Source organism: Peromyscus leucopus, chromosome 12 (genome assembly GCF_004664715.2).
Source record: "Peromyscus leucopus breed LL Stock chromosome 12, UCI_PerLeu_2.1, whole genome shotgun sequence".
Taxonomy (NCBI): domain Eukaryota; kingdom Metazoa; phylum Chordata; class Mammalia; order Rodentia; family Cricetidae; genus Peromyscus; species Peromyscus leucopus.
The window spans coordinates 70,095,432-70,383,789 of record NC_051073.1 but is presented as its reverse complement, the minus strand read 5'-3'; the positions used below and the strand labels follow the sequence as shown (position 1 = coordinate 70,383,789).

General features: G+C 42.2%; 1 protein-coding gene and 1 long non-coding RNA gene across 2 annotated transcripts; both read left to right on the top strand.

Annotated features, from left to right (window-relative positions):
• Positions 1-72,488: 72,488 nt before the first annotated feature.
• Tprg1 (tumor protein p63 regulated 1) lies at positions 72,489-210,923 on the top strand. The gene is made up of 6 exons (XM_028875161.2): positions 72,489-72,732; positions 103,607-103,837; positions 116,211-116,302; positions 144,098-144,274; positions 201,353-201,506; positions 210,450-210,923. The coding sequence occupies exons 2-6, from the start codon at positions 103,616-103,618 to the stop codon at positions 210,642-210,644; spliced, it is 840 nt and encodes a 279-aa protein (XP_028730994.1). The 5' UTR covers positions 72,489-72,732; positions 103,607-103,615; the 3' UTR covers positions 210,645-210,923.
• An 18,452-nt stretch (positions 210,924-229,375) lies between these two features.
• Positions 229,376-233,260, top strand: LOC119088871. Its single transcript, XR_005092606.1, has 2 exons — positions 229,376-230,279; positions 232,942-233,260. It is a non-coding gene; the product is annotated as an uncharacterized LOC119088871 (long non-coding RNA).
• Positions 233,261-288,358: the final 55,098 nt, after the last annotated feature.

The window sequence follows — 288,358 nt, the reverse complement described above, 5'->3', positions numbered from 1 at the left end:
AGTATACTGTTGTACTTTCTACAGTTTTTGCTTTATTATGAAATATAAAAGGATGGACACTCAAAGCTCCAAATATTGTTAAATAAACTATAGCTGCTTTATTAAGAGCATTCTGAAGAGAAGGCCATTGTCTGTTTTTATTTTTTCTCCTGGTGATGAAGACAACCCAGGTTGGTTTTACTACTTTGGTGTACACTGAGGCTCCAGCAATTTGGTCTGATATTACTTTTACACACCAATGCAAATGGAAACATATGAAAAATAGATCAAATCTTAGCACCATTGAGAAATAGATTTGACCTTATGAATTCCCTGGACAGGTCTCAGAAATCCCCAGGGCTCCTGGAATCACTTTTTGAGAAACACCCATCTACACAATTGGTTGCGGTTCCACTTTTTGTGATCGTTTTAAAAGCCATTCTAGACCGACTTATCCAAAAGACCTATTTGCACTAGATGTGAATTGAAGATTTGTGGGAGCGACAGGACCCTTGCTTCACTTCTTCCTGCAGACTTATTCTGTCTTTGGCTTAGATTTTATAACCTTTGGTTCCCCGGGTCCACAGGGCAAAGACTCACTAGGTGATTGGGTTTTCCGTGAGGTCCAGAGGGAAAAGAGACTGAGGTGGAGGAAAATAAAAGAGAAAATGGTGTGATAAGGCAAGAAGGACTAAAGAAGAGATCACAGGAGAGGAAAAGGGGGAGAAAAGGAGCAGGAAGAGAAAGGAAAAGATGAGAGAGGTCCCAAGGGCAGTAAGGATGACAGTCTGCCAGGAAGGCACTGAGACGCATCTGGGTTCAGCCGCCCCTAACCAGCTTGTTCTTTGCAATAATTAGCATCTTCTCTGGGTCTCCCATTTCCCCTCCTGAAAAATGAGAGTCCTGGAAAGTAGAGAAATGGCCTGGAGGTAGACAAGAATACTAGAGTTTATCCTGGAGTCTCAGGCCTGTAATCCCAGTTTCTGGGAAGACGAAGACGGGAGGGTCACAAGGTCCAGCCTGCCTAGTCTGCAGAGTGAGCTCAGAGCAAGCCAGAGCAGCCTGGTAAAATTGTCTTAATGTTAAGAGCATTAAAAGAGAGAACTGGAGATAGAACTCGGTGGTTGAGCACTTACAGGACGTAGATTCAATCCCTAGTATTATGAAAAAACAAAATAAAACAAGATTAAAACCATCTACAGATAGGTTTCCAGAATCTCCACTACACTCTCAAAATTGTGAGCAAAATCTTGGGTGGCTGTTTTTTTTTTTTTTTTTTTTTTTTTTTTTTTTTTTTTTTTAGGGCAGGGAGTGGGTTGTTTTCATGAACACTCATAGGTCTCCTTACCATACTTGATGAAGAACCACTGGCCCGGATGCTTTATAGTATTTCATTGTCCCCAAACATTGTGACTCTTGTCTGGAAAGGGACCCTGTAAACTAACACGAGTCTCCCAGCCTTAGCCTTTGACCTAAAACAAATTTAAGACAAAGTCTGTTTCCTCTATAACATTTTCCCCTTATGCGGAAAACAATGGTATAGCAAATCCCTATAATTGAGATAATCTTGCAGTCCTGGGACATCTGGGAAACCAGAGTCTCCAGGGCCCACGAAGCATAGCTGCCCCCATCATGGCAAAAAATAAGGGCCGCCCTCTGCATGCCTGAGCTAAAGCTCCTCTGGTCTTAGTTTGTTGACTTGGTCCTCAGGAAGGGGCAAAGCTGGCCAAGTCTGGTGAATGGACGGCAATGGAAAACCAGCGCTACCGTCTGCTGGCAGACAGGGCCACTGCCGGCACCACACTTGGTCAGCTCTCCCCAAGCAGCGCTCATTCCTTGCCATGGATGGCTTTGGCAGGTGCTGGTTGGCTGGCCCCAGAATGCAGGAAGTTCTGGGTCATGGTGACCTCGAGATGTTGATGCCAGATGAAATATGCCCTGGAGGTTCTCCAGGGTCACATGGCGTGTGGAGCAAGAGAAGGCAAAGCTGCTCTTGTGCTGACAGAGTGGATTTTGGCTCCAGAATAGCACCCCTTGGGGACTAGGAGGAGTTGTGGGTGGAAGTGGAGAGGGGAGGCAGGTCAGGCCAGATAGGGTGTGAAACTGGGCAGTGGAGAAATCAGTTTTTGTTTTCTTATCCTACCCTCTGTAGCTTTCCAGGAGGTCATTGGCTTCCAGAGGTAGAGCCACAGCCCGAAATCAGTGGCATAGACATCCGGGGAGAAGTTTGGGTGTGGCTTTGTTGTTTGTGTGACAAGGTGAGTAGACTTCTAACTCCCTAGGTGCTGGGATTCCGCTGGCTCAAAGCAGTGTAAGAAGTGGGGCTTGACCACGTCCCTCAGTTGGAAGAAAGTTGACCCTGGATGCTCACGGAAGGACTGCTAAGTATGGATTGCTCTTTAGATGCTATTTAGAAGAACATTACTCTTTCTGCTGAAGTCTCCTCACCTTGTTTCTCAATGCTGGCTTATCTCCATGGAGAGAGACGAGCTGTTTCCCCTGGAAGCTTCCACCAGAAACCTGGCCACACTGTCTTCTGTTCCACCTAGGCCAATGGTATCTAAATACAATTTCAGTGCAGAGGGAGGTGCTTGGCTCCATCTTCTTTCAAGAATCAAGAACAGAGGCCCAAATGGAGTTAGAGGAGAAGGAGGGAGCCAAGTAAAAACAAGATTCAGCTGGAGGAGGTCGGCCTGATAAGCAGGCTAATTTAAAGCTTGGAGAAAAAGGCAGGCCCCAGGAATTGACCAGAAGCCAGAGAGGGGCATTGCCATCAACAGAAGACAACTGCCTACGAATTATGAGTATCTCAGTCTACACCACCCATACCTGGCAGAGTAGTGGTCCTTGCCATATTCTCTACCAAGGACCAAACTACCTCAGCTTTGGTGCAGTGGAGAAATGGAAGGTGTGTGTTACAGTCTGGAGGACAGAATCTTTCAAGAAAACCAAATGCGTTGTCTGGGGCCAACTCCCGCCTCACCCCCAAGAATATTTGCCCAATCCCTCTCTGTAGCTTTTGGGTCTCCTTTTCCACCCCATTCAATCACACTTCATATTTTGGTTCTAGCATGTCTCAAATGGTTACATAACAGATTATTTGGTCATAATAGTGACTAATATTTGTACAGTCTTTGCTTGTGAAGTTTACTGCCTTTGAAAAGACTAATTTATTTGCTCTCTGTAATGGCCTTGAGAAATGGCTAGAAAAAAGTGTTGATCTTTTGGTTTACAAGAGGCAGAATTGTGCAGACCGCACAGACCTTTATCTTCATAGGGCTAAGACTTGAATTGAAGCTTTCTCATTGTCTGGTAATGTGGGACAGTATAAGATGGCTGACCAGTGCAAACAGCAGTTGTGCTACTGAAGAAATGGTGTGCTCTTATTGAATGGTGGAGACTTTGTAGCTTCTGTGATGAGCTGAGATTTGATAGAAACATATCTGGCCCTGTAAATCAGGAAATGCATGTTTATTGGAAAGCATCACTTTTTTAAAAATTAAAATTTTTAAAATTTTTTCAAGTTTATGTGTATACACATGAATGCACACCCGTGTGCACGCACACACATGAATGTAGGTACCTGTGGAGGTCAGGGGACAGTGTCAGAGCCCCTGTAGATGAAGTTATTTTTTATTGTGAGCTGCCCAACGTGGGTGGTGGGAACCAAACTCCAGGCTTCTGCAAGAGCAGTATGGACTCTTAATTGTAGAGTTGTCATCGTTCTTGTATTTCCTTGGAGGAATCATAATTTTGCAGTGTTTGGAACACTGAAGAAATAACATGGTTTTTTGTCAGTAATTAGTTTGGTGGTGCCGGTGGTGGTGGTGGTAGTGGTTTTTTGTTCATTTTTTTTTCCAACAAAACAACTTTCTTGCAAAGTTTCTTTTGGAAACTTGAAGAGTATACTCTCTGCTAGGTTTTCCATCCCAGTTCTTAGCAACCAAGTCCTTTGGACATTGCTATCCCTCTGGACGAACTGCATCTCAAGCCTATGCTCTGATGCTTCTCTTTTCTCTTTTCCCTTCTGTACTCCAACTAGTCTTCTCCTGCTCTTGAAGCTTGCCTGCCTATGTGTAGAAAGATAGGGCTGTAAGGAAGACTTTATGTTTGGACAGCGTGGTGCTGGTATCCAGCATGGGACAAGATGGCTACCCAATCACCAACCATGGGGCCATGAATCAGCACAAAATAACCAACACTAGACACCTTGAAAACGGAAGAGTGAACTGTGATGTAATCTGTAATATAATAATTTCTGACAGAATAACACTTTTTTTTTTTTTAGTTTTGTATACATGTGGCTTTGCCTCCATTGGCCTGTCTGTGTGCTGGTCTGAATGTGTATGCCTGTGTCCACTTATATGCGGTTTAAGTGTGTCAGTGTGAGCTGAGCACCTGCCTGCCTAGCAGACTCCCCCTAGGGTGAATGCAATCTATCTTATCTACTTGTGACTTTCTCTTTCTCTTTGACCTCCTGCCTCTCCTAACCCCATTTCACTCCAGGCTTCACACCCTAGACCTCATATCTGTTAGAGTTAGCAGTATTCAACTGCAGGACAAAAGACTGAAAAGTGTTAGACCACTGCACCACTGGGAAAGACTCCCCTGGTCCCGGTGGGTACCTGGCTAGGAGAGGAGGAGAGCGGTAGTTGAGAAAGTCAACTGGATGTTTGGCTGCATCAAAAGCTGCCTATAAGGTACTCTTTCCCTTTGGTGAATAGACAAAGTGCCCAAGCTGAGAACTACGAGACACTGAATGTGTGGGTATGGCATTTAGAGCATGAGCTGATTAGGAGGCTTTATAAAAAAATGACAGCAATTCCAGAGAGCCCAGGGGAGCTGAGAGGCATGATAGAGTCTTGCTGAAAAGGCCAGTGCAGAGGAGGATTGATAAGGGAAGGGCGTGTTTGCACGATGCAGACAGGTATCTTCCTGTGCCCCCCTCATATTCTTGGATGTCACTCCTGTCGTAGTGTTCTACATCCCTTATGAAATACCTCTTACATATCACAATACAGGGACTGCATCCTTTTTATCCTTGTATCTATAATGCATAGCACAGTAACAGACTGTTGGGAATAAAACATCTAAATAAAGAAAAAATAAACAAACTCAATATAAAACAGGAACCACTTTTTAAAGGATGCTGACCTAGTTAACTTCAGCTGTCAACTTGACACAGCCCAGAGTTATCTGAGGGACTCTCAACTGGGGGATTGCCTCAACCAGACTTTCCTATGTGCTTGTCCACTTGTCCAAGGGGCATCTTTCTTGGTTGCTAATTGATGCTAAGGACCAGACCATCGTGGAGGATGCCATCCCTTGGCAGCTGGGACGGGGCTGTACAAAGAAGAGAGCTGGCCATGAGCCTGTGAGCCAGACACTTGAGCAGAGTTCCTCGCTCTGTGCTTTCTGTCTCAAGTTCTTGCCCTGCTTGAGTTCCTTCCCTGACTTCCCATCAACAATGGACTGTAACCTTAAAGGTGAAATACATCCTTTGGTCCCCAAGATGCTTTTGGTCAGTGCGTTAAAACAGCAACCAGAAAGCAAACTAGACTAAAGATTGGTACTGAGGACGAATGGCCTGTCGCTGTGATGAGCCTGCTTTTGCAGGGAGTGTTGTAAAAGTGTTTGGACAGGAAAAGCTGTTGAGCGTTAAGAGCACAATAGGCTGTCCTGTGGGAGCTCAGAAGATAAGAATGTCAAGAGAGAAAGGAAGACAGTGGAGGCCCAGCTTGTCAGGTTTCAGAGGGAAGCAAAGACTCTGTTGAGAAGCTTTGTGTGGTATATTTGATTTAAGAATCTCGGTTCTGGTCAGCTGGGGCTGAAGAATTATTTGTGATTGAGAAGAGACTGGTGCTCTGAATGAAATCTCTTTCCTGGGCAAGTGATGCTGGTGAGCTGGGGCTGAAAATCCAGCTATCAACAACAGATCAGCATCATCGAGGGGAAATCTTTTGGGAAGTATTTCTACAAGGTTAGCATACAGAAGTTACCAGGCTGGAGTGGGGGTGGGATGGGGGTGGATCTGCAATAAAGCTGGAAGCTGAACTTGATAATATGTAAGACTCGGTCATCTGGTACTGGTTTTGAAGGCACAAGAGATGTGAGATCAAGGGGGTCCTGACTGACATGTGGCACAGTGTGACAAGGTTAGAGTCTGAAGAGAGGCCAGGAGTGGAAATTGGTGAAACTGCAGCACCATTTTTAGTAGAGGAGACCCCCAGGATACTGGAGATGTAAGGAACATGAGGCATCCACCAAGAACAATGGCTGATGTTGCATGGAGATGACCTGAGCCTGTCAGACAAGCTTCATGTGCTGTGGGTGGCAGAGCTGAAGGAGGGGAATTGCCAAAGCCTTTTGAAACTAGGTCACCAGTGAGTCCCAGATGTGACATCCAGTGCCATACTGGACTTATGTTTTATGTTGATACGATTGTAATTATGCCTTGCTTCTCCTCCCTTCTTGGAAAAAAAAGCATTAATTTGGTTTTGATTTTACAGGAGCTCACAGTTGAAGTATTTTAAAGAGACGTTGAGCTTTCAAAAATTATGTAATTTTTAAAAATTCTTTTAAAATTTCATACAATACATCTTCGTCATATTCACCCTCCCACTCCTCTTCCCAACTCCTCCCAGGGCAAACCCTCCTCCCTACCCTCTCACTTTGTGCTCCCTTTCTTTTTCTTGTTCCAAGAGGCTCTCTCAGAGCAGATGCACTGGCCTTACTATCCCTTTGTTCCTCTTCTGTGATGTTCCTTAAGCCTTAGTTGTAAAGGTTATGCTGCAAATGTATTCATGAGGACTGGCACCCCACACTTAGTAAACGTCTGCTTTTTGACAAGTTGTGGCTTTCTGTAATGATCTCTGATACAAAGAGAAGCTTCTTTGATGATGAGCAAGAGCAACACTTACCTGTGTGTATAAGGGTAAGTAGAATGCAGTTAGAACATTTACTGGTTTAGGAAAGTGGTAAGAGCAGTTACTCTAGATTCCCTGGCTTTATCATCTGTGAGTAGTTGGCTAAGTTTACAGTGTCAGGCATAAATTCCCTTCTAGTTAATTGGCATTAAGTCCAGGTCAGAGGCTGTTGAATTACCTCAGGATATAAATCAGTGCTACTATTGCATCATTTGGGATATGTTGCCATTCTGGCCATTGCTGTAGTTTGTAGGCATTACAGATGGATAAGGGATAGGGCTACTGATTAATTTTTTTCAAAGCATCAGAATTTGGGGACAAACAAGGAAGAAAAGGTTATAGCTTAAATTGATGTGTTTAAATATCACATTGACAAGGGGTAGAGTTTCCTTGTTTGCTTTAACTTTGAACTTGATACAGCTCAGAGTTACTGAAGGGAAAAGCTAGCTGAACATAAGCCTGAGAGCAAGATCAGTAAGGAGAGCTCCTCCATGGAGTCTGCTCTAGGTTCCTGCTTTGAGTTGTTGCCTTGACTTCCCTCAGCAAAAGATTGTAATCTGTAAGATGACATAAACATATCCCTTCACAAGTTGCTTTTGTTCATGGTGTTGACCAAGACAATAGAAAACTAACTAGGACAGTTGCAAAGACAAACTCTCATAGAGTTTGAGAAAGAGATGAACAGCCTGTATGTGGGAAAGGAACAACAGTGGAACAGATATAGGAACACCTTGGGAACCTACTCACTATCTCTTTTGTGCTTCTGTTTTATTCATTGCATCAACTTCTTTTGTTTTATTTACTACTGTGTCCTCCAGCTGGGAATCATATTATCCCCTCACAGTTCCTAAGCTGTTGAGAAGATAAAAAATAATAATAATAAAGGATAGAGTCTTAGGGTTTTGTTGCTGTAAAGAGACACCATGACCATGACAACTCTTATAAAGGAAAACATTTAATTGAGGCTGGCTTACAGTTCAGAGGTTTAGTCTGTTATCATCATGGCAGGAAGCATAGCAGCATGGTGCTGGAGAGTTCTTCATCTTGATCTAAAGGCAACAGGTAGTGAACTATGTATACCACACTGGGCATAGCTTGAGCATACATGAGACCTCAAAGCCCACCCCCATAGTGGCACTCTTCCTCCAACAAGGCCACACCTACTCCAATAAGGCCACGCTGATGGGTGATGTTGTTCTGTATTCTGTGAATATATGTTGCTCTGATTGGTTGATAAATAAAGCTGTTTGGCCAATTGTGAGTCAGAGTAAGGTCAGGTGGGACATTCCAACTGGGGAGAGTGAAAGGAGAAAGGCAGAGAGGAGATCCTGCCAGCCACCACCAGGAGAAGCAAGATGTAAAATACTGACAAGTCACAAGCCACGTGGCAAAGTATAGATTTATAGAAATGGATTAATTTAAGATATAAGAGCTAGCTAGCAAGAAGCCTGCCATGGTCATAGTTTAAAAATGATATAAGCCTGTGTGTGTTTATTTGGGTCTGAGAGGCTGCAGGACCGCGGGGCTGTGGGAGCAGGGAGGGACCAGGGAAAATTTTAGCTACAAATGGCGCCCAATGTGGGGCTCGAGTTTCTACCTAAAACCTGAGAATATTTAATAAGCTTCATGTTTCATGTGGGCAGCGAGACACCTTAGCATTTGGGCTTGAGCACAACATGGTGAATTCCCGCCGTGGTACACAGTGGTATCTCCAAGCCTCACAACACACTGCATGACAGATACAGCTTTTGCTAATTAAAAAAAAAAAAAGGTTTCTGGGCTACATGCTGCTTTAACGGCTTTGAAATGTTTTACAATGTTATAAATTTTAGTTTATTGATACAAATTTAAAGTTAATTTTGTTATACTGTATGTATATTTCTACTCTTGTTTAAGGTATTATGTTTGTGCATCTCATTTGAAATTATATGTAATTATAAACTATAAATAATATATAGTTAAGAAATGCAGATTATTAGTCATCTATGATAATCAAACTTATAATCATGTTAGTTAAGTTTTCTAGGTATATATAGATATATTTTAATTAAGTAGGTAATCTTCAAACATTTCGAAGACCTACAGAAGATGGCATTTAAAATGTTTTAAGAACTTTGACTTTCTGGACAGTAACACATGTTTCCTCCAGGCAGCACCAATCTACTTCAGAGAAGATAATGGGCATTGAAGAAACTCATTATGGAGTTTGCTTTCTTTGAGGCAAAAGTTAGCCACTGGGCAAAAAAAGTGCCCTTGTATTGACTGCTTGATAATATGTTGTATAAACTGGACATACAGGACCCATAGGAAGGTGACCACTGAACTTTGCAAGGTGAGATGGTCCATCAGGTTCCTGCTTCACAGAAGAAACTGCCAGATATTCTATAGAACACAGAGAGAAGTGACTGAGAGACTCTAAGTCTGTAGGCTGAAGAATGGATGCCGCAATGCTGCAGAAGAACTTTGGGTGACTGTCCAAGCAGCCAGCTGTCTCTGACATTCTAGATTTTTGGAAGTTGCTTACAATACTCTTCCTGTTTACTTAGGAAATATTATATCCTTCTGGGGTCTTTGATATAGTTGAAGACTAGATAGTTATAATTTTCCTTGGTTATGATAAAAGATAAGTTAGATATGAAACCTTAGACTCACAAATATAGGATAGAAAGAATATTTTTTTAATTTTGCCAAATACAAATAGACTAGATATTATAATTATACTTCTTGCTTGATAACTGTTTTGTTACATGCAATTTTACTATGTTGAAGTTAAAACCTTCGTTTTGAATAGAAAAAAAGGGGGGAATCATGGGTGATGTTGTTCTGTATTCTGTAAATATATGTTGCTCTGATTGGTTGATAGATAAAGTTTTTTGGCCAATGGTGAGGCAGAATAAAGTTAGGTGGGACACTCCAAGTGGGGAGAGAGGAAGAAGAAAGGCAGAGAGGAGACACTGCCAGCTGCTGCCAGGAGAAGCAAGATGTAAAGTACTGGTAAGCCATGAGCCATGTGGCAAAGTATAGATTTATAGAAATGGGTTAACTTATGATATAAGAGCTAACTAGCAAGAAGCCTGCCATGGTTTAAAAATAATATAAGCCAGTGTGTTTATTTGGGTCCAAGAGACTGCGGGATTATGGGGTCGTGTGAGCCAGGCAGGACCAGAGAAAACTTCAGCTATACCACACATCCTAATAGTGTCATTCCCTATGTGCCAAGCTTTCAAACACATGAGGTTATGGGGGCCTTTCCTATTCAAACCACCACAGGTAGCTAAATCATATCCTCTGTGATAGCACAGAAGAGACACCCTCTATGGTAGCACAATATACTATACTAGTATAGTGCTAGGGATGTCTTTCTGTATGCTGTGAATGTGTGTTGCTCTGATTTGGTTGATAAATAAAACACTGATTGGCCAGTAGCCAGGCAGGAAGTATAGTATAGGTGGAATAAGAAAGAGGAGAATTCTGGGAACAGGAAGCCTGAGTCAGGAGTCACCAGCCAGACACAGAGGAAGCAAGATATGAAGGCAGAACTGAGAAAAGGTACCAAGCCATGTGCTAAACATTAATAAGAATTATGGTTAATTTAAATGTAAGAGCTAGTCAATAGTTAGCCTGAGCTAATGGCTGAGCAGTAGTAATAAATATAAGCCTCTGTGTGTTTTCTTGGGTCCAAGCGACCACAGGGCCATGGAAGCTGGACAGGACCAGGAAAACTTCAGCTACAGTATATTGACTTATTAAATGAATTAGCAGATAAAACAAAGGAATTATCCTTCAGTCTCTTGTTCCTCTGAAAGTTGAGAATGGCATCTACCTGAAGATAAATACTATAGTGCTTGGTGGGTAGCAGACAGTCAACAAAGGCTATCTAAGTTTTTTTTATCCTTCATCTTGATTGAATTAAGGATATAAATTAAGCGAGGATTCACCACAGCAGGTATCTTTTACATATTTACTATTTTATCCCACATTCATTATATAGAATAATAGGTTCATTATGATGTTTACACACATGCATATAATATACTGTGGTCTATGACCTCATTACCATCTCTCCTTTCTCCCTTTTGTCTGCTTCTCCTTGTAGAGTCTATACATCAGAGATATGATATAAACTTGATATTTTTTAGCCTAGCTTATTTTCCATAGCATAATGATCTCTAGTTCCCCCCATATTCTGTAATTGTCATGAAATTTTTATATATACATCCATCTTCTTTATCTACTCGCCTATTGATGAATACATAGGATCACTGTCTTGTTTATTGTGAATAATGCTGCCTATGCAGATATTTATATTCTATTTTCAGTTTGATTCATGGGAGTGACATGGCTATATCATAGAATAGTTCTATATATTAATTTTTGAGGAATCTCCCTTCTAATTTTCATAGTGAATGTATTAACTTAAATTTCCATGATTGGTATATAAGGGTTCCTTTTCCTTACAGTCTCTTCAACATTTATTATTTTGGGTTTTGTATTCTTGGACTGTGCTTGAGGTTTCACATCAGGGTCTCATGGTGGTTTGATTTGCATTTTTCTTATGATTAAAGATTTTGATTTTTTATATTATTATTATTCATGCGTGCTGTGGCTCCTCCTCCTTCTCTTGCTCCTCCTCCTCCTCCTCCTGCTCCTCCTCCTTGTCCTTCTTGTCAAATCATCCATATCTGTAATTGGGTTACTTGTTCTTCTGGGGTTTAATTTTTGATTTTTTTTCTATGTTCTGAATATTAATCCTCTCTTGGATGAATAGCTGGTAAATAATTTCTCCAGTTCTGTAGACTGACTCTTCACTGTGTTGATTCCTTTACTGAGCAGAAGACTTTTAATTTACATAATCCTGTTATTGAGCTACTGGAGACACATTCAGAATGTCTTTACCTGTGCCTATATATCTTTCTTCAGGAGTTTCAACGTTTCAGGTCCTACCTTAAGGTAGTTAATCTTTTGATTTTTGAACATGGAGAGAGATGGGTATCTAGTTTCAATGTGTGTGTGTGTGTGTGTGTGTGTGTGTGTGTGTGTGTGTGTGTTGTGAGCTATCCTCTTCTTCAGTATGTTTTCTGAGCCTGCCTGGTGCTGAAGCTCAATCCTAGGGTCTCATCACCCTTTTTTGTTTAATTATTCACACACACACACACACACACACACACACACACACACACACACACCAAACCAAACCAAACCATGGAGTTGGTTTGAAGTTGGCATGGGGCTTGTCCTGAAGTGCAGTTGATTTACCCAGTGACACTCCACTGGAGAAAACTTATTTTTCTTTTCCCAGCAGATATCATTTGCAAATAACTTCTGGGTTAAGGGTTGGATTTTGTGTCTAGTTCCTCCTCTTGGTGCTGGGATTTTGTCTTGTTTGAAACCATGCAGGGCTTGTGTGTACTGTCACAGTTTCTGTGAGTTCCTATGTGCATCAGTCCTGTTGTGTCTGGGAGGCACTGTTTCTTAAAGTCCCCGACCACTTCTCATTCCTACAGTCTTTCTGCCTCTGTTCTGGGCAGATCTTTGAACTTGAAGGGGAGGGATTTTTATTGACATCCATTTAGAGCTGAGTGTTCCAATGTCTCTCATTCTTTGCACACTGTCTGACTCCGTGTAATTCCCATCTATTGTAAGCTTCTCTGAGGAAGCTTGAGAGATGCACTGACCTTTTGGAGGAGGAGCTTGTCCAAGGAAGGGAAAATGGAATACAGTGTTATAAAGAAATAAAGAGGAGACTGAAATAGGATTTAATGGGCAGTGGAGGGGAGAAAATAAGGGCAGGGACTTTTGAGAAGCCACGTGGAAACCTGCTACTGTAGACTTAAAAACCAACGACAACAAAACAAAGCCAAACTTTACCTTTAAAGGCTTTTCTCAGTACACAGCCAAACTGGGTAGACAGAGCAAAGATTTCCCACGTACGTTTTAACGTCTTCTGACTAACTTGATTCCTTCATGTGGCTTCTTGTATATGGGAAAGAAGGGAAGACCTTTTTAAAGGCAAGACAATGTATCTTTGTGAAAATTTGCAGTGTGCGTGTTTTATATGAGATTGGCCAATATAAAAATATTACTTTTTGTCAAACTACTGTTTTAAAAACTGAAAGTTTTCTGAACATATATTTTTCTTTATAATTTGTGCATTCCAAATAATTTTCTTTTTTCTTGGTAATTCACTACTTCATTCTAGACATTGCCTTTGAATCACATGTAGAACTGAAAGCAATACCCCACTGTGGTGGTATTGTGTTCCCCAAAATATTGTGTACCCTAATAAACTTATCTGGGGTCAGAGAACAGAAAAGCCACTAGATACTTAGGATAGGCAGTGGTAGCACACGCCTTTAAACCTAGCATTCCAGAGGCAGAAATCCATGTGTTCAAAGATACAGCCAAGCATGGTGACTCACACCTTTAATCCCAGAAAGGAGCCTTTAATCCCAGGGAGTGATGGTAGAAAGCAGAAAGGTATATAAGGCATGAGGACCAGAAACTAGAAGCATTTGGCTTGTTAAGCTTTTAGTAGGTTAAGCTTCAGGCTTTCGAGTAGCAGTTCAGCTGAGAGCCATTGGGATGAGGACACAGAAGCTTCCAGTCTGAGGAAACAAGACCAGCTGAGAAGTTGGCCAGGTGAGGTTAGCTGTGGCTTGTTCTGTCTCTCTGATCTTCCAGTGTTCACTCCAATAATTGTCCTCAGGTTTGATTTTATTAATAAGACTCTTTTAAGATTCCTGCTACACCCTACCTATAGAAATTCTATAGAAATTCCATTTTAACCCAAACCTCACCCCCTCTGAATCAGGCTGATCTCTTCTGTTTACTCATCTGCATCCAGAAAATAATGGAACCTCAGCTCACTTATGTAGCACAGCCAGTATCAAATGAGTAAAGTGTATATATCACCACAAATGTTTAACTTGATATATAGATAAGTTCTAAAGCAGTCTCCAATTTGTAGCTGACCTATGAGTTTTCTCTCAGGGTATGCAATTCCTGAGTGTGGCATTATGTGTCCACAGGGAATCAGTCAGATTATGGTTTGCTGGAAAAGAGATTTTCCTTACAGGTTTTGTTCTTTTGTTCATTTCCGTGAAAGGGTTTTTTGTTTGTTTGTTTGTTTTTGTTTTTGTTTTGTTTTGTTTTGTTTTTTGTATAGTTATATTCTTATGACAGCAGGGAATTCTACAGGATGTTTAAGATTTCTATTCAATCTCGCCTGTAATGTATCCTCTGATGTCATGTATTTTATAGAATAATTTGCATAATGGAGAAGCCATGATGTGTGAGACCTCACTGCTGCCATGTGTACCCAGAGGTAACCAGATTGGCTATCTCTGTCCAACAATCTGTGATCCCTGCCACCCTGCAGCAGGTTCCTGCTTAGTGGAATACAGAGCTTCCTTTATGTCTTGAGAGTGTGTTCAAGCATTCCTTAGTTGTGGACATCTCAAGTGAGTGCTCTGCAATGGAAGCCAGTCAGCCTGTGTTTAGACTATCTGGTAGTCAGGCAGGCTGCTTCATGTGGGGCCGGAGGCAGGGACAAGCTGGCAGCAGCTTATAGAACATGGGAGATTCCTGGCTGGCTGCTTCTAGAAAGAGACCATCTTAAGCCCCCTTGGGTATCCAGATGCCCCTCTTAAAAGTACATGATTGCTATAGGAGAGGATCAGCAAAGGAGACTATGTGAATATGTGATTGTGATGGCTAAATTAATTACTCCTTTTCACTGGGGTGATTTTTTTTTGAAACTTAATTCTTGGCAGTTTTTTTCTTAATATTTCTATACGTTTTATTTTGTTATTGTGTGTGAGTGTGGAGTGTGATGTGTGTACATGTCATTTTGTGTGTGTGTGTGCATGCGTGTGTGTGTGTGTGTGTGTGTGTGTGTGTGTGTGTATGTGTGTGTGTGTGAGAGAGAGAGAGAGAGAGAGAGAGAGAAAGAAAGAAAGAAAGAAAGAAAGAAAGAAAGAAAGAAAGAAAGAAAGAAAGAAAGAAAGAAAGAATTTTCTTCATGTTTCATCCTCTTGTGCTCCACTTTAGTTTTTGGAAGTGTGGGGGAGGGAGCTGAGAGTTAACAACTAAGGTGAGGGAGCCAAGTTGAGAGAAGATAGAAAGGGGAGGGGTCAGGGAATGGAGGGGATAGGAAGAGGTGTAGGGGAGGAGGGAGAGGAGGGGGTAGAGAAGGAAGATGAAGGAGAGGGGCAGGGAATGGAGAGAAGGAGGAAAGGAGACAGAGAGAAAGGAAGAGGGGCAGGCAGTGAATCAAGACAGACAGCTTTGTGGTCCAGAGAAGAAGGCTCTTGCCTTCTGCTTCCAGCAGTGTGGATAGAGAAGAAGCAAGGTCCCGAAGAGGAAAGGGTTACCTGGCTCATCAGGTAAAATGTGGGAAGCTACACAGCCTCTCTGTGAGAAAAACGACCCTTTCCCCAAGCAGAGGTGAAAAGAGGGCTAATGTATAATGTCCCACGTAGCGTGGGGCCGTGGGTGCAGCAGTCGTTTGAGAGTGTAGACCGTGGGTCCTTGGAATGCAGGCTCCACTTAGCAGGAGCTGGGGAAGGGTCTCAAGAAGAACTGAACATGTTTGCCTCCAGCCCAATAAGGAAAGCTCAGGAAAAATATGACAGTGAGTTATCGATAATAGATAAATAAGTGATGTGTGTGTGGACGGATGTAGTTGCTCACAGTAAAAGAAAAATGCTAATTTCTTTCATTTTTAAAATACATTTTTATTTAAAAATTTTCAGACATTGTATTTTGATCGGAATCCCCCCCCAACTCCTCCCAGATCCTCCCTGCCTCCCTACTCACTCAACTTCATGCCCCCCCTTCTCTCTTAATTAACAAAAAATTAAGGTACCATTTACATATGGTGAAATTTCCTTTTGGAACACAAGTATGTGGGTTTTTGACTCCAAACTTGTACCTAGCAGTCAATGCAGAACATTGCTCTCATGGACCTGTCTCCCCCGTACTCCCATGTAGGTATTTCCTCTCCTCTGTGGACTATTGTCTGCTTCACGTCTATGGTTTGAACTTCAAAAGGGTGTCACACACATGGAGTCATACACGGGACACCTTTCAGGCCAGCTTCTTCCCTTGCAGACACACGTTTGTGATTTAGTCACGTTGATGCATACTTCGGGAGTTTGTTTCTTTTTCTTTCTCCAGTGTTTGATGATGTGTATGTACCAGGGTTTTCAGCTTTGGGGTGGGAGCTGCAGATCAGGCTGTTAGCATGTGGGGTTTGGTGGGAAAGGAAGTTTTCATTTCACTTGGGTAAATGCCTAGGAGCAGGTTGCTGTGCTACACTGTGCTGTGTGTTTGTGTAGGTTTGTGAGAGTCTGCCAAATACATTTCAAGGTGGTTGTAACAGTTTGGATTCTCTGCAGCCTGTAAGGCATTTCAGCTGACTTCTTCTGTTGTCAGTTGAAACACTGTGATTTTGCTGGATATAGTGATATGAACCTATAGTCAAAGCCACCTACGAAGCTGAGGCAGGAGGATCACTTGACTTGGAAGCCCACCCTTGTCAACATAGAGGGACTGGACATCACTTCAAAGAACAATCTGCTTTTAAATCCTGTTAGTAAAATTACATTGTGGTTTTATTTAGTCTCACTTAGTTACTGTTTTTATACTGATCATAAAGTATCAGCTGAGATGTTTTGCCCACTTTCAAATAATCTTTTATCTAATTATTAACATTTTTATTTTTATTACAAAGTTTTTGATATTCCAAAGTCTTGCCCTCTTCCAGAAGTTCTATAGTCTGTACATACAAGTTTCAGAGTTTGACATCCGTGATCCGTTTTACTCAAAAGTTTTATGTAAGATACAAGGCCTAGGTTGTTTATTGGTTTAAAGATATTCCAGTTGTTTGAATGTTCACGGAAAAGATCACATGTCCTCAGATGAGGGCCTCAGCATCACTATTGAGACTCAGTGGACCCATGGGTGAACTGCTGGACCATCTGTGACAATGCTGCTGTCACTGTTTCACGGTGTGACAGGATGTTCAGAAGCAGGCCTGCACAGCTTCCAGCTTGCTGGTCCCTTTCCGCATTTCAGCTTTTCCTTTTTCAAATTTTCAATCAGCGTACCAATTTTTTTTTGAAGTCCTGCTGGCATGTTGATCAACTGTTTTGACCCAGTAGGTCAGTTCAGGCATAATTAGCATGTAACAATGTTGAAGCATTGGGTACACAGGGACAGTGCCCCTCTCCATGACTCAGATCCCTCTGATTTCTTTCATCTTTTCAAAATATAATTTTACTTATAGAACTCTTGGAGATATTTCATAAGAAGCACATGTAAGAATTTTAGTCTTTTATCTGCTGCTTCAAACAATACTTATAAAATGTTATTTTATGAATCTTCATTACTGCTATATTAAAAATGACTATGTATTCTCTATACTTGCTCTAGCTATCTTATTTTCCTTCTTCCTTCCTTCCTTCCTTCCTTCCTTCCTTCCTCTTCCTTTCTTTCTTTCTTTCTCCCTCTCTCTCTCTCTCTTTCTTTCTTTCTTTCTATCATCTACCTATGTTTCTTTCTATCATCTGTCTATGTATCTATCCATCCTGTGTCTATTTATATACTCATATATGAACAGACTCTGTATAGAAAGAACACTATAACATATAATAATAATAATAATCTAACATCTCAAATTTTGTTTTAAGGAAATCATTTTTTCCCATTCTAAATAGCTTTGCTTCCTTTATCTGAGGCAAGTTTAATGTAACACTTCCTTTGGAGGTAAAATCTCAGGCAATTGAGTGAGGAGCAAGATGGCAAATGGGATAAAGAAATATAAAGTGTAAGCCAGGCAGTGGTGGTGCATGCCTTTAATCCCTGCACTCAGGAGGCAGAGCCTGGCAGATTTCTGTGAGTTCGATCCTGGGCTACAGAGCAAGATCCAGGACCAGCTCCAAAACTACACAGAGAAACCCTGTCTTGAAAAAACGAAAAACAAACAACAAACAAAAAAAAAAAAGAAAAAAAAACAAAAGAAGAAAGAAAAATAAAAGAAATCTAAAGTGGTTGTTTATTGAAACAGCCACCAGTAATAAAAAGTTATGAGTAATGGCTCATCGGTGTGGGCTGCAACTGGAAGGAGCCAGGGGATGGAATGTATCAGCTCTCTCACCACTTGTCATTTCAAAATCCTCATAAGTGAGTCCATCCTTCACGCTTCTGGTAACGGACTTGGCATCTTACAGGGAGAGCGTCCTAGGGAAGACAAGCTGTATACCCACTTCACCTGCTGCATGGAAGATACACGCGTCGGTGAAGAGGTGCTAGAGATGTATCTAAAGTGCCTGCAAGCCTGGGAGCCAATGGGAACTTTCTAAACCTTGGGCTTGAATAAACCCACGGTTTATTAACTGTGCCCCTAGCGAAGACACACTGAAAGAAAATACAGCCAGTGAGTTAAAGACGACGCCAGACCTCGCTGTAAACACTGATCTGACGGAATAACAAGGTCCAACAGTGAATGGCCAACACTGAGAAATGCTAACAGACTGGGTTTCTGTGAAAATTAAAACATCTGGAAAGCATTCTGTTTCATTGATGAGGAGTACCTGCATCAGTGAGGGTATGTACAGCTGCCATAATGCTGTCACAAGAAGCCCCATAGAGCAGTGGTGGTAACTGCCATGCTATGAATGCCTGCTTACAACAGCACCTATAGGTTCTATCAGTGTCAGTCTCATGCTCAACACAGGGTCAGTGTGGGGCTCGAAAGTTGTAGGGGTTCCGTATGCTGGATGGAAGAATATGAACAAAGAAGGAACGGCCAGGTGACTGGGGGCTTATTTCCACTGACGTTTCTAGAACGGCTTCAAAGAAGACCACAGAAGAATTCAGAGTATTGTCAGATGGCCTCTCCTTACCTGCAGGAGTGCATGTTCTCACTGTGTGTGTGTGTGTGTGTGTGTGTGTGTGTGTGTGTGTGTGTGTGTGCACATACACACATATGTGGGCCACAGAAGACCTTGGGTGTCATCTTTTTCCTGTAGGTTCTGGGGACTAAACTCCATTCTTGCGCAGCAAGCCCTTGCCTGAGCGAGTTATGCCTGTAGTCCTTTGAGACTTCAATTGAAAAACAAATCTGGCAAGATTTTACCATGTCAGTAAAGCTATAAAATAAGGACAACCTTGACCCAAGCTCATACAGTAGTGCTCAGTGATGTAAGAAATAACCACTCACTGTGGAGTTTCTGGACATGAGCTCTGTTAGCATGGGATGACCAGAGCGACTGCCACTAAAGAAGTGACGTTGCTTTGGAAGGACGTCATTTCTTTCTAATGATTCTCTGAAGCGTTCTTAGTCTCATCTGTGTGTGTTGAGCCAAGAAGGCCTGGACTAGAGCGTGTAAATGGCCAATAAAGTCCTGAATCAGTGTATGTTGGTTGACATGAGCATGGCCATGTCCAGGACCCCAGTGCCTCAGACCCATGGGAGTAGTAAAGCCTTCCTCTGGTCCAGGTACCAGTGTTTAGAATGATTGACCAGTGTATGTAAAATCTAGCAACTGCAGCTTCCTACTCTGGGCTAACTGTAACCTGGACCTGTTTGCTGTCTACAGAAACCCCCTACGGAGGCCAGCTAATGCCTCCCTTGTGCTGGGCACAATAAATGCTGATGTCGGTGTTGCTGGCAGAGTTGGCGCTGCTCCATCTGAGTGAGCACTGTCTGGCTTTTCTGTGTGTCTGTCTGTCTGTCTGTCTTCATTTCCTTGCCACCCTGGTCAAGGTTCCAGGACCAAGCCATTCATGAAGTGGTACGTATGGAACTCTTTAATGTGTTATTGGTTACAAATATTTTCCTGACTCCCTGTTTTGAATCCCTCTAACCTATTTAGCTGCAATTTTCTTTTACTCATTCATTCAGCAAATAGGACTTTGAGGACAGATATGGTATGAGAACACAACAACAGGCGTAACAAATCAGGACTATCTGTGATAAGGAACTTACAGATAAGGAATGCCAATGTTAAAAGGTGTTGTTTATAAAACTGTGTCAGGCACAGGATGTGTGGCAAAATTTGAATTCACAAAAGCAGGTCTCCAAGTGGACTTTGTAGTCCAGGAATGGTTCTAAGAGAAAATGGTGTGTAGCATCAGCCCATGGGATGAGTGGGAGTCCTGGCCTAGGTGATGCTGAGGAGGTAAAAATGTTAAGGGCACTCAGTTAATATTGTCCGGATTATATCTGAGAGTCACATTTGGCCAGCCTCAATGATGTTGGCTAGGGTATTTAGTATTTTGGAGATCTATGTTTCTTCTGGCCACACGTTCACCTGAGCCAAAGTCTTAGTATCCCTCCAGTTCCAAAGGGCTGTATAGGAAGTGGGAAATTTGAGATGAATAGTAAAGCATTTTATTCAATAACAAGGAAGCAAGAGCACTTCTCAAAGCTGATGTTGAATTACTAAATTGTGTCATTCTTGTGGGAATCAGTTCCTTCCTTCTACCAAGGAGGTCCTGGGGGGCGTCAGGCTTGGTTGAAGGTCCATTTGTCCATTGGACCATCTCATGGATATCCTAAGCTTAAACTTTAAATGTATCTTATGCATTTTGCATTACCTTCTCTTTTGTGATGAATTTAGAAGATCAAGTAAGAGCTAAAGAGGAGCAGAAGCAAAATGATTGACTCATGGCTAGAAGAACCACTGAGCACTGCTGATCTGTACCTGGCTGCAAAACCAATAGGATGTCAGTGTTTGCTGGGCTGAACTTCCAGTATTTCCTACCTTGTTTGTTCTGAAGTCTCACCTAGGCTACTACAAATGCTCTCCCTAAGAAGTGTTTCTGGGACTTCTTCTGAACTTGACGTGGTCACATAGTTCATTAAACAGTGAAAATGATGGATCAGGAATCAAGACAAGCTTTCATTTATTTATTTATTTTTATTTTTTTTTATTTATTTATTTGGTGGGGGAAGCTGTGACAACAAATGAGATAAAATTTTTCAAAATAAGGGTGATGAAGACACGCCAGGGTGAAGATCAAACATGGGAGATTAAATTTGCAAGTGTCATTTTGCAAGAGTTTTTAATTGCTGGTCATGTGTGATTTTATTAATAACATTAAGAGCAAACTGTCTTGTGTGTTTCACTCTCTGTGGGTGCCCATTATCCGCATCCCGGTTGTACTTTTTGATGGACTGCTTCCTTTAGCTGAATTCTGTAGGAAATTTGCTGGCTTTGTAAGTCAATGAGTTTCCCCTAAAAGCTGTGAGGATGTCTATTCTTCCTTGTGTCTGGAATTGCCTTGTGCTGTCCTGACAGTCACAAGAAGTGGCTTGTTTAGCTTATAATAGTGTATTTGCACGGCTTCTAACCCCTCCATTTTCCTGCATGTTTTTATGCAGCAGACTCTTGCTTGGTCTTAAGAATATTTCTCATTAGGTGGATTGCAAAAGCCAGCACCAAATGCCAAATCCAAGTTTGTTACACAAGCACTTTGGAAGGTCAGAATGAACTCCATGACACATACCAGAAGTCAGCTCAAATTTTTATTTCCCCAAAAGACTTTTCTTATGAAATCTGGTTTTCATGTCTCCCTGTGTTATTCCCCGATGACCTGCTTTGATATTTCAAAATATAACTAGCGCAAAGTATTTTAGAAAAATCAGTTAATTTTATTTTTCTTTGAAATCTTTTGGAATTTTGTAAATGTTTCTTCCTAGAAGGGTATTTTGCATGGAATGATACTTGCTGGCTGTCGAAAGATCTTGGTTTGAGCTGGAAATAAAATTAGGGATTTTTTTTCTCCCCGATTGCACAGTCGGATCTTGTACATCGGGGAGAAGAGAGCTCCGGGAGCTGAAATGTCTTGACTAAGGTCACAGGTCAAGTGCTGCCTTCACTAACAAGGCTGCCTCTTGAGTTCTGCGCATCACTCAACATTCACGAAGCCATAATTTATCTCTTCTGATACCTTGACCTCGTCGAAGGCAGAAAGGCAGAAATTATTAATCATTTTTTGTTTTTTTTTGAGCAAGGGAAAACATTGAGACCCAGAAAAAGTAAGTTACGTCGCCGAAATACGTTGCTCATTTATTCCACAAGTAGTAACTGACCTGCTATGTTTTTCAGGCATTGTCTAGTTTTCTTCTAAAAATGGACTGAGGTGCTGTTCTCCTTTCATTAGAGAACGAAAGAGGAGACACTGTGAGCATTAATGGCACACTGAGAAGGCTCGCTTCCTGCCTCCTACCCAAAGGGTTTTTTTTTTTGCCTACGTCTTTGTTAATCAATTAAAATAAATGAGTTTTCGGATGGATTCATTAATTCTCTGTTACTATGAAGAAATAATCCTTTTAAAGAATTTGTCCTGCCAAGAAGGCCCAGCAACAATAAAAAGAGGGCTTTGGAGAGTTATATAATTTTATGTGCTCAGGAGAATAGAGGAGAGAGAAGTGCATGTTTCTCTCCTCTCCAGCTTTGAGATTTATGATTGGTGTGTTACCATAATAATGATGGAATGCTGGGGGGAGAGATAGGCTTGATACTGTGCCTATCATGTCACAGCCTTAACGTGTGGAAAAGTTAGTTCTTACAGGAAGTGCCACAAGATTCTGTAATCCACAAGGAGGTACTCAGGAGACAAGAAAATCAAATCAAATCGAAGGAACCTGCTATCCAATCTGTTTCATTAAAGATGAAAATTAAAATGCCTTACAAAATGCTTTAGCCTTCCTCTCTCCTCCCAACAAACAAAAGCTTTGGGAGGCAGCTTGCAATTGCTCATCAAAGAAAAAGACCAGACTCTGGTTTTAAATGGCTTCTTCTGAATGAAGCAATTAATGCTAAAAGGAACATGCTGTCTCCTCGGGATTTGTAAGGTATGACATTCATTGTACTTGCTGGCACTTGATCAAGCGTCTCCTTGGCCGAAGCAAGGAGGTAAATGGCTGGCTGTGTAGGCTATTGACTTGGGTAATCAGCAGAACTTGGTGGATTCACTGCACAGGAGTGTTCTTGGACTGGGTACGAACCTGGGAGGCACATCTCCGAGTCCTTTCATACTCTGCTTGCCACTGTTTGGAAGGCACACCCAGACTGGCATCTCCTGTAGAGCAGAGATACCATCCTGAGATTTTTTAGGTTTTTAAATTCATTAGTGTAACATGGCACAGTACTATCTTTACTTGGGTATATTTGTTCTGGTTACTCTGCCTTCCCCGCCTCCTCCCCAGAATATTAACCTCTCAAAGCTACAAGTCGCACACTGATCTATTAATACATAGGCTAGCAGGTGACATCACTTTGGAGACAGCTTAGGAAGGCTCTTCAGTGGGTAGAGAAGACACAAGGCTTGTCTTTAAGAAGGCTGGGTGTGTGTGTGCATGTGCGTGCGTGTGTGCCTCTGTGTGTGTGTGTGTGTGTGTGTGTGTGTGTGCGCGCGTGTCAGAGGGGGGTGACTTCTGATGACAGCCTGATGTGGAGGCTTGGATGAGAGATACCTGCAAAGTGCAGTAGGAGCTTAGAAGGGGTTCAAAACCTCTCTTCTAAGGTGAATTACAGCAGCAGCATTCACACTGTGCTGTCTGGACCCCAAGGGTGAGGAAGACAGGAGACACAGCTGGAGTCTGGATCACCCTGCTGTCCCACTCCCCTCATGTAAAGGACTGTCCCTCTTGTTTCATATGTGTATAATTATTTTATATTTCTATGTCATACGTCTATAATCTAGTCATTTTATTAACTTCTTGAATGCTCGAATACTTCTGGCAGCAGAAGGCAGTATCATCCAATAGCATACGACAAAACTGTCTTGCATGCACATATGACAGACATTTCATAGCAGTTCTAAAATTAATGCTCTATATCTCTTCATCCATGACCCCAAACCTTGGAAGCCTTTTCCCATTCTCTCCTGTAAGGTCAATAATGCACATGGAATTAGAGAAACACTTCTTGAATGGGTGAATGATGGCAGAGGCTAGCCTTGCCTTTGTAAAGAACAGAACACATTAAAGGAACGTTATCCCTTGTTTTTATTAGCTTGAAAGTTAAATAATCTTTGAATTGGAGCAATGACAGATCTCTCAATAGGAGCCTTAGTGATTTACTTTAACATTACCCACTATTGTGTTAGCTGGCTGTCTTTAAGCTCCTGTCCTGTCCATTTTGAATCTTTATTGATGCTTCCACATTCGAAGTCTTGTGTATACTGTAGTAGGTTTCATTTGTTTGATTAATTTCTAGGCAACTACCTATTCTTTCAGGATGATGTGGTATAAGGAGGGGTACCCTGTGTTCTAGACTGACAGAATGGGGTTCAGCTACAAGTTAGCCTTGTTACTTCCATCTTGGTGCCAGTTTGCTTAGGTGTCATGTGAGGATGATAATTCTAGCTGACCTCACTTACATTTGGGGGGATCAAAAGAAGCGGTCTCATTGAAATTGTACATTGAGCTATAAAGTGCCACATAAACCAAGATGTTTATTATTCCCTGAGCCTTGGGCCTGTGAGGCCATATGATCTTCTTCCAGGGTTGTTTGTTTATGTTTGGCGAATTCCTCTTCCCCTCCCTTCTCTTTCTGAGGTCTACAAAGGTAAGGGATTGGCAGAAAAATAAAGAGATGTAGCTTTCCTGTAAACAAGCCCTCCCCCACTCAATCTCTCTTTGGTCTTTCTATTTATGGGTCTTCTTAGTCACAGGGCCCAAATGAAGGAATACCGTTGGGGCTCATGTGAGGATCCTGGGAGCTCATGGTCCTCAGATCTCAGAAATGGCCATTCTCCCTGGCAAACTTTTCATCACACTGCTTATTGTCATGAGCAATTTTATTACCTGCTCAGGAAATGATGTCATGGTCCTTTAAAAATTCTATTTCTAACCAAGAAGTTTTGTTTTATTTTTAAACATCCCTAGTGATCAAAAAATGTTTCTGCAAATCACCCTGATGGCATTCCACCTCTGTCATCTCGAGTCAGATCGACTTTCCTGACAAAGTGCAAGGTGGATTTCTCCCCACCAGTGCTGTGGCATTGCTGATATCAGAAACAGAGCTGGCTCTCTCCCCTTGGTTCCCAGCAGCGTTATACATAATCAAAGTTCTAGAAGCAGAGCTTTGCTGGCAGTTTTGTTTTGGAGAATGATGCATGGGACAGAGAGAAGTCCATTTTGGGCTATGCGCTGCTGACACTGAGAAAACTCTTTGTTCCGGTTAGAATAAGACAATTTGACTCAGAAGGCATGTGGAGAGTGGAGCTAGACTCACAGAAGGCAGCATGACCTTATAGTATTGGAAATGCACTGCAAGCACACAGGACTCGGAAGCTGTGCTTTCTTTTTAGTTAAAGAAATCTGGTCAACGAATCAGATAGGAGGCAGAGCCCCTAGTTTTACCAATTACTAGCTGCATTACAGTGAGGATGATCACTGCTTATTATAAAAGAGGGCACACCAACACCTGTGTGTGTGTGTGTGTGTGTGTGTGTGTGTGTGTGTGTGTGTGTGTTGTGAGGATTAAATGGAAAAAAATTAGATACTTGCTACTCTTGATGCAGTAGCATTTTTCAAATGAGAAGTGTGTGAACATGGGTTCTAGAGGCATCCATGTGCTGGACTTTGAGTTCCACTCTTTCCTGGCTCTCTGCCCTTACGTAATTTGCTTAACTCCCTGAGCATAAGTGTCCTTGTCCGTCACACAGGAACTGAAATATCAAATTTACAGGACCAGCTGAAGGTGTGAGCATACATTTAAAGTACTAATAGCTTTGTGCCTGGAGTGTGGTCTGCACTCTGTAACTTGATGTTATTGAGTATTCTTTGATTCCTGCCAAATCATTGGCGTGTTTTCCCTCGTGAAGTAATGGGTAGGCAGAAGCACAGAAAGGAGAAGTATATTACTACATTGGACAGGATGGATGTGAAGTCTGAACCCAGATCTTAGACTCACACCTGGCAGAAATTTTCTCTTAAATCCCAAATAAACTTAGGGCCTGCGACTTCTGCTACTACAAGCTGACATTGATCCAGGGGGAAATCTCCTCGTAGATTCCATGCTGTTGATCCCGGAAAGTTAGTTACCTCCCACGGTGCAAAGTTCTCAGCTCTCAAAACATATACCACAGGACATGTCTGACACACCTCTGAAGCAGGAGAAGAGATGTGAGAATCACAAACAAAATAGAGAGCTCCATAGCCACAGGAAGTTGTTTTCAGTAACTACAGAAGGTGTTGGCACCACAAACCCAGGACTGAATTTCCCTTCTCTCTGAAGAAAACAAGAGACCTAGAGTTGTAAGTGTGAGAACAGGAGGGATCATAGAGATCATCGGGAGAAACACACACGAGAGCAAACAGAGGCTGTTGACAAAATTTGAACTCACAGTCCAACAGCTTACTGAAGTGGAATGCCAGTGGGTCTCTCTCTCTCTCTCTTTTTTTTGTTGTTGATTATAGTGATTCCATTTTTATTAATAAATATTTGTTTGGATACAAGTAAAATGATTTTAAAAACAGAGTTTGAAACTGCAACTTCTTTGCAGAAACTTAAAAAAACTTTTTATACCAACTTAATAGAATGATAATTGAGGACAATGTCTGATTGTACTGTAACTCCATCAGAGCTAAGATCCAATTATACTAGTCACATTGAGACTAGAGACCTTGTGAGCCAAATTCACTATAATTACGACAAATTTGGTACACAAGTAACCAATACTGGACACATTTCCATACTGAGATGTGTTTCCCAAGCTCAAGATGTGATGAGTCTCAGATTTATGGAATGACTGATGGTTGTACTGGAAGAAGGACAACATAAGTAGAAGAATATTCAAACACAGGTAGAAGACCATTAGTGCCAATTGGAATAAGAATTTGCTCACCTTTCTTTGCTCTATCTTCTTTACAAGTGCATGTGTGTAATGTGTATGATATATGTATTTATGCTCTCAGTGGGTCTCTTATTGTCCCTTAGGAAGTAGCACCTTCGCTGACAGACATTGTAGATTTACCATGAACACATTGGATCTTTGACCTCAAAACTAAAAAGCAGATGAAACACAAACCATTGCATTTATAACCCCCAAGAAAAGGCCCTGGTTCTTTAAAAGCAATGTGATGATTTAGAGAAAATCAAGCTCTACTTCACTTAAGGAACCTGAGGGGAGGAGCTCTTTGATTAGAACTCTGCCACCCAGATGCTATGGAAGAGCAAAGATGAAGTATGTGTCCAGAACATGGGTACCCAGCTCACGACCCATGGGCGGCATGTGACTATATATGGCCCAGTACAGAGTTGTAAACTTAAAATGTGTGGAAAAAAATTGTAACTCAGCTGTGTGGTTCTTGAGGGTAAACTTTGTAGATGTCAATATCACATCATGATCACCCCAAATAAATTCATACGGGCCCTCACTATCTGCAGGTAGGTTTAGCTTCCGGTTTACCACCTTGTTGTATAATTCAGCAGAGCTGAGCTGGCACCAACTGAGGTCATATGCACTTGTGTTTAGTCTTTGCATGAAATGCAATAATTGTCAGTAGCTTTTTGCCCTACCCTTGCAAGCAGTGGGTGGTTGACGTTATTTTGAAGACAGTGTCTTTCCCAGATAAAGTCCTGACTCCTCCAGACAGACAAGTCTTCTTGTTTATTGTTAAATGTTTCCTTTGCTTCACAACTGTGCTCCATTTATGTTATGGCTTCCAGCACCACCTGCATTTGGGAGAAGGAAGCAACTTAGAGCAAAAATAAACCACCAATATCTGATGGGTGTCATGAGAACTGGTTGAGAAACCCTAACTTGCCTGAACCTCATTCTGATGTCTCATTTTCTCAAATGTGGCATCACATACCCCACTATTTTTATGTTGCCCTCTTTTTTTTATTGTTTACAATAGAAGATGTAAACATCAGTGAAGTTTTACTACGTATATGTTCGTTTCTTTATGACTGTTCATAAACTTAGGACTTGCTCAATGATTTGAGAAGACTCTGAACAGACACCATATCAAGATATTTTGCTTTTCTGTGTTGGCAGACATCATAAATTATATATGAACATATGTATTTATTTATATATTTTTTTGTTGAGTAACAGATTGTGTTAGATTTGTGTATTGAATGAATGTCCTGACTGTTCATCATGGTTTCCCAGAGAAGCCAAAGGATAAGACATTGTAGCCCAGAGCATGAAGATGATCATTTCCTCATGAGACAGGGAGAGTCTTTATTATTCATGTTTCTTCAGCATTAGTATCTCTGCAGGTAAGTGAAGCTAGGCTAGTGTGGTGCTTTGAATAGGAATGGCCCCCATAGACTCATGTGTTTGAATACTAGGTCCATAGAGAGTGACACTATTAGGAGGTGTGGCCTTGTTGGAATAGGCATGACTTTGTAGGAGGAAATGTGTCACTAGGGGGTGGGTTTTGGGGTCCCAGAAGCTTAAGACAGTTCAAGATGTTGAGCTCTCAGCTCCTTCTCCAGCACCATGTCTGTCTGCATGCTGCCATGTTTCCCATCATGACAATAATGGACTAAACCTCTGAAACTGTAAGGCAGCCCCAATTAAACGTTTTCCTTTATAAAAGTTGTGACAGTCATGGTGTCTCTTCAGAGCAACAGAAACCCTAATTAAGACAGCTGGTGTAAGTGTAAAAAGTATTTCAGTCCACTGTCTTCTCTCTCATCCATCCTCCTGAGCTACACCATGGATGGAAGGGCAAGCTGGCACCCTCCTCTCCTAGGACCATCCTATGAGTTACCACAGTGCTTATCTCACAGTGTGAAAATCTGCAGGGCACCTGTGTCATTGGGATATTGTGAGATATGGTTAATTAAAATATCATTAAGATTTTTAGATAAAATTTTGTGAAATTGCAATTGGGTGAGAGGGAAAAATTTCCCAGGATTATTGGTGAATTCTATTCATTGAGGTTATGTGGTTGACCCCATTCTTTGTGCATCTCTCCAGGAGATCAGGTGTCATGGCATTTGACTTTTGGAATCATGTGCCAGACTCCTTGGTGTTGTGTAAGGAGTCACTGAAGAGAGAGGTAGCAGGTTGTCTTATAGAACAGGATGGAATGTTAGAAGTTGGGTAGACAGTTTAATCAGATTTGGTTAAAAAAAAAAAACCGAAAAATTACAAACAAAACCAACAAAATACCATACATACTGTTAAATTTAAGTTCTAGTTAAAAATTCTGTGTCTCAAAAGATTAGTGTGTCTCAATTAAAACTGTATTTTATTGTAAATTCAAACTTATCTGAGTCTTCTATATTTTATTTGGTAACCAGGGATATTTGGGGGCAGGGGAGGTTAATAAAATATCCTTTGAAAAATAGTGGCTAGCTTCCACAGTGCCCCCACACTCCTTGCCTGTTTTCATAGCAACAGACTTACTGTTCCCAATTGCAGATCAGATCAAAGGTGAGGAGTGAGTTCTCCAGTCACTTGGCTAAGGGTGTGATGAGCAATGGTGTCAGCACCCAGGCACCACAGCTGTATTTCAATTCCTTATTTGGAAGTTTTGATGGCTTTAGGTTTATTCTAACAGTGCACAGAGCAAGCACCCATGTGACCTTCTTCGACTTCTCCTAATGTTAGCCCCTTGCACCTTACACACTCACAGAACAGAGATAGAACTGAAGAATTGGCCTCGGCACCCCGGGGCTCACTGCAGATCACACTTCATCCATACCCCATCAGTTAGGAGGCAATGTTCTTTCCCTCTCTGGGATCCCATCCAGCCACTTCTGCTGTCCTTTGTTTCCCCACCTCCTGCTACCGGAAACAGTTTTAGCATTTCCTCCTATTTCACCTCTGAGCTTTATGATGAGGACTAAAGAGTCATTCTGCAGAATGTCATCCAATTTGGCTTGCTTCCTGTTCCATCAGGCTTATGTTGAAGGTATTGGGAAGGACAGGAGACGGGGGATATGTCCTTCTCAGGATATGTGCTCAGGTCTAATGGTGACATTAACATTAATTGCCTGGTTAGGATCTCCCTCACTTGGTTTCTTCACTGTAAATTTCTCTTTTTCCACTTTGTTTGATAAAAATCTTCAGAAAAGACAACGAGGGTACAAAAATGTCTTTTTTTTCATACACCTTTACTAATTAAGTACTTAAATGCCCCAATTACCAATAGTTTAGCCGTTAGTGCTCTTGTTCAATGTCATTATTATTGTCATACCATTTTTTAATTTTCCTAACTTTATTTCTGCCTTCATCACTGGAATGTTTCTGTCAGAAGAAACTGTTGCTTTAGCCCTTATTTAATCTAAGTTATTTTAATTGCAAATGTATTGCTCTGTTGACCAACACACATACGAAGGAGTGTTTTATCTAAAATGAAAATATGACTGTATTGAGTCACTGAAGATGGGAGATGAAGACAATTCACTTCACTGCTATTGACTGAACGCTTGCTTCTATATGGGGCAATCTGCACAAGAGAAATATGCAAACAATCCCAGAAGATTAAGAAATCAAAGAGAAATAGTGAGGGTCCATGTTATGAAAATCATAGTAAAACTTTTCAACGACATTTTGAACTGAGAAAATGCTTCCACTCTTGACTGCTGCTGTGTGTGTGTCGTGATGCCTCTATGGGGTCTTCGTAGCAGTCTTGACTGTATATTGTATAGCGCATCCCCAGTGAGATGATTCTGTGGACCTGGTAGGGTTTAAACATCACAGCCTCTTTCTCCTGATGAACACAGAGAGAAGGGACTGGTTCAAGATCATCTTTTTAGCTTCATCAAGAACCCAATTCCTTCTCACCTGGGAGCAATTATGAGCTTTCAGTGAATTTAAATGTTGCCCCTCATTAATGAAATGGGAATTGACAGAGATATAGACCTTTCCTCCAACCTGCAATCTAGGTGCTCACTTTCTTAACTGGTCTGGAATAATCTTTGTGACCCAAATATCTTCACAGCAAAAAGAGATGTCATGGTAAAACATTGTCTTTCTGTCTCTCTGTCTCTGTCTGTTTTTCTCTCTCTCAAAAATAAAACTAAATAACAGCATTCAAAAGAATAGCAAAGTCCTTGGAAATTCCTGGGGTGCGAGTATGGATGAATGGAACATCTTTCTGCTACTAAGAAACAATTTACAGGTTAGAATGTGGACTGTTTAGGACACACCCATGATGCTGATGAGACATATCAACTTCATTACACTAACACCATAAAAATCTATCAAAGGATCTAATTCTGGCTACAACAGCCTTTTAATGGAGGGTGGGAATCGAACCCAACATCTAAGCACTCTACCATTAAGCCATTCCTCAACTGCCATTTATGTTCTTATAAAAGTGCTGGCAGTGACTTGATTGGAGGAGTAGGTAGGGTTTGGATTCAGGAAGGAGCTGCATCTTAGAGAGAAGGACATTGAGACTCGGTGGCATAACAGCACTTTCCGTAAGGATGGCGGATACTCCACAGAGGGCTTGACTTGACGGTTGGGCAGGCCTAGTGTGTCTGACTGGAGAGGCTTTCTGTTTTAGTTTGTAGCACACCATCTGCAGTCACTGCCATTCCTGAAATGCTCCGCATCTGTCAACAGAGTAACCACATACCCCATGTTGCGCAAGCAGTTCAGATTCTTCATTTTTGTTTGTTGTTGTTATTGTAGTGTAATAATTAAAGTGTGATTTTTCCACTCTCAAAAGTTCCCTCAGCTGGGTCAGCGTTTTCTGTGGGAGCTGTCTGTGGAAGATCTCAGGAAAGCTCCAATAAGGTCTCACTCCTTACGGTGATAGGAAAGAAACTGTTGACAAGCCGAGCATATGCAGATAACATGTAAATTTTCATGCTTTCTAATGTCAAATGTCATGCATGTGTTCATGCATGAATATGTTTTTCTTTTCCACTGATCTGGAGAAACCTTATAACAATTACAACTTATTATAATTTGATTCTAAGTATATGTGTGTTACAGATGGGTCTTCAGTTTACAAATGCTTTTCTTTCTGTGTAAAAATATACTTCTGTACCCCCAAGGGTCCACGGTGAGTTTGTGCCAAATTTATACCAAAGGATAACCTTTAATGTTAAAGTTGAGAAGTCCCAGCTGAAGTCTGTACTTTGGAGAAAATAAGATGATGAAGTTGGGACATGATAATAATTCTCACAAATCCAAGTCCTCATTATAAAGTACTTTATGACCATATTTTCCCATTCAGACTTCATTGAAGTGCTAAATTGATGCCCCTGTAGTAAATGAACTGAGGATGAAGGTGTGGGGTGGATGTGGTCGGTCTAGCATCTCTGAAGTGGTTCGCTTTCAGATCCTTTGCATGACTTTTAAATGTTCTTCATTGGCTCCCAGGCTAACAGGAAGACGGCTCTGTCTCTCTCTTTTTAGGTTAGTTTCTGTTGCTTGTCTCTCATCCTCCCCCACCCCCATGCTCCTTGCTCTGGTCAGGGACACTCCTGACTAGAAGGAAGAGAATGCACAGCAATGCCCCGGTATAACACAGGAAGCTTGTCCACGGTGGATAGTAAACCTCTAGCTCCTCATCTCCGATACAAGCCGTCCAGTGAGACACTGTTGTGTTGTGACTAAGGATAAGTTGCTTTCTCTGCTTGAATTCTGTGTTTCTTCGCGTGCACTGTGAACTTTAAGTCATCCATCCTGTGGCAATCTCTGGTTCTGGTGGGCTTCTGAGGGGAGTGAATTCCAAACTTGTATTCTGGAGCCACCCTGTCTAATGCAGGCTCTATTTTGCTCTTGGAATAAACCCAAAGAAAAGGTCAATTTTGCAGACATCTTGAGGTTGTATTCCAATGTCCTCATTAAATAACAGAAGTCCAGACTGGCAGGCCCAAGGGAATATTCAATCAAGGCGAAAAAGGCCAAGTCATTACTGGAACTCCGTCATCAGACCTGTAAACACAAGCATTCGTTTGTGGGCGTCAGGCGAAAGTGTGTTCAGTTGTACACTCTCTCTGATACAGGGTCCACTTGTCAAGTGTGCATGACCCTTCTGATAATTCACAAGAGTCGGGAGAGAGAGAAGAAAGGAAAGGAAGAAAATTACAGCTGTAAATAGGCTCTGAGCAGGGAAGGATCAAAACAGCCTCTGGCTTGGCTGGATGAGTCACGGCTGCAATCAGACCACAAATACGAGCCTGGCTTCTCTGCTTAGGGGCTGTCTTCCTGTCTGGAGAGGAAACTCAGCTCTGATTGGAGATAGTACTGTTCCACAGACATCAAAGTATCTCAGACAACTGAACAGACAGGAGGGAGGGTCGGGAAAATAGTGTTCCAGGTGCTTCTCTGGAGAACCAGCCACACAGCTCTGATTTGAAACTGTATAGACATACTTTCATCCTAAGCCAAGAGCTGGTGGTTGGTTTGTGTGCGTGCTTTTTTTCCTTCTGCTTTTCTCTATAGTATCACTGAGTTCTAGTGTCTGCATCTAATTTCTTCTCAACATAAGTTGTTTCTCTGGTCTCTAGGCTGACACTCTGGCGCACAGAGAGACAATGACAAAGGGCCATCTAATGACCACGGAATACCATGGTGAAGGTTTGGACCCCTATCCCATAGGCTGTGAAAACAGGGAGAGAAATAGAGACTGTGAAAAGATGGGAATGCTGACCCTGGAGAGGGAAGGATGAGGCAAAACAAGATCAGGAAGGTCAGCTGCTACTCCTGTCGTAGTTCAGGAAAGATGACTTAGGGATGCTTGGCCAGCACCACAGAAAGTCCCCTGGACTTAGAGAGGACCTAGGAGAGAAGGCAGACATTGACATCTCAACTTTGAACCACTGGGGGATAATACCATAAAAAATTTCACCACTACGCAAGTCTCGGTGTGTGTCAAAGTCATTGAGCTGAGTAGATGGGACCCCGAGAACTACAGTCAAGTGATGGATAATGATAGAGGCAGAATGCCCACTTGGTAGGCATAGGGGCAGACAAGGAGGGCAAGGCTACCCACAATGCTCAGTGTGTTTGCCACTTGAGGTTTAGATTGATACAGGTTCACTACTCAGCCCACATTTCCTCTGCAGTCTGCACTGGTTAGTTCCCAATTGCTGTAATAAAATACTCTGCTAAAGTGACCTAAGAAAAGAAGGGGTGTATTTCAATGTACGGTTCCGGAATATACAGTCCATTGCGTCAGGGAAGTCATGGTGATAGGTGCGGGAGGAAACTGGTCACACCATGTCTGTAATCAGGAGCAGGTGTGATGAACGCTAGTGTTCAGCCCCTTCTCACTTAAACAGAAGCCCTAGCTCATAGGATGGTACCTTCCACATGAAGTGTGTCCTTTCCCATCCACCTCGATTAATCAAATCTACACAGTTCTTCACAGACTTACCAAGAGGCTTGTTTCCATGCCAACTCTAGATCTGGTCACACTGACAGTATTAACCATCACACAGCTCTGGTTTCTTTCTTTCTGAGCCTGGGCTCTTGGAAGACAGGGATCCCTGCAAAGCTGAGCATCTGTCTACATGTCAGGCAGTGTACCCTGGCTGTGTGTCTGAGTGTGAGTGAGTCACCTGTTCTCACTAGTTCCTGCTTTCCTTATGTGCGAAATGAGTGTGTTACAACAGTCTAGCTGTGTATCTGGAACAAGAAGTCCCTGTTGCCAATGTCAGCTCTAATAAGCAACCAATGAAGTCAGCCAATTGAGTCGTTCTAACAGTCTTGCGAACAGACAGTTAAGGATCATGGTCCATGTCTTGCAGATGTGCTAATAGAGCAACTTAGATGATACATAATGCCCAAAAGGACATAAAGTAGCTTGCTGTAGTTGAGACTCAAACCTCAGCCACCTACCCCTAGCATGGTGCTTTATGCCTGCTCCAAACAGGTGGTACTGATGTCTAGGAGAAGTCAGTAAAGAAATGCCCAATTTCCTGTGATTTTTCTTTCTTTTTAATTATTTTTATTCATGTCCATATTTGGGCATGGGTATTGATGGCATGTGTGCAAGCGCCCACCAAGGTAAGAAGTCGGCATCAGATCCCATGAAGCCAGAGTCACAGGCAGTGGCAAGCTGTCCAGCGTGGTCGCTTGGAACTGAACCCAGGTCCTCTAGAAGAGCAGAAAGTGTTCCTAAGCTCTGAGCTCTCAGCTCCGCTATAATTTTTTATTGAATGCGTTATGTTTTCATGTTTTTTTTTTTTCTTCCCCAGGCTAACAGCAAGGGAATCATTTTAATGGGGTCACTGCAACATTTTGCTAGCTGAATTCATTCTGTTAAAAACCACTTCCTTTCATTGGGATGCGCACAGCTGTTGTGCTGCCGTCTGTGGTCAGGACTTCATGGCCAGCTGCAGGTTATGCACTTGGAGAGAGTAAGCGGGCAGAAACATACTCACTACATCTTTAAACATTTTCACTCTGGCCATTCCGTGATATGAGTACTGGGCCAAAAGGGACCCTTAGCTCATGCAATTTAATACCTGTCCAGTGGTTTGAATGGTTTTCTTGAATGAAGACATCGCTTCAAGGTCACGGACCTGGTGTTGTCCATCGTCTCTTGACATCTCCAGGTGTCTGCTCCGTAATCAGCTCAGACTCAACAGGGCTGAAGCAATGTTATCATCCCCAGTGTTATCCCCAGATTCTACTCTTTCCTTCTGAGATACATTCAGTCCAGCGAACTAAACCCTTGTTCGTTTACATCCGTTTCTTTTTTGCAATTAGTAGGTCCTCCTTCTGCTCCCTCGGCGTCTCTGAATCATCCACACCTTTGTGTGCCCCCTTCTTGCTACACCCAGGTCTTCTGCCTTATGGCCCTGGACAAGGTAGCTTCTCAGCTGCTCTCTCACAGCCTGTGATAACCACGTCTATACTTTATGCTTCTCAATAGCATGCATTTTCCAAACTTACCAACCATGGAACATTTTTTTTTTTCTCTTAGAGCACTTTCTGGGAAATACTTGTCCAGCCTTTCCAGATGAATTGTAGTCCCCTCTCACCGTGGCATCTGTCCACCCCTCTTTGTCACCAAACTTGTTATTTCCTCTACTTAGAATGCCCCTCTTCCTGGCTCCTGCCATTGGGGAGAGCCTACGCTGTTTCCATTCAAATGTTTCCTACTCACTGAAGCCGCCTTTGATCTCATGACCTCGCATGACTCCAGAGCTTTTGGAGGACCCTGTACGTGACTTCATTACAATATTTAATAGCATATGCTATATAAATATGTCATCTGACAGCACTATGCTGTGGGCATGAGTTTTATTACCTATTTAATAATTTACATATAAATTACAAAAATATTTAATGTAATTTTAAAATAACATGCTGGTTGTCTGTGTTTGAGTCTTTCTGCCAACAACTTTAAGATCTCCTAAGAGATGGGAGTTGTGTGTTTCTCTTCCCTGGGAATCCGGTGTCTGGAGTGTTGACTATCTCCTTCACTTCCCTTAATTAATTTAGTCCGTAGCCTGATGAACTTATTGTAGCAAAGAGACCTCTGGTTCTACACAGTGTGCCCATTCCTCTTTGTCTTTGTTACTATGGCCTGGGTAACATGGGGAAAGAGAGCATGGTGGTCTATGGGAACACTGGATGACAAAGATGGAGGACAGTATGTTTACAGTGATCGTTCAAAAGTATCCCAGGAGAGGGCTTTGGGGAAAGAAAAACTCCTGAACAGAGGTTCCCTTATGATCAACACCCTACATTACCAGTTACCTCACATTGTCTGTGTGAGGCGTTGTGTTGAGAGCTGTGGGGATATGTGGGCCCTCTAGGAGCCTCTAGCAGGCTGCAAGACATGCTGACATCCTCTCCTTTCTATTGAGTTCTTTGGACTGGATAACAAAAACTACATATAAGAACGTGGACTTGTCAGAATCTAAAGGCAGAGAAGCAGCGAGACATGGAACTGGCAGCAACCAGAGGAAACAGAACCACCATGACCCCAGAATGTGGTTCCTCTGTTGGTTCTCCTTTCTGGTTGACTGGTAGAATCGTTCTTGCCAGAAGCCAGTGTTCTCGGTCTCCAGCGATTTGGAAATCTGTCAGGAAAGTGGCTCACTCTGAGTGCCCTGTGCAGTTGGGTTTTCACAGACCATGCTTCCTTAAACCACCATCCATTAGGTCAGGGGTTTGACTGGTACAAGGTCAACTGGATGGGCCACTTTTGGCAAATTCTACCTCAAGTCGTTTTGCAGACCTGGTAGGACTATAGATGAATGGGAAGCCTCTTATGAAATAGCCACTCTTTGGGGGAAAATTCCTTTCCAGTTCCACATTCCAATGGCCACCTTGCAAAAACTAAACCAAACCAAACTTGTTTGTTTTAACAAGCAAGCAGAAGATTCTTCTGTCATGTGTTATGCCTGTCTACCAAGGAACATTCCAGGCCTTTCTTCCTTTTACCTCTGTTAACACAGCATACTGCCTCTCTGCTCAGGCCTCATTTGCACCCAGCACTGGGCCACAAGACTGATGCACATTTGAAATACACTTGCTCAAGTGTCTTCCAACATCTTAAAATAGCCAAGGAGCTCTTCAGCTTGGGGACAGTCCCTGAATTCCCCATCTGTGCAATAATAACACTTCCCTGAATGCACCACTACAGAGTTTACAGTGTTTCTTGTTTATTACCTTATTTGGTTTCTAAAACAATATTCAGTCACTTGACCATCTTTGATGGGGGGCGGGCATTGCTAGGTGCTGGAGTAGGGGCAGGGATGCAATTCTGAACAAAATGGATAAGCCAGCAATATCATAGGACCGAAGGTCTCAGGATAGACTTGCTATTTTCATTTATACTTATTTTAGAGAAACATGGACTAATGATTCATTTCATTCTTTTCAAAGAGCCAGAACTCAATCCAAGGCTTTCTATCACCAACAGAGACTCTGCATAGCTGTCTGCATCAAAGCCACTGTGGGAATCTCTGACAACCTACTCCGAGTTCAGGGATCAAATGACCCAATGACCATTCAAATGTCAGTGGAGCAGACTGAGAAGTCTGTAAAATTTCAGCAAACACCAAACAAATCCTCTTTGGAAGAGCCCTCAAACCTGAACAGTGAACATCAGCAGCAGCCACATGTGACTGTGGACCTCAGAAGGGTGTTTTAAGCTCTACGAGGCACTGCTTGCTGTGAACATCCAGATCCAGCTGAGCACAGAAGCCCCTTGTTGGCCATGCCGGGGTGTAGACAGGCTATAGCTTCAACTCCTATCTTTAAACAAATGATCAGCAGGGTCCTGCCAAGGTGCCAGGTTGGCATGAAGTGTGCAGAGGCAGAGAGAGCCTAGCTTGAGTAAGGGAACCTATCATGCCTATGACACTTTGTGCTATTGCCCCTAATCAATCCACGTTCCCCGGATCAAGGAAAAGCTTTTTGTTTGGTTGTTTTGTCTTTGGTGAATGGGTAAAGAGAAGATGGGATGGGGCTGGGAGTGCTGGTGCATTCTGGGAATACAGTGGGATGTTGCTTGTGCTTCTGGTCACAGGGCCCTGGGTAGTGACACAAAATTGACAGATGCCTGAATTTTAAGGTAAACTGGCTACTTCAGCAAGAAGTCAGCTGATCTCAGCAGATGAGGAAAATGGACCCTTGTTTCTTATTCACTTCTCAGGCCCATTCGTGGGGAGGGGCTAAGCCTTCAGGAGTCCCCAGAGGCCTGGGTCTCTTCCACTTTTGGCTTTGCCTCCCTGTCTCTATGTTGCTCGGCTCAGCTGAAGGATGGGTATAAATAATAGAAAAATATAAAATAATTTAGCATTGTGCACACATAGAAAGTTTAAAGGTGAGGTCTGGGGGTTTCTTACTCCATCCCTGCCTACAACTCAGTCACATGACCAATCTTAACTACAAAGCATCCTGGGAAACCCAAGGGGAACATGTATTGTTTCACAAGCTGTCCCTGCCACAGCCTGAAATCTGGAGAATCAGGACATGGAGAGAATGAAGACATTAGGCACACACGACAGGGCTTCTCCAGGTCTTCTAGAAGACTTCCCTAACAGATGTGGCATAGGATCAACAAGTCAGAGAGACTTCTAGATGAGCAGTACCTTGTGGTCAAATTCTTGGAAGAGGGAGATCAGATGGATAATTCTGATTAAAAGATGTACTTAGATTAAAAAAACAATCTACTCCAGCCACAAGAAAATGGACAAGAGATCATTCTAGCTCTGTGCTTAAAATGATAACAAATGGAAACTCAGCCACATAGAGAATTCCTAGTCCCCACCTTCAGTGAGTACCATGTGGCTTACTTTATGCTGGCATCCAAAGTTCTGAGCAGACCCTCACGATGACCCCAGGAGGAGGACATGCTAGAAAATTACCACTCCCATTTTAGAAGTGGAAACGCCGATGTCGATCGAGGTTACCCAGGGCTACGCAGCAGATGAGATGAATTTGCAGCCCAGACCCACACTGTGTCTTTCCACAGTTACACAGATTCTCCTCAGCACGGAGATGTTGACCACACTTCAGGAAGTTGACTCCGTTCCAGCTCTGGACAGGAGGCCAGAATCCAGCGACATTTTCCTTAATCACGGCCCTTCTGTCTGCCTGACTGTTGGAAGTAGTGGAGCCTCCTCGTTCAGGGAGCATGCTCGTGTTAGCTGTCAAGCAGTGTGTGCAGCCTCTGACAGCCCTAATATCACTGTTTGTATTATCAGACAATTACCAGCCAGGCTCGTATTCATAATTTGACTAACAACTCGCGACAATGATTATTTTTCCTTTTCTGGCAAAACAAATATAGCAGCATTTCTTTTGAGCATCAGCTCTGATGCTCCTTGGCATTCTATCAGCTTAAGGATTTTTTTTTTTCAAAAAAAAAATGTTAGTTGTACTCCCCCACATCTCGCTAACTTTACAGTCCCCCATGGCATCTGTGTGCAGTGAACTGAGCTGTTGAGACTAAATGTAATCTGCAATCAAGCTTCTGTTAACATGGAAATGTACCGGCTGGCCTGCTGCAATATGGGTTCTCATTCTGTCTAGCATATGGTTGCATTAAATCCAGTCTCCAGAATGTCTCTTGTTACCACATTGTCAATCCGTGCAGAGCAGAGAACCCGAAAAAAAACCACTAAAGGAACATATTTTTGGAATTGGCGCTTCTATGGATCTTGACAAGAGCTGTCCAAAGACATACTTGGTTACTTGAAATGAACTAGCCCTGTCAGATCCACGCACACATACACACTGACACAGGGCAAACTTGAAACTTGGTTGGACCGCCTGTAGTCGCAAGCATAGGGATTCCACTGGAGGACAAAGGGGAGGTAATGGACTCAGCCCGATTAACTACGTTTGGGGACAATATCATTTTTTTTCTCACTATTACAAAATTCTAGGAATCCCAGAATAGCTAGAGTCAGCCAGGGCTTCAGCAGTCTTTGTGGCTAGTAGCAGAGGCTCTAGAGTTAGTCTAAGTTTGAAGCCTGCCTCTCATCCCTCATAGCTTGGTGACCCAAGACACCTAAAGTTTTGAGTCTCATCACCTGTAAATTGGAAGGAACCAACAATGCCATCCCAGCTGAGGACTTTTGGGAGGTCTAGCAGCCTAAGCACTGGACTTGCCTCTCTAAATGATGGCCCTTTGAAGTGATAACATCTTCCCCACCATCCATTCTGAGATTAGGGACCTCTATTTCTCACAGTATCTTCTTCTGTTGGCTTGCTTTTTCTTTCTTGTCTTTTACCCTTCAGTGTCCAGGATGTTTGGCCATTCTAAGAAGTGCTGTTCCTAAATAAAACAGTGCTTTCTTTAATACAAATGTTCCCTCCACCTTGACCAGGACATGTAGGTCAAATCTAATGCTCTTTTCCAAGGAACCACTCACTCTACATGCACTCTACATTCAGCACCTGCTTTCTTTCATGTGACAGTGTTGAGCGCCACTGCAGGCTAGCATGTACTTGATGATGTCTGGCTTGCACTATGACACCACAGCACGGGCGGACCACAGTGTCAGAACTGATGTGACACTTCCTGGTCTTATCTGTTAATAAGTATGGATTTGCCTGCTTTCTCCAGCACAGCTGCAGAGGGAACCTATGTGCACACCAGTTCATCGTGCTATGTATATAAATGGACCTCTCCTTGGAATACTCACAAACAGCAGTTCTAAATTAATCATTTTATACATGGAATGGTGGGATACACTCCATGCCAACAGGTCCCTGCATAATGTTGTGGAGAGAAAATTTTAGGAGAGTGGCTGCCTTGGTTGTCCATCTAATATATATATATATGGAATGGATTTTTCAGTTGATTCTATAAGCAGGAAAGACATACACAGAAGGTGTGTGAGACACTAACGTGCTGTCATGAAAAACTCTTCCAATGTTTGAAGAGTACTTTGGGAGATCAGGACAAAATTGGAAAGTGCTCTTGTCCTAAATTCATCCACCTCCTAAAACAAACAAACAAACAAACGATGTATGATCACAGTAAACAGCACCAGGGTTACACCTAACAAGTTGTCCCACAACAGAGAATCCGCAGATCTATTAAAGTCAATAAAGATACCAGGTGGTATGATTCACGAAGCAGCCAAAGGCAGGATGCTCTGATGGTAACCTCACCCTATCTTGAGTGGGCAGAAGTGGGAAAGTACCTGGACCAGGTCATAGGCGATTTTGCAAAATACGTCAACGGATTGATGCATCTGGAGATCTCAAAGCAATGAATAATATGCTCATTTAGCAAGATGCTGAACTGTCTCTTCATGTTCTTTCTAAACACAACTAGTCCTCCACCCGGTTTGTAAGCTTTTAGGCCTGACTTCAGCATCCCTGTATCCCACCCAGTACTCAGTCTTCAATTATTGCTAAACTATCAGATTTAATCCACGAAATCCCATTTCCTCTTTCATATTGTTCCCAGCTCTAACAAGGTACCTGTGATGGTTTTCATGCCATCCTCTGGACCTTGATGGGGTGCCATGATGCCGTGGTACTTGGCGTCAGGAGCTTTGCAAGGTTCAGACCTCCACCCCACGTGGTACATGCGGTGTAGCTTGTTCTGCGAGGAGGTTTCATCCGAAGGTGTGAGGGTGTGTGTGAATCAGCCCACGATGAACATGAGCTTCAGCTGCTGGTGGCTGGCTCTCATGGAGATCACAGAAGTCAGAGGCCTGTCAGGCTGCTGGGCTCAGTGCTCAGGCAGAGTTGGAAAAACTCATTAGCTCGGCTTAATTAGAGAACTTTCAAAGTCCTTTAATGGCAGCCTACTTCCTACCACCTCATTAATGTATTCAAAAGATTTTTACACCTTTAATGTGGGAACGATTTTCTTAATTCTCTCAGCACCAAAATGCCACAGAGTCAAGCTATTGAGCTAAAGAACAAACAGCACAATTATGTCAGTGGAAGCTGCGAGTCTTTGAACCAATAACATTGGGTGTTATTAAAGATGAGACTTTGGACTCGGCTTTCATGCTACCCCAAAGGCAGGGGGCTTAGCGCCATTGCAACTGCTAAGACCTCCCTTCTTCTCCAGTGCATTTTACAGACTTTAGGAAGCTTTTGCAGCAGTAGGTTCTCATAAGATGCCAATGCAGATTAGGGGCAGGTGGTGTCATTCCACACATGAGGACATTAAAACGCAGAGTCAAAGAGTGCACAGGGAGACAGTTCTATGCTTTTACGGTTGACAACGAGAAGATACATCTCAAGCAAAAGTGAGGCGAGAGACTGTCCTGTCAGAAACAACTAGGGGTCCTGGGAGGCATAGCTGGTTTTGAGGGAAAGGTGGCAGCTTTAGTTTAAGATGTGTTGCGTGAGGCTGTCTGGAGCCCCTGGAACGGGATGTATATAGTCTCGCAGCTGCCCCATGCTGTAAATGCACTGTCTCTTCAACCTGCTGCTGCTGCTGAGCATCTTTGCTGCATCAAGACCTTCCTGAGTTAGCCTGAGAAATTATGTCAGTACGACCTAAATATATATGCATAGTCCACTGCTCTCCTAGTCAACAGAGCCTAACACAGTCTTAGATACCACTGGCTACGTCATGCGCTTTCCTAACCTGTATCTCATTCAATGTGCTCAACACTTGTGGCAGATTTGAGCTACTGTCTGTCTCCTATCAGTTAGAAAATGGAACTCTGTTCAGATGCTGAAATTTACCCAATGACACAGATAGCTAATGGCCTAGCAGCAGGGCTTGGCATAGGCTGGTGACTCTACCAAGACCTACACCGTTGTTCCTAGTGAAGGTTTTTCAAGTCTCGATCACATTTTTCACTTTTCTCTCAACATGGCTTGCTTATCCTACCCCAGGGAACATGAGGGACCCATGTTCTCCTGACCAGACTCCCTGTCTAGAGAATCTAACATGTATTTTGGTATGAATTTAGATGCTCTCATGCAGGTCTCATTCTTCCCATTTGTTCTTGAGCTCTTGTTATGCTGATGGCTGTTGGCATCCGTGATGAGCGGTCAGTCAACCACCGTGTCCTCCTGCATCCCCAGACATAACATGCTTGCATCATAATGATATTTCTTGAGTGAGCCCTCAAGTACCCACATGCTATATAGGTGACCGCTGGTTCCTGTAATTTTAAGGTAATTCTAACCCTAATTTATAGATGAAAAATTTAAGGTTAAGTCTTTTCCTGGGAGGTATATGGGCAATAAAGAAGAGGAAGTTTGGAGAATAGTGATGTGACTCCGCACAATAAAAACATGGGTGGTTTCGCTGTCAAACTGAACACTGAAATGTAGCTGTAGGTATAGACAGGAATGTTTCTCAAGAGCTCTGAGAGACAACAGCAGTTTTCTGGTCTCACAAGGGAAGTGCTTTGCTTCTGGTCACAGGTTAAGTGAATCATAGTATTTTTGTTGTTGTTGTTGTTTGTTTTTTCTCTTGAAATTTTGGAGTTGACTCATGCTCATCTTGAAGAAGGAGTGAATGTGAATTTACCATAATCACTGTGGTTCCTGTCCCTCTCATGAGGCTGTAAATCTGCCTAGGGAAACTATTGGGACTGGCTCTGTGGTGGCCTCCTCTGCTGGGGGTATGTGTAAGGTGGGTCCCAACAGAGTCACTTACTTCTTCCTTATGAGAACAAAAATGGCTCCTGAGGAGGACTGAGCTTCCATGTTGGTTAAGAGGTCTCCAGGAAGGTCTAGAACCCATTTTTGCCTGTTCAATCATTTGTGTTAGTAACTTGGTTATTTTAAAGAAAGGGATGAGCAAATCTGCAGATGACACCCAACTAAAATCAGAAGCTGGGGACATTGATTCATGGGTGTAGAAGGATGGTTTTCTGGGCTGAATAAGCACTCATGTTCGTTGGCACAACACAGAAGTGTGAATATAATTAACAACAATGAACTATATATAATACATACATACATATATATATATATATATATATATATATAACTAGATAGAAAAGAGGAAATACTAACGCGAACGTGTTCAGCTCCAAAGGTGATTTTCCTGTGTGGATCCCTATTCACTGTATATCTCAATCAAATCGCCACATTGTCCCTCATCTGTAACCACAAATGTGTCAATCAAAAAGGGAACTCCACAGACTTGCACAGGGACGGCACGGTAGAATGAATGGAGAAGAGGACTGCCTGTTGATCACATGAGGCACCTGCCATGAGGCACCTCTGAGCAGGCGGTTCCTCTCCATGTTCAGTCTCGTCTACTGGTCAAGTGACAACAGGTTTGTTTGGCTTTTCAGAGGAACATGAGAACTCAAACAGAAGTGTGCCACGGCTTCATACACGTCTTCAACAAACTAATAGCAATAATAATAGTGGTAATTAAAGAACCATATCTAAAATGACCTAGACTGGCTAAAGGGGAACTAACATTAAAACAAAGCAAAGTGGGATGTAAGAAGTAAGTAAGGTAAAACGCTATAAATAAGAAACAAGAAACAAGCAAAAGAAAAGCGAGAGTCAGACTCAGAGCTAAAATCTCACCCTTCCGCCTCGGTGTCCAGCTTCTGAAAGAGGCTCTATTTGTCTTTCGTCTATTTAAAGTATTTTGTTCTTCTCATTGTTGTAAACCAAACACGTGACTGCCTGTCACTGTCTGAATGACAGCTAGGTCTAAAGGCATATGTCTCCAATGTGGCTATATCCTGAAACACAGAGACTATGGATTAAAGCGTGTGCACCACCGCCACACTCTTGCTATGGCTCTAATAGCTCTGACCCGGGCAACTTTATTTATTAACATACAATCAAAATCACATTTCAGTACAATTAGATTACCACCACAGTGGCCGTGGTACCGATGGCATCAGGACTAAACGTGGGACATCAAGTCTCAAAGAAGAGCTCATCTCATAACCAACTCCCAAGAGCATGTGGTAGCAAGAGTTCAGTTAGCTGGGCACATTGGAAAATAAGAAGGGAGATGTCATGTTGATGTTTATATATGCAAAGGGATATCATACAAATGGGAGTATTGATATATTTATTATAATATATTTTATAGTATATTTAAAATGCATTTATTATGCATATATATTTTTAAAAAATATATATTAAATAAATTCCCAGTATGTTTATTTTTATGCATTCTTTTAAAGCACAAATTCAAGTTGGGGGAAGTTAAAAGGGAGTAAAATCTAGATGGCATTAGAAGCCTTTGTATAGAAATTTCCCTGTAATGAATCCAGGTAGGCTGAGGACAGAAGATCCTCTGCAGGCTTGATGGCTTTTCTTGCATGGACGGACACATGATGGACACTGGTTGTGGGAGGGGTTAATCAGACTTGGTTTATGTATGACTGCTACAGATGTTGGTTTTATTTGGGGCCCAGGAGCCAAATAATAGGATGCAGCTCAAATGTGCAATGAGATCCCAGCTGGAGGAGAAGGAGCCCTCAGGCTTTCAGAGATCATGAAGAAGACTTGGGGCCATTTCCCACTTCCCAGCAAGGGGATGTTCCATTCAGAGAGGAGAGCTGGTGCCAAGGTTAAAAGTTTGGGCTGTCATAATGTATTCACAAAAGACAAATGCTATTTGGAGGAAACATTGCCAGCAAGGCCAAGGGTAGCTCACAAAGGCCTTGCAGTGTCCTTGAGGAACACCAGGGACTCTGGCTCCCTCCTGGGTGGCTTCTGAATCTCTAGTGCCCTCACACACTGAATTATACTGAATTATAACTACTGAGGGCAGATCTCTGTACACCATGAGCTCACTGAGGCAGAGAGCATGCTTCAAATGTATCTTCATTTACCTGTTCTTAACCAACCAGAGTTTATGAACTAAGTTAGTCTTGCTGAATGAAAGACTCTATGTGGGTCTCACTGAAAGAATGGGTCCTGGTTTAATTTATGGAGAGAGTTCGGGTTGGCAGAAGTTTCTGGATCTGTTAAATATGACATTAAGAATTACTTTTTGGGAGCTGTGCCTTCTGCAGAGTACTTATGCAGATGCAAATGTCAATGACAATTGGTAACACTTACTTCGTGCGTTGTGCATGGTGACTCTCCTGAACACTCACCTGTCTAGTCATCTCATTGGCAGAGCATCATCTAAGCTGCTTTTCCAGCCAAGGAAGCTCAGCCTGACAGAAGTGATGGAACCCAACCACAGAAAGGGGTCAGAGTGTGCATGGACTAGATTTTGATCCTGATCTATTTGACATGTATGTTTGACTCACTGTAATCTATGAAATGTATTTTATTTGAAGGAGGGCACTTATTCCAAGTCTCTCAATCCCAAGGAAGACCCCAGACATCCTTAGAACTGAAAGAGTTGAGTTCAGTGAAGGAAGTTAGGCTCTTTGGAATCTGTGGTCTTCGTCCTCGAATGTTTGCTCTAACAGTGGTGAAAAAGCCCATGGTTTTCTGAGTTTGCTTTCAGTTGCTGTGATAAAGGCCATGACCAAAAACAACTCAGGGAGGCAAGGGCTTATTTGCCTAATGTATGTATCCCAAGTCATAGTTCGTTAAGTGGGGGCAAGGTAGATACTGAACATCAGAACCTGGAGGCCGGAACTGAAGCAGAAGCCATGGATGAATGCTGCTGATCAGCTTGCTCCTCCTGGCTCCCTCAGGCAGGTTTCCAACACAACTAGGACCCCCTGTATAGGGACAGACCACCTAGAGTGGGCTGGATTCTTCCCCATTAACCATCAATTAAGAAAAGATGTCACAAGCTTGCCTCCAGATGACTCTGTTGGAGGCACTTTCTCAATTGAGGTTTTTCTCTTCTCGGATGACCCCAGCTTTGATGTCAAGGTACCAAAACAACTAACCAGGACAATGAATGGGATTAAGACTCATTTGGTGGAGCTGGACTGTCAAGAACTATAGCAAGAGTAAGCCCTTCTCCCTAATTTCCGAGTACTGATGACTATACCAGTAGCTATTAAGGGTAGAAACGATGGCAAACTAGGAGGAAATTGCGATAATAGGAGGAAACAGGAAGTGAAGCTCTCAGCTCCCTTTCCCCTAGGGCTGTCTTTAATCTGGAAGACCTTTCTTCTTCTTCTTCTTCTTCTCTTCTTCTTCTTCTTCTTCTTCTTCTTCTTCTTCTTCTTCTTCTTCTTCTTCTTCTTCTCCTTCTTCTCCTTCTTCTCCTTCTTCTCCTTCTTCTCCTTTTTTTTTTTTTTTTTTTTTTTTTTTTTCTCTTCTCCTTCTCCTTCTCCTTTTTTTTCTTCTTTTTTCTTCTTCTTTTTTCTTCTTTTCTTCTTCTTCTTCTCCTTCTCCTCTTCCTCCTCCTCCTCCTCCTCCTCCTTTTCCTTTTTCTACTCTAATTGGTCTGTCCTGCATCATTTGGGAGACCAGAGACCAACACACACACAGAGGCCAGGCATTGTGTGTCTAGGCTGATTCTCAGTTCAAACCTCAAAGAAAAAAGTGTCAGCTCTCTCCTGGCTGACCAGCACTGTGCTCACCGATGAAGAAGCAGGCAAATCCCCAGGGAAGACATTGGCTTTAAAATATTACATATCCAGAGGAAATTGCTGCTGCTGTTCACAAAACCAGGAATTCTTACGTGTCCATCAGTGAAAACATTTATGAAGAAAATGTGTGATGTACACAGAAGAATATTATTTAGTCACAAAAAAATGGTTGAATTCTTGACTTTTTGCATCACGAAGGAGTCTGGAGGGCATAGTTAAGTGAAACAAGCCAGGCTTGGAAAGACAAATACCACGAGGATGACCTCACTCGTCTGTGAAATCAAAACAAGTTGATGTCATAGAATTAGAGCAGGAAAGTGGTGATCAGACAGTGTGTGTGTGGGGGGGGGTGGGGGTGGAGATGGGAGAGCCTGGCCCATTCATGGCTGGGTAAAAAGAAGACATTCTGACTCTGTAAAGCATACCTGTGTAACTATGGTGAATATTGCTTGTGTGTATTCCCAAATGCCCACCAGAAGAGAAGAATCTTCTCACAGTAAAGAAACCATAAATGGTTGAGGTAGTAGATATCTCAAATGCCACACTCTGATTATTACACAAAGTATTCTTGTGTCTAACCCACGCTGTACCTCAAAAGTATGTACACCCATCATAGGTCAATCAAAAGCACAATTAACAGAATTTAGAAGAAAAGTAAGCAAAGTACATTCGGCTGACTTTTGTTTGCTGCGTGGATCTGGCAGATGGGTGTGGGCAGAAAGTTCTGGGACCTCAACAGACGCTGACCATCAGTGGGTGTTGGTGGCCATTCGTCCAGTTGCTAAGAAGATGGTCACGATGCCCTTGGGAAGCTCCAACTGGAAAATCAAAGTTTCTGCATCATGGAGCGCAGCAGAGCCTCGGGGACAGAGTTTTTAGAGAACGGGGAATACAATGGCCACTGTGATTCTGATTCAGGGAGGTGAATTTTGACTGGCCAGTCAAAAGGCTTCTTTCTGTCTTCAGACATGGATTTGTCTTCAAGGGCAGAGATGAAAGGCAGCTTGTTACCTTCTGCTCTCTCATGGTGGGTAAGGGACAAAATGTCCGCAGACTGCCATCTGGTGGTCATGAGTTGTCACTGCAGCTTGAATTAGCCCCCTTCCCTTAGAAAAGGGCTTGCAAGCTGCCAGCTGTAGCAAAGCAACAATGGAAAAAATATGGTTCCAGCCTTGAGGGACTCACAGTCTAATGAAATAAATCTCGGCATGTTAACATTTTAACTAAAAGGTGCACAGGACCTCTATCTGGGTGTACAGGGATGAACACCTTCGAGTTGAGTCTTGAAGCATCCCTTGTAGGTACCACTGTGACAAAGAGGAAGGAGCCTGATTCTAAACATAGAGAACATCCACGCCAGGCATTTGGGGAGTGTTGCTAGTGCTTGACTTGTTGGTCAGGAGTATGGGAAAGAAGGGACCGGAAAAGAACCGAGAAACAGTAATGGCAGACCCCAGGAGGCTTGAAATGCCTAATCAAGGTGACAGGTCTGCTGCAGAGCATTGAACAAGAAGATCATGGGTTCAGATTTTGGTGATCCAAGTATGGCCCCCTGTGTCTCCATGTAAGTTTTTCAAATGTTCATCAATGGGAGCCCGTTTTCCAAAACAGGCGCAATCACAGCAGTTGTGATTGAAGTTAGGATTAAATTCGAGTTCCTAGGCCAAAAGTCATCCCAACGCCATGTCCCTCATCTGCGGCACTTGTCACACTATGCCAAATCAGTGGCCCAGTAGAAGGACATTGGATAATTGCTGCTGCAGGAGGAGGACTCTAACCTAGTATGATCATCCCCTCTGTAGTTTTAGAATTTGCTAAGTCGGATCTACCTAGCACATGGGGTATTTATAAACCAGGTCCGAGATGTTTTCTTATCCACTCTTCTAGAACTGATCTAGATATTTAGTTTGATGGCAATCCCCATGTGATTGCTCAGCTTCCAAATACAGGCCCTAGCTTTTGTGAGAGCCAGGTGATCAGCCATCCCTTTAGCCTCTGTTAAGCATCTCTTGTCTGCCACCCCGTGAGTCAATTCCTATTCAGTATCTGAAAGCCTATGTGTCACCCCCAACCCACAGATTGTCTCTGACAGAGTTACGAGAAGTGATGCCTTGTATCTCAAGACTGTGTTGATGCTAAGTGCACTTTGTAAGTCCTCCAGAGCTGTCTGCTGAGTGGCCGCAGACCCCAGTCTGCAGGAGTTTCTGTTGCGTGACAGCGGGTGGCTCCGGGAAGGTTTTTTGGCACAGGTGACAAATCCCAGACTGATGTCTGACCAAGAGCGAGTGGCCCCCTGAGGGACAAAGATGAGTCCGTTCCCTCATGCATGCACTTTCTGATGCAAAACGAATTCGCACCCACCGAGCAACATTTCCTCCGATTCTCCCTCCCGTTCCCTGTCTTTCCTCACGCTTTGCCCACTCTCTCTGCATGGCAGGGTCAGTTTGCTCTCACTTGCCCACATAGCTTCTCTGTTTCAAGGCTGTGTCCGGAACTGCCTCCTTCTTGCCATCTGGCCGCGCTATCTGCCGCGTCTTCCCACCCGGCTGGCCCCCACCTTTCCTTGGAGGCCTTCACACAAAGATGCTAATTCACTGGGTGACTTTTTCCAGGGCACGCTTTGCTTCTGTGCACAGTGTGCTCCGCGTGGTTGAATCACTGCTCTGACAGTGAATCTTCCTGTAGGTACATCGTTATTTCCCGGAGCGCTCCTAGCCCTGTGTTCTTTTATGTGGCCGCTGCCAGGTTCAATAAACATTAAGCAAGTGAAAATCACACTTTACAGCTAATGCTTTGGGCCTGTTCTATCCTTCATTAGAGGAGATGGAAATGTAATACAGCTTCCTGCTTTTGATGGAGGCAAGGCAGTGGAATGGGGAACTCGATGAGACTCTCCTGTTCACTTACCCTGTTCGGCTGTCTAACTCTTCATTTCCACACCTGCCTCCCTTCAGCAGACTGGACTCTGCGGGACAAGGAAAACATGGTGCTTGCCCTGTGTCCTGACCCAGAGTATATGATCAATTGTCTTTTCAGTGGATTTTCACTTATAAGGATCCCTTTGAATATCGAAGATTTTGGGATCTGTAAAGTTTCTTCAAAGTCAGGTGGTCACACATTTTTTTAATCGACCTGGAATCATTTCAAGTGAACGTCATTGAGGTGGAGAGGCTCATGGCCATGGGGCTCCTGCTGCAGATGCTCACCTCTCTCTGAAGCTCCCTGAGGACAGAGGGACAGATGTGAATAGAGAGATGGACAGTGTTAGGTCATCTGTAGACAGCCCTGCTTCTCTCAGGGATACACTAGGGGTCAAGACCTCAGTCATCCCATCTGTGAAAAGGGGCTTGACTTTATTTTCTAGAATCTTCAATTTCTTATAATGCCTTGAATTATGTTTTACTGGTTTCATCTCAAGTATCACTCTCCAACTTAAAAAAAAAAATCCAAACTGTGATGGCTGAGATTACAATTGCTTAGTAACCAATAATAAGTGAGTACTGATTTACGTTCTCTTTTGACGATGCTGTGAAAGCTCACGTGAACAATTCACATTCAAGCAGACCTCTGAAGTGTATGGCCCTTGTGCTGTGTGTCACTGGAAGATTAAGAGTGAACCCGCTTGGGGACAACCCAGCTAGTAGGGAGATGGAGCTGGTACCCCAGCTACAGTCTTCTTACTTCAGATTATGCAGAAGGACACACTCCAGAGATTACTCCAAGTGCGCTGAAACCTCTGGATTGCAAAGGGCTGTGAAACAGGATGTAACCTTGTCTTTAGTCACTGGTGGCGTTAAGCTACTTTGGTGCTAAGGAAGAGAAACCCATTGAACCCAAGTAATGGAGGATTTGTTACTAGGATACACAGAGATGGGCAATGGCCCCTTCAGCTTTACCAGGAGCCAAATAGGTCTTATTTATCAGGTCTCCCAGTACACTTCTCTAGAGGGGGAGTGTAATCTGCACAACAGATGTACTTGGCCTGCTCTGCTCTCGGGGTTGGAGGGATTTGAGCCTAGACTCCTATTATTTTTGTAAAATTGTTGTTGTTCTTCTTATTTTGTGTTCTCTGTGTGTGATACATATGGGGGTGCATGTCTTCCATGGTGCATGTGTGCAGGTTGGAGAACAATTTGTGGGGTTGGTTCACTTTCCCCACCTCTTTATGGCTGTTGCGGAGTATTTGTTTAACTATGTAAAGAAGTGTTGCATTTGTTGATGTTGCAGAATATTTGTTTAACTATGCAAAGATGTGCTGCATTTGTTTCATTATGCAAAGATGTGTTGCTGTTTTCCTTTGCCTGCCTCAGGCACCTGATTGGTCTAATAAGAAGCTGAATGGCCAATAGCAAAGGAAGAGGTATACACAGGTCTTCCAGTGAGGGAGAATAAGTAGGAGGAGGAATTTAGGCTCATGGAAAGAAAGAAAAAGAGACGCCAGGGAGACACCGGGGCCAGCCAGACATGGAAGAAGCAGGAAAGTAGAGCATACAGAATGAAAGAAAGATAAAAAGCCCCGAGGCAAAATGTTGGTGAATAGAAACAGGTTAAATTAAGTTAAAAGAGTTAGAGAGACAACCCTAAGCTAAGACCAAGAGTTCATAATTACTTGGGAGCTGGTTGGTGGGTTTTGGGGATCAGGCTCAGGTCATCCGTGCCTTTACCCACTGAGCCAGTCAGGGCCCAAGCTCTTCTTTCTGTGTTTCCTCTTCAGCATGACTCAATTAGAATCCATTCTTTTCTCCTTGTACCAGCAAGCGGCATCATTTATTCTGCATCAAGAAGTCTGGAGAGCTGTCACTTGATTGCTGTGGTTGATGGCCATGGCCCCCTGATTGGCCATTTTCCTTCAAGTCACACCATGGTTGCCGAGTACCCTGTTTTGGCGATCTTTGGTACATGGGCATTCGGCTTTAGTAATTTCTTTTAGCATATTAATGTGACCATTTCATTCTGTCTCTAAGATTTATTTTGCTTTCAATTAAGTGTGTGTGTGTGTGTGTGTGTGTGTGTGTGTTTGTGTGTGCCTGCCCATGGAGGCAAGAGCCGTAAGATTTCCCTGGCACTGGGGTAACAGTGTGAGATGCCTGACATGTGTGTTAGGAACTGAATTCGCGGTTCTGACAGAGCAGTGCACACTCACCACTGAGCCACCTCTATAGCCTCTAAGCATGGCTATGGCTAAACTGATTGGGGTTCTCACCTCCAAAAAATGGACCATACAGTGACCATTTCCTTACAGGATGTAGTGGTGGGATTGTTACACTGTCCACCAGGGATGTCCCCACTGGTGACGTGACAAGCCAGGAACAGGTAGGGGTGCTCTCCAGTGCTGTTTCCATAGCTACCCTATGTCTGTGGTACAAGAAGGAAAGTACAAGGAAACATAAAACATATAGAGAAAAATAACTTTGGTCTTAAAGAAAATATTTTCTGGCAGTCACAGTACAAGATGGATGGTGTTGGGGATTATGTCAGATACTGTTTGCAGTTGCTGGAAGTTCACAAGCCATCATTACTCACTAAGCTTCGCTACAACTTGCCAGGCACAGATAGTGTTTTTAAAATAAATACTTCACTTCCAATCATATGGTTATCAGTCAAGGTCTGTTTTTTTTTTTCCCCGAATTCCCCGAGAACAGATCCTGAGAAGGGGTCAAGTGTGTTGAGGGTATGCTCTGAAACACCCCCCTCCACAACCCCCAGAAGGAGAGAGAGCAGGATGCAGGACGGAGGGCTGAACAGCAGCGTGATCTGCTGGGAGGGCCAGCCCTGTTCTGACTTGCAGGAAGTCAGCCACACTGGACAATTGTCTCAACCTGATGCATGTCGTCCACACTTCTAAACTCTGGGTTAGCCAGGCAGGGGGTGTATGACATTAGGCTTGCTATAACACCTTGTGTCTGGGGTGAGCCTACTCCCGTCAGGCCAAGGTGATTCCTCTATACTCAAGTATGTAAACTGTAGCTGTGGGGAGATGGACATTCAGTGGACAGATGGGATCTGTGAGGAGCACCATTAGCACCCACTATATGGCTCCCTCTAAGTGTTCCATGAGATTCCCAGCTACAGACAGCAGAGGAAGGTACTGGGAGGAAGAGAAGGCTAACAGACCAGAGAGAGGGCAGAAGCAGAAGGGGGACCCTGGGCAAAAGCCAAGGTAAGCTCAGCGGTCAAGACTGTAGAGGACTCTGCATTATGGAGTGTTTCCATCTATAACTGATAGACTTGCACAGCATCTCACCCGGATGCCACTGGGCATTACCCACTTTACTCCTTTTCATTTCTATCCATGCAGCTGTCGGGGCAGAAGCACCTGATTGGCCAATTCTAGTTCCCATGTCCATCGGTTATGGGCTAGAAGTGGCGAGTGATGTGACTCTTTTCTTCTGGATGTTGGGAAGGCATGGCATCTCACCAGTTCCTCTTACCGTGATCACATCCTTAGAAGGAAGTAACGAGGCTGGGAGCTGAGCAAAAAACTTTCATGTGTGGCCGGAGTACCCGAAAAAACTTGCAAAATATGCTGGAACATCTCCTTTTATAGTTGTGAGGATGAAGGCAACAAGAAATAACTTTATTAATCCATTTAGAGAGGTTAATAATCTTCACTTGTTTACTACTGAATATGTAGCGATTCATTCCATGCACTTCCAGACACAGGGACTCTACAGAGAGCAAGCCAGGCAAAAAGTCCCATTCTTGCACAATACACATTTTTGTGTGTTATGGGATGAGAGAGTGAGGCAGAGAAAGGGAGATAACTCAAACTCGTGATGTGTCAGAGGGCAGTGGAGATACTAGCAGACTGTACCATGGAAGGAGTCTAGGGAGGTGTCTACACTATAGAGAAGAGCCATTTCCATTCGATTGGTTAAAGTCAGCCTTGCTATGACAGGGAAATCAGAATTACCACATGAAGAGGAAAAGGAATGAAAATGGGTGATGTGGGGGCGGAGTGCCAGGCAGAGGGGGTGGTAAGAAGAAAAGGAGTGGGTGAGGTGGAGGCAGAGTGCTAGGGAAAGGAAACAGAAGGCCAAGCTTCCGGAGACACCAGCTCACCTGGCATGTTCAAAGACTCGGAGGGAAACCAACGTGATGGAAGTGGAGGACCAGAGGAGAGTGCAGACATTGTAGAGATTTAATATCTACCATAATGACTTAGTTAAATATTAAAAATTTGAAAGAAAAAGTAGGCCTTAAGAGTTCTTTCACAAAAGTGTCTCCGAGTGATGTCATGAACATTTCACTTAGCTTGATTGTGGTAATTAGTACACAGGCATACCTTGTCTCAAATATCACACTGTCCTTCCTGAGTATATACAACTTTCATTTTCGGCTACACCTCAATACGACTGGGAATAATAAGAAGAGAGGAGATGGGAGAAGCAGTGGAGATACTCCATTACTTGCTCTCATGACGCAGGGATTACAAGCCAAGGGAAGAAAGGCTGGCTTCTAGAAGCTAGAAAAATCAAAGAAATTGTTTTTCAGGCCTTCCTGGAATGCAACCTTGCAGAGAGTTGATCTTCAGAACCAGAAGGGGAAAAATAGTCTTTTCATTCATTATCTTTGTTGTGATTTGTTACAGCAGTGAGAAGACCCAGATACACACTAGCTTATGGAGCAGAACAAACAGTGTTTACTGATAACTGGCTACAGATGTGAGAAGGAACCAGAGGGAATGATGTAAGTTTGTGGGGGAGCAGTTGGAAGGATGAGATGTCTTCCACTTCAGTTGGGAAGGCCTGTTCCAAGTGACGCTGTCCCAGGCCCTTCCATTCAGAATATGGCAATCACCGATTTGGAAAAGTGTTCATAGGATGCGACTCGCAGCTTGGTGGCTAGATGTACTTCTTCATAGCCACCACCCTGCACTGATTTAATACCACCGTTGACGCTTGCTGTATGGCCTCTGTCTGTCCGTCCTTCCTCTGATGGCTATAAGAAGCATAGACTTGGATGAGATTAGACAAGTGCACATTATTTTAGGGCAGAGATAAGAAAATATCTGGACCATAGAAGTTATTTTGAGGTGAACTGTGTTGACTAGAAGCCACAGTGGCTCTGTTGATCTTTGGAAAGAGGCACAGATTTCCTCAGACCATCACTTAGAACCAATATACATCCTTAAGATTATCCTTGATTGGTGGTATGTCATTCTAGAGTGGTGGGAGAAGCTGGAGGATCCCACAACCCTGACTGTGTTACTCTCACGAGGCTATGCTTTTTCTGAGGCTCAGCATCCCCACCGTACATCCAGGATGCTGCAGCCAAGGTTTTCCAAGAGTCCTAGCATGTCTGGTTCTTGCCTGTGTCTGTTATGTCAGGGGCTTGGGTGAGTTGCTCAGCCATCCAGTGTCCCAGCACTATCTAGCTCTGGTTCCAAGGAACAGACACTGACCTATGTCTGTCTTCTCTCTCCTGCTGCCCTATGTCCTATCAAGCTTTATTCCAACCATAGGCTTGCATTGTCCAGGCTGTGCTTCTTTTCCAACTGCCCCATGACTCACACATCCACAAGACTGAGCAAGGAGCACGGACTTCTTTCAAGGGAGTCCAGGGCAGATGGCATGCATCCTTTCCGAACTGAGTGTGCAATGCCAGACTCAGTGAGGGGTCCCCGCTCTGATGGGGAGCTCTGGGAGGTGGACAGAGAGGCCAGGTTCCGGCCACCTTCTACTCTACTTCACCTAACGATGCTTTTGGTGAAAGACAAGGAAGGAAGCGATTAGTGGGCAAGGGGTGTGGCATGCATCCTTGACCTTCTGGGAGGAAGTTTCCATGAAAATAAAATAAAAACAAAAAAAAAAAAAAAAAAAACATGAACACTGTGCTGATGCCACGCCAGTGGAGGACAAGCCAGCTTTTAAGTGCCCGCCTCCTAAGCCCTGAAAGGACCTGGAACCTGCCGGGACTGTGAGACTGGAGTTCTAGGTCTGCCACCTCTGCTCCTTTCTGACTGTGGCCATCACGATACATCTAGCAGCATCCAGACTGAATCACTCATGTTGAGTATTATAGGATGAGCATTCTAGAGACAAACAAGGTTCAAATAAGTGAGCAAAAGGATGGAAAGCCCACGATCCACGTACTTGGGCACACTGTAGATGTTACATCTTTCTTTGGGCTCTCAAAGGACTGTACTGATAAAACAATGATTTGGGTCAATATTTTTTTTTAATCAACAAAGAACTGTTGAATGAATATCAATATCATTGTCTCTTATTAAGACCCAAGGCATCTCCCAGGTAGTCCAATAAATATGGCTTCCTTATTGTTCTTTTTGGAAGAATAGAAAAAATCATAGAATTATGGTATTCCTGGGAAGAGCAGGCATCACCCTTAGAAGGTGTTCCGCATCATCATCCTTGCCTGACCACAGTACCTCCTTGCCCTAGCCCATCTCACCCAGTGTGTCGCTCTTAGCTGCTCCTGACTCCTACTCTTTATTTCATAGCCCTATTATCTTCCCTTTGCGTTCCCTTTTCTGGAGCTCAAACTGAACGTTCCTCATTTTCACTGCTAATGTTTTGCCTGATTCTCGGGAGCTGTCCTCAAAGGCAGCCTTCTCATGGAGAACTTACTTTTGTCTTTTTGTCTCAGACAATAGACAGTTTCTTCCTCAGAGGGTTTGGGAAGCCGTTAAGGTAGTAAAGTTAATTGTCTCTAGAAATTTCTGAGTAGCTGGCAGTGACCCTGACAAAGATAAAAATTTGCTCTTCTCTTCCCACATTTACTCCCCGTTGCCCTGGGTCTGTGCCATTTCGTGCTTACTTTTTATTTTATTTTATTTTTGTTTCAGTGCTATAGTATATTTTACAAAATGTTCAAAATGGTAATTAATCTAAGCTGTGCACCTAAAAAAAGATACGTTTTCTCGCCAGCTTATGAGAAAGAGATATAGATGGGTGAGCCAATTCTGGGAATTACAAGTGTTCTAAGGAAGGGTCTTAGGAAAATGGCCTATTCACCAAGTGATGAGGGAAATGGAGAGAAGTGGTTGGTGGCTCAGGTAAAGAGAATGGGAGGAGAAGGTGGAGAGAGGATGAGGACATGGAGGATGAGTCTGAAGGAGTAGGTTGGAAGAGAAAAGTGCAAAATCATACCCTAGCTCACTCAAGAGACATGGGAGATGGGAAAGCTTGTAACAGCTGTGTCCTTCTGTAGGAGCAGTATGCTGTTGTATCCTAGTGTTTCTGGGGTTACACTAGCAACCTGATGTCAACCTTGAGTCCCAAGCTATAATGATCTCATTCAGTGGCTGATGGGAGGTAATGAACTGGAATGCTGATCTTGGTACTGATAGTGCCGTGTGAGGTGGGAAATGAGAACCTGGACACGTCAGGCTGGTTTGTCTGGATAGTACAGGCTTACACTCACCACCTTTGTCAATAGCTCCTGCAGTAGATGGGATCTGGAGGCAGCGTTTCTGTAAGGACTTCAGGAGCTGTGAGTCTCTGTGATCATTTCAGCAGGGCAGGGGATGCTAGCTTTCTCATGCGTCCATACTCTATGATTAATGTCATGGTAAGTTCCAACATTCAAAAAGGGTGCCGTCTCACGTGACTCAGCAGTGGATGTCTGGGTGGATAGGTACAGGCACCAGCTAAGTGCTGAGAGAAAGGAGTGAGCCGACCTGGGTGCTCATCGTCTCTGGGGCTTAAAAATTCAATGTAGCCCTTCTTGGCAAATGTGCTCTGAATCTTCAGAAAGGAGGTAGAGATAAGCAGACAGGTCCTAGTCAATCTGAACCTTGATGTGCTCATTTTTGTTTCTAGTATGGAAAGTATGGAAATGACATCACAGGGCTTATGAACATTTACAAACAACAATAGCAAAAACACTACACACACACACACACACACACACACACACACACACACACACACACCCCACAGGCAAATCAGCTACCTCTTGGGGCTTTTTTTTTTCACTTTCATTTGGAGAGTCCTCAGTTTCTGATCAATTTTACTTCTAATGTATCAGTTCGTCTCCATCCTGTTAGGGAAAATAAGGAGGAAAATTGTTTGCCTTGGGCTGAGGAGGACAGAGGAAAGTGTTTGTCATCCCTCTGCCTCTGCAACCCACAAGGCCACAGGAATCAAAGTACAGGAACTCCAGGGAAAGAGGGAGGCTGGAGGGAGAGCACAGGTACAGGGCTGCCATTGGCTCAACCCGGACTGCCTCCTGCGTTCTCCAGGGGAAGGGGATTTAGCTCAACAAAGGAACATTCTCACCATGTGTGTTCTTCATATGAAAACTAGCAACTCTCTCTCTCTGAAGGGTGGCTTTAGCTATTATTTCAGTATGTTGCATGGCTAGACTATAAGAGATGGGATCGGCCTCTGCCTTGCAGAGGTGAGGCTGTGTTTTCCATTTTTCAGCATGGCTGACTGTGGACACATCTTTCTTTGCCCCCCTGTAGTAAGATTATTGGTGGTTGTCTCACGGGAGAGTGGGGAGAATTTGGAATAATATAGAAAAGTGTCTTTTCATTGGCTGGTACATCATAGAGAAGTAAGATGTATCCAGGTTAATTATTATATTTTAAATTTAAAATTATGCTTAAAATACATGTCTGTAGGGCAACTCTTGGATGTTTTGAGACATGAGCATATTAACAGAGGAATGGTTTGCTTGTTGTTATAGTTTTTTTTTTTTTTTTTTTTTTTTTTTTTTGCTTGTTCAAGTGTTTCTGGGCCATGGTGAGGCAGTGTGTATCATGGATGAAGGGCACAGAAGGGCAAAGCTGCTCCCTTCGGAAAGCAGAGAGAGAAAGAGAAACGGTGAGGACAAGGTCCCTTGAAGTCACACCCCAGTGACCAAATTCTTTCAACAAGGCCCCACTTTCTAGTAGCCCACCCAGCTGTGAGCTCCGTTGTAGTCCAGTCACTGGTCACAGCATCATTGTCTGGGGACCAAGCCATCCCCACAGGAACCTGGGGATGTTTGCTACCAACACCGTAACAGTCAGTTTTTAGAAACACATGGTGCACCAGCATCATTCACAGTTGCACTACTACTGTGCAGCACACGGGAGCTTCCTGTACCCTTCTGGCTCTACCCTAGTGTCCCTTAGTCAGCCTTTCCTGCCCATCCCTCCCCTCTGCTCTTCCGAGCTTCTGGTGACCACATCCTCTTAATTAGTATGAGATCCACTTTTTAAGATTTCTCCTATGAGTACAATCATGTGGTACTGATCATTTGGTGCCTAACAGGGTTTCATATTTTTGTGGTTAAATAGTTTTCCTTCCTCCCTCTCTCCCTCCCTCCCTTCCTGCCTTCCTCCTCCCTTCCTTCCTTCCTTTCTTCCTTTGTGGTTCTTTATATCAGTTATTCTCAGCCTTCCTAATGCTACCATCTTTAATACAGTTTCTCATGTTTTTTATACCCCCAGCCATACAATTATTCTCATTGCTACTTCATAACTGTAATTTTACTACTATTATGAATCATAATGTAAATATCCGTGTTTTCCGATGGTCTTAGAAGATCCCTGTGAAAGGGTCATTCAACCCCAAATGGGTCATGACCCACAGATTGAGAACTGCTGTTCTATATGCTCTGGATGCGACCCCCTTGTCAAGTGCGCATTTTTATAACCAGTCTGTAGGTTACCTCTTTACTCTATGAACTGTTTCTTTTGATCGTGTGTGATATTAGTTCAACGTTTGCCTATTTTTTTTATTCCGTCTCCAGTGCTTTAGGGTTATGTCCAAAAACTCTTCTTCCACCCACACATCCCGATACATTGCTCCTGTTTTCTAGCAGTTCTTCAGTTTCTGTAAGGTCACCATGGGGAGGGGCCAGGGGAACAGAAATGGCTCCTCTTGCATTGCAGAAACCAGTATGCCATGACAAGATGTCTTGAAAAATGGACTACCTCCATGATAGGCCAGAGCATCCCACTGTGTCTCCTCAGTTACGCTGGCTGCCACGCGGAGAGATGCTGGAAGAAGCAGGAGTGCAAATGTGGCCTGCAGCCTGAAGCTGCTTTCCTCTGCTCGCTTCCCACATCCTCCTGCAGCCTCACTAGCTGCCTTTCTCTTGTAGCATTGTTACTGGTTGATAGTCATTGCACAGGGCCTTACAGACAGTCTCTTCTCTGCAGACCAGCACAGTCTCTTCTCTGCAGACCTGTACAGACAGTCTCTTCTATACAGACCTGCACAGACAGTCTCTTCTATACAGACCTGCACAGACCGTCTCTTCTATACAGACCTGTACAGACAGTCTCTCCTATACAGACCTGCACAGACAGTCTCTTCTCTGCAGACCTGTACAGACAGTCTCTTCTATACAGACCTGTACAGACAGTCTCTTCTCTGCAGACCTGTACAGACACTCTCATACAGACCGCAAGAAGTCTCTTCTCTGCAGACCTGTACAGACAGTCTCTTCTATACAGACCTGTACAGACAGTCTCTCCTATATAGACCTGCATAGAGAGTCTCTTCTATACAGACCTGTACAGACCGTCTCTTCTATACAGACCTGTACAGACAGTCTCTCCTATACAGACCTGCACAGACAGTCTCTTCTCTGCAGACCTGTACAGACAGTCTCTTCTATACAGACCTGTACAGACAGTCTCTTCTCTGCAGACCTGTACAGACAGTCTCTTCTATGTAGACCTGTACAAACAGTCTCTTCTATGCAGACCTGTACAGACAGTCTCTTCTCTGCAGACCTGTACAGTCTCTTCTCTGCAGACCTGCACAGACAGTCTCTTCTATACAGACCTGCACAGACAGTCTCTTCTATACAGACCTGCACAGACAGTCTCTTCTATACAGACCTGTACAGTCTCTTCTATACAGACCTGTACAGACAGTCTCTTCTATACAGACCTGCACAGACAGTCTCTTCTATACAGACCTGCACAGACAGTCTCTTCTATACAGACCTGCACAGACAGTCTCTTCTATGCAGACCTGCACAGACAGTCTCTTCTCTGCAGACCTTACAGACAGTCTCTTCTCTGCAGACCAGCACAGACAGTCTCTTCTATACAGACCTGTACAGACAGTCTCTTCTATACAGACCTGTACAGACAGTCTCTTCTCTGCAGACCTGTACAGACAGTCTCTTCTATGTAGACCTGTACAAACAGTCTCTTCTATGCAGACCTGTACAGACAGTCTCTTCTCTGCAGACCTGTACAGACAGTCTCTTCTATACAGACCTGTACAGACAGTCTCTTCTATGTAGACCTGTACAAACAATCTCTTCTATGCAGACCTGTACAGACAGTCTCTTCTATGCAGAACTTTACAGCAGTTTCTTCTATACAGACCTGCACAGTCTCTTCTGTACAGACCTGTACAGACAGTCTCTTCTCTGCAGACCTGCACAGACAGTCTCTTCTATACAGACCTGTACAGACAGTCTCTTCTCTGCAGACCTGCACAGACAGTCTCTTCTATACAGACCTGTACAGACAGTCTCTTCTATACAGACCTGCACAGACAGTCTCTTCTATGCAGACCTGTCAGACAGTCTCTTCTCTACAGACCTTCACAGACAGTTTCTTCTATGTAGACTTGTACAGACAATCTCTTCTATGCAGATCTTTACAGTCTCTTCTCTGCAGACCTGTTACAGACAGTCTCTTTTATGTGGACCATGGACTTTAAACAGACTCACTCTTCCTCCCCTCCCTCCTTTTAGTCTTTCTCCCTTTCCCCCTCCCCTCTTGTCTCCTGGTATTCAACCACATAGTCATGACACACCATTTGAATAAATGTTTTAGATATTCATAAAAACTCTAGAACTCACAAAGGAGAGAAGGTATGCAATATTTGTCTTTCTGCATCCAACTCACTCTGTTTTAATGTGGTAATTTCTAGTTATTTTCATTTTCCAGTAAATAATGTGATTTATTCCCTTTCTATGGCTGACTACAGCTCCAATATGTATGTCCCACATTTTCTTGGATTAACCCAATTTATTAATCTTAGGAGCTAGAAATAAATATTGCAGAAAAGTCAGGATTAACACAGGTAAACATGCTTGATATGAACTGCATTTTTTAAAGCTAGAGAACAATTATATTACAATGTAAAAAAAATGGCAAGTTAATCAGAAGAGGAAAGTGGAGAAGAGAAAGCAAAAGCTGTTTTGCTTGAGTTAAGACTACATGGAGGTCATTTGGCTGTAGACCTACGACTGTCTGACCCACAGGTTGCTGGCCAAGTGTACAGTACTATGTGTGACTTCTGTCCTGTGGGGTGGGCCTTAAGTCCAATCAGAAAGCGGTTGCTTACCCTATTTATGATATTGACATTGTTCTCTACCTTCCCAGAGGTCAGTCATTCATAAGTTTCATGGCTGGGTAAGAGTTTTGATTATGTTTTCCCACAGCAGCATATGCAGCTAGCTGCCAGGATGGAGTTTTCTAGTTCCATGCCACCTTGATTTCTCTATGTCTTGTATACGTTAATTTTAACGACAGATATTTAGGCTCATTCCATAACTTGGCTACTGTGAACAGGGCTACAGTAACCACGGATGTGCAGGTATCTGTGTGGTATATTGAATTAGCTGAACACAGAAGAGGTGTAGTGTAGTTGAATCATATGTGAGTTCTATCTTTTTCTTTTGTTATCTCCATAGTAATTTCCACAGTAGCTGGATTTACATTCCCACCAGCAATCTGTCGCCCATATCTTTACCACCTTTCATTGTTATGCGTTGTCTTAATGATAATTATTCTAATTGATCTACATTAGGATTATAATATAGTTTCAATTTGCATTTCCTAATTACTGAGGTCTTTATTTTGGTCATCTGTATTTTAATTTTTGAGAACTATGTGCTTATTTCATTGGGTCTCTCTCTCTCTCTCTCCCTCACTTGCCATTTTTCCTTGCTGTGAAAGCTTTTTCTTTTTGTGCACTCCGTGTGTCACTAGCCGCCCTTTTGATGTGGCTCTACAGCTTGAAAGAGTCTTTGTGTTTCAGAAGTCAACTATGAAGGCGACAATGCCCACCATTTTATCCATTTGTTTTTCTTCTCTCCACTCCAATTTCCATGCCAAGCGTGATGGACAGTCCTGACAGCCCTCAGAGTGAAGTCTCACTTTGGTCATGGAATAGCATAGTCCAGCCATATCTCTTAGCCAGATGCTGCATGTGTTCTCAGAAGGTGACCAGGTCTGGAGGGATTGGGTGGAGCCTGGAAGACTGAATGGTTAGAGACAGAAAAAGTGCAAAGGCTTCAGAGAAGTCACTTAAACATAGAATTTGGGGGACTCCGTGGACCTGCTGTAAGTGGAGGTCTGCAAGGAGAGACGGCAAGAAAAGCCACAGGTGTAGACACCTAGGAGACATATTTGGTGAATGGTGGCAGTTTAATTTGGCTGAGAATTTGATATGCTAGGGGGAATTATGGGAAATGAGGGTGAGGCATTATTATGAAGAGTCTGTAATGACAAGATAATACAGTTGTGCTCAGTTTGACTTGCAATGAGGAAACACTGAGAACTCTTTGGAGCATGAGGGTAAGTAATATGTCAACAAAGACACGGGAAGATGCTCTCAGAATTCTAAAGTGCTGGAGTTTACACCTGAATCCAGTGGCAGCAGCTCAAGAATCTGCCCAGGTCTCTGATGGCTGGTGAGGGAGAGAAAGGCAGAATGATAATTATTCTAATTGATCTACATTAGGATTGTAATATAGTTTCAATTTGCATTTCCTAATTACTGAGGTCTTTATTTTGGTCATCTGTATTTTAACACATAGAAGTACACGACTTTGGAGAGATGAGCAGAATCTTACTTTGAGTCATGAAATAACATGATATTAATCTATAGTGTTTTCATTACAGGGTTGTTGCAGAGATTGAACAATATGTATTTGTAAGGTGTTTAGGATAGTCACTGACACACAGTAAAAGCTATATAAATATGTGTTAAATAATTGGAGGTAAATATAGGAAACTAATTGATCCTACAGAATGTCTTTATTACAGAAGGCAGATTCAATACAAGATTGTTACTTTTGTTTTCCTTTGGGTAACTCCCCACTGAGGTGTTGCTTCAGAGGAAGAACACTTGGCTTTCATTGATATTTTAAACTTTATTTTGGTGTATGGTAGCTTAGGTTCTGCTTCCAATTCAAGACAGAGCTGTGATGAACACTGGTACTGTTCAGTGCATCGGGAGCTCTGAGAAAGCCGGCCTTGCTCAAGGAGAGGATAGGTTGGCAGCTCACTTTCAGCTTGATCGTTTCAGAGCCAGCTGATCGGACTTACCAAAATGATAAACTCCACGGGAAAACGGAATGACGGAAACACTTACTGGAGTTAAAAATGCAGTTTGTGACCTTGAGACAGACACACTACTGTTTTTGCTTCCCAAAGTCTAGAATTAAGGAATCAGATTTCTGTGTATATTACTGAGCCCTTTCCATAGCTACTTAAACATGAGTATTGTGTGTGCCTCCACTGTCCACCCAAGCAGCAGAAACCCTGCTCTGATTGAGTTAGGGTGGACACCTGTTAGTATTATGCTCTTGGATTCTTCTGATCTCTGTTCGGAAGTGCCCTGGTAGAATCCCAACTAAGATCCATCTGAAATAAATGTATAGGATGACAGAGTTTGCAAATTGTCTGTAATCTGCAAATAGGTTGTATGTATTGCAAATAACTATATTTTCATAATAAATAATAATATATACTTAAATTTACTTGTATTTTACAGAGTCAGGGACTTTGGAGCCCATGGTAAAATAAATGGTTATTTTCTAATGTGACCAGTTGCTCCTTCACATCTCTGCTTTCTAAACTCTTGGGGTGTTTGTTTGGTTTTGAACCTTTTGTCTTAAAGTGAGACACTTTTAATGCAAAACACGATTTTGAAAATTTGGGGCAGGGATGTCTTTTTTCATTAGTTTTTGCTTTTCCAGTCACTGGCATTTGTCAGTCATTTTTACCTCTCTGAAAAATTGACATCAACTAAGTGGAATAAAAAAAGCTTCTATTTAAAAAAAGGTATCTGAAGTTTCACCAAGTATGTTGGCATCACAGCGCTCCATGCATATTTAATCACCATTCATCAAGACAGGAGGTTGGAGGAAAAAATCAGGTTGTGATATTTGGGAACAGCAGGTGTGGGAAGGAGGGTGTTGACACCCTCTGAAAACGGATATGAAATGTTGTGTGGCAGGTTCCCTCTTCACTCCCAAGTCACCTGGGGTCCCAAACAGGCTTTCAGCAAACTCTAAGGAGCTCCAACTTGTGGCCAGTAGCCTGTGGCTCTGCAGGGGCAGTGCATCCTTGGAAACAGGGCTGGACTCCAGCAGACTCCTTCCCCTCACGACAGCTGCAGCCTTTCTTTTGTGGGGACTTTTAGACAATTACTGCTGCGATTCTACCTCTACAGCAAGTACTCTGTTATGTAAAAGGAATAGGAGGAAGTGTAGATGTCCAAGTCAAGGATAGATGGAGACGGTTGAAACTTTGGGGCTGCTCCAGAACCTCGAAAAACAAAGAGGAGCAGGATGCAGATGAAAGGGAGGAGCTACCTGTGCCTTCCGATAGCACCATCTGATGCCCGTGTTGTGGACACATGGGTGTCTCTGCTGTCTCCTCGTCATCGGGCTGGGTCACTCTCCCAACTTTTGCCTCTGGTTTTTGTACAGCATTTTCTGGATTCAAACTTTCAAAATGATTATCAGAGTGGATGGAGAAGATGCAACACTTGAACTTTTATGTACATAGTAACTGGTTGGCAGGCCTCCTTCATAAGGAGATTTGTGGACCTACTTTAGGCAAGGCTGGTCTAGTAAATAAAGACTATGGAATTTAACACATGACTCTCAGACAAATGGTCCAGGGACTGCCTGTACATCAAATACCTTCAAGGAGAGGGTTGATTTGCTCCTTACAAAACAATGTCCTGCCATGAAGTCCAGGTTAAGACTGAAGCTGTCAGGTACCAGCTGTGGGCCTATCCTTGATTAGGTGACTGTAGAAAAGTATGCAAATTCCTAAAGTTACGGGAGCACAATCGGGGTGTGGCTGGTTAGGAACCAAGACAAAAAGAAAAGGGTCTTTTTTTCCCCCAGTATATGACTTGGGGAGTCTGTTTGCAAATTTAGTCACACAATGCAGATGCAAGGTTATTGAAATTTTATTCCAAACCCTCAGAGATATGGCCTTAGTCTTAGAATTCTCCTCATTCTTGAGATATCTTAATAACAGGATATTTAATGTCTTCAAATATGAAGTCAGGTGTCTGGATTTACCAGTGGGATTTAGTGCAGATGAAATCACTTAGAGTTGGGCCTTTGCTAGCCCGGGATCACTGCCGGTCCCCAGCCCCATCACTCTCTCACTGCTCGGTTATTTCGGAGCTGAGCCCTCTCACCCACTGCTTCTCCAGGGTCCCTCTCCAGGGTAGAAGTCAACTCTCTTAATTGGCTTGCTTTGTTGCTGTCATTATTTTTTCCAGGATTCATCCTTGCCCTGAAAATTAGTCCCAGCGATAACAGTTGAACATGTGGAAGCACAGAACACCAACTCACCAAAAGGTCCTCACTTTGGGCTGACACGATTCCTTAGTGGGTAGGGAGGCCCCCATTGCTGCTCAAGCCTGGCAACCTCAGTTCAAGCCCCAGAACCCACATAAAAGGTAGAAGGAGGGAACTGACTCCACAGAAGTTGTCCTCTGACTGCATGTGCATGTGCATAGGTACCCCCATACTAACATAGGTAAAATTGTCAAAAGGTTATTTGAAGAAGTTCTCTCTCTGAACACATCTAAAGCTCTTCATTTTGCAGAAAAGGAAGAAGGCAGCTGAGAGAGAATCTTGTCATGGGTCCTGGGAGTTGGTGGTCTAGGCAGCAATCCTCAGCCCTGTACATAGATACCGAATGCCTCATATCCTGACTGATGGCCCTCCTGCTTACCCTAGAAGCTGGCCTTTTATGCATTGTGTTTCACCACAGACTCTTAGTTAGAATCTGTTCGCCTCCCTGCTCTGGCTTCTTCCTGTCAGGACATGTGAAATGACTAAGTCATATTTGAATCTTGCATGGGTGAGATTTGCCAGTGGTAAGCATTCGGTTGCACTGCAGTTTTAAAACATCTGAGTCATTTCAGATTTTTTTTTTGAACCTATATATGGAGCATTAGTCTGTCTGCTCACTGCACTGGCCATGGAATTATTATGTCTGTGCGGCGGAAGCAGGGGTGGGGGGGTGGGGGCGCGGGTAAGTTTCTTCCATGGGGATAACAATGATTCAGAAAGGGGAAGTCATCCGAGACAATTCACGCTGAGAGGAGCGTGGAACCGGAGTGCTCAGTGTGTGAACTTGTATCTGCAGAGCTTGTCCTGTGAGTGGGTGGTGTGCAGCCTCCAGTGTGGAATGGGTGGTGTTCTTATCTATAAAGGCGACACCTCCGTGGGCTGCCTGAGGTCTACTTTCTGTTCCTATCTGCTGCTGTTGAATGGTGGCGCTCATTCCAGGTAACCCCCATTTCCTCCTGAGCCTCACGGGCAGGGCGGAGCCTGGGTGCTCAGCAGGAATGATGAGCCCCACCCTGGATGTGAGTCAGACCCCTAATCTCTCCAGAGGAGGTGGGGTCACAGAAGTGGGGGCCTGTGGCACATATTCTTCTGCCTCTGTGTTTTCCTGAGATTTGTGTTTGGAAGGAAGAACACTGTAAGCGGGGCCCTGCCTGTGTAGAGATGCCCTCCCTGTCGCCATTGGCTGGTGTCACTGTGGCGCTGTTGTTTTCTTAGTGAGTCAGAGTTCTGTGATACTCTGGGGGAATAAAGGCACAAGAGAAGAGATTCGCCTCACAAGGTGGAAACATAGTCCTCTCATTGAATAATCTCTAAGAATGTCAGGATGGGCACCGCAGGGCAAAGCCAAACAGAGGTCTGGATGGAGATCTGAGGCTGAGAGTGGAGACTGGCCTCATCATGCAGTAGTTAACCACCGCCTCGAACCAAAGTTAGAGTTGGCAGTCCTCCTCAGCCGCTCTGCCTGGGAAAATCGTGCCGCTCTTGCTGCAGCTGGTCCCCAGAGATGCTCAAGCTCCTGTGTTTGTGTCTGTGGAGGTTTAAAGTAGACCCGATTTTTGCAGAAGAGGAAGAGTCCAAGGGACTGGCGCTGAGTCCCTTTTCGATGGTAGAATGTGAAAGGCGTCTGAGGCCCTTGCTCTTCCACGTTGGGCTCTCTCTAGGCCCCTTGGAACCTGGTAACAATGAAATGATTCTCTTTCATTGGGAGTTAAATTGGAAATTGGGCAGAAGACTGAGGCAGAGGAAGGGCAATGTGATGAATGGCAGTTGACGGGACAAGACAAGAGAGTTTAGAAAGCCCAGGCAGCCTGAGTCCTGTCCCACAGCCTGCAGCAGATCTGACAGAAGTCTGTACAGCAAATGAAAACCGAACAACTCAGACACTGTCAAGGAAAAACATGCATCCTTCCCACGAGCCTTGAGCTCATCTGATAAGGGACAGCTTGTCCAGAGTAAACAGAGAGGGAAAGTCGTGCTTTGGGCAGAATTTAGTTCCTTGTCAAAATCCAAAGAGGACTTCTAGCTTCTCCCTGTTCCCTTGTTACATCTAGTGGCAAGACCTTCTAAGGCTCTGAAGGAAAACAGAATTTTCCGATATTTTTTTACTTAATCTGTTTGCTCATCCATCTTTAGGGTACTTACAGTTAGCATGCACTATGCTCAGATCTAAAGAGGATACTTAGGACCTACTTTTCAGGGATGCAGACATGTGTGTGTGTGTGTGTGTGTGTGTGTGTGTGTGTGTGTGTGTGTGTGTGGACACTGACCATAGTAGAGATTTGTACTAGAGAGGTATGCTATGCGCTCTTGAAACGTAAAGCTCCCAGCATGTTCCTGTTCATTTGTAAGTTGATGCTGGAATCAAGACATCATTACATGCTCTGCTCTCTCAGACACTATTGCAAATAGAGATGCAGCTTGTGAATCAGGGTGTGAGACTTGTAGCCAGGGTCAAGACACCCTTGTGATTTGTCTATGCTGTCCCTTTGGCAGGGAGACCTGGGAAGCAGGAGGTTCTGGATCATACCTGTCCAGAATCCCCTTGTCTGTGCTGCCCCGGGGAGGCAGGTAAGAGAACAAACACCTGGATAAGCAGCGAGGGGACTGGCTGTGAGATCACCCACATGCCACTTTGTCCCCTTCCAGAAGGTGACAGGAGGGCGGGTCTAATCAATTAGCGATTCCTAACCGAGTAAATACCCATGTGCATTCTTCCTTATGGACACTAGGATTGCAGGAGAGTGGAGAGGAGTGCATCTGACCCAAGGGATCACGGAGGGAGTGTTAGAGATGACGCCAAGAGAAATGCCCTCTTAATGCCTGCCTTGGGCCATGGACAGAGCTCAGTGAGGGCCATGGCATGCATGAGGCCATGAGTTCAATCCCATCTTCCGAAGGAAAGGCTTCAGTGCTTGTCCTGTACCTGTGTTCTGTGGCTCTGCTTCTTGGTGGGGGCACATGCACAGCCTTTTGTCTTTTTTCAGGTATAGCCACGTGCTCTGTAAAAATAGTACTTGATATCAACGTCAATGGCTCTGATTTACAGAGCTCTTGTTACCCATAATCTCATTTCCTCCCCACTCTGTAGAAGAGAGGCCACGGAGGATGGAGGTGACGAGGTTCCTTCTTCCCCGAATCAGTGAATGGCAGGCATGAGAACAGGGGCTGCGTTTCTTGCTTAGTGTTTTTCTACTGCTTTGCCCTCCTCCAGAGTGTACAGTGTTTGCTACCACAGCTACTGAAAGCTGGAGGGTGACAGGACATTAGCCCAGGTTGAGAGCATCCATTGGTGACCAATGGAAACCCATTGACAAGCCACAGCTTTTCAGAGGTGTCTCCCTTTTAATGTTAGCAGTTGAAACAGTGGTAGTTCCATTGCTTACTCTAAGAGGCCAAGGTGGAGCCCAACATCTCCCTGCCCTAACCTCCATATGCCCCAGTCTGACTGGGGATGATATTTATACAGCAATTCCTCTTTATTGCCCTCTAGCTTTGTGGTGCGACCTAGGTAGCAGTTCTGAGAAACACTTCCTACAGCTTGGGGATTTTATTAGGGGAGGAGCATGAGTCAGCTAATGTGGCTTGGTGCATCACACAGAGGACATTTACGTCCAACTCCGCCATCTGCTTTTGTTGGAATCCTAGCCTTCCTTGACCGCCCAGATCCAAAGCTGATCCTCTCTCTTTCAACGTCCCCTTCCTCCAGACTATCCAGTACTATTCTGAGGCCTCTCTCCACGGTGCAGCGTCAGCCTGCTCACACACTTCTTGAAGGCCCTGTGTCAAACTGGGACTCTGTCAGCTTTTTGCTCACCGTGTCTCCTGAGGGAACTGTGGTTGGCCAAGATGGCTGTTCAGTTCACTGCTTGTTGAGTGAGTGAACACATGGAGTATGTCCTTGACATTGCAAAAGAAGTGAAAAGACTTATCTACTCAATGTGACCCAGGAAGCCATAGACCAGTGGGTTTTGTGTCCAATTTACTAAGAAATCTCTTCAAAACTCTAGTATGCTCAGGACTATTTTTAAACTTTTTTTTTTGATGGGTGAATGTCTGTTATTATTTCTTTTAAAAGAGTGGAATCCAGCCAGTCGGTGGTGGCCCACACCTTTAATCCCAGCACTCAGGAGGCAGAGCCAGGCAGATCTCAGTTTGAGGCCACCCTGATCTACAGAGTGAGATCCAAGACAGGCGCCAAAACTACACAGAGAAACCCTATCTTGAAAAACAAACAAACAAACAAACAAACAAACATAAAGAGTGGAACCTAATCAGACTCCTTTCTCACTGTGTTCTAATGTGGCCAGCCATCAAGTAAATGGAATATGATTTTCTAGTGCAGTTTGATGAATGCACTAGAAGACTTATGACGGAAATTGAAATTCAATCCTATGCATATACCAATTTGTTCTCTGTTCTATCTTTCTCCAGAAATTCACTTCCTCATGCCATTCACCATTTGTTTCAGACCAACTTTCCATACAAGGCACGCTTACTTAGGTTTCAAAATGTATTCAATGAGTTTCCATATCATTTTTTAGCATTGCTGCTGTGTGGATGATTGTCCTACAGTCACACTCATGATGTCTTTTAAATTTTGTCTACATCTCTGAAGGAAGAATGATACCCAAGTGATCGATTTGAAAGCCAGAAAACAAACAATAATGAGAAAAAAAGCTCAGGAAGGCAAAACTATACCTGAGAATCCATTGAATGAGAATTCAAGATTCATTGACTAGATATCAATGGATCGCCATTCACTCAACCTGAAGTGATTTCCTGCTACCTGCTGGGCTTTGTGGAAGTGTATGGGAGAATGGAATGTGGCCATTGCTGTCACTGTCTACAGACATGCTTCATGGGACAAGTTGATGGGAAGACGGATGAGAGATCCTGGGTCTACATGTGCTCATTTTCACAGAGACAGGCTTCCCCGGGTGTCTTCTATACTTCTGATACAGCCGTCAGGGGGGTCTCACGAACTATTGCCAGTGCGTTATTTGGTAACTAATGTTAACCATGGTCTTTAGAGTCATTTAGTTTTAACTATTCAGAGCACACAGCAGAGTGAAGCTCCTCCTCCTCCTCCTCACCTCGGTCAGATTTCAATCAGAGAGGAAGTTGGCAGAAAACTACAGACTTGTTTGAGAGAGAAGAGCTAGGTGTGTTGTTGCAGAACCAGAAAGACTCCACCCACAGACCCGGTTCCTTGCCTCTGACACCTGAGTTCCACCCTGCACACATTCTTACTCTGATTTTGCCCCTTGGAGAGTGTGAGCACTTAGCTCGCAGCTCAGAGTGCGGCTCTGGATCAGTGGGGCGACAGCTTTTGGGCATTCTCCTGCTGGGCTTCCTCTGAGCCAGGGACACCTGTACTAGCCACTGTCTGTGGCCTGACTCACCCTGTCTGAGAAGATAAAAAAAGAGCCTTGAGGACGTACATACTACTGCCTACCCAGGTAAGACCAAAGAGCCTGTTTCTACTTCCACAAAGAAGCCCAGGTCTTTCTAAATGTTGACACCCTGTTCCTAAGCTGGGCTTCCGGGCCATGTTATATGTCGACCCAGGCTCACAGCTTTGTTTGTGAAATTCCTCCATCCTTCTTTACTGTGCAAGGCTGATGTCCACAGTCTAGAAGCTTTCAGGTTATAAAGTCAGTTGGCATACTCATCTAGCCATTGATTTTTTTTTTTTTTTTGTTGTTGTTGTTTTGTTTTTCGAGACAGGATTTCTCTGCGTAGTTTTGTGCCTTTCCTGGAACTCACTTTGTATACCAGGCTGGCCTCGAACTCACAGAGATCCGCCTGCCTCTGCCTCCTGAGTGCTGGGATTAAAGGTGTGCGCCACCACCGCCTGGCGATTTTTTTTATTTTTATTGTAACTGCTCTGTGAGCTTGGTAGGACTGGCATAGTTCTCTCTGTTTTACTGTGGCTCAGAAACTGAGGCCTGGTCAGTTGAGGCGATGTGCTCATATATGACCCATTGGTTAAGAACAAGAGGAAATCTGCCTTACCCTTCTCACGCCTCTGCTCTACCACCTGAGGTCGTTCCTTTGTGCAAACAGCCAAGAGACTTGAAGGATCTTGCTGAACTTTTAATGATAAACAAAGGGTGATTATTTCTTATTATCGTGAGGGCTCTTTTTGTTTGTTTGTTTGTTTTCCAAGACAGGGTTCCTCTGTGTATCCCTGGCTGTCCTGTAACTCAGAGATGCACCTGCTTCTGCCTCCCAAGTGCTGCTGGCGTTAAAGGCATGCACCACCATGTCTGGCCCTGTTTTTAAAGTTGAAGCAAGAGAGCTTTTATAATAGATAGACCTCATCATATCCAGCTGTTTTTAAACAGCAGGGGAAAGGATGAATGTAAAAGGAATGAAATTATACACTGAAAAGTTGTATGCAAATGTGAGATTACCACAGAGACCCACAGCCAAATATTAGGTGGGGCTTGGGGAACCCCGAGGAAGAAGGAGAGTAAGGATTGTAGGAGCCAGAGGGGTCCACAAGAAAATGGCCCACAGAATCGGCTAAGCAGGGCTCCCAGGGCTCCCAGGGCTCCCAGAGACTGAAGTGCCAATTACAGAGCCTGTATGGGTCCGAGCTAGGTCCTCTTCATATACATTATGGTTGTATAGCATGACGTGCTTGTGGGGCCTCTAACAATGGGAGCAGGGTCTGTCTCTGACTCGTTTGCTTGCTTTTGGGACCCTTTTCCTCCTACTGGGTTGCCTTGTCCAGCCTTGATATGAGGGTTTGTGCCTAGACTTGTAGCTTGTTATGCCAAGTTTGTTTCATCTCCTTGGGAGGCCTGTTCTTTTCCAAAAGGAAAACAGTGTTGGGGGGAATGGAACTGGGGGAGGAGGGATTTGGGGGTGCCGGGAGGAGTGGAGGAAGGGGAGTTGTGGTCAAGATGTAATGAAAAGTAAAAAATAAAATAAAAATAAGACTTTTTTTTTTTAAATGTGAGAGGACTGAGTGGAGCTCACTGTCTGCTCTGGGTCTCTGTGGAAGAAGATTGGAACCTGGGACCGAATGGCACTCGACTAATGTCAGTAGCAGCATGTGCAAGGCATGAATCACCAAGTCCTAGGGAAACAGTAGCTTTCAGTCTCACTGTGAGATGTGGAAAATTGATCTCAATGATGATTAGGAACCCCAAATCCTCTCGCAGCAACTCCTACAATCCCTCATCTTACAGCAGCTATCACCATATTTCTGTGTTTGGCACTTTTAAGAAAGTCTTATCCAGTGAGTGATCCTGAAGTTGACTTTATGACATGCTAGATTTAATTATCATTTTCCTGTTCATTCTCAAAGCTGTGTATCAGTCTTAGTTACTGAAGCAAATGTCCCCACCTCCCGCCCCTGCAGTGTGTGAGTTTATTATGAAAATGCTGATATTCTTTCCTGCAGGGACGCTGCAGTGGGTCCAGGAAGAGTCCCAAAGAAATTAATCAATTGTCATACACAAAATAGAGAAACTTTATTCCCAGAAAGATGACATGATGTCCAGGGCATTATGCCACTGGGCACCGAGAGAAACATTAAGTCAGATGCAGGTCTCTTATGTCTTTGCTGACATGGCACGTAGTGATTGATGCTGAGTGTCTGAAAGCAGCAGCTTGCTGGTTCAGTTAGCCTGTACGACTCCTTCGATTATAGATTTTAGATGCTTTGTACCCTGCATAGCATCCAGTGGAAATGTCATTGTGCTGTGTAGAGCAGAAGAAATTCCCAGAGAAGTAATATTTGGGGATGGTACATTTTTCAATACCAAATTTGAGACTATTCTTTAGCTATAGGGCAAAGAGACAGACAAGAAGTGATGCTGTCCCTGCTTTCTTCAGCTGATTTGAATTTTTCTGAAATCCTTTGAAAGAGGGGTCACCAAGCTCATAGCCTCAAAACTTATAAACGAGTTGAATTTGACTCAATAGAAGCAAATGGCAGGTTCAAGTCCACGAATTTGATTAACCCAGCGGTTGTAGCCCAGGAGACACAGGTGAATCCAATGTGCAAATGTATTTTGGTTGTTTTTCAGTATTGAGCAAAATCAAACAAGTTGCAAGTATTTAATGAAAGTATTTACCAAGCACAAGGCAAGTATTTCATTATTCAGAATGGTTAGGAGGTTTGACGATGCTGGATCCACATTCCTACATGGATAGAGTATCCAGGGGATCTGCGAGGGATGTGTCCCTTGTAGGAAAGAACATGTATTCCTCAGAGCTGCCCAGAGCCCATCCTTCCTTGTTGAAGTTTCCAAGTGTTTTGAGTCTGATCTCTTCCAACCTCTGAAGTAGCAGAGTCCTTAAATCACTCTCTCTCACAGGAACGCCGGCCGGCTATGGTGGGTCAGCCCACAGATCAATGTCAAGTGAGAAGTGAATTCTTGGGGTCGTGACTTCTGTTTATAGAGGAGGTAGAAGAAGAGGCGATGACCCCATGGTACAAATCATTGAGCCGGGGACCACTGCAGACTATTTTCTTGAACCAGATAGAAAGATTCAATGATCTGGAAGCTGAAGTATTATGCAGGATGACAGGCCTCCAGGGTGGTCTCTAGGGAACCGCAGATAGACAGGAGAGAAAGCTGACAATTGCAGGCACGTGCTCTTTACACAAAAGATCAATTGCATAGGAATAAGAAAGGGGATTATGATGAATGATAGTACAGAGGAAGCGGAAGCGACAAAAATTGCTAAGATTTTGGAAAGAAAACCAATAATATGTGTTATGGTTGTTAATACAGTATGGTTATAAACACAATAATTGTCACTTGATTGCTTCTGGTACATGTAATTCTAACGATGAAGATTTAAGGTAGAAGATTTTGACGGCCCTCTAAAGGGCCTTTCACCCATTATTGAAAATGTGTGCAGGAGAAAACAAAACAAAACAAACAACAACAACAACAACAAAAAAAAAACAACAGCATGGGGAAATAAATAATAAATAGAGCAGAAAAAAAGAAGGTAAATCCAGTGATTCCACAGAATCAGGAGAGTCATGGCATGTGAGCAGACTGCCGTCTGAGATGCTTGAGAGGAAAAATCCGACATTCGACATGAGTTTTAGACAGCTCCAGATAAGAGAGTTTCCAGTAAGCATGAACTGTAAACAACATTGCAATCCCAGGCTGCCTGATGTGCCTTTGAAGAATCGGATGAGCTCGCTGTGGCTGTGGACAGTGCTGGTGAACTGAAATAGAACCTGGCTGAAGATCTGAGTCTGCCCCAGATTGCCGACTAAGAGCACTAGATCGCGTGCAGCGTAGTGGGTTTAATGAGCACTGTCACCCTCAACCAGGCACTGAGCCAGGCTCATCGCTATTGAAACCCATAGTTTAGCTGTGACAGAACACCTGTTCAAGTGTACCTTAAATCTGCTCTAAGGTTCCAGGGAAATTAGCATGCAAAAACCATTCAGGACTTAGTATTTCTAAATATAGTAACCAAGGCTAAGTAAAGGAGACAAGGTGGTAAATATACCCTTCTTAGAAATACAGATGAGAATATTTTAAATGTGTTGAGCAACTCTTAGGGGTGGTTTTTAAGGTGTGATGAAGTTTTTCTCTTCCTCCTGACATTCTTGTGGATTATTTGAGAGTCAGAAAAGTGCTGTTCCACAAGTTTCTCTGAACTTTTCATTGTGTGTGATTTCAGGGGTGACTGCTGCTTAAATTATCTTCCTGTCTGGGAGGTAGTAATGCTGTGGGAAACAGAGCAGGTTTTTGGATGACCCGGCTTTGGATTCTTCCTTAAGAGAGGTCGGTGAGAAGTGTGAGTGTAGGTATGTGGTCCACAGGGTGCCTAGAGGGTCCAGTGAAGGCTTTCATCTTGCAGATGGCGGCGCTGATCACGGAGCAAGCTGGTAATTAGGCCAGCGCTTCCTTATTTTCCCATGCATCCTTGTCTGCGCATACACTGAAAATGTCTGCTTTAGGGGAGGTTGGTGGGGGCTGTGATGTAGAGCAAAAGGAAGTATTTGAATAAGATCTATTCACATAATGCTCTTTTTGAGCACCTGCTAAGTTAAAAATGCTACACTTTCATTTGTTAAAAGCCATGTGTGGAATATTCTAGGTTTGGGAAGAAAGGTTTCATCTACTCTCTAGCCCTGTAAGTAGGTTTTCTGTTTTCAAGGAGGTGAGACACATGGAAAATGATAAACATCAACATTTAAGATGTATATGTGACATAAAGAAGGTGTAGGGTAGACTGGAGGAGGACAGGCAGAAGTGTGAAGGTGAATGGTGTGTCCACATGGACAAGCGCTCTGCTGTGTAGGTGAATAGAATGTTTGAATTCTTGTGTCTGGTTAACTGCATGGGAAATAATAATGTGGTACAAGGTCAAGGATGGTCATGTGACTCTTCCTGAGTAAGTGGTTTCAGAATGAACATTAAGGGCTTCCTTTGGATCAGGTAAAGTTTGAGAATTTGAGTAGTCAATAATATGGAATTCAATGAAGCTATTTCCAACCTTTGTAGTGGGTGTCTGTTTGAGCTATGCCCTAAAGCACCATTCCTAGTGAGGTAGCAGATAACTGTTACACCTGCCTATGACCTTGAGGTGGGTGTCCCTGGGGTGTGGCCACTGGGGGACCCTTAAGACATGGGATGCACATATGTGCTCTCTCTTGGCTACCTCATGGTTCTGGAGACTAAAATGGACCAGGGAAGAGCTGGACAGAGAACAGCATTGGACCGTGCCTCACCCTTCCAAGATCCTGCGACAAATTCCTTTGTTCTATCTTGTGAGTTAACCCCCAAATGAATTCCCTTGCTCATTAAATAGACTCGGTGGATTGCTAGCAATATAATCCCAATAATCCTTCCCTGTGTGTTTAAGTAAAAGATAACCAAATAAGTTAGTATAGACAGACATAAGAATGGCTGCCTTCTGGGATGCTGCCATGTCTTTGAGTTATGAAAGTTGAGGATACAGCTAGTGGAGGACCAAACGGGAAAAGGGTTGGCAGGAGGGTCCCTCAGTAGCACAGAAGAGGATTTGATCACTGAAATTATTGATGATCCTCATGCCATCACAACAAAGAGATTGTTTCCACTTGTAGTTTGTGTAGACGATGCATCATCTTCTCATCTGCATTCTAGCACACGCTACCCTTAGCACACCTTCTGTTCCCTGCTCACTGCCCACTCTGGTTCCCGAAGAATAAAAGAGGAGCTAGAGGTGCAGAATCCAGAGGGGTGGCCCATACTACACAGTGTGTTGAGTCTGGGGCTAAGAAAGAGAAACAGGTAGGATGCTCCTCAGAGGTAACATCCGATGTGTGTAAGAACTGGATGGAGCAGTCTGCAATGTTGAAGCTCAAGAGAAAACAGAGAGGTTTGAAAATGGTGGCTATAGATATTCATCCAAAGAAAATCATGTGAAAATGGGAAATTGGTACTGGCTGAACAGGAAATGTGTGTTGGGGTTGGGGTGTTCCTTTTCCCTAAGGTGAGAGAAAGAGGCTAGAAATATACTTGCAAAGGGATTATAGTGTGATCAGTACACACAGATAACGGCAGGCATCTTATTTAATATTTTATAAACCGTGTGGAGCAGCTGAGATGAGATTACCGTCACATAATTCTTTCACTCACAGAAAATCAGGCTCAAGAGCTTAAAGTCATCTGCTCAAAACCAATGGCAGATGGGACTTAAGCCCAAGTTCTGGAAACTCGAGTTTAAGGTTCTCAGAGTGAAGAGCCTACCCATGTGAGTTTGGAAATCACTTAAACTTTAGAAGTCTCTAGATGATGTCACTGAACTACTCTTGGGGACTCTTTTCTAAATCTCAGGGAACTCAACACTTCTTAGCAATTTCTCCTGATCTGAAGGTACTTTTGCATTAAGTGAGGGATATTTGGAACCCTAGAAAGAAACTGAAAACTTAGCATGTGCAGTACCAAGTAGGGCCAGTCAAAGCTTCAAGCTGACTACCTGTGTGTTGGAGTGCAGAAATGGAGTGTCATATGCTGATGCTCATGGATGGGCTGCCCTCATGGTCTTCTAGAAGTGGGTTTGTGCCGGCTACTGACATCTTTGGTACACTCACATGCTGTCTACAGAAAGGCCACACACAATGGCCTCTTCCCACACAGCTCCAATCATGGGCTCCTGGGTCTTCAAGTCTACTTGACTCACAGGTGGGATATTACCATTCCTCATAAGGGCTGCATGTAAGCATAGACTATTTTGACAATAGCCCTTCAGCTTCAGAATAGGAAGCTTTATACACCACTCGCTATTCTTCCAGTAGGGTGGCTTTCTTCTCCTATCATTGATGGCTCCAAAAATCGACATTCCAGGAGAAGCCATCGTCCTGGCCTTCAGCTTTGGATATCTTTCTACTTGTGTGCCTTGTAGAAGAGATCCTATATGCATAAGTAGCTCAACCAGTCAGTATGACTGTGTGGAACATCTCGAACATTCTTGATATACATTTCCAGACATTTACTGCCTTAACCAATCCGGTGTGTTATCATCCATCTTCAGACCCAATTCTTTGGCAGTATACTACTTCTTAATGGCAGAAACAATCTGTGTGTGTCTTCCTAATTGTCACTTCTCTCTCTACCACAAGAGACCTGTGCTTTGCCAAGAGAAGGTTCCCCAAAATGGGTTTTAATTAATTAAATAATTGAGGGGCTCTCTTACATCATTTGGAGTAACAAGAGGGCATTTAATTTATGTCATACAGGAACAGAAAAGAGTAAAGTACCTAAATTCAAGACAGTCTTATATGCAGAATTAATTAATTAGGCAAATCAAATCTAAAGCTTCAGAAATCAACTAGTGCAATTCATTTTCCTCTTGAGTTAGGGAAGCATAAATTTGAATAATTTATGTTTATACTTTGAAAGTCTGACATCATCATTACACATGCTTTTAACTTAGAATTGTATTGTTGTGATTATTAAAATTTGATGATATCATAAATATGTATGTGTGAGTCTACTTAGCAGATGAACTTTTGTGGTCAGTAAGATGAAATAAAGCCATTAATGACAAAAATGTCTATACAAACCTACATACCTCAACTTTTCAACCTCACAGCATAAAAGAAAGTTCTGTCTATTACTATCATTATTTGTTAGTTTGCGTTCTGTTTTGAGACAGGGTATCATGATATAGCCCTGACTAGCCTGAGATCTATGTAGATCAGGCTGACCTTGAACTCACAGAGATAATGCCTACCTCTGCCTCTGAAGGGCTGGAGTTCAAGTTGTGTAGAATCCTATCTGGCCAAATACTGAATATTAAAACAAATGCTGGGCAAGCATTTTTGAATGATGAATAAAGAATTGAAAGCTGAAAAAAACCTTCTACAGATCTTCATAAAGCAGGCCTTTGTGTAATTTATGAAAGTTTAAATCAATAATGTTGGAGAGATAGCTTAGCATTTAAGAGTGATACTTACTGTTCTTGCAGAACTCAAGTTTTGTTTCCAACACATTTGCTGGGCAGAACACAACCACTTGTAACTCCATCTCTAGGGTATCTATTGCCCTTGGCTGGCCTTAATGGGTACCCAGACACATTCATACACAAATAACTAAAAATCAATATTTCAAAAATATATGGTAGGGTTTGGAGGAAAAAAGATGAGAGAAATAAAATTAAATTATAGTCTGAAAAGAAATTTTTAAAATTTAATTGATAAGTCATTTCAAAGAATGCAGTTTGATCATAAACAAATCCTAAAATCAATGTATCTTGACCCCCATTTTCTGTGCCTATGAATTAATATTGGATAATAAATTAAGGTGTATGAGAAGTTTTAACTATAAGGCTATTTAGCACATCATCATATAATCAAACAAGAGAAGAGTGTTAGTAATTAATAATAGAGGATAAGTTAAATAGCAATATATGGTTGTATAATAGGACCCTATATAGCCACTAACAGTATTGTAAGAATTTATTTATTTGCCTCTATCTTTATTGAAGTACAACTGACAATAAAAATAGCATATAGTGATGGTCATGGCATACAGTGGGATGTTTTGACATATGTAAACATTATGGTATAATTATAACAACTAAGCTAAAAAGTCATCTATTACATCACTTTGTGGGTGCATGTATGTGTCATGAGAACATGTGATTTGCACCCTCTCATCAATTTTCAAGCATAAAGAACCGACTATTCATTAAGTGATGCTATAACTTCTAGTGGTATGGAGAAATAAAAGGGTGTGGCAGAGGGACCTTTGGTCAACTTAAAACTCTGCCACTTGCTCTCTGAGTGACCCTGGAAAACTGCTTAATCTAAGACTGTGTTCTCTAATCTGTAAGTGCAGATAATTATGGGGCCTGAGCCATAGAGCTGTGATGAGCTGAGTCACGGTGCTGCCACAGTTATTGTTGATTTCCTCCTACAAGTGTAAAAGGTGGTGTATGAAGCAATATTTACAGCGGGTCTCTACTTTTGAAGTAGAAAAAAAATGATACTGTCAAAAGGTAACTGTAGACAAATCTGAGATTTACATAAAAATCACTTACTTTTGTTTTCCTGCATGGTGAGTTCAAGGACAGGTTTCTTTTGCTTTCACATCATCTGCAGCATGGTGAGAAATGTGGATCCACGTGATGTTGAGCTCAGTCTCTATGAATGAGCATTCACGGATCAGTGGCAATGGACTCCGTTCACTTGTTCTCATTACTTAAATCTCAGCATCTTCTGAATTCGGCCACCACTTCAGTGGCTGGCAGTGGTAGATGCTCACTTCCGACTCCTCTTAGCCTCAGTCCATCTTCTGCTCTCCCAAAGATGGAACCCATCATGAGCACACAGTAGCAACTATTCCTCTTAGAACCCTTGGTGTTGGTGGTGAGTGTGAAATACAAGGCAGCTTGGAGGATGGTTTCTGACCAAGAGGAACTTTTGTTTCCCCCAGAGAGACGTACCTTAGAGCTCAGGTGATGGGTAGAGAGCTCTTCCTTAGGAGGCTCAGGGCGCTTGTCTGACACTCCTGTTTGGGAGCCTTCTTTTATTACACTTGTACCAGGGACAAAGCCCCCACCTCAATACTTTATTGTATTCATCTCTAACACTTTTTCTTTGATTATTTCTATACTTCAGAGTTTTAAAATAAAACCACAGCATATAAGAAGCTTTTGACCATAGTTTTCCATGCAATATTATTATGTGACTCTGTCCACGTTTAACTATCTGCAGAGATATGGTTTTTACTATGACTGTATATACACAACCTGATATAATAGTGCCTTTATTTCATTTTTATTTTATCTGGTGTTTCGAGACAGGATTTCTCTGTGTAACCTTGGCTGTCCTAGAACTCTCGAGATCCACTTGCCTTTGCCTCCTGAGTGCTGGGATTAAAGATGTGTGCCACCACCAGCTAACACACCTTTATATTTCTAAACCCCCTCAATTTAGGATTGATGTTTACCTCGACCTCCTACTAGATTCTATACTGCATGCAATCAAATCTGGCTCTGATTTATTATTCAACTTAGTAGGATAAGCAAGGAACAATGATCTCATTTTTGTGCTGTGGGAGATAGACCTTAAATGGAAGCTTTGTAAAGTAATCTCAGAAGCCATGCCTGGTTTATGAAATCAGCCATGGCCCACCATGTTGGAACCGGTGGAATAGGAGGAGAATTTCCTCTAGAAAAGAACCTGTCTTAGATTGTCTCTGTAGTGTACTGGTTTCATAATGAACCAGACAGGAAGTTCCCATCATGCAGTGTTTCCTGCTTCGGAAAAGCACAGCACAGGTAATTGCTGTCTTGCTATATTTCCTGTTCTGGCTACACATCAGTATAAATTTATCTGAACAACAACAAAAAAAGAAGCAGACCAGAGAGTTTTGATTTGTAGTTGGATAAAAGTGATAAAAATAAATATATTCCAACACCCACAGTCTTGTTCTCTTTATTTGGTCTACTTTGCAAGTGACTTTAAGCTTTCTACGTTAGTTTGGGAAATCCATCTTGGCCTAGGAAGAGCCCTGGGCTAGCTGTTGGAGAGAATCTTGTGGGCAAGTAGTTGATGAATGGCTTCCTCAGGAAAACAATAAAAAAGGATGCTCAGAGGAGAGAAACAGCCTTTTCTGAACTCATAATCCCAGGCTGGTGCTAACCCAGGGACTTCTCCACCATCACTAAACTTCATTTCTTGACTCCTGATTGTTGTCTTATTCCTCAGATCTATGCAATTGATTACCACACCCCTTCTAGCCCCACTACCCCAAAAGCTATGTTCCGAATTCCTACTTTATTTTAATATCTGCTAGTTTTCTTTAGACCCATTAGCTCGCACAATCATTACACTGCTCCCCAAGGCATATTTTGGATCCACTTCACATTTGAGAAAACTGAAGTTGAGGGGCTTTAATTGTTATATGACCTCAGGCAGCTGGTAAGTTGTGGAGCCTGGATTCAAGCCCAGGTCTATCTGATTCTGAAACTCTCTCTCCTCTGCCATGCCATCTCTTGAAAAGTATTGATTGCCCCAAATGAATCAATTTATGTCTTCACTGCTTTTTGTCCATTATCTTGTGAAAGGGTTGGCTTAATTAATTCTCCTACCATCTGTGTCTTCAAATTGTAGGTGAGTGATCTTGACACATAACCCACAAAGTTGCGCTTAAATCAAAAGTGCAGACATCTTTCAGGCCCCAGTGGAGAGAGAGCTCAGCTCTCCGGCTTTGCTACACCATCCAACTGCTGACGAAAGTGCCGCAACAGATTAAAAAACTGACAAACCGTTGATGAAGGACAACTCGACGCCTTACAAATACAAACAATGCCACCGTACTACAACGAGGATGTGCTTTAGGAGAGACAATCTGACCTCTTTTTGTTTTTCAAGAATTTCACATATGAGTACTATATTTACATCTTTTTGCCTCTAACTCTTCCCATGTCTCTCTTGTTCCCTATCAAGTTCATGTACTCTTATTCTTAGATTATTGTTTTATGTATATACACATATATTACATATATATATATAACCTGCAGAGTCCCTTTGCTTACATGTGTATGTGTTTGGGGCTGGCCACTTGGGATTAGATAATTTATAATGGGGTTTATTTCTGTAGAAGACTTACTCTTCCTCTCTCAGCAGCCATTGGTTGCTCAGAGCTCTTCATCTAGGGGCGGAGCTTTGTGAAATGTCCCCCGTTCACATTGGCATGTCAATTGTTGTTGCAGTTGTTCAGGTCTTATTTAGGGAACCAAACTGTTGAGATTTCGTGGTACAGGCTCCCTGTCATGCATAGAAGACACTATCATGAAGGAAGTGTCCTGGCCTTCTGGCTCTTACAATTCTTCTGTTCCCTGTTGTCTGAGCCTTAGAGGTTGTATCATAGATGGAAGGAAAGAATGGGGGGAGGGGGCTTCAGTCTGCTCAGTTTGAGCCTGATTGTTCAAGGCCAAGGTCTAGGTCAGGGTGAATACTGACTTGGTCAGCACTCTTGAAGTGCTCTTTATCCCAAGCTTAAAACACAATCGCTTCTGCCTCTTCCTTCTCTTCCATATCCTTCACTTGAAAAGACATCTGCTTTGAACACTCACATTCCTGCCAAGCCAAGGTGTCCAACCTATCTGTAACCCAAGTTCTTTCTCAGGGGACTGGTTTTGTGGAAGTATTGAACTTGTCTAAGACATATCATTTCACAATATGCTCAAGTCCTTTACATAACAGGTTTGGAGCTTCTTGGTCTGCCAATGAATTTCATAACTCCTTGTGCAAAAAGCCTTTCCCAGCACACATTGTCTTCACTTATCTCTCCAAAGCTCCTGGCTTTAACTTCCTGAAAGAAGAGTTTATATATTAAAGAGCAGCAAAATAAGTTACCAATCTGACTTTCCAAGCATCATGCATACTCTCTCTCTGGTATTCACTTTGCTCTGATTCTGACTTTTGATGCTTTTGAGATTTTTCTGAAGATCAGGTTTTGATACATTTTCTGTGTGGAACAGATTTTTCCATAATGGAATGTTCTGAGGGAAGGAAAGTCTGTGCTGAGAATGTGGGTGCTCAAAGAACAGCATTTTACATCCTCGATATTTTTATGAGCGTAATACTTTTTCTCATTAGGCATTCTTTATGGAATTCTCTTTGTAGGAATTAGAAAATACAATGAAAGAGAAAAAGTCTGTCCTCCCACAACCCAGAGAAGACTAGCATCAACATTTTGATGAATGTAATAGTAAACTTTTTCCTATATATTTGTATTTTATCTTTATAAACCTAATGTTACACTAGGTGGTATGTCCTATTTTGCTGTTTGAGTAAAAAATAAAAGTATACTGGGGCTCTTTTCTACAATTTCTATACTGTTTATTTTAATGGCTATATAATATTTTGCCTACACTACATTTGGATCACTTTCAGTTTCTGCTTGTATAAATTAACTATGAAGGAGACATTATTACTAGTAATAAAGGAAGTAGAAAAAAGCATACACTTGGACTTTTACCACAGGAGTATGATAAGTTAAAAACACACCTGTACATAAACCTCATTTCCAGTGATTCTCTCTTTTCGTGTACTCAATTATCTCCAAATAGTTTATGAAGATGTGGTAACCAATCGACCCATTTTTTTCCTCTATCATTCGTCTTAAACCTATAGTCAGGAAAGATGTGTAGTAATCTTGGAGATGCCTGTATGCTGGGATACTGAGCTGGAGGAGGCAAGGTCTTCCTGATTTCAAGGTTCTATTCCCACAGCCCTGCTCCCCAGAAGAGAGCTGGTCTGGACTACTGTTTATCAGTTCCTAATAAGTCTTTGTGCTGATGAGGTTTTGGGGGGAAAGAATCAGAGACTGACAGTGAAATGCAGGGGCATTTAGAGCCTCCCATTGCCTAGTCAGGTAGGACAGAGAGAAATCATTAACCGCATGAAGCAAGAGCAGTCCCGAGTTTTAGAAGAAGGCAATCTGCCCTCATAGCTCATACATTTTGGAGACATGTCTGGTCATTATTACAACTTGCATGTAGTCTTATTAAACAAAAGAGGCATTCCCGGCCACACTATGTGACGAGTGCTTTGACCAGCCCTTTCATTCTCCTTACCCCAATTTCCTCTCAGTCAGCGTGTGACTGATGACCATATGTTTACAGAAAGGCTGACCCAAACCAAACATCCTCCCTCCCCAGTAATCTAGCCCAGAGACACACCATCACAGAGGCAGAGACGTGTGGATATCTTTGACAGGTATTCTAACTTTCACAGCTCGTTTATTATGTCCTCTGGCTTTCATTGCTCATTTCTTTGCGTTCCCAGTAAGTTACCCATAAAAAACGTAGCCTTCTTTACTTTCTAACATTCTGGGCATATTTATGTACACATGCTTACATAGCTATGTTTCCTTATGTATGCTTCTTTGGTGTTATTGAGATAAAGGCTCACTGTATAGTCAGGCTAACCTTGAACTTACTGCTTGGCCCAGGCTTGCCTTGGTGTCATAATCCTCCTGAATGCTCTATTGGACCAGGCCACAGAGGTTTTTTATTGTTTTATTTTCTTCCTGGGAAGCAGATGTCACTCTTCCCCTCACCCATCTGCCAGTGACAATCAAATGTAAAACTATTTTGGGCTTTTGCTCTTTGACGTTCTGAACCAGCCACTTTTCTTCAGTCATCTTAGAGAGGGTCCGAAGAGCACTTTTAACACAGAATTGCTATCAGACTTGTGTTCTGAACGTCATTACTTCACTGAGAGCTATCTGTGCTGCTCCAGATCCCTTGTCTTTTCTTTCCCTGGGTGGAACTTTCTAGACTCATTTAAATGTCCTGGCATCTTGTAGAACAGGCTGACTCCCAGGTGTTAACCTCCTCCGGCAGGTGGAGTGGAAGTGGATCAAGAGACCTTAAAATGATACTATTCTCAGGTGATCTTAGAGCTTATTAGTCTAAAGTGCTGTCTTGTTTAGCACTGGCTATATTAGGAATTTCATGTGTTTCATTATTTCTCTAACATTTTCTCAGTGAGGGTGCCCAACACTGAGAAGTTAACAGCATCCATCTAGTGTTAAAACTCTAGGGTTCACTCCTTGACATTATCCCATGCTCCTCCAGTGCCTGCTTGGCTAGTGTCCACTGGTTTTAGGATAAGCTTCTCCTCCGCCCCTTTGGTCCCTAGATCTACTCTGAGGAAAGGCACTGAGATTGTCACTTGCCTCCCAAAGTGGTTACAGGATGAAGCAAGTGTTTTCTTGTTCAGTCTATCTCTGGTGGTGCAAGCTACCTATACATTGCATCCTCTGTGACTGAGTGGACTGTGCCACACTACACAAGGTTCTGTATTCTATAGGTATCCCTGAGGGTCAAAGAAGGCATGGATCTTTTCCTCACTCAGCCACATTGTTCACAGAGCCCAGTCTTGAGCAATGACAAGGAACCTGTTGATGCAACATAATGGTACCTGGCAAGCATTCTAAATTGCTTTTCTCCATTGCTATTTACAACACGCTTCTGGAAACAAGTATGTATTCTGGATGCTGGATCTAGAAGACCTCAAGTTTCTTGTCATGTCTGCCCAAATCACTTGAGAAGAGATATTCTCAAGTCGTCTTTGCATCTTATGTCTTTCTTTGTTTATTTGTTTTAGTTAGAAGGATTTTGTTCTCTTGCCCAGACTTACCTATATTCCTGGACTCCAGTTATCCTACCAACTCAACCTCCTGTGTGCCAAAACTACTGGTTCAAACTGCCAAAGACATGGGCAACCCTTTGCATTTTCTGTCATGCATTCACCAAGTGAAGACATCTCTGACGTAGTTATTTGTTCAGCTGATACACAGGGAACACATTTACTGTAGAACAATCCTTTTCTATATTATAAATATGTATTACTCTGATTGGTTAAGAAAAAGTTGACAGGCCAGTAGTTGGTCAGGAAGTTAGGCCAAACTGAAAATGATGGGAAGAAGGAGGGCAGAGTCAGCAAGATGTGCTAGAGGACAGGCAAAGCCACAAACCACATGGCAATTCATAGATTAATAGAAATGGGTTAATTTAAATGTAAGAGTTAGTTAGTAACAAGCCTGAGCTATCGGCCAGGCATTTGTAATTTATATTCAGCCTCTGAGTTGGTTATTTGGGACCAGGCAGTCAGGATAGGAAACATCCATTTATACACATCCAACATGCTCTACTTGATACTAAGGATACCAGAATACTAATAAAACCTTGTCAAGGTCATCAAGGACTGTAGGGGTGGAGAGAATAAAAAAGCTAAGGCCAATGCATGAGGAGCTATAGTACACTGAATCAGGAGCTCTGAAGGGCTAAATTCAGTCTATAGGAAGATACAGTGGAAGGGTAAATAATCCATGAGATGAGATTAATTGGAAAAAGTTTGTATCTGCTTCCTGATCAATGAGTAGAAGGGCAAAGGGAATCATAGCATGAAGGAAATGAGAAGGAACATGTTGAGTAGGTAGGACTAACAATGGGGTGGGGTGGTATGGCTGAAACAAGATGTTATGGAGGACAGAGGAGGTGGGAGAAGAGGTACAGCTTATATGGTGAGACATGAATCTCCACAGGCAGGTAGCTGCTCAGATCGTGGGCTCACCATTGTTTGGAGTTTGGATATATGCAGAGTGCAGCAAAGAGGTCAAGAGGGATACAGCCATTTGATTTGTAAATGTGGAGGTGTATCCATCCTGTTATATACTATGTATAGGAGAGGATAAAAGGGAGGGGCCCTTTCTGAGTTTCTTTTCCCAGTTCTCTGATAAAAGACCCTGACAGAAGCAACCCATGGGAGAAAATGTTTCTCCTGGCTCATAGCTCTACATACAGTCAGTCCTACAAGACAGGGATGTCATGGCAGCTGGAGCTTAATCGACAGCTAGCCAAATTGCATCCACAGGCAAGTAATAGAGCAAAGAATGATTGCTAATGCTAGCTCACTTTCTTCATCTTATGTAGTCCAGGCTATCTTATCAAGGGAAGAGTCCTGCCATCAATCAAAATGTATCTTCTCACATCAATTAAGATAATAAAGACAGTCTCCATAGGCATGCCCATAGGCCAGTCTGGTAAGTTGACAATTAACATTAACCACCACAGGTGACAATTAAATAGTCAGTCAATGACAAGTAATGACATTGATGAGATGAACTAGAAGCCACAGCAATGGAAACGGAGCCAAGTAGAGTTTAGTGAGGGTTAAGGGGTTAGAAGGCCGTGACACTAAGTATTGGGGGTGAGGGGTAAGGACTGGGCAAGAAGAGCAACTTAGGAAGTTTTATGACAAGGGGGCTTTTACCACTGATATATTCCCCTGGATTTTGAAGTAGGACAAATACACCATTGTGATATATTCCCCTGGATTTTGAAGTAGGACCAATACATTTATGGATGAGGTAAAAGCATGCTAAGTTTAGTTTTGGCTGCATTGAGGTGGAAGATCGTATGAATCAAGGTGATTGATTAACAGTCGTCTAGATGATCTGTAGTCCCAGCACGAGATCTGACAGCAGAGAGAGGAATGGGAATCAGGTAGTTGAGAGGCTGCAGTTGAGCCATCCCATGGGCCACATGAGAGACAGACTTCAGTATTACTTGCTCTTTTCACGACTGTGATAAAAACGCCTGTCCACACAACTCGGGGGAGGCCTGACTAACTTTGGCTCATGGTGTGAGAAGGTGCCGTCCTTAATGGGAGGGAAGGTATGGTGGAGTTCATGGCTGCTAGCCATGACAGCAGGAGCGTGAGGCTACCTGTTTACTCCTCAGTGGTTCAGGGAACAGAGAGCTTGGACTAGAACTTCATTCTGGGATATATCCTAGAAGGACCACCCCTCAGGAACCCATTACCTCCAGGCCCTACCTCCTAAAGGCCATGAAACCTCTGGATACAGTTCAAAGCAGCTGGAGAACAAGTGTTCGAGCACACAAGCCTGTGTGGGACATTTTATGCCAAACCGTAACAGTCTCTATGAAAGAAACTATAGCCCATGAATAAGAATCCGCCCCCCCACACACACACATACACACAGACACAAGGTCTAAGGAGCAGAGGAAAATGTGAATTTCAGGAAGGTTGGTGCAACTGTTCTCAGTGTCAAAGAATCACAGATGGTCAGGAGTGTCCCGTGTTCATGTTGTCTCAGTTTCAGTAAGAGCTTTGCCGAGAAAATGGACTGTGACCAGGAAGCAGCTTGCTGTGTGTTATAGTGCCAACAAAGCAGGACAGAGAAAGCAGTGGTCGCACTTTTTTTTTTTTTTCTATTTGAAAAGGTTGGCCATGAGCAGCAAGAGCATTATTGACTCCTTTTATGCTTTCTAAGGTCAAGTGAAATCACGTGCTCTTCCCTCCTGCCAAGCCGTAAACGTTAGTGTCTGTATTTTCTCTCTTCTCTAGTGATGTCTCTGATACCTTCCATTGTTCTTCCTGTGACAGGGTCAGCGGTCCCTCATCATCCATGTGATACCACCTTTATAAAAGAGAAAGGTCACCTCACCAAGCCATGTATCAAAATGCCTAGGCCAATCATGGAATCCAAAGTGTTTGGAAAATATCTGCAGACGAGCGTGAAACATCTCTTTGCTAATTCACTGAAGTATCTAATCCCTGTGCCTGGGGTGGGTTGGATGCCCCTGACAGGAAGCAATGGTTTAAATCGGATTTTCCGTGGTGTCTTCAGGACAGGGCTTTCCAGCCTGGACTAAAAGCAGAAGTAAGTGCTGAGTCAGGCAGAAAGGAGTCACTCACGATGGATGACGGGTTTTTCTTGCTCCAGAGGATGGCTAAACCTTCCTAGGAATCTGAGGCTGAGAACAGGAAAGAGGGGCCCGAAGCCCTGATGATGTAACCTCTAATTTGCTTTGTGACCTGACTTAGGTCCCTTGCCTGCTCTCAGCTCAGCCTCTGGCTTCTTACTTGTAAAGTGACTGGCGAAAATGTATGTCACGGCCCTTGGTGTCTGTCATGCAAGGCTAATTGAGTATGTGCTGTTGAAAAGAGAAATACGGCTCCAGCATTCCGTTTATATGGTATTTCTTGACCTCGGCGATGTGACATGGGTGGATTTATTTTATGATGATTTCTCAATCCACAAGCATTCCTAATTGAATGCATACTAGACTTCAGTGAAACATTTTCTTCACAAAATCTTCATTAAAACTATAAAGACTACAATTTATTTCTCAAGGTCTTATGTGCTTGTTTTCTTAATGTATATTAATTGATCATTTTTACCTGCAATCCCTCTTTTTTTTTTCCAAGACAGGGTTCTCTGTAGTTTTGGAACTCCCTCTGTAGACCAGGCTGGCCTCAAACTCACAGAGATCCTCCTGTCTCTGTATCCCAAGTGCTGGGATTAAAGGCGTGTGCCACCCCTGCCTGGCCCCCTTCTTCTTTTTAAAACTTTACTTCAGAGAAATCTGCACTGTCAGCATTTGAATAAAGGCTTTCCTCTGAATTTCATTGAATCTGTATGTGAGGAGTTATCATTGGCTTAACAGGGAGGCTGGCTTCTGGGAGCATCTCATAGTGGAGTGTCTCTGCTCTGCTTTCTGCCTGGCCTGAGTTAGGATAGGAAGGTGGTAGTCTTTGGCGAGCAGTAATCCACACACACTCCTCCGTGATGTTCTAATAATTAGGACTGAGATTTATTCTAACCTTTAATTATTGTCTTCCTCTTAGTTCAAAATCAACAAATTTAAAATCAGGGGTCCTCAGTGGGGTCAAGGACATCTGTAAGAAAACCCACAGAATCAACTAACCTGGGACCACAGGGTCTCACAGAGACTGAAACGACAACCAGGGAGTTACAGTTGTGTAGCTTGGTCTTCTTGGGGGACTCCTAACAGTGGGACCAGGGGCTCACTCTGACTCTGTTGCCTGCTTTTGGAACCCTTTCCTCTTACCAGATTACCTCATCCAGCCTTAGCAGAAGAGGAGGTACTTAGTCTTACTGCAACTTGATAACCCATGGCTGGCTTATATACGTGGGAGGCCTGCCCTTTTCTGAAGAGAAACAGAGGAGGAGGAGTGGATATGGGTGCTGGGAGGACAGAAGGGAAGGGAAACTGTAGTCAGTATGTAAAAACAAAATAAGCAAACAAAACAAACAAACAAAAACAACAGAAGCATTAGAAAAAATAAATAAAATCCTGCTGTGTTTGAAGAGAAGAAAAGATCTGCCCTGGGTCTGAGTTATCATCCTTGGCTGCCTGTTTGGACCTCTCTGCTCTCTTTTCACTAGTATGTGAAGACCTGAGTCCTATCCACGAACCAGAACCAACACCAGAGCCAACATCTTGGCTAGTTGCTTGCTTATAGCTTTGGCACTGCATTTTTTCCTGCCTCCCTTTTGTGTGTACAGGATGGAAAGAAGTCTGGTGATTGACTTAGGCTGCATTATCTTCATCACCACAGTGCTTTGCAAATGCTTCAGCCAGTTACAAAGTAGGACACCTGAGTGAAGTCGCTCAACTCTATTCCTGGGTTATTGAAGGACTTCTTTCTACTTTGGGTTACAAATATTTTCTGCCACATGTCCTCTGTCTAAAAAGTCCCTGTGTAGGTCTGTATTAGTATCTCCATCTAGAGTTTATATTTATAGGGCTGTGAAGGGAAGAATTGGAGAGACCTCAGTATGTAAGTGAAATAGACATATTAAATAAACATGCAGCCAATGAAGAGCTTGTTAGCTTGGAAAGAAAGAAGTGAGAAATGGATAGATGGTGTCATGTTGGATTGAACACAAATAGGACTTACTTCTCTATGACCTCTAAGTCTTTAATTTAATGAAACCCTTGAGAGAACTAGACTCTTTATGGTGCTGAACTTGATTCTATGTTTGTATCTACTGGGAGGGAACTTTTGAGGCAGATATGGTGGGATGAAGACAGACATAAAGGAACATAGAGGAATTCTCATTTGAGTCCTATCAGAGACATTTTCCACCAAGCATAATCAGCTCTTCAAGAGCAGTGCTCAGAGTTGGCCCGCTGACATCTGCTTGCACATACCATATTATCTGCTGTCCTTGGCACACTTCCTCACACCTTGTCACACCTCCTCACACCTTGGCACATCTCCCACCTCTGTCGGGAATGTCCTCAGCCCGTCCTCTAATGGGTGGTTAGTTCTGAGGCACCTTTCTCCGCATCTCTTACTCTCTCCACCCATCACTGATACTCTCTTCTTCCCTTCCCATCATGTTTCATACATGCCACCATGACTCAGTCATCAAAGGCTGTCATTGTCTACTTATCTGCTGTAGACAGGAGCCTGTGACAGGAGACTGTGTAGGAGAGCTTCCTGTGCATGCCTTCCTACTGCTTAGTCTACAGGTAGTCACTGAGCACTCATTATGTTCTGTATAGCACACACATTGCACAGAAACAGGCAGGATACTCATCCACCAGCAAAGCTGTCTCCTGCCCATACCAATTACTGGACCATGAAAATGAGTGCAGCACATGACCTGCTCTGGAGGTGCTCATGACTCACAACTGAAGACAAGAGAGAGAACAATGGCTCTAGAACATTTCAATCAATACCAAAGTGCTGTCATAACCCAGATTAAAAAAGAAGTGGAAATGCTCTCGAAGATGTGTAGGAAAAGGAATCTCTAAGATCAATATTCTCAACTCTACAAAATCCCCGTCACATAGTTTTGAGAAAACCCCCAAGCATTAATGTCTTATGAGATTCTCAACAGACCTCTCAATTCGTTGCTACTTTGGATGCAGGAATAGATATGGAGGTGCTACCCCAACACTGTGGCATGATGGAATGACCTGCTCTCCACTGTTGGTGTCTCTAGCAGCTCTGGTCCATGTGGGTTTCCACCTGTGCAGAGGGAACAGAGGGCAGTGCCCCAGAATCTCCATGGTGAACATCCAAATTGATGACCATCTCCATAGTCTTCTCCCTGCCTCTGACCTCATAGCATTTACATGTCAGGAGAATCTCCTGGATATCTCTGTGGGCTTATAACCATGCAATTCAGGGCAATCTTGTAAAGTCATTGAGCTGGAAGGAAATTTATTGAGTGCCTTTGTTTACGCACTTGAAAGGGTGAGGTGGACGTTCCACAAAAGATACATGGATCCATTTTCAGTAAAATGGGTTTGGAGACTGGATGCCCCTTTCACTCACCTTGCAGACCTCTTCAGTAGTTTCCAGAAGCACAATTCACATTCACTGGGTCTGGCCCCTCTTTTTGTCCAGACCGCGGAAGTGAGGAAGTGACGTACTTGGTCATGGTCACTGTGAATGCAGCCCACGTTCCTCGGTGGCTCTGTGTTTCTCTCGCTCGACAGCTGTGCTGAGATGGAAGGACAGGTGCAGAGCCTCAGTCTGACTCAGGAAGGACCGGGAGAGATGAGACCCTCCTTCAACTCATCCTGCCCCGGGACACGGCATCCTTGCTAGCGTGCTATCACTAATTCACAAAATGTGAAATTGTGAAGAATCCATCGCCAATATTCTTATCTCCACTGGCACAGAAACGAGCTTGCTGGAGAGCTGCGAGGTGCTGGAGTGCTATTGTTTATCCAGCACACATCCCTCGGCTGCTTGCACAAGGACTCAGAAAGGCTGCACACATAAATTCACATAAATTACCTTTACAAAATGTCAAAATTAAAAGTGGATTTTTAGTTTGGGGATGTGCCTGGAGAATGTTAACCCCTTCATGGAGATAGCTGTGCCGTCACTGGGGAGTACAGTCGACACCTTTGAGTGCAGCACACAGCCCAGGAGCAAGCACTCATGTTCTCTCCCCTACCATGCACACACCAACCTGAGGAAAAGGAATAGTTCTAGCAAACAAGCTGAAGACTTCTCTAAGGTCTAAGTCTACCCGTGAGTGTTCTTTGGGTTGTGATATTGTTGTCCTATGATGCCTGAAATTTGACTTTTATTGTCTGTACTTAACGTTTTAAAATGAATCAGTTGCAAGTTCTCAAGAGACACATGATTCCCTTGGGCCTCATTTTTTTCTCATTTTCAAAAATGAGGACATTTGTTCACTCTCCAGAATTCATGCTCAGTGTTAATCCCATGGGTGCCGTTTTAAGAAGTGGCATCTTTGTCCCTTGCAGATGGCACTACTGCCTTAAAAAAGGGCGAGAGCTAACTAGCCAGGCCCTTTCACCCTTTCTGGCTCTGGTGCCATGGTAGGGCACTGCTTGGCCCCTTCTCAGAATGTAATACCCAGTTTCTTCATCTTGGACTTCCCATCTGGAACTATGAGAATAATTTTCTGTTGTTCTTAAGTTATACAGCTTCGGGAAATTTGTTATAGCAGACTGAATAGACTGATACAGTGGTAGATAAATAGATGAGTGCTGGTCATGAGGAAGAGCCTCTATGTTTCAAAATAAATTCAAACTTAGATGATAAAGATGCCCACGCCTGGGCTTTTTAAAAACCTTATGTGACTTTATAAGATATCAGTAAAGAGGCAACACAGTGAATGAGAGCACATGCAGCCTCACCAGGCAGGCAGTCCCGAAAGCTAAGAACTCTGAAGACAGAATCATGCTGACTTTGAGAAGGGGCTGGTAAGAGAACAGCTCTGAGTTACACCAGGATCTCAGGTTAATGTCAGTCTTGTGTGCTTCATCCGAATTATGATATATTTTTCTTATATCCAAAGTGTTTTGTTCATTCGTTCATTTCATTGAACTCTTGTGAGAGGAAATGTTCCCAAGTCCCCTTGATACGATTTTGCCTCAAGTCCTAGCCAACCAAATGTGGCTGGTTACTCCTTTCCAGCTAATCCATTTTCAGAATAGTTACTCATCCATTTCCCCGAGAAACAAATGTGTTCTGGGATCAACACACTGCCTCTGCTTTTGATGTTAAATGAGAAAGCAAGGATTGTGTCAGATCATGTAGCTTCCGTACAGGAGAGAACTTCCGGGATGTAGAACAACCTATAGGATAAAACAAGAGGAAATCCCTGCTGGGAGGGTGTTTCTCACTCTGATGGTCAAGAGTGGAGAACCTGAGTGGAACATCCAATAGAAATGTGAAGAGTGGGCTGTAGATGTGAGCCAGGGAAGCATATAATCTCAGTAGGCCCAAGAGCCGGATGCTTTGGAGGGTCTCACCATTGTAATACTATTGCTATGAGTTGAGGCCGAAGAGATGCTCAGTGGTTAAAACCACTTTATCAAACCAGAGGACCCTGGTTTGATTCCAAGCTGCCACAATCATCTGTAATTCCAGTTCCCAGAGATTCGAAGCCCTCATTTGGCCTTGGTGGGATCCTGCATGCAGGTGGTGCTTATGAATTCATACAAGCATACACACATGCACATAAAATTAAAAAAAAACAAATTAGTTAAACTTAAAAAAATTATAAGTCTATGTCTTGAAATGTTTCCTCTCTGGGCCCCGATTTTGAGGTACTAGAAAAGCTTCAGCCTACAGGACTGTCTGTGAGTTGCCGTGGAGAAACTGCAGATGGGTCCCGCTTTGTGGACCAATGTCTCCAATCCCATGACTGCCAGAGGGCCTCCAAAGCTTCTTTTAGAGACTCCTCCTTTGTATCCTCCCCCTTTTTCTTTGTGAATGGAGCCCAGGTCCTGCACACGACAGGCAAGTTTTGAACTTCAGCTAAATTTCACTGCTTAAAGAATAGGGATGAACTAGAGTCCTGAAGATGATGAGGGCCAAGGAAGATGAGGACCATGGAAGATGAGGACCATGGAAGATGAGGGCCAGGGAAGATGAGGACCATGGAAGATGAGAGCCTTGACTTTCTGTTCTAATTCTAGAAGCTACATGACCTTGAGCAGATCCTTTATCTCAGCAGTTCTCTGCCAATGTTTACAAAATGAAAGAGTTGAATCAGATGATAATCCTCTAGTCATAATTTATGCTCTACATGATCCTGCAATACTAGATAAAGCTTTAGAGAGATAATTGAAGTCTTGTATAGATATAGTTATACTTAGATGAAGATTTGGAAGTAACTTATCTACATATTATATATATCTATACATACATGCACACACATATATATGTGAAATTAGCTCCGTTTTTTCTAACAACTGAGAGATTCAGACTTTTATTATCCAACCAAAAGAAAGGAGCATTTCTTTGGAAAGTGCTTAGCATTTATTTCTATATGTATTTATATAGTTACAGAAGCAGCAGTAAGGTTACTTAACTCAATCTTTAGAAAAGCAAAAATTCTCTGCTAATCCCCCTACATCAATGAATCTGAACCATCTTTATTCAAATGCCGATTGCTGCTTTACATATTTTGGTTTTATTTTTCATTTTTGTTTTTTGTTTGTTTGTTTTTGCTGTTGTTGAGTTTTTTGTTTGTTTTGTTTTGTTTTACTCAAGAGCCGATGTTCTCTAGTCTCATGTTACTGCTCTAGCTTTTTGGATATTTTTAATGTCTGTCAAGTATCAGTTGGGTGTCCATAGGTGTCTTTGACTATTATATGTTTAGGTAGTTCCACCCAGAACAAGCAAGGAATATTGCAAACCTTCCTTTCTTAGGTGATTTTCATTATACAGATTCCCTAGAATGAGAAGATTTGGCCAACAGTTGCCACATCACATTTTTGCTAAGCCCTAAGGGTTTAGCTCCCTACAGTACTGTGCTGCTTCTACTCAGGCACTAAAGGCTGAGATAAATTTATTAGAGCATCTCATGGAACAATGGATCCTTTCCAGTTCTGAGAGGCTCTCAACAGGTCTATCGCCAGGCAATATTTGCACAGCAGAAGCAATGGGTCATTTGATTGAGGCTGGATTTGTTACTGGTATTGATGTAGGTCCTTTTAGTATTTCAGGGTATGCAGTGTTCCTAAGCAGAGACAAGAGGGCACTTTCTATTGACTTGGCAGTTCTTGGGACTAAGGGCTCAGGGACCTTATGGGATGCTTCAGCAGGTACCTGCCCTCCTCTACCTAGAGTGGGGAGGTTGCAAAAGAAATTTATTCCCTGTCCTTGGAGTTGTCCTCAGGGTGGTTGCTGGGCATTCCAATTCCAATCAGGAAGCCTAGCTCCACGTTCCAAGGTTTATGGCTTTAAGAATGCAAATGGAGCTGAGAGTTTCCTCAGTTCCTGGATCTCAGACAGTTCCATCTCCAAAGTGCTGCCTTCCCCAAGTGTTTCCAGAGAAGACAGCCTGAGGGAGAGGAAGTGGTGCTAATTAAATCCTCCCTCTGTTTTCCAGGCACAGGAGCTTCTAGCAGATGTCTGTTGTTAGGCGTGTGTTCACAGAGTGCACACATACAGAAGCAGGCTTCCCTTCCCAGTGACACAAACCTTCCTTCATGGGAACTTTGGAAATGCGTTTCCTTCCAACACCCACTGTGAAGGAGGTGGCCAACCTGCATAAATAGAGTACAGAACTGCTAGCAAAGGCCAAAGTGCCTCTCTGTCTCTCTCTGCCTGCCTCTGTCTCTCTGTCTCTCTGCTCCCCGCCTCTCTCCTGCTTCTCCATACCTTTTGTTCTCACAATAAGGGCCAATTTCTGCCTTTGGGAACCTGCTTTTCAAACATTACCTGGATATTCGAGGAAGGCCTTCCTGTGAGCAGGACCCTGGGCATTATGGTGGGCAAGCTGGACTCAAAAGCATGTCAGCAGAACTGCCAAGTACGCCTTAGGTGGTGCCTCCCTACTCTGCATCCTTAGAAGGATGTGTGTGGAGGAATCAAGACTGCCCAGGTTGTGAGGGTCAGCTAAGATAAACTTGAATGTGAGCTGCTGACGATGGCAATCCACGCATTTCACCAACTGTATTTCCTTCTGACTTCAACCCCCTCAGAGTGACATCCACAGTCACCAGAGACGGTTCTGTTTACTCCTACCATCCTGACATAATTGCTAATGGCATCATCTTACGCCAAAATACTTAAGAGTTAGGCAATGCACTCGGGTTACTTTAAGTGGAGAGATGTGAACAAAGTCTATTTACCTCCAACAGGGCTCCAACAGCTGACCAGAGAACTGATGCCATCCTAGTCTACCTTGGTGGAGTTTATTGGATGGAATTACTTAGGGTAGCACAGGCGAGGTTTCACTTCCGAGGAGTATGGTTGGCTCCAAGTCAGTGGCATCAGAAAAGCCCAGCCTAGCATGAAAGCTACAGAGCTCACTGCACAACTTGCTGGTTGCTTGGCTGCCTGGAAAGTCCCCTCCCCCAGCTGTTGTTACTCTTATAAAACCTTGGCTAGGAGCCTTGTGACTTTATAACTTTCTGAGCTTCCCTAGCCTTGGAAGCTGTATGAGCTTCTCTCCTCCCTCCCACAGACAATGTTTCAATTAGGAGGCAAGGGCTCTACAACGCGCTGTGTGATCATGCTATTTTTACCTCTCTTGAATGTTCTAGTTTGTCTCAATTTTCAGGGTGAAAATATGCTGGCAAACGAGGCTTCCCCCCCCCCCCATACTTTCTGGCATTTCACAAGAACTGAGGAAATGGAATTAGAGCCACCTTTTATTTGATTAAGAACATAGAGGCAGCTCTGAGAATAAGATGTCATTCCCAATGGTGAACTAGACATGAAGCCTGCTTCCAGAACACATTAGTAGCTGACCTCCTGTAAGGACGATTGGACAACTGGACAAAGTACCTAGGTGTAGGCAATGCCTTTATATGGCTTTCTTGCACTCCTAGAATATGGAGCACTAGATCAGGCAGACTTTAAACTGGGCCTGCATGTTTCTTCTATTTTCTCCTAATTTAAAAAAAAAAGCTTTACAGATAGAAATCAAGTTATCATTTTTATTTAAATGCTAAGTGATTATTTTCTTAGCACCCAGAGACACAGAGACTGAAAATGAGAGAGGTAGCAACGGCATTATCATGAAGAGAGAACTACCTTTAACATCTTATTGTTTTTTTTTTTTTTCAGTTTCAGATATTGGCCAGCCATATACACATTAGCAAATACATGTGTAGTAGTTTCTTCCTTGCTCTCTGATCGATTTTAAGACAATCAAACATTATGATTCATGTATGATAACTTTCTGTTTCCATAAAATATATTTTGGATATCCTTCTATGATAAAGTGTATTTCATACTTTAATGGCTGCATTGTGTTTGACTCTAAGGCCTGTTCTCTACTAGTAGATACTTAGTTTCATTTCAATTATTTGGTATTAAATCCAATTAATTGAATTTATGTGTGTGTGTGTGTGTGTGTGTGTGTGTGTGTGTGTGTGTGTGTGTGTGAATGCTTGACGTTACTCTATGTCAGGGAGGCCATGGGTGACTATTGAGAGTCAGGGTGTAGGCCCACCAGGAGGCAACCCCCCTGGTGGATAATTCTCTGGTAGACAAGGCACCTGAGACCACAGGCCCTGGAACATCTTTTTCTTCTGCTGCGCCTTTGCATGCTTGCTGTTGCTGTCTCTGACATCAGGAATGGCTGAATTGGGTGTGGGGAAATTCCCCACTGCCTGTAAGGTAATGTGTTTATCTCATGGAAATATCCTGTCTTACTGGGCATTTTTACCTGTGAATTATTATGGAGATGACTTCCTCCCTAAGATGTACTGTCTAATTGATAACGATGTTAGCTTATACAGAGCTCTGATGAATATAAGTATATACAAGGATATGTTTCACAGCTAAGCCCTATGAGTTCCACTTAAGGAGCTGCTTTAGGTCACAGCTCATTTTAATGATTAAGGATAATAATTGAAATTTCTTGGGAGCCAAACTGGCTCTAATTCTCTTTTTTTTTTTTTTTTTTTTTTTGTGGTTTTTCGAGACAGGGTTTCTCTGTGTAGCTTTGCGCCTTTCCTGGAGCTCACTTGGTAGCCCAGGCTGGCCTCAAACTCACAGAGATCCGCCTGCCTCTGCCTCCCGAGTGCTGGGATTAAAGGCGTGCGCCACCAACGCCCGGCTCTAATTCTCTTAATGATGAACAGATGCAGTCACTAGTTTTCAGTGTGCATCATTTTGCTAAAACTAAGTCTTCTAATAATTTCAGGTTAGATCAGATGTTTTGATAATAACTTTAAGATGAAAAAAAAACCCATAGAGAACAACCTAATGGCTATACTCATAGCTGAGGTTAAGAAATACAAAGTAGCCCAACTGTTATGTTGACCAAAGGTGATGATTAACCCCTTATACCCATTCCTGCCCTCAGTCCCCTGATATAAGAAACTAGTGATAGATTGATATACACCCTAAAGAGCTGAAGTACAGCTGACTAATTGCCATTTATGTGCAAAAGTTTAAATTTGTGATTCCTTTAGGATTCCTTTTAAGATTAACTTTCTAGATAGACAGTAGAATGTTTGATTCTTTCTTTGTAGCCACAGTACACAGCCTGCCAGCAAGGGAGTGGGCTGTGAAAAGCTGCTTTCTGTCTGCTCATGTTCTGCTGATCTGCAATAAGTTACTTAGACATAAATGTATATGGAATATTAGGATGATTTTTTTTTTTTAATCGTGTAAGGGAGATGAAAAACATGCCACCTGTACTCCATAGGAATTTACTAAAATCACTGTATGGGATAGAGATTAGAATGAACAGATGGTTTTTAGAAGTACCTTGACCTTAAAGAATCCTTGTGAAAAACAATGATTGTTTTGCTGAGGGGGCATTATAGCCATCTTATGGCCTTGGTCACATGATACCTCAGGTACACCTGAGCCTCTAGTATTATTGTGTATTGTAAACCATGCTTAATAAAAGACTAGAGTCGTAGAGGCATGTAATGCTTCCCTTCAGTAAGACATCTTAATTAAGGTTAGGAACCTTAGTATGAGGAAATACCTTATGTAACAATTGATAAATACATTTTTGTATGGCTGTGAGGGACCCCAGCCCAATCCAGCCCAGTCAGTTCATCAGAAGAGGCTGATAAATAAAGAAGAAAATGATCAAGAGAATGTATGTGTGTCTTTTCCCTAAGCCCCTCAGAAAGAACAGTGTTAGCTTTGCCAGCACTGTGGATTCCCTTTGATCCCTGAGCTGCATAGAGGCTGGCCCACTAGACAGCACTAAGTATTTCTCTACTAGTCATAATTGTTCGTAGTACAGCTCTGAAAGGAAAGGTATCTTAGCAGTCAGGTGCCAAGGAATATCACAAAACCACACCACCCAATAAACCTCACACGAGAGATTTATTGGGAAAGACATGAGAGGGTGGCCGCCTCTGCTTGGGTGAAAAGCAGCAGGGAACTGAACAGGAGGCAGACTACTATATAGGGTTTCTTGGGGGCAAAGCCTTCCAGGGTGGAGATTTCCAGGTTGGGGATTGGTGGGATTTCAAGTTGTAAGCTTGAGGCAAACCTGGGGATTGGTGAGTTTTCAAACTGGAAACTGGGACCTTTTATCCTACAATAAATTGTGATGAGAGAACTTACGTACCTGGAACAGATGGTGTTTTGTGTGTGTGTGTGTGTGTGTGTGTGTGTGTGTGTGTGTGTGTGTGTGTGTGTGTGTGTATGTGTGTGTGTGTGTCTTTGGACATTTTTAAAAACTATTTCCTTACAATACAATTTTACAATTGGAACATTCGATCTGAAAATATCCCAGTTCTAGGTGTCGTGTCTTAGTCAGTGTTCTGTTGTTGCAAAGAGACATGGTGACCACAGCAAACCTTGTAAAAGGAACCATTTAATTGGGGCTTGTTGACAGCTTCAGAAGCTTAGTTCATTCTCATGTTGGGCAACATGGGGGCCCACAGGCAAACATGGTGCTGGAGAAGTAGCTGAGAGGTCTACATCTGGATCCACAGGCAGCAGGAAGAGAGAGAGAGACACTGGGCCTGACTTGGGCTTTTTGAAATCTCGAAACCCACCCCCCAGTGACACACTTCCTCCATCGAGGCCACACCTCCTAATCCTTTTCAGGTAGCTCCACTTCCAGATGACTAAACATTCAAATATATGAGCCTATAGGGGAAATTCTTATTCAGACCAACACATGTCCTCATACCAATCCCTGGAGCTGACCAGGAGCTACATTATCACTCCTTTTCACTCTTAAATATAAACAAGGCCAGGTAGAGTTTTAGACAAAAATGCTAGGAAATCGAGAAGAGGAATTACCTGGCAGTAATTTCATGCTATATTTCCCTTGTTCAGCTTATGATCTGGTATTAGAGTTGAGGGAATGGAATGACTCACAGACTCCTTTTCTCTGTCCTGAGAGTTCCCACTTCTCGATTCTGGTGAAGGCCCTGCACACAGATGGCATTTAGATGTTTATGCTCCTGTGTGATCCACTGGTGCCTCTCTTTGATCAAAGTTTGGCTGTTTCCTTTTAGGGAAGATCTTTTGCTGTAGATCTTTTGTCATAACCTCATTTTCCATAGCCAGGATACAGATGGCATGTTTTATCCTCTACTGAAAAGATTGTTTGTTTGTTTTAGGCTAAAGACATGTCAACAATCGGGAGCTTTGAAGGGTTCCAGCCAGTGTCTCTGAAGCAAGAGGGAGATGACCAACCCTCCGAGACTGACCACTTGTCCACGAATGTGGGAGACTCAGGCAAGAAACCAGGACCAAGGCAGATTTCAAGACAACCAAGTGTGACTAAATCGACCCTTTACCCTAATCCTTATCACCAGCCCTATGCTTCGCGCAAGTACTTTGCTACACGGGTAAAATCATGATTTTAAATACTGTTTACAATTTTCTTTTGAAATCTTACTATCTTTTCTATATTGCATTTGCCAAGTGTTAGATATTTATGAACCTTCTGTAATAGTGGCTACGATGCTCATGTAGTTGCCCTTAACCCCATTGTACTGATGAAGGGTGTAACTTCAGAGAAGGCAAGTCTCTGGGTTTATCTCTCAGGAAGGCTCAAGGATATATATATATATATATATATATATATATATACATATACACACATATATACATACATATACATATATACATATACATATATATATATAACATATATACATTATATATATATATGTAGCTAGAGTTTTCCTGCCTTGCCCACAGTCAGTACAAATCTTTGTTACCTGCCAGTCCCATAGCCACTCAGACCCAACCAAGTAAACACAGAGACTTATATTGCTTACAAACTGTATGGCCATAAATCTATACCTTGCCATGTGGCTCATGGCATCTTCACATGCTGCTTGTCCTGGCAGCGGCTGGCAGTGACTCCTTCTGCCTTCCTGTTCTTTTTTTCTCCTCTCTGTTAGTCACGCCTATACTTCCTGCCTAGCCACTGGCCAATCAATGTTTTATTTATTGACCAATCAGAGCAACACATTTGCCATACAGAACATCCCACAGCACCACAGCACTCCCCCTCCCCCCTTTTTTTTTCAAAAAGGAAGATTTTAACCTTAACAAAGTAAAATTACATATAATTTGGGAATTTGGGCGTAGTTTCTCTTACTACTTCCTGCTGGAAGGGGGTGCTATATCTTATGGGGACACAAAGAAAATTTTAGGATTATGGAATAGTCCATGAGGCTGTATTGTCTGAGCCAGTTGCCTTCAAACCATTCTGGATGTTGGATCATCTGGGCCATGGTATCATCAGAGACCTTTCAGGGGATCTTGGCTGGTCAAACCTGATGTATCTTAATCTGGAACAAATCCATAGCCTCTGGCTTTCTGTGGGAGCAAATGCAGAGCCTTATTTCCAAAGCAACACATCCTTACATCCAAATTTTGAAGTCAAGGTATCTTTAAAATATACATATTTGTTTAACTCAACATCTTTTACGATCAAATGTTTTTCTGCAGTTAAAAATCCCAAAGACAACACAATCCAGATTCTCTGTGTAATATTCATCTTTACGTGGCTTATTTTTTATATTAATTTTATTGTCTCTTTAAAGACTTTATTTTTTAAAACTATGTATTTGTTTATATAACTGTATATATCACCTTTTTTTGTCTCTTTCAAGCCTACGTATATATTACACACATTGTAAACTATTACATCTGAATCTGTCTTATTGTGAATCTATTCCTTTAAAATGCAGCATTTGTAAGACTAAAACGGCGCTATGGCTGCTGGCTCCACCCACCTCAGCTTCCCAACATGGCAGTGGTACAATTATCACCAGCTCTGGGAGCTATTGTTGGTCTATGCTTTTATCTAAGCAGTGTGTAGCCCAGAAACCTCTTTTTTTTTTATTTGTACTAGCAAAGGCTAAATCCACCATGCAGCTTAATGTGCCACTTGCAGAGGCCTCATTCCCGCCATACTGCAGGTCGAGCCGGCAAGCTGCTCATTTGAGAGAGACAATTAGGAAGCTGTTTTTTAGCTCTGTTTTAGAATCTTTTCTCAGGTTTTAGGTGGAAACTCTTGCCATCTCGTTGGGTGCCATTTGTAGCTAGAGTTTTCCTGCCTTGCCCACAGTCAGGACAAATCTTTGTCACCTGCCAGTCCCACAGCCGCTCAGACCCAACCAAATAAACACAGAGACTTATATTGTTTACAAACTGTATGGCCATGGCAGGCTTCTTGCTAACTGTTCTTATAGCTTAAATTAATCCATTTCCATAAATCTATACCTTGCCATGTGGCTCATGGCTTACCGGCATCTTCACATGCGACTTGTCTTGGCGGCGGCTGGCAGTGATTCCTTCTGCCTTCCTGTTCTTTCTTTTCTCCTCTCTGTTAGTCCCGCCTATACTTCCTGCCTAGCCACTGGCCAATCAGTGTTTTATTCATTGACCAATCAGAGCAACACATTTGCCATACAGAACATCCCACAGCATATATATATTATACATTTGTATGCATAGTCCTCCAGTGATGCCAAATCTGGCCACAAAGAATTAATGTTTAATGACTAAAGAATCTGTAACACAGTAGTTGGAATGTAAAGCTGTGAACTCGTTGTTGGGTAAAAGACATAGACAGTGAAGTGGAAAGTGGTGCTGAGTCTGAGCTGAATCTCAGGATGAATGCTAGGATGCTGGTGTTGTATCATGGGAACAAGAACTTGAAACTTTCAATTCGTAACTGCAGCATTGGACACGATAAATAAATGGATGAGGAAAAGACTTATGTACTGGGTATAAAAAGTCTGCTGCATTAAGTTTCTAGCATTTTGATCAAGTAGAAAGTACTTCCTGGATTTCTTATCTCTTTGTTGATTTGATTTTTTTTGTGCTTCCTGATCTTTTGCAGTCCTCCAAAGTTCTTATGCATACAGTAGCCATAATCTATTTGGGGGGGGGGGTGATAGGGGAATGTGAACTATAACAATAAAGACAGTTCTCATGAATACATGGGACATCTTTTGTTGAAAAATAACCTCTCTCCCTTTCTTTCTCTCTTTTTTCCTTCCTTCCTTTCCTCCTCCTCCTCCTCCTCCTCCTCCTCCTCCTCCTCCTCCTTCTTCTCTCTCTCTCTCTCTCTCTCTCTCTCTCTCTCTCTCTCTCTCTCTCTCTCTCTCTCAAGAGTGTTGTATACCAGGGCAGAGGACAACTTGTGGAAGTTGATTCTGGCCTTCCACTTTGAGACAGGATCTTTCTTGTGGGGTGCCTCTGCTCTAGTGCACACTCCATGCCGGCTAGATTGAAGACTTCTGGCCAGTTCTCTTGTCTCCACCTCCCACCTTGCAAAGGAGGTGCTGGAGTTACATATGTGTCCCCCAGCACTGAGGTTTTTGTGTGGTTTCTGGAGATCACACTCAACTTCTCTGATTTGTGTAGCTGGTGCTTTTATCTGATTAGCCCTCTCTCTGGCCCTTCAAAACATATTTTTCAACTCAATATTATAAGTAAGTGGAGGTCAAGAATTTGAGACTATTTACAAAGCTTAATGAATCCAGATTTGGTGGCTTTAAAGATATATACCTTTGTTTAAGATAAAAGTTCTAACTAAAGCAACTGAATGTGTGAGTGTGTATGCATATTTGTGTATTTAAACATTATGTAGACTCCTATGTGCAAGGCACTTTGGTAGGTATCTGTGTTTGTGTGAGTGTTTTTGCATATGTCAAGCATATGGTCTGTTTTCCAAACTATGTGAACTTTATTGAATATGCAAAGTTAAGTTGAGATGGAACTGCAAAGGAAATGTAAGCATCCTTTGGAGTTGGGGGAGCTTGATTTGGACGCTGACAGGGTTTGATGAGAAAATACAGAGCTGTGGTGCAGAATAGGGGCCCAGCGATGGGAGCTGGTGCAGCTATGGAAGCGGGCTGAAAAGCCTACGCCAAGCTCTTTGCTTTGCTTGTGATGGTAGTCCTGAAGTTGGCATATGTAGAGCAGTTGGCTCTCTCGAGTAGGAACAGGCAATATCTTCATGGCAAAACTGAAATTCCTCTTGGCAAAGTCGAGTTCATGAGGAAAAATTGACCTCTCCCACCAACTCAAATCTTAGTGGCACATCCCATTTAGAAGCTGTACCTTTGCCAATGCGTCGGGGATAGGAGAAGCTGAGGGGGGGAGTCATCTGGCCTGGAAGGAAATGTGGCTATTCATGCTGCCTCAGGCCAGCAAAGGAGCCAGTCATCTCCTTGACCGCGCTGTAGTGCAGAGTGACCTGAATTGATCTTTAGCAAATAAAACAACTGGTTTCATGTCTGCCTCTGGAAATGAATATGAATGTCTCTGTGGCTAACAACCATTTGGAAACAAACGGGGAAAGCAGAGCTAAACCACTGAGTTCCTGTTTAGATGGGCTGACACGGCCCCGAAGCTACTTCATGTGTCATTAGATATTCACAGCTTCTTTAAAAAGTTGTGGCTTTTACACAACCCTGAGGGGCAGGCAGGAGAAAACAGACTTTCTTTGTCTTCAGAATAAACATATAGGAGGCTGGAGAGATGACTTGGTGGCTAAAATCACTTATTGCTCTTGCAGAAGATCAGGTTTGGTTCCCAGCACCCACGTGGTGGCTCCCAACCATCTGTAACCCCAGTTCCAGGAGAGCTGATGCCCTCTTCTGGCTTCCACAGGCAGTAGGTATTCACATGCTGCTTTCACACACATGCAGGCAAAGTACTCATATGTGTAAGATAAAAAAAATAAGCAATCTTTTTTTAAAGAGTGAACAAGTTTCAGGTGAATGGAATCAGCTAAGTTCAAGAGCTTCAATAAGGCACTGTGAGTCCAGTGCTCTTCCTAGAGGAAAGTTACAGTTTATACACATCTTTACTTGATGGTACCCTCTTCATCAGACCTGTAGAAGGCAGACCCAAGTCCCTCAAGAGCTTCTGAGGACAGCTGTCTTATATAGCAGTAAATCCAATGTGAGCCTGAGGATGCTTTGTGGGCCGTGAGGGTGAGATTTCAGGGGTACTTTGCCCCCCTTCAGACCAGCAGTCGTAGTACGGAAGGTTGTGTAAGTGTAACAAATGTGCACTAGCAAGTGGGAAAGCAGTGGAAACACAGTTGTGATAAAAAAAAACCCCATGGACATTTAATGCTGACCAGCTTTGAAGTTTCTTAATTTATCCTTCTGTAATCTCATAGATGCTTACAATTAATTTAGATTATATCAACCCTCTGATTTCTCCCTCAAAATCCTTCAAGACTCCTATGCATTCCCCACATAGTTTCATGTTCTCTTCCTCTTCTCCTCCTTCTCCATTTTCTTCTACTTTTATAGCCCGCCAAGTCCAGTTAATGCTGCCTGTGTTCATTCGGTGTAGAATATCATTCAATGGAGCATGGGTAACCTACCATGGACCACACTCCTGAAGAAACTGACTCTTCCTCTTCTAGCAGCCCTCAACTGACTGCTAATAGCTCCTCAGCTAGGGATGGGGCTTTGAGAGCCCCTCCCCTTTCCGTGCTGGAATGTTGATTGACTTGAACCTGTGCAGGTCTTGTTCAGGCAACCACAATTGCTGTGATTCATGAGTGCAATGGCCCTGACATGTGCCTAAGACATTATATTGAAACACTTATCCTGATTTTCTGATTCTTTATCTTGACACACTCCCTTCTGCATTGAGTATTGAACCTTGTATGTAAGGAGGGTATGATATATGTGTCCCATTTATGATTTTCTATATTAACTGCCATCTACTGCATTTAAACATCTGTCTGATGAGGGGTGAGAATTGTACTACTTTATTAGTACAAAGATTAATACTTAGAAGTTAGTTTGGTACTGCGCCCTTTCACAAAGTAAGGTTTGTACGGCCTTTAGCCTCTCCACCCATGAGCTCTTTGCCATGTTTATAGGCATGAGTCTCCTCCTGTTGAGCAGGTCTTCAATTCAACTAAGAAGCTGTTGGCTCTCCCCGTAACATTTATGCCACAGCTGTCTCCACTGCATCGTCTAGTCATCATAGCTCACAGGGTTCACAGCTGTGTAAGACTATTGATGGGTTGGCTCCCCTGTCAATCTACAAAGTACCTTCTAAGTTCTTTCAAAGCTACCCCAAAAGGAAGCAGTTTCAAGGTCAGTATCAACTTGGTTTCTCCAAGTCATAGGACCAAAGTGATGCTTTTAGCCGTAAACTGGTTCTTACCATTAAGTTCTTGTGGGTGACCAAGAGTTATTTTGTGGGTCTATGGGAAGCCCCTAACCAACATTTTAGTAGCAAGTGTTCCACACTTAGCACAGGGATTTTTGTCTGATCACCTTTATATTCTCGGATGAACATTATCCCAATAAACATTTTTTAAAATAAATGAGAGAATGATCTAGTTTTACTAGCTTGCAAATCAAATCCAAGATGTTTTGATTAGTAAGAAGACGGAAGTGTGTGTGTGTGTATGTGTGTGTGTGTGTGTTTCTGTGCATGCGTACATATGTTCGTGAGTCTCAATTTCTTCACCTGAAAAGTATAAATAAAGTGCAAGTTTGTAAAGAGCCCCAAATGAACTAACTTTGTCAATATTCATAGAGTATATGACACATCTATAAACATTTCAAACATTGTTATTTTCAGTACCTTCTCTCTTATTTTTGCGTGCAGTCACAATTCAAAAATGGTTATAAAAATGGCAACAAGGTGCCTATGACCTCACCACAATCTCTAGGGTGAGATCTAAATGTTGACACAAGGGTTTGTAGCAGTAAAGAGGAGGCTGGTTGACTTTCTCAAGGAATAATTAAGTAAGACCACGGTACTTGAAGTTTCAGATGTGTGAGAGTTATCGTAAAGTGATGACTTCTTAGATCTGAAGTGAGATCTCAGATGTCATGGTCCAGCTGGTGAACAAATTCGAGTCTGTGTTTCTGCAAACTTTCTGCCAATGCTGGTGTGCACTTGCTGTTCAAGTTACTCATTTTCAGTAACACAAGAGTGAGTGAGATTTGACTTTCCCAAGAGTGTGCTAAACCACAAACGGAGGGCTGGAACCACTTTCCTGGCTACCTATTTGTAGTACTGTGGTTCCCTGCCACAATCACAGACAAATCAACTCATGTTAGACTAAGAATTTAAAGTATATGCATTACAAATTGGGAAGAACACTGAGTGAGTGAGTGGAAGAATTTGTTGCTGAAGTATTTTATTAAAAGACTTTAGGATCATCACCCAAAAAATAAGTTGTTGATAAAAAATTAGAAAATATAGATATGAAAATAAAAGTCACTGTAATGTCACTGTTCAATAGTAACTAAATATGTATTGCCTGTGCTCTTATACATTTGTTTTTCATATATAATTTCTGTATGCAGTTGGAATTATATGGTAAATATTTCATATGGCCACAATAGTTTTGTGACATCATTTTTTAACTAGCTTCATAGCATTCCACATTGGGCATGTATTCTACAATGTGTTTAACTTTAGGTGGATATTTATTTATTTATTTATGTATGTATGTATGTATGTATGTATGTATGTATGTTATAAAAGAAAACATTTCATTGGGACTAGCCTACAGTTCAGAAGTTTAGTCCATTATGGTCATGGCAGAAAGCATGGCGGCGTGCAGGCAGACATGGTGCTAGGGGGAAGCTGAGCATTCCACATCTGGATCTGCAGGCAGCAGGGAGAGAGGGTCACTGGGCCAGGCTTGAGCCCTTGAAAACTCAAAGCCCACTAGGTGGATATTTAGACTGTTTTCTGCTCACATCATTGATCTGGGAAGGAAAAGTATTCGTTGGCTTTCTGTAATAGCATGACATGCAGTTTTTCAGATGCCAGGAATTGATATCCAAAGATATAAGGAGAAGAATGATCGATTCTATGAGTTTCAAGAGGGATTTGCAAAGAAGTGACTGGCATAGAAATAGAAATTCTTGACAAATAAGTGGTAATTTTAGCATCATAGTATCTGACAGTATATCACACATCTAAGTACCAGATCATAAAAATAAATTATTCACTTCTTAAACTCCTGCTGTGGTTTGCTGGTCATTATCATTATATGTGAAAATTATGCCTCTCTGACTTAATTTAACAGATCTCTTCTCAGAGACAGTGGGTCTGGGGGAATATCCAGTGAACATCCTAAAGGACCTGAAGGAATTATTTCTTGTCCAAGGTCACCAGCATCCCTAGGCTCATGCCGGAACTGGGAAGCATACCTACAATGCACAACTCCTGACACTGTCCCTGTACTACCTGTGACCTTGGGACATGAATGCAAGGTCACAGAAGTAAAAGTCTAAAACCCTTGCTCTCAGTCCATTTGCGAGCCTTTTCTCTCGTTGTGGTGTGTCTGCTATTATTGCTTGGATATATCTAAAAAAGGCCCCATGCCTTCTCCAAACAAAAATATCCCTCAAGGCTAATAACTTGAGGTATATTATGATAATCATCTTGGTCGTGGAGACTGATGTTCAAAAGCAACTTTTTATGAAAAGAACAATGCTTAGCCCACATGGAGAAGGATATTTTTAAACTCCCTGTAGGGCTCTGTATTTGCAGATACCTTATCAGAAAGTTGAAAGCGATTCTAGATGGAGAATTATCTCTAAATTTATACTAGAGAATGTAAATTACATACAAACTAATGGGACTAAAACTATTTGATCTTTTAATATTTAATTAATGGTTCCCCATGGCCTTTTTATAGCCTGTGTTCTATTGTGAGCAGCGAGACTTTAATAAGCAGGTTCAGGACTCCCCTTTGTGTAGTGAGATGTCATTGCTTCCATGACACTAATTTGGCTCAAATAGTCTCTCTCTTTTCCTCTTCTCTTGCTCGAGGGTTCCTGGTGACTTGCCCTCACATCGGGAACAAATACATTTATTAGTTTTATTGTTATTGCCTGTGTGAGCTTCCATTTAGTTTAGAAAATAAACATCTCACCGGGCAAGAGGTTGTTCGGCTTCCATTGTGTGAAACTTCTTAAGGAATGCCATAAAGATGATTTGTTCTTTTGTGAGAACAGAACCGCCGCAAGGATGTGATAAGGTGAATTTTATAACTTTTTTTTTTTTAAAGGAAATACAAATTTTCTTTTCCTTTACAGATCATGGCCAATGGAGCTAATTTTCTTACTTATGTGTTCATTGCAAAATGGCCTCCACTAGCCATCATAGTAGCCACAAAAGAAATGTGGGAGCCAGAGTCTCTGAGATAAGTCTTTTCTGAACCACTGGTTCTTTCTGCACACAAGGAGCTTATTACATGGAAAACAGTGACCGAGTCAAGGGTATTGTTTGGGTCAGCACTGGCCCTGGGCTAGTCTAGATCGTGGAAATGCAACGGAACAGACATGCAAGTCTTTGGAATTCCCCAAGAAGGTTTGCTTTGCCTGTACTACTCAGGGATAGAATGTCAGAGAAAGAAGAGTCACTATTTTGTGTCGGATGATTTATTTGATCACAGTTTCCTATTTCTCTTAGACTTCAGTCTCAGAGCTAAGTGCTAAATTGCATGGAGCCTTTGATCCTTGAATTCTAGTATGGCTATTTCCCTTTTATTTAACATAAACAATAATGAGAATGATTGTTGCTGGAGGGCTTCTCTCCAGGTTCCACCAAGCCCCGTAGTTCCATAATCCACGTATAAAATAATCACTCAGAAGCTTATATAACTTATAAACTGTATGGCCATGGCAGGCTTCTTGCTAACTGTTCTTATATCTTAAATTAACCCATTTTTATAAATCTATACCTTGCCATGTGGCTGGTGGCTTACCGGCGTCTTTACATGTTGCTTGTCCTGGGGGTGGCTGCAGTGTCCCTCCCTCCTTCTTCCTGTTTCCCCAATTCTCCTCTCTCCTTGTCCCACCTATGCTTCCTGTCTGGTCACTGGCCATCAGTGTTTTATTTATATAGAGCGATATCCACAGCAAATGATGGTAAAGCCTCTCATTATTCAGTGTTTGTTACCATTTAATGTACAGGGACTCATGGTATCTCCCAGTAGTTCAGTTACAGTAATTACTATCCCAACAATCTAACAAATTAACAGACTAATGAAAAACACCACAATGACTTACCATGGATTCCAGACAGCCATAAGCATGACTGAGATTAAACCTTGATACCTGAGACATGAGCCTATGTACTTTAAAATTTTTATTCTAAATTATTAGATTGAATTTATTAAGTACAAAATGTTAATTACAATAATACAAGTGAAGGAAACACATTTCTCTCTTGGGCTACAGTTTGTTCTATATTCTAAAAAGGGCATGAGCAATGTTCATACTGAAAAGAAAAGAATGGCACAGACAATGGCAGTATAGACAGAGCTGTAGAGAGCATCAAAGCCTTCCCTAAAAAACACACTTAATTTCAGTGTTTAGCTTTTGAAAAGGTAGACAGGAAAGCATCACTTTCGTGTTCTATTTCCATCTCATGTTTTCCCGCTGTAAGGAAACCAACATTAATATATTTCATAGACCTTTTTATGCTTACTTTAGCTGTGTGTCAGCAAACAGGAATATACTTACGCCACATATTTCTGCATAAGGAAGGTGGCCTACCTTACCCTCTCCTGTTTTATTTTTTCTTTTCATTTGTCAATATATGTCATTACTCCTATACCTTCATTGTATTATATAATCTGAGCACATTCTATAATACAGCGCCCTCTTGATCAGCATTTGTATAATGTTCCTCATTTATTGCTGCCTACATACAAGGCTGCAAAGAGCTCTTCAGCTGTGCCATTTTGCATGTGTGCAAGAATTTCTGAGGTATAACTTCACAGAGATGTATCTGGATCAAATATAGATCATTCTTCATTTTGATAGATTTGGCAATTGCTTTGGGTATGGAAGATAGTAAGGTTTTAAAATTTTATACAGCATTATATTCATCTCACATATTTTTGGTGAACTGCGTGGCATGAAAACATTCAGCAAAATGCTTATTTTAGGGTTATTTAATTACTCTCCAAGTCTACTTACATTTTTTTTCTGAAAAGTATTAGTTTCACTACTGAGTTATATTTGTGAGGATAAAATTGTGTAAAGAAATTATGAGAAAAATACCAGCGTTGAGTCACGAAAGAGAGCATTGTATATCACAAGACTTTGAAAAGTGGGCCCTGGAAGAATCAGAATGCTTCGGGGGATATAAGGTTGAGCAAAGGGAGAATTACCAGGAGGTTGAGGACATGTCCCTCCCAGGGTAGTCTGATGCCTGCAGTGTCCCTGGAAGTGAATGACATCAGCATAAACTTGTGTGGCAGCAGTGCTAAGCATATTTGACAGAAACCCCAGAAGTTGCTGGTTTTATGCCACACAGCCTTCGGCAAGTGTGAAGTGCCAATATTAGCTTTCTGACCAGGCTGAAGCCAGCCGCAGACAATGACACAGAGGGGAAAATCATCCAGTCCAGTAGCTGACCGTCTAGCTCAACAAGAAACCCATTAAAATGATGGAATCAGAATCTTTGGCTCTAAAAGCTATGACCACATTTTCTTGAAGATGTATAGAGCCTATGGTCATCGGTGTGGCTCAGAAGGTTTGGTTTAGTTCAGTTTATTAGCCAGAGAGCCAAATAGTGAGTGCACATTGCAGAACTAGTTATCGATGAATCTTGTCACTCACCTCCCTTTGGGTATTGATTGTATCCTCTTTTTGTGGGTGGCGTGGGCTGCACAGAAGGAACCAAGGAGCTGGTGTGCAGATAAAGTAATTAGCTAGCTCACACTCTGCACCACTCACACATACCTCATCCGAAGCACCTTTACTCTTTCCTTGTCTCTATTCCCCTATATGATAATAAGATAGTATGCATTCTTAAAAATTGCTGATGTACTTATGTACCTATCCACCGAGTTTCTGAAATAATTAGCTTAGTATGTATCCTGGCTTAGGGTTTTTTGGCTCCCTGATGATTCTGGTGTGCAGTCAAGCACTGAGAATAACTGTGTAGAGAGCACTGGTTGTTACCAGCACAGTCTTCCTACCAACGATGCCACCTGGACACGTGTTAGAAATGCTAGCTGAATATGAAACTGGGAAGGGTCCTAGAAATGTTTCAACGTGGCTCTGATGTACACCAAAGTTTAAGAATAAGTGGACTAGGGAGGGTACGAATTTACTTGAACAGGTGCCATTCTGTTAACCACATAGAACTAGGCCCAGACATGGGAACACTTGTTTTGTGAAAATTAGGAGGAGACAGAGTTGAGCTGCGCTGATAGTTGGAGCACTGGAAGGAAGCTACTTTTTGTGTTTTACCAACATGTGCTCTTGGAATCTGGGAAGGTTTTTTTTTAAAAATTATATATATATATATATATGTATGTATATGTATATGTATATGTATATATATGTATATATACATACACACATATATAAACATATATATGCTATATATAGTTAATTAGTTAGTTAGTTAGCTACTTTGAACTTTCTGAAAATGGCTATTTTCATTCCAGTGAGAAAACATAGGATCTGAGAAGATAAAACCTGGAATACTTTTGGCCCACACAATAGAGCTAGCATTAAAACACAGAGTTCAAGACCAAGTTCTTTGCCTTGCAGTGAAACAGAATATCCAATTGCAAAACCAGGCTTAGTCTCCTGGAGGAGGAGGAGGAAGAGGAAGAAGAGGATGATGATGAGGAGGAGGAGCAGGAGGAGATGCTGGCCATTCTAACTAATCAGAAGTACAGAGTGTGTTCAATTTCCCTTATGTGAAATGATTTCTTCTCCCACTCAGCCAGGGGCCATTGAGACTGCAGTGGACGACTTGAGAGGCCACATAAAACAGACTTCTGGAGAGACCATTCAAGGCTTCTGGCTCCTGACCGAGTGAGTATATATGGTTGTGTGAAAGGAGGTGGAAACATGTTGCTTGATATCACTGGAACAGAAAGGGAGATGCTGTGTGTGTTACGGGAACTCTTCTGGGCTTTGTTATAGTGCTTTATTGATTTTTCCTACAAGAGAGGGTTCCCTTAGTTGGTTGAATGGACACATTTGACTCCAACTGTGATCTTTCTGGGCTGGCACCACTGCGGTCATGGGCTCAGGTCTGTATCATTGCTTTCAAGAACCATTCGAATAGCTTTCTAGGTGCCCAGCTCTGACCCCTCTCCATTATAAGGGTGCTTTCTGTAACTACACAGGGGCCGCTGGTCATTTCACTCTAGGTGCCGTGGGAAGAAAATAAGAAAAGGGACAGTAGAGGTCTCATATATAGTCTGAGTTCTATGTGGGTGTGGACAGCGATGCTAGGGAAAGCATGCAGTATAGGAAAGGCAGGCCACGGGGGAAAGGTAGGATAAGAACCAAGTGAACTCACAAGTCTCTGTTGCTCACATAATGCCATCCTTTCCCTTTTAGACTTCCCTTAAAAGGAGAGCTTCCTCTGGGAAATGCTACATGGACGTAATTACCTTTCTATCCCTCCTAGAAATTGCACTGCCTGCGATCTTTCACATACTCAGTGATACATTTGGGGGGGTGTCTGTCTACTACAGAACCTATAATATTATGTGGAAATATGTTTAAAACACCCACTTCGACTTTTGATGGGCTCAGTGAATATTGCTATCGGGCTGGGGATTCAGAGCTCCAGTAACCCAGTGGTCCTGGAAGAAGTGTGTAGTCTTTGCCCCTTGAGCAGGGAAGCTTCTCTGGCTGTGTTTCCAGGAAGAAACGACTGAAAATTTAACCATCCAGGCTGGAAAAATGGGGTCCCAACAAGCAGGAAGGAGAATCAGATCCCTGGCCAGTTGACCCGGGTGGTTACATTTTACACTACTCTTTCAAACACCTTCCCAGAACCAAATCAAAACTTTTTTGTCTTTTTTTTCTTTTTACTCTTTGTGTCTCATTTATAAAATGAGACTAAATTCATATCTGATGTGGTTTTGAGAGGACAAAAAGAGACGTTACTGTAAGATGCTTCACTAGTGCCCTCTCCCACTCACAAACACTAATAATTGGTGAAAAGCTTTCTCCTCCCCTTGCTCCTCCTTCTCTTCCTCCTCCTGCTCCTCCTCCTACTTACTCCTCTTCCTGCTCCTCCTGCTTTTGCCTCTTTCTTTCCCTTTCTCCTTCACTCATTTATATCTTACCCATCTCTATAATTCCTGACTTAACACTAATGAAAAAGAAAGCCTATAATTTAAGCTTTTCATTAATTCATTTGGACAAATCTACATCCATTCCCTTCCCCATTCTTCATCCAGAGAACCATGTTGGACCCATGAAATGAAAACTCTGCTCTGGTTAGGAAACATAAGCACCCGGATTCCCCAGAACTTGAATTCAGCATCACAACAGTTATCACACTGATATTGACAAAATTGACAAACGCCGCAGACCATAACTTAATTTCCTCTTTAGTGGCTTGCTAGACCGTCTAAGCTTAAGGCCATGATAGAAAACACGTCAACAGTGCAGACAAAGCCCGGGTGGGCCGTGCCTGTAGCTTTTACACCGTGAAAAGCTAATGTAGTATCAGTCTGCTCTTAAGCTCACCGAGACCACCTTTTCCAGCCATGAATGGAAAAGCTTGCTATAAAATTTTAGAAAGGTTTCGACGGTGGAAGCTGCGTGTTTGCGGGACCTGTTCTGGGCTTGTGGCTGACGCAGTCCTCCCTGGTTCTCCCCTGTTTTTGCCTCGCTGGAAGGTAAGAAACCTTCCTCCTCTCCCCTGTAATAGCCTGCTGTGCTCTCTGTCACAGAAGATTAACATGTTACCACTGCGGAGGAGAAATGCTAAGAACCGCATCATTTATCACAGGGCTCTTACTGAAGGATGCTTTGGGAGCTGAGAGGAAAAACTGGTAGTCGGCACAGCTGGCCTTTGAGGATCTTTGCACTTCATTGCCTGTAGGAGAAGTCATCAGTTAGCTTTTGGTTTGGGCCTGGAAGACTGATAGTTGACTGGGTCACTGTGTGTTTAGAAGGTGACAGAGTCCTACTTTATTGAAGAGACATTCTGTAGGAAACATGCTTACAACCCCATTAGATCCTTCTCTAAATATTGCCATTCATCACTTACAGAACTAAAGACAATTTTGAGGGAAAAATATGTCTTAGGGTGTCCATACAGGAAGGGTGTGTATATCATTCTACATATGAGTCTGGACACTCTCATCAGAATGGAGAGTAAGCCCAGCATGACTTTGCTTCTATATAAAGCAAAGGGGATAAAAATGTGTTAGTAAAGCTGTCTTCCATATTAATCCAGGTGAGTCCCATATGATAATCGAAACTGATTTGTATATAGTATTCAGCAATAGTAGAAAAACGAATTTGAAGGCATGTGGGAAGGGGATGCAGACAGGGAGCCTTAACTCCATTTAGATCCCAGTTTTGCTAAAATATCACAAGTACTTGAGGGAGAGTGCTAGAGTCCAGGCTTTCAGCCATCCTTTGAAGGGGTATTTTATGCCTACACAGTTATAAAGACAAAGTGATCCTCATTTCAACCTCTCTTTCTCTTCTCCTTCTTGGCCCTTCTAAAAAAAGACATTTAAAAAAAAAATTGTACACATACTTTCAGAAGAGATCCATTAAACCAGCCCCAAGAACATCTTGACACACTGTGGTGTCCCAGACAGTGTGGCAGGATGGCCATGGAGTCTCTTCAGTACAGCACACTCCAGGTGCCCATGTCTACAGCGTGGTAAGAGGTGGAGGAGATGGACTCTTCCCTCCACACACAAGGGTGAGCGGCGGGAGAGACTCTTCTCACGCCTCCATGAGGAGACCCGCTCATAGTGACAAGGCCAAGCAATTCTTGTTCTCTTCACATTTGTGAAAGACATGGAGAATATGTTTCTCTACCTGCTTCCCCCCAGCCAACCCAGTTTCTGTCTGAGGACTTTGGCATGATGAATACATGAAATCTAATGAACTTCTGGTGTTAGGCACACGGAGACTAGAACACGCGTGGAGTTAAACCACACCTCCATTCTCAAACATGAATGAGTGACTACAGAAGACGTGGCTGTGCATCCTGCTTGCTAGTTCCTGTCACAACAGCTGCACAAACACAAGTAGAGTTCACTTTTTACATTTTTTTTTTGGAGACAGGGTTTTATATGTAGCCGAGGATGAACTTGAAACAATAAAGTACTATTATTATTGTACCAAAATAAAGATAGAGGGACAGTTTATTTTAATCCTCTTGACAGGTCTACACTATCACACCTGGCTTACTCTTTTTTCTGGGCTAATGGATTTGGTTCAGTGTGTTGTTTCGTCTGTTAGAAATTCAGTCTCATGAAAGAAACACATCCACTGCTAATTTTTGGAATATGTAAGTCTAGCTGGTCTCTATGTGTTTCGCTAAAGACGGTTATGTTTTAATAATTACATTTAATAGAACACTCAAAATGTAGCACACACCGCGGTAAGTGCTGTCCTTGCATTTGCCACCGAAAGAATGTAATCCATGTAATTTCAATGACCTCTAAATGGCACTGCTCCCAGGACTTTCCTTGGATTGTTCCTAGACATCACAGAGTTTTTGAAAGTCACTAGGTGGCTTAACTTTTATTTAACCACTTCTTTTCAATCTACCAGCGAGTGCAACACAGAATTAAGTGCTTATTATTATTCTTTAAAATCAAAGCACTGAGCCAAGGATGCTGGTGGAGAAAGACTTTGACTGGAAAGACATTGAAGCATCCATCATACTATTTGATTAAAAAGCGAACAAACAAAAAACAACACCCATGAACATTTCTGTAACATTTTAAAGTGTTCTTCCTCATGGAGTCTCCACAGTAACTGTCCAAAAAAGGAAGCATCATCTGTGTAAGATGAGGAGTCCGGACTCAGAAGAGGACCCTAGAGTCACAGTAGCAAAGATAAAGGTTCTGACATGCTATGGCTAAAACACTCTCCATGTGTACCTTTGTGCTGTTCTGAAGCCTGCTGATGGGCATGGACCACTTCTTTCATATGTGGCATCCCTTCGAGAGCCCATTGTGGCTTCTCCAGGACAAATACAGTAAAAAAAAAAAAAAAAAAAAAGAAAAAAGAAAGAAAGAAAAAAACTGAGAATTCTGTTTCTTGGCTTTGGCAGGGTAAGTGGAAGTGTGCAGGTCATCCCAGCTGGCTTAGAGAGTTTTCTCAGGCTGGGTCCCCCAGAGCTTTAAATAAAACAAAGCCAGGGCCACTGAGAAGGCTCAGCACAGGTAAAGCCTAGCAACATGAGCTCAACCCAAGAACTCACATAATGAGTAGAAAAACAGCACCTTCAAATTGACCTTTGACCTCCACATACAGGCCACAGCACGTGCACACACACACACACACACACACACACACACAGAGAGAGAGAGAGAGAGAGAGAGAGAGAGAGAGAGAGAGAGAGAGAGAGAGAGAGACGTACATATACACATACAGACAAAATAAAAACAAAGAATTTTAAATAAAAAATAAACAATACAAAGGCATTCAGGGAGACAAGATGTACTGACTGGCTGGTTTTGTGTCTACTTGACACAATCTGGAGTCTTCAGAGAGGAAGGAGGGTCTAGCCCATTGTGGATGGTGTCATCTCTGGCTAGTGGTCCTGGGCTCTATAAGAAAGCAGACTGAGCAAGCCATGGGAAAAAAGCCAGTAAAGTAGTACCCCTCCATGGCCTCTGCATCAGCTCCTGCCTTCAGGGTCCTGCCTTGTTTAAGTTCCTGTCTTGACTTCCTTCAGTGATGAACAACAACGTGGAAGTGTAAACTGAATGAGCCCTTCCTTCCCAACTTGCTTATTGGTTACAGTGTTTCAGGGCCCCAGTAGAAACCCTAACTAAAACACAAGGGTACTCTTAGCACTCTTGAGCAGGTGTCCCAGTTTCCCAACAACTGACTCTGGGCCACGTTCTTGCATGGAGATTCAGTGCGTGTGGCCTCTTTCATACCTGCTTTCCTCAAGCAGCCTGCAAAGGCAGCACCCTGCGAGCCGCTGGCTTTATTTTATGGATGAAGAAGTCCAGAGATTAAATGACCTGTTCAAGGGCAACCACTTATTAAAGGCCAGAGGAGGGCATGACTTAGTGACATCTCTCTCCCGCCTTGTTGTCTTTCCATTACACCGCTCTTGGTGCCTTTTGTGATTTTGCACACTCCCGACACAGAGATCACTGCAGTTTAAATTGGTTGCATGATCTCTGCGCCTGTGTCTGGTTTCTTTGTTGATTGCCTTTTGTTTGCAGGGAAGAGGGTCAGGGGTTCACTGGGCAGGGTCGGAGACCTCTTCGACTTCCGCTCCCTGGCCCATTCTCCTTGGCGTGTGCTGTTCATTTGCCTTTATTTAGTCCTTGCCCACAAACAACTAAAATAGTCAAATGCCTGTAGGAGATGGTGAGTGATGCTGATGGACGGAAGCCAGCCACACTTCCATCTTGTCACAGTCTAATTATGTTATAAGGATTACAAAACAGCTCGGTAATGGAAACTACAGCTAACAATAATTAAAAAGGACGAAGACCAGACGACTGGAAATTGTCAATTTCTAATCCTTTATAACCACGTGGTACTAAAGGATGCAAAGGCAAGGCAAGTCATTCTAGCTGCTTCTTTTGTTCTATTCACTTTCTGTACACTTGCGTGGATTTTCGACTCCTAGTGCTAAACCTGTGGTCCAGAGGTCAGCAGCACTCATAACACCTGAAAGCCTGATAGCAATGCTGACCCTCACCTTACCGCAGACCTACTAGACCTGAACTTGCAGTTTTGCAGGGTTCCTTTGCACACTGAATCTGAGAGGCATCCATCTCTATCCATCTTATGCTCATCATCCATGAACTTCCATGGGTCCATGTGCTTCTTTCGTATTCTTGATGTCCTGTGAGTCATGTGCTCACTCTAGCCCTATTTACCATTATCTCCTTTGTAAATACCATCAGTTTTCAAATCTCCCCAAATTCCCAAATGCTATGCTTTGGCCTCGTGATTGTCCTCACCTGGTTTCCTCTCTTTTGCATGACGTTCCTTCCTTGAAGTGGCCTACCCTTTTCCTGTCCTTCTGAGAACCCTTCTGAGTTCATAGAGCTGTCCTGTATTAACACAACCAAAACAATCTCATCTCCTTTCCTGGCACCCGCTTTCTATTCTGGTTCCACTCACTGTGCACACTGTGGCGACAGCATTGTGATGCGCTGTTGTTAAGCTTAGTACAGTGAACGTTACACAGCATGACTCAGAACCCACCACCAGCTTGGCTCTAATTTTATTCCAGTACAGTTCTCCGCTGACAGGGCCCATGGAGGAGGACCTGTCTCCAAGTCTCTAGGCCTCCAAGCGTCAGAAGCCCAGGAAGACATGCCTTGTCCTCTGGTGAAGGCATCCAAGCAGAAAAGTGTCTCCAATCTATCAAGATCTTAATGACCTGTGGCAGGACTCTGGCAGTAACAAAAGCACCTCTCTTGCCAGAATCCATTTGTCCTGGTGGGTGTTTTCAACAGCCACTTAATTAAACACATTGCTTTTCTCTATAAATTCTCCATGGTGGCAACCTCATCCAGAGAGCTAATGTTCCCTGAGTGACCTGCATTACAGGACAGTGAGAGCATTTAGTTACTGCAGTCGCAAATGTACTTGGGAGTGTTTGTTTTCCCATGACTGCAACCAATTAGGGAGAACTCTAAAAAACGAGCCAAGGGGCAGAAGAAGTCTGGTGCTTCTAAACGCCTGCTCAATTACTTCCTACGGAGTCTACTTGGTTGTGCAGGTCTCTTATGTTCAGTGGGTCCCAGTTTTACCATCTTCAAAACAGAGATATTAAAGAGGTCATTTCAAAGATTAAATTACCCAAATCTTTTCAGTGCTTACAATAACTTTTGTTACATGTTATGTACCATATAAAAGTTTTATTTATTATTATTATTAATAACGAATAGTCTCTCATTCATACATCAATTTACACATTTTTCTGGGGCCCTTTCATAAGTCATAACTCTTCCCTGAGTGCTGAAAATCCAGAGGCAAGTAGGAAAAAAAGTTTTCCAGCTTTTCAGAGCTCTCAGTCTTGCGAGAGAAGGACAGATAACAAAATCACAACAAACAGGACACACACTGGTATCAGTCCCCGACTTGACTTTATGACAATTCACTAGGGGTCACTGCTTTGAGTAAAGGGGATGGACAAGATTAAAGAAAGAGCAAAGATTTAAAAAAAAAAAAAGCAAAAACAAAGACGAAGAACATGACCAGAGATAAAGAAGCAATATTCCAAAAGATGGAAAGAACATATACGGAGGCCAGCTTTGGAAATCGTGATCAGTTCCATGTCTGGGTTAGACTGCACCATGCTGAGAGAGCCTGTGAAAAGCTGGAAAAATAGGAAGCAACCAGAGAACAAAGGAGTTCTGAGTACTTGCCTAAGCAGGTGAATCGTCTTCTCTTAAGGAGGCACGCACTGGTTAGCCACAGGCCATTCCTGCTCTGCCGGTATGTTAGACAAGATGTGTGTTCTCAGGATTACAAGTGCTTCACCTGTCCCCACTCTTTAACTGTCCCCTCTCCATCCCCTTGATACAAAGGTGAGTTAAAGTCATCTCTTACTTACTTATGAGAGCCAATTACGCATCTCTTCACACACATGTTCTATGTATGACCTTTCCTTGGCATCTTGACACCAGTCATGGTAGTCACTTATAATAAAATCCTAACTTCATTATTTTGAGCTTGTTTGGTGTGTATAGTACACCATTGCTAGTATGTTTACTATATGACCACACCACGTATTTTTCTCCCAAGTGTTATCAAATGGGGTGTGGGCATTACTAGCAAGACATTTGGCTCTGGAAAAAAAATTGCCCAATAGTTAAGTTATTTAAACTCAATTTTAATTATTTAGAAGCCTACCCATACAAGTTTCTTTAAAAAAATAAGAAAGTCTTCAATCTTAATATTGAGGTTGTTAAGGCTTATGAGACATCACAATTGTTACTTTAAAAAGTATCATTGTTTCCTATGTGTAAAAACACTGCCTGATTCACAAGCAGTGTTCTGGTGGAATTGTCTGCATTTCACTGTGTCCATCAGCTGTTACAAATGTCTCATCATAGGAAAGGTAGAGTCAGTGAGGGTAGAGTAAACAAGGCAAAAAACTAAAAGAAAAGAAACCTCTGCTCCAATGGTCTATTCAGTAAATGTAGCCCCAACCTCCAAGATTTAACAGGTATGGTAAAACTTGGAGTTGTACGTGAAGAAAATAATCAGTCAAAGAGGGTAGTTCTAATGGGTTGTATGGTTATAGTGGGCAGTGATAAAACTCAAGCCGCTAAGAAAATGTAGCTATCTGAATGTAAGTGGAGCAAAGAGCAGAACTGAGAATGCATGGAAGAAAACTTGGTAGAATTGAGAGCAGAGAGACAAACCCCCAGACACAGCTGGAGATCTCAGCATCATTCTCTCGATAGTTGATATAATTGTACAGAAAATTAGAAAGACTTAGAACAACTGGTCAACTAACAGTGATGAGAACCTAATCAACATTTTAGAGATCACTCAACCTGATGGAAGAACACACATTCTTTTGAAGAATACACATGGACTGTATTGTAATACACCAAATCTTGAGCCACAAAAGAAATGTCACTTAATTCAAAAGAAGTAAAACCATCTGGATTGTTTTCTTCCTGTGATAGTTGGAGGAGAAATTAAGATGAGAAAGGTTATACAGAGCAATATTTGAATGCTTGGATACTAATGTACTTGGGAGGCATCCATGCATTGCATTGAAGGGAACCACAGCATACCTTATGTGTAGGATGTAAAATTGCTCACAAGAGTACTTAAAGGCACTACAAGAAAAGTGTCCACATCAACTGAAGAGGTCTCAAGTCTGTGATATAAGCTTCCACTTCAAAGAAATCTGGATTGAGGAATAGCAAACCCAAAGCTAGACGACCAAAGGAAATAATGGAGACAACACCTGAAATTAATTTAAAAAATGATAGAGAAAGTTAATGAAACAAAAAACAGATTCTAGAAGGATTAATCAAGCTGATAACTTTTAGTAGGGTGACAAATAAAAGAGATAGTGCAGAATTACCCACACCCACAATGAAACTAACTGGGTGGGAGTGGGTAGGGATGGGTGGGGGTAGGTTAAGGGTGTGTGGGGCTGGGTGATGGACAGATGGAAGTGTCAGGGTGGTGTGCCATTATAGGGCTTCCAACCATCAAAGAAATAGTAAGGAATCACAGCTCACAACTCTATCATGTAAGTTTAAGAACTTAGATCTCTATCTTAAGCCTTATAATCCCCCAAAGCTCAAGGAACACAAAATAGAAACTTTGAGTAGTCCTATAATAATTAAGAAATTTAATTTTTATATAGAAACCTACATCAAAAGAAATTTCAAGGCCCAGATATCTTCACCAGAGGATTGTATTTTTTGTTTACACAAAAAACTGAAAACCAAGTTACCTTCCCAGAAAATATGAGAAGGAAACACCTTCTAGGCATTCTATGAGGCAAATGTAGCATGTGCAAATCAGACAGAGATGCTAAAAACAGTCAAAAATTAATATTCCTCGTCAAATACTGATGCAAAAATTCCTGGAATAATAATGAACAGAACCCAGCAGTGTATAAAAAGAGTTATATATCATGAATAAATGGTTTTTTTTTTCCAGGGATGCAAGGAAGGTTGGCACTGAAAAAAATCTTGGACTCTGTACTGGAATATATAAACCATCTTAAAAAGCAACAACAACCACATGGCCATTTAACTAATACAGAACAAACATTTGAACAAAAGTAAACAGCCGTTCCTGAAGAACAAAAGAACTCTTAGAAAGATAATTTGGGGTGTTTTCCTTGTAGGACTGAGAGTAGCACTTCAGTCCTACAAGTGCTATCAGCTATGGAGATAAGACTGATGCTTTCTGCCTCAGACTGGGGAGCAGGACTGAGGGAGGCCCTTATTTTCTCTACTGACGTCAGCGTAGTACTGGAAGTTTGAGCCATCACAGAAATACAAGTAGAGGAACCAAAGGGTCCAGATAGAGTACATACTAAACATTCTTACTTGTCTGTGGTCTTACCACCTTGAACACTCTTGATCTCATCTGAAAATCCTTATTTAAATATGATATCACTGTGTATATTGATAAGGGCAAGAAACACACAGAAAACTCTGAGAACTAATAGATTAAGCCAAGTTTCAAGACACAAGATTAACCTGTTTAAATCAATGCCAAGTATGTCCATATCTAGCAGGAGAGAAGTGAAAATTAAACTGACAATATAGTAAGATGACCATACAAATGGGAGGAAACACCACACACACACACACACACACACACACACACACACACACACACACGACTTGTGTGCTGACAGTCACAAAATACCAATGGAAATTAAACACGGAGATGTCAAGGAATGGACTGACACATTGCATTTGTGGAGTATGGAAGATTTGTCGTAGTCAAGATGTCAATTCTCTTCCAATTTGATACACTGATTTATCACAATTCCGATCAGAATCTCAGCAGGAAGGTTTTGTGGACAAATAAATTTACTCTAATATTTTTATGGAAGGCAAAAGAAGGCGAAAAGCTTGAAGAATTCTGAAATAAACTAAAGTCCTGCTCTCTAAGAAACACTGTTTTCCTAGGCGTATTGTGAGTCTATTTTTCTGTATTTATTTATTTATTTGTTTTTACATTCCTGACCATAGTTTGCAGTTTCCCCTCTCTCCTCTGCCCCAGCCCCATCCCCCGCCCATCCATTTGTCCTGTTTCTCTTCAGGAAAGGGAAGATCTTGTGAGGCTTTTTTTCCCCTTTGAATTTAAGCAAGCTTTTATTAAAAATATTAAATAGTGACAAAGATGGAATTTTGATGGGGACCATCACCTGGAAAATTTCCAGGTAAGTAGCCATGAGGCTGTTATTAATGGAAGTGTTTACCCGATTTCCTTCCCAGAGTGTGCATTATTGATGGACAAAGTCAATGGGTTCTGTATGTTGATCTTGTGTCCCAATGATTTGCTTCAAGTGTTCATGGGCTCTGAGAGTTATCTGTTGGTCGTCGGAGTCTATGTACCTCAGGGAAGTTGGTCTATAGTATTATTTTGTTTTTATCTAGTTTTGGTATAAGAATTTTTGGCTTCATAGAACAAGTCTGCTAGTTTTCCATCCATTTCTGTTTTATAGAATAGTTTGAGGAACATTGATGTTGGTTATTTAAAGGTCTGATAGGACTCAGTAGTGAATTCATCTGGTCTGGGATTTTACTTGGGGGGGGTCTCTTTATTCCTACTTTAATCTCATTGCTGGGTATAGGACTCTTTAAGTTGTTCAGATCCACTAGGCTTAATCATATGTGTAACTACATCATATGTGTCCAGCAATTGATTAGTTTCTCCTAGATTTTCCAATTTATTGGGATATGTATTTTCAAAATATAGATGGCTATTCTTGATTATCAACTTGACTATATGTGGAATTAACTAAACCCCAAGAGGCTGTGTGTACCTGTGAGGGATTTTTTTTCCTATTTAAATTCTTTGAAGTGGGAAGATTCGCCCTTCATTTGGGTCACAACTTTTGGTGGCAACCTCTATAAATGACAGAAGAAGGAAGATTTTGTCCTTTGCCTGCTTGTTCTCATTCTTGCTAGCAAGTCTATTCCTTCATTGAGATTACAGCACTGGTTCTCAACCTGTGGGTAATGGCCCTTGACCGGGCAAATCAACCCTTTCATAGGGATCTAATATCATATATTTACAATATGATTCATAACAGCAAAATTACAGCTATGAAGTAGCAACAAAAATAATTTCATGGTTGGGGTCACTACAGCATGAAGGGTTGCAGCATCTGGAAAGTTGAGAACCACTGCATTAGAAACTAATTCTTTAGGATTCCAGTGTATACCAAAGATGAGCTGAGACATCCAGGCTCATAGACTGAACAACTATTGGATTCTTGGCCCTTTCTTGGGTAAACAGCCATTGTTGAACTAGTTGAATCACATCCTGTAAGCCACTCTAATAAATTTCCTATATGTGTGCTGTGTGTGTGTGTGTGTGTGTGTGTGTGTGTGTGTGTGTATTCCCATAGAGAACCCTGACTAACACAACCATAATCCTCAAAATTTTGTTGGAATTTGTTGTAATGAACCCATCTTCATCTTAATTTCATTGATCTGGGTTTTCCTTCTTGCATTTGGTTAGTTTGGCTATTTGTGGATATATTTTTGTTTGCTTTTTGAGATGGTCTCACTATGTAGCTGTGGCTGGCCAGAGCCTGCTCTGTAGACTAGGCTAGCTTAAATTTATAGTGATCTGCCTGCCTCTGTCTCTAGGGGGATTGAATGTGTGGGCTACCACTCCCAGATGTCGATATCTTTTTTCTTTTCAAAAAGCCAACTCTGTTTCATTTGCTCTTTGGATTGTTCTTTTAATCTCCATTTCATTAATTTCCACTCTGATCTTTATTATGTACTTTTGTCCGGCAATTTGGAATTTATCTTGTTCTTCTTATCTAAGATCTGAAAGTATATCTTTAAACATTTCCGATTTTTTTAAATGTAAACACATATGCATAAACTTCCCTCTTAAGACTACCTTGGCCATATCAAAAGGTCCTGGAAAACTTTGTTTTCATTTTCATTTAAGTCTCGGAATTTTAAAATTTATTTACTGTTTTATTCAATCCATTTATCATTCAAGAGTATACTTTTAGTGGTTTCATTATTTGAAACAGACTCTCATGGCCCTGGCTGCCTTGAGCTTGTGTTGATTCTCTTGCCTCTGCTTCCTGAGTACTGGGATTACAGGCAGGTGCCAGCACACCTGGAAACAGTATACTAATTTAGCCCTATTTGTTAAAGTGGTTTCTACAGTTTTTCTGCATGTTATTTCATTATTATTTGACAAGATATAAGAAAATATTTTATTTTGTTTGTATTTGTTATAACTTGTTTATGGCCTAAAAGGAGGCCTATTTTGGAAAATGCCCATGAGTTGCTAAGAATATTCTGCAACTGTCCATTAGAAAAAAATTGACTGGTGATGTAATTTAACTCTGTTGATTTTTTTTCTCGTGATCTGTATCATTTGTTGCCTTTTCACCAGGATGAAATATCCTGAAAAAAGGAACTTGAGAAGGAACAGCTTATTTTGACTCAGCTCCAGGGTAGAGTCCATCGTGGTGGGGAGGTCATGGTGGCAGAAGCTTGAGGCTGCTGCTCACATCGCATTTGCCGCCAGGAAGCAGAGAGCGATGCATGCTTGCTCTCGGGTGGGTAGTCCACAAAATGCTACTGCCCACATTTTAGGCAGATCTTTCTACCTCGATGAATCTAATAGCTGTAATTCTTCAGTGACATGCCCAGAAACTTGTTTCTATGGTCACTCTAAGTTCCATAATTGACAATCAAGATTAACTGTCACATGATGTATTTATTGCCTAGAGAATTGAAAATACCCATTTCTGGAGAGAAACTCAAAGCAATTCCACTAAAATCGAGAACAACACATTCACATATGGGTGGCACTAAATGGATTTTGTGGTATTTAAAAAAATGCAAGTATGTTGTCTTAGGATTCTTTTTTTTTTTTTGGTTTTTCGAGACAGGGTTTCTCTGTGTAGCTTTGCGCCTTTCCTGGGACTCACTTGGTAGCCCAGGCTGGCCTCGAACTCACAGAGATCCGCCTGCCTCTGCCTCCCAAGTGCTGGGATTAAAGGCGTGTGCCACCACCGCCCGACGGTCTTAGGATTCTTATTGCTGTGAAGAGATACCATGGCCACAGAAACTTTTTTATTTTTATTTTTATTTTTTGGCTTTTAAAAAGGAAAAAAAAATTAATTGGGGTGGCTTAAAGTTTTAGAGGTTTAGTCCATTTTCATCGTGGCAGAACATGGCAGTATGCAGACAGTCGTAGTGATAGAGAAGGAGTTGAGAGTTCTACATCTTGATCCACAGGCAATAGGAAGTTAACTCTGCCACTGAGAGTCACTTGAACATAGAAGACTCAAAGACCACCCCTATAGTGACACACTTCCTCCAACAAGGCCACACCTACTCCAACTGAGCCACACCTCCTCATAGTGCACTCCCTATGGGGGCCATATTCTTTCAAACCACCACAAACATAAAGTTGGAATATTGGTGTGTATGAGGAGACCCAGAAGGAGAAAAGGAGAGTAGATATGATCATATTTTATTGTACACATGTATAAACTTCTCCAAGAATAAAAATAAACAAATACATAAATTAAGTAGATAACCTCAGGGTGTGGTAGTACATGCTTATAATCCTCAAACTGTAGAGTCTTGCTACTCTTTGTGGAGTTTCTTATCCATGGTGCACATCCTCTTTTCCAGGTTCTAAATTGACTTCCTCTCTGTATCTATCTATTTATTTATTTTAATGTTCTTAATGCTACTGATGATTTTAAAAGCTAGACTTCTGAATTCATTTTCAGGCACATTAGCCATGTCAGTACTTTGGGTTTGGTTATTTAGAAGGTCTATGCTTTTTCAGAAGTCACTGACTTGCTTTCTCATATTCCTTGCTTTTTCATATTGTGATGTGTACATCTGTTGAAGTAGATATGTCTTTAATTTTTTTTATTTTTCAAATCTTATTTTTTTTATTGAGAAACCAAGCTTTCTCCTGGGTTTGTGATCCCCCCGCCGCCACCTCCCCACTGCATACAGAGAGAGAAAGACCCCCCCCCATGCACACTTCATACAGAGGGAGAAAGGAGGTAGCAATAACAACAACAACAACAACAAAAACCCAATTTGACAGTAAACCAGATGCCAAAATGTAGTAAAAAGGCAACTAAAAACATCTACTACATCTCTTGTGAGGCTAAAAAAAGGCAAAAGCTAGGGCACTATTAGAATGAACTAGGATTTTAAAAATTATTAAAGGTCATGTTTTGTCTCAGATTCACAAAGAGGCAGAAAAGTTCTTGGTGTCCCTAACTTGGTCCTTCAAGTCCCATTTTTTTTTTTATTGTAGAATTTCAGGCCTTGGCTACATCTGGTTGGACACAGTGACTAATCTCTGCCTGTGACCAAAAGAACAATTCACATGAATGAGCTGATCTATACAGAACAGAATTCCCTCTCTTGAGGATTTGAGGAGGAGAGATTCCGGTCTGCACAGGAAGCAACTGAGGGTTATAGGCAAGGTGGAACTAAAGAGGAATAAAAAGTGACCAATGCAGTCAAGAGGAAACAGACAAGCATAAGAGAGGAACAGGCATGTAGATAGACTACCACTGGAAGAGTAGATCTGTCCACCACTGGCTCCTTACAGCTCTCCAGGTCCCATGGAGCCCCGCTGTGTTGTTGTTCCTATTCTTGCATTTCAGTGGGATTCCCCATGTATTTTTATAGCACCTCCCCTCCTTCTGGGTTTGACTGGTTTGGACTGTGATCTCATGACCCAGAGAACCATAATTAATAGACTACAGCAAGCAGATATCTTTCCCTTTTCAATAAAAAGGAAACAGTTGAGGAGAAGAGATGTGCATGTTTGTTCTGTTTTTCCCCCTTCTGGCTCCTCACCATGAGGTCTAGTTCTTGGCTTCTGATCAAATGAATTCCTTAAAGAGAATTCAGGGGAGAAGAGGGTCCTCCCCTTATTATGAACTCCTGGTGTGCTGTAGATGACTTGAGCAATTTAACATCCATTCATTAATTTTGTTGGAGGGAAGCAAAGAGTAGCACGTTCCCAGATCCTTTTCCTTTGTGTAGCTATTAAAATGCTGTCTTGTTGGTGGTAGCATTGTGGAGAGAGCAAAATTGTCTTATAACATAAGAGCAAACATAAGAGGAAAAACAGCTTAATGGAATATATACTGGCTGGGACAGCCATCAGAAGCTTTGAACATACGTTTTGCCTTGATCACTTTATGCTAGGTCTATGCCACTTGACTGAAGTATAGTTCCTGAATCTGTAAAGTAGGATATTATAGGCATGTAATGTGAAAAGCCCTAATAGGGTTCAGAGAAAATATGATTTCCGTCCACGATCTGGTTTTTGCTTAAATTCCTCTCCACCTTCTGTGTGTCCTTTATGGCTCTTGCTGAAATACATCTTAGGGATTTTGCAGAGTCTCTCCCCTGTATATTATGCCCATGGATATTCTCCAAACTGTTCTAAAATTTGTTTTTATTTTAGGTGTATTAGTGTTTTGCCTCCATGTATGTGTGTGCATTGCATGCATGCCGGGTGCCCATGGAGACCTGAATGTCAGGGTCCCTGGAGTTTGTGAGCCATCACGTGAGTGCTGGGAAGTGGACTCAGGTTCTCTACATAAGGGCAGCCCCTCCTCAATCCCTTTTTCCAGAACTCTGTACCGTCATCCATGTGCGACTCTTCTGGAATATAAGTGCAGGAAGCATAAGGGTTCATTTGGTTCATCACTCTGGTTCTAAAGCCCATAACTGAATAATTTTGCATTTGAGGATCGGTAAGGGTAAGCATTACTTCTGACCTAGTTTACTGGTATTGCTTCTTAAAAGAAATTCTTCATTCCATGTAGTAGGAATCTCGATTGCAAATCAATAGAAATCAAATTTTCTTTTGAGTCATAATCCTGAGCTGCTTGTTGCCTCGTGACTTCTGGGTTGTGCTCAGGTACGAGTCGTCTACTGTCGGCTGGTCTGGTCAGGCTATCTAAATGGATTGAACATACCTGCTTCCACAGGCCCTCTTACTTATTATGTCTCAGCTGCTCAACTCCTAACGTTTCAAAGTAGCCCACACTGGCCACCTTTAGCGGCAATTTCACGTATGGTTCATATTTGAATTCAGAACAGCTAGAATGTGGCATCTAATAGAATAGAAAAAAAGCACCCATCCTGGACAAACAGACAAACATACAGAAGTTTGCCTTATGTGTATGGAATTAAATACTCTTTTATGATTTTTAGGAAGTTGAAAAATAGGTATTTTGTATATCTGAGAAGATTGACAGACTTGAGATATTCTCTTTAAGGGAATTTGACTTAATCATTCACTAATTGGCTTGTTAATTCAACACACGTTTCAACAATTTTCAAGGGATTTGGAAATTGTCTCCGTCACTGTGATTGTATTACTAGCCAATTTTAATTAACAAATTCACGTGTGCTTTGTGTTTCATTGTGTTCTGTGTATGGAGTACTTCTCTTCTTCACAACAACCCTAGAGGCTCTTGGGTAATAGGATAGTGTTATCTTCATTTGGAGATGTGGAAATTGAGTCTCAGTAAGAAAAAGTAACTTTTTTGTATGATCTTAACAGTTGGCACATTGCAGAACTGCTTCTTCAACCCTGGGCCTGCGTGACAAAGAGATGGTTTCTTTTCAGGAACCTAGCATTTGAGATGGAGCCAAAAAAAAAAAAAAAAAAAAAAAAAAAAAGTTTGAATTGTGGCTACAATCTGAGCTCCTAAGAATCTTGACAAATTTCTGCACACATACAGATTGCCCCCAGTGAAGGGGCATGAGGAAAGAAATAGGCATTTATGAGCCAGTGTCTCTGTATGGGGCTAGGCTGGGACTGTGATGTGAAGCAGGAGGTCTCTTTCATCTTAGTTTTCCTGGTTTATGACAGTGAGGGACTCTTTCTCTGCGTTGGACAAGAAATACTTGGAAATTCTCTGATGCATTCCAACATAGAAGGTTATGTAAATGCACACATCTTTCAATGCTACCTAAAAATTCCCCAGGACTCAGTTCAAAGAGCAGCTACCAGGTGGGCTGAACATTTTTAGATATGACTCCAGTTCCTTGAGCAGGCCCTGGAAATATTTGGCTTACCACCACGCTGCAAGGTCTCCTACTGCATGTAGCTTCTTTTTTTTTTGGTTTTTCGAGACAGGGTTTCTCTGTGTAGCTTTGCGCCTTTCCTGGAACTCACTTGGTAGCCCAGCTGCCTCGAACTCACAGAGATCCGCCTACCTCTGCCTCCCGAGTGCTGGGATTAAAGGCGTGCGCCACCACCGCCTGGCTTGCATGTAGCTTCTTTTTAAAGGACATTAGACTCCGAGACCCCATATCCATTCTCCTGTATCAGAGTTTTTGTGACTTATAGCCAACTTCTCTGAATGACTCAATCTCCATGGTTCTGATAATCTCATATGCAACACATTTCATCTTGTCAGCTGTCCTGTAACATGCCCTGTATTGGTGGGGGGAGCATGCTGCTGCTTCTGTCTGTCTGACTTAATAATTCTATGTCTAGCTAAATCTCTGGATCATCCTTCAAGATATCCTTCAAACACAATTCATGCTAAGCTTTTACTTTCTCAGTGGCATCAAGTACTTTTCTTCAACAGAGTTGTATTTATTTATTTATTTATTTATTTATTTAGTATGTATATAACATGTATCCCTGCAGGCCAGAAGAGGACATCAGATCTCATTATGGATGGTTGTGAGCCACCATGTGGTTGCTGGGAATTGAACTCAGGACCTCTGGAAGAGCAGCTAGTGCTCTTAACCACCGAGACATCTCTCCAGCCCCAATAACCTAATTTTTTTTTTTTTGTTTCTTTGAGACAGGGTTTCTCTGTGTAGCTTTGGAGCCTGTCCTGGATCTCACTCTGTAGACCAGGCTGGCCTCGAACTCACAGAGATCCACCTGCCTCTGCCTCCCGAGTGCTGGGATTAAAGGCGTGCGCCACCACCGCCCGGCTCAGAGCTGTTAATTAAAAGCATTGGCTGGGTTGGGGGTTGGTGAGATGTCTCAGCAGGTAAAGTTGACCATCACTAAGGTTTCAATAAGAGTTTTATCTGGGAGGGTGAGTAAAAAATGACCCCACAAGTTGTCCTTTCATGTCCATACATGTGACACACCATGTGTGCACTCACTCACACATACAACAGATAAATACATTTAGTAATTTTTTCAGCACTGGGCAGGTTCCTTTACCTCTTTACGCTGTGGTTTGTCATCTGTGATGGTGATGGTACTGTGACCATCATCACAGAGTTGATGAATGTCTAAAGGATACAATCCACATGAATGAAGCTCATAGAGAAAAACTTATGAAAAAGGAAGATCAAGTAAATGTTAACCGTTAATCACACGTCAGTTGCCCATTGTGTAAATCTCAATCTCGTTTATAACTCTACCTAAGAATTTGCTTGTATTTCCTTCGTTTGGTTATAAGCTTCTTAGGGCACAGGGAACATGGTAGAAGCCTTCTTAGTCCGATACAGAAGAACATTGTATAGACCTACACAGGTGTTCAGTAACCATTACTGACTAAATGAAGGAATTTAAAGTCTTTCCCCAGTGGATGGTGGTTTGATGTTGCAGCAACCTCAAGAACTCATTGCACACATATTGGATGAATGCTGGTTATATGTCCCTTGCAAGTTAACATCCCATCTTGTCTCGCTTAGCATAACAGAACACCGTGCATCAAATGGGTGACACAGCAGACATTTTTTTTCTTAGTTCCAGAGGCACAAAACCTAAGATCAGCATGCCAGCTGATTGGGTTCATATGCTTGTCATTGAAGGCCTTGTTTCTGGCCAGCAGAAGCTGCTTCTTGTTGTGTGTTTGTGCTGAGGAACAAACCACTGTCTTTTCTTCCTATGAGGCGCTCATTCTACTGAAGGAGCTCTTCTCTCACGACCCCATCTAAACTTAACCACCTCAAGGTTCCGTCTGCTAATGTCAATGTTGGGGACTAGGGCTCCAACACATGGATTGATTCGAACAGGCAGCACAAAACTCTTTATTGGGCCTCAGTTTACTTATCTGTATTTGTGAGGGTTGTCTGGTGAAGATTATTGTAGCAACTGACACGGTGTTTGTGTTTCTAGGTCTTTCCTGTGTGTGTGTGTGTGTGTGTGTGTGTGTGTGTGTGTGTATGAGACAGAGAGAGAGAGAGAGAGAGAGAGAGAGAGAGAGAGAGAGAGAGAGAGAGAGAGAGAGAATGAGAATGTGTACTGGGGTACGTGTGTATGCATGACTGTTGAATCTAGACTTGTTCTTCAAGTGACATCCATTCATTGATTTTTGAGATGGAGACTCTCCTGGGGCTGGAACTCTGCATGTAGGCCGGGCTGGCTGGCGGGTAGATAGTCAGTGCCCCTGGATCTGCCTGTCTCTTTCCCAACATGTCTCTACAAGCACATGTCACCACACACAGCATTTTTATGTGGGTTTGGGGACTTGAACTTGGGTCTTTGTGCTTGTAAGGAGAGCAATTTACCAACTGAGATATCTCCCATATCCGTTTCTTACGGGCACCCTCCATCTGCCCAATGTTAGGCGCACGTTAAAAAACACTCAAGAAATAAATCCTCCTGAGTTTTTTTTCTTCCCTTTTTCACCTTACGAAATGTCATCCAGACTTCTCAGCTTGTGCTTTCCCAGCACTAAGATCTTCGCCAGACTGTAGAAAATGGCATGCTTCAGGAGAACCTTCTGCCAGGGCATGTAGTAGATGCCAGAGACTCTTTATCCTCAGCCCTGTGGGCAGCAGGCAGGGAACCATGAGACCAGAGTTTGCCCCTGTGGATCTGAGTTAAACCTCCATCCAGCCACATCATACCTCCCGGCCCTGAGCAATTCTTTCTTGTATGTGTTTCTCCTCACAACACAGAGCTGTGTGTGTGCCAGGGTAGACCTTCTCAGTATTCCTAAGAAGGAGCGCAGAGCCTGGTACATGACTGCTAGCACAGGGTAGTGGGGACACACAATTGATTCACAAGCAACCAGGTTTAGAGACCTGGGGCTAAGAAAGGTTTGCAGTATTGGATTTTTATTAGAAACTGTGTATCTTTTGAGGGGCTCCCACTTTAAGCAAACCGGAGTGGCTTAGAGAAATGCTAACCAAAGGACTGAAAGAAAACTGTGGGGGATTTAGTTCAACATTTACAAGACTCCACTTAACTCGGGGCAGGCAGGGCTTGCTTTGCTCTGGCGCCATGTAGTTTGTGTTTGAACAGCAAACCCAAATTGGATTCTCTTCAGATTCTAGAACCCAGTGGCTACTCAAGGAATGTGTGTGGAATGAGTGATTCAGTGTTTTTCTCCTAGTCCACTGACTCTGGGCTAGCCAAGATGCTGTGTCCTCTTCAAGGGCTTGAGCCCCTGTTGATAATACATAATAACCTTTTTTCAGAATCAGGGAAAATGCCTGTACTGAGTGATAGGTATGCATCTCTCTCTCTCTCTCCCTCTCTCTCCTCTCTCTCTCTCTCTCTCTCTCTCTCTCTCTCTCTCTCTCTCTCTCTCTCTCTCACACACACACACACACACACACACACACACACACACACACACACACACGGGGGGGGGGGGGGGGAGCGAATGACATTACTAGAAAATCATTTTTAGAAGCTCATTTACAAACAACAAATTGATCTCCTTGTCTCAAAAGAACAACTGAAGTATCTTTCACTGGACACAGGTCTGGGCTGCAGGAAGGGTACCTGGGATGACCAGATACTGGATAACTGGGAAATGGGACCTGGTAGCTTGCAGGATAAGTATAGTTTGTCATTGTTAGTTCGCTGTTGCCCTCTGCTGGTGAAGTTTGTCATCTCCGCGAAACTGGAGCTGGAATTCTCAGGTCCTCTCCTCCCTGGGCACATAAGGCTCCTCCAACCTGCCAAGAAAGACAGGGATGCTGGTGCTGAGGAACTGAGGCAGAAGTAAGTGATGCCAGTGAGGATTGTGTCTCATATTGGGAGAGAGATGGTGGTGGGTTTCTGTTCTTTCACCGTACCATCTCCTTGTTTGTTGAGACCTTGCTGGGTACAGCACAGAGACCCAGGTATAAATGTATAGATTCTGCACCAGAGGAACCTCCTCCGTTCAATATGTGAAGTCCAACATAGAAATAAACTGTACCACGGAGAGTGTGATTACGGCCACGGGAGACATACTGAAAACGGCTTTGTTGTTCTTTGAAGAAATGACATCCACTTGGAGGATTAGGGTCCATGTAACAGATAGCATATAAACTGGGAGCTTGAAGTTTGTATTTTCCATCTTTTAATTCAATTTTAAAATTTTTAGTTTATTAGAAAATTATTTGAGGATTTCGTAAATGAGCACACCATGTTTACGTCATTTCCAGCAACCCCACCCCTCCAATTTTTCCCGTGTTCCCTCAGTCCCTCCCTGTCAAATTAATGACCTCTTCAGACGTGTGTGTATGGACGGGGGAGGGGGTGAGAGTGGAAACCTATGAATGCTGTCCGTATTTGCGTGTGTTTAGGGCTGACCATTAGGATTAGGATCTCCTCCCTGGGACAAAGGACTGGTGCCTCCTCCCTTCAGCAGCCATTCTGTAATCCTCATCTAGGGGTGGAGTCTTGTGAAATTTTCCTCCTTCATGTTGGCCTCTCAACTGGTGTGGTCCTGGCAGCTCTTGTGGAAGCAGGCGTGTTGTTGAGAGTCCATGGGAATGGCCTCTGTCCTGTCCAGAAAACACAGTTATGGAACAGTGACTCCAGTCCTCATCACTCCCCCCTCCCCCTTCCCCAGTTAACACCTCCAGCAGTCTGTCCATCCCTCCCTCCTGTAACACCTGTGTTCTGCTACCCCCCTCTCTATAGCTCCCTCCCCTAGTGGCCCTTTTTCCTCTCCTGGCTTCTGTGGTTGCTCTAGGTTATAGGCTCAAACCCAACGATTCAGAGCCAGGGTTCACAAATAACACAGAATATGTAGTGTTCATCTTTCTGAGTCTGGGTTATCTCAGTATAATATTTTCTGATTCCATCTGTTTACCTGAAATTCTATTTTTTTAATAGCTGACTAGAATCCGCTAGTGTATATATACCACGTTTTCATTACCCGTTCATCGGGTGATGGACATCTAGGCTGCTTCCATTCCCTCGCTATTGTGATGGCAGCTGCAGTGAACACAGCCAAGCAAGTATCTGTGGACCAGGATATTGAGTCCTTTGGGTGTATGCCAAGGAGCAGTATCGCTGGATCATATGATGGCTCTACTTTTAGCTTTTTGAGAATTCTTCACACTGATTTCCATAGTAGCTGCACCTCTTCGCAATTTGCTGTCAGCTTGCTTTTCCTGTTCTTAGCGGCTCTGACTGGGGTGAGAGGAAATCTCCAGCTAGGACCTTGTGTGCTCGGGCATTAGTCCCCCAACTTCACCAGTGGGAAATCCTAAAACAGAAAGCTCTGTACTGCAAAGGAAACAATTGAGCAAGGGAAGCAAAGGTCCGCAGAGTGGGGAGAATCTTCGTCAGCTGTTCTTCTACAGAGGGTTCACAGCCAGCGCACATAAGGCTCTTCAAAACTCAAGAAAACAAACCCAATATAAAAAGGGGCTATAGATCTGACAGAAAGCTCTCAAAGGAAATAAAAAATGGCTAAGAAATATCTTTAAAAACTGTTTAGCAGAGAGATGTAAATATTTTCTAATTTTAAAAGTAGTTATTTTGGTGGCTAGGGAGACCACTGCCATCGTTAATTGCTCATGGGGACCCAAGTCCATACATGAGGGCCTAAGTCCATGCATGAAGACCCAGGCCTGTGTCCCCAGAACACATGTTAAGCTGGCACTATGGTGAATCCCCATAATCTCATCACTGGGGGTGGGCGAGTGATACAGAAGAACCTTGAGGTCTTGGCCAGTCAGTTTAGCCAGTCTGTGAGTTCCAGTTTCAGTGAGAGGCTCTGTCTCAAAAATAAGTTGGAGAATCAATGCCAGACCCTTGACTTTGACCTCTGACCTCTACATGCATATATGTATATGTGCCCATGCCACACAAACATACATACATTTTTATGTTTATATGCACACATATATTTGTATATACATGTGTATGTGCACTTTCTATATATCTATATCACTCTCTCTAGATATACTATATCTGCCCATGCAGCACACATATGCATGCTCCATATATATGTGCATATGCAGACATGTTTATATGCACACATATATACAGATATGCACTCACTATATCTATATAGTTCTCTATATGTATACTATATCTGCCTATGCCACACACACATGCATATTCTCCATATATATGTGTCTGGGGAAGTTTGCTAGAGAAAGGAACTGCTGCAGTGGCATGTAGGGTCACAAGTGCCCCTCAAAGAGGTGTTTGGCCACATTTGCATACATGCTAAGGGTTCTTTGCTTGGGGGTGTCACTAGGGAGAGAGCCAAAACTATGCCTAGATTGGATGTCTAAATATTCGTCTCAGGCCCGTGTATATATGAGTCTGCTATGTGTAACATACTGAATGTATCATTTTAGTTTTTGCAACTTTAAAGCAGAAGTGATTGCATTCAGTCCAAAGCATTAGGTTTTGTGGGTAGTAAAAGAGATCATTGATGTCCCAGGCCAGGCCTCAGTAATCTCCCCGAGCTACAGCAGCTCTGTGTGGCTGTTATTCCTTTTCCTATGTTTGTTATTATTACCCTCTAAACTTCAAGGGCATTCATCTCAGGACTATGTGGTTCAATGTTTGCATGAGCTCTTGAAGAAATGAAGATATGACCGAAGTCCAAATAGACACCATCACCTAGGAGCTGGGGATGGGGGCCTGAACTATTTATAGGCCCAAGTGTTTACTTGAATTCAGACATCCCCACATGTAAATTATGCAGTCTGTGTCACAGCGGAGCACTCTGTGTTCCTAAAAAGAATCCTCCTTTTTCCCGGAATCTTTTACCTTTAAAATAAATCTCATTATGGAGTGCTGACATTTTCAGTAAAACCATTCAACCAAAAGCTGCAGGGTTTTTTTTTCTCTCAGACTTAAAACAAGTGTGGTTTATTAGGCAGCCATGTATAACACACTGCTAAGTAGATACGGTCTATTTAGAGAGGTTTATGTAGATAGTCTCAGTCTTTCTTAAGACAGTCCATGTTAAGTGGACTATCAAGAATCATCTCTCAGGAGAGGAGAAGTTCAATGTTGCTGTTTAGAGTGGGTGGGAACCACAGAACCTGACTTCAGTAAGACCACTCGTATTTAAGGCTGTTTCTTTCCACCATACTGTAACTGTGACTTAACTTTCTAGCAGAATGACTGTAGATATCACCTCCTTCGAGGGGTTGTGGGCAGATGGACCACTGATACATGTAAATGCACAATGGCTGTAGCACACTGGGGTCCCAGTCAATGCAGATGCCTCCTGGGGTTCCTTTTCTTTTTGTATTTCATCCCTAAAGAGAAGTTTCTTCTTTCATGCTTCTCCAGTTCCCCCTCCCATGGATGTAACTTTATTTTCACTTACCCATCTTTATACCACAAAGAAGATGGCATATATATTCAGTTCCCCAAAGCCCCTTAGTGACCTGTGTCCATAATCAATGCTCATCACTGAGAAGTTTAGAACCCCAATGGAGTCACTTTCCATACTCTGCCACCAGAATAGTGAGGTAAGTATTGTGTCCATTTCATAGACAAGTTACTAAAGCCCAAAAGAAGTTTAAAACTCTATAATCATACAGGATTATTAAATGATACAAATTCACCTTTCCATTCACATAGTCGTTTTCTCCAAAGGACTCAAAATCACCATTGACATTCATTTATTTGCTCAGACACGTATGTTTTTATTTCATAAACACGTACACATTTCCTCATACATTTTCATACAAATAGGGTTGATAACCCATACTCGAACTAGGCCACTTTCTGTAAGCAGTATTTATTCTTCATGGTAGTGTCCTTATGGTACCCACTGCTAAACACTTTGTATGTTATTCCTTCTTAGAAATTATGTAGATTAAAGAAACCATACAATGAAGATAGTCAGACTCAAAGGCTAGACCACTTAACGAACTTCCACACAGCGGAAGCTGCCATTCAGAATAGAAGCCATGGAACTTCACATTGGCCTTTATACTTTCACTATCAAAGATATTTATGTAATTAAAATAAAATCACATGTAATTATAATTACGTGATAAAATACAACACATTTGCAATATGTTTATGATGAATGTAAAATTAAAAATGAATTATGTAGATATATGCAGGAAGAGAAAGGGTGAAGCCACTTCTAGACAGCTTAATGAGGCGATGGGCTTATAAAGTAGCTTAAGAAACCCATGGATTTGAACCATGACTAGGACACTGAGTGTTCTCTCTGCTGTAAGATGAGTGACTCTAGGTTGTATAGAAATGGGTAATTTGTATTAGGAGCCTTGGGTTTGACCCTAAGTTAAAGGGGAATTGTGCAGTCAAGTGGAGGAAGTAATGCCATCTAGTCTACATCTTAAGAACTGCACCATGGCTACTGCTCAGGAAATGGGTGGGGGCAAGGTGTCCATAACCCTCAACCGCTAGACTGATTACATGTGGCCAGAATTCTGACATGAACTGGTCGCGAAACAAACAGGTCAATCTTTTAGTAAAAAGCACACAATAAATTCTAACAAGTCATAAAGTCTTTTAAAAATGTATTTATTTCATATATGTGCATATTTTGGCAGCCTGCTTATATATGTACCATGTATATGCCTGGTGCTCATGGGGGGCCAGAAGAGGGAGGCGGATCTCCTAGAACTGGAATCACAGATGGTTGTAAACCATCATGTGGATGCTGGGAATCAAACCCTGGTCCTCTGAAAGAGTAGCCAGTGCTCTTAACTGCTGAGCCATTTTGCCAGCCCCATAAGTCATGAAGTCTTGACATCCTGAAGGATCTGCTATATTGACAAGAACTGCAGAATACAACTACTCCCTCCTAATTAGAAAGCACTGTTATATTTCCTTCCAGTTTTCTCTCAGAATTCTTAATTCACAGCCAAAACACTCCTCTTGTACCCCGAAAGTCTCTCACTTTGGGAGCGAATCCAATCGGTGAGCACTTACCAAGTGTCTGTTGCTCAGTTGCTTGGCTATCTCTTCCCCAGATGGGTGTGATTGCTTAGGTCATGGTGATCCTCATTTACTCTCTTTCATCTCCACCTAGCAAATGGTTCCTGGAGATCAGTGTAAGCTAGTTGGCAGTGAGAGGACTTTGTAGTGCAGCCTCAGTTAGGACAGTGACATTCCTGGTATCCTGGAGGAGGATATCCTACTGCTCCATGAAGATTTTCTAGAGAGCCTGGAGGGTTAGGAAGTACCAATTGGTTGGAGGTCAAGATGATGCAGACTTGGGTTTCCTCAAATGGGTTTATCTAAGGGGGAAATATTGGTGAAATTATTAAGGCCACTCCACGTAGTTAAAAGGAGATTTATTTAAAGGCGTTAACTTACAAATGAAGGAATAGGTAGGTTGAGGGTTCTGGGAAAGACGCAGCAGTAGTCAGCAATGTTCTCTAGAGAACTCTCCTCCGTCCACCTCTAGCGTCTGGGCTCCCAGCAACAAGAGAGCGCAGCATGTCCTCGGGTCTTCAGGCCCTCCCTTGGCCCCGACTTGTGAATGTGATAGTAACTAAAACTTCAATGGGGGTTGGAACTTCCAGACCAAAGCTGGAATGGCTACCCACTACAGGGAAGCATCTTGAGCTCTGTGGTCCTAGGACATTTATTTCCCTGACTTCTTTAGTCTTCCCTCATCTCTCACACCCGGGGCAGATTGGCAGACAAAGGGTGGCAGTAGGTACTTCTCAGCCCCCTTTTCTGTGCAGGGCCTGATGTCTTAGTGAATGCTGTTATTTCTGTTTAAGAGGCCTGGTAATCATTGCTTCCGCCCTGTGGTTGTTCCTCCAGGATTGACCACTGGAACAACGAGAAGGAGAAGGTCCTGCTGCTCACGGACAAGACCCTCTTGATCTGCAAATATGACTTCATCATGCTTAGCTGTGTGCAGATGCAGCAGATCCCCCTGAGTGCCATCTGTCGCCTCTGCCTGGGCAAGTTTGTCTTCCCGGGGATGTCTCTGGACAAGTGAGTAAGATGCCTTGGAGTTGGAGCAGCTGTGAGCAAGGCAGACATATGCAGAGACACCAATAACATGGTCAATTGAGTAACATAAGCTGGAGAAGCAGAGGAGAAGGGAAGTCCTACCATTAAGCTCATCAAAGTATCAAGTTAGCTTCTAATCTATGTTAAGCACCAGAGATGTGATTTTTAAGCAAATTGGTAATTTAGAACGAGAACCTAATAGCTAAACGTATTTAGGTAGGGAGAGCTATGAGAATATAGAGGAAAAGTTCCTACACAGTTCATGTGGCAAACAATCAGAGAAGGTTTCCCTGGAGAAGCACTTAAGTTCGTATTTGTTGTTGAGCAGGAGCTATCCAGGCAGGCAGAATGGTACTCCAAGCAGAGGAACAGCATAGCCCCAAAGAGTAAGGCAGGGTCTGGGGCATTTGATATGGTTGGGTATCCAAGTTGTTCTGTAAAACCAGAGGACAGGCCTCCCCATAGTCAGGAGCTGTGTAGTTGTTCAAACTCCTCCCGGGAGCTCAAGAGTTGCAGATCACGAACAAGGGACTGGGGGAGGTCTGCAGAGGAGGAGTGTTGACCTAGGAGCATTGTTGGGTCATAGGCTGAAGGTGAGCTCTTCTCATAGAACGGTCAGCTTACAGAAGGTCGACATCATTTGTTGTTGTTGTCCACTAAGCACCTGGCATTGGGCTTGGCAGGTTTTCAGATCTGAGAACTCAAGCACCTTGAATGAGCACATCGGTTTCCTCACCAAAGCTTACCATATATCAAAGAGCTGTGTTTCATTTGCTCTTTTCATGGAAACAAGAAGTAACCGACTCATTTAGTTCATTAACTTTTAGAACAAGTAGGTTTTTCAGCCATGTGTACACGTGTAAAATATATTTAGATGTCACAAAATATTTATTTTTAAGACCTCTGTTTTCCACTCCTGGAGACCTTCTATCCAACATTCTTTACACTGACACCGGCAATTTATTGCTTATTTTTGAAGACATTGCCTGCAGACACAAAATAACAAACAGTCTCTGTGTGTACACCTTTAAAACTCGACACATCTGCAGAGCAGTTCCAGCCTCTTTTACTGCAGAGTGCTCCTATTTAAACCTGCTTAGCTGGCTTCTCACAGACGGCTGACAGACAGCCACCTTTGCCCTAGCTATGACCAACTGTGCTCCCGTAAATAGTCTTGCTTGTGGGGCTTCGCATAAATGTGCAAATACACCTGTAACCTAGAGTTCCAGGAGTGGAATTTGTTAGGTTAAAGTCATGTGAATCTTGACTCACAGAGATAGTCAAATGCCCACCATATAAGATGTAAATGTTGATGCAAGAGGGTATCCTTTGGTACCTAATCTCACTAACATCGTGTAATGAAACTTTCTTACTTTGCCAGTCAGCTAGATTAAAGAAATTTTTTTGTTTAATTTACATTAAGGAGAATGTGAAGGGAGTAAATTTTTCTATAAAATGCCCCCTTTTTGACAAGACCAAGTATTTGTCCTTTTGGAGCTGTTAGAGATGCTTATGTGTCAGAGAATATCATCTCTTTTCTTTTTGGGGGGAGGGGAGTTTATTTATTTATTTATTTGAAACAGGGTTTCTCTGTGTAGTTTTGGTGCCTGTCCTGGATCTTGCTCTGTAGACCAGGCTGGCCTCGAACTCACAGAGATCCGCCTGCTTCTGCCTCCCGAGTGCTGGGATTAAATGCGTGCGCCACCACTGCCCGGCCAAGAATATCATCTGTTTTCTATTGTGCATGTTGGATGCATTTCATCCTAGTGTGTCACCGCACTTAGAACTTTATAATGTTATTTTATGGCCTTTGCTTCCTAAGTGTCAGAGCTATCATTCTTTCAGCGTTTGGAAATTTTCAAGGGAGATATTATCTGTAATGGAATTATAATATCCATTTCCATGTTTTGAGCTCATAATTTAATTTCTAAACATGGTCAAGTTGCTATTTCATCTGAAATTTGCTTGAGTAGGGCAATAGAGTGTCAACCAGCTAACATTCTCTACATCATTTATTCAACATTCCACCTTTCCCTACTGATTTGAAATGTACCTGTATGGTGTATTGCCTTCCTCACACATCTCTGGGTATTTCCACAGTTTTTAGTCCATTCTGCTCATCAAAGCACAGTACAGTTTTAGTTATTCTATTGAACTCTGTGCTGACATGCACGGGGTACATTAGTCTGTCATTTGTTACTTTGGCGTTGTCACAGTTTAATACGTGCATTGTGCTGTCCTCGTACCAACAGGTTGAGAAATATTTTATCCTTTATTTTGTAGAAAATTTTGGTGATGAGTGATTTAATCTCTGTCTTGAAAGTTTGATCACATTAACATGGGAAATCTTGACATGACGAGGTGGACTAGTTTCTCAAATAAAATTATTTCACGAATGTTATATAATCACACTTTCTTTGATTTACTTTAACTTTAGTGAACTTTGTTTTTCAAGAAATGTCTTAAGCATATTTGGGCTTGTTGTATTTGAAGGTATAAAGTTACTAACAATATTCCTCATTTGCCCTTTGACGTCAGTAAGACATGTTAGTAATGCTTTCATTTCTTGCTAAGGGTGGTTTGTGTCCTCTGTGTTTCCTACCCATCTATGAACTTAGCTTTAGAAAGACACATCTTTTGTCCCCCTTTGCTGAAATCCCCTATTGCTTGGTTACTATTTACTGAATTCTGCTCTTTTTTCTACAATGTCTTTCACCTGTCTATTTGGGGCTAACTTTTCCTCTTCTATAACTGATTACAGAAAAAACCAAGGTTATTATGTAAGATTTCTCATGTTTTCTCCTATAAGTATCCTTTTAATTATTGGTTTTGGTGCCTCACATAAATTGAAATGTACTGTATTTCTATTTTCATTTTGAGATATTGTCTATTTTTCTTGTGATTTCTTTCTGAATCCATAAATACTTTACAAGTTGTACCAGCTGATTTGTTTCTAAATATCTTTATATTACTGAATTTTCATTTAGAGAACCTATATCTTTACATTAAGAACCATTATTTATTTTATATGATGGATATTTTTTTCTGCATGTATATTGTGCACTATGTGCCTGCCAGGTGCTTGTGGAGGCCAGAAAAAAGACAGCAGATCCCCCTGGATCTGGAGCCCCAGATTCTTCTGAGTTGCCATGTGGGTGCTGGAAATCAAACCCGTGTTTTCTGTAAGAGCATCCACTGCTCGTAACTACTGATCCATCTCTCCAGCCTCAAGAACTCATGTCCTTCATTTAAGACCTTATGAATATATTGAGATTTATTTTATGGACTAAACTGTTATATATCTTCTTGATGGCACCAAGTTTTTGCTTAAGTTGGCTGGCACATGAATTAGGATACTGTATTTGATAATGTTAATTTAGCTATCTACAACGTGACTGAATTTTATCCAGTTTTACAACAGTTAGTTTTATTAGTCGTTTTTAGCGTATCTGTGATGAAATACCTTAGAAAACCAGTTACAGAACAGAAGCATTCACTTTGGTTCACAGTTCCAGAGATTTCAGTCCAAGTTCTCTTGGACTGATATGCTGGAACATCTGTCAGCTCTGGGAGCATGTGGAGGATGTAGTTCATTTCATGAGGGACAGGAGCCAGACAGAGAGAGAGCCAATGACTAAGGGCAGCAGACCCTCATAGTTCTCTTCCTCCAGCTAGCCCCGCCCCCTAAACTAGTGCCACTCTTTAGGGACCAAGTGTTTAATATATGGGCTTTTGGGCCATTTCAGACACAAACCATGACAGCCTGGAAGAGAAATGTTAACGTTTGTCATTGTGTAACTGAGTTCTTTCTTTAGTTTTGTTGATTTTTGCTTCATGTGTTTTTTTGGATGTGTTCTATTAGATACATATATACAATGATAAGCATATTTTCCTGATAAGATGAGCTTTGTTTCATTATTTAATTTTCCTCTTTAAAAATATTTTCCTAGAAAGTAATCAAATTTGTGTGTCTGTATAAGTTTTTTACTTTCATTATTTTTTAAAAAAATAATTGTTTTTTAAATATGAGGTTTTTTTTTTTTCTTAAAGTATGAGTTTATGTGCAACACATGCCTGTAGGTACCTCAGGGGGCCAAAAGAGGGCATCAAACCCCTTGAACTAGAGTTACAAAAGGTAGTGAGCCACCTTATATGGGTGCTGGGAACTGAACCTGGATCCTCTACGAGAAGGGTAAGTGCTCTTAAAAGCTGAGCGACTCTCCAGCTTCTCAGTGTTCCTCTTTATCCTTGGCAATGCCCAGTGTTTTAACGATCTATTTAAATCTGATATTAGCCAGGCGGTGGTGGTGCACACCTTTAATCCCAGCACTTGGGAGGCAAAGCCAGGCAGATCTCTGTGAGTTTGAGGCCAGCATGGGCTACCAAGTAAGTTCCAGGAAAGGCGCAAAGCTACACAAGGGAAACCCTGTCTCATAAAACAAACACAAAAAATGTTAAATCTGATATTATTTTAGCACCTCCATCATTTTTATACCTAATTTCCCCCATAGAATATCACTCTCCATCCTTTCGTCTCTACTTAGTAATCCTCTGTATTTACTGTGTGTTCCTTGCCACAGTCCCATAGGTCACACAGTTAATCCATTTGGATCATACTTGCCTTTTAATTGGAATGGTTACTCTTTTCACATTTTTGTGATTTTTGATACAATCAACTACCTGCTACTTGCTCTCTATTTTTTCCTTTTATTTTTGGTTCCTTTGTTCTTTTTCTGCTCACATTTTGATTAAATATTTATCATAATCAGATTTTGGTCCATCCATTGGCTTTCATGTATAGTATGTGTTGTGGCTGCTTTGTGGCAGAGTTCATCAATCTTAACATTATTGATGGTTTGGAAAGGAGAATTATTATTTCTGGGTAGCTGTTTGGTCTTGTGTAGAGTGTTCAGCAGTATTCCTGGACTCTACATCTCTACCTACCACCAGCCACTAGTGATCACTCAGGGTTTTTCTATAGCTTTGCCTTTTCCAAAATGCCACACAGTTTGAAGCTACAATATAGACTTTCTAGATTGGTGCCTTTGATAATAATTTAATATTAAACACTAATTTATCATTAAATATTACTACATTTTATTAAATAATTATTTAATAAATAACAATTATATATAAAATTATTAATAAATAATTAAATAAAAATAAATGTAAATAACTCTGTATGTCTTGTGGCTTGATGGATCTTTGAGGATGATCATGTACTCTCTTACTTTTTTCATTCACAAATATTTGAAAATGATGCTTTTGCTTTCTGAGTTCCAAATCTGATAAATGATATTTAGACACACAGCCATCGTATTTATATTTTCTCTCTTTACCTATTTGTTTAGTAATATTTTTGGCCACTTGGTCCATTATGGGCTGATATAGAAGAATTACGTTTTCCTGTTAGCATGGTAATTGTTTTACTTTAATTAATTTACATAATAGATATGAATACTGTGCTGTTTAATGTACACATTTTTGTAGGCGTTTAATGTATTTCTTACTATAAACTGCCCATTCTATGAAGTATTCAATCCTTATGTTCTTTTTAAAACTTTTTGGGGCACATTGTTACCTCTTTTTAAATTTCTCCTTTCTGAATCACTCTGATTTCGCCATGCATTACCATGTAGTGCTGAGTTAAATTTGACCTTACAATCGTGGAGATTGTTTGTGGTGATGGACTGTTTAAGCACAGTCAGATAGGAGCCATACCTTGCTTCTCTCACTCGGCTTTATTACTAGAATTTAGAAACACTTTGCCATGCTGTTTATGTTTACATGGTCTGAAACTCGGGGGAGTTATTTTTTTCTTTTCTTTTTTCAAATTTACAGTTGTGGTTGGTGTCCCTTTCTACTGTTGACTGGCTCCAAGCTCCAAGCATAACTCAATATGATAGTCTATGGTTTTTATTCACGACTTCCACACCATCACGTTTTAATACATTTTGCTTACAATAAGCATTCCCACTTTAGTGATTATTTTCTTGAGTAACGCTTCCTCTCGACACTCTCTCTTAATCTTCACTGAACCCCCACTTGGAAAGCTCTGAGACCTCCGCGTATTTCCTCAAGTCTCCCAGTCTTTGCCCTCTTCTTTCATGAGTTTCACCAAACAATTCTTACTTTTATGGAATATTTTATTCACTCTCCCATGAGGCATCCAATCATGACCATCGGGAACTGATGTAACGCCAGGCCCCCTAATTAACTTGTGTGGTTTTAGCCAGCATTGTGTCCTGCTGTGAGAGTGAGAAAGGCTGGGCCGGCGGCGGCCTGCAGCTGTGCACAGAGGCAGACATCTGGCTTGACTGGGGTTCTTGAGTGGGTCCTGTTTAGGGAGTTTTAGCAGGACCTTCACGTGGATCAGAGCTCTGGATTAGGAGCCCAGCTCTGGGTTCCATCCCCAGTTTTCTGGCTGTTAACTTTATTTACCATCTTTTAAAAGGGGCAGTTAATAGTCCTTTCTCATTAACAGCCTCAGTGGTAGTTCGATTCTAAGGACGGGACAGAAAGTGCTTTTTAATAAGCCCCGTGGTTCTCAAGTGTTCACAAGCGCTGCTTTTCTTCAAGATTAAAACTTTGGTTAACACGGAACTAAGTAGATTAATTTGATTGTTATCTTTGCTCCCAACCCAGTTGGCCCTTCTCGGGGTATTAAGTCACCACTATTAGGTCAGAAGTGAGGCTGCAGCAGGCAGAGTAGGAGGCAAGGGAGAACCAACTGCTTAAGAGCCAGACAAATGGACGCCTGAGAAAATCCTGGGCAGAGTCCAGTGAGGTCCGCCTTCAAAGAAACTGCAGCTAAAAAACCAAGGATACCCCCCGGCTGCTGGCGGTAAAGATGCTGGTCAGGTGCCCTGTCTCCTCCGTGACAGTGTGACAGTTCGTTGTCAACGATCAGGAAGAAGTGAGACTGGGGGGTGCATTTTACAGAGAGTAAAAGTGAGAGGTTCTGGGGTCCAGATACCATCAGCTATTGCCTGTTACATTGGGTCTCAAAATCTGTTCCCTTTTCTTTTTTTCTTTCTTTCTTCCTTCCTTCCTTCCTTCCTTCCTTCCTTCCTTCCTTCCTTCCTTCCTTCCTTCCTTCCTTCCTTCCTTCCTCCCTCCCTCCCTCCCTCCCTCCCCCCCTCCCTCCCTCTCTCTCTCTCTCTTTCTTTCTTTCTTATTCCCCTTTCTCTTTAATCCCCTCCCTTTTCTCCCCTCCCTTCCCCTCCCCTCCCCTCTCCCTTCCCTTCCCCTCCCCTCCCCTCTCCCTTCCCTTTCCCTCCCCTCTCCTCTCCCCTCTCTTCTCCTCTCCTCCAGTCTCCCCTCCCCCTTCTCTCTCCTCCCCTCCCCTCCTTTCCCCTCCCTTCCCCTCTCCCCTCCTCCAGTCTCCCCCTATCCCTAGCCCTTCCCTTTGGTTTTTGTTTGTTTTTTTTTCTTTTCCTCTTTGTCTCTGCACTTGGTCTTTTTCTTCCTCCTCTCCGCCCATCAGGGTGAAGACCTTATTCCTTGTGATGGGAACTATGCCTTCTCCTCAGCCATGAAGACCATCACAGTTGAATGGAGCATGCACCAGTGTATACCCTATGGTGCTATTTACAAAACAGTTGTTCTGTTTAATTCAGTGTATTGTGTGCGTGCGTGCGTGCATGCGTGCGTGCGTGTGTGTGTGTGTGTGTGTGTGTGTGTGTGTGTGTGTGTGTAACGGAAAGAAAGGGGTACTGGCAAGAGAAAACTGAAGACTAGAGATCACTTATTTGTGAGATGAAGGAAGAGAGATTCTCTCAGATCATAGCATTCACCACAGAAACACAAGGAAGTAGTCTGAGCTCTACAATGGGGACCCCAAATGTTATTCCTATTGTAATTAGATCCAGTCCCAGATTTTAATTGGAAACTAATTTCCATAATTGTGTTGTGTTTATAACCTGCCAGAAAAATAGGTGCAGGGAGGACTAGGTTTCCACCATCAGAGTAAATCCTCCCACACATTTCTATGCCATTTGAATCTGAACAAATCACTAGAACTCTTTTTCTTTTGAGACAGAGTTTCCATGTTTGGTCCAGACGGGCCTCAAACTAACAATTGCCCTGACTTAATCTCCTGAGCAATGGGTCTACAGTCATGTGCTGCCATACTTGACATAGCTTTAATTCTAATGCGCCTCACTTTCCAGTTGATGAAATATCAATAATTAAATCCTTACAGGTCACCTCTTAGGGTAATACAATAGCAGCACTAAATGATCACTGTGAAAGTGTTTTGCAAATATATTTAAAGATGAGCAAAACCACATTGACTTTTCACCTTTCCTGCTTTAAAAATGTGTTCACAGAGGATTATCAGGAAAGTCAGATTCTGAGTAGTCAAATGACTTTCCTGCTCCTGGAAACAGAGGGTGGGGGGGGATCATCTGAGACAGAGGTTCACTACCTTTGGAGGCCCCCACCTTTGCCAGCACCTAATTCTCTCTCTCTCTCTCTTTCTCTCTAGACAGGGTTTCCCTGTGTAGCCCTGGCTGTCCTGGAACCCACTCTCTAGACCAGGCTGGCCTGGAACTCAGAGATCCACCTGCCTCTGCTTCCCCCAGTGCTGGGATTAAAGATGCCAGCCACCACCGCCAGGCCACGCCTAATTCTTATTCTCCAGCGCGTTTCAATTTCTAAAGGGTCTGTTTCTTTCACTCTCTTCTCCTTTGAACTCTAACAGGCAGATCTGCCTCTGAATGACCTGGAACAAGTTCCTTGAATCCATTGCCTCCCTTTGCTCATTTGTAAGTCCCACTGGAGGTGGGATGTCGTAATGCCAGTCTCCTGGGCCTGTGCCAAGGTTTGATGAGCTAAACATGCACAATGCTGAGAACAGTATCCGATGAGGAATAAGCATTTGTGTGACAGATGCACAAGTAAAGGCTTGGCGGGACCTTGTCCTGACCAGCTCTCCTGATACGCCTCTTGTCCTTGCTGAATCTCATTTTGCTGAAGCGACAATGGCCCTCGTATGTCTTTGCTATGTTGGCACGCTCATGCTAGCATGGGCCTCTATTGACATAGCAATCTTACAGAAACCAATCCTTTTTGTGAACTAACAATTTTACCTAATCAATTCCTCCTGTGAAAAGTAGCTCTGAAGAGCTTTTCTGCTGGAAAATATTGTTGCTGTCACATGGATACACCAGCCAAAGCTGAGCAGAGTGGCCTAGGCTAAGACATGTCTTTCTGCAAGAGGAGATATTATATCTCTCTGTGCCGTTCCCATTTGCATTCTGTAAACATACAGATTTGTTCTCTACAGAAGCCAAGCAGGCCTGGGGAGTTGGTTTCTGTGACCAACACCTGTCCAGTCGCTGGAGTTACTCATGACAATGGGAGCATCCTCTGCCCCTGGAGTCTTGGGATGAGCATAGAGAGGGGTACATTCCTGGACACTCTTCTGTCGTCTCAGCCTTGTGTTTGTGAACCCAAGAATCTGAAGACCAGGGTGATGCTCCATGCCCCCAGCATTCTAATTTGGCATCTCTTCCTCAGCCGAGAGCTTCAAAGGGATTCTGCTCTGTGTAAAATCGGCTCCCGGCCCAGGCTGATTCTGCTGGCTTCGCGTCTGTCAGTATGTTCTAATCACTGTTATAAGTGTGGTTCTGCAGAACACCTTGTAAAATATTTTCCTATTGCTCCAGCAACATCTCCTGTCTAGACAATGTAATTATGAGCACAGAGCAAATAGCTGGAGTGTATGCCGCCCCCAAGGGTTGCATAACTCCAAGAGTATGGCTGGGAAGACAGGGAGAAGTGTGAATGCTGGTAGTTACTTTGTGTTGACCTGACCAGAAAATTGAGTGGACCAAAGGAATCTGAATAGCTTTTAATTAAGAAGAAATGACCTGGTGGAAGCTGCTATTTTGTTGTTTTCTCAAACTTGGTGGATTAAAGGCACTAATGTACTTCTTTCTAATGGAGTTCTCCCCCTTAGATTCAGAGGTGGTTTGTGGTCATTGCTTTTATTTTTTTTAAAGTCTCTTATTAATAATCTCCCTTTCCAGTAGCATTTTGAAAATCAAAAGCAGCTCCATAAATGTAGTTCTATCTAACTAGTGTTTACATTCTGCTTGAGGAGTCCTTCCTGAGATCTGGCTATAGTGTGTATATTGGTGTATTGTGTACCTCAGAACAAGAAGACATAATCTCTGCCTCCAAGATGTTTAACTTCCCAGGGAGGCAGATCAGTGCACACCATATACATGCTTCCAAAACAAGCTTTGGTTTGGGATCTAGTAGCGAGTCAACTTGTTATGGTAACAAGGGAAGGGAATAGAATTTCTAGTGGGCAGAAGGAAGAGGTCCTTGGGAGTGGGCAAAATGGACAGGGCCATGTAGAGTGAGTAGGAGTTAGGAACAGGAAATCAGTCTGGAAGGGGTGGATAGGTGATGCCTGGCTAGTGTGATGTGTCAAGTTTCCCATGTCTTAGGGCCCAGCTGTTTTAAAGGTCTGTTAGAAATTTCTGAATGACCTCAAATGATAGTATGAGGAGTTTGCAGGTTAGTCATATCCTGGCCCAGTGTTAAGAGTTCTGGGGGAGGATTCTGAAACAATTTATATTTTCCTTCTAGAAGGTAAGATTAGTAGCAATCTGAGAAATGTTTGGTTAAAAAAAATAAAACAGAGAAAGCGGCTAGCTAGGAGATAAACTCCCTGATAGTAGGGTTGGCAAATTACAAGGATGCGATCTGGTGTGCTGGATGGAAAAAAAAAAGGGAGGGCTTGAGTGGGAAGACGTGGTAGAAGAGGAATCTCTGGCATGAGATCATGGGATTGGATTTTTGTGGTGTGGGTAAGAGTGGAAGGAGGTTCAGAGTAAGCTTACAAGGGAAGGATGTACTTCGTGTCTATTATTACAGAGTGTTTTGAGTACATAAGAGACAATGGGAAAAGATGGAAGTTGAGATAACTATCACAACTAAACCGGAACTCGGTTGTGTAAACCAACAACCATATTCCTGTGCTTTAGCATCTCTTCTAAAGCCTCTACCAGGCTGCCAGTGGTCTATGCGATCTCTGTCAAAGAACACCGCTCTCCCACACTCAGGTTGCCGCTGGAAGACCAAGCCCTCCCTGGCAACTGCCAGAGCTATCACTTACCCCACCCGTGTGCCTTTTCCTAGAGCCACTGACAACATGGCGGCTGGATTCTCTTGGAGAGAGTAAGAGAGGGGTTGGGGAGGAGAGGAGTCAAGTAAGATGGGATCTAGTGTTCGGTAGCTTGATCCTAGAAGGACCATCTTGTCATTTCTGCAACACCTTGCATTGTTCTAGAGGCAAGTCACAAAACCAACCCACGTAGAAAAGGAGGGTGTCACCCAAGACATACAGATCAGAAAGTAGCCATTGCTGGAGGGCATCTTACAGACAGCTGCCTGTTCTCAGGACACTAGAACCTTTGTAGTGGAATATTATTTTAAGATGTGACTTTTGTTTATGTTGCATCTGATTAACTCTGGGAGGCTGTGTTACTGTGCCTGTCTAAAACACCTGATGGTCTAATAAAGAGCTGGCCAATAGCAAGGCAGGAGGAAGGATAGGCGGGGCTGACAGGCAGAGAGAATAAATAAAAGGAGAAATCTGGGAGGAGAGAGCTAGGAGCCAGAGAAGGAGAAGGAATCCAGGGGGCAGCCACCCAGCTACACAGTGAGCCACAGAGTAAGAGTAAGAGTTACAGAAGTTAGAGAATGGGAAAAGGTAGTCAGAATAAGTTAAGGAAAGCAGGCAAGGATCTAAGCCAAACCAAGACTGGGCATTCATAAATGAGAATAAGCCTCCATGTGTGATTTATTTGGGAGCTGAGTTGTGGGACCCCCAAAAGAGTAAAAAATCTCCAGCAATAAATTTTTATCACAGATGTTGACTAGACTGCAGTGATTGAGGTTGGAGGTAAGGAGATGAGGAAAGACTTCCCTGAAGGAGGGATTCTGGAACGGCCATAAGTTAGGGTGAAGGACATCATGAAGAGAATGTTCCAGAAAGCAAGAAGAATATATGCAAAATAGAGAGGTGGCATATACCTTTGACTCCAGTCTGCTGCATATGGCCTGAAGGACAGTGGCGGTGATGAGTTTTCTACTTAGGCATTGAGAAGCTATGACCTCATGGAAGTACCCAGGACAACCCTAATTTATGTGTTGTTTGTATTGACACTCACGAAAGGGTGACGAGGTTCCCAGTTAGAACAGAGTGGGAAGAAGCCCTTGTCACAAACTATGGGGCTGCAGAGAAATAGGTCTGATTCAGAGTACAAAATGAGGAAAATAGCCCACTTACCTCTTAGGGTAACTACTTCTTGCATAATGAGGGAATGGCCATAAATCACCCAGGTTCTGTGGTGGCAAAGACATTATATAAACAGATGCTTTTATCATCGAGGAAGGAGCAATGTGAAAGGCTACACTGAGATGTGCATCCAGATGGACGTCATGGCATTTGACTTCAAATGGTCACTTCAATAATAAGCGCAGCAGCAGAGGATTGCTGGCGATTGGGATGAGTGTTGGCATGGGGAAGCAGGTGTGGGTGGGGAAGTGTTGCTCTTCTAGCTGATGGACAGCTGCACCTTTTAATCCTAGTTAGTGGAGGGTGACCGCTTACAAATACAGTATAGATCCTCCACCTCTGGAGATTGGAATCTGAATTCTTGTTCCAATTCTTTCTCCTATTTGCCTTGTGCCTTCTTCTTGTAGAGTCTTGGTTTGCTCCCAATCTAATATGCGAAGGGTTAAATGAGGTAATGATAATGCTCTCCAAGCCTTGTGCAAATGATGGATCTAAATGTTAGAAGCTTCTAACTTTTTAACTCTGTCATGGGCAAAAAGAACAGTGACCAAAACATGTTCTTGTTTTGCTTTAGGAATGTTTAATGCTGCAAAGAAATCGTACCCTTGAGCATAGGCACATTTATTGTACAACCTAAAATGAAGGGTGAGGTGGGCAAGGGGAGTCAGGCCAGAGGTGGTATTTTCCCCGTTCCACTCACATATTCCTTCTCTTTTTTCTTCCCTCTGGTCTTCTGAGCTCAAACTCTCAGCCCCAGGCATGTAATTCATACCTATTTTTTTCTTTTATAATTCTGACTTTTTCTATTAAAAACACATAGGAATTAGCTGGGCTAGTGTAGCTGCAGTACTAAGATGGTTAAGGTAGAGTTCAAGGCCATCCTGGGTTACAAAGTGGGACATTGTCTCAAATCAGAGCAACTACAGCAATAACAAATACAGTTAGCTATGAAGCAAGCTCAAGTTTTCTCCATTCATATATAGCTGATAGCTAGAATTATCTATTCACTAGAGAAATTGAAGCAATTCCATTGAGAAAACAGGGTGAAAAGCCAATGAACAGGGTTCTGAGTGGTTGTCTTTCCTATGGACGGCTCCCCACTTTCTCATTCTCCCCTTTTGCAAATACCCTTCAGTATTCATTTTTTTCTCGTGTAAATTAGTGACTATGAAAATAGGTCTCTAGTCCATAGGAGTCAGGATAAGAAGTCTGGAGCCTCTAAACTCTGAAAAGCAATGACAATTTTGAATTACCCAGGAGGCAGACAGGCACGGGTACAAGCAGAAATGAAACACGTCCCCCAAAGTGTGCTAAAAAGTACCTTTCCAACATTTTCAAACTAAGAGCAATAGAAAGAAGTTAATTTAATCTCAGCATCCAGGAATGTGCTCTGCCTTGTGATTTAGTTTGGTTTGTATTTTGGTCTGGGCTTGAGGGGCGAGGATGACCACAGTCTTTTTTGGGAGTAGGCTCACAAGTCCCCTCCTGTGACATCAAATGAAAAAGACCATAGCACAACGGGCAGGCCCCTCTCCTCGGTTCACTCGGGTAAGGAGCAACAGCCTCTGCCTTTTCTGCAGACTGTTTTCAGTAATGAATACAAATCTTTTCCACCTCTCTGCTCTGTTAGAATCCTGAAAATTCTGTTCGCACACCCTTTAAAATCAGTTATGAGAGTAGGAGAAAAGTGTGTTAAATACGGAAAGTGTCTTGTTGGTGCCTAGGAATCCTCCTGCCTCCCTTTCTGAGAGGATCCCTGAGTCACTGAGGCAGCCATATACCCAACTGAAATACTACATCAGTGATTCTCATCCTTCCTAGTGCTGCGACCCTTATAATACAGTTCCTCATGTTGTGGTGACCCCCAACCATAGAAGTATTTCATTGCTACTTGATACTGTAATTTTGCTACTATTATGAATTATAAATATCTGATGCATGGGATATCTGATACGTTACTCTCAAATGGGTTGTGACCCACAGATTGAGAATCAGTGTACTATATAATGGTCACAGGGTATCTAGGAGCCAAGCTTTATCATTTGTCTAAGTTGTGTCCATTAGGATGCTTAAGGATACTCTATTTCTGCTCCCCTCTAACTAATGTGGGACTAAGGACATCAGGATGGGTAGACAGGCATCATCTCTGTACTCCTGCTTCGCCCACTTTTGGTCTTCTTTATCAAGAGAAAAAAATATGTGCCATTGCTTATCACATGGGAGCTCTGTATCATTTGAAATCCTAGCTAAACCTCACTCACAGATTTAGAGGCTGTGAGTTCTGCCAACTCCTGAGTGTTGGGGTGGTAAGGTCACAACTTCAAATGATCAAATGTCCACATGGTTCAGGATTTTACAGAATAAGGCTCCTGTTTCAGATCTGTTTCTTATTGGTTTTGCTATATACACCTTTCTGAAGCTCTTGTCCTTACACACAAATAGAATTAACTCTGCCCACTTCATTGATGTGCTGGGACTGCATAAGACCATGTCAGTGGTGCCAAGTGGTTGTCTCCTATTCCAAGTGCATTAGCTTTCTTTTGCTTCCCATTCAGTTTACTTTGCTTTTTTTTCCCTTGGAAGATGGCAATGACTCCTCAAATGCCCTGTGGCTATAACGAAGTATTAACAAGTAGCTAATTTTGAAAATCACTGAGTCCCAGAGCAGGAAAGGCACCTACAGGTCTGTGCTGTGAGTTGAGTTGGAGCAGGATGTTAGGCATCCACCTCCTTGGAGATCTGTGATCCTTGGAGATCTGGCTCTGTGACTAACAGAGAGCCAGAGTCAGGGTTCTGATGGCAATAGCAACATGATGGGTTGATCTAAGACATTGGAGTTCTGTTGGTGAGAGATAGACTAGTTATTTCTTGATCAGAAGTCACATATAAAATTGCCCAGAGGAACAGGATGGTATGCCCCAATTCAGACCAAACAACAAACACATGCAAAAGGTCTAAGACACAATTTTAATCCTACATGGCCACATAAAGCAGCTCTACTGTGAAACATTTAATGAGGAGGAGAAGCTGGTTTTCACAAAGTGTAACTTAGAAGCAAGGACATTAGGTGATAAATATCTCTTGAGTTGGATGGTTTAATCATCCAGGTGTGATGGATCATCATGGTATGTGAAATCCCAAACAATATTTTACCAACTGGGAGGCTGAGGCAGGTGAATCACTGTGATTTGAGACAAGCCTGGTCTACACAGTGAGTTCCAGGGCAGCCTATTGTGAAGCCCTGTTAAATAAATAAAAGTTGTTTTGTGCATTTTGTGTGCCAACTGCCATATGTGTTTTCATGGTGTTTTTCTCTTTTCTTTCATAGTAAATTAGACTTTTAAGCACCTTGGTCCCAGAAACAAGGCTTAGTTACAAGTTCAATGTGGTTATGAAAGAATTGGAAGAAAATATCCTAATAGTCTTTGTAGGGAAGAAGAGATGAAGTATGTTGGCCCTGTCCTCAATCAGTTTGATCTCTCATTGCATACTAAGAGATAAATATGAAGACAGAAAGTTTTCTCATGAGACATGACTTGATGACCTGTAAATGAAAACTGGAAAAGAGAGGCTGCAGAAAGACCAGGCAAACTTATTTGGGGCTGTATGTCAACAGATGAATATATTTTGATGGAGAAGAGTGAAGTGGCACTTAGACTGAGGGGAACATTTACCAAAGAGATGGAAAGACACAAAAGTGTAACAAGTTGCATTGGAAACTGTCATGGGGTCTCCTGAGTAACTGGAATACAGGCAGAGTGGACAGAAAGAAGAGAGCATGCTCGTGGACTGTGCAGAATGTCAGGACAGAGTGTTTTGTTTATCTTGATTGGCTAATTTGAGTCATATATTTTAAAGCCTGGAGGCTTTGCACATGTTTGTGTTACTACAGTGTGTAGCATACCATCTTGTGTGACAAGCACGTAGCTGCATGCTCAGTGCATGTCAAATGCATCGTTGGAACAGGGTGTGTGTGTGGGATGGATTAGGCCATTGAGAAAAGTACCACCAGGCCTTTGAACAAGTCCAGGTGAGAAATATTGGCAAGAGGGGTTATACATAGCATTCGGAGCTACCACCCTCTTAGAGGCAATACTGACTGAATTCAATGGTACAAAGTCACTTGAAATTTGATTGACTGGGTATAAAATCTGAAACAGAATTGCCTCGGAGCTTATAGACCTACCATCCTCAGCAAAGGTCAAGTCGTATCACATGCTGTGATGACAAGCAGCAGGGGATTTTGTCACGCACACCCTGACTTTGCCTCTGGGGATCTGTGCCAAGAATGCCCTGGACTTGAACTTGATCCTGGGTGTGGCCCTGGCCACTCACTCATAATGACCAAGGAGGCATGTTGACAAGGATGGGTCAATGGTGGAGGATCTCTCAGCTATGTCTTGGCAAGCTTTTGTGGGGAGGCGTTCCCCAAATGCCACAATCCTGTTATTTTTGAGTAATGGACTAGACCCAGGTGCCCAATTGGACAAGACCACTCCCAACTTCTTCCAGATAAATATTTGGTTGCCAAGAAGTTATATTTAAATGAGAAATACCTCCTTAGGAAGTTGCTGCCTCAGGATTCCTGCAGATATTAGGATCACACCCCTCTGGAGGAATGCTTGAGAGTACCCTAAATTTACCCCACATTCACTGTGTAATGTAAGGGCACCTGCTTTGTGTTTTGAATAACAAGGTCATATTAGAGATGAAGCGTTCCTTCTGGAAAGTGCTCCTGGTTTCCAGCAGCAGGGCAGTGGTGTCAGGACAGGACTCCGAAACACAAATGGAAACCACTGAGAACTTGACTTCAAAGGGGAAATTGATTTTCTTCAGAGCTGGCTCTTTTTCAGCAGCCCCAGAGTCCAGAATCTTCAGTTCATGTTCTCTTGAGTTACTCTGGCTTGATATCAGTGCTCGTGTTGTTTTATCAGTCACGATTGAATTGCCACCCTCTTTCTGGGGGAGAATCTCTTGTTTTACATGTTTTCCTTCACTGGGTTGAAACTTAGCAATTAAATCTTATGTTGATTTCTGGATCATCTGTCATTAAAAATACCTCAGTTATGCTCACTATTTCTTGGCAAAAGAATACAGAACAAAGTGAGAATAAAAATACATAGAAAAGATGAGTGGGAGGCTGGGCAGAAAGCAAAATCTGAAGTAAAAAGACTTACTTTAACTTTCTGGGGGAAATATCAATGTTTTAGTCATATCAATAACCATCCTAATTATATGTTCTTTATGATAATGTCTACGCTGAAGGTCACATGTTATAAACTGAATCTGCTGGTATGTGCCTGTAATTCCAGCTTTTGGGAGGCAGACACAGGATTGCAACACCTTTAAGGCTACACATAGCTCATTCCAAGCCAGCCTGTGTTACATTGTGGGACTCTGTCTCGAACACAATAACAAACAGAACAAGGCAGTGACTCCCCATGATTTCCTTAAATTTTTTTCAACAATGAGACATCAATTAACTTTTGTTTTAATTGCTGACCCTTGTCCATTGGCGCTCTAATAATATCCACTGGTACAGATCATCCCAGAAGTGGAAGGCTTCCCTGGACTGGGATGAGCCCTGAGGCCAGATAGGGTTTGTCTATAAGAGAATCCTCCCTAGAAATGTCAAGGGGCTTAGAAACGCTTGGCAGAGCATAAGAGTTCAGGATTGATTTCTTCAGACTCTTCGGAGGAAAAAGGATAATTACGACATGCTGCAATTCTTCCAAGGTACCAGTATTATAAACAAAGGAAACTGAATGACAAAAACTATGAAAATTTAGAACTGGAAGGAATTCCTTTACTTCACAGGTAAGAGATTAAGCATACACACACACACACACACACACACACACACACACACACACACACACACACGAACAGGGATACATACACAGACACATGTACTCATGGATGTGAAAGCTGACATGAGAACTTGACCCAGCTCAGGAGGTTGTTCTGAATACTAGAAATTTGAATTGTTCTTCTCATGGCGTCAGCAAGCAACAAGCATCTGCTCTCTGGACGTGTCTAAGGAATGGCACATCACTTGGATAGATGGGAAATGTGGAGTTTGAGAGTTGGCTTTTCACAGATGTGTTGTCTTATGCCATCTTCTTTTTTCTCCATAGATTTTTTTTTCTTGCAGAGCAAAGAGAGTCTATCTGTGGTCTTCGAAGTATCTTTCAGAACTATAGTTTTACAGTTTGAAATCATTGCCGTTGTGCTCTGGGAAAAATAACAATGTGATGATATGAAATAAAGGTCAGTGTGGCTTTACAGGTGAGCCTAGAGCGAGGACCCAGGCTGTGCAGTGAGGAGCTTTGAACTTGACTCCATCTTAGCAATTAACCCCTCAGGCCCTCCTAAACCATTGCTGCGAGGAGTCTAAGGAAAATTTTCCATGTTGCTTCATAGAATTTTCAAATAGCTTCCCTTTTAAATGTAGCATGTCTGAAATCCATGTAGTTACCCCGGCAGCTGCTGGGTGGCAGCAGAAATATTCCAGCAGTGGCCTGCAGAAAGTGCAGGAGGGCAGGGCTGCAGGATTCTCTGCTCACTTACTGCTTTACTGGACACACACACACACACACACAACACACACACACACACACACACACACACAGGGAGACGTAAACAGACACAAGCACACATGTATGCATACATACACTCACCTACACTCTCTCTCTCACACACACATCCCACAGGGCAGAGACAAAATGGTGGTTACTTTTGAATTTTATAAAGAAATTGAGGCCACTTGCTATGAAATCACTGTCTGAACAGTAAATAGTGGAATGTTTGAGTCTCTGTTGCTAGGCTGCGTGGGCTGTTTCTGACCACAGTAAGAGATGGGTTGTTTTCTTTACATGAAAATTCTCTGAGCTGCCTCAAAGGAGAAGGACAGTCTCAGGTTCTAGCGAACAGAGTCAAGATGGTCCTGTCAAGTTGATGTTGGGCATCTCTCAGCACTAGCCAGCTCCTGGCTTCGTTTATGGTGGTGGCTGCAGCAGCTACAGCTGTTTAAGAGTCCCTCACATAATAGGTATCTCACTGAAGCCCAGCCACATGCACATAAAGAAGTGTGGCCTTCCTGCTCCTTTGCTGAGGGCCCTCTGTTGTTATCAACATTTACACGAACCTAGCAGAAAGGAGCTGACTCTCCTGAGCATTGTATTTGCTCATGCTTCACATTTAGTTTTTGCTTTTGTTATTTTTTATTAGTTATTTGAGAATTTCATGCAACATATTCGGTTCCCCCCCTCAACTCCTCCCAGACCCACCCCCATTCACCTAACTTGGTTTTCTCTTCTTTATTTTAAACCCATTAAGCCTTATCTGTGTTGTCCATATACTCCTGGATATGTGGCCTTCCACTGGAGTGTGATTGACCCACGAGGGGTTGTTTCCTCAGAGAAAACTGTCTCATTATTTGTCTACATTATTTACATATAAGGGCTCTTTTCCAATTCTAATATTTGGGTCAGAAAAACTCCCAGAAATAGAGAAGACTTTAGAGATTATATAAGACCCAAACAGGCAAAACAATTTTGGGTAAAATTAAACTTACAGAGACGTGAACAACTATGCTGTCTTGACTACTTACAAGAATGCATGGACTTGGATCACAAAGCAAGGTGGTGTTGCATATGATGACTCTCATCGCCTGTCAGCCAATGAAAACAGAAAATAAATAACGACTTTTCAGGGACGTTGATCAATTTAAGCAAGCAATTTTATTGGAAAACCTAATGGTTTGCTTGTGTCTTTACTTTAAAGTACACTGTTATGCCAGTCTCTGTTATTTGGTTTGGACTCTAGCTAGCTCAAGTGTTTTATAGTTTACAGCACAGTTAACCCACCCCACCTTACACAAAGTACACCTCAGTCCTTGATGGGCAAACAGTGCAATCAGTCCCTTCAGAATTTATTCACGTCATAGGCTAACCAAGTTATAGCATGCTTTTCCCATATGTAGTTTGAGCATCTATTATTATGTTTGGGATATGCTTTGACTTGCATTGCCAAACCTGTATAATTAAGTGTTATATTATAGTGGGCTCTACAGCATTGGGCAATGAACTAAATTCTGGCCTTGTAATCAGCTGGATTTTGTGCCAACTCTTCCAGGCCCTAGCTCTGTGATTGTGGGTGAATTTCCTTTTGAATCCATAAATTGAAAACAACTAAGTGGATATGACCGGTTTCCAGATTACATTTGTGTTGACTTTCTTCTGTGAATGCATCTGAGACTCCTGTTCCATCTCTGTAAGTTTTCTTGTTGAGCGCTGAGATCACTCTTCTAATCAAATCAGCTCAATAGTGGATGATTAAGATGATTTCCAACCACAGATCTCTCCTACTCAATTGTTTTGCTTTTAAATTTACTGCAGAAGCTCAGTTGAGTCCAGTAGCCACCTCAGATGTGGATGGAGACTACCACCTCCTACAGGAAGGTGGCGCTAGAGACTCTTCTCTTAGCTCAATGACGAGGTTAACATCCTAGAATGGAATAATCCCAGAATCAGTAAACTGGAGACTGCTCAAAGCAGGCTTCCACTCTCCAGCTGTGGTTACCAGCTTCAGAAGACTTCTGGTAAAATAGAATTCACTTGGAGGAGACTTTGGTTGCCTTCCTTTTCCCTGTGTTGAGTGGAAATAAGCTTTTCTAGAAGTCACTCCCCCTTTGTCTTCTGTATCTACATGGAATCAGGAGTCAGGTCACTCATTCAATACCAGTTCAGTTCTCACAGTGTTTCAAGAGTGCCAGAGCTGAGATCTGGAGAGTAACATCTGAACTCTTCCTTTTCTGGGGCAGGCAGTGAGGTAAATGTGTCGTTTACATGTAGCACGTGGCAAATGCTGGCACTTGAGACACAGGCTGCCCGGCAGGAGTGGATGGCTGCATTCACCCAGATGAGGCAACAGAGAGGATACTCCAAAGATCCATCATTGGAAAGATGTGCACTCTCTCCTTCATGTCTGTCCTTCTTGGGCCGACTGCACTTGTAGGAAGTGACAGGAAGCAGATTTGGGGGAGTCAAAGGAAGACTGAGGACACTTGAATTATCAACCCAAGCTTATTTCCATTGTCCCTGTGCAGAGATAGATGGGGGATGCAAGTGACGTAGGGTGTTTAATCCTAGCTGTCTAATTAATCTCCTTCGCTCCTTCTTTTCTCTACTGTTAGCCTCGATAAGTTAGTACTGTATCCTTTCTGGGCCTTAAGTTACTATGTTCCATGTACCCCATCTTCTATGACATGGGCCTCTATGGGGGGGCTTTAGCTTGTGACTGAAATGTTTACAGTTCTTACATGGAAAGCTCTCTTGAGAAAAGCCACAAAAATGGTTAACGTGCCCAGGCACATTGGAAGTTGCCCCCAGGCTCGTTCCATTGGCCGGCACAAAGATGATGGAGGTGGTATCTGCCCACTCCTATGTGGAAATAATGTTGCATTTGTCTAGAAGCCAGAAGGAAAAAAAAAAGAATATATGTTGAAAATGGCCTGATGACAGCCTAATTTGAGACACAGATGCCTTGCCACTTTAAATCCTTTATTGCAAAAATCTTTACAGTTGAAAGTTTTTCATGGATCTGAAGAGCCTCCTAGAAAGGCGGTGGGCATTCTTCCTACCTAGTTTACCAGACTGGCAGTTTCTTGTCGCACACTGGGATATGGGATCCAGCTTCTAAGTCTGGTCACAGAAAAGATTCTTTTCTTTAAAATGTCCTAATGCATGTCTTCAAATGGGATGAATTTCAAGGTCAAAGTCATCGCTGAGTGGGGGGATTTCTATATTTATGGAAGTTAAAACCATGGCCTTATATAACCTGGTTGATTTCCAAAGGCTCTAATATGTGCGGTTTGGAGAGTATTCATGGAGTCTGATGGTGTCACTGAGAATTCTCTAGGCCCAGGGTGCTGAGGGTGTCTGAGCCAGGTATCTACTCAAGAAAATACTTGAGAAAAATCAGCCTTCTCATCCCTCTGAAAAAGGGGTCTGTTTTGGCTCAGTTTCCAAAGTTTCTGTGGTCTCTTGGTCCTGTGCCTTTGGGCCTGTGATGAGACAGCCATGGCTGAAGTGATTGGGGAGGAAACAGACCCAGGTCATGGTCACCAGAAATCAGAAAGGAGAGAGGCACAGTTCAAGAGCCTGTCCCTGTCATGACCTAACTTCGTCTTACTGGATCCACCTCCAGAAAGTTCCAGCACACCCTAGCAGTGCTGCAGGCTACATCCGAGCCTTTACCACACAACGCTCCAGAGGACATTGAGCATCCAGACCATAATACAGGGCACAGATTGTCTAGTGTATTTTCAGTCAATATTGATCACTACTTTAATTTCTTCTTTAACGAAAGAATACCACATTTGCTCAGGAACATACCTATGAAATTTGGTGAATAATGTTATATGTTGAAAAGTGAAACCATTATTGACATAATAAAACATAAAACAGCTAATTTCTCAAATATGTGCTAAGGTGAAGGTATTACGCCTTTATGTCTTTGTATTACCCCAAAAAGGAGAGAACAGAAGATCTGTCACCTGTGGGGAGGTCCTGGGTCTTTTCCTTATCGACTGCACTCCTCCTCCAGATCAACTCTGTCCTTGACAACTTGGCTAAGACACGAGGCAGCATGCGCAGAAATTCTATTTGAGTCCGGGTTCAAACAAGTTCATTAAGCACAACAAGCATGCGCTGAACACGAACATATGTGTCCCACTACCTCAGCTGTTGAAGTGGTGTGGTCCTATGCGACACGACCTTTGCTCTGAATGGTGTCCTGGCAGCGACATTTCAGGGACGTGGAAAAGTGTGCTGTGTGGTACAACGTGATTGTGGTAGTTGAGAGGAGTTGGTACTGAGGCAAGAATTCAGTCGTGGGAGATCTGAGCCACATGAAGGAAATAGAGTGTGGCATGGCGTTGGAGGTTGGAATTTGATGAACTGGGTAGTGTGAAGGGTTTTCCACTTGGAACAGCCATGTGGTGAGAAAGTGTAGAGAATGTCAGGGAACTCTGAGCCGACTGGCTTTCTTTCAGTGGATGCACACTGGGTGGTAAGGGTTAGAAGGGTGGTAAAGGAGAGACTGAATGCCAGGGTAGGATGTTGATAACTGGCAGCATTTTATTCCTTCCTTGTTTCCTTCTTTACTTCCTCCCGTCTGCCTTCTCTTTCTCTCCCTCTGTCTATCCCCCCCCATCCCTCACTTCCTTCCCCTATCTCCCTCTTTTGACAAATATAATTAATTTGATACAGTTATGAGAGTTGGAGGATGTTTTACTTAGATAATGGGAGAGGGGTCTGGGAAATCTTCCTAGAGGAAGTAAGTTTTAGGGATTGGAGAGGTGGCCTTCCCAAATGGAGGAAATGAGACATGCTCTTCTAATAAGACTTATGAACCAGTTTGTAGACAGATAACACAAGAATACTAGAAGGAATGGTTGTGTGGACAACAGAATAAGGGGGAGTCAGGGAGTGGGCCAGTGGGGAGCCATCATGGTAGACAGGTACACAGGACTGAGAATCTGGCCTAGTAATAGAAACAGTGTAGTCGTGACGTTTGGCCCTATGGGAGAGGTACACACGAGATCTTGATTTCACAATGGACATAGAGGTAAGAATGGGAATTTCAGGAAAAAAAAGCACAAGAAATGTTAGAATAATTAAGACTAGAATTCTGGGATGGAAGCAAAAGCAAAAGGCGTTTGGGTGGCATGTATCTGTCAGGAGAAACTGGCCTGAATGGAATGTACTGGATTTCATGATAAGGACCCACAGGGAAACAAAAATAAGTGGATCCATGCAAAATCACTCCACTAGCAGAATGTTTTAGCTATGGTGTTATGATTCCTCTCTCTCTTTACTTCAAAACTGGACTTATAAAACAACCGCAGATACTCTCTCAAGATTTCTTTGAAGTATTGGTTTCTAAATGGTTCTCTTTGGGACAAGCTTTGTTGGCCATGTGTACTTACTGCAAAGGGTAAGACCAGACACTCTAAACCATTCTCAGCCTCTTCCTTGGCTTGGCTCATGTCTTTTCTAAGTAATACCTTGGGATTATTTATGATGATAGACCTGACACCTGCCTGGAATGTGTACATGCCCCCTGAAGCAAGCTGCTTCCTTGGGAAGAGACCAAGGGGGGCAGGATTCTACCAATACACCCAGTTTTCATTTCTTTCTCCTTTCTTTTAGCTCTTGAGTAAAATTGGTGATGACTGGACCGCATCTCTGTTGTTAATGACCCCACATGCTCCACAGATGAATCATGGAAGCTTCCTCTCCTTGCCTCCTCATTACTTCATTTCTAACTCCGTTTCTGTCTCCACTGTAATTGCAGCACTGGAGGAGACGCTGCTTGAGGAGGAATTAGCTGAACTGTGGTGGTTTGGCAGCAGCAGGAGGGAGAGGAAGCACCAGGGAACAGAAGGTCTGTGTGAAATCAATGTGTACTGTGTGGCTTTCTGCCCAACCAAGGCCACTTCCCCGACCATTTCCAGCTTTCCCGAGGCTTTTAAAGCATTGAGTGAGATGGAAGCGAGTTCATATGTAGTACTTACCCCGGCATAATTATCAGGCTATGAAGGAAGAATCTTAAATGTACACATATAAACACGCAGCACCTTGTACTGTAAGATCCCAGGGAAATTTAAAAAACACATGCATATTTGAAAACAACAATAGTATATTAGAGAGAGGGGAAGGGTTGGGCAGGGGAGAGATTTGCATGGTCTTGTAGTTGGGTAGCAGAAAAAAAACACACATACACAAGATAAGAATGAGGGAACACATGAAGCCTACTGCATTGAAAGTCAACTCCCAGCTTTTAAAACATGTTTATCATCAAGGGCTTGATTCCACAAAATGTGTCCCTTGTTAGAATTTTGCAGCGGGCACACATTTGTGTAGTGTGGAACACAGGAGAATACATGGAGGTTTGTGGTCTTTAAGTTTGGGGAGCCAACCAATAAATTAGCCAGGTCTATTGGAAAACATGGATAGTGAGCTTCAAAACACAGCCCCTGCAGAAACAATGAGGAGCAAGACTGGGAATAGCAACCCGTAGAATGAATGCCCTTCACAGCTTCATTCTCGAAGTCCAGGATGCCATTGTTCTAGCTGACATGCTCACCACGGGACCCTTACTACTCCTCAGGCAACCTGGTCCATTCCTTATGAATGGTAATTCTTACAAGTGTGCAGGCTACAGGGTTGTAACCTGAGGGTGGCAGGTCCACGCTAGAGCCACACTTTGCAAGTGATGAGTTGGTCCTTCACATTTTCTTTCCTTTTGTTCTTCCATCATCCTCTACCTGAAATGAGAAGGTGAACCAAAAACCAAAGCTACAATTCCCTTGCCAGCTTCAGTCATCCTATGATCAGTGTTCTTAGGGAAACTGTCCATAGGATGGAATGAGATTCAACAAACCAAATCACAAGTCTGAGGTCAAGGATGTTCTTCTAAACTGGAGGTCAGTAAAATTTACCCCTAAGAGAGATGATACTAAATATGTTAGATTTTATGGACCATACATGCATCCGTTGTATGACTATTAAACCCTGATTTATAAAAGCAATTATAAACAATGTGTTGATCAATTGGGATCTCAATGTCCCAGTAAAGTTTTATTTACAGCAGACAGTAAGCTAAACTTAGCTTGTGGGCCCTAGACTGACAATTTCCCCTTGAGGGAGTAGACAGCGTAGTGGAGGCATAGAGAGGCCTTACATGATTCTATTCGAAACTCTTTATGACCATGAAGCAGTTCATGGCAGAGATAGCAGCCAGTGTGTCTTCACGTTTCTGGAATCAAGAGTGATCAATAATATACCCTGTGACACACTTAGGATGCAGGAAGAGGCAGCATGGCCTAATGGCCCAGCCTTGCCTTTGGAGTTAGATGAATTGGCTCTTGAATTACAGTTCTACAACTTTCTATTTAGGAGAATTTTTACAATCCTGTGTGAATGATTTGACTTCTTTGACTTTCCCCTCCCTTTTCTTCCTCTCCCTTCCCCTCCCTTCCCGTCCCCTCCCTTTTCTTCCCCTTTCCCTTCTTTTTTTCTCTTCCCATCTCCCCTTCCCACTTTTCTTCTCCATCTTTTAAAACATTCTCACTATGCAGTCAAGCCAGCCTTGAACTTCTGATCCTCCTGCCTCAGCCTCTAAAGTCTTGAGATTACAGACATATGCTATCCTGCCTGGCTTGAGTAGATTTTCTACATCTGTCAAATGGCCATAACTCTGTGTGTTGCTAGGTCATGCCAAGGACTGGATTCGATGACATATGTGAAATATTTAACACAATATCTTTTACAGAGTCTTCACGGTCATAGAAAACATTGCCGATTAGAAAGCAAAACCAAATAAGCTCTGCTCTGGAGCTTGAAGTGGCCTGGGGGTGGGATGGGAGGGGTGGAGGTCATGGCGCAGACAGGCTCATTAAAGAGGCACAATGCTGATTCCCACTCAGTTTGCTCTTTTTGGAGGTTTACAGCAGCCTGTACGCTTCAACTTTGGATACAGAACAGAGATGATCACCTGACAGGCACCTGTGGCCAATAATGGAGGGATGGGAATGAACGGACCAAGGGCAACAGGGATCTGGTCCTTCAGACAAGCAGGGGGAAGAATGGAAGATGTTGCTAAGTAAGGCATTAGATAGGTTGAAGGTCTGCACCCAAAAGATCCATAAGTCGTAGTCTAAAGATAAGAAAGTAGTCATAGTCAGACTTTTTCATACCAGGATTTCTGTATAGCATACGTCTCACACAAGTACCAGATGCTTCCAGTCCAGATTAGGAAAAAGAATGGATAGATGGTGCTATGATTTAATCCTTTATGTACAAGGCAAAATGCTTTTAAAGGTATGAGTGTCACAAATGAGAGAAGACTCAATTCACCTTACATACCTTGATAGAAACAGATGAAGAGCCTCTTTCTCTTTTTGTTTTTTTGATTGTTGTTCTAAGCTTAAATTTAAATCAAGTGCAGAGAACCTGTCCTGTTTGCATGGTCCTGCACAAGTCCAGGAAAGTGCATGCAGGTAACTCGAGCTAACTAGGGAACCATGAGGCTCTTCGGGTCACCCTCAGAGGAAATTGATGATGACAGGGGATTCAGGACTGGTGTAAAGCAGGAGCCCTACTGTGACTGTTTTTTATTAATTAAGATGGCAGCAGATCAGCATCTCTGAGGGTTGGATTCTGTAGCAGGAGGATGATGCTCTCTGTATCCCAGGCAGGCAATGCTGGGAAATGGAGACAGAATGAGCTGCAGAGAGTGTTCATTGCCTATCCTACCCTACCCCAACTTCTGCCTTCCCTTCTGTTTAACCAGCTTCATCACAGGTCTTCTGTCTCCTCGAAAGTTGTGTTTCAAGAGAGATTTGTAGCTCAGGGAATCCGTGATGCTCAGCTCTGTCCCTGTTCAGCTCTAAGCGTAAGGCATTCAATTCAGCCCTACAGCTGCCATGTAATAGGACTTGGTAGGAACCAGTATATTATATACACTAACACAGCCAGCATATTATGGGGTAGTTGTTAATTTGAAATTCATCTTATGAGTGAGGAAACCGGTGAACAGAGAGGTTAAGTAGCTAGTCTGAGGAAACACAGCTACTAATTGGTAGAGCTGGGCTCAAACTCAAGAGTCTAGGCCCCAAATCTGTGTTGCTAATGCAATATTACTTCTCACACATAAGTGAAAGACTGCTAGTCAAGAGACATTTTCTTCCCTGCTTTCAGCCCAATGGGAAGTTCTTCCACATTATTGGCTCTGTATGTGAAATCTGGTATAGCTTCATCTGTGGTGTTATCGTGACAGTAAACATGGGTAGAATGTAGAGACGCAAAGCAGGAAGAGAAAGGCAAACATAAAAGAACACTTAGCCGATGGGCCAACAAGCCCATGGCTGTGTGTGTGTGGGTGCTTGTGTGTGTGTGTGTGTGTGTGTGTGAGAGAGAGAGAGAGAGAGAGAGAGAGAGAGAGAGAGAGAGAGAGAAAGAGAGAGAGAGAGAGAAGAGAGAAGAGTATGAGAGAGAGAGAGGGAGAGAGAGAGAGAGAGAGAGAGAGAGGAGGGAGAGAGAGAGAGAGAGAGAGAGAGAGAGGAGAGAGGCAGACTGATAGACAGACAGAGGCAGATTGGGATTTTTGATATCTTAATTATATGGTGTAATTTTACAAATATAAAATCAAAAGGTAATTAGTATTCTCACCTTTCTAAGTTTCTGAATGCAAGCCAAGTTCTCCCCAGCATGGTTTTCAGGGTTGTTTGCTTGTTTCGTTCTCAATAACTGTTCCTTCCTAGACTGACCCATTTTCCAGATTAGACATCTGCTGGCTCCACTGTTTTTCCTTTCTTCCCAGGGCCAAACTATTACCTAGGAAAGACACCTACACTTTTTTAAATGGGTTCAAACACGGGCTGGGTGAGTCTTCTCATCCAGGGGATGTCAACAGACATCACAGCCCTGTCCAAAAACATGAAGCAGGAACCGTGGAATCTGAGGTCTCAGCCAGTGGGTGCAGTGTGTTATTTTGGGTGGTGGGTCATCTAGGCGCTTGTGAAGTCATCTCTTGTGGGCGTTTGTCCATTCTTTCAGCGAGCTAGGCCATCCTTGGCTCTGGCTTCCACACTCTCTTCAAACACTGTATCTGCCTGGACATGCAGCTGAGGAGTCAGGGAGAGGGGGGGTGCGGGAGAGGGTGCTATGGGCAAGGTCGTCCACCTTTTGTTTTTCCTATTCTCTTCCATCTCTCATTTCTCTCTGATCCCTTCTCTCCTTAGGTTTTCTCTCTCTTCCCTTCCCTCCCTCCTTCTTCCTCTCCTCCTCTGTTTTTCTCCTTCCTCTCTCCATTCTCCTCTTCCTGTCCTCTTCTCCTCCTATCTTTGGTAGCTCCTTTAATGCAATGATATTTTCTGGCTTCTCCACAGAATTGCCCGAAGCATTTCAAGACGCCAGTTTCCCACCTCTCTCTCTCTTGATTCCTCTGAGCAGGCACACACAGCTGGCCCCTTTTCTTTTTTAGTAAAACCACAATCTACTCAGCAAATCACTGCTTTACGTTTTGTTGGCTGGAGGGGGAAGGAGCAGCTAGGCAAGATGAGGTGTACAGGCTGGGGGAGGGGATGGGACGATAATGACAGACTTGCTGATAATTAATATTTTCTGTCTCTGAATAGTGAAAGTCTTGTCCAAGTCCCCCAGCCAAACTCAAGTTAAACTCTTGGTGTGTGGGTTTAAGTGCTCTGGAGCCCGGCATGCTGGGGCTGGTTCAGAAGGGGTGATGCTGTATGTGTGGAATTTGTGGTTCTCTTTTATTGTTATTACAGAGTAAACCGTGCATATCTAAAAAGGAAACTTCAAATCAACCCACTCGCAAGGTAAATTTGTGTACTGGGTCTTCGTGACCTATCCCATCATTTAAATTACCAGAAGGTTTATAGATTAATTATTAAAGATTTGGCGATTCTTTGGACACACATTTTCATTTTTATGAAATCCTCATTATTTGTGCCTTATGTTTGTGCCAGGTTTTTTTTTTTTTTTAATGCAATGATGTGTCCCTAAACTGAGTGACGGGTAACAATTTCCAGATCCATTTTTATGGCTTTCAGCTTTGCCAGAGTTATGGTTGGAAATGCCTCCCACGTGGCTCTTAGGTTCTATTCAGTTATTTTCTTTCAAAAAGCCAATGTACCATTTCTTATCAGTAATAGAAATTAACAAATAAAACAAGACTTTTCTACAGCATGATTTGTTGGGAATGTTTGATGCTGTGAAATTAGAGTGTTTTGCTTTTGAATGAATGTTTTAACGGGGAGTAACTGAATACATTTAGAGTTTTCTTACTATGAAGCAGACGTTTCCCACAGTTCCCTTATAAACAACAGTGGATGGGATGAGTGGACTCCTGAAAACCAAGAGAGAAGGCTGGGGGTGAGGAATGGTCACAGTGCCAAGCTTGCCATGAAATTATGAACACCAAGGGTGGCCAAACATCATCACCTTCAGGGTTTTGCTTAATCTCCACTGTAACTCTAAGAAGGAAAATGACTCTCTCATTTTTCAAAAGGAGAAAAGGTCAGGCATGCAGTGACTACATTACTTGTTTAGGTCACAGAGTGGGTAAGGAGAGCCAGGATTCAAACCTGAATCTCGGGTAAAATCTGTAGAGATCCCAGGGGAGTGGCCAGGCCTTCCCATTCTCCACAGCCATTTTCACACTGTACAGAAAACAAGGTGTTGGCATCCAATCCCACCTTTGACGGCACTGTAGGCAACCAGAGGCAGACCAGCGGCACTGAACAAAGCCAGGTGCTACAAGGATGTGGGTGAGAAACCGTTCTGCCCTGGTCCCCGAACACTGGGCTAATGTTTCTCCACTAACTTTAGGAAGAAAATTGCCTGCCTATTCTTTCATTTCCCGAATCCTTTCTTTCCCTTTTATATGTCTTGCTTTTTTCTTAAACGTTATTGTTTTTCTACAAATTTAGTTTCACACTCGTTGAGGAAGTGCTGGTGGACTCTGTCTTATGAATTATCTCACAGGGTCTGGAAGGCATGGACCTATGACCAATGGGCCCATGTTGTATAGAGTCCCATTCTAGAAACACTGTACAGCTTCTCTGGATGTCAGAGATGGAAAGGCTCTTTGAGGAAATCTGTCCTGATGTATTCCACATTCTCATGCTCAGAAGTCAACGAAGCATGATCAGACTGCACAGGACTCAACAGGCCTCTTGCTGATGTACTATTTTGAGAGTGTTACACAGATGTGCACTATGACTATCCAAAAGAGAGAAATACTTCCTGAAAAGCATGGAATTCTTTCTTTGGAGCCTTTCTTGAATAACTATTCCATGCATTGTACAACAGCAAATACCTGCTATCCTTGTAACAATTCTTTAAGACAGGCATTAGCTCTGTAAGTCAGAGGTCAACTGATTTGCCCAAAGTCCTACATTTCTAATTGTGTATTTAGAGTCTGTTTGGAATTACAATTCGTAACTTTCTGACCACGATGACATGGTCTTCTTAGGCAATGAGGCCATGGACATTCTCCATAAATACTTCTCTGACATCCTATGCATGATTGTTTCTCTTTTTAAAGTTTCACGGTTTCTGCCTTGTGGAGGAGCTTAGCTGATACTGTCTGGTTGTGTTAGTCTTCCCTGAGATTGGCTTCAAACACTTCTCTTGACTCCATGCTTCTGTGTCCTCCTTGCTTACTCTGCTGCAGGCCTATAGGCTTTTGGTGTTTTACATCAAGCAACACAGCTCATACTTGGGTCTTGGCTTTTACTTTCTCCTTTACATTATTGTGCCACAGGTTATGTGCTCTCTTTCTCTCTTTAGATTTCTGTTCAAATAGCATCTGAGCAGAACCCTGATAATCTTTTACAGTCATTTTGTTTTCCCTTGCTAGGGATCCTTTTACTTTATAATGCTTTATTTCTTTATAAAATCTTTCTGTCTTATTTAAAATCTTCTCATGTTTTGACTGATTCCATTGTGTGTGTGTGTGTGGGGGGGTGTGTTACAGTGCACCTGTGTGTATCATAGGAGAACTTGTGGGAGTCAGTCCTTTACTTCTACCACATTGGTCCTGGGGATCAAACTCAGGTCCTTAGACACTGAGCCATTTTACTTGACCTCAATTGTATTTAATATATGTGTTTTCTTACTCTCCCAATGAATCGAAAGATAAGAGCTAGGTCTTGGTTTGATTCCCAATGCCAGTGTCTTGCACGGAGCCAGCCTAGAATAGGAACTCGGGAAACAGATCCTGAAAACATGTGGGTGAATGCATATTTGACCCAGGTCATGAAAATGCATATTTCCCCCAGCTAGGGCTTGCGAAAATTAAGACCTAGAGACACTCCATGAGAACTGAGATGTAGGGGATATGCTGGAAAAAGGTCTCATCTCTGATTTGAAGGGTGGAAGCAGAGGCACGAGGTGATCTCTTGTCAGAGAGAGAATAATGCTTTAGGTGCAGAGAGAAAAGCTCCGTCATTGGAGCCTACGTGGCTGAGATGGAGGAAAAGACAATGCCTGCGGGTTCCTGGCATTTTCTATTCCGTGTTGTTACCTGTTAAGAAAGCGGACCTGATCTCTAATGGGCATTGGAAAGGACCCCTGCAAGCCATACAGCGGCTCTTCTTTTCACTTAGGTCAGCTTGAACAGTGGAACTCTGAGGACTGTGTGTAGCTGTGAAAACTAACAGTGGCTTAAACACTGCTTTTCGAGAATCTCAGGGCTGACAGTTTACTGGGGCCAATGGGGACTCTGTGTTCCTTCGTCTTTCACTTCTGCTGGCTTTTCTGCAAAACCCAGGGCATTCATGCTTGTGTCGCACAGTTGTAAGGCAGATTGCACCTCATGGCCTCACTTTTGTGCCTCCCACAAAGGAAAGGCGAAGGAGCAAGAAAATCAGAAGGATTTCTTCCATGGAGGTTTTGCTCTTTCATCAAGGAACGTCATCTTTGGGAATTCCTCATGTCTCTCATTGTTCAGTGTCTTTGGGCATCGTCAGGCAGATGAATCATCTCTGGCTCTTTTTGGTTTCCATATGAGGGTGGTAAAGACAAGTAGGATGTGAACGTGGATCTGTTGTTTTGGTTGAAGACCCTGAGTTAGTATGAATCACAGCACATTCATAATGAATGGTTGAAAATTCAGTAAGGAATTATACCTAGGATCTTGAACACACTGGACAGGTGTGTGGGTTGTGTAGAGTGTTCTACTCCTGAACTATATCCCTCAGTGTAAACCACAGTGCAGGACTCAAATATCTTTCTCTTCTAATGTCTTGTCCCAAATACAAGATGTGACTTGTCAAGAAAATAATTTTAAAAGGGAAGTGTGTGTGTGTGTGTGTGTGTGTGTGTGTGTGTGTGTGTAAAGGCTTACCAATACTGAAAATGGAATCTGTAACAGTAATTATGAGTTTGGCATGAGGGAAGTTAGCATTTTAGTTCTTAAATAGTATTTTAAACAGTATCAGGATCAGTGGGATGAGCTGAGAGAGCAAGAGAGTGAGGAAGCAAGTGATGGAGAGAGTGAGGGAGAGGGAGAGAGGAGAGAGAGAGAACAGACACAGGGAAAGAGATTCAGAGAAATCAGTGCATGTGTGTTGTGTGTGTGTGTGAGAGAGAGTGTGTGTGTGTAAGAATGTGTGTGAGTGCCCGTGGAAGTGTGTGTGTATATGTGTGAACTTATGAGAGGATGTGTGAGTATATGTGAGAATGTGTATGTCAGAATGTGTGTGTGTGTGTGTGTGTGTGTGTGAATATAAGAAATAATGTGTTTATGTATGTGAGTGAGAGAGGGAAGATGTGTGTTTGAGTGTGTATACATCCAAACTTTAGCTAAATAACAAAAGTAGTTTTCACAGTGTTTGGATTTGAATCAATAGTGCGGTTGCTTTGCATTTTCAAGTGAGTAACATATTGCATGTAAGAAGCAGATGCTGTTTGTGATAAACTAAGAGCAATGCCTATACATTCTGACAAGTTATTTCTGGAATGTGTAGTGAAACTTCTGCGAGGAGCAAAGGGTGATTCTAAAGGTCAGCATACATCTCCAGGAAAGAGAGCCTCCTGAAGAGCATGGGACGAACTGCCAAGTTGTGCAGTACTCATGGTGTATTTAAGGATGCTTTGCCTAGCTTGAGGCACAAACCCGATCAGTCTCATGCTCACGGATTCCCCAGTAATGGAAACAGATTTGCAAGTGACCAGGGGTCTCTGGATGTCATCTCTCCTCTCTGTTCCAATGTCTCCTGTCTTTCTTCTCTGTTCCCACCTCAAGTGGGCAGGCGGGAGAGGTGGTCTTCTTAGGCTCAGTCCTGTGTAAAACAAAACACAGTGGACTTCCATATCCGGCAGAAGCGAATTGCTGGAGGAATTACTCAGCTGTTGTCGGATCTAGCCACAAGCCACTGATTCATGCCTAATACTCTGAATTTTGAAAATAAAATGGCTTTAGGTGGTTTTGGAAAGGATTTATTTCAACTTGTTGTAGGGTAGCAGGGTTTGAAGGTGGCTGTAGGTGAATCTGAGCACACTGAGACATTCTCATAAGCATTTATGGAAAATTCTTCGTGCATGAGGCGGTAATCCGCTGCATCACACCAGCGGAGTACGGGCGCTGACAAAGGCTGATTGGACCTTTAGCAAGGTCTGGGACCCAAGTGATGGGAAACACACTACACCTGCACTTTCTTCCCTTTGGGTCTCTCCACCTGTTTGCCCCACAGGCATCTCAAACTTTGTGTGTCACCGTTCCCCAGCTTCTGCTCCCCCAGCAACCTGCACCTCTTCTGGAGACCTTTATTTATGAGGATGGCCTCATTATCTTCCCAATTATCCAGGCCTGAACAATCCGTCATCTCTGAAGTGTTCCTCTTCTTGCTTTCCATCTAATTGGGTTGTCAGACTGTGTCAAGTCGCTCTTTGCCCTGTTTCTGAAATCTAACCCTTTCCATTCCTACTGCCGGGCTCCCGGGGGATATCTTTATGTCTTCTGCCTTCGGTGGTTGTCATGGTTTCTGCTTTGTGCTTCTAACAGTGCTGAAGAGATTGATTCTGGAGCTGTACAGCAGTGGTTCAAGGTCACGTTCAGCCATTTACCAACTGGCACTGAGAACCCTGTTGGCATTCTCTTTCCTTTTTGCCTCTTTTCACCTCTGGGATGGAAATGGTGATAGTTTGTGCTCTGTAAGTTTGTGAGGATTGAGGCTTTCAATTGATGCCTGTATCTAAGCACTAAGTAAATAATAAGCACCATGAAATTTGTAGATCATCCTAACTCTCAGTGTCTACTAGCTTCAAATTCATTCAATTTAACACAATCAGATTATCTCCTTAAAATACCTCCCCGGTCAGCTCATCTCTTCGCTCAGACATTTTCAGTGATGCCTCATTATCTACTTAGAGTTCACAAACTGGATTACAGAATATCTCATCAGGTAACAGAATTGCCACAGCCGCGCTGAGAGACCGTAGACTAAGTGTACATTACCCAGAGCCTACATTTTGGTTGGCAAATAGTTTTGGAAGGTTTTTTTATGTTTCAATCCTCCATTTAAGTCCAATTCAATAAGAAGAATAATTTCCATGACAAAATTAGAGATTGCAAGTGAATTTTGTGTTTCTGTCAAGTAACCTAGGTCCTATGGTGGTGGGAATATTCTAGTGTCGAAGTGTGAGAAACATTCATGTGCAACCTAATAGCTTGATGTACAAGACTTTTGCAATATGGACCCAACTTACTTTTCTAGTTTTTCCATTCCTGGATTCCAGTTATATAATTTATAACCTTATTAAATCAGACATGCTGGTGTTCCCATATGTGTCTCATCTTTCCTCTGTCAGAGTGGAATTATAGCCCCTCCCTTTTTACCTCTCTTAAAGCACTTAATCATGTCCCCATTATGTATTCATCCATATTGAGAAGGCCAAGTGCTGGGGATGAATTCACAGAGGGCGATGAAGAGAAGTAGGGAAGGCAACCTGAAGATGTCTTCCATTGAGAACCTTAATGTAGAAAAGGTTTTCTTAAGTCTTGTTAGGAAAAAAAAAAAAGGACAAATAGGCTTATTTTGTATTAAAGAAACCAGCAATTAAGTAAATAGTTATTAATAGATCATTTGTTTCTTACAGAAAAAATAATATCTTATAAATGAAAAATATCCCCCCCACCATGATTCCATGGCAGATACAGTCATGTTTATGGTGAGGCTTGGAAGATGGACTGGAACTAAGTCAGAAAATCCTCTTTTAAAATGGTGAGGGTGAGTGCTGATATTGGGGTATGTAGGTGTTCCCCACACCAGTACGCTTTCTGAGATCTTATGAATGAAAACCAGGGGAGCTGAGTTGGAAAAGTCTAGGAGGACACTTACTAACCCTTTAGTTTTTACAAGTCTGCATCACTTTGTCATCTTCCAACAGAACAGAAATGGTAGTGGCGATATGAGAACCAAATGAGGTGATCTAATTACTTCTGTAAGTACCTCATAAGTTGTAACAGTTTCCTTATCTGCAAGATGGGGATGGTAATGTGTCTCCTCATGGGGTTGTTACATGAGAATTCAATGGGACATCCATGCAGAGCATGTACAAGGTGTCAGGAACATGATGTTCAACAGACGCTGCCATCAATATTCCATCATCATCATCACCACTGACCACGCTCTGCATCAATAAACAGACAGAACATAATTAAGTAGCAAGAGTAGCATTTTGGTTTTGGTTGAGAATAATTTGTGATTCAGGGACAACCTCTTTGCAATATCTTAGAAAATTCTTTTCTCAGGGGCTGGCCCTGCCATTATTGAAACAGGTTCTTACAACCATCTTTTGTTTCTGCAATGCTTTGTTTACTTCAAAAGGCTTTTTACAAGTATTTACTTCATTAACTCCTGAAAACAACCTTGAACACTAAGCAGGCGAGAGCCATGACCGACAATTGGAAAGGACACACAGAAGCCGGAGCGCCGCTTTTTGGTCATAATCATAGAATGCACCTGATGACTGCAAAAGACTCCCCCTTGGAATTGCTGAAGAGATCCTGAAGAGCTCTGGCCTGCTCTTCGCTCCTCCACTTCAGTTGAATTTTTACCAAGGGACACACATGCTTTCTGTTTCTAGTTCCCTCCATGACAAGCAGCATTCAAGCAGGGGTGGGACCTGATAACTATTTCTTGAGTTCACTTTGCAGAAATTCAAGAACATCTTCCATGTTCTGCCTTGATGATTCTGGGTATGAAAGAAAAGAAGCCAACTGTTTAAAGCTTGGGTTTTTTTTTTTTTTCCATCAGTGAAGGAACTCAGGCAGTTAAAACTTATGCAATTGCAGCATTTACCCAAATGGTAATACTGATTATCTCTGGCTGGTGGAATCAGACATCATTTTCCTTTTAGTTTTCTTTTTATACTTACTTGAGCCCCCACCCTACCACCCATTATTCTCCCCCATCCCACTACCCATTCAGTTTCACCATATCAAAGTAACACTATATTGGGCTGAGAATCATACAACACTACACATTTGAGCTCATATCTGTGTCTTCATTTACTGCTTTGGCAATTCTAGATACATCCTTTTGCCTCCCTTGTTTGTTATCTATTGGGGTAGAAAGAACAGTGAGAAGAGATAGAGAGATTGCTCAGTGGTTAGAGCCCTTGTTGCTCTTGCAAAGCACCCGGGTTTAGTTTCCAGCACCCACATGGCGGCTCCCAACTCCAGTTTCAGGAGCTGTGTCCCCTGAATGTGACCTCCATGGATACTGGGCACATGGACAGTCACATACATCAGCCACATACCTACATGTGGGCAAAGCACTCACACACACACTAAAAATAAGTAAATCTTTAAGAAAGAATTAACAATGTGAGTCCATGGCTCTTGGGTTTGTGAGGACATTTTAAAGAAGTCATTCAGCGTAAGGACTGTGTGGCCTGTAACAGGTTACAAAGTAGTGGCTCTACCTTCAACAGTCAGAGCTAGGGAAGTTGAAGATTCTCCAGGAAACAAACCACGAATTTGCAAAGCGCCGTCTAAGCAAAGCCTGTAAGGTTTTATTATTATCCCCAGGTCTCAGTTCTTTCCCAGGTGTCGTTTGATGACTGGCTCACGCAGGCTACGTAATGACGCGCTGCATGGCAGCCAGCAGAGACACTCGCTCACGTTGTCCTAGGGGCAATGCTGGGGAGCACTGTTTCTAAGCGGGATCCCAGAAACCCGGGGACAACGAAGAGGTTATGCATCGCATACTAGGCTGCCTTCCAGGACAGGCTGGGATGCGAGCATTTCAGGGTCCCGTGCTTACTCCTTTGGCTTTGTGTAGATCACTCCACCTTAGGAGGAGCTGAAGCCTCTGTATCCAACTTGGGCTCAGCTTCGGTCCTCTCTAATTGGCCTATGTCATCCGCCAGGAATTCCTTTTCTTTACGCTGGTGGCGAGATGCCAGACTATGGGGGAGATACTGTGTACCACCCTTACCTGCTTTGCTGTCCCCCCAGTTATAAACGAGGTGACATGCAGGCTGCTCTGGCAGTGTGATTAGCTCCGCTGCCAAATTCAGCTAGTTGCAGGCTGGGTCTGTTGGAAAGGGAGGCCCTCGGCTGCCATCTCCACCCCCACAAACTGGTGGCAACATGCCCCGAGGAGCAAGCCACTGTCTTCCTTTAAGTTGAACTTCAAACTGAGGGCTTCCTGACCTGCACCTTGGGTAACTAAACCGCTCTCTCACGCTGGAGGGGTTTGGCAGAAGAACCTGAGAAGGAGCGTCAAGAAAGGAAGCTCATGTGTCAGGGATGGGCTTGCAACCCCCAGAATCCTCGAGTTTAGCTGGCCCAGGAGTGAAATCCCTCTCCACACCCAAGTGCTCAGCAGGGGATGCTCTGGTTAGGGCCCCTGTTTTCTTCTTTCTTACTTTCTGAGAGCCAAAGCCTCAGCAGCAGAGAGAAGAGTCCATGCCGTGATTTTTCAAGGATAGTCCCAGCTGAAGATTAAGATCCTGTTGTCTTGGGGTTGGGGATTTATCTCAGTGGTGGAGCGCTTGCTAGCAAGCGCAAGGCCCTGGGTTCGGTCCTCAGCTCTGAAAAAAAAAAAAAAAAAAAAAAAAAAGATCCTGTTGTCCTTGGGTCTGAAGTCTGTCCTTTGTGTTACTATCACAATCCCTGCTGAGGTTCTCACACTCTCTCCAGAGGTTGCTGTCTGGTCTCCCTTTGTTTATACTCTTCTAAATCTACCCTGCTGTCAAATTCTGCCACTTAATCTTCATAACTTCAAAATTACAGTCATGATCATATCTCTTTCTTCCAGGCAGTGGTTTGAAAGAAAATGGCCCCCAAAGGGAGCGGCACTATTAGGGGGTGTGTCCTTGTTGGAGTAGGTGTGGTCTTGTTGGAGGAAGGGTGTCACTGTGGAGGCGGGCTTTGAGGCCTCATATATGCTCAAGATACTGCCCAGTGATTCTGACAACTTTTGTTTGTCTGCATATCAAGATGTAAAACTCTCAGCTTCTTATCTAGCGCCATGTCTGCCTCCATGTGCTGCCTTATTCCTGCCATGATGACAACAGACCAAACCTCTGAACTGTAAGCCAGTTACCACAACTAAATGTTTTCCTTTATAAGAGTCACCATGAGAGCTTGTTTGGAGGTTCTAGCAGGGGAGCGCAGCTACTCGTATACCCTTGACCGAAGACCGGTCCTCCTCTATTCGGGGAAGGTCGTCCTCTTCGACCGGGCCATGGCCGGGCAGTGGTGGCGCACGCCTTTAATCCCAGCACTCGGGAGGCAGAGGCAGGCGGATCTCTGTGAGTTCGAGGCCAGCCTGGGCTACCAAGTGAGTCCCAGGAAAGGCGCAAAGCTACACAGAGAAACCCTGTCTCGAAAAACCAAAAAAAAAAAAAAAAAAAAAAAAAAAAAAAAAAAAAGAGTCGCCATGGTCATGGTGTCTCTCCACAGCAATGGAAACCCTAACTAAGACACTCAGTAAAAGCCTTCCTTTGTGGCTCGTAGCATAATATTATAGGACAAGACAACCTGCTTAGACTGGCCTTCAACACCTTCAGTGTCCTAGCTCCAACCTTTTGGTTGATTTATTTATTCTATAAGTTTAAGCCATGCCAAAGCATTCAGTAGCTTTTGTACAAAGCTTTACAATTTCTTCTGGTTAAACTATATGGGATGTGAAGAAGAAAGTTATGGGATGCGTGAAGCTGGCGGCTCTCTCTGTCAGTTTACCTTTCTCACCAGATGGATGTCCGTGGAGCACTGGCATGAATTTTAGGGTGAAGTTTATGTTCTGAGAATGACAATGAAGACAGCTAGGCATCTGGTATTGCATCTGAAGTAATAAAGCCATAGAGCTAGGAAGGAGAAGAAAGTTCTCTTGAAAGCAATTCTAAATCATGTAATAACCAGACTAGTGGCATAATATTTCCATATGCCACATGAAATAGCTATATTCATCCACAGGGCTTACTTTGTTCCTCATGTGGAAGAAAATGATCAAAGGATTGATCTGGAATGATAAATTGACATTATTGAAGAACCTGGTATTCTACAAGACTCTTGTAGGAGATTGGTCTTGGAAATACAGCTGCAAGTACCATACCCTACTACTAGTACCCAACTCCTTATCCCTCTAGACAGATGATGAATGGACTGACTTTCCTGAGGGGGAAATATAAGCCTTGAGGTCCAGCAGACCAAAGACAATAAATACTTCAGCAATTGAAAGTAGATCCTGTGAACTTTAATTTCTTTGTTAAATATAGAAAATAATCTTTGATTCATAAATTGCTATGAGATATGTAGAGTGTGATTGTAAAGCACCTGGTTAATAAGTAGCCACTATGTCTCTTATCATTCCAGGTCATTACTCACCACAAATCTTTTGCTGTGTGTAAATATAATGCATCCATGCAGAACATGAATGCTTGCTTTTCTCTATTGCTTCATTTTATATACTCCAACTTCTTGGGGGTGGGGTGGGGTTGTGTTGGAAGCTGCTGGTTATTAAATATTTCAAGCTTAAAGAGAAAGTTCATTTTCTTTAGGAAATCTCAATACTAGGCCATATATATGTATATGTTACTTTGTCCTCCTATCCATAGTAGCATTCTCATAACCTCTGAATGGCCCTTTCCTATCCATTAGCATTCAAATTAATTGCATATTCTTTCAGGATTGACTGTTCATCAAGTCTACTGTATAATATCATCATCTACAGTGTTAGTTTCTCCTCTAGTGGCTTTTCCCTTGTCTTTCTTAGAACGGTCTTTCCTAAGAGATGCTGAGCAACCTGAACAGAAAAGAATTTCCTTGGCTAGATTATTGTGATAAATTAAATTATCACATATATTAACCAATAAGAATGTTGGCTGTCCATTACCCTTATCTTTTACATGGTTTTGTCATTGTGGCTGTAAATGAAAACATGTTTTGTTTATTATTTTATTCAGCACTTACTTGACCTAAACTCTTTTTTTTTTTGTTTTGTTTGTTTGTTTCTCGAGACAGGGTTTCTCTGTGTAGTTTTGTGCCTTTCCTGGAACTCACTTTGTAGCCCAGGCTGGCCTCGAACTCACAGAGATCCGCCTGCCTCTGCCTCCTGAGTGCTGGGATTAAAGGCGTGCGCCACCACCGCCCGGCCCTTGACCTAAACTCTTGAGTGCTCTTCAGTTAAAAAGAAAAAGTCTTGGTGTCTTTGACCAATACATTTTTATGAAGAACCTGCTTTGCTACCCTAAACTCATTGTTAGTCTCTGCTTTCAGTAAAAATATGTGAGACATGGTGAGAAGACTTCATTTGTACCCAAAGTATGTTCTGGGGACTTGAAATGTAAATGATCAAGCCCTCTCAAGGGTATGTGTCTGCCTTAGGCATGATGCAGAATTAATGAACAGCCATGCTCAAGCGCCGACTTCTTGGCTCTTACCCACACTTGGATGACACTTACAACGCAGATAGATTAATTTGCCCGATATTGAATTGTTCTGCCACTTCTTAACGATGCTGTGAAAAGATGGCTCATCTGTTTTCATTTTCAATGATAGCATTAGCTGGTCTCGGAACGTGTAAGCTGTTTCTTAAGCTTTGACCAAGGCGTGTGCTTGTGAACCAGGCTGAGCTCCCACCTCTCATTTCAGGCACATTTCTAAGATGCTGCCGGTACACTTCGTGATGGTAACCGAGGGCCTGCCTTCCCAAGACAGTGCACATTCTGTGCTTTTGCTTTTGCCTTGAGCACTTAGCCTGAATAAGTCATCAGGACGGGTTGTTTGTTTTGCCTTACAGTTTCTGATCAAAAGCTTCCTTATGAAAGATCTGCTGCCAAATGTGGAATTAAACTATGAGGTACATTTTCCATGCCTAATGCCTCCAAAAGTCAATTAGAAAAATCAACTTTTCGCAATGTACTTAGCAGCAGCAGCAGCAGCAGGTGTGACAGACACTCAGAAACCCCCCTCCCCGCCCCGGTGCTGCCACGCTTACCTTTGCTGTAAGAAATCCCATCTGGGAGTAGGACAAACAGAAGTGAGAGACTTATTTGAGGGTGAACTCCAGGTGAGCCTCAGTGTGGTAAGTCACCAACACAATGACTGCTGTTGTTGGCTAAGGGGTAGGCATTCTGCCTACAGAAAGAAGGGGGAGGTTGCCATGGCATGGTCCCCAGTGATGGGCTCACTGTCAGGGTATTGTTTTCCTTTCTTGATCGTATATCTTAATAAGGACATTGGAGAAGTAAAACACATACAGACAAGAAGAAGCTGGCTGGCCAGGGAGTTTTTCCTTCTTGACTGACGAGGGGTTGAAATAATGAGGTGTTTGTTGTGACTGGAGTTTTCCAAGATAAATAAGTTACACACACACACACACACACACACACACACACACACACACACACACTAATGCAGAGAGAATCTATCATAAATAATTATTTCACTTTATCCTTGAAGTGATTTTCAAACACAGAGCTATCTTGTTTTCTTAATGAAAAAATGAACTTGAGGAGAGATTAAGTCCAATAATGTCTCTATGGCGGGGTGGTTATTGAGATTGTAGACTGACAATCAGTGCTAGAACCTTCTTATGCACAGATTCCTGACTTGTAATCAGGTAAAACCCGTGGTGATTTTTGCTGCTCAATGAAGACCCATTCCCTGGGCCACATTTTGCACTGCACTGCTTTGCCCTTACTGTGCCCATCCACACAAGGAGCTCTTGGGGAAAAGAGAATTGGCCAACTCCAGTCCTAGGTTGCTCCATCCAGCTATTTGTTCTTAGGTCCAGGGGCAACAGAATGCCTGAAACTTAGATGTCTAGATCTAAGAACTTCAGGCCCCACAATAGATCAACTGAATCAGAATCTACAGTTCAACAGCTCTTGGATAATTTCAATGCATGTTAAAATTAGTCAAGCATTGCTCCAGACCAGTGAGGGTCAAGTATCAGATATCTTGCATATCAGATATTTACATTACAATTCATAACAGTTGCAAAATTACAGTTAGGAAGTAGCAATGAAAAAGCTTATGGTTTTGGGTCACCACAACATTAGGAACTGTATTAAAGTGTCGCAGCATTGGGAAAGTTTGAGAACTACTGTTCTAAACTATGCTTTGCCTGCCTCAAAATCCCACATCTCCTGCCCCAATGATCCTGCAACTTTTCTCCAGGCCTGTGTGAGCTCTTTGATATTCTTTCCATCCAAGAGAATCTTGTGTATACTTAGGCCCGAGGGGCGACTAAGAAGTCTTCCTTTGGGAAAAGACCCTGTGATGGTGCATAGAAACATTAGCTGATAATTCCACCTGCCCCATGAAGGCAGAAACCTGCCACGGTGGGGAACAGACACTTGGATCTGAAAAAAATACTCAGGAGGATTCATCTCTGCCTCTACTCTGTTGCTTCTACCTGAGGAGAAATGCAAAGCTCTGTGGTCAAGAGAAATAATAAAGCCTCAAATTCAAGTGCACAAGGCACTACTGTTGTAGCACAATGATGAATCAAAACCCCAGCAAAATTTAGCTCCCTTTCCCCCCAAACAAATGTATACTATGGAATGTAGGTGAATCGTTTCTAGTTCAGGAAATGTCTAGAATGTCTTGTTTTTTTGTTTTTTTTTTTTTTTTTTGTACATAGCTTAGTATTTTAAAACTCACTTTCTTCTTTCTCTCTACCCTATCAATTTCTCAATTGGTAGGCATGGAGCAAAAAACCTAGCAGAAGTGCATGGAGTTCTCATTTCCTTCATGTTTACTTTTTAGTTCGGCTAAAGGGGAACTTAAAATGAGAGGTAGCCGGCACTGTACATACAGGCCTGTGGGCAGGTCAGCTAAATGGAGAGATGTGAAAACAGACTGCGAGTTCATAATGGCTTCTCTGATATAGTAATATATATTGTAGAAATGTCTAATGCAGGATTGTAATCTGTGTTCTCTGAACTATAGACTTCCTTTCATGACATCAGAGTACCTCATGAGAAGCATGGGATGTCTGCTGACTGAATTTCATCTGCATTTGGTAGAATGCAACCACTTTGATAGGGAGGAAAAAGGCTATTAACCACATTTTTGCAGGATGACTAGAATGATTGTTGTTGACCATAACCAAAAGGAAAATGTTCTTCGGTGTAGACTATACACTCTATCTGTGTTAGAACTTAGAGATAATAGGGTGGCGACATGGATCAGTGCTTAAGAGTACTCTTGCTGTTCTTGCAGAGGGTCGAATTTGGTTCTCAGTACTCACATGGTGGTACTCACAACCACCCAGAATTCCAGTCCCAGGGGATTTGATGCCCTCTTCTGACCTCCTTGCACACCAGGCATAGGCATGATATATATAGTCACATGTAGGTAAATTGCTCATACTCATAATAATAAAACAAATCTTTTGTAAAAAAGAAGTTAGAGATTTGCTTTTTTTTTACACAATTTATATGGTGTATAATACCACAAACAAATTTAAAGAGGAAAATATGTATATCATATGTAATATCTTAAAACATATTCCATTCTCTTCCTCCAAGTAGGAAACGTAAACTTGGTTTTTATCCTCAAAAGGGAAGTACACAGACAGACTGGTCTTCTGATTTGTGGGCTGAGCACTGAAGTCTGCACTCTCCTAGGCCCTCGAAAGGGCATATAGCCTGAGGCCAGAAGGCTGTGGCCTCTGTTCCTCTGACTGCCCCTATGTGGATTCCACACCATCTACTTTCAGTCTCTCTGGAAGGGAAATGGAAATATTAGATTTGAAAAAAACTTTTTTTTTTCTCAGAAGATTCCCCCATTTAACCTAGATATTATATACATGTTGAAGCTGACATATAATGGTTGCTCCGATGTAAGTTCATTTTCAGATGGAAGATGAAAACTAACCCAAGTCTGGGACTCATGTGATTTACCTAATGTCCCAATTCATAATAAGTGGAATTGTCACAAGATGTTTCCCTCACTGTATGGCATTTTCCTTGTAGCCTGGCATAGAACTATCCCTCTTCTCTCTATCTGGCAACCTCTGGGCATAGAAACATTCAGTGTAGATGTGGCATGTGACCGACCATAGCAAACTACTTTCAAATCCTCTCTGAATGCTATCAGTGTGCACACAGGGGATCCAGCACCTCCTACTTGGGTATTTCTCTAGAACTCCCACTTTTTGTAAACCTCAAAACTAACATTTTCTCATTCTCCTTAAACAATCAGAAAGCATCTATGCAATTCAGAATGACAGGAAAATGAAAACTATAAAGGACAGTAAGTGGACCCCTCTAGTCGGAGGACTGAGCATCAAAGTTCATTTGGTCACATAAGGCAGTTGGGCGGTATGTTAGTGAAATGTTATTGAAATTACCATTTCAATTTCTGGTTTGTAAGACAGCCTCGGCAAGCTGAAGCATTTGGCTGCCGCTCCCAGGAGTTGTGGTTTTGAATATTGGGGACGTATGGCAGAACTGCACTCAAAATGTCTTGAACTTTAGGCTAAGAAGGTATTTCTGAATCTCCCGGGCAACTGGATGGTCCTGAGCCTGTTTCTGAGTTGTCTGGATTAAGCTGAGTTGGCAGTTAGTCTTTACATCATGATGATACTTATCTCTTAAACATGTAGGTTATTATTTCACACTAAAACAATACAGACCCTATGGAGTAAGAAGTATTGAATGAAGAAAAATAATTCCCTCATTGAATCAAGAATGTTAACTTTTAGTACTTAAAAAAAAAAACAAAACAAAAAAACAAGGGGGCTAGAGAGATGGCTCAGACGTTAAGAGCATTGGCTGTTCTTCCAAAGGACCCAGGTTCAATTCCCAGCATCCACACGGCAGTTCCCAACTGTCTGTAAGTCCAGTTCCAGGGCATCTGACACCATCATACAGGCATACATGCAGGCAAAGCCCAATATACATTAAATAAATAAATAAAAATTTTAAAAGCTAGTATTTTTTTTTTTTATAAAAGGCAGAGGTTAATGTGGGTTCAGGGGAGGAGTGGCTACCAATAAGACTGGGCACTCTCAACCTACCAACTCCATCTGCTTGTGGTGGATGAACATCTTACATTCCTCATTGTCTTCTTTGTCAGTGGGAGACCATGGGATTGTTCGGAGCTGTGGAATGTGATTCAGGTGTCGGTTCAGCACTTGCTGCTGCAAAGGCTTTGGACCTCTGTTTCATGCTGTGTAGACTAGAGGCTGGAAGCCTACCTTGTGAACTTCCAATGAGATGTAGAGATGATGAGTGTAGATGTGTGACCTCTTGCCTGGCAGTTCATCTTCTCCATATGATGACATTTAGTTTTTAAACATGCAGGTTGTTATATCCACTCTAAAGCAGTGTAGACCCTTCACAGTAAGACTTCTTAAATGAAGAGAAACAATGCCCTAGTTGCAGCAAGAGTGCTAACTTTCTAGTATTTAACCTTGACTTTAATTCTTTTTGTTGTTGTTGTTGTTTTTTAAGACAAGGTTTCTGTGTAGCCTTGGCTGTCCTGGAACTCACTCTGTAGACCAGGCTGGCCTCAGACTCACAGAGATCCACCTGCCTCTGCCTCCCAAGTGCTGGGATTAAAGCCATGTGCCACCACTACTCAGCACTTTCTAATATTTTTTAAAACCATTTTCTATGCTTCTCACTCATGTTCAATGCCAGTAGACTGGCAAAAGCTCCTATGGCCAGGCAAGCTTGCTTTCCAGTTTATAAGTAGAAGAACTAGAATTAACCACGCTGGCTATGGATCCCTGCATGTGAGCTTGCTTTTCCACCACCTGAGATATATAGTCCAGCTCCAGCCCTGCACTATGAACATTGCTGGGAATGGGTAACCTCTCCTGTGTCTTCTTGTTAGCTAGCAATTGCAATGTGCGTACTCTACTTAAATCTGAAAGATGAAGTGAATGCCACTTTAGCTTCAAAAATATCTGGACATTAATTCCAGTAGCTCTGTGTCTCAAATGTTTCATATGATCTATCTTTGAAGTAATAGCAGTTTCACATGGGATGGTGGGATCATGTATGTAAAAAGTGTGATACTATAGCACAGTATAACTAGGAAATATTGAATGCCTGTTCTTCAGAATATATAGCTCAAAACTTCATATTTCAACTCATATGATATTTCTGTGGAATAATCCTATTGTACACTGTAAAGATTTGTCACTCAAATTGGTTTAATAAAACGTTGATTGGCTGGTAGCTGGACAGAAAGTTAGGCGGGAAAGCCAAACTGAGAATGATGGGAAGGAGAGCAGAGTTGAGGGTTGCCAGCCAAATATAGAGGAAGCAAGAAGAGAATGTTATGCTAAGAAAAGGCACCAACTATGTGGCTAACCATAGATAAGAATTATGGGTTAATTTAAGTGTAAGAGCTAATTAGTAATAAGCCTGAACTACTGGCCGAGCATTTATAATTAATATAACCCTCTGTGTGGTGATCTGGGAAGCACTGCTGGGTGTTTGGGAGTTGCTGGTGGGACAACTTCTGCCTTCACAGTCTATCTTAGAGTGAAGTTATCACTGTCTTTATTTAAAAGATGGAAAGCCTGCTACTTAGCTTGTTGTATATCATTTAATGGTCAATCTTTTGTTTCTTGCTTTCTCCATCACCACTGCTACCATGCAAACTTTGATGTTATGCTCTGTCTCCCTCACCTTTATTCTTCTCAAGGACATGCAGCAGGAGGCTGATGGAGGGCACAGCTCACCTCCACTCATGGCTAAGAACCAAGGAGGACATCTGGCTTGGCAGTGTTCCTCACTCACCTCTGTGAACACAATGCCTCTTCATTCTACAGTTTTGAGTTTGGCAGCCAGAGACAAGTCTCCTCAGTTAATTAAACCACTCCCCATGGAGGCTTCCATGTTAGAAGTAGGCTAAGTTAGATGATTCGTGTTCTTGCTCAAGCCCCATAAATTTCCATCACAACTTCTATAGATTTCTAGTGTTCTGGCCTGTCTCCCTCCAACTGTTTGTTCAAAAGTGTCCCAACTAGAAAGAAATATTATCACATAGAGGTACAAATTGTAGCTCATGATGCATTTTTTTCTTATATAGCGTTCACAGGTTCCTTTATCTTCATTTAACTTCATGTTATACTTTTAAAACTGCTTTCTCACGTATTCTAAGTCATCAACTACCAGCTAAGAAGTCAGCTGTTTTATAAAGCCTACTATGAATTTCCTGGAAGCTACACAGCTTTCCGAATTCTTTCCTAGGATTGGGTATAAAGTTGAGGCAGTAAACCTTCTTTGAGCATTGCATTTTAAGAACTTGCTCCCTTCTCCGAATTCACATTACTATATTATCCAGAGATATCTCCCTTGTTCTTATGAAGATAGGTTAGCAGAGATGAGTGTAACTATTTCTACCTGAAGTAATAGGTAAATGTTATGGGAGTAGCACTCTAGAGCACTTGGAGGGCAATACAGACTATCAGGCTGTTGTCCGAAAATGACAATGCCAGTTTTTTCCCCGGGAACGACTCTAAGAAGGGCAAAATTTCATGTCAGTCCCATCAGTAGAAAGTTGTGTACATGTGCATTTATGTGTTCATGGGCATGTATGGGTGTGTACATGGTCATGTGTGTGTGAACAAGTATGTGTATGTGCATGTGTGTCTCTTTGTCTCTGTGTGGTGTATGCATGTAAATGTGTGCATGGGCATGTGTGTGTGTGTGTGAACATGTGTGTGTGTGTGTGTGTGTGTGTCTTTGTCTCTCTGTCTGTGGTGTATGCATGTGGATGTGTACATGGGCATATGTGTGTGTGTAAACATGTTTGTGTGTGTGTGTGTGTGTGTGTCTTTGTCTCTCTGTTTGTGGTGTATGCATGTGGATGTGTACATGGACATGTGTGTGTGTGTGAACGTGTGTGTGTGTATGAACATGTGTGTGTGTGTGTCTTTGTCTCTCTGTCTGTGGTGTATGCATGTGGATGTGTTCATGTGTATGCTCAAGCATGTGAAGGCCAGAGATGGGTGTCAACTATCTTCCTTTATCATTTTTAACCTTAGTTTTTGAGATAGAGTCTTCAGTGAACCTAGAACTCACTGACTTGGGAAGACTAGATGGCCAACAAGCTGCAGGGGTCCTCCTGTCTCTGTCTCTATGGCTCTAGGATTGCAAATTCATGTGGCCTTGCTCACCTTTTTGGGTGGGCACTGAGGAATCTAAACTCTGGTCTCCATTCCTTCAGTGTGAAGCACTTTGCCCTCTGAGCTACGTCCAATCCCACTTATCACTCTAATGCCGGCACGACAGGAACGGACTCTAAATGGCCATTGACGTGCTTGGGTTGCAAAGAATTACAGGTCCTGTGTTTTAGCATCACTGCCACTGGACTAGCTCTCAACGTCAAAGGCACCAGAGAAAGTCAACTTCTCCCCTTGAAACATGCAGGTTCATTAGAGAAAACGACCCCCAAAGAGGGATATCTTTATTAAATCAGTTGCCTGTAGCTCCAATAGTAATCGTAGCTAGGTTCCCTGTTACCAGTTTAAAAAAAAAAATTTCAAACTAGAAGCAGAGAAAGTCCAGTCAGTAACATGTTGATAACAGGAAGAAATGGCTGTAAGGAGAGATGGCTGACACATAACCAATGAACTTAGCAGTCAGGCATTGTTTAGACTCTGGACCAATCATCTCACTCTCAGTGATTGGCAGCTGCTTTCGTAGAGGGAAGTGCTAGAGCACATGCTGGTCCTGTGATGGCTTTCGGTATGATCAGGGAGCCTTACAGAGTCCCCTCTGTTTGAGCAGCATTAAAGAACCCAGGGTAATTGTAAGGATTATGTCCTTATTAAGTCATCAGCCTGCGTAGGTGTCCCAGCCTGAAAAGCGGGTGTGCTCTCCCACGGGCCCTTTTTCCGTATTCCCTCTGTACTTCTCTGCGTGGTCTCTCTCTCTCTCTCTCTCTCTCTCTCTCTCTCTCTCTCCTCTCTCTCTCTCTCTCTCCTTCCCTCCCTCCCTCCCTCCCTCCCTCTCTCCTTCCTCCTAATAAAGCTCTAAAAATGTAACTATGGCTCCTCATTCTTCTGCCACCACAGCATCCAGCGCTCTCTTTTGCCGCCACTACGGCTACTTAACCCCTTCAGTAATAGGACATACATGATGAATGGAAAATCCTTTCTTGGCCAAAACATGGGGATTGGGACAACTTTTATCAAGTGATTGAAGAATTACTTATTTTTAGCATCATCTAAGAAAATAAGTGGACAATTTTTAGAACAACTTCCTTCAAAATATTCTAACCACATAAGCTCTGAAGGAAGAAAATAAAGCAGTACTTCTGTGTCGTTTAAACAAAATGGAAAAGTAGGCAACCCTTTACCTTGGTGAGTCAAAAGTGTTGTCCATTAGAATTTCTCTGGAGATGATCTAATCTAGAGCTACCATTATTGTGTAAGAAGAGAACTAGTGACCGAGAAATGCACCCAGGTCCAAGCCACAAAGGAAGTTACTGTGAGATGGAACCCACGTTTTACAGACTGCCAGTCTAGAGAGCTTATTATCCGAAAATGTAGCATTCTAATAATGGAGTAATTTGTTAGCCTCGTTCATATGCACATTTTAACATTGTGCGTCATAATAACTTGGGGGTAAAGTCTTGGTCTGGGTCTTACTCTTCGCCCCCCTGGACTGGACTGGTAGGACACAGCTCTTCCAAAGCAGATGGCCAACCTTTATAAGGACCGTCAGTCTGCGAGAGCTACAGCTACCTTGGTCACCCTTGTGCAACTATTCATTCACTCTCACTTTCTTTGATTTCTGCTCTTCATTGAAAACCTTGAGGGCTTTACACCTGCAGTTAAAAACCATCTTCAGATGGTCCTGAGCAATTGCCTGAGGACTTTTTGCAGCCATTAAACAGCCTTTTCCTTTTGCTTGTTTGCTTGGCCTATGTTTAGTGGGTGTAATACAAAATTTGGACTTGGAGCACGGGTCCTGTTTTAGAAGGGAAAAAGAAAACAAAAACAAAATCCTGAGAGACAGTCTAACATCACCTGCCTGGTTTTATAGATGGACACCTGGAGAGAAGTTAAGGGTAAGAGACATCAAGTAAGATGGCTGTAGGGCTGGGTGGTGGTGGGGCGCGGCGGCGGCGGCGGCGGCGGCGGCGGCGGGGCGGCGGCGGCGCACACCTTTAATCCTTGCACTCATGAGGCAGAGCCAGGCTGATCTCTGTGAGTTCAAGGCCAGCCTGGTCTACAGAGCGAGATCCAGGACAGGCACCAAAACAACACAGAGAAACCCTGTCTGGAAAAACCAAAAAAAAAAAAAAAAAAAAAAAAAGAAGGGAAAAAAAAGATGGTTGTTGGTCAGGCTGCTGGAGTTCCTGTACGCTCTTACTATGGAACCATAACACCCCTGAGGTTGCTTATGACACTTGCAGTCATCATCATTTAACCTTTCCTTCCAGTAACATCACCTACAGGATCTCTTGGTTACCCATGCCAGTAAATGGTTAATCTCACAGAGCCCAAGGCCCTGGAGACTTCTGGGAGGGAGCCAGGTGAGTAAAGAGAGTAGATAAAGACAGCACCTGCCCATGGGCTTGGAACAGCCTAGGGACACTGAGAGAATGTAAACACATTCTGCAAATCTCATTGTCTGACTCGGTGCCAGCGTCTTTTGGGTTCCTGTCATGGAAAATATTTCATCTGAGGTCATTCAATGAACAAGGGAGACTTGAATACCCACCGCGATGCCAACTCGGCCCCTGCTTTTGTCCAGATTAAATAAGAAAGGGACTAACGTTTCATGGGTCTAGAAGATCTGCCTTTCGACAATGAAGGAGAAAGGAGACAGGAAGAAACTAAAGGCTGTGCCGTTCTGAACGGCTCTCGCTCCCCCCACCCCCCACCCTGTGTTTGCTCACCGGTTACTTACAAGCACACGCCCTGCGTTTAGAGTAAGAGTTAATATCTGTGCTTCCTCATAAATCTCCACTCAGTGCCTCCAGCTATGTTTTTAATTCTGTGGTGCAGCTTTGAGATTTGAGATGAGTGGAAAGGAGGGGCAGCTGACGAGGTAATAATGGAAGCTGCTATTTCTCATTCTTGGGAGCAGTCTTTGGCTCACGCCTTGCCTCGGCAGAGAGAATCTTGGGAGGCCACGCTGGAAGAGCAGGAGGCAGAGAAGCTGGCTGGGCTGTCCTGCGCAAAATGATGCACGGCTTCTCCCCTAAGGAAGAAAAAAAAACAGTCATGGAATGAACAAAGTGTCAGCCAGAGAAGGCACTGGTGGGGCCTATTCCCAGTTCAGGAAGAGGCAGAGGAGGCCTTCCTGAAAAGACTCCGTCCTGATTGAAGAGATGCTTCTCTCCTTTCAACTTGGAGTTACTTTTTGTCCTTAAAACATACTTCTTCAGGCACATGGTGTTCTGGCCCCTGTATGAGTAAATCCTTCATTTTTAGCTTACTTCTTCAGCATACCCTTGCTTTGTTACTGTAGAAGGTAAACCTGGCTGGCTGTGGTGACTGAAAATTGTAATTGCCGAGGCTTTCTTCCTTGCCAATAACTGTATTTTAGAACTCTGAGTCACTGAGTAGAACAGGTAATTAACATGGCTCTAAAAAGAACCCCCTTTGAAAATTTTAGTTCTTAGGGTGTATGTGTGTGTATGTATGTATGTATTTGTGTGTGTGTTTATATGTGTGTGTATGTGTGTGTGAGTGTGTGTATGTGTATGGGAATGTATTGTGTTAGTGGGTGTATGTGAATGTGTGTGTGTGTGAAAGAGAGAGAGACAGAGACAGAGACAGAGACAGAGAGACAGAGAGACTGATGTGGAAACTATCCTGGAAAGTTCCTTCTAACTTTAGAAGTCTGGGATTCTAAAATTGATCATCACAAACATTTCACCAAGTTCTCTCCTGGAGAGAGTTGCTCTCTCATGGGCTGTTCCTCTATTTTGGTTTGTTTCTGTAGTACTTTGAGGTTTTCAGGGAGCAAAGACCACATCACCTTTCTTACTTCTAGAACAATGAAAATGCAGGCCAGATCCAGAGGGGAGAAAGCAGAAATAAAAGAAGTAGCGATGAGAATCTTTCACTTCTGCTGGGTTTCTATGTCTATGTGAGGTTTGTAAAGATCAAATGATGGCCAAGCTGGCTCAGAGACCATCTGATTTGCTCCTGGAACATGGGGTCTGGGTTCCCCTCTTTACCTACAGTTGCACAAACAGAGACTGTTCTAATTAAGTGGTGGCTCTGGAGACAGAATGTAGGCACAGATTAGGTGGCAACGTCTGGGCTGATTGCAGAGGTTCTCTTGACCCGTTAGAAGAGTTAAGGAGCTGTGTTCATTTCACCTAAAGAAACCAGAATTGAAAGCCAATTTAAGCTATCCATGGGGAGGTCTTTCCAGAGAACTTAGGTTCCTGAATCATAGACACTATCTCCGACTTGCAAAGCAGGCCAGAGCATGTAGGAAGTACTCCTGGGCACAGTCGGGTGGAAGAAAGGGGTCGGTGGCTGCGACAAGCACAGAACCTCCTGAGACTTCCTGTGGGTTGAAGAGGGCTCCCTTCTGTTCTAGTTCACTGGCAGTTCTTGACTTGATGACCTGATTAAGTCTGTTCTGTTTCCTATGATTTACATGTATCAAGTTAGCTCAAAACACACTATTGTCTGGATGAAATAAAATAAAGAAATACAAAATGTATCAAGCTTTGCATATGTGTTAATTGCATAATGCCATATATATAACATACAAAATGTTTTTTCATCTATTCTTTTTAAGAAAGATTTCTCTTATTTACATATGGGTATATCTATGTGCATGTATGTACATGTATGTGTGTCACGGGGATGGGGTGCTGGAAGAGGGCATCAGATCATGTGAAGCTGTAGTTACAGCAGGTTGTGAGCTACCTGATATGTGTGGCATGATGACAGTTTTTATATCATTCCCAGTACTGACATAACTAAATGTCACAATATCTAAACCCTCAATGACTAAAGAATGGATGTGGAGGCCATACAATTTTTAATGTGTGTACAAACATATTGTGAAGGTTCAGTAGGAGAAATCAATCAAATTCCAATTCACAATGAGATTCAGAAAGGGAAATGTGACCTGTCCGTAACCCTACTGTATTGAGTTAAAATCCTGACTGACCTAGGACTATTGACAACTTGTTCTTTGCATTTTGTTCTCTACTTTATTACCTTTTTTATTCTCTCTATGAGTTACTGTAACATGAAATATTCTGGTCATAAAGGTATGTTTAGTCACCACAATTATCCCCCAAACGTTTAGCGAGAGGCCGGCCACAAGCTTTCATCCCAGTCCTGTGCTACAGGGCCTGGCAAGCCGCACCTCAAACGCCGCCTATGGAGTAGACACTTAGCTTTATATTTTCTTACCACCTTCCTAACAGCTCCTAATGTTCTGGAAAAGGCCATCGTCATGGTCAAAATAATAGGATATTTAACAATAATATCCTTCTTGAATTTTATGCTTGACTTTCATTTGAGGGCCTCTTAAAGAAAAAAAAGTGTACTTATTAGGCAAGTTTTCTTGACAGATTTTTCATCCCTTTTGGATAAACAAAATTGTATTTGCTGCAGAAGCTGACATACAAAGTAGTAAAGAATTCCATTGTGCGAGTTATTTTAATTGGCTCAAGCCAGAATGCTCCATAAACGAGCAAGCATGTATCCCTAAAGGTTGGGATTTATTGCCAGGGCAGAAAAAAACAAAAACAAAAAAACAAAACAAAACAAACAAAAAAAACCAAAAATACAAGGGTATGACCAGAATCAATACATCAGGGTTTGGAAAGAGAACTTCAGAGGCTTGCATAAGATTTTTTTTCCTTCCTTCCTTCCTTCCTCCTTCCCTCCCTCCCTCCCTCCATCCCTCTTTTCCTTCCTTCCTTCCTTTGTCTCTCTTTTTCTTATACTTTTTGGGCAAAGGACAAAATAAAAATAAAAACAAAGCCAGGCAGTGGTGGTGCACGCCTTTAATCCCAGCACTCAGGCGCTGAGGCAGGTGGATCTCTGTGAGTTCCAGGCTAGCCTGGTCTACAGAGTGAGTTCCAGGACAGCCAGGGCTACAAGGAGGAACCCTGTTTCAAAAAACAAAACAAAACAAAAAACAAACAAAACACACACACACACACACACACACACACACACACCTTGAGTTTCAGCTTTCAAATACAATCACCAAATACCTGAGAAGTGGGCCGTGTTCCTTCCTTTCTTTCCTTTTGTAAGACACAGAGCTTGGCATCAAGAGGCGGGGCTGTGTGAGCATGTGTGAAACTGTTTACACTCATTCCTGTATGGATAAACACTCAGAAACCATACAATAGTCCCAAAGGAACCCTTCCTTAATACAGGAAGTGACAGCTTTATGAAGGCACCCCCATTAAGCTCTGGTTTTTCATTCTCAAAATCCTGGGATTGAATTTCTAGAAGAAATGAACTGAGTGGGATGCTTCATAGAGCCGCCGACAGTTACAGGCAACTTGGTTCTAAAGCTTGTTGAATGCAGGGAACCTGAATTCGGCTTAACCTCCCAGCCCTTTCTGCATCCAGACCCTGCTGAAACCAAAAACCCTAAATTCAGCTAGACACATTGAGAAGAAGACGCCAAATGCACGCCGGTTCTAGTCAGTGTAGCTACACTCTTCTGCCATGACTGCCTGCCTCCTCTTTCCTTTCAACTTTCCCTTGCTTTCTATTTGTATTTAATGGATGGCCAGGCCCGGGTTCTGTCCAACGATGGCTTCCTTCAGCACGTTAGGAGCCAGGATTGAGTAGGGATAGAAGCTGGCAGAGTCTCTATAAACATTGGTGTGCCCTCTGCTGCAGCTTCATCAGGTGAGCTTTGGGCAGGGAACAGAGAACAAGCGGACATAGGAGGGGTCACTGACTTAGGGAGCTGAGCATTTTGAATGGTCCTCTTCTGTCTCAAGGATCATAGATGTCCTTCATTTGGCAGATCTTATGTTCTCTCTCAGTCAGTTCTTCTGTTTACTGCTGTCTAAATGATGGCTTCTCCTTGTGTCCTCTTCCCTCTCTTTGAGACTGTCTCCCAGCCTTCCTACCTTCTGTCATGAGGCCAGTGCCTCTATTTCCAGCTCTGGCTGTTGGCCTGAGCATCAGAGTCACATTTCCATGTGGATTCTCAAAAACTTCCTGCACCTACCCTGATTGAAAGCAGTCCCATCATTTCACCTCCCACATTCCTTAACAGTTTGATTTGAGGTAAGGCACTCACCTCAGTGGAAATAGACAGGCTAAGTGGAGCGTTACAGTCCTTTGCCACATTTTTCTTGTTGATTTATCTACGTAGCCAAACTTTCTTGTAGGCCACCAGCCCCCACATAATGACACAGAAACTTATTATTAATTATGGTAGCTTGGCCCTTAGCTTGGGCTTGTTCCCAACTAGCTCTTATAACTTAAATTAACCTGTTTCTTTTCATCTATGTTCTGCCATGTGGCTTTTACCTCTTTCCCACTCTGTATGTCCGACTTGCTCTGCATCTTGCTGGTGTCTAGATTCATCCTGAGTTCTTCTCTTTCCCGGAAGTCCTGCCTAGTCTCTCCTCCCCAGCTATTGTCCATTTAGCTCTTTATTAAATGAATCAGAAGGTGCCTTTCATACAGTGTGATCAAATATCCTGCAACATATCTAACAGAAATGTCCAATCTAATAAAAATCTCCTCCTCCCTTTAGGAGACCAGGAGAAGGCCTTAGGATTTGCTGGGGGAGCACTGAGGGGCAGTCTCTATTGTCACGCTGGAACCCATGGTCCACTGAGGTTCCCTATGCTACCTTCACTGAGCACCCAATGAAGTACACCAATGAGAAGTTCCTTGAGATTTGCAAGGTAGGTGGTACCTTGTCACATATTTGCTGCTTTCGTGAAGCTGTGTGCTTCTAGAACAAGTTCTGTCTTAAAAACTGTTAAGACTCAACCAGAAGGTGAGTTGATAAATATTTAGTTCCTCTTTAGACACTTATGTGTAGATATTTCATAGATGTCATATATTCATGTAACCATATTGTGGCCCTTCCCTCTTGCTACATTCTTTTAATAGAATATTATAACAAATTACAGTACTTATGTTTGCCTAGTTGTATTTATTGCAAGAGGGTGCATATGATGGTCTCTGTATAGATTCATCTTAGTCTTCTTATTCTAGGAAGAAACGTGGAATAGTGTGAAGTATGGTTTGTCATACTGGCTCTGTGGTCACACTGTATGAAGTCATTTCTTTTCATGGGATGGTCTTGGTGGTCTCATCTCTAGAGTGAGTGTGGTGGACACTGCCCTTCTCTCCAGTCTCACTGGACTGTTAGCCACTCAGATGGAAAGCATGTTTAAATGTTCCATAAATCACAAAGCCACAGTGGTTCTTTTTATGCCTCTATTTCTCTATTTCTCATCTTCTCAAGCCGACAGTTAACTCTTTGGTGACAGGGCTAGTCCCTTGCACTATTCTCTCATTGCTCTGGTAGCCTAAAGAGGACACCTCTGGATGAATGGAAACAACTTTAATAGTTAATAAATATTAAAGTATTACACCACTGTTGACCTAAAAGCAGCCACCAACAAAGAAAGCACTCAAGCTCAATACTTCAAATACTATAATTCAAACAACAAACATGACTTCCTATCATTTAAATTGGGTTAATCTATTTATATATAGATGAAATACTTAAGTTCAGGGACACTCCACATAGTTAGAAAGTAAACCAGTTGGAGTTGAAGATTTGATGAAAAATCTAACTATTTTCACAAAACCAAATACACACATGAGTGTGTGCACATAGATTGAGAATTTGTTATCTTTTGTGTTCTTTTTTAGTGTTTACTTTGACATTTGTATCTTATTTTAAATTATTATAACTCATTTAGTATAAATTTAGAAAATGTCTGGAGTCCTGTTGATGGCACATTAAAATCCTTGAATTAATATACACGTACCTAATTATGCAAGTAAATTTGTGTGGTGTAAATAAATAACTGTAAATTGGTAAGTGCCCTTGAGGCAATGTGTCTGTGATTAGACGATAGATGGGGTCTTAATTGCCCCTAATGAACAGATAAATTGGCTTGGATACATTCTACTCCCAGGACAAGTTGGTGATCCTATTGGGATTCATGCAGGTGTCCCCAGAGACTCATGGTTCCATGGTTGACTCTGGCTCCAACTATTGCAGGCACTGAATTAGTTCAGGGATCATGTTGCTGCACTTCATCTGATACCCATTTCACAATCCCCCAACCAAGCCATCAACAGCAGCTCCTAGGCTGACACTTTACCACCTCAAGCCAACCAAACAAAACAGAGTGAAAACCAAGACCAGCACCAAAACACTTCCACCAAGCCCTGCTGTAAGAGCAGACTTGCGGAGGGAGTTGAGAGGCGGAGGGAGAGTGTGTATGGAACTCAAGTGCCCAACTTCCAATGTAGCACCAGCTCCCCTTCTGTTCAAAAGACCGGAGGAGTAGAAACACATATGCCTCCATCATATCCTCTGTCCTCATCAGTCCACACCCTCCCCAAACTTCCATTTTTCATTGCTACTATTAGTTGCAATGGAAGACATTTATTACGATACCTGTTAATCCAGACTAAAATGTATAATAATGAATTTTCTCATGGGAATTTCCTTCTTTAAAGGAAAACTGTTTTTAATCATTAAAATGATATATATTTTTTGTATTAATAGTTGAACTTCACTACTAGCCAATACAAATACTTAACCAACTTAGTCATCGCACATGTCACTCCCTGGGACAAGCCTTCTCTTGTTCCTTGTATCTGAGGCAGGAGGTACTTATTTCTGAATGGCGTTTGCTGGAAGAAGTTCACAATGAATGATTAAGGACTAAGTTCTGTGCACTACAGAAAAATGTGATAGTTTGATAGTACTTTGTTGTAGTCTGCTACATACAGATGCAATAAAACATTTTTTTTCAAGGAACGTGAAAGGTGAAATATTAGAGGGAGTTTGAATCCTTGCCGAAGTATTTATGAATGGAGTTGGGAGACTAGATCACTGCATTTAGCACTGGAGCTCTCAGTGTGGTGTGTGTGTGTGTGTGTGTGTGTGTGTGTGTGTGTGTGTGTGGTGTGGTGTGGTGTGTGTGTGTGTGTGTGTGTGTGTGTGTGTGAAGCATATACATGCCTATGCAAATATGAATATTAGTTGGTTGATTTTTAGTCAATCAGATCACTATATGGCTCTGTTATATGTGCTGATTTTAAGCCCCCCCCCCCCCGTTTCTCTGTATGAGTGTATAGAAGATTGACAGAATCTCTTACAGAGCAGAGTGGGAGGTTTCTTTAAGGGACAAGAGTGAAGAATGACCAACAGGGACATTGCATAGGGCATAATCTGGAGGGATGAGTTTAGATCATGGTTAGCGAGACCCCTGCAAGATCAATCATTTCTTCCTTCCTTCCTTCCTTCCTTCCTTCCTTCCTTCCTTCCTTCCTTCCTTCCTTCCTCCCTCCCTCCCTCCCTCCCTCCCTCCCTCCCTCCCTCCCTTCCTTCCTTCCTTCCTTTCTTCCTTATTCCTTCCTGGCACCAGTCTGGAACTTTCATTTGCTAAAGCCAATTCTTATTCAAAGATCATCCCAAATGAAACTCTCTAGGAAAGCCAATGGTCTCCATCTGGGATGTAAGTCTTTAGTCTAGGTCTCCAAGTTGTAGCTTCTTTTCTTGTTGGTTTATATGTTTTTGCATTATATGTCATTAGGGCTTTTTCCAGGATGGAGTCTGATTAAGGTTTTGCTATACTAACATGGAAATGGAGATTTGAACAGGGATTCTTTGCTGAATCTTGAATATGTATAGCTTATGTGAATATTTTCATGTAAGGAGATTTTTAAAGAGTTGAGTTTTTTTCCCAATTTTTCTTACTAATGAGACAGAGGAAAATGGGAGAAATGCATAGCTAAGTCAAAGCCAGGAAGCAGTTCAACTCAATTTTGCAAATGTTGTAGCACGGGAGAGAGAAACTATGAAGTTGAGTTACATGTAGTCAAAATGTTCAAATTGCTTACAAGCCAATGAAACAACCTATTATTAAAAAAAATATTCCAACTCATTCTTTGCCAGAGTATTTCTCTTAGAACCTCTTTATTCACTGCACATTTTCTGGCATTCACAGGATACAAGTATAATTGTTGCTAAGGATACAAACATAAGTGAGATGATATTTTAGCCATGTGCAAGGTAGAGTTTGACAGAAACAGCAAATAAATATGCGAAGATTTAAAAATGGAAGTTTGATTCCAGTGAAAAGGAATGGAGGTCAGTAAAGGTGTAATAATGTCCATGGAGAGAGTAGTCTAGCTGGTGTGTAATATTACATAGTTCCCAAATATGAATATATGATGACCTAGACAATAAATATAGAAGCCCAAGCAAGTTGGAGTCATAGAAGTAGGAAGTAAGGAAATTTTGAATTACTTAGCAGGGAATTAATAAAAACACATGACCAATATGATACAGAAAACATCAGAGAAGTTAGGCTGAAGTAGCTACTAGGTAGTTAGATGGTGAATACACTAATTTGAATGTCAATAACCATGAATGTGAGGGGTTAGTTTAGCTTATGAGATAATATGTTTGAAACATCCATAGAATAGTTAGGTAGTTAGAACTTTACATCTGAATTGCTGTAGAGAAAGTTGAGAAACTGGAGACAGACATTTCAAATCAAATGACATTGTATCAGGTGTGGGAGCCCACAGAGGTTTCCTAGTAAAATCTGAGCTTGCTTTACCCAGCAGGACTGCATAAGAGGATGATTGGACCATGGGCTTGGGTACCAGGTGTTTGGAAGGGTCTACACTTGGCTGTATCTAGCAAGGAGGAGGTCTTTTGCCCCTCCCGTTGGCATTGTTATAAAAACCCCTTTTGAATACAGTTCTGGGCCATTGGGTATTGACCCAGGTACTCCCGAAGCTATCCTGTGTTTCTGTCTTCCCTCTCATCAGCTAGGTCTCTCTACCTAATATTTCTTATCCTTCTCTCCTCAAGAGTACTCTGGATAAAAAGTGAGGCTAGGGACTCCAAAAATCAAGGCTGAGTTAGGAAGGTACTTGAGAGAGAAGTATTATACCCATAAGGTGTTCGAATTTGAGTATAAAATTGTGATGTAAAAACGTGATGCCTCCTGGTACTCATCAGAAGTGTAAGTCACTTCCACATCTTACAAACACAGGGCTCAAAATGGCTTCTTTCTGGAAGTCCACCTTACCTGCCCACCTTGAAATCTTTTCAAATCTGCACACGTGCCATGCTCTGTACTATTCTAAATATACAACTGTGAAAATGTAAGATACTAGATTATTTCACATTTAAGGTAGTACACAAAAATAATCTCACATATTATTATATCATTTTACTTTATCTTTATTGCTCATAGGATGAGTGATATTGTCATGCAAATTAACTAATAAAACATCTAAGATAGTAATAAATATCTTCATTTTAGAAGTCAAGACACTTAAACACAGGGATTAAGTAAAAAGACTAAGGCCATGCAATAATAAATATACCTCCACACCTTAACAGTCACTAATATTCATGGAACTAAGTATAAACCTAAAGGACTTCGTTCGTGTGTACATGTGATGCTGTGTGTGTATGTGTGTATGTGTGTGTGTGTGTTTCAGAAGGGAGAGTTGAAGCGACTAGGATGAGAATGAAAGCCAGAATGAGTGGGAACTTCTTCTGTAGAAAGAAACTTCTGTCCCATTCTCTTTGTTTTCTCTGAATACTTTAAATTACCCACAGTTACAGGGTCCGCACAAAGCAATTGATAAATCCAGAGAAAATGTGCACGGGTGACGTGCATTTTGACCAGCATTGTAACTTGCCAAGAGGTTTCACATCTTCAGTACTGGATGATTTGCTCTTCATCCCAGGGTGCCTTCCTCTCTACAGAGAAGGGTTGAAACCTGTGGCCCCAAGGCTCGGAAAATCTGCCCAGCTAAGGAATGTGGGCCCGCAGGCGTGAAACCTGGTCTCTTTGCCCAGTATAAACAGGAAGCAAGTGATGGTTGTAATAAAGAAAACTGAGATTCTAGGCGGGAGCTGCTGGCAGACAGCACCTGAAGCAACCGGGGGGCCCAGGCACTCAGCTGGTAAATAATTGCTCTAAAGTCAAGAATACTGCACCTCCTCCTCCGTGAACACTACCATGCTTCACCCACACCAGCACACGGCCCCCGTGTAACTGGAGTTGTTAAAACTTGACCCTGTGTTTTTGAGCCAGAAATAAAAGCGGGAGACAGAGGTGGGTGTATAAAAGCTTTTAGACAAAAGTATGTGGCTGGTGGCATTCATATCAGATGACACAGCGTTCCTGTCACATAGATTGAGTTCAGGTGCTTGAAATGCTCAAGAGCCAGCTTGGGGACGTGGCCTTTTGTCTGCCACTCCTTTAGGGAGCAGCTTGTCCCTCTAAGCATGCATGCCTTACCCCCTTTGAGAGTGTTCCAGACATGACTGGGAATGAAGTGTAACCAATGAAATGCAGTGTGCTGAGTATGAAAGAGTGTCAATATTTTCTTTCTAGCCCTTAGATTCTGAGACCACAGGGGATTCTCAAGAAATGACGCTCACAATGAGTTCTGAAGACATGTTCAGTAATCCCATTTGACAAACACTAACTTCTGAGAAGGCATTCTGTTAATCCAGATGGTCTTGGTAAATGGAAGTGTTGAGACTGTATTTTACCATTTTGGAGACAGTGGTTTCTTGATGATGATGGTGATGATGGTGATGTTGATAATAATGATAAAGGAGCTAATATTTATTGTTTGTAAGAAACAAACTTGTTAATGGTTTCTGCAATGATTCTGAATACCAGTTTTATCTCATTGCACACCCTGGCCCCTCCTGCTGTATATGAACACATAGTCATTCTCTCTCTCTCTCATTTGTTTTACCTATGAATTTGATATTATCAGTATACTAATTTTTACGGAAAGAGAATATAAAACTCAGGAAGGCTTAATAATTTACCCAGGGGGCACACCACTGGTGAATACCTTGTTTACAACTTAACATTTATCTAATCCCAGTACTTAATGCTACATATATTGTGAATCTGTGTGTTCCGTAGTTCAGTGAGTCTTTTTAAATGAGATAGGGTGTTCGTACATAGCCCAAGTTGGTCTTGAACGTTTCATCCTCCTGTCCTTTGTCTCCTGAGTATTGGAATGTAGACATGTACCACCCTACATCTTAAAAGGAAGGGACTTTGGATTGTTCCAAAATTTTAGAGCTGAGGCAAGATAAGACATTTTAAGCAAAGGAAACATGACCAAAAGCTACAAATTACAAAGCTGTATTAAATGTTCTTAGATAATGACTAAGAATGTGTGCATTTAAAGTGAGTGAGTGAGTGTGTGTGTGTGTGTGTGTGTGTGTGTGTGTGTGTGTGTGTTTAGAGGGGAAGATTGGAGGTGGATAGAATGGGAACAAACATTAGCATGAGTAGAGACTTTTGTGTAGTAGAAATCCTACAGGTGTCTGAGAGATAGGTGTTACAGAGTATGTTGTATACTTAAACTGTAAAAGATATTCTCGCCCATAGTAGAACTCTATTTGATTCCCAAATAGTAATAGTATTTATATAGTAATGGCTTACTATATAAAGGCCACACTTGCAACTCTGCTTAGAAAACTTGTTAATATATTTGAGTGGAGATATCAGTGAAATGCAACAGAAGAAAAGATTATTATTATTATTATAAAACATTTATTTTTATTTTATGTGTATGAGTGTTTTGCCCACATGTCTCTGCATACCATGGTGCTGTGGGAGGCCAGAAGAGAGTGGAGAGGGTCAGATTCTCTGTAACTGGAATTACAAATGGTTGTGAGCCATCCTGTGGGTGTTAGGAACTCAACCCAGGTACTCTGCAAGAGCAGCAAGTGCTCCCAACTGCTGAGATATCTCTCCAGTCCTAGAAGAAAAGACTATGTTTAATTGGCTATGCAGGGAGGCATTATGGATCCTTGAACTTGGTTTTGAAAGATGAAAGAAATATGGAAACTACAAAAATTTTTGGACTGAATTATGGACTGTGCAAGTTAGGGAGCAGTTCAATGATTTTCATTAATAAATCTCTTTTTAAAGTAAAATCTGACTCTAAACTAAGTATAATGAAAGGAATAAAAATATCCCAGTGGGTTGAGTGAAGGAATTGAAGCAGATTGCCCACTTGTCTTGCATTTTCGTTTACACTCTTGTCTCCAGCCCAAAGTTACCAATTAAACCGACGTTATTAATAACAGCACCTATTTGGTTTTCAAAAGAGTGGTTTGTAACTATTATTAGTTACACATAGAATGTAGTTTTCATCTCTCATGCAAGAAGCTTCTTTGGGAAACAGATGGAGACTTTTACAGAGACTCACAACTGGTTAAAATGGAGACAATAAGTGTCCCTGGGATGCCCAACTCCGGTTCACACATGTGCAACACAACCCACACACCTAGGGTTAGGGACCATTGAGGAAGAGGAATAGAGTCTGTGGACTAGGATGCCTGGTTCTAGCTAGTGTCTTTTACACATGATAGAAAATATGCATGCATGAATTTTCAAAAATATGGTTTCCTTAACAAGACCTGCATGATGATATCAGTTGACATGCTGACATGGATGAGGGGGAGGGAATTCCAAAGGTCCTGCCCCTACTTACAGAGCTACAAGTGATCAATGGCTGCAGAGAGAGAGGGAGGATCAGTTTCCTCCAGGGTCATACTCCCACATAGGTTGTCTAATGCCAAATGGTCAGCCTTGTATACACACACACACACACACACACTGATAAGTAGACTTGATAGACAGGTTACATATATATATATATATATATATATATATATATATGTATATATATATATACATATATATGTACATGCGCATGTGTGTGTATAACAAAAATAATCAAAGAAGAGGTCATGAATTAGGGAGGGATGAGGAAGCATGAGAAGAGTTTGGGGGCTATGGAGGACAAGAGTGATGAAGATACAATATTCATATATGTAGTTCTCAAAAAATAAATAAACAAGGACACCAGCAACAAAAGGTCCACGTTGCCACTCAAGTGTTGTGCTTAAGGAACATGGTTTGAAGTTACGGGATTGATTATTTTCTCTGTCTGCCTTTTTAGTAGTGAGAGGCATGGATATTCTCTGAGGATTTCCATGTGGCAGGAAGGAGGCTGAGCTGGAAAAACACCCATCTCTAGGCCCTTTGTAACTTGCTCAATATCATTTCTATCCATGGAAATCTTGCTAATCTTTAGTGATTGCCCACGGGTCTCCTTTTGAGGTCATTCTTCATAGGCACTTCTGTCTCTTTTCCTGCCTGTTATAATGAACTTCGCATTACTCCAGCAGGTGGATTTTGTAGCCTACATCGTAGTCAATTGTCTTTTGAGGGCAGCAATTTTTCTTATTTGACTGTTAGCATTCAGCAGTGTCCAACAAGTATGTAATTCATAATAGACTATGGGCAAATATTGATTAAGGTGATTCCTTAATGTTGTACAAGTTATGAATAATACAAAACAAATAAGGCAGATAATTTTACTATGTGTGTTCTTTCTTGGCTGAGTACTATATTAAAAGTTAAACAAAAGCAATTCCAACATTTCTGAGGCGTCATTCATGTTTAAGAAGTAAGAGCTGTTGTCCCCAGGAGGGTGGTCTACCCCACCAGGGATTGACTGGGAGGGGATGTTCAGGAGCTTCCTGGAGTTACTAATTTCATGCTTCTCCCCTTGTTTCTCAGTTGTCCGGGTTCACATCGAAGCTTGTTCCAGCTATCGAGAATGCTCGCAAGGATTCTGCTGGGTCTGGAGGAGGAAAGGAATTCATGGTGTTAACCCAACCTATCCTGATTGAAACCTACACAGGGCTCATGTCATTCATTGGAAACCGGAACAAACTTGGCTATTCGCTTGCTCGGGGGAGTATTGGCTTTTGAGCCTCTTTGTTACAAAGCACATCATCTGTAGATAACGGATGTGTTTAAATTAACTACTTTTTTTGGATTACAGTAGTTACTTTAAAATAATATTTAAAGGACTGACTTGTTAGTGTTTTAGGTAGTCTAAAAGCTTGATTAGACTGGTAGACATTTAAAGTCTCATATGAGAGAAATCAAATTTCTGTAAAACCAGACTAAATACTTTACATTAAATACTCCTAATGTAAAACCTCTAGACAGAATCCATTATGCAACTTAAATTTAAATTTGCTAAAATTTAAGCTTTTGTTTTTCTGTTCCTCACATCCACAGGTACTTTCAACATTTTAGTTCTCATCCCACGAACCCTTTTTTATCCTCCATAGGCTCTCACTGGCTCTGCTATTGTAGCTGCCATTTATGAGGGCATTCTAGTCCATAGTCCTATGTCTGATATTTACCCCACGATTTAGGCTCTGCCTCATGTCTTCCAATGATACCTATGTCAATCATTCTGATGCTCCCTTGCTTTAAGCATTTTCCAAATCCAGATTTCTCTGTGGTATTTTTTATAATCCATCTCTGAAACCTACCAGTTTCATGGTTTGAATTCTAAGCCAAAGACATCCCATTATAGTAATACATGAGTATGTGGCATAACATTGTATCCAAGCTTAAAATACATTCTCCTAAGACTAGAGACATAACTCATTCCCATAGAGCTTGCCCAAATTGTACAAAGTCTTGAATTTGATTCTGAGCACTGAAAAGAAAAAAAAAATGAACCAAAAATCAAAAGCCACCCACAGTCTCCTTCTCAATTCCATCTTTCACTGATCAAGTCTTCAATTCTTAACATGGTCTCTTAATTAGGATCTCTACTCAAGGCATTTTCAATTAGTCATTCACCTCGATGCCGTTCCTAAAGCACAATCTGATCAGAGCTCTCCACAGTCGATCACTACTGTCCAATAGTTCATTCTATTTTGCAGTATTTTTCCAAGTATCTTTTAACAACATATCCTCTTCCAGTGAAATCTTTTGTGGGATGTCAGTACAGGACACGGAAGAAGAGCGAGCCCTGTGGTTGGGTTGGGGATGGGACCAGCTGTCTCCATTGTTAGACTCCTGATCTCGGAGGGTTTGGAGGGCGCCACTACAAAACATTGTCTTCATTTCGTATCCATTTCTTTTTCCTTTTAGTTCTTCTGGTGTCCCCCTGACTTCGCTCTAACTTTGAGCAACCCAGGGCAGCATTCCATTTCTTTTGGTTTCTTCCTTTTTAGAATTTTAAATCTCACAATTTTTTAGCTTAGCCACTCTGAATGCCCATCACTGTAAACATTCTTTTGCTACCACTGAGACCCAAAGTTGAGATACTTACCTTGATGCTAAGGTTGAAAGTTCTAGCTGTTTTATTCTTTGGCTCCTCTGACATTTCCTTAACACTTTTTCTTTCTTTCTTTCTTTCTTTCTTTCTTTCTTTCTTTCTTTCTTTCTTTCTTTCTCTCTCTCTTTCTTTCTCTCTTTCTCTCTTTCTCTCCCTCCTTCTCTTTCTTTCTTTCTTTCTTTCTTTCTTTCTTTCTTTCTTTCTTTCTTTCTTTCTTTCTTTTTAGAAAGCTTTCTCCCTCAGACTCAACGACTCAGGTCCAGGCAGTTATCAGTTTGGTACACACATTCAGAAACAGAACTTGAATAAATAGCCCTTATTCCATTCTGTTTACTTCCATTACTATTTTGTTCCTTCCTTCATCCTGCTCTGTCACACCTACCTCTTCCCCTAGAATGGCAAATATTGTTCAAGTCCCTAAGGCAAGGAACTTCTATTGAGACTGGGAGAGGAAATGTTGAAATCCTTAGCTGTCCTGTCAACAGTAGTGGAATGAAAAGTCATTGGCAGCGCTTCTGAAGCGGGCCTCATTGGCAAATTATTTTAATATTGTTGCCTGAAAATCCCCATATGCCTCCAGGTAGTGGCATTTACTGGCACAAGCCGCTGAAATGCCCAGCTTACTCTCTCAAGTTACCATTTAAGGATTTTCCTGGTGATTGATTGCTCTGTGCATGTCCGTCCCTTTTGCCGAGCTCAGTCAGACATTCCTAAGGGACTTTCTCTCGGACACAGTGTAGCATCCTTAGCGGAAGCTACCCAAAATGCAAGAGAGAAGGAGAGGCTGTTTCATTCTGAGATCTGATCTCTGTGTTGCATATGATGAAGAGTGAGCCCAGAGCTTCCCTGAAAACTTTCTCTAAAGATATTTGGACAAGATTGTTGACTAATACTTGGGCTCTACAAAGCAGGGTTGTCCACTATGTGAGAGGACTCAGGAATTTGAGTAGCATTTCAAGGTAAGAAAGAACATCTTTTTAGTGTCAAATATCCAAAGACTGAAGGGTTACTTCTCGAAGTATGAGCCCCAACTCACTTGATATAAAGATGAGTAGAAATGATGTACACTGGGAATGGCGTTGATGTAGCACAATATCTGAAAAGTCGACACAGACCTTTAAGGCTTTGACCTGTTCTTCTCTAAATAATGGTTGCTAAACATTCAAATAATTAGAGACCTGTGTTGGAAAGAACTGAATCAATCCTGTGAGTTCCTAAAAATTGCTTTAATTTTCCTAATGCTTAGTTTTCTAATATCCAAACTGGAGGCAGTTTATGCTTATTTCCCAGATGTGGAGCCCCAGTGACATGGTGTCCAACCCACCCACTGACACAGAAAACATCGAGTTCCTGCCTATATAAAGTGACTTCTGCTGAAGACTCGGTGGCAGCAGCTGAGATAATTCAATTCAGTTCCCGACGGGAATTATTTCTTTGTCACATGAAGCTACTGTTATCTGATGTGTGGTGTTCTCATTGAGTTCTTTGTCCTTATGCTCAACTGATAGCCACAGACCAGGGGAGCCACATGTGCACCCCGGCTCTTCCCTCTGTCATCGGAAATCTTCCACTAACGTTTCCCAAATGGGAATTAACAATCCAATTTGAAACTGGACTGGATACAAGAACCTTAAAACTACAACATCACCATAATCCTGTGTTGCTTGGCTGCCTTTTTATCTGATCTTTGTTTCTTTCAGTTTTTCCCAATACAAAATTTCTAATAAGACTTCCTTCGGAATCTGTTGGAATCTCTATCAATAGAACCCTCAACATCTTCTGATGTGTCTCAGAAAAAAAAAAAAATCTCCTCCTATTGACTCAGAACAAGCCATGTCTACCTGCCAGGTCTTTCATTTAAAAACGTGCTGACTGGTGTAGTGTGGTTTAACTCTCCAAGCCAGGGTGGGGGCATTTGGGAACAGAAGTGAAGCTGCCACGTTTTTTAGTTTACAAGGAAGGGTTGGTGATGGTCAACATGCCTGACTTCCCAGGGGTCAGCTGGGCTCTTTGGTGCCCTGACTTGTGCTCATCTTTTAACATAAAAAGGAGAAACTAGTTTATGTGTCAGCTGCTTCCAGATCCTTTGCCTTGAGTCCCAGTTTCATGGTCCCTTTGTTGAAATATTACTCAAGGAACCACTTTACAGAGCCCTGGGGCTAAGGAAGGAGAGAAACCTGCCAAACCAATGCCTTCATTTCACAGAACATGAAGCACAAGCCTAGAAACTAGAAAAAAAATGCTTTAAAAAAGACAGTGAATTCTTGGCAACGCTGGGTTTAGACCAAATTCTCCAGTTCCTATTTTTGACCCACAGCTCTGTCCAGTGTAGCACCTCTGTTCCCAGAGACAATTTCATTGCCATCCTTGTATCATATACAGTTGGGCTAATTCTAAAGTGAGAAAACAATAGGCCACAGTTGTTTAGGGGGGATTTCCAGAAGTTGCCTTTATTTTCGTAAAGGCTAAGGTCACTCATGGAACACTCTGACTTCCTATCTGATCAAAAGGCCCAAACAAAGCTGCGGAAGCCAGCGGAGCCAGCAGATGTTTGGTAAGGTAGCTTTACCTCTGCCTGGCATTTTGTAGGGCAGCAGAGAGAGGGCAAAAGTATTAAATTTAGGCTTAAAAGCTCCTTAGAAATTCTTTGCACACAAGAGACCACGTTGGAGAAAAGAAGATGACTTATGCCAAAGGGAAGAAAGAGAGAGGCTAATGCCTGTGGTTTTCAAAGGTTAAGAACAACAACACACACAAAAAAAGCCCAAGTATTTGCACAGGGATGAATGCTCACTGGCTTTTGGCCAACAATTATACAAGGGCTTGTGCCCACATCCTGTAGCTGTGGTTTAGGGACGCTGCTCATGAGTGACTTCTTATGCTCAGTGACAGGAAACTTTAGTCACCGATGTGTAAACTCACCTCTGGTCCGCACCTCCCACAATGAGCTCTGAAGACACGTTGCGGACAAGCCTCCAGATTTCCTTACAGATACCAATCCCCTAAAGAAGAACTCCATTGGAAAGTGATTGCGGCCTTTTCAATAATTATTCTATCTGGTCATGGCAGCCCCTTAAGATAATGCTGCAACCATAAGGGGGAAGTATGATATTGTCTGCTAGACTCTCTTTAGCCTCCAAATTCAAGGCAAATGGTAAGCCACATTTCACTTCAGGGATGCATCCAAGACGAAATTCAATGCATTAAGCCATCGCACTGCTTTCCCATCTCTGTTCGATGCCTCTTATGCTATTTCACACTCCAGTCCAAGATTTCTTACCAAATATTTAAGATGTCTCCATTTCAGTGACACCAGATGGAAGGTGCAAGCTTGGATTAATTCATTTGAATGAGTCTATGAGGTGTCTTCATGTTGTAGTATGTCTTTGGGAATGCATTGGAACTGAATTCTCCACAGCATCAAGTCGTTTCCTGTGTCATGTCCACAGTGCTAGCTCGTGCAACTCAGAAATTCATTCTTTCCCTTCCCTTTACACTCTCTTCCCTCTTTGTGGAACATGTGGAATGTTCCAAGGGGCCTCGCAGGTTATCTTGTTCAGCCTGCTCCTTGGCTCAAGGAGACACTCAAGCAGTGTAAGTTGATAGACAATTTCTGCACAAATGTCCCTGTTTATATACTCCACCCCCTTTATTTTCTCTTCTGTTTTCTTTGCTCTGCTTTGCTCTTTATTTTTATTTTAGCACTTAGAACTGGACCCATGTCTCCAAGCAGGCCAGGTAAGCACTCCACCTCTGAGTAGCTTTAGCCCAGTCTATTTTCTAAAGCAATTAATTCTAATAATAACTTATATCAAGATGATTTCTCTGACTATTGGACTCACGTTTCTCTTGGAAAAATGTATTGAGACAGCATCCCTCTGTAGCCTAGGCTGACCTTGAACTCACAGCAATCCTCCAGCTTCCATGCTCTGAGGGATGAGATTACCATCATGATCTGCCTTACCTGGTCTGATGGTTTCATCCAGGACTTTCCTTTTCTACTTTCAGTCTAGAAGATAACATGAGAAAGATGTGTCCCATCACAGTGCTCCTAGCATAGGCAGAGGGTTTCCTCAAGTCCTAAGTAATTTCTCCAAGCAGTTGACTGAGGTGTGGCTGAAATCAGAACTAGCCATTCCATCATCATCTTCCTCATGGAATCTGAGGATTCCAGTTCAATGCCAGCAACTCCTGCTGTGGTCTTTTCTCCAGATAATAGCTACTGTGGAGCTGTTCAAGAAGGTGGATGGTCTCACTTAGAAATGTGCTTCACATGGGCTTGAAGAAGGCTCCCTGGGCCACCTTAGAGGAGCTAGAGCAGTGGTTCTCAACCTGTGGGTCTTGACCCCTTCAGGGGTCAAACAACCCTTTCATAGAGATCACCTAAGACTATCAAAAAAACACATATTTATATTAGGATGCAAAACAGTAGCAAAATTACAGTTCTGAAGTAGCAATGAAATCACTTTATGGTTGGAGGTCACAACAACATGAGGAACTATATTAAAGCGTCTCTGCACTAGGAAGGCTGAGAATCACTGCTCTAGAGGCTGGATGAGAAGGTTTCACAAACTAAATCACTTTAGAGTCCCTATCTCCTTAGACTTTTGGACATCTTCCTCTGTGTTTCACCTTCATTAATAATACTGCCTTTGGTCTGTGTTTTAGTTAATTAACATACCAAACTATCAGAATTCTTAGTGCTTCAAACACACCGATGATAGAATATTAACCAGTGAAAAAATAAATAAATAAAACTCAATACTCTCTTGCACAACATGGTATTTCTGACTTATTTAAAATATTTTGAATAAGTTTCCATACATAGTTTCCAGTTTTTTTTATATTGAAATGAATTGGCAAAACTTTGTAGTTAATTGGGTATCTTATATGCCTTATGAGTCATATTTTAAATTTAATTTTTAGGAGTTGATTTGTGGTGTAAGTCTAGGAGTGATGTAGAATAAGAATGGGTAATTGTAGATCAGATATAGCTGTGTTGGGTGGTCCCCTGGTATGGGTTTTGCTGCTTGACTGCATTAATGTATTCCCTAGTGCCTGATGTAGTTAGTGATGTGATGCTCTCCCACTCCACTCTGTAGCTCACTTGCTCTCTTGGTTAGTAATTGCTGACTTGACACACTTTAGAGTCACCTAGGAAGAGGGTACCTCAATTAAGAAATTGCCTCCATCAGATAGACCTACAGGCAAATTCCTGGGGACATTTTCTTGATTAATGATTGATGTGGGAGGACCCAGCTGATTGTGGGTAGAGCCACCCCTGGCCAGTGTTCCTGGGGCTGTGTAAGAAAACAAGCTGACAAGCTAAACAAGCCAGTAAGCAGCATTCTTTCATGGTCTCTGCTTTGGTTCCTGCAACCAGTTTCCTGCCTTATCTTCCCACAATGAGGAAGACAACCTGTAAGCTTAACAAATCCTTTCCTCTGTCTAGGTGCTTTTGGTCAGTATTTTATTACAGCAGCAAAGAAGCTAAGTAGAACACACAATACAGACTCACACACACAAACATACATGCCCACACACACACACACACACACACACATACATACACACACACACACACACACACACACACACACACACACACACGTGTGCTCCTTCTCCTTATTACTAATAGCATTAGCAGCAATTTGCTTTTAGGTTTTAGCAGGACCAACAAGGGCACCCCACTTCCCTATATTCTAGCCAGCAGAGAACTTGATCACTACTCTCCAAGACGACACCACAATGGCCCATTTATATTCTGTTGACAGAAGCATCTGAGCATGAGGCAACAACTATTCTAGCACTACAATCTTCTATACAACACAAATATAAAGAAGCATCAAAGAGTCACACTAGGTGATCAGTGATCTGGGACACAGGTATACAGGTCCCCCAAGAGAAGTGACAGGTTGTTGTATTGCATCACTAAGAGTCACAGGAACTATTGGATTTTTTGGGGTTTTTTTCTTTCTTTCTTTCTTTCTTTTTTGGTATTTTGGAGACAGTGGGTGCCTCATTTTTGAATCCTACTGACCAAGTTCAAAAGATTGCCACACTTGAGTGGAGCTTGGACAAGGAGAAGGATATGTAGTAGATCAATGCTAGTATGTGTGATGCCTTACCACTGGCCTGTATAGCTCAGAAGATTCAATGATGCTTGAGGAGTCTGTGGCCAATAGAGGGACTGCATAGAAACATTGGACACTTCCTCTATGTAACTCCCTGGATAGACCTGAGGGTTTGTTTGTTTGTTTGTTTTTCCGAGACAAGTCTTCTCTGTGTAGTTTTGGTGCCTGTCCTGGATCTCGCTCTGTAGACCAGGCTGGCCCCTAACTCACAGAGATCTGCCTGGCTCTGCCTCCTGAGTGCTGGGATTAAAGGTGTATGCCACCACTGCCCAGCTAGACCTAAGGATTTTAAACAGATATATTCCATACAACTAGGTAACTATTTTCCTTTGAGAAGCATCTTTAGGCTTGCTGTTGGACTCTGGTGATGAGCACTGAGCTTCATGCATCAGAAGTGTATGGCCTCTCTAACCATAACACTGGGCACATGCAGCAGCATCTATGATCAGACAGATGAGGTGTGCATGCACAAGATCATGCTTATAGATCCAAAAGGCATCAAAAATTGCACCAAAAATGTCTGGAGGAGAGCTGTTTGTATTCCTACTCCATGTTTCTCTCTCTCCCAATCTAATGTAGGATCCCATGGGGAGATCCTGATGACAATGCTCTGAGGAGAAGAGATTTACAGATGTTTCTGCAGCCTCACCCAAGTTGCACACTTGTGGTCATGGAAAAGTGGGACAAAGGAAATTTCTCCTAGTGGGCAAATAAATGGAATGCTGTTTCCTGAGTCCGCCCCAGGACCACTTTCTGTCTTATAAATGATGAAATATGGGGTTTGGAATGAATAGTGATATAACCCCATTACAGATATGCACACCCCCAGAAAGCCACCACAGTGTGCTAGTTTCAAACATAACTCTCATTCTTCCATTCTCCATACATCAGATTGTTAAAAAACACACACCATTTTGTCATTTTAAACATTATTTGATGCTGTTTTCTTTCTTTATTGAGACAAGATCTCACTCTGAAGTATAGGCTTGTCTTCATCTCATTATGCAGTCCATGTTGGATTGGGACTCGTGACAAAGCTCCTGCTTTATTCTCCCAAAGGCTGGGATCAGGCATGTGCCACCACATCAACACAAACTATTTGAATAGGTGGAAAAGCACTTAGAACATCATCACACAAGCAGGGGGCAAAGCTTGAGACTGGGATTATAGATAAAGCTGCCCAAACAGCAAAGCTAAGTTGGTCCAACACCAAATATCAGCTGTCCCTTCCATAGGCAGGAAGTCAGGCAATCAGGAAACGTGCGTGCCAAGAGAGGGCAGCAAGGTCACATCACCTGGTACGAACCAGTACATGGAGAAAGCCTCTGTCATAATGGCCACCAGCTTCTCCAGAGCTACACCATGCCTGCCCGAGTTAGATACCACATGGTGAATTCTGCTCCTTTCCTCAGCAATTCTCCTAGAGCAAGGGAAGGGCATTTCCTTTCTTCCTCTTCATAAGGGTTGCAATACTTTATGAAGTACTTAATGTACACCAGGAGATGCGTAAGGGTCTTTACATTGAATATGTCAATAAATTCTAAATTAACTTTCTCAAGAGCATAATGTGCATGATGCCTCTATGACCCTGAGATGAGAAAGTGAAATACCAAAACCAAAATAAAAGCAAGCAAGCAAACAGATAAAAACTTGACAATGATGGTGCAGGATTTGGAGGAGAAGATTGGGTAAATTAGAACATAATCAGATCCAGCATCCAGCTACAAGAAATCTGGGAATTCTAAAATCAAACATTTTAATTTTTGAAGAGAGGGGCACTAAAGCAAAGTAAGACCTGTAGCTTGAGATGGCCATTCTAGAGAAACTACAGCCTGACTTAACACTGAAGGTAACTCTTAAACTAATCTTGCCCCATAGGCTGTGAGCATCTACACTAGCACACCATTTGCTCTCTTCGGATATTCAGTATGATGCTGATGTTGAGAGTATTTTGTTACCAAGATATTTCAGTAAGCCCATGCCTAAAGTTCTGTGAATCCACTGTGTTTTGGGGTGTGGTTTGAAGAACAGTAGTTTAACACAGGTCTTGTCCTTGACTTGAAAAAGAATAACATTTTATCCTCATCAAAGCTTTCCATTCTCCAAAGACTTTGGAGCTACAGTAAAAATACATAGCAACAAAGGCACATGTTGTAGCTTCAGATAGGGACACATGGTTTTGTTTTGCTTTCTTTTCTAGGACAAACCAATCAGAATGGTCAGTTCATGCAAGTAGTGAGGGGGTACCCTTTTCCCTGTTGGCCACTAGTCTACAAGGACAAGGGGCAGAAATGATGACAGAGAGCTTTGTACGGCCTGTGAGCATGATGGAGATAATTCTCTGGGAGATGACTTCAGTGAATCACTTCAACTTTATTCCAGAGTATAGGGAATATATAGGATTGGGAATGGTAGCTGGGGCATCACCTAGTGTACACTAAACAGCATGCTCCTATCATAAAGCTCCTAATACAAGTTTTAGTTATCATATGTGGAAGCACAGTCCTATAGTAATGTTCCCAGCACAATGTCTAGTTACCATATGGGCAGCAGGGAGAAGCTTCTGCAGGGAACTGCATCCAGAGATAAGTCAGGTATCTGGGCCTAGAGACAGTCTCTAAGTAAGGTCAGGCAGATAACAGGGGACTTTCCGCAGAATTCAGAGAGAGATGACAGGACATGGAAGATTGCAACCTCTGACCAGCAAGACCTCCCAGCTTTGTAGGAGTTTGACAGCTCCAGTTAGCAGGAACCTAAGTCACACCAATAGTATGCAGAACATGATGACCTAAAAGACTCTGAATAGAAAAGGTGTCTGGAGGAGGAGATAAACAGAGACTACTCTGGTCGACTACCCGGTGGGAAGTGAGCCACAAGCCATGGAGACCAGCTGTGGTAGCTGGGATGTAATTGGCCCCCATAAACTCATAGGGAGTGGCACTATTAGGAGACTTTGCTGGAGTAGGTATAGACATGTTGGAGGAAGTGTGTCACTATTGGGGTGGGCTTTGAGGACTCCTTTGCTCCAGCTATGTTCAGTAGGATAGATAGTTCACTTCCTGTTGCCTATGGATCAAGATGTAGAACTCTCAGCTCCTTCTCCAGCACCATGTCTGCCTACATACCATTGTGTCCCACCCTGATGATAATGGACTGAACCTCTGAACTGTAAGCCCTCACAATTAAATGCTTTCCTTTATAAGAGTTACTGTGGTCATGGTGTCTCTTCACAGCAGTAGAAACCCAAACTTAGACATCAGCTGTCTGACTTTAGCGATTTTCTAGGTAGTGGATCAGTAGAAGCAGGCCGTACAAGAAGAAAGGGAACCTCGATATGAAATATGTTATGTTCATTTCTGTTGTAGTTGGGATGTTAAATACCGCCTTCCAGGCTCAGTGTTTAGGCATGCATGGGTTCCCACTATGTGGGTCACACAAGGGTGGGCCTCTGAATACTTTCTGTCTTGTAATTTATTTCCTTTTTCCACTAAGATATGCATGTTGTTAGTTGAGGTTGTAGGGAAAGAGGAAACTTCACTCACTGTTGGTGGGAATTGCAAGTTGGTGCAGCCACTGTGGAAATCACTACGGAGAAACCTCAAAAAGACTAAAACTGTATCTACCGTAGGACCCAGCTATACCACTCCTTGCATGGCGTTTGCCCAAGGGACTCTACATCCTGCTCCACAGACACTCGCAAAGCAATGTTCATAGCCTCCCTATTCACAACAGCTGGGAAATCAGAAGATGAATGGATAACAAAATTGTGGTACATAGACACCATGGAATACTATTCAGCTGAAAAGAAAATGAAAATTTCAGATAAATGGTTGAACGTAGGAGAGACTGAGGTAACCTAGACCCAGAAAGACAAATACTGCATGTTCTTTCTTTGTTTCTTAGCTCCAAATCCTCAGATGTGATTATACAACATGGAATAACCACAGAAACAAGACAGGTATAACTGGGACCGTAGATTGTGTGTATCTACGTGAGGATTGTGTCTATCTGTGAGGACACTTGTGAAGGGAATTGTAGGATAGAGATGGCATGAAGGACACGAAGTGAGAAATGGAGTAACAGGGCAAGGGCTAGACTTGGAGAGGAAGAAGGGAGATCAGTAGAGAAGAAAAGGAGAGATGAGGGACAAATAACGCCAAGGTTGTTTGATTAAGAAATCATTTAGAGTTCCCTAAAAATTTATATTTTATAAGAAAACTTATATTTCCCCAAATTTATACATAATACATACATATAAGTGTATGCGTGCACACGTGCGCACCACCCCACCCGACATGGATGTTAAGATATTAGGGCTGACAGCGCTCCCCACAGGAAGCACAGATGAATCACAACACCCCAGTACCAGGAGCAAGAAACCTCCTTTTGAACGGTTGGTCAGAGAAGTTCAATTGACTCCCAAAACAATATAGACTACCATTGTAGCCCTTGATTATCTCCTAGGGACTGAGAGTGGGACCCTATTGCTGAAGGCTCTGCACACTTAGGACACAAAATTTGGAGGAGTTGAGCTAGATCTGACCTGAAAGTCTCTTTTCTGTGGTCCAGCTTCCATAGTTCCTGAGATGCTGCCAAGGGAAGGAAACAAACAGTTCTATCCAGTGGCATCACTGATGAACTAGAACAATGACCGGCATGGCAAGATGAGCATAAAAGTGTAAAAAAAATGGTGCTTACATGTCATTGGCAACCAAAAGCTGTTTAATTGGACTTAAGGCCTCGTCAACATAGGGGAAATCATGCTTGGTACTGGAAAGCTAGCCAGCTTACCAGGGCTAGTAAGCCAAGGACATTAGAGAAAAATCTACTACCTCTATTTTGTTAGACCAGCAAATGTCCTTACTATAGTCTAAATCTGACACTCGAACCCTTAGATAAATATTGCTACCACCCCCCATCAAAGAAGTCTGTCTAGAGCAAATAAAGACCACCACAGAAAACTACAGCTGGATAGAATGCAGAGATCAACAGTTTGTGGGGGAGGACATCCCCAGTGGATAGAGCTATATAACAGCTTCTGCAGATATGGCTCAGGGAACATGGCAGAAGAGGCAGTGTAAAGATTGTAGGAACCAGAATACCAGGAAGTCTGCTTCAAACAGTCTCTCTTAGAAATGACTGCATAAACAAGCCTGGAACAATTGGAAATACAATGGGCATGGTAACATAGCAGCAGGGAAGCTTTATTGGTTCCCACCTAGACAAAGAACTACAGGCAGCTCATGACTGTTGGAAGAAGGAGAGTTAGCCCTCCTGGGGGTGAGCATCTTTGTTATAAATGGACTCAATTCAGAAAAAAAAACGCACTTTGAAGATCCCCCTTTTGCTGGAAGTGCATACTGAGGGGAGGCACAGGACTGAAGATACATGTAGAAATGTAGAGCAGTGGTTCTTACCTTGGGGTTGTGAACCCCTTTGAGGATTGAACAACCCTTTCACAGGAGTCATTTAAGACCATCGGAAATGTCAGATATTTACATTATGATTCAGAACAGTATCGAAATTACAGTTAAAAAGTAGCAAAGAAAATAATTTTATGACTGGGGAGTCACCACACCATGAGGAACTGTATTAAAGAGTCACAGCATTGGAAGGTTGAGAACCACTGATTTGGAGGAATATAAGCCTCACATCTGCCAAATTTTGGACCATTGCTGCTCAGCCCATACTTTGTCTTTGTGTTTTCTTGTCTCCTTGCTTGTTCTACTCAAATCAAATCCTTGACTGCTTATTCTACTACCATGTCCTACTTACATTTTTTTTCCAGGAGCCTACAAGCCAAGACTGTTGCTGCAGGCAAGGCCACTACGGTACCAGTGAGCATGTCTTCCAAGGCCAGTTGTCATTGAAGCTCACAGGGTTCACAGTCGGGTGAAAGTGATGATTGCCTTTCTCCCGCAGTAATGTGCACAGCTACCTCCAGCACTATGAAAGCTCAACAGTTGTTATGATGCTTCCAAATTAGCTCCAGCTTGATTTTTCCATGTTCTATCACTCATATATATGGTGTCTTCAGCAATGTGGGTTTGCTATCAAGTTCTGAAAGCAGTAATGTCAAGAGCATTGGCAATAGCTTGTGATATTTGCAGTCTACGGGGTCTTGACTGACCCATTCAATGAAGTGTTTTTTAATTCAGTGACACAACTCCTAAAGAGGTGACCCATTCATGGCACTGGGCTTTTTGTTTTATAGCCAATGGTATCTAAGGAGGCATTGTACCCTATAGGGTAGCCTCACTTGAACTTTTCTATATATGCTTATACATAGGTATTTTAGGAAGCTTATTTTTCAATGGTTTTTAGTGTTATCACTCAACATACAGTCTTCTCTTCCCTGTCTTCCCATCTCCATCCACATAATCTTTTTTTGCTTCATTATTCACCATTCCCCTTTATAACACAATCTACATTCTTTCTCCTCTTCTTTGAAAGCACCTCTCATGGTCCTCTAATAATTTCCCACTTTGCTCAAGTGATCCTCATCCAAGGGATGCAGAAATGACTTAGTACAAGTATATCAAGTATAATCCATTGAATAAATAGACTCAAGAATAGAAAGTACGTGGTCACCTAACTAGATGGAGAAAGGTCTTTTGACAAAATTCAGCATCTTTTCAACACAATAAAACAATCTACAAATAGCCCACAGTCAACATTATGCTTGATGGGGAAAAACTCAAAATATTTCTATTAAAATCAGGATAAGACAATGATGTCTGGTCTCTTCATTTTTGTTCAATACAGTGCTTGAAGTCTTAATTAGAGAAATAAAATGAAAGGAGATCAAGGGAATACTAACAGAAGTGAAGTGAAGAAGTCAAAGTATCATTACTGGTAGATAATCTGATTCAGTTCATAAAGGATCCTAAAGACTTTACCAGAAAATCCCTTTAGCTGATAAAACATATTCAGCAAAGCATCAGGGTACAAAAGTAACACAAAGAGACAGATGTACCATATGATACAGCGATAGCACTCTTGGGCATCTACCTAAAATGACTCTATATCCTCTCAGGGAAATTTATAATAGGTAGGAAATGGAAACAACTTAGATGTTCATCAATCAATGAATGGATAATGAAGATGTGGCACATTTACACAATACAATATTATTCAGCTATTAAGAAAAATGAAATTATGACAAATGCAGATAAGTCGACGGATCTGGAAATGGTCATTTTGATGGAGGCAAACCAGGCCCAGAAAGACAAACAGCATGTTCTTTCTCATATATGAGTGTTTGCTTCAAACTTTGGATATATGTGTTGAAATTGCAATAGAACCCTTTGAAGTAATGGAAAAGTGCAAAATTGTTCATTTTGTGCTGACCATCACTGTAGCTGGAGAGTTTCTCTCTGGGTCCTGCCAAACCCTGCAGTCCCACAGCCCACTTATAAAATAATCACTCAGACACTTATATTACTTATAAACTGTATGGCCATGGCAGGCTTCTTGCTATCTAGTTGTTCTATCTTAAATTAACCCATTTCTATTAATCTACACCTTGCCACATGGCTCACGGCTTACTGGTACTTTACATCCTGCTCCTCATCGCTGTGCTTGGCAGTGTCTCTCTGCCTTAGCCTTCCACTTCCCAGACTTCTCCTCTCTCTTTGTCCTGCCTATACTTCCTGCCTGGCTACTGGCCAATCAGTATTTTATTTATCACTCAGTCATCCACAGCACACCACAGAAACCAGTAGCCATGAGATATGGCAGGTTTAGACTAAGTAATTAAAATTATTATGTTGCAATTAATTTAAATTGATATGACCACTTATGTCTAGAGGCTGTCCTAATGAGCAGCATAGAAAAAAGATGGTAAGGAAATCCTGAATGGTAGCAATATTGAAGAAATATGGACATTTCTACAATCTTTTCCAAGGATGTTTAAAAAATACAACTAGCCCACAGTCAACATTATGCTTGATGGGGAAAATACAAACATTTTTGAATTTCATTGTTTTTTTTTGTTATATTTCATCAAATATTTAAGAAAACAAAATGCTAAGAAGAATTTGTATTCAAAGCCCACAATTTTTCCACCCAACCCTCCCTTCAGCTCAGTTTAAGTCATTTTAAAGTTATTTTTTTCTTGTTCTCTTGATTACTTTAATTGCTCTGAAGTATGATACTATTTCTATGCATGAATTTGTTTACATCAGACATCATTTATTAATTTCCTTCCTGAGAGAATGACTTCATTTGTCTACATCTTACACTTCCATCTTTTTCCTTTTTATTTTCACATTTGTTTGTATTCATTACAACTTATAATATATATTTATTTCTACTTCTTCATCAACTTTATTTGCTCTCATTTCTCCCACTATGGAGATACATGCCAGTGAGATTAAACCAGCTTTTCTCCCGTAGTTGTTATTTTTTTGCCTTTTCTTACACATGTTTTCTTAAACATATTTGCTTCTATATTATTCAGACTATAAAAGAGTTCCCTCATGTTTTGAAACCCAGGTGTTTCAGGCTTGTCTTCACAGTGGTTCTCAACCCCATTGGGAGGTCAAAGGGCCCTTTCATAGGAGTTGCATATCAGAGATATGCATACTAGAGATTTACATTACGATTCATAACAGTGGCAAAACTATAATTATGGAGCAGCAATGAAATAATTTTATGGCTGGGGGTCAACACAACATGAGGAACTGTAATGAAGAGTCACAGCACTAGGGAGGCTGAGAACCACTGTCCTAGTGTCTCTAAGGTCACGATGATGGGAGCTGAGGAAAGAGACGACGAGGCTGGGGTCCCCTGCTCATTTGCTTTAGTTTTTTGCTCATTTTATTATTATTATCATCATCACCATCATTATCATTATTTTGATACCAACATAATGATATTGTCTTGCCTGTGTGAAATTTCCAAGATCTCAAAAACATTTTGTTTTGCTCTAAGTCTCTCAATGATTCATGTCACCAGTATCTCTGTTTTTCAGTTGAAGGAAGCATAGTGCGGAGGAATATGATGAATTGACCAAGGTCCTATAAGTGAGCAGTTCGAAAGTTGAGTCGGTTCTGTTTATGATGATGAATACCACGCATATGGTTTCAGTACCATTTTCTTAACCATTCAGCTTTGCAAAAATGCCATGGGTTAGGTTTCTTGTTTCATATTTACAATCCACACTGTGTGTTGCAGTGAAGAAATTTGAAGCTTGTGTGCTGTGACCACAGTTTCTTTCAAGGAACTCTAAAAATGCCTCCAGGCATTTGAGCACTTCATGAACCAAAGCTGACGAATGCTTGGCTGTGGGGAAGGACCTAACTGACATTAAGCTAACATTTACCAAGCACTTATGTGCTGGCATCTGAGCTAGGATATTTCCTATACATTATCTTGTTTTATCCTTCCAAAACCTCTCTAAATATAATTAAATAGTTCAAGTTTCAATATTCATCACTATGACTGGGCTACATCTTTCTCTAAAATGAGGCAGAATAATAATTTGAACAGCAAACACATCCAAAGAGAAAATGAACATGGTAAAAAGTAAAATGGGATTCGGTAGGTGGTTTGGGTTTGGGGGAGATGGGCAATATACAAACTGCTTGATGCGCAATAGTCATGTATCAAGCTCCTGAAACCAGCGGTTAAATCCAACCAAGTGGATGGGTGTTCGGGACTTTCCCCATGTATAAGGATGAAAAGATTCCTTGTACTCTTTGAAATTGCCAAACTCCAAGGAAGACACTGCCGGAGCAGTGTAAAGGTGGGCTGAACATCCAGAACTCACCAGGAGCTTCCTGCTGTTCTTAGCTATCCTGTGATCAATGCAAATTCATCCCAGGGACATTTCAGGAAAAGGGGATTCTAAATTCCAGGGAGCCTAGACCTTGCATAATGTAGAGAGAGACCTTAATATGAAAAACATATTTTGAATAAAAACTAAAGTACAACATTGTATATTATCAGTCTCCCTAAGTAGAGATATTATAAGCCTGGTAAAAATTTATAAAATATCAGAATTCCTGAAAAAAAAAAACGATAACACAATGCCTGGATTATTTAACATAGTCCCATAATGCTTTCTTCAATCATACACACTGCTACAGATTGGGTGATCACATATCTGTATGACAAAATTCTTTTTTTTTTTTTTTTCAAGACAGGGTTTCTCTGTGTATCTTTGTGCCTTTCCTAGAACTCACTGTGTAGCCCAGGCTGGCCTCCAACTCACGGAGATCTGCCTGCCTCTGCTTCCTGAGTGCTGGGATTAAAGTCGTGTGCCGCCACTGCCCAGCAACAATATTCTTAAGAATGGCATTATCTGTTCAAAGTAAGTTCATTTCCGTGGTGTGGAGGGAGCATGCACGCTGTGGTGCTTGTGTGGAGGCCAAAGGACAACTCTGTGAAGTTCTCTCCTTTCACCTTAGTGTTGAATCTGGGTCTGAGTTTTGAGGTAAAAACCTTTCCTCACTGACCCATCTCTCTGGCCCTAAAATACCATTTTCTATGACGTTAAAATACTTTAATGTTTTCTCAGTTAATTTAAACGTATTTTTGTAAAGTTATTATTGTTAGGTTAGTTAGGCATGTTTCACTCAGCTTCACAATTTATTATTGGCAGTGTTTTTATAAATTAACCAGGACAGACACCAAAACCACACAGAGAAACCCTGTCTCGAAGAACCAAAAAAAAAAAAAACCTTTGAATTCAAGAAAATGTGAAATTTCCTTGACACATTATTATTTAAAATTTGAGAGTTTTCAAATTTAAAACAGAGTTTTCTCACAGAATATCACCTGATTTTATGTATTCTCAACCTTGTTTTTCTCTGTTCTCTTTATGTTCTCTGTGCTACATGACTTGGGGACATTTGTTTCTCTGTAAGGTCCGAGCTTTTGTCCTGTCGTCCTTCCTTGCTGCACTAGTTGGTGATGGAAATATTCTTGGAGGCAGCCCTTTATCGGGGAATCAATAGGTTTGCCCTTGACCAGAGTGAGTGGCAACCGCGTTATTTTGCTATAATAAACTTCAACCAAATGCAAATCCAATTAACTTTCCTGAGCCACATCTCACACGTGTTATCACCAGCCGGAGGGAGGAGTCAGAGAGGGGAAACTGATGGGAAAGAACCATATATATATTTTTTTAATTTTGTAATTTATGTGTATTTTATTTGCATTGGTATGTGAAGGTGTCAGATCTGGAAGTTACAGACAGTAGGTGCTGGGAATGGAACCTGGTTCCTCTGAATGATCAGTCAGTCCTCTTAACTGCTGAGCCATCTCTCAGCTGTTGAAGTATTTTAGTGTTTAAATCTTAAGAAAAAGCATGGCATCCATGGGGGTAGACTGCTACTCCCTCTTTGAGAGTCTCAGTAGAGACCTGGAGGGGATGTCTTCTGGAACTTTCATTATCTTTCCAGTAAAATCCTCTGGGTTCAGGAAGGACTAATAAATTAAGAGGGCAAGACACTAATTGTAGTCGAGACTTTTCCTTTAACTTGTTATGTGAGCCTTGGGCAAGTTGCTTACCTTCTGACCCTCAGTTATTACTTCTAAAAATGTCTTGAAAAGATAACCCTAAAGGGCTTCTCCATCTGACACTGAGTTCCATTACAGTACCGGCCACAATTACAGATCTCCCCAAAGCAGGACCTCCTGCTCCCACTGGCTGGGCACACAGCCGTCTCCACTCTACTTTGGAAGCAGTCTTTCAAGAATGTAGTCAGATAGCAATTTTTAAAGTAGCCTTGAATTGCCTTCCTATGGAGTTTCACCCTTTTGACATCCCCGTGACCTCCTTGGGTGTCTCTGAATGATTGACGAGGAACTTGTTTCCATGGTGATCACACCCATGGTGCCTAGCAGCTGGAGAGCTTAGCCCGAACCTGACACAGCTTCCTATCTTGGGCTGGGCATCCACTTAACCGAAGCATCCAAGAACAAGACTTGACAGTTATGTGCTTTAGGTCCTGGAAGGGATTCCAGAATAGAGGGGGTGGGAGCATGGTGAAAACACTCATCTTGGCTCTTATTTTTTTTTGCCAGGGGTTGAAGTCTCAAGAAATATGACCTACCCAAGAAGGACCATTCACAGTGAAGGAGTCATGAGGGGATCTTGAATACCAGATGAACTACTTCCCGGTGGGTAGGGCTAGCCACTGTTAATTGCCAAGCCTCCTTGCTGCAGGCTTCCGTAGTCACCTCATGTCTTGCCTGGCCCATCGTACTAAGCTTGCTGCGTCTTCAGTACATTAACTCTTCCTCGTTAGAAAGCCATCAACTTGGTCTGTTTCTGACTTTTCCTCATCTGGAGCCCGCTTTTGCAGATCTGTCCGTGTCTGACCACGATCCCTTCGCTTGAATGGAGCGCCATGACAAAGAGTTAACAGACGTCCACAGCTGTGTGACTGGATTCAGGCACAGAGTACATTCTAAAATAGAACTCGGCCACAGAGGGCATGGAAAGCTGTCCTGTTCACTGCTGCCAGGGAATGCAGCCCTGAAGCTTGGGCTTTTCACGCCTCAAACTCATTAAATTCCCGGCCTGAATTTCACACACCACATCCCTCCAGAGTCTTTGGCTTCCTTCCTGCAAACAGAAGGCCCCCCTTTTCCCTCAGGTGGCTTAGTCAGTTCTTTACCAATTTGATCTTGACATTACTGTTCATGCTGATTTCTCTAAGTGCCAAGGTCGGGGCATGACAAACAGATTTCCCTATGGAGGGGAGAATGTTCTGTTAGAGTCACTGGCTGTCGATATGTAGAGTTGGACTGGATGCTGGAGATCATGTAGTTCTATTAGTGTGGTCCAACAGTTAGGGTAAAAAAAAAAAATAGGCTAAAGTTTACACAGAGGTCTGCGTCATGGGCAAGAAAGTGGAAACTGACTCCACACTTTGTATTTATTTCTTTGAAGTCACGTTTCTTAACACCACTGGATAATTTAGTGATGGTGTCAGAATAGACAGCTTACATAACCATAGAGCCAATTGCCTCTATCTTTTGCTTGTTTTTCAGAGTAAATAAAGCCTTGCCCAAGTGATAGGGAAATTATTCTCCAATGTTAATAAGCACCCCAATATAGTCCTTCATTATCCAGATCTCCAGGTACAAATATCAGAGTTCATAAATAAATACATAGATGCACAAACTATGCAAATGCTATCTTTGGTAGAGTGGGACGTTAAGAGAAGAAGCAGAAGAGACACTTTGCTTAGGTGGGGTTCTAGAACAAGAGATAGCAACCCTCCTTCCCCTATGCTGTGACCCCAGAATATGGCAGATTAAGGTTCTCATTTTTAAAGTATGGGGTTGTAGATGGAAGGAAGAGGAGCAGGTGGTTCATTTAAGATTGGGCTGGTCATATAAGTGTTTAAGCAGCGGTAGCCACCAAATGGTTCTAAAGGACAGGGAAGAATTTTCCATGTACAGAATAAGTATTACTCATCGGAGTAGAAGGAGCAGAGTGTACCTAGCATGAAGGGAAGGGAGCCCTGGCCGTGTTTGTCACTCACTGATATGACACTCGTCATCTGGTCAAAAAGAGCAATACAGAACTCAGGAAGATGGATTCTCAGCCTGTGACTACATTTCTTAGTATGCATTTCCCTGTCAGGAGAAAACACACATGGAGTTTTCAGATGGTCATCTCTCTTGTGTGTTTATCGTGGGGATTCTGCAGGCAGCAGATTGATTCTAGGGCTGAATCTTAGTTTTACCATTACCATGTATATAGCCTTGAACAAGTTATTGTGAAGCTTGGTTTCCGTGTTTATATATTAAAAGACAGCAATAATTGTAATCATTGTGTTCTAAAGTTGTTATGAATATTAAATAAGTCAATGCAGCTAGTATTAACCATTGCTACCAACAGAATTTAACAAACTTTCCTTATCTTTACTCACCTAACTCCAGCTTCCATAGCTAATGACTTTCATAATGCTTTACAATGATTAGAAAGGGATACAATTGTTTTCTACTTATGTGCTTACATACTGTCATCACAGGATTTGACATGAAGTGGACTGTCTTCCTTCCAGCTTGTCCCTCGTACTATATGCTTGCGTTGACCTTACACTTTTCTTTTTTTGCATTGCTTGATGGGTTATGCCATTGGGTACCATGTTAATCTGTGATTTTTGAGAAAGCATAAAGTTTGTGCTGATTATTAATTATTAATATTGTTATTAGTAATCAACTTGGGATGAATTAGAGTCCCTGGGAAGAGGAATGTGTAGTTGAGAAAATGCCTCCATCAGGTTTTGCTGTGGGCAAGTCTGTGGGGGCATTTTCTTGATTAATGAATGATGTGGGAGATCCAGCCCACTCTGGGAGGTGCCACTCCTTAGCAGGCAGTCCTGGGATGTAATAAAAAAGATCCGAGCAAGCCAGTCAACACCACTCCTTGACCTCTGCTTTGGTTCCTGCTTAAAGGTTCCTGCTTTAGGTTCCTGCCCTGACTTCCCCTCAATGACTGTGAGATGAAAGTTTAAGATGAAATAATCCCTTTCTTTCACAAACTGTTTTTGGTCACAGTGTGTTACCGCAGCAACACAGAAACCAGCGAAGGCAGCCCTTGTCCTCAGGTCCCTTCCAGGTCTCTCCACATGGCAGTGTGTAAAGCACTGGGCTCTCCCTCCAGGCACACTCCTGCATGTTGCTCACAGGGCTTTTACCTCTCTTGTTTTCAATTCCTAATCCTCTAAATGAGGAGGGTAGGCAACATGGGTTCCCTAAGGTCTTTTGCACGAGTGGCATCCCCCTACTACACACATTTTCTTCTTTTCTCTTTCTTTCTCTCCAGCTCAAGAAACAGAAGAGAGTGGCAGAAGCATCTCTTCACGTATCTAAACCTCTCCTACACTGAAGCTCAAAGTTCTGAAGTTTCACGCAAAGAGCAGTTCAGGCTCTGCCTTCCCTAATTATGGCCCATTAGGGCCCCAGATCCCTCCCGTCTGCTGGATGCTATTTAAAATTCTCCCTGGCAGTAGCCTTCGCCAAGGACACAGGCTACTGCACTCCATCCTGTTGATGATGTTTACGTTGAGAAAGCAGATAATCCTCGCTGCAGTGACATGTTGATTGAGGCAAGTAAAAAGCCGAGTAGGGTTTTAGAATTCTAATTGCTGACAGATTCATAATGGTGTGCGAGGCCTGGTGTCTGCCTGGCTGGCCCTGCTGCTCACAGCGAGGTGTGAAGTCAAAGGGTGTATTGTTCCTGGTATGGGATTTCTCAGCCCCAGAATGATTCCTTTCTGAACGGAGGCATGGAGGAAGAAATGGGGTGAAAACATCCACAGAACTTTAAAAGCAGGAGGGATAGGACCATCAAGAGATGGGAAGAAGATTCTAGGGCAAGACACCTAGAAATATTACTAGGGACGGGTGGCCTGTGTTACCGGGGACCCCATACTTAACCTCTGTGACTCATCGCTTAATGGGTGTATAAGATTAAAACTGTTTATAATTTAGTGTTTCTCTGGTTTTCCAGAGAAATTTATACTATATCTAAATATACATATAATAACCAAAGTATATAATGTCCAAAGAATATCATACTGTCTTTCAAAACCGGAATACTTTGGAGCCACCAACCCACTGGCAACAACAAGCATGCTCATGTGTCTATGGAATGATTTAAAAAAAATCTCAAGAATTCATAAACATGAGTCCAATACTAGCTGTTGATGGCTCAGTAATGATGAGTGTGACTAGAAATCGAGAAAACTCTTCCCAATGAACTGTATAATTTCACTTTTTGTGCAATGTTTCAACCACATATGATAAGATCTGAAGAGTTTTCAGCTGTGGATGGTGGTGGCCAACAGGCTTTAGAAGAATCACATTTCTGTGTCTCTGCACTTAAAAATGAAGCGGATGGTTATTGACCCTGAAAACCCTAGGATTCTGTGGCTTTGTAAGGTAACTCTTTTGAATGCCTGTCCCTTCCTTCCACAAGAAGTGCCTTTAGATGACATTGAAGTTCCTTTAAATGACCCCGTTTGTATCTGCTAAGATAATACCAGGAATGATTAAATGCTAGAGCAGGCGGAATTTATTTCAAAGCAGCAAGTGACAAGCCAGACCTTCAAAACAAGTGTGCTGCTTAGGTCCCCTTCCAACGTGTGATGCTTCCCCACAGATACATGTTCTTAGATATGCGCCTTAAAAATCTAATGTTTGGCCGGGCGGTGGTGGCGCATGCCTTTAATCCCAGCACTCAGGAGGCAGAGGCAGGTGGATCTCTGTGAGTTTGAGGCCAGCCTGGGCTACCAAGTGAGTTCCAGGAAAGGCACAAAGCTACACAGAGAAACCCTGTCTCGAAAAACCAAAAAAAAAAAAAAAAAGAAAAAAAAAAGAAAAGAAAAAAAAAATTCTAATGTTTGAGCATCACCTCCACCATTTTTTACTTAGTAAAACACTTATCTTCTTTTTATTAAGAAGAAAGGAATGGTTATTGGGGAGAAAGAATGAACTTGGGGAGTGATGTATAATTTGGAAATGGGATGATAGAATTTTACTCTAATATATCATACTTTCTACCTGGGTAGTTTTGATCAATGCACTTAAAACTCTCCACACTCTAATTTGCTTATCTTTCAAGTCACTGGATGAAGCTAGGTGAACTTTTAGAACTCATTTAAAGCACAAACAAAAGAACCAAATGTATTACTTTGTAAAAGAGTTGATCTGGGGGGATGGACTGAGATAATGAAAGGCCAAGGATGAACTCTATGGGGCTCACGTGATAACAGGGACTAGACAAGAGGTGGCCAGTCCTCAGCTGGCCCAGTAGCCAAAGGCCACAGCATGATTTCACATCCTTCCTTTGAATTCTTCTCACCTCTCTTTAGCATACCCGTGTACTGCTCTGCACTAAGCAGCCCTTCTAATCTAGCCAGTACTGAACACTATTCTTTGGACACTCTGTTTTTTTCCACTAACTTTGTGGGTTTTTTTTTATGCAGCGTTCTACACTGAGCTCCATCTCTGGCTTTTATTTGGTCTAGTAGCTAATTTTGATTTCATGAGCATCTCTGAAAGAAACTTCCAAAGACGTTGGTGTTGAAAAATCTTGGGCAATGTGTAACTTTGGCTATTTAATAAATAATCCTTAGACTAATCGCTTTAGGGTTAGGGTTCCGGTTAACATTACTCACACTCCCATTGTTATTGCAGCCTGCACTTAGAAAGCCCTACTCCACTTAAAGTCAAACATGGAATGTGTCTTTTGGTAAAGAAACTTTCATTCTGAGTTCTAATTACGTTGTGTCTCTGCATTACCCTCTCCTCACAGCAATTTGACTTTTCCAGAATCATCCTTTAAATGTGTTCTAGCTGTCCCACACTAAGATGGAGAGAAGCTTGGGGCACTTTATGAGCTAATAAATTGACAGTTTCTAGATTAAAGCAAATGCAGAGACAATGATTAAAGAGTTTCTACCCTAGTAAAGTGAATAATAAGCACTCGGAGATTGTCTTTGGATAAAGATACCTGGGGGCATCTTTCAAAGTCCACTGAGTGGCCCTGGCTGGAGCTCTTCACAAAGAACATACCAGCAATCATTTGTTCTCCATATTTTTCTTTTAAGGAGACAGACTGAAGCCACGATTCAGGCTTGCCAAGACTTTAAACCTGCGGTTCCAAGAAGTCTAAGAATTTTGAAGCTGAGACCATTGGGTTATGTTCCCATAGGGAATTGCCAGCCCAAATGTTGATACTTCCCCAGCAAGCTGAGGACAGCAAAGCAGGCCGCTTCTTTCGCTACCTGTGGCTGAATTTGGGCAATTCCGACTTTCCTATCATAACCGGCTGGTGTGAAAGTCAGCAAAGGGACCCATTGGCGGCTCCCAACCCAGCAAACACATTTTAGCAACCATTTCACATTGAGTCCTGTTGTCAACTCTTAACACCTACCATTTCATAGCTGCTGATTTTTCTTTAATGCCATGCCTCACCCTGATCAGCTTAAAGTGTAACTGACAGAGAGAAAACAGCCTGGATTAGTGTTGCTGTGGATGGGCCATAAAGAGGACAGTGCCTGGTGACGGTGGCATGGGGAGAAGTTCCCCAGGGCTGTGTCTGCTGCTGCGGTGATAGTGGTTGTCTCTGGAAAACTCTGGAGCTCGGGAAACAGGTCTGAAGAGGGGAAGGGATGGAGGGAGATTTACAAACAGCCCTCCCACAACCACATTCTACGCCAGTTCACTGTGTAACTCTGCTTTCCTGCTTTTCAGGCTGTCAGAGCTAAGCGAGGAAGCTGAACTCTCTTGAGTTTTAAACCTACTAAAGGGGGTCATGTATCCCTCCTCATCTAAAGGCAAGGAAGCTTCCATGTCGGGGAAGACTAAGGTGACCCGGTCATGAGGATCGCTGTTGGAAGTTGAATTTGATTTTTTTTCTCTTTTTCTTTTTCACTTTCAGGATCACGCTCAGTTTCAGCTCTGGGTTCAAAGTGCTTTGGGTCTAGGTTCTGACTCCTGTCTTTCACACTGAACATTTGCTGGGCTTGGTGGTGCATGCCTTTAGCCTCAGCCTTCAGGAGGCAGAGGTAGGAGGAGCTTTGTGAGCAGGAGACCAGCCTGCTCTATATAGTCAGACCCTGTTTCAAAGAAACAAAGCAAACATCATTTGTGCATCCTCATACATTCTACTAACTTCTTGTCTCCATTCTGCTTATCTCCAAGAGAAAAGAAAGCCTGCTCTGTAGGATGACGCTAGGTATTAATTGAGATAGTAAGGTAGAGAAGTCACTGCAGGGATAAGTGTGTTCTAGTACAAGGCTGTTAGCTATTGCTGTAGTGGTCATGGTTACGTGGCAGCTGATGGCACAGCCAGTCAAAATGCTGTGATTCCCAAGTAAGCAAGAGCTATTCTGTGGCAAAGAGAAAAGAACAAAGTTGCTCCTATCACACAGAGCCGTAATTAGGGAACTTCAGAGACTGCATTGCTCCCAGGTTATGGCTGCACCCCTCTGGTTGGGACGTGGCTGAGAAGACCTTCCTGGCAGGCACCCCAATCCCTTCGAGCCCCATCCTCAGCTCCTCTCCCTCTGGATCCACCTGCTTTCCTATGCCTGTGTTTGCCCTACCCTGGTTTTCTGAGCAACTCATGTTCTTCTTCAACTTAGAGCGTCACACCTAGCCACTCTGTCAGCTCCTCTGAGTCCATTTCAGTTAATTCTCCTTACATTTTTATTCACTTAATCCTAGAAAAATCCAGGTAGCCCCAGGACAGCCTGCACTTAGACTTTTCATGTTTATTCAGTCCTAAGTTTGAATTTCCTCTCTCCTTACAATTTTCTCAGCTTTATTGGACACAGGCTTTAAAGTCAGGCAGGAACTATCTATTCTCAAACAGTTTTTTTTTTCCAGTTTCCAAAAGAATGGATGTGCCATTTGTGGCTTTCAGTAGACAGCTGTTGTCCTGGATGGATGATTTCTCCCTACTTGAAGAAAATAAAAGCTTCTATTCTGCAGCTAGTTTCTAGAAAGCGGGAGCCTCCATACCTAGAGGCATGCCTATGAGTCAGTGCCCCTCCCCCCAAAAAAATAAATAAATAAATATAAATCAAGGAGGTAGTGGTTTCTTGAGAGAACCTTCCAAACATCTGACTTCACAAGACTGGGGCTTAGGAAAGCCGCTTGTCCTAGGGGAGGCCTGGAACATCAGCTGTTAAGAGTCTGAGGGAGAGACTGGAGATTAGGCCTTCACACTGTGCAAGGCATGGAAAGCCGTCTGAGTCCTGTCTCTCTGGGTAATCCTCCCTTCCATTTTCTCATGATTGCCTCCACTAGGATTTCTTAATCGTTCAGGGGGCTTAGAGTGTGATCCCTTGAATGTATAATTATCTCCATTATTCAAAACAGAAGGAGACGTGTGCCAGCCGGGGGAAAAAAATAAAAATAAAAATGTAGCCTGCAGCAGAAAATAAACCCCAATTCTTGCCCTTGTCCACATTCCCTTTTCAAGGTCTCCCCAGTGTCCACACTGTGTGAAATATCCCCACAACACACTAGGGTGGCAAGAGGAAAATACACGAAAACAGCACAATGCTCCAAGCGGAAGTTCAGTGTTCAGTTCAGATGTACTCAGAGAGCCCATCACATCTCCCTGTCACACAGTAGGACGCATGCTTGGAGGAAATGACTTGGGCACACACACCTTCACATTATCTATCAGAGGTTACTGTACCCTGTTCTTGGGTAGTGTATTGGTTACCTATTTTCCTGGAACTCTTTAAATAGAGGCTGCGGCTCTCATAACATAGTCCTGGGCTGACATCCTGTAATTCCTGGGGCTCTCAAGTTATATAGTAGTGAGAGACGCCCTAAGTGGGATTAAGATGACTGGATTCTAGATTTGTTTCTGTTATATAGCAGCTGTGAGATGTTGAGATGGAACATCTCCCTGGGTTCAAATGTGCTTATCTTTAAAAGGAGGTGTCGATTTCCACTATAGGTTATCAACATTTTCCTCTACAGACAGGCAGAAAGTGAGTTTTTTGGGCTCTCCAAGCTGCATGGTTTCTGTTGTACTTATCCATTTCAGCTGCTGGACAGTAGCCACAGACAATATGGGTTCGTGTACCTATGTCTTGGTGAAACCGTAACAGGGTCATTGAAATTTGGAACTTCATACATGTTTTACAAATCATAAAGTATTTTATTTAAAATTTTCTCCCATATGCTTGCTTGCTTCTTTATTTATCATATACATCTGTGCATGAAAAATGTGTGTGTGTATGTGTGTGTATGCACTATGTGTGTGGGTATGTGTGCATGTACAGGGCAGAGGTCACCAGAAACCTTTCTCATTACCTCTTGCCTTATTCTCACTGACTTCGGAGCTTGCTGACTGACTCCACTGGCTGGTCAGTAATACCAGAGATCTTTCCTATTTCTGCCTCCCCAGTGTTTTGTCTCTGGGTAGAGGCCACCATGCTTGGCTCTTTTGTGGGGATCCTGGGGACGGGGACTCACTGACTTACTCATGTTATTGTGACAAGCATTTTTCTCACTAAGCCCCATTCTCAGACAAGGACTCTACAGAATTTGGTGATGAACACATTTTGTCAATGGTCTTCTGTATGGTTCTCAAAGGAGGGGCCTCTAAAAGACATTGGGGAAGTGGAGTAATACACAGTAGCACTTTCCCATTGGTCTGCATTTCCTTTTGTAACAATATTTACTTTAAATTCTACATGCAGTTAAATCTCTCTCTCTCTCTCTCTCTCTCTCTCTCTCTCTCTCTCTCTGTGTGTGTGTGTGTGTGTGTGTGTGTGTACACATACATACATTGGGGGAAGGGAGGTTACTCTCAAAGAAGTTTTCTTTAGATTATATTAATCTGCTTTTTTTTTTACGGGTTCTCTGTGGGTTCAAATCTGTGGTGTCTCCATGTCTGTGTTTCTTGTCCTGTTTCACTCTTTTTCTGTTTGTTTTGTCATACACTAGTTTGTTTTTATTTTATCTTATTTTATTATTATTATTGGTGCTTATTTGAATTCAAATGAGAGAGAGAGAGGGAGAGAAGGTGTGGATTTGGGTGGGTGGGGCAGTGGGAAGGAGTTGGGAGGAGTTGTGGGAGTTGAAACTGTAATCAGAATATGTTATATGAAAAGAAATCTATTTTCAATTAAAAAAAAGATTGAGGGAGACGTTCGATTTTAATTACCACGAAGATTCTTGGCTTGTACGTTTGTGAGCCCTGCAAAGTATTGCAGCTGACTGACCCTCTGCTCCTGGGTCTAATCTGGGCCAGAAAGGGCTGAGCTTTGTTCATTAAGTTTTACTGATTCCCAACCATGACAGGGACCTAGGGCATGAATAATACAAAGGAGGGGATAAAATCACTTATGTGGCATTCAGCTTCTAAATCTGTCATGAATATTTTTTTCCTGGGAAGATTTACCTTCCTAATCCGCTTGGCTGATATGAAAATGAGTTTGCATTACCTGAGTAATGCTCACAGTAGATGATAGCAAAATTGGGGTGCAGAATGTTCTCATCCTATCCCTTGAGATTCTGCATGATGAACACAGGTTGATTTGAAGATTGGGTGTACAGCATCCTAGACAATGCAGCTTCCCTGCCATCTATTCCATAGCATTCTATTTTTATTTAATTTTTTCTACTTTGAAAAGCTGGATAAGATGTTTTCAAGTTAGTGGAAGTGTTTACCTCATTTGTAGTTCGGCACTCTCCTCTCAAGCCTCATGGCCTCAGAGTGACTTGTTAGTAGATAAGTTCTAAAGTATGGAAGAAACATAAACTTTTGAGTTTCAAAAGCCCAAGGTAGGAATGAAACCCCTTCTGAAAAAGAAAGCTGTGGGCTTGTTAGAATTTGGCTAATTTGAATGGCAATAATGAAGTTTGTGGTATAGATGTGTTTTGGTATATAATCCCCATAGAAAGATCTCATATTAACTCTGCTTGGTTGGAAATATACATCTGGGGGAAAGGTGAGTAAGCTGTGGAAGCTTATAAAGGGCTCTGAGAAGATGATCCCTTCTACTCAGGGCTTAAATGGTGAGAAGAAAACACTCTCTGCTCATTGGCTAACTTCCAGGGGCTTACATGAGAAGACAATCCTCTCTGCTCATTGGTCAACTTCCTACATGGTGAGAAGATAATCCTCTCTGCTCATTGGTCAACTTCCTACATGGTAAGAAGACAGTCCTCTCTGCTCATTACTTAATATCCAGGGGCTTATATGACTGTTTAATAAACTTCTCTGAAATAGAATGAACTGAAATGGAGGATGAACTGGAACTTATTGCATAAGTAGATTCAGGCATCGTCATAGAGTGACATGACAACATGGGGGAAACACTGAACAAAGACTGGTACAACATCTTATCTGCACAAAAAATAAATACTTACCATAGCAACTAGAGACCCCAAGTCAGTATAACAGATATCCAGCAAGCAGCTGTGCCTCACTTCTGAGAGCATGGGATGCTGTGGGATGGTCTGTATGTCAATTTGTTCTGATTGGTCAATAAATAAAACACTGATTGGCCAGTGGCCAGGCAGGAAGTAGGTGGGAAAAGGAGAGAGGAGAATTCTGGGAAGCAGAAGGCTGAGGCAGAGAGACACTGCAGCCGCCGCCATGACCAACAGCATATGAAGACACCGGTAAGCCACCAGCCACGTGGCAAGGTATAGATTTATGGAAATGAATTAATTTAAGCTATAAGAACAGTTAGCAAGAAGTCTGCCACGGCCATACAGTTTGTAAGCAATATAAGTCTCTGTGTTTACTTGGTTGGGTCTGAGCGGCTGTGGGACTGGTGGGTGACAAAGATTTGTCCTGACTGTGGGCAAGGCAGGAAAGCTCTAGCTACAAATGGCACCCAACATGTTGGCAAGAGTTTCCACCTAAAACCTGAGTAAAAAGATTCTAAAACGGAACTAAAAACAGCTCCCTAATTGTATCTCTCAAATGAGCAGCAGCTGCCAGTTTGAGTTACTGGCGGGTTCCTGGCGTGTGTGCTCGAGCTGCAGTATGGCGGGAATGAGGCCTCTGCAAGTGGCACATTAAGCTGCATGTTGGATTTAGCCTTTGCTAGTACAAAACAAAAAGAGGTTTCTGGGCTACACGCTGCTTTGATAAGAAGCATAGACCCACTATTTCTGAGAATTGATGGCTCCCAAAGCTGGCGAAAAACACCACCGCCATGTTGGGAAGCTGAAGTGGGCGGAGCCAGCAGCCACAGCACAGTCTCAGGCTTAAAAGGTTGCAGTTTAAAGCAATAGGTTCAAGGTAATATAAAACATAAGCCACGTAAAGATGGCTACCGCACAGAGAATCTGGATTATGTTCTCTTTGATATTCGTAACTGAAGAAAAACATTTGATTGCAAAAGCTTTTGAGTTATGTCAAAATGTGTATTTTAAAGGTACCTTAACTTCAAAATTTGGATATAAGGATATGTTGCTTTGGAAAAGAGGCTCTGCTTTTGTTTCTACAGAAAGCCAGAGGCTATGGATTTGTTCCAGATTAAGATACATCAGGTTTGACCAGTCAAGACCCCCTGAAAGGTCTCAATGACACCATGGCCCAGATGATCCAACATCCAGAATTGTTTCAAAGCAACTGGCTCAGGCGATACAGCCTCACGGACTGCTCCATGATCCTAAAATTTTCTTTGTATCCCCATAGATACAGCGCCCCCCTCCAGCAGGAAGTAGTAAGAGAAGCTACGCCTAAATTCCCAAATATACCAAGCTGGCTTTGCAAATGTGTAAAAGTTAAAACCTTCCTTTTTTAAAAAAAGAAAAGGGGAAGTGCTGTGGGATGGTCTGTATGTCAAATTGTTCTGATTGGTCAATAAATAAAACACTGATTGGCCAGTGGCCAGGCAGGAAGTAGGTGGGAAAAGGAGAGAGGAGAATTCTGGGAAGCAGAAGGCTGAGGCAGAGAGACACTGCCAGCTGCCGCCATGACCAGCAACATGTGAAGACACCGGTAAGTCACCAGCCACGTGGCAAGGTATAGATTTATGGAAATGAATTAATTTAAGCTATAAGAACAGTTAGCAAGAAGTCTGCCACGGCCATACAGTTTGTAAGCAATATAAGTCTCTGTGTTTACTTGGTTGGGTCTGAGCGGCTGTGGGACTGGTGGGTGACAAAGATTTGTCCTGACTGTGGGCAAGGCAGGAAAACTCTAGCTACAATGGGACATCAATTTGTAGTTCTGGGAAAATCCTATTGTCAATAAAAGGTACCATTGAATCAGAAAGTAATGGGGAACATATGGCAAGACTCTTGTAACATCTGGATTAGCCAAAAATCTTGAGGGGGTAACACACACACACACACACACACACACACACACACACACACACATGCACACACACAATTCTGTTCTCATAAACTAAGATTTGGTGATAAGGAAAAGAAAAATTGTACTGAAGTGACATTTTGCTCATAGGGAGTGCAGAGGAGTGGAGAATAAGCCCATCAAGGAATACATTAGGAAGTAGAAAGCTCTACAGAAAAAAAAAAAAAAGGTGAGATTGCTGGAAGGGAGTAAATAATTTTAAATTCAGAGGAGGTATCTTGCAAAACGAGAACCATATCAAGGCTGGGAACCATGAACATAAGGCTGGGAAGTTGCTGCGCTGCTTTGTGTGCAGGAGGAGGGCAGTGAAGTCATGGCTTGGTCAAGTAGCCAGAAGGGGATGCCAAGGTGAGTTGTGCCCTGTTCGTTCAGATGCAGAACACTGTAAGCACTCACTTTTGCCTCTTATTGGTGAGATGGTAAGACTTCTGCTATTTAAGCAAAGGGACAGCATGAGGTTACTTAGTGTTTCATAAGATCACTTTTGATGTTTTGAGTTAAACAGCTTGCAGGGGTTAAGCCATAAGAAGACACAGTCCAGAAGGGCTGTGTCAGTAATCTAGTTATGATCATTTGGATCAGATTGGCACAGTGTAGATTCACATAAATGAATGGTTAGTCTCTAGATGTTTGAAAGCCGGGCATGATGTTGTTTTATGAGAATAAATGTGGGCTCTTGCCAGTGGCCATGTCAGAGGAACAGCAGGTGGCAATTGAAGTTCAGGAGGAGGAAACTCTCTGATGGGTCAATCTCAGACAGGCAAGGCCCCAAGACCCCAGACCCCAGAATGTCTTTGGCTTCTGCTGTGCTTTTACATGTTTGCTGCTGCTATCTTTCTCTGGTATCTGGCATAGCACAATTGGAGGTGGGGAGATCCCCACTGCCTATAATGTAGTATGTTTATCTCATGGAAACATCCAGTTCCAGTTGGCATTTTTACCTGTGAATTGTTAATGAAGATAAATTGCTTCTTAAGCTGTACTATGTAATTGATAATACTAATGTTAGTCTGTATAGAGTTTTGATGAATAAAAATAAATATAAGCAAGTGTCATACAGCTTGAACACATGAGTTTCTGTTGACGAGTTGTATAGACTGTGGCTTAGGTTAGTGATTAAGAAAAACAATTGAGTCCCAGCTAGCCCAGCTAGCTTAAAGTCTTTAAACCCTAATGTTGGGAGATATGTTCATGGGTTTCAGAGTGCACCACAGCTGAAACAAAACTTTGAAAATAACTTAAAGTTAGACTAAGATGTTCTTGTCAAATAGCTTTGAGGTGAAAAACCTAAGGAGATAATTTAAAGTTTTAGAAAGGCACATAGTTGAATGCAAAACTCTTTAAGATCAGAGAACAAGAACAAAGCAGCCCAATTATTGCTAGCTGATGCATCTTTCTTGTTAGGATTGGTTGATGACCAAAAGTGATGATTTATTCCTTATACCCATTTCCCCCTAATCTCTTGATATAAGAAACTATTGATAAATGGGTATGCACCCCAAAGATTTAAAATAGAGCTCACTGATTCTTTTTCATATATAGAAGTTTGGTCCTTTCTTTTTAACTTCAAAACTGCAGCCTGCCAGTAAAAGACCTGACTGAGAAGAATACCTTGCTTGCACACACGGTCAATGTATAACAAGTTGCTTGGATATGAATGTATGTGGGTTCTTGGGATAATTTGATTTTCACATGTATTACATAAAATATTCAATCATGTAAGGAATATGGAAAACATGCTCTTTTTTACTGTTTGTTTTGTTTTCGTTATAATCATTCACTTGAAAAGCAGAATGTAACTACATTATAATTTTTATATTGCCTGAAAGATTTTGCTGGGGTATATAAGCTATAAGAAAAAGAATAAAGGGAGAGTTAAAATGGACTAAGAATGAAAACATCAAGAATGAGAGAAGGAAATCAACAGGAAAATAAAGAATAGAGAATGCAAAGCAAGTATGAAGCAAAGGTCTAAAGGAAACCATCAAGAGAGTGTGTGAGTGTCTTTTCCTCTAACCCCCTCAGATAGAACAGTCTTAGTACTGCCAGTGCTGTGGATTTCCCTTTGAGCCTTGTGCTGCTTGAAGGTTGGTCCCCTAGGCAATGATAGGCTCTGAGAAAAAGAAAAGTCAAAGATAACCTTGAATTTTTGGCAAAAATGACTAGGAGAGTGGCCATTTACAGTATGGACAACTGAGAAGAAAGTTGCATTATGAGATACCAAACCTTGATCTGGAACAAGTTATGGATGGAAGGAGATGCAATCTGGTGGAACACGTGGAAGCATCAATGAAGAGAGGAAGCAGCCAGGCATAGGAGCATTCCTGCTAGGAAGTAGAAAGGCAAATCTCTCAGCGAATACTAGCTTAGTTTCAGATGTTTTCCCCACCATCTAACACAAGCCTATCAGAGTTCAGATGCATCCTTGAAAAGAGACAGACAGGAAGTCATAGTTAAAACTTAAGAGTGACAAGAACTCCAAATATTGACTATTTTTTGCCACCAGAACTGGAGCTTAAATTAGTATTACATAGTAGTAAAGTATGAATTTCTTCATGTATCTTTGTTTTGTAAATTAGCAGCATCATGTGTGCTATATTCTTATTATATTTTTTATTTTTTGAAATTAAATTGTAATTATATCATTTCCTCCTTTTCTTCCCCCCTCCAACCCTTCCCATGCACTCCTCTTGAAGACTGTCAAATTCATGTCCTCTATTTCTTTGTTACACACACACACACACACACACACACACACATTCTTAAGTATATAAATACAACTTGCTCAGTCTGTATAATGTCACTCATATGTGTATGATTTGGGAGCTGACAACTTGGTAATAAATAACCAATTGTTGGACTCTTCCTTTGGGAAAACTATTTTTCTTGCTCTGAGAATGCCTTACTTTCCTGTAGTTCTTTGTCTAGTGTTGGGCTCCATGAGATTTCTCCCTTCCATGTAAGCACGCTTATCTGATATTGTCCATGTTCAGGTCTTCTTTAGGTTGGTGAGACCTTCTCTGACATAGGTTAGTCAATCTCAGAGTCTTAGGATTTTCGTTGCTTTAATAAATACCATAACTATAATTAACTTGAGGAGGAAAGGGTTCTTTGGGGAGCATTATCAGCCTAGAAGGGAAATTTTTATTTAAACTATATGTACATACACAAACTTGTGTGTATTACATGTAATTTTAGGTAAGTGGACAATAATGATTCCTTATGACTTTTTCAGATATTTGTATTGTTATTTCCCCTCCTCTCCCATTCGGTGTTTATCTCCCTCCTCCTTCCTAATTAAAGCCTCTCCCCGTTTTTTCTATTTGCCCCTTTAAATCACTTGTACCCTTTTCTTCCTTTCTGCACTGCTTCCTAAAGCATGGCTCCACGTTTCTTTTCCAGTTTCTGCAGTTACTCCAGATTATACAGTCATCTAAAGATCTGGAGCTAGAAACTAAATCGTGAGAAGGAATATGCAGTTTGTCTTTTGGGATCTAGCTTACCTCATCCAGCATGATCTTTTTTAGCTTTCTCTATATACCTGAAATTTTTGTGATCTCCTTTTTCTCTACAGCTGACTAGCAGTCCACAGTGTATACGTACCACATCTTCATTCTCCAATCCAATTCTTAATAGATTACCTAAATGGAAAGATAATATGATGAGAGTACAAACATGGTGAGACATAAAAGGGTAGCTGAAAGGCACATTTGAGAACATAATTAAAAATGTAAGCCAGATAGAGCATGTACCCGAGAGGGGGGGCTGGTGAGCGGGAGAGGTGAACCCATGCCAGCTGAGCGGGAAGCATAGAATGGCCTTCTACCTTTTGGGTTCTGAATGACCACTTATGGGTCTAAGAGTACAGTTTTTGAGTGGCATTGACCATCAGAAGCATGTTTAGAGAAACATGACTTAAACCCAAGAGGAGTAACTTGCTAAAAACTCAATGGAACTGTCATTTTCGGCTTCATCTATCTGAAGAGTAAATGTAAAGAAATTACACTTGTATTCTGTGGCTCTAAGGATGGGCAGTGACTAGTATGGAAGCTGTAGGGAAAGCTTTTTGGCAAGGTAAAACAGCCAATGTTGTCAACAATGGGTGTAGGCTTCCTCTAAGTGGCAGAAAGCTCTGAGGAGGCCCCAAAGCAATCCATGGCCATTTGGCAGGGACCTACAGGAAGGATTCAACATCGCGTTCTTTCCACTCCTGACCTGGTACTAGCCAGTAAGGGCAGGAAGCTGGAGATAGTGACATCTATGAAGATAAACAGGAAATGGGAAGGAAGAAAAATAAAAACAAAACTCAAAAAGTGGTATTCTGACCTGCATCTTCAAAGAATAATGACTACATAATCTAGCATAGATGTCCACTGGCTGACTGGACTAGAAGATTTCGGTTTACTTTAAATACAGATACTTAAATATTGCCTACATAAACAAGGCATGGTTTGCCGTATAGAAAGCTCAGAAGAGAGTTCTCAGTCTGATTCTATAAACACACAAGAAAAGGACAGAGAAGTGTTTCTAAGGGAGGTCTTAAGGGATCAGGAACTGGGATTGAAGAAAAGGCTGCAAAGCTGAATTTTACTGTGGGGTGTCATTTTTCAAAAGTCTCCTAATTACATTGCAGAGCCTGTTTGGAAAGGGCCAAAATATTAGTGTGCTTAGCATCAAGGCTATGTGATTATTGCCTCATGCAAATGTCTCTTGGTTTCAGCTGACATCAACACAGCAAAATTATAGCTCCTCTTCTTGGGCTGGCCTCTAACGCTTCTACAACACAAAGAATATTTGCTTCTACTAAGGCAAATGTGAAATTAGACGGGGATCTTGCCTGACTATGTGTTACACTTCTGTGAGTTTTAGAGGTTAAGTGTTGGGCAGTCCTCTACCCCAGAATTTTTGTACTCATTCACTTAGCAAAAGCTTTTGTAATACTTATTATCCAGTGTTAGTCACTGTGGGAGAATAAGCTAATTGGGTAATGTTGTGTCTTCAAGGAACTCTTAAGGAAGGGAAAATTCAAAAGCCAACAATAAGTATACTGTAGATGATGTGCTACAACAGAAGTACAATGGTGCAGTGACATTTGGAGATTTCAGATGGCTGATAAAGACCAAGATTTAGAGAAACTGAGGTGACATACAAAGGGGAGGGGGAGATTGGGTCTGGCAGGAGGAAGTGCATTTTAAAGCCTGAGTGTGAAGCTGGAATCAAAAGCGTTCCTTCGGCTCAAGTGGAGGAAGAGGTAAATGATGTAGGGAGTCAGGGATGAAAGTTTTGGCAGGTTTTGTAGTCTTTAAAAGGATTTCAGAAGGGATCAGAAATCTAAAAGGACCTTATGTACTAAGGCAAAGATTTAGAATTTTATTTTGAGAGTCATGTAAGATGTCTGTGGACTTTTAAACACACAGTGTCAAGTCAGAGCACAGCTTTCATGGAAATGTAAATAGAAAATCAAGTGATACAGAAAGTCTTGTAATGAGAAAAAAATCCCGTGAGAATGCGAGGTCGGAGATAATCTGAACCATGCCGAACCCTGGTGTAGCTAGAGTTTTCCTGCCTGGCCCACAGTCAGGACAAATCTCTGTCACCCGCCAGTCCCACAGCCGCTCAGATCCAACCAAGTAAACACAGAGACTTTTTTGGTTACAAACTGTATGGCTGTGGCAGGCTTCTTGCTAACTGTTCTTATATCTTAAATTAACCCATTTCCATAAATCTATACCTTGCCATGTGGCTCGTGGCTTACCGGTACTTTACATCTTCCTTATCCCAGTGGCTGCTGCAGGCAGTGACTCCTTCTGCCTTCCTGTTCTTTTATTTCTCTTTTCTGTTAGTCCCGCCTATACTTCCTGCCTAGCCATGGCCAATCAGGTTTTATTTATTGACCAATCAGAGCAACTTGACATACAGACCATTCCCCAGGACAGCCAAGTGCAGATCACCTCAGACACCTGCACCAGGCCTGTGGTCCTAATCATCCTCTATGCGGACCTGCTGGGTAAAGCCACGAGGAATCCAAGAACGGGCTCCCACAGGACATACAGAACATCCCACAGCACCCTGGTGCTCATTGCCTCTCTTTCTGGTCTTACTCTTCTTTCTATAGGCTTCCTGGAGATAGAGTTGGAGCTTCATGTACCATGTAACCACTATGTAAATGGATGTTTCTCTCCCAGCTGCCAATTCCTGAGTAACCACTCAGAGGCTTATATTACTTATAAATCCTCAGCTGGTAGCTCAGGCTTACTACTAACTAGCTCTTACACTTAAATTAATCCATAATTCCTATCTATGTTTAGCCACATGGCTTGGTACCTTTTCTCAGTACAGCATTCTCATCTTGCTTCCTCTGCATCAGGCTGGCAGCCCTTACTCTGCCCTCCTTCTTCCCATCATTCTCAGTTTGGCTTTCCCACCTAACTTCCTTCTCAGCTATCACCGGCCAATCAGCATTTGATTAAACCAATTTAAGTGACAAATTTTTACAGTATGCAAGAGGATTATTCTACAGCACCACCATGCTACACAAGACCCAAAAGACTCTGTCTTCCTCATGATGTTCTTATGCATGTTGTAGAGGACCTCTTCCTGTCCAAATCCCAGATTCCTGTTGCTATAAATATTTTTGTCTCTTCTAGGGCTTCATATAAGTGGATTCACAGAGTATGCATTTTTGGGACTGTCTTCTTTCATTCAGCATCTATTTTTTAGATTTATCAGTGTTGCTGTGTAAATTAAATTTTTATTGTCTACTGTATGGGTTATGCCATAATTTCTTGAACTTGCCGTGGTAGTTTGAATGTAATTGGTCCCCATAATCTCATAGGGAGTGGTACTATTAGGAGGTGTGGCCTTGTTGGAGGAAGTGTGTCACTGTGAGGGCAGACATTGAAGTTTACTATGCTTAGAATACTGCTCAGGGTCACAGTCCATTTCCTGTTACCTTCAGGTCAAGATGTAGCCAGCACCATCTTTGCCTGCTCACCATCATGCTCCCTGGCATGATGATGATAGGCTGGACCTCTGAACTGTCAGCTGCCACCTCAATTAAATGTTTTCCTTTATAAGAGCTGTCATGGTCATGATGTCTCTTCACAGCAGTAGAAACACTAAGACACTTGGTAATGGAAGGTGGAATCTTCCCAGTGTTTTAATTATAACTAAAAAATATAATAGACCCTGTGACCTGGGCCCCTTGTATATAGAGTGGAAAGTATAATGTGCTATAATGGTTCTAATACCAATTATGAGTTTTTATACAGAAATAAATATCTTCTTAGCACCTGTCATATAGAAATGGCAAGTATCTTGTAAGGTATAAAGGTATTTTCAGTAATATGTAGCTGAAATTTTCCTGGTCCTGCCTGGCCCACAGTCAGGACAATTCTCTCTCACTTGCCAGTCCCACAGCCACTTGGACCCAAGCAAATACACAGAGACTTACATTACTTATAAAGTGTTTGGCCATGGCAGGCTTCTTGCTATCTAGTTCTTATATCTTAAATTAACCCATTTTTATAAATCTATACCTTGCCACATAGCTTGTGTCCTACTGGTATCTTACATCTTGCTTCTCATGGTGGCAGCTGGTAGCATCTCCTGACTCAGCCTTTCTGTTCCCAGAAGCTTCCTCTCTCTTTGTCCTGCCTATACTTCCTGCCTGGCTACTGGCCAATCAGCATTTTATTTATTAACCAATCAGAGCAACACATTCACAGCATAGAGAACATCCCACAGAAGTAATAATGTGATTTTAAAATAGTTTTTAGATTTATTCATTTTATTTTATACGTGTGAAAATGTTGCCTACATGTACGTCTATGAACTTGATGCATATCTGCTGCCTTCAGAATGAGAAGATGGTGTTGGATCCCCTGGAACTGGAGTTAACACAGGTTGTGACCTACACTGTGGGTGATGAGAATTGAACCCAGGTCCTCTATAAGAGCAAAGATTGCTCTCAACCACTGCACCATCTCTCTAGCTCCTGTAGTAACAACATCAAAAAAGTTCTCCACTTTTGTCCCTTCAGATATTTCCACCGTTCTGTAAAGGTTTACCTTTGTGTCCTAGTCTCTTACACTCCTCTGCTGCCAATCATTTTTAGCTGGCCAGTATGAAACCATAGGAAGGGGTGCGTGTTTTTATGTACCCACAGTTTTACCCCAAAAGAGTGAGTTACAGATGATATTTGTGTTTGCTATGTAATTGTCTGAAAGCTTTGAATAACACATAGCTGACAATATTGGCCTTTCTCATTAATAATTTTGAATCTGGAGAGAGCATTAAAAAAAATTAAATGGTGGCTTGCTTAAATGTCAGTTTCCTACAGTTCTCTTTGGATTCAGTACTACCTCATTATCTAGTTACATTTTAATCCATCACCCTTTCAAGGAGATTTTTTTGGAGTCATCTACGTACCCTATTAAGTGGTCACTGTAATTTGTTTTGTTTTGTTTTACAGTTGACAGAATTTAGCCCCAGGCCAAGCTAATGTCTTCCATAGAGGAAGCAGCAACAGTGCTCCAAGATGCCCTACCTGCATCTTGGCATCTGCTATCAGTGCTCATCCAGTGGGTGCAAAAAAGATCAGATGGCCTGCTCCCACCCTTCACACACCGTCCCTGGAATGCCAGCTGCAGCAGGGAACTATAGATGCTTTACGATGGATGCACTGCTCGATGATATGAGTCAAAATCATATGTGCTGAGAGGAAACTTTCTATATGATATTTGCTGCTCTCTTTATTATTAATCCAGCCATTTATCCATCAAGCGTTGGTGGAAGTTGTCAGGAAAAGCACTTTTAGATTCTGGACTATGTGAATAAAATAGAGGCATGCCGTTCTTTGACTTTTCCTGATTTACTAAGAGAAGGAAAACAAGTTAGTAACGACGACGACGACAGTAGCCCCTTGTTGTTTGCAGCAGGTATTCGGCAGTATTTCAATCCCACAGTGGGTATTTTAGGGATCCTCGTGTGCTAGAAGAGGAGCCTGAAGGCTTGAAAAGTCAGAAAACTTGCTCAAAGTACAGTGACCAATGGCAGAATTAAGGCTCAACTGGACACACAGCCTTGACTCTGGTCACTGAGCTGCTTATGGAGACTCTGTAGGCACCACAGGCATGTGAAGATGGAGTCTGGAGCTTCTGGAAGGATGTGGTCAGTGACCATGGCAACAACCAAGTGCTGTCCTTCCCGAACTGCCCTTCAGGTTCGCTCACGTGACCCTGTTTTTACCCTGCTTTCACTGTCTTCGCAAAGTGTCCTTCTCTGTGCTACTGTCAAAACCTGCAGGCGAAGGTCACATGATCGATTTCCCAGCAGTCTTCATGAAAACCCGTTGCCAGCGTCCATGCCTTTTCCCCGTTACGCGAGCTTTCATTTCATTTAGCCTCACGTCAGAGTCGGCCACTTAGTTCTATGTTGTCGTTGCTTCTCTGGACTTCTCTAGTGTGAACACGCTGGATAGCGCTCGTGGGTTTATGTCACACATGTCACACGGGCCGTGGAGGCTGTTTGCTGGCTGAAAGAACGGCTTCCCTTCTTACTGCATCGAGAAGCAAGTTTATTGCGACCTGCCACGGGAGTAGGAGTTAAGCATGTCTGAGGAAGAGTCTGGAGATGAAATCGTTAATCTTTTCTTAATTTGTCGTGGTCTTTCCGCAGGGGCACTGCTTATCCATTCTGGCATGTGCCGAAAAAGCTATTTTCCCTTCTTTCCGGTGTTACTCCTTTCTGCACAGAAGAGTCAACTTCAAGTAGACTGCAAACAAACAAACAAACAACAACAACAACAAAAACCAAACCAAAAAAGAGTTGAGGAGGCAGGATTTGTTCATAAACAGGACAGCGCAGCAGTTTTTAGTAGAGCTCCCATGGAGCTCAAGCGCATCTGCATTGTCTACGGTGCACAGCTGTTTTCTTCAACAATATCCTGTTTTCAGTACCTTAAGGATCCTGCGCTCTTAGCCAAAGACTTGGATGCTTCCGGAGCTTGGGATACCTGCCCATTTCACCGCTCACACACAGGTTCTTCTCATTTCTTTGCACATTTGCGCAGAGAGGGTGAACGAAGTATCCAAGACCATGGAGTTCTAATTAACACCTTTAAAAACTCTCTTCTCCAAATCGCATTGTACTAAATCTACCAGGCTTTGCCTGTGACTTTAGAATTGAATTCATAACAGTTTCTCCTTTCATATAAGAGATCAGAGAGGAAACAAAAATCCGAACTAAAAACATAGATGCTATACAGGAAAGACAAATTCTTAAGATTCACAATGGTGAGACAGTGAGAAGGCCTACTTCCTGTTTTCTCTATCACCCACAGAGCCACAGGATACAGGACAATTTCATCCCAGCTGGAGTATTAAGGTAACTACGTGCTTGCCCAAAAGCTTTCTATTCCATGGTCTGGGCTCTGGCGGCTTCACCCGTCCCCCACCGGCACTGTGAAGAGGCAGAAGGATTTAGCAGGCTGGGGAGACAGAAAAGTGGGGGTTATTTCAGGTCTCGCTTCTCTAAGCCTTCAATGTCTGTGCTTCAGACCTTCCTCTTGTGAAACACTGGAGCAGTTGTTGCGGTCTGAAGATAAACAACATTCCAGCAGTTCCCCCACGGGCTCCTGGAGGCCAGTGCTTTTCAACAGTTCCCTGGCCCTGCAAACATCCAGGCAGCCAGCCTTGGTGTGGTACCTGTAGCAGCGCACACAGCACCAAGCTTTGTGGTCTCTGTGCTCTTAAAATGGATTATGGTAATGACTCCAGAGCGAGTCCTCGGTACCTCTGCTCGGTCATCAACCGTAGGAAACACTGACATCCTTTGTGTGGTTTTGGAAGCCCAAACTCTGCTGATTGGAGGCTTGTTAAGAACAAGGGTTCTTGGGCCTGATGCGCAAGGTTTGCGTCTTCATTAATGATCGAGGCTGAATTAGGGTTATATAAGGGCAGGTTTGGAAACTGGATGCAAGCTGTTAGCAAATTCAACCCGGCTTTCTCATGAAAGGGTTAGATTGAAGGTTGGTATAGCCAATAGAAAAAGCATTTCATAGACATTTCCCATAAATTTTTACTTCTTCTATAGATAGGCGCGGTTTTAAAGAGCATAAAACCAAAACAAATCAAAGAAAAGCTCAGACTTGCCTTTTGCCTTATGACTGAAGGTGGTTTGTGTGATGAATCATGAGCTAAGAATGCTGACTCTGGTCCCCGGCTTAGGCCTACCTACAATACCACCAGGGACAACAATTTCATCAAAACGCAGTCTCTCGTTCTATATCACTTTGTATAGTCTGTGAATTCTACTCAGATCCATTTTCTCCAGATTAACGTATAAGGCATATAAAGGCATTGTATTAACTTCATTTTAGTGACAGAAAACTAAGGCTTGGGAGATATAAAATAATTTCACTACAATCTAAGAGCTGTTTTAATTTTTGATGGCATTAGGTATTATGTTACCTTTCAAATATATATGTGTATGTGTGTGTGTGTATGTATGTATACATGTATATACACACACAATTGCTTGAATGAGTGTACAAGGGACATCACGGACAGGCAGATGTTTAAGATGATTCCTAGTTAGTAATACTTGTTTCCTTACACACACACACACCCCTCATACTCTTCTATGTTTGGTACCACAGCAACTTTTCCACTATTAGATTTTACCAACATTTTTATTCCATAGCTACAGATCACCATTATCCCAGGGTCTGAAATGTAGGTTCTTTTTGATGGAATCCCCTGCTAGAATGATGACCTCGGGGCTCTTTTGAGCTACTTCTTGAATTGTCATTATCTGTGAGTTTATAGGGCAGTTATTTATCCATATTTTTATAACATAATTCTTTATTGTTTCTTTGGGAATTTCACATCATTTACCTCAATCCCGCTCATCTCCCAGTCCCTTCATATCTTCCCCTCACCCTGTAGCATCTGCCCAACCACCCAAATCAATTAACAACAAAATAAAACAAACAAAAAACCCACCTCACTTCTCCCTCTTTCTAACACTTCTTCATTCCTCCTAATGGCATTGGGTGCTGCAGTGTGTCACACAGTATACCCTTTTGTTTAATCAGTCCTACCCACAAAATGTTCATTGCAATGTGTCATTGGTCTGGTTCAAGGCCTTTGGCACACCATCATCACTAGACCCTCACCGAAACTCCTCTCGGATACGTACTGTTGTCCCGAGTCATGGGGATCCTGTGGTTAAGTTTTCCACAGGACCAGTCCCTTCACACACTCTAGCAGGTCATAGATGGGGTAGATATTGGGGTAGGCCAACCCAAGGCCCAGAATGTGGGTCTGGGTGATAGCTGAGCTGGTTGGTCCAGGCCACTTGGATCGCCCCCCTCAGGCAAGGGGCAGAGCCAGCTCTGCTATGTCCATTCCTCAGGGGCCAGCTCCTCCACACCCATGGTGAGAGGTGGAGCCATCTTTCTTGAGTGTGGGGGACAGCTTTCTCATGGGGGACAGGGACAATTCTCCTGCTGTAGTGTCTATCGAGAGCCAGGGCCAGCTATCCCAGGATCAGTGAAGGGAAGAGCTGGCTCAGCACAGGCTTTGACTTTCAACATGCATAGTTCCTATGAGCCCTCTGTGGCATGGACATCATCACAGACCACAGTTGCAGCAGGACCACTGACCCAGAAATAGCTCTTGGTAGCAGCTTAGACCAGAACATCACCATGGCCCTGGTGGCAGCAATAACCACCCAGATCAGTATGGCCCTGGCTATAGCAAGGACCTCAGACACCAACATGGTTTTAGGTAGTGGTCTAGACTCCTGGGCATCAGCACAACCCTCCGAGGTAACAGGAGCCACAGACATCAACACATACCCTGACTGCTGCAGGGCCATGTACCCAGATAACCACCCTAAGCTGCAGCCCAGACTAAGGGCAGTTATTTTTGAAGTAGGTAGTAGGAATGAAAAACACTGGAAGGGCATTGCCCTTTCAGATTCTTTGCCTCTAGGTACCTAAAGGAGGAAGGACAGGCTACTAGTCAACATCCTTTGAGAATTCAGGGTTTCCCAATGACAAAATGTGAAAAGTACGTGATAAAACTTCGTAGTGCAGTGAGATAGTCCTTCATGCATAAAGTATCTAGAACAGATCTCCATTAAGTCAGTACTGCACTGATGTCATTTCTTTCTCCCTTAACACCAAAGCTCCCCCAAAGAGAAGCAATTGTATTATGTAATTTTAGTATTGTGTCTTTTGGCAACTGTGACTCTACTTGGATGTATTGAGATAACATGAGGACAGAGCCTAATATAAAAAGTTTTAGGAAGTAAAAATCCGGTTTCTTGACCCATAATAGTCTTTCTTTGAAATAGGTTCTTTGTTAATAATTTTGTCACATCCTTCCAGTTGGAGCCATAATCCTTTTGGGTATAGAGCACGGTGTACCTAACTGCGTTCCTCAAAGGAAGATTGATCTGTCTGTGGCAGTCATGCAGAGTGAATCACCAGAGTTGTCTGGAAGCTAATGAACAAATTTATGAAATCCTGGGGCAAGCCATGCACGCCACATGGAGATTTGCACTTAGAAGGCTTATGTAATTCATTGATCTAGTTGAGACGGCTAACCAGTCAACTTCATGACAAAGATGTCTGTGTTAGAGATGGAAAAAAAAAATGACACTTTAAGTAGCCCCCTTAGTGTGAGAGAGAGCAGAGTTACATGCTGTGGGTCAGAGATCTACAGGAAAACTAGAATTGGTGACTAGCTCTCTGGTCATTATATCATTAGTCATTATATCATTAGTGCCTTAAAAACAGTGTCAAGAGATAGATAATATGATTTTATCCATGATAAAGTGAGCTTCCTTCAGGCTCCAATTTCCAAAGCTTCTCCAGACACATGTGTGCTCCAGGTCAATAGTTCCTCCATTCCTTAGATGAAATATATTTTCAGAGACTATTTAAAAAGGACATAAGGCTGAGGACACTGCCATCGTGTACCACCCATCCCTGGCTAGGGGTGTGTGTTGGACATTGTGAATCTGAATGTATGGGTTTTGAGTTTTTTTTCCTCTGTAGACTTAGCTTCTCTGGTGCCTAAACTATCAGTGATGCGAATCACACATTCTCCTGTCATAGCGGCTCTGTTTGGAGGCTTGGGCTTGCTAATAACAGAGCATGGGTCCTGCAGGATCCTGATGGGCCCAGGAGTGAGAGATTTGTGCATAACTCTGTGCAAGATGAGCTGCATCGTACACATGGCTGAGGTGCTCAGTTGAATGTGCAGCAGGCTCCCGAAAGGCTTGTTATACAGAATTCATACTGTCAACATTTCTGATTCAACAGATCTGATCGGGCTAGGAAATCTGTATTCCTTCCTTGGTGATGTCCGTGCTACCGCTCAGAGGTCACAGTTAGTCACTGGCATCAGCATATTTCATTGATATACAGAGTGACATCCAGTTATTTGAATGGAATATAAAGAATTCTGGAAGCTTCGTCTGTGATTGTTTTCAGGGTGAGGACTTTGGCTTTCCCCTTTGGGTCAACTTGGGTCTGTAATAATCTGACTAGTACTTAGGAAGGCATTTGATATTCTGGTTTTAATGTAAACACTTCCCACCTGTCCCAAGTATGTGTGCCCTTTTCCAAGAGCTTCGGCATTTCTGACATTGGCGGACGCCTAATCTCCCTTCTCCCTCCTCTCTCCCTCTCTCCTGGCCTGCAACTGTTCTTTTCACAGCTGTGGTTGTTTCATTCTGTCTGCCTCTCTCTTCTCATACCCAACCTCTCACCCCACTGCCATTAAGATCAAAATACTCTGTTTTTATTTATTTACACCACAGCTGTCAGTGTTGTGTCTGGGTCACTGTAGGGCAGCTTGCAGGGAAATGCGATCCAGGAGGAGCTCTTCAAACTGCAGATACTTGTCGTAACCAGCGTACACACAGTCAGTAACACTCACCTTCCTCTTCTCCTGGAGCAGCCTGAGGATGGGTGGCTCAGTGCTGTGTCAGGGTGACCCGGGGAGGAATGAAGCTTTAATGGTTCTTGGAATTTACACCAGGCCATTTAAAGGTATTGAACAATCCTGAGTATTTAAAACTTTATCCCCAGAAAAGAGACGATTGTTCACTGGAAAGAGCTCTATATTGGGAGTCACAGAACTGAAGTTCTAATTTCGGTTCTGCAGCAAACAAGATGAGTGACCTTGAACAGCACCCCCTCACAACCCCCTTTTCTCTCTCACGCAGCCTTGGTTGAAGAATGGTTTTGATGACTTCCCATCACTGGTCTCCATTGTATTTAAAGTTGTAGAATTTTGAAGACTCTTCAAATGTGTGAATCCTGGGGTTGTCCTATATAACGATCTGAGGTTGGTTATAGGGAGGTTCTGGGCTTCTCGCTGGAACTGTAAAACTAGAAAGTGTAAGACAGAGATCAGGACACTAAGTAAGTCAGCCCATGAGGCTTCACAGCAGGTAGCACTTCTGAGGAAGATCTGAGAGAAGCAGACTGGTAAGCAGCAATCCCCACAAGGGTGGGAAAGCACTCAGCTGGATACATGAAAGGAACTCAGCTCAGAAGAATTAGTGTGAAACAGAATGGAAAGGATTAGACCCTTGGTGTCTTTGCATCTTTGCAGTATTCTTTCCTTCAGGTCTGCCTCCTGAGAAAAACCAACTTGAAGGGAAGTTAGATCAGAACCATGCAGAAAGCACGCAGAGACGAAAATGATGCAGTGTGTGAAACCAATGAGTCTGGTAAAAACCTTCAGTTAAATCACAGGGAGTCCTCAGTTTGCTAGGTAGCCCTGCTGAAGGTGCATTCATACATGAAAATTCTATTTGCTCTGTTTCTCTCATGAATCTTGGTTATTGCATTTGTTTTTTTTTATTAACTTTGCATACTATTTTTCATTTACATTTTGAATATAAAATGTATATATTTATTTTCTAGAGCATTGAGACATACCTCAAAAACATTATTTGGAATATAGTCATTCGTAAAATAAATCAGTATGTCTAGGTAACACCCGATGAAAAACATGCCCTACACTTCCTATGATAAAAAATATTGCACTAAAAATGTATGCAACATTCCTTCAGCAAGTATTTATTGACCAGGAATTGCTAGGCTGGGTAAACTCCTGGAGCTCTCAAAGGGATTAAGAATGATTTAATTAAAGTGTTTCATTTTATAGAAGTAATTAATATAATTCATCCAACAGTTCAAAGCAGAGATTATACTAATACTAAAATAACTCACTGATGTTCTCCTTCCTCAGAGACCACCTTTCTTTAGCTAGATTAGGACTAATACAATCCCCAAACCCATGAATTTCACAAGCTCAACCACTTCATACAGAATTTAACTCAAAGATAGGTTAACATTAGACTTTTAGTCCACCAGATGCTATGCCAAGACCTGCTGTCACAGCTTAATAACAACAGTTAAACATGTCCATCAGATATCTGAAGAATATCTATCCATCAATCAACAGTATTTGCCTACACTGCATGGAGTCTTAGCTGGAGTCCAAGAGAAATCCTATTAATACCTTTCTGGGAGACTGCAATTTCTCTGAATCTTCTTGTTATCATTAGTTAAATTAGGAAGCCTATTTAGAGACAATTTCTTCCTGACTTTCAGATCCCATAATTCTAACTTGAATATTATGCAAATATTCAGAGTAATATTGATAAGATGGATCTCATTATCACCAAGGTAATTATCTGTCATATAAATTTTGATTTGTGCCTCATTGCTCATGATTGATGTACTTTACATGTAATTTTTGTGCTTTTTAATCTTTAAAAGTGTATATATTCTCATCACTATTCAGTGGTTTGGGACTTTTGTTTACAAAAAGCTGCCATCTAATAAAATATAGAAAAAAAATCTCTTATTCATGGTAAGTCAAGCCACTTAAATTTGTGCAAAGACTTTAAGTACTTTTCTGCTTTTGTTTATGAAATTGACACAATTTTGGCTTTGGGTGAGTTTGGCTCAGCACACAGGGAGAGGAATTTGGTGGCCCCAAAACACCCTTGGAGAGCAGACTAAAATTTCTTCCTAAGTGGCTTCAAGCTGGAATAGATTGCTTAGTGAATTCTTTCCATCTCCAATTCTCATGATTCTGCAATAACTACTTCCTGAACATAAAAATAGGCGGCCAGCAGGACAGTGGAATGGTGGCTGCCTTCCACCAGGGAGGAGAAAAGTTCTCTTCTAGGTGAATAGTCCACCGAGCTGGGTACATCCCAATTCTCAAGCAGGTCCTCCTCTTCTTTTTCAAGGGGAATGCCTCTTAGCTTTCTTTTAAGTTGCTTTATTTCTGAGGGGTTGATATGACCAAAAATACTGAGGTACTCTGGGCATATTCTCAGATGTGAAAGGTGCTCTAAAAATATGGATACCCTTGACCTGGCATCAACAGCTCTTACCCCATCCTTCCCTTCATCCTACCCCACCCCTGTATCTATCTTCAGTAAAAGTGGTATCCAAATATAAAGTAGATGGGTCGCGTCCCATTCCACGGGATCTTGAAATTTCTGTACTTAGAAGAGGATAAAGCAACAGCGTGCTTTAAGTGGCCTAAACAAGGGCCCCGGAACAGCTGCTCTCACTTCCAGCTGGATCCCTCAGGCCTCAGGGACAACGGCAGACCCGGGTCACCTTGACAAATCCTCTTTTCCGAGTATTTGGAGATCAGATGTACATATTGTTTAAGGTAAAAATCTGACAATGTAAAACAAAACAAAATCAAGGTATGAAAATAACAAAACTCTTTCTTAGCCATCCCCCCTTTAAAAGGAAATGATTCATTTGGAATGCAGCAGTGCCCAGGGTGTAATGGGTGCTATTTGTAACTGTGTGCATTTTCTATCTTTCTGTAAACATATTTAAGTCAGCTTCTATAACTTATTTAAGCCAGCTGCTTCTTAGTTTATTAGTTTTTCAACATTTGGAATGGGGGCAGTTATTAAAAATGATTCATGTAGGCTTTGGTGACAGCATTCAGAAAATAAGATAGATGTGAGCATAGACTCTTGGTTTTCAGTATCAGGCTTAAGTCATGGATGATGTAGCAGTTAAAAGCAACAGCAAAAACAAAAGCAATTAAATAAAAATAAAAAACTTCATCATTTTCTTACTTTATACCTGACCGTTTATTAAGATTTCATCTTCTATTAATAACAGTTCTCAAATATGCTTGTCTTCTTCCATTCAAGCCTTACTCCACCTCCACAAGGTAAGGCATTAGTAACGTCTCTCTGTATAAATATTAGAAGCAATGCTCAGAGAGAAATTATATTAGCCAGGTTTATGCAACTCGGTAGTACTGGATCAGAGGCAATATTCAATTTCACCAAGAGTTTATTATTTAAAATCTATTTCATTGGGGCTGGAGAGATGACTTAGAAGGTAAGAGTGACCACTGTTCTTGTAGAGGACCCAGGTTCATCTTCCAGCACCAACACGAAGAAGCTCATAACCACCTGGAACTCAAGTTCCAGAGGATTTGGTACTGTCTGCTGGCCTCCATGGACTCTAGGTATATACATGCAGCACATACATATATGAAAGTAAAACATTCATACACACAAAAACTAAACCAAAAACCAAACATATTTCTTAGCAAAAAAATTTAAAGATGAGCTGATATTTGTCTTTCACAGTGCTGGCACTGTCTTACTCATGATCACATTCTTCAGCCAAAGCAGATGAATTAATCATACTCATAAGGAAAATGGAGTGAGGCTCGCAGTCAGCTCTGTTAGTGAAGGGATGGCCTTGCAATTAGCAGACTGGCATTTGATCCTAGAAGCCACATAACAGAACCAGAAGTAGTGGCTTGGCCTTGGAATCTCAGCACCGAGGAGGTAGAGAGAGCTGGGAGAGCTCCAAGCCAATGATAGAGACCCTGCCTCAAATAGCAAGGTGTGTGGAATCCTGGGAATTAACACCCATGATTGTTCTCTGGCCTGCACATACATAAACATAAATGCATATGCACACATGCAAACATACATACACAAAAAATGGATACCAGAACAGGACAGTTTTGAAAGACTACTCTTTTGACTTTTAAAAATGCAACCCTTAGAGTGAGTCAGAGATGAAATGACTTGGCGCTGGTGTCTTCTGCCTCCCTGAAAGCATACAGCTTACCACGGCCTTCCCTCCCTCTACATTAAGTGTGTGTGTGTGTGTGGGGGGGGTATGAGTAGAAGAGGTATGCTTCATATTCGAGTCAGGCATGTCAAAAATAAACACCACCCATGGAATAATCCACACACACTCCTTTGCTCTTCCTGCCGGCTGTCTGGAATGAGAGGACCTGCCAATCCCACTGAAGAGGTGTGTCTTAAGTGTGGAAACACTTCTAGGTCCCCAAATCACTGTTTATGGGAAAGAGTATGTTCGAATGACTGATAACATGGATGGTAGACTGTGTCGAGAAGGAATGGCCAGTCCAATTTGAAGATTATGTATGTGTCCAGGCCTAATGCAGGTGGCAGGTACTTATGAAGGAGTCCTCAGTTAAAGGATGCCATTAAAAAAAATCTCACAGGAGGTTTTTCCAAAGGTGAAAGGACCTGGTGGTTCCAGGGAAAGGTTTTGAAGGACGAAGTGAGAAGATTTATGAAGATCCTGCCTACCGATGACTGTATCCTTAGAGGACATTTTAATCAGTAACAATGAATAATAACTGGCCGGATACCAGCTAATTGTTTGGAAAGTATTTACTACAACCACAGTTGTATAAAATATGTGAATGCAGAGTAAGTACTCGATGATATCTAGGAATGGTCGGCTTTCTACGATAACAGTATTATTATCACAGTTTCTTCAAAGAATTCTACAGCACTCCTAAGTATCCGATTACAGAGACTCTTGCACACCTTTGCTTATCACCGCTCCTTTCACAACAACAAGGAAATGGAACCGGATTCAATGAGGATATCATTGAGCCCCAACTCAGGGAATATGCAGTGTCAACGGACCCTGAAGATATTATCTACTGTGGTCTCACTCATTATTTTGTGAAACTGTGATGTAAACTCACAAGAAACACAGTTAACTGCATGCTGATGGATGGAGTTTGCTTTGTGCTGTGTATGTCTTGACAAGCTGATCTCACAGTGAAGAATGCTTAATCAGTGGGTATTAGTGATCATGCTGACAGATCCTGTGGTCCTCAAAAAAACAAGCCATGGACACCAGTAGCAGCTCCCTTCCACGGCCCCTGCATCAGCTCCTGCTCGAGGTTCCAGCCTTGCTTGAGTTCTGTCCTGGCTTCCTCCAATGATGGACTGTGATCTGGAAGTGTAAGCCAAATAAACCCTTTCCTCCCAAATTGCTTTTTGGTCATGGTGTTTTGTTGCTGCACCCGAAACCCTCACTGAGACTGCCTCCCAGGTTTGTGTTGCTGGGTGCTATTCAGGAACAGCAGGGTTGCAGGGGAGACATGGGATCTTACAGGCCATAGAGTGAGGGCTGGCTGAGGGACTGATGGCCTGTAAGGACAAAGAACAGAAAGCAAACCAAAGATGTGGTTTTCAGTGGATGAGGATAGGGCAGCAGATGCTTCCTGGAGATCTGGAAAGAGACACATCTTTCATAGGCACATACTAATTAAGGAAAAAGAATAGATTCAAATGTTGACCAAGGTTTAGTGTCTACTACCTGCTAGAATGAAGATCCAACATATATATTAGACTGAATCATAAAAATAAAGAAAATCATGCTTTGTCCACCTGCACATTCAAACTACAGTCATAGATGCTGTAATTATAGAATCTCTTAGAAACCATATGACTAACTTTCCCACATTTAAGACACCAGAGAAAGTTTTAAACACATCCTTTCCTTTCCTTTCCCTTTTTATTACCTCCATCCTTCAACTCAGCTAAATATTTAGAATCTTAGTTTATTTGCTAAAAGGCATTTCTGGTAGATAAAACTCTGAGTTAGCACTTGGGTTCTGTTAGTAACTATTTACAGGAAGCTTTCACTCTAGATCCGCAGTCAAAATATTTCTTAGATTGCATCTTTATGGCCCATCTGGCTTTAAGAGTGTCAGAGCAAGCTGGGCGGTGGTGGCACACACCTTTAATCTCAGCACTTGGGAGTCAGAGCCAGGTGGATCTCTGTGAGTTCAAGGCCAGCCAGGTCTACAGAACAAGATCCAGGACAGGCACCAAAACTACACAGAGAAACCAGTCATTAAAATCCAAAAAAAAAAAAAAAAAAAAAAGAAAGAAAAAGAAAAAAAAAAGGATGTCAGAGCATGTTGGACTATCCTGAGGAACCTTATTAGCTGACAATAAATAAAGAGACTTCATGACTCATAAAAATTAGAATTTCTCTGCATTGTGGGCAGGGCTCAGTGGCTAACGTATACATCATAAAAGTGTAAGGTCCTGATTATGGGTACCTAAAACTCATGTAAAGCCAGATGTGATAGCATACATCTATAATTCAAGTACCTACGGCAAAATGGGAGGTGGAAACAGTAATCCCTAGCATCTAATGGGCAGATAGCCGGGCAACCACCATGATGAACAACAAGAGATGCTGTGGGATGGTCTGTATGTCAAATTGCTCTGATTGGTTAATAAATAAAACACTGATTGGCCAGTAGCCAGGCAGGAAGTACAGGCAGGACAAGGAAAGAGGAGAATTCTGGGAAGAAGGCTGAGTCAGAGAGATGCTGCCAGCCGCCACCATAGAAAGTGAGATGTAAGGTACTGGTAAGCCATGAGCCACATGGCAACTTATAGAACTAATAGAGATGGGTTAATTTAAGATATAAGAACTAGATAACAAGAAGATAATTTAAGATATAAGAACTATATAACTGTATGTGGCCATACAGTTTGTAAGCAATGTAAGTCTCTGTGTGCTTACTCAGTTGGGTCTAAGCTGCTATGGGACTGGCAGGTAAGAGAGATTTGTCCTGACCGTGGGCCAAGCAGGACTAAAGAAAACTCCAGCTACAAAGAGACCCTGCTTCAAAGAAGGTGGAAGATAAAAATGGACACTTGAAGTTGTCCTCTGATTACATACATATGCCATAGTAAAAACATGCCCTCTCACATACACACATACACATACACAAGAGTATGCACATACACATCACACATTCATGTATGTCACACATACATAAAACTAAAATAGAATTTCCCAGGCTGTATTAGGGACGGGGTTGTACTTTATATGTACGGGATTACCTGGGAAATCACAAACTAACACATTTTAAATATCAAAAAGTACAATGGAAATGATTTAGTGTGTTCTGCTGGGACCTAGAAAGACATATCTATTATTTAATATAAGACATACTAGTGGTAGAGCCTAGAACTGACATTTGAGCATTTTGCTTGTACCTCTCCTACCTTCCTTTTCTTCCAGCCTCCAATGCACGACTACAGATTTTAACCTGTGTATTTGTGATTTGGTACCAAATATCGTGAGCAAGAACAGGAAATCTCCTGTACTAGCTCCATGAGGTGTGGTGTGGGGGATGACATCCATCATTGGTGTATACACTCAAGGTGACTCATTGTAGTAGATTGTGCAATACTGACAAGGTTTCAATGATGTTTTCCTTAGAAGTTTTAAAAGAAAGTTTTGAACGCAAATTGAGAAAATGCTCCTTTCCAGAATGGTGCTTGAGGGGGCCTTACAATTCCTGTAGAGTTTTGTCAAATTTTGCTTGGGAGGATGGGGAAAGCTTTTCCTGCAGGGAAAAAAAAAATACCGTTAATAAAAATTCAAAAGAAAGAAATACACCTTGGCTAATTTTCAATATACAAACATTTCCATGATCGTGGAAAGACTTGACATTTAAAGCAAAGGTTAGAATTTCTCAGGTGGACAGGGCTACCGAGCAATTAGTTCAGGGTGCGAGGATCCGGGGAATTAGAAAAACACGAGGGCTGTTCTCTTAACACCAATGCCAGTGTTTTAAAGGAAGACTACGTCACCAAAACAAAGTCCCTGTTTGCAAAGGTTGATGTGTTTCCATATGGCATGCCTCTAAGTGACAATATTGTTCGCAGGGACTTTCTGTAAGTCTTCAGGAGATAGATGAAATCGAAACAGGATTCCGCTGAAGCCTAAGTTTAACGTTTGAATTCAACTAGGGACCAAAGTAGGAGTGAGAAGCTGCTGGCTTTGGGCCATAACTCAGACATACCATGGTCGTGCGAGTCAAAGTGATTGAAATAGTTTGGAATAAGCCATTTGCCCATCAGCACTTAAGGTCTGGGTGAGGACCCGAAATATTCATGTGTTTGCATTTCCACAGTGACAGGAGCAGCTGACATTGTCAACTCTAACTTTTCTCCTGAGGGCTCAGTTTACCACTGTCTTACTTCCACAGTATGTGACATTCAAGTTCTCATCATGAAAACAAATAATAAAATGGAAACTCCTAATAGGTTCCCTTCAGCTCAGGGGTTTTGTCAGAACCCATCTCTGCTGCCTTTGCCTTTGGGTCTCAAAGGCATTTGCTAGGAACTATTTAGTAAGTTCATCATTCATACCGAGGACATAGGACTACACATTTAATCTGTATGCCTTCGTACAAGAGCAGCTGATCTCCTAAAAAATTTCTCCTGTGCTTAGTTAATTGGTACATTGTATAAATCTTTAAGATCATTGGCACTGGAATCTAATACCTAGATTTAAATTCTGTGTCTACTACTTTCTCTGTCTGAGACCTTGACAACCCTTTAAATTATCTGCATCTTAGTTCTCTTATCCATAATGGAGATATAATAATAACAGCTCTCTCACTGATACATTTTGAGTCTTAAGAAAATTAAGTTCCATCTTAATTCCCTTAAGAATTAGAATCAGGGAGAGCCCAGAGGAGACAACTCTGTGGGCTAGCACTATCAATTTTAATTTCATAAACTGAGAAGGCTTATAGCATGACATCATTAGCAGACTTCAGATCTTTGCATCCAAAGTGTTTTACCTGTTTAGTCTCAACCAAATTGTGTTATACGTTCATATGTGCATACCATCAACACCACAGCCATTGTGCAACTAATCCACTGTGGTATTGCAGAAATTGTGCCGGTTAATAGTTCTCATGGGTTCTGGATTCATGAGGAACAGAATCCCGTTCTTAGCAACCTTGAGAGCACAGAAAAAATGAGTACTGTTAAATGGATAAGGTGTAAACTGAATGTCATATAATTTTGTAGATATTTGCTATATAGTAAAATGCAAACCATGAGTTATTTAGTTCAATAAAATTTAAAAACCAGAAAATAATTTTAATAAAAATTATAATATAATTACAATTTTAGACTTACAGTTCCCAATCCATATTGTTTCAGAATGTTTACAGATGTGGATTGGAAAAATTCATAATCACTGTGTGTGTGTGTGGGGGGGGTATTTCTTTCAGAGACAGAGTTTCTCTTTAGCTTTGGAGCTTGTCCTGGAACTTGCTCTGTAGACCAGGCTGGCCTTGAACTCACAGAGACCCTCCTGTCTCTGCCTTCCTAGTGCTGGGATTAAAGGTGTGCGCCACCACTGTCCAGCACTGTGAGAGTTTTTAGCATTCACATAGCATAAGCTGATCTATTAGCACGTTATCAATAAATACAGACAACTTGAAGATAAGATTAACTAGTGTGGTTTTGAAATTAAACAAACAACTCATCAGAAAGGAAGCTGTAAAAAGTCAGTGTCGTCTAGATAACATTCTTGGTGATTCTGAATTTTGGAAATTATAAATAAATTAGAGATAAACAAACAAATTATAAATAGACAGAGAAGGATTAAATTAAAAATCATGTACAGAAGAGAATTTATTCCTCATAATCAACAACAATACATGTTTAAAGCTGAAGAAACATTAAATTTATAAGCTGATGAGCAAATCACATACAATGCAAGCTTTATAAAGAAAGGAGAGAGAGAGAGAGAGAGAGAGAGAGAGAGAGAGAGAGAGAGAGAGAGAGAGAGAGAGCAAAGTAAAGAAAGCTCTGAAGGAAAGAAATATAAATTATAAAAGCCAAACATGCAATCAGAAAACTAAATAAGAAAATCAAGATCATTCTACACAATTAGAGAAGATATGCAAATTTACTCAAGAAAAAGGAAGACAATGAACAAGTGTAGGAATTATTAAATGTTAAATGTTTGGTAAGCAATAACAAACTCTAAATAGGTAGTAGGAATAAAAATGGCTGATAATTATTTTCTAGGAAATAATTATGCATTGTCGCAAAAAGTAAATAGTAATTAAAAGAATAGTGATCATGAACGTTCAACTGATAATCAGGCTCTCTACAGTATGTAGAGCTGGTTTCCTAGGTTTACTGTGACTGAACCTTCAAGAATTCTATCATAAGCAAAGTCAACCACGCACTCAGCTCATTTTATGAAGTAAATTTCACCACTATTGTAACAATAATAAAGTTGGTGTGTCATTTGCTGAGCATCTGATGTCATCTTAAGAGTAAATATGAAAATGGACATTCTGTACCACTGGTAAAAAATACATTATACGACTCTGTTAGGCATAGCTGATAATATATGGAGACAAACTTATTCATTAATCCATCCATTTCTCCAAGGCTGTTACATTTGTTCTCTTAGAGATGTGGCCTATATCTGGACATGATCAGAGACATCTGTAATACTAGAATGAAGGAGGCTGAGGCAGAAAAATCATGGGATTTGAGGTCACCCTGGGTTATATAGCGAGCACCAGGCCAGTCTGAATAAATCTAAGGGCTAGGTATAGTTGTCTAGCATGCTCAAGGTCCAAATTTAGATCTCTGGTACAGGAGGGAAGGAAGGAAGGAAGGAAGGAAGGAAGGAAGAAGGAAGGAAGGAAGGAAGGAAGGAAGGAAAAAATTGAGTGAATTAGACTGTAACATCAATGGAGAGTTGTAAACAAGTTAATATCTATGAAAAGAGTATAAAGGAATATACAGCTAAGGGCTGGAAGAGGAGGCTCCGCAGGTGAAGGTTCCTGTGATCTGATTTCAATCCTGGAACCCACATAAAGGTGGAAAGAGTCAACTGGGGCCGCAGAGTTATTCTCTGACCTCCACATGAGGATGATGCTATGAGGACCACACACACGAATCACGCACACACAGTAATAATAAACTAAAAATTTAAAAAGAATGTACAGCTAATGCTTAGAAACTATTTACATAGTAATGTAGATACATCATAAAACTGCAACAGGCAGTTAATACAGTGAAGAATAGCCTGCAGAAAATTGATGAGCACAAAGTCTAAGAGAAATTAGTAAGAATGGAAAATGATATTAGAATTAGGAAGCAAACTAATCATTTTAATAATATATGTAATATTCATCTCTTTAAAAAAATAGACATAAAATACATGAAGAATTAGTAAAGAACTAATCCCCCTCCAGTGGACAAAGGACATCTACTGGGATGAAAAGCAAGGTCCAGACCATGCTCTGCTCTGGTGACACTCAATTCTGAATCACAATAGACCAGTGTCTTCAATGTCTCTAGGAAAACAATTTTTTTTTTTTGGTCAAAGAACTGTACAGACAAGGTGCCATTCATGCAGAAGGAGAGTAGCAGGCATGCATTCTCACATAGGAAAGAATGCAAGGAGCATAGCATGCTCACATGTACCCTCTGTGAGTCAAGACTTATCACTGAAACCTAGCCAGTCAAAGAATAGTCAAAAGCCTCAGAAACAAAGATATCACACTTCAAAGAAAACAGACTGCTGATAACCAATGACAACACAACTACAGAATATTCAACATCAGATGACACTGTTAATTATGGTAATGGAACAGGGGAGGATTTTATTGGGGAAATCAATGAGAAACTAAAAGAAATAAAATGCTGGAAGAAGAGTCGCTTGACCAACTGTTTGAGTTCTCACATACTCATATTTCTAGCCAAGTTAACACACAATTCCGTCTATATCCAAAGAACACAGTCAAGAAGCTTCCTGTAGATGGAAATTTTTATCCTGCCTGGTCCCGCAGCCATTCAGTCTCAAATAAACACACAGAGGCTTATATTAACTACAAACTGTTCACTCGATAGCTCAGGCTTCTTGCTAGCTAGCTCTTTCATCTTCAATTAACCCTTTCTATTAATTTATGTTTTGCCATGTGGTCGTGGTGTTACTGGTCTGTTGATATGTTGCTCCTTGGGTGGGGTCTCCTGATGCCACCCTTCTTCTCCCTGTATCTTTGCTTGGATTTCCTGCCTGGCTATAACCTATCTTGCCATAGGCCAAAGCAGTTTGTTTATTAACCAATGGCAGCAACACATATTCACAGCATACAGAAGGACCATCCCACAGCAGCTTCCCTTCTGGATCAAACTTAGTAAGATTTACAATTTTCTTTTTTTAAAACTTTTTATTTATTTATTTATTTTTTTGTGGCTTTCACAACATGTGTCTTGATCCCATTAATCTCTCTGTCCCTTTGTATCTGCCCTCTGCCCTTACAACTTCCCCATCTCCCAAAACAACAAATAAAATTTAAAAGAAAGAAAAAGAAAAATCTAGTTGTGGAAGCTGTAGTGTGACACAGTGAGTCACATCGTAAAATTCTTCAGTCCATATATTTTTACTTGCAAGTGTTCATTGCAAAGAGTCATTGGTTCGTGATCTTTGGTTTCTGCTACACTATCAATACGGGGTCCTCACTGGGGTGCCTCTTGGATATCCCATTGTTGTCCTGTGTCATGGAGATCCTGCAGATTTGGATCTGTAGGAGGTGCCCTTTCATGTGCTCTAGCAGATCACAGAAGGGGTAGATGTTGGGATGGGCCAACTCATAGCCCTAGTTCTTGGCCTGGGTGGTTGCAGGGTTGGTTAGCCCACCAGCTGTCCGCCATCCTCCTCATCAAGGTGAGCTCTCCAGTGTGGCGTTGGCTAGTTCACCATATGCAGCAATGAGCAAGGGGTGGGGGTGGTTCTCCTGCTTTCATGCCAGTTTAATCACACCTATACCACAGGGCCAGCTCTACTGTGTTGCCCAGGGGAGGTGCAGGGGCCATTCTGCACCTGCTGAGGGACAGGGTCAGCTCTCCTGCTCTTATGACCTCAGGACCAGCTCTCTCACCCACCTCAGGCATAGAGGAGCAGGGGATGGGGGTGGGTGGTGTCTCTTCCCACCCACACCACCATATGGCAGATGAGGAACAGGGCCAGACCATTCAAGCTCATGCTCTCGGGGGTTCACCATTGCCCCTATTACAGTACAGCTCTGCTATACTGGCCAGATGAGGTGCAGGGCTCACTTTCCCAAGTGTTGCAGCTGGTAAAGAGGAGGGTCAGCTCCCTCGTCAGGGGATGGTGATAGGGGCAAGAGGGGGAGGGCACCTTTCCTTCCCTCCCACCACCATACCCCAAACAAGGAAGAGGGTACCAGCTATGCCCCTCTCATGCCCTCAGGGCTGGCCCACCCATGCCCCTGTCTACAGGGTCAACTCTACTGTGCTGCCCAGGTAACAGGTAGGGCCTGTTCTACCATGTGCTGCAGCTGATGAGGGGTTGGGTTAGGTCCCCCACCTGCTACAGGTGGTGTGGGTTGAGGGGAGGAGGGCTTCTTTCCCTCACCCATGCTACCCTATGACATATAGGAGGGGCATGACCAGCTCTCCGGTTCTCACACCCTCAAGGCCAGCTCACCCGTGCCCCCGTGAACAGGGTCAGCTCTATTGTGCTGCCCAGATGAGGTGGCGAACCCTCTCCCCTAAGTGCTTCAGCCAGTGAGGGGCATGGACCAGCTCTCCCTAGTGTTGCCGGCAGTGAAGGGTGGGGCCAACTCTGTACAGCCCTAGCCTCTCGACTTTTGGTGGTATCAGGAGCCATGGACATCAACAAAGACCATGGCTGCATCATAGCCATGAACCCAGGCATGGGCTCCAGCAGCAACCCAGGGTCAGACATCACCATAGTCTTTGGTGGCTATCAAATCACCCACCTCAGCCTGCTTCTCACCTCTTTTGTCCACACGGCATGAACCATTCTGTCTTTCTCTCCCATACCACACCAACCATTTGCTCATCGTAATAGTACCTGTCTGCCCAGCACTGCAAGGTGTCCTATGGGCCCAGTGTTTTCTCCCTGGAGCCCCCAGCAGACCGCCCCAGGCCTGCATGTGGGTCTCCTTGTCCTACCCAGTCCATCATGGCGCTCGGCAGGACCATGCCTCCTCATCACCAAGAGATCATAATAGTGCCCAATTGTCTGGGCCTCTGGCATCAGGCAGGCTCTGGATTGAGTGGAGTGTTGCTGGGGTCCTCTCACAGGCTGGGGCTAGAAACTTCTATGGGAATTTTAGGTAGAGGCTGTTGATGTTGCAGTATTGCAAATGATTCTGCCTGTGTCCTTAAAACATGAGTGAGGAGGAAATAAAATGTAAAAAACCTGGTGTTTTTTGTAGGTAAAATTTCAAACCAGCATAGCATTCAGTCTCTGGCATGGTTTCTCACTGCAGAGAGAGAGAGGGAGAGAGAGACAGAGACAGAGAGAGACACAGAGACAGACAGAGACAGAGAGAGACAGAGACAGAGGAAGCAGGTTTGTTGAATAGAGGAAATTAGGCAAGTTTAAAGTTGCCATTAAGGCAAAGGTGAAGAATGTCTTTGCCCTTGTTAAATAGATGGACACCATTAGTGAGAAACCCAGAGCGTGGGTCCAATCGAAGGGGCATCCTGAGATCAAAAGTCTGGACCTTGAGGGCTTTAGCTTAGCAACACACAAATTCATTGGGAAAGAACACGCATAACCTAAGCATGCCTTTCAATGGGTTCCCTGCTCCCAAGCAAGCACCCAGGGAAGTTTCCTAAAGTTCAGCTGTCAGGCTGGCTGCACAGAGGTAAGTGCAGCTTTGGCAGAATGGGGCCAGCTTATCTCGGACAGGTAGCGGCACTTGGCAGTCCGTCACCACGGTGCTGGTTTCGTCAAACTGCACAATTCAAAAGAACCAAGGAAGGCTGCATCAAGGTTCCAGAAAGTGACTGAGAAGTTAGGCAGCACGCGGCAGGATCATATCCCCTGCAAGGAGACGCTGAGAGGCCACTGTGCGCAACTCCGAAAGGAAGCCTGGGTTGTTGCAATTGAGACTCCAGGGTGCTGGAGATGCCAGGACCATGAGTCTCAAGAAAATGTGAGGTATGGAGTTGAGCTGGCTTAGGAGAGAGACGAGAGAGGTCATGTATACGACAGGCATCTGAACTGTTCATTTTATTAATGTTTCAAAAGAGCTCACATTGGGTTTTCCTAGTATTGCCTTGTGATTTCTTTCATTCAGCCTATTGATTTCTGTTCTGATTTTAAAAACAGTTTCAGACACGAGTACTGTTTACATCATTTCCATCCTTCCCTGACCTTCTTTCAACACTTTTCACATTGCTCACCACCCTCTCAAGTTCATAACCTCTTTTCACTTTATGTAAATGCACGTTTTCAAATGTTATTGTTTTCTTTCTTTTTGATGTTAAAAAGTACCATTAGTACTTCTCATAATACTGATATATTGACATCAAATTCTATCAGGTTTTGTTGGTCTTAGGAAGCATTTATCTTTCACTTTTTGAATAATTTCTTAGGTTACAGAATAATAGAGTGATGCATTTTAAATCTCAACGTTATAATATTTCTTTTATAGTAATAGAACATTGTGATATTTGCTTTACAGTGCTTTTGATCTCTAGCATTTCAATATTTTCTTAGAAATTCCATCTCTGCCTACATTCATCTTTTGTCCATTAAAGCCCTTGGCACATTAAATCCCATTTTAAAAAATGCTCACCTTCTATTTCTATAGGCCTGACATATTTGACTATGGTCTGAAGCTTGTTCAATCTCTTACAGATGAGTTTTGATTCTAGAGTGTCTTGTAAACTTTTTTTTTAAAGTAGACACGATAAACTGGGTAAACAGAACTTCAGTCATGCAATAGTACCATGTGGCTGTTTTATAGACCTAGAGCCCCATAGTCACTCTGGGTGACCCTGAATCACAAGGCTGACTTCAAAAGCAGTTCTTGGGACTTTCTCTCTCCCTCCCTCTCTTCCTCCCTCTCTCCCTCCCTCTCTCCCTCCCTCGCTCCTTCCTTCCTTTCTTTTTCTTATTGGGTGGCATGGAGTTGGAGGGCTACAGTTGTACGTTTCTCTTGTCTTACAAGAAGCTCTACAGAAGCCTTGAATTTGCTCCATTTTTCAAGTAGGTTAGAGTCTGCTATTCCTACTCTGGTATTCATACCCACAGAGGTTTCAGCTCAGAGTGTTAGATTTCTGCTTGGTTAAAATTGGGATTCTCTGTATCTGTTTTTTTTTTTTTTTTCTGTAATCTAGAGGTGTTGTTCACTCTATAATTCTATTTCTCTGTTTTATTTAAGAAGAACTGCTGGTTTTTAGTTTGGTTAGACTTTTTACACACACACACACACACACACACACACACACAAGTTAAAGACTTCTAACCTTTTGAAATAATAAATTAGAAACTGGACCTCTCCGATTTTAGAATTTCACCTATTCATGTAGTGAGTTTTGTTCAAATCCAGTCCCATTTCTTTCCCATCAACTCCTTCCTATCTTTGCTGTTTCTTTTCTCAACCAACCGTGTTTCTGTTCACTGAGTCCATTTAGCACAGTCAATATTTGTGGGGGTGTCTTAGTTAATTTTCTGTTGCTGTGTTAAAACACCATGACCAAAGCAACTTATAAAAGGAAGAGTTTAATTTAGAGTTGCAGAGGAATAGAGACCACGATTATCATGGTGGGAAACATGGCAGCAGGCATGCAGGCATATCTATGGAGCAGTGACTTATAGCTTACGTCTTGATCCAGAAGCACATGGCAGAGAGAGCTAACTGGTAAAGGTGTGAGCTTTTCACCCACAGTAACATATTTTCCCCAACAAGGCCACACCTCTTAACCTTTTCCAAATAGCTCCACTAATTTGGGACCAATAGAGGAGCCCCTGAGAGTTAGCAATACTTGAAAAGAAGGCCCTATGCTCACTGTGGTAGTTTAAATAAGAATGGCCTCTGGCTACTTTAATATGTATGCTTCCTCTCCTGGGATTTTTTTTTTTTTTTTTTTTTTTGAGCCTTGGGGAGGAGGGTGTGATATAGATGTCCTATTTAGAGCACTTCATGGTTTCTTATTCTCTGCATGCTGACTGATTATGGGTCTCTTTATTAGTCACTCACTATCCACTGCAAAAAAGAAGTTTCTTCCATGACAGTTGAGAGACACATAGAGATAAGTACTTAGGGGGCAGATTATTACTACGTGTATTTTTCGGAAGAAGTCATAAGTTCCCTCCAAGACCTATGACCTACGTAGCCTTGGGTGCTTGTCTCAGTTAACCTCACTAGACATGAGTTTCATCTTTAAAGCAGGCATCAAATCCAATCAGAAAGTGGTTGATTCCTCCCATACCATGGAAGCCACCATTGTGCATTGGGCATGGCTTTCCAAGTCTGACATTATTGTGGCTTGCAGGGTTGATGTGGGTGAGACTGTTGATAAAATTTTTTCCCACGTGGCATGCATAGAACCTTCCAGTACTGTGGAATCTATCAGTAGGGATGAAGCCTCACGAAAGTACCACCTTGATTTCTCTATGTTCAGTGGCTCAAATAAGCAATATTTTCAGCCATAGGGGTTCATCACCAAATTCTGGAGGGTAATCAATAGTGTTGGCAACAGTCTTTAATATATGGAAGCATGTACATGGCACCCCACTAACCAAAATCTTGAAAAGAGACAAACCATACTTGGCACTGGGCTTTGTATTTGTTATCTCGTGGTATCTGCGACATCCATCATTCTGTGTTGTAGGGTAGCTCCATTTGAAGTCCTTTTACGTACGTTTATTAATGGTACTCAATAATGGATGCTAAGCCTATTTATATTTAATTTATTAACTGTTCAATGGGTAATTATAAAAGTCAAATGAGATAATATTTAAAGAATATTTTATGATATTAAATAAACTACCTAATGTTTTTCCACATGTATATTTCACCAGCAAAAAATTGCATTCCCTATGATGAACTATACTATTGACTATGCCCTACAAGCTTCATTTTATGCTTTTGGTGTTCAGTGCCATGGGGTTAACCTTGGTTCAAATCCATAGAGCAAGATACTTTCTTTAAAACTGACTTTAGGACGTCTCATTGGGAGAAATTTAAAAAAATTCTGTATTATTCTAATTATTTCTGGTGGACTTTCTGTTAGTTGTAAAGAAAGGGCTCTTGAATGCTTACAAAATGTATTTTAAACTCATTCATGAGATATGTTGATTTTGTTTTATGTGAAAAATTAAATACTACTTATAAACATTGTTCTTTTTATATTTTATTGATGTCTGATAATAGTTGAAAATTGATTGTGAGCAGACTCGGGGAGAAGTCCTGAAATGGAGTTAGGACCTGGCTTCCTCAGGAGGGCTTCCATCTATGTCCCTCACAATGACTAAAGCAACTGGCTTTGAGGTGGCTTTGACAATGGCCTTTCTGGTGATGGAGCAATGAGCTGTGTACCGGGGAGCATAAAAATGATCTAGCTGTGAGCCCTTATCCATCACACATCCTTACCTGGAGAAATGGACTCAAGCAATTGAGACTAAGTTTCCTTGCTAGGCACTAGGCTGAAAGTAGTATTCTACAGAACTAGACTAAGTAACTTACTCAAATCGAGTCAAATGAAACATTACATAAAGGCACACACACACAGAGAGAGAGAGAGAGAGAGAGAGAGAGAGAGAGAGAGAGAGAGAGAGAGAGAGAGAGAGAGAGGCAGAGGGAGAGAGAGACAAAAAAAGGACACTAAATTATTCTGGTATTTTAAAAAATATTTGTATTGACCCTATTTATATTTATTTGTATGCATGTGTGTGTGTGTGTGTGTGTGTGTGTGTGTGTGTGTGTGTGTGTGTGTTTTGGAGGTGTGTGTGTGTTTGTATGTGTGTGTCTGTGCGTGAATATGGAGGTCAAAGGACAACTTTTGGAAGCAGTACTCTCCTTCCATATTTACACAGGTCCTGGGGTGAGACTCAAGTCTCCAGGCTTGTGTGGCAAAACACTTTGCTCAATAAGCTGTGTGGCCACATTTTGATACTTTATAGAAAACTTTTTTTTTATTTTGATTTTTTGAGACAGGTGTAGCTTTGGAGCTTTTTCTGGAACTCACTCTGTAGCCCAGGCTGGCCTCGAACTCACAGAGATCCGCCTGCCTCTGCCTCCCAAGTGCTGGGATTAAAGGTGTGTGCTAGAAAACATTTTTTAAATCCTCTTTCACTCTCCTTTTCACGTTCCTTGTCAGGGGATGGTGTGTATACGTTTCCACATTTAAGATTTTTTTTTTGTTATTGTTGTTATAATAATTTTGCTAAGGAGTAGGCTGAAATTCAAAATTTAACCAGAAACATGTTTAGGAACGCTGTCCTTATGAGTACATTTTTGAGCAGCAATTGTTAAGTAGTATTATTTAAAGCAAACACTTTCATTTCCAAGACGTTCTGAAATCCAGGGGGCATTGTTTTCTAGGCACAAACAGACATCAAATATGCAAGTGCAATTTGGAGTGCTGGCTGACATGATGTGTCTCTCCCGAGAGAACAGGAATAGGGAGAAAGTGATCACAAGTGTTTCAGAAGCGGTGTTTAATTTACTACATTAATACCAGACAGCACAGGCTTATTCCATCTCTTATTATTAGCCTGGGGATTTTTGAGCTTCATTTTCATATCTCTAAAGAGGCTGGGATAATAATAAGAGCAATGGTAACAGGTAAAAGATCAAACCAAATATTCTCAGTACGAGTATTTCTTTTTAATAAAAATAATACAGAAATTCATGTGATTTTTTTTTCTCAAAAAGAACTTCCAGTGGCATTATCCCAAATGACGGCACATCAAAATTGGACGTTATGGAGGTACCGGTCCACATATGCCGTGGAGGACACATGCCGCCGCCGTCTCTTACTCACGGTGGTGCCTGCTAATAAAGGGGGTCTAAAACATAACCGGTGGAGGACTGCTGTGTGTCAGGCTTTTGTAGAACGTTACCTGTTTAAGGGGGAAGCAGATGACTCACTTCACACTTGTTCTGAGGAGTGTTCTGTTTACAGGTTTGACTGAGGGACTTTTCGTTCTTACTATGTACAATTACCAAAGGAGACATTATCTGCAGGGGCCACTGATTTTTTTTTTTTTATGTTCTCAGCTTATTTCATGAGTCATCTATTTCTGGGGGGAAATCCCACATAGCCATCTTCAGAGAATCTTCTAAGTCATAGAATTCACATCTAAAAGGCTTGGGCTCTGCTTACAAATGTTAAACTTGGACTACTCTGATTTGGGAGAAAATCAGAGCATTTAAAAAAAATTGGAATTTCAGAGGGGCTGTATTTGGGGTCAAGCAAGCAGTGGGAACCTCAGTTACCTCATGTGTGAAATGAAATTTGATTAGATAATTTTAGAGATTCCCCCCAGCATTTATATAAACCTATTATTCACATTTAAACAACTATATCTTGAATTTTTAGTTTAAATTGTTTTTGAAAATGTCACAGGACAAGATAAATATTTTTCGTGGTTGTTAGAGTGGGAAGATAAACTTGGTAAAAGGGAGAGTTATATCTGGATGTGTTGTGATTTTCTTATTGTCTCTACTGTCTTTTAATGTTGTCCCTAAGTTCTCCACAACCGTGGTCTGAGGACACTTTGGGCATAAAATGCCGAGAAATACCCTCACACAGAGCATTCAACAATCTTTTGTTGAGGCTTCTTTGCTACTTTTAGGAAGTTTGACATAAAGATGAAACTAAACCTACTAAATGCTTTTATCCTCAAAGGTTAGTTAGCTGGCGCTGCCCAAGAGCTCAGACAAAGAATGCCTTCCTTGACCCCCTCACAACAAAGGTGGATCTAATATCACTCTTTTGACTAAAAAAAGGAGGGGGGGAATGTTGGAGGTCTGTTTATTCCTGCCCTTTTGTAGTGTCTGGAGGTCTGGTGTTTCAGGAGGAAGGGAAGGGTATCTGAGCCATAGAGAGAACAATATGGTGGCCCACCTCAGAGCCCTCAGCCGAGAATCTCTTCTAAATGAAGGTGAGGATGCTGGTTGAGATTGTGTGCAGGTTGAGAGCTGTGCCCCGAGAAGCTGTTCTAGAAGACATGCTTTGACCCACGCCTCTGAGATCTCCAAAGCTCCACACTCACGTGCCTCCTTCTCGTTTTCCTCCTGACCTCACCAGCCCTTCACCCGGGACCTTCAAGTTTCCATCTCCAACTTCAGAGAGGCTGGACTGAGATTTCCCAAGCCTTCCAGATGGAAGACAGTTCCTAGACAAACTGTTTTCCATTTCAGTCAGTTCTGCCTTTATTTAGTTACAGTATGGTCAGCCCATCAGCATTAACCAGCTTTGTGTGGTATAAACCTGAGTTGTGCCCATCATATTCATCACGATTTCCCATCTCCTTCTCCTGCAGGTTGGAACTTTAGTTCTGACTTGCTGCTCTGTCTCTGAGGTAGGATGTGGCTGGAAAGTAAGAGATACATAAAAGCTGCAGACTGTGGTTTATTGCTTGATGTCTCTAGAGTCTTGGGAGAATGACGGTCTACTTGATACTCTGTTTGCTTGGTAACAAACTGAAGTGGGGCTTTTCTGATAGCTGACAGGGACAGGCCCAGCCTGCCACACGTGGTAACACGAACACACACCATGCGTCCCCTTCAGGATTTTGCACAATTCAGTTTACCGCTGTGGCAACATTGCATAAAATGGCCTTTTCCACACAATCCTCTCACATTTTACTATAGCCTTTCTGCGAATAGGTGCCATCCTATCTGCCTCTGTCGACATATACAGACATAGACGTTTGTATAATAAAGAACTCTTGCATAATGAAGAGATACAGGAATAATAAAGCGTTTTCCTGGTACAGCAAAGCCCTTTTCACTATTTCCAGTCTTTTGAGTGCCCCTTAGTTTTCTTCTGTCTACCTCTGCCAAATATACCCTGAGTAGAGTGACTAATCAAAGCTACTTCAAGTCCCAGGACTCATTAGCAGAATCCCTGCAGGGGGAAACCATGCCCTTCCTCCGTCCTCACCTAGTCATGCTGACAAAATGTAGGAGCTTTAGTCTAGCGCCCAGAGCCCACACCCTTCTTTCGACTGTTCTTGGCCCCTTAGGCACAAAGTGTTCCAAAACCTGAGTCAGCCCTCCCTGCCCATTTACACGCTTGGCTGCTGTCCAAGACTAAGATAAGAAACCACCCAGGTGCTCTGCCTCGGAAAGCCAGCAACGCGGTGGTCTTGGCCAGCGGAGACCAAATTAACCTCGTATAGAACGAAGGCAGCAAGACCCTGCCGGGAACCAGGATCGGCAGTCATGTCTGTATAAATGGGCTATATATAACACTTGGCAAATCACCCATCCCTTCTGCCTCTCCTCTCATCATCCTGGAAGTGAGGGGGGTTAGCCACGTGACCTTAGATCCTCTCTAACTCTCAAGACCCAGGGTGTGAAGTTAAGGGCACAGAGAGCATTTTATGCACCTGAAGGAGTCATGGTATTTACTTGCCTGCAATAACCCCATCCCTAGAGGCGAAAGGGAGAGCTCAAGCTCACTGCTAGCAAGGTTTGCAGTGCACGGAACCATTGCCTTGGTAGTCGTCCCATGGAGGCTTAGCTTGTACCACCTCAGCAAAGCTAATTCACTGGGGGTAATGCTTTTGTAGTTCCAAGGAAGGGGCATGATGTGGGCCACGCCTATTCCTTAGATGGGCAGCAGATGCCCTGTCCTGGGTAGAGCACACAGTTGCACTGATTCCTCCGCAGTCTGCCTGAAGAGTACTCGATGACCATGCATCTCTATGCAGCAGGTAAGGTGGAAACAGACAGCAGTTCCTGTGGAACGGACCCATAAGAATAAAACAAATAGCACGGCCATAGTATGATCACCCATCATTCAATGTGCGATGATTTGTGCGATGGCTTTTTTGTTCATTTTATTCTCATAGCCACTCTGTAAAAGCAGTGTCTTCATTGTTATACTAAGACAAAAAAAAAAAATGTAGTGAAGTTACATTGCCATTTAGGCTGAGTAAAACTAGAGGACAGTCATAATTCATCACCTCTGTGTAGGATTTTAAACACAGGAATTTTGCAGCATCATCCTATGTGGTTTTCATTATGCTGTAGCAGCTGAGGAATGACTTTCTTGAAGTTCCCACTTCCAGGAATGAACACTGGAGGCGAGGCGAAGTGAACGGCTGCTACGTAAGCTCACTTGATCTTCCGTGCTGGGCCTTCCGAGCAAGCTGACAATGTGCACTGGATTCGTCATGGTTCAAGTGGGGCTTAGTACATGAATGTTCCAGAAAACCAGTCTCTGGTGGTGAATCATAGGGTGTGAATATGAGCTGGTGGTGGCTGGAGGTGAAGCAGGGCATAGTGCAGGGCTTGAACACTGTGAAGACCAAGGTGGACAAGCGAGCAGCCACCGTGATGATCAAGATGTGAAGGATTACAGGCTAAGTGTGCTAATGGTGCAGAGTCCTGTCTGTGCTTAGCTCGTTTCAGAAGCAGAAGAAGAGACCATGCTGGGGTGGGGATCCCGCAAGGATTTTTGTGCTCCGTCAGTCTGAAACTGGGAGGGTAACTCACTCCCTAAGGAGCAGCAGGGGGTTGCATTCAGCCTGTTTGCAGTGCCTCACCTCCTTGAGTTCCACGGCAAGCTCTGCTCTGCTCTTAACACTAATGTCAGGTCGTTACACAGAATAAATCATTCACAAAGTTTACAGAGGAGTTATACATGTGATTCTTTAGGAGAAAGAAAACTGACGCTGCAGACTCTGGGTAAAGCCGGATTGTTGAAGGTGACAATAGTCATTTTGTCGTTAGCTAGAGAGCTCAAGCTTGCTGTTACGTTGTCAGAGATCAGTTCACAAAGACGTGTGGATGAACACTCCATGGAGGAAGTAGAACTCAACTCACGCTTTGATCTCACAGTTTAATTCCAGATGCCAGTAATTTGATAGATGATCAAGTTAGCCATCCTCTAGCAAGGCCTGTGTTCAGCCAGCTGCCTCTGCCAGCATCAGTTAGGGCACCTCTATCAGTCTTTGAACATCTGTTAGTTTCTACTGACTGAGCTTCTAAATCTCCTTGAGTTCAGTTTTCGTTTTGACCCTACTTCTGTATAGGCCTTACATCCTCTTTCTACTAACTATTGCAGTAGGTTTTTTTTTTTTTTAATTTTTAATTTTTTTTATCAGTCCGTTCCAACAAAACCTGGGCTACTGAAGCATTACAAATAAGAAAACACCACAGCATGTAAAACTTTCTTTGCTTCTGTGATGTTAGACAAATCTCCAAACACTTTACTTTCTCCTTCCAGACCCTTGTTGCTTACCAGTCTGTCACGTCTTCCTTGGCCATGCTCAGTTACTTGAAATCTCCTAACCCCAGCATGTTCTCTGAAGCCACAATGTCTCTGATTGTATTGATTGTGTTAGTTCTATATTTCATAGCTGTGAGACCATGTATCGGAGAGAAGGAGAAGTAGTTTAAAGGAAGAAAAGTTGCTTTGGGCTACTGGATTGAGAGGTTTGACTCTATGGTGTCAACTCCATGCCTGTAGGCCTGTGGTAGGATGGACTATCACCACAGAGGAGCATTGTGGAGCAGAGTAACTCACCCTGTGACATTCGGGAAACAGAGACAGGAGAAGGAGGGTGCAGGGCACCATACAGCCCCTAAGTGACCCACTTCCTCCAGCTAGGTGACCTCCCAAAATAATGCCACCAGATTAGGACCAAGCATTCACTACATTAGCTCATGGGGAACAGTTCAAATTCAAGTCATGAGAGTGACCGTGTGAAATGAGCAGTCATAACTGACCTTTCTTCTTTTGGCTATGTCTGTTTCAGTTTTTAATTGGAATATGAAGAGGAAAGGTTATTATAACTTTGATTATCTGTAAAGGCCTCATAGAAAAGAACCTTTGAAAAAAATTATTCCTAAATCACCAGGTGCCTTTTCCCTCCTCTGAGGAATACATATTTTAGTTTTTAATTTTTATTATGTCGTTGAAATTACATATAATCATTGTTATTCAATCAATTCTGGGAAGTTCAAAGAAGAAATTTTAAAAATTCCTACCACTCAAAAACAACCATTATTGCATTATTTACATGTCATTTTAGATCTCCCTAGACAGGTAGATAATCAAAACAAATTTATATGTAGGTGGACAGAATAATTGAAGTAATTTTAAATGTTATATTCACAGTTTTATAGAGTACTAAATGTAATGGTACTAAATGTACTTGAAATGAATGGAGCTGAAGATATTTAGCAGGTGCCTCAAATGAAATCTAAGGACTTGCTGATATGTATTTCTGTCTCCCAAGCTTTACTAATATGCTTATTCACAAAATAACACTTAAAAATATTTGTAGACATCTGTAAGTTTACCTGGTCAACATTAATATGCTCAGCCTTCCCATCTAAGTCAATATCCACACAAGACATTCCTTCTGCTTCTTCAAATCCATTTGCCACCATTATGCACCCTCTGCTGTGACCTACAGGGCTGACTGCTGAATGGTTCGGCTACCAGGTGAACAGAAGGGAAGAATATTTTCTTGGGTAACCTTCTCTTTTGCCCTAGTTAGCAATGGCTCTCACTTAGGCTGCAGCAACTGAGCCACAGCTCCAGGAAGTACCCTTTCTTGTGGCAATGGGTCTCCAGGTGTGGTGATTATCTCTTTCACTTAGCAGGATCTTGAGACTTCATCATCGCTCTTTGTTTAACCTCAATCTTGTCCTCAAATTTGCAGCTTGTTTTCCACTGAGCGTTCTTCAGCAACAGTGTGCCATCTGGTTTCTGCTTCAGCTCTGGCTGACATGGTACCTAATGACTCCTTTCTGTGAAAATGACACTTCCTCTCAACATTGAACCAGAGAGAGGCAGACAGTGAGTTTTCTTGCTGCCCTGATAGATAGCTTGGCAATTGTAAATACCTACTTCAATTTCTATTTATTCATTTATACACTTTTGATATGCCTTGACTTCCCAATAGGGAAGATGAATAATTTAGCACCCCTATGGTTTCTAAGAGAAAGCGTTTGTCAATCAGACAAAGAGAGGCATGCTGGCAATTATTAATAGAAAATCATCACGCTGAAACTGCTTTTGACCTTGGTTTTCCATCAATATACTTTTCATTCTAGCTGAAGTTTTATCTTGATTACATATAAGTATCTGTAGCATTAAAATATTATTTTGGGCATAATTTCTAGTACATATCACAAGCTTTTTATTCTCCTACAAACACCAAATGTGTTAGTGGATAAAAGGTCTGTGGAATGCTAGCGCTATGAAGCTGGATCGCTTTGGAGAGTTATCCTTCAGATGACTGTAGCCACAATGATCTGAGGAAACTTATTTGAGGCAAAAAATAGAAAAGATTTTTTTTTTTCACATCGAAATCTCCAGAACAGCCACATATAAAATACATTGCTAGGACATCCACCAAATCACAGTTCATGTGTGTTAGACCCAAGATGAAAACTGACTATACAGGACTGTGGCTTCTTTGAATTCTTCTTGGGTTTTTGCTGGAACACATGTTAGAAAGCTATGTGCTCCTGATCTGCTCCCTTATGGGCCTCTCCAACACCATCTTCACATTAAATTCCTTCAAGTTACTCTTTTCCTACTTAAAATTTTGCTGATTGTGAGAATTGCGTACCTGGACACTGCACTACACACCATGTCTGTTCTCCTCTCTCCTTCGCAGTTCCTCTTGTCTGCCCTCATTCCCTCTCAGATTCATGACCTCTTCTTTTTACATCATTTTTGTTAACACACACACACACACACACACACACACACACACACACACACACAAATAAATACAAGCCGGTGAGTTCACTTAGTGTTGCTTCCGTGCATTTGTATTTAGGGCTAACCATTTAGGACTAGATAACTTATCTCAGAGCTTGTCCCTGTTGGAGCCTGAATCTCCTATTCATGACTTCTTTGTCCTTTAAGAAATTCTATTTGTGCCTTCAATCTCTCCCTCTTTCTCTTTCTCGATCTTTCCACCCCCCTCTCCATCTTTCCTGCAGATGAAATGTGGTCTCTATGCTTCCTGACTACCAGGCCTGTTTACACTTCAGCTGCCATGCCTCCCTCACTCGGTGGATTCTATCCCTCTGAAACTCTAAGCTTGCTTAAAGAAGAAAATCTCTCATTTCCAAATTTTGCTAGCCTGGTGGGGATGACACAGGCCTTCTGACTTCCATGGAACATCTGCAAGAATGGGCAGTGAAGGATAGATGGGTCTCCCTTGCTGGTGCCTAGAAGAGTCATATCACTCTGAGGGATGAGGTCTGCACAGTCTCCTTGGGGACAGGACACTTGAGCTGGACCTGGACAGTCGAACCCCATCTCTTCATTCACAGGAAAAAAGCATGGATGAAGAGGAGGGAGGGCTGGGAACAATATGGCAAGCATCGGGGGCAGTGAGCAGAGGTGCTGGGAGGCCAGGTGGGTCTCCCTGGGCCTGGGACGGGCTAAAGAATTCAAGTGTTAGTCAAGACATATTTGAGAGCCTTAAGAAGTGGGCATGCTGTAAATAATTATGACCGCAAACTCTCGCCCAGAAATTGTAGGGCAGATTTTGTTTCAAATCTCAGTTCTTGTCAACAACAAGCTGTGTGAATGTGGGAAGACTATTCTGTGCCTAATTACCTCACCTGAAAAAGAGGTTATACATAGTTATAACAATATCTCAAAGGATTGTTAGAAAGATAAGTTAATTGTAACAAAAAAGAAATTCTGTTTTTCTCTTCATTATTCATGGACTATGACAAGTCAAGCAGATACTTTCCCAATTTTGTAATGTTTAGGAGGTTAAGTGATGAGACCAAATTCACACCACTGCAGTCTAGTCAGGAAAATTAGATACAAGCAGGGAAATACTTGGTTGTACATATAAAGTTTTTCATTAACACTGTACCAAAAACTCTTGTGAGTTGAGGACAGAGCATGTGTGGCCTTTGACATCTCAGAACCACAAAGAGGACAGGAAAAGATTTAAAAATATCTCATATTGGTGATAGCATCAGGCCAATAAACATTTCCTTATTTATAAAACATGCAAACATCTTCCTTTCCCAACCAAAGGGCACATCTCTTGGTCTGTAGACCCCAAGCCAGTCGTGTCTGAATCTTGCCTCTTGGCGTTCATACTTGTTATTTGGCTGTGTTTATGGGATTGTGATCGTGAGCAGTCTGTACTTTGTCCTTAAGTTTGTTTTAATGGATGATAAGTGGGCGAGGTTTCATGAAAGAGTCTTTGTAAACTGCTCCTTCACATCGGCTTCCTCGCGATTGTCGGGTTGAGCATGACGGGAACGATTTCAGTTGTCTGTGTCATAGGCAACTCACTGTTTTCCATGTTGTTCTTTGTGCTGAGCTGGATTTCTGTGTCTTTGTGATAGAGACAGTTTGGAGAACGCCCTTTTGTTAAGCCGGAGACGTTCTTGCATCTGTTTATTTATATTTTTCATGCATTTAAATGAAGAGAACAGGAAAACAAAACAGAACTGGAACAAAACCCTTTCACCTTTATTTTATAAAAAGTTTTACACCCCAATAAACCAACCAGCAGGCTTTTACTCTTAATTTGAAGATCCGGACAATTAAAAATGAACAAATACCCAGAGAAATGGAGAATTGTGAGAATTCAGTATATCAACAAATGACTTTGAAAGACTGAAAACAATATCTAGCAGCCATACAATATTAGAAGGCACCAGAAGAAAGAAAAGGGAGCTTAGAGAAACAAGAGAAACAGAAACAAAAATACTGGGCATGTAACCCCACCCCTTGTGATCTTTTCCTGTTGGCGTGACCATAGTCGAGAGTTATGTAAGGCAATTTACAGTACATGCAATGGTTGCTGCAAGGTGAGAAGTGGAGGAAGAGTCTGGGCAAGGCTAAGGTGAATATCTCCTGACCCTCAAGTTACCAGTGGGATGGCGATGGTTATATGGCCCAGTCTAGACTCCTAAGGTTGGCATCCTAAACCTTGCTCTATAATGGACCAGTTCTGCCACCATTGAAAGTGTGCCCTTGCCCTCACAGAGGGCTTATTTTGTTGTTGTTGTTGTTTGGTTAAAGGTATATTATAAATCTACCTGTCTTTCTTATATTCTGTTTCTTTTCTACTGATGTGTGATAGCCTCAACTGTCCTAATGAAACTATATTTTTTGATGGTTCATTACTATTCACATAATTTTCTCTGGACATACATAATGAAAATTGAAGGACACTTTAATTTCACCATGACTTCTAAGGGATATTCTGGCCTTTAACATAGCTTGGTGCTAAATATTTTTATAGTTGAACATCTAAGTGGTATCCTTCATCAAAAGGTTCACATGGGCTAAAGACAGAGCCTTTGACAGGTCAGCATCACAAGGAGGAATAGGAAAGATTTAAAGTATCTCATATTGGTTCTAGCATTTTCATGCTTATAAACATTTACTTATAAAAAATTAAAAATCTCTTTTAATTTACAACTGTGTTTATGAACTTTGGTTACAGAAGGCCACCATATTACAAGCCATCCTGTGGGTTATAGAACATCTTAATTATAACAAGCTTTCGATGTAGTTAGCATGTGGGATGTTTGGGGGTTGCTCACAATCAAATGAACTAATAAATGGAGGAAAGGGTTTGCTTTAATTTTTGGCTTTTTGAAAATTTCAGGTGTAAATTCAAATAAGGTAGTTTTCTAATATTGCCAGAAAAAATGCTTAGAGGGTAAAAGACACTTGCTGCTGAACTTTGTGACCTGAGTTTGATCCCTCAACCCACATGGCAGAAGAAAAGAACAAACTCCTAAACATTGTCCTCCGACTGCCATGTGTGCAGTGTGGCACATGTGTGTGGACACACACACACACACGCACATATACCACAGATTTTACTCTAAATCAAATTAAAATTAAAACAGTTATTGGTCTAGAATGCCATTATCTTCCAATAATCCATGCTCTCACATTGAGTGAGACATTTCCCTCATCTGGGATGGACGCTGATCTCTCTGCAAGTGAATGGATTAAATCACTTGATCTCTATTTGTTCTCAAAGTCTTCCAGTAATGGAGTACTAATGCACTCCTTTGAGCTTGTATCCTTTTCTGTCTCTTGCTGTGGATATCACTCTATATAAATAAACACTGATGGCCAGTGACCAGACAGGAAGTATAGGCGGGGCAAGGAGAGAGGAGAATTGGGGAAACAGGAAGAAGGAAGGAGAGACACTGCAGCCACT

Coding starts and splice junctions, on each gene's coding strand:
- Tprg1 (XM_028875161.2), top strand. CDS start 103,616: ATGTCAACAATCGGGAGCTTTGAAGGGTTCCAGCCAGTGTCTCTGAAG. Junction 103,838..116,210: donor GCAAGTACTTTGCTACACGG/GTAAAATCATGA, acceptor TCTCCCACTCAG/CCAGGGGCCATTGAGACTGC. Junction 201,507..210,449: donor AGTTCCTTGAGATTTGCAAG/GTAGGTGGTACC, acceptor CTTGTTTCTCAG/TTGTCCGGGTTCACATCGAA.